At 62.0% G+C, this 257,633-nt stretch overlaps 35 protein-coding genes across 63 annotated transcripts in view; 16 read left to right on the top strand and 19 right to left on the bottom strand.

The window, feature by feature from the left end:
- The window catches only part of LOC127466384 (glycine N-acyltransferase-like protein 3), a 6,997-nt gene extending 5,881 nt beyond the window's left edge, over positions 1-1,116 (bottom strand). Inside the window, exon 1 of the transcript XR_007902690.1 lies at positions 1,005-1,116. The gene's annotated coding sequence lies outside the window, so the exon portion shown is untranslated. The remainder of the gene's footprint in view (positions 1-1,004) is intronic.
- POLD4 (DNA polymerase delta 4, accessory subunit) overlaps positions 1-5,988 on the top strand; it is a 6,249-nt gene extending 261 nt beyond the window's left edge. Inside the window, exons 1-4 of one of the 3 annotated variants that reach the window (XM_051777184.1) lie at positions 1-23; positions 4,761-4,984; positions 5,056-5,167; positions 5,262-5,988. The exon at positions 1-23 is cut by the window's left edge and continues 261 nt beyond it. In XM_051777184.1, the coding sequence (XP_051633144.1) occupies positions 4,765-4,984; positions 5,056-5,167; positions 5,262-5,286 (357 nt within the window). In that variant the 5' untranslated portion in view covers positions 1-23; positions 4,761-4,764 and the 3' untranslated portion in view covers positions 5,287-5,988. Of the gene's footprint in view, positions 24-3,813; positions 4,042-4,615; positions 4,985-5,055; positions 5,168-5,261 lie in introns of those variants that run through there. The other 2 variants (XM_051777183.1, XM_051777182.1) reach the window with 2 other exon arrangements.
- On the top strand, positions 1,088-3,721 carry LOC127466382 (glycine N-acyltransferase-like protein 3). 2 transcript variants are annotated; one of them, XM_051777126.1, is made up of 6 exons: positions 1,088-1,351; positions 1,452-1,533; positions 2,081-2,188; positions 2,277-2,397; positions 3,017-3,137; positions 3,209-3,721. In XM_051777126.1, the coding sequence occupies exons 1-6, from the start codon at positions 1,230-1,232 to the stop codon at positions 3,627-3,629; spliced, it is 975 nt and encodes a 324-aa protein (XP_051633086.1). In that variant the 5' UTR covers positions 1,088-1,229; the 3' UTR covers positions 3,630-3,721. The 2 variants fall into 2 exon arrangements, with proteins under 2 accessions (XP_051633086.1, XP_051633085.1); XM_051777125.1 differs by having other exon boundaries at positions 1,302-1,351; positions 1,439-1,533.
- A 31,990-nt stretch (positions 5,989-37,978) lies between the features above and the next one.
- MPEG1 (macrophage expressed 1) lies at positions 37,979-40,378 on the top strand. The gene has a single exon (XM_051776980.1). It carries the CDS (start codon positions 38,010-38,012, stop codon positions 40,164-40,166), a length of 2,157 nt encoding a protein of 718 aa, XP_051632940.1. The 5' UTR covers positions 37,979-38,009; the 3' UTR covers positions 40,167-40,378.
- DTX4 (deltex E3 ubiquitin ligase 4) lies at positions 40,295-50,524 on the bottom strand. Its single transcript, XM_051776959.1, has 9 exons — positions 49,148-50,524; positions 46,025-46,748; positions 45,131-45,192; positions 44,822-44,983; positions 44,638-44,699; positions 44,204-44,356; positions 43,380-43,541; positions 42,989-43,078; positions 40,295-42,674 (listed from the first exon to the last, which is right to left on the bottom strand). Exons 1-9 carry the CDS (start codon positions 50,040-50,042, stop codon positions 42,441-42,443), a joined length of 2,544 nt encoding a protein of 847 aa, XP_051632919.1. The 5' UTR covers positions 50,043-50,524; the 3' UTR covers positions 40,295-42,440.
- Positions 50,525-51,395: 871 nt separating this feature from the next.
- On the bottom strand, positions 51,396-56,481 carry CNTF (ciliary neurotrophic factor). Of its 3 annotated transcripts, none has more exons than XR_007902693.1 (3): positions 54,852-56,481; positions 52,597-54,555; positions 51,396-51,934 (listed from the first exon to the last, which is right to left on the bottom strand). XR_007902693.1 is itself a non-coding variant. In XM_051777162.1 (2 exons), the coding sequence occupies exons 1-2, from the start codon at positions 54,963-54,965 to the stop codon at positions 54,085-54,087; spliced, it is 585 nt and encodes a 194-aa protein (XP_051633122.1). In that variant the 5' UTR covers positions 54,966-56,481; the 3' UTR covers positions 51,396-54,084. The 3 variants fall into 3 exon arrangements, 1 of the variants encoding a protein (XP_051633122.1); XR_007902694.1 differs by having other exon boundaries at positions 51,396-51,767; positions 53,257-54,555; XM_051777162.1 differs by having other exon boundaries at positions 51,396-54,555.
- A 2,715-nt stretch (positions 56,482-59,196) lies between these two features.
- On the bottom strand, positions 59,197-69,846 carry ZFP91 (ZFP91 zinc finger protein, atypical E3 ubiquitin ligase). 2 transcript variants are annotated; one of them, XM_051777011.1, is made up of 11 exons: positions 69,482-69,846; positions 68,810-68,835; positions 64,587-64,802; positions 64,341-64,377; positions 63,795-63,887; positions 63,337-63,459; positions 61,782-61,832; positions 61,111-61,189; positions 60,802-60,916; positions 60,167-60,266; positions 59,197-59,823 (listed from the first exon to the last, which is right to left on the bottom strand). In XM_051777011.1, the coding sequence occupies exons 1-11, from the start codon at positions 69,829-69,831 to the stop codon at positions 59,310-59,312; spliced, it is 1,704 nt and encodes a 567-aa protein (XP_051632971.1). In that variant the 5' UTR covers positions 69,832-69,846; the 3' UTR covers positions 59,197-59,309. The 2 variants fall into 2 exon arrangements, with proteins under 2 accessions (XP_051632971.1, XP_051632972.1); XM_051777012.1 differs by having other exon boundaries at positions 63,795-63,884.
- Positions 69,847-73,399: 3,553 nt separating this feature from the next.
- Positions 73,400-76,930, top strand: LPXN (leupaxin). The gene is made up of 9 exons (XM_051777054.1): positions 73,400-73,437; positions 74,224-74,354; positions 74,436-74,491; positions 74,756-74,846; positions 74,920-75,063; positions 75,146-75,319; positions 75,391-75,472; positions 75,676-75,824; positions 75,907-76,930. Exons 1-9 carry the CDS (start codon positions 73,425-73,427, stop codon positions 76,171-76,173), a joined length of 1,107 nt encoding a protein of 368 aa, XP_051633014.1. The 5' UTR covers positions 73,400-73,424; the 3' UTR covers positions 76,174-76,930.
- A 141-nt stretch (positions 76,931-77,071) lies between these two features.
- CTNND1 (catenin delta 1) lies at positions 77,072-106,109 on the bottom strand. Of its 11 annotated transcripts, none has more exons than XM_051776942.1 (20): positions 91,953-92,526; positions 90,825-91,139; positions 89,681-89,752; positions 89,247-89,405; positions 88,498-89,030; positions 84,771-85,234; positions 84,491-84,674; positions 84,131-84,248; positions 83,565-83,718; positions 83,160-83,177; positions 82,855-82,923; positions 81,595-81,722; positions 81,032-81,182; positions 80,638-80,830; positions 80,417-80,531; positions 79,767-79,854; positions 79,367-79,414; positions 79,134-79,231; positions 78,918-78,992; positions 77,072-78,739 (listed from the first exon to the last, which is right to left on the bottom strand). In XM_051776942.1, exons 2-20 carry the CDS (start codon positions 91,017-91,019, stop codon positions 78,731-78,733), a joined length of 2,871 nt encoding a protein of 956 aa, XP_051632902.1. In that variant the 5' UTR covers positions 91,020-91,139; positions 91,953-92,526; the 3' UTR covers positions 77,072-78,730. The 11 variants fall into 11 exon arrangements, with proteins under 11 accessions (XP_051632902.1, XP_051632900.1, XP_051632906.1 ...); XM_051776940.1 differs by having other exon boundaries at positions 77,072-78,742; positions 91,953-92,525; XM_051776936.1 differs by lacking the exon at positions 77,072-78,739 and adding an exon at positions 105,876-105,960 and having other exon boundaries at positions 78,767-78,992; positions 91,953-92,074.
- A 3,852-nt stretch (positions 106,110-109,961) lies between these two features.
- BTBD18 (BTB domain containing 18) lies at positions 109,962-111,690 on the top strand. Its single transcript, XM_051777104.1, has 2 exons — positions 109,962-110,676; positions 110,794-111,690. Exons 1-2 carry the CDS (start codon positions 110,547-110,549, stop codon positions 111,612-111,614), a joined length of 951 nt encoding a protein of 316 aa, XP_051633064.1. The 5' UTR covers positions 109,962-110,546; the 3' UTR covers positions 111,615-111,690.
- A 6-nt stretch (positions 111,691-111,696) lies between these two features.
- Positions 111,697-112,888, bottom strand: SELENOH (selenoprotein H). Its single transcript, XM_051777187.1, has 5 exons — positions 112,806-112,888; positions 112,354-112,506; positions 112,125-112,270; positions 111,938-112,051; positions 111,697-111,870 (listed from the first exon to the last, which is right to left on the bottom strand). The coding sequence occupies exons 2-4, from the start codon at positions 112,503-112,505 to the stop codon at positions 111,951-111,953; spliced, it is 399 nt and encodes a 132-aa protein (XP_051633147.1). The 5' UTR covers position 112,506; positions 112,806-112,888; the 3' UTR covers positions 111,697-111,870; positions 111,938-111,950.
- A 119-nt stretch (positions 112,889-113,007) lies between these two features.
- On the bottom strand, positions 113,008-115,227 carry TMX2 (thioredoxin related transmembrane protein 2). Its single transcript, XM_051777113.1, has 8 exons — positions 115,000-115,227; positions 114,647-114,707; positions 114,371-114,484; positions 114,048-114,124; positions 113,861-113,967; positions 113,709-113,774; positions 113,472-113,601; positions 113,008-113,384 (listed from the first exon to the last, which is right to left on the bottom strand). Exons 1-8 carry the CDS (start codon positions 115,186-115,188, stop codon positions 113,238-113,240), a joined length of 891 nt encoding a protein of 296 aa, XP_051633073.1. The 5' UTR covers positions 115,189-115,227; the 3' UTR covers positions 113,008-113,237.
- A 75-nt stretch (positions 115,228-115,302) lies between these two features.
- MED19 (mediator complex subunit 19) lies at positions 115,303-117,428 on the top strand. Its single transcript, XM_051777141.1, has 5 exons — positions 115,303-115,618; positions 115,955-116,211; positions 116,298-116,394; positions 116,475-116,569; positions 116,668-117,428. The coding sequence occupies exons 1-5, from the start codon at positions 115,423-115,425 to the stop codon at positions 116,728-116,730; spliced, it is 708 nt and encodes a 235-aa protein (XP_051633101.1). The 5' UTR covers positions 115,303-115,422; the 3' UTR covers positions 116,731-117,428.
- A 69-nt stretch (positions 117,429-117,497) lies between these two features.
- ZDHHC5 (zinc finger DHHC-type palmitoyltransferase 5) lies at positions 117,498-133,550 on the bottom strand. The gene is made up of 12 exons (XM_051776978.1): positions 133,328-133,550; positions 128,815-130,113; positions 123,359-123,480; positions 122,850-123,007; positions 122,582-122,754; positions 122,382-122,484; positions 121,888-121,979; positions 121,653-121,785; positions 121,138-121,261; positions 120,274-120,386; positions 119,254-120,134; positions 117,498-118,833 (listed from the first exon to the last, which is right to left on the bottom strand). The coding sequence occupies exons 2-12, from the start codon at positions 128,916-128,918 to the stop codon at positions 118,674-118,676; spliced, it is 2,163 nt and encodes a 720-aa protein (XP_051632938.1). The 5' UTR covers positions 128,919-130,113; positions 133,328-133,550; the 3' UTR covers positions 117,498-118,673.
- A 1,799-nt stretch (positions 133,551-135,349) lies between these two features.
- CLP1 (cleavage factor polyribonucleotide kinase subunit 1) lies at positions 135,350-138,185 on the bottom strand. The gene is made up of 2 exons (XM_051777064.1): positions 136,963-138,185; positions 135,350-136,151 (listed from the first exon to the last, which is right to left on the bottom strand). Exons 1-2 carry the CDS (start codon positions 137,566-137,568, stop codon positions 135,480-135,482), a joined length of 1,278 nt encoding a protein of 425 aa, XP_051633024.1. The 5' UTR covers positions 137,569-138,185; the 3' UTR covers positions 135,350-135,479.
- On the top strand, positions 138,176-141,077 carry YPEL4 (yippee like 4). 4 transcript variants are annotated; one of them, XM_051777095.1, is made up of 5 exons: positions 138,176-138,801; positions 139,511-139,819; positions 140,296-140,339; positions 140,522-140,551; positions 140,821-141,077. In XM_051777095.1, the coding sequence occupies exons 1-5, from the start codon at positions 138,399-138,401 to the stop codon at positions 140,908-140,910; spliced, it is 876 nt and encodes a 291-aa protein (XP_051633055.1). In that variant the 5' UTR covers positions 138,176-138,398; the 3' UTR covers positions 140,911-141,077. The 4 variants fall into 4 exon arrangements, with proteins under 4 accessions (XP_051633055.1, XP_051633053.1, XP_051633051.1 ...); XM_051777093.1 differs by having other exon boundaries at positions 138,199-138,764; positions 140,443-140,551; XM_051777091.1 differs by lacking the exon at positions 138,176-138,801 and having other exon boundaries at positions 138,838-139,819.
- A 158-nt stretch (positions 141,078-141,235) lies between these two features.
- Positions 141,236-145,721, bottom strand: SERPING1 (serpin family G member 1). 2 transcript variants are annotated; one of them, XM_051777037.1, is made up of 9 exons: positions 145,486-145,721; positions 144,641-144,710; positions 144,399-144,468; positions 143,789-144,284; positions 143,547-143,684; positions 143,264-143,467; positions 142,991-143,133; positions 142,388-142,607; positions 141,236-141,934 (listed from the first exon to the last, which is right to left on the bottom strand). In XM_051777037.1, the coding sequence occupies exons 3-9, from the start codon at positions 144,465-144,467 to the stop codon at positions 141,687-141,689; spliced, it is 1,518 nt and encodes a 505-aa protein (XP_051632997.1). In that variant the 5' UTR covers position 144,468; positions 144,641-144,710; positions 145,486-145,721; the 3' UTR covers positions 141,236-141,686. The 2 variants fall into 2 exon arrangements, with proteins under 2 accessions (XP_051632997.1, XP_051632998.1); XM_051777038.1 differs by having other exon boundaries at positions 145,527-145,721.
- UBE2L6 (ubiquitin conjugating enzyme E2 L6) lies at positions 144,904-146,974 on the top strand. 2 transcript variants are annotated; one of them, XM_051777168.1, is made up of 4 exons: positions 144,904-145,052; positions 145,819-145,908; positions 146,353-146,539; positions 146,611-146,974. In XM_051777168.1, the coding sequence occupies exons 1-4, from the start codon at positions 145,032-145,034 to the stop codon at positions 146,772-146,774; spliced, it is 462 nt and encodes a 153-aa protein (XP_051633128.1). In that variant the 5' UTR covers positions 144,904-145,031; the 3' UTR covers positions 146,775-146,974. The 2 variants fall into 2 exon arrangements, with proteins under 2 accessions (XP_051633128.1, XP_051633127.1); XM_051777167.1 differs by having other exon boundaries at positions 145,729-145,908.
- A 169-nt stretch (positions 146,975-147,143) lies between these two features.
- SMTNL1 (smoothelin like 1) lies at positions 147,144-150,642 on the bottom strand. Its single transcript, XM_051777058.1, has 8 exons — positions 150,586-150,642; positions 149,218-149,890; positions 148,845-148,995; positions 148,618-148,651; positions 148,336-148,476; positions 147,708-147,810; positions 147,477-147,628; positions 147,144-147,383 (listed from the first exon to the last, which is right to left on the bottom strand). Exons 2-8 carry the CDS (start codon positions 149,872-149,874, stop codon positions 147,239-147,241), a joined length of 1,383 nt encoding a protein of 460 aa, XP_051633018.1. The 5' UTR covers positions 149,875-149,890; positions 150,586-150,642; the 3' UTR covers positions 147,144-147,238.
- Positions 150,643-151,389: 747 nt separating this feature from the next.
- TIMM10 (translocase of inner mitochondrial membrane 10) lies at positions 151,390-152,380 on the top strand. The gene is made up of 2 exons (XM_051777199.1): positions 151,390-151,603; positions 152,119-152,380. Exons 1-2 carry the CDS (start codon positions 151,533-151,535, stop codon positions 152,318-152,320), a joined length of 273 nt encoding a protein of 90 aa, XP_051633159.1. The 5' UTR covers positions 151,390-151,532; the 3' UTR covers positions 152,321-152,380.
- A 1,047-nt stretch (positions 152,381-153,427) lies between these two features.
- RTN4RL2 (reticulon 4 receptor like 2) lies at positions 153,428-157,543 on the bottom strand. The gene is made up of 4 exons (XM_051776313.1): positions 157,510-157,543; positions 156,783-157,021; positions 154,864-155,364; positions 153,428-154,389 (listed from the first exon to the last, which is right to left on the bottom strand). The coding sequence occupies exons 1-4, from the start codon at positions 157,541-157,543 to the stop codon at positions 153,640-153,642; spliced, it is 1,524 nt and encodes a 507-aa protein (XP_051632273.1). The 3' UTR covers positions 153,428-153,639.
- Positions 157,544-159,352: 1,809 nt separating this feature from the next.
- Positions 159,353-160,003, bottom strand: LOC127465776 (basic proline-rich protein-like). The gene has a single exon (XM_051776304.1). The coding sequence runs from the start codon at positions 160,001-160,003 to the stop codon at positions 159,353-159,355; it is 651 nt and encodes a 216-aa protein (XP_051632264.1).
- Positions 160,004-161,610: 1,607 nt separating this feature from the next.
- On the top strand, positions 161,611-166,901 carry SLC43A3 (solute carrier family 43 member 3). 2 transcript variants are annotated; one of them, XM_051777040.1, is made up of 13 exons: positions 161,612-161,798; positions 162,415-162,653; positions 163,031-163,160; positions 163,327-163,373; positions 163,460-163,536; positions 163,636-163,728; positions 164,025-164,164; positions 164,249-164,355; positions 164,732-164,890; positions 164,970-165,083; positions 165,337-165,523; positions 166,140-166,263; positions 166,642-166,901. In XM_051777040.1, the coding sequence occupies exons 2-13, from the start codon at positions 162,476-162,478 to the stop codon at positions 166,795-166,797; spliced, it is 1,512 nt and encodes a 503-aa protein (XP_051633000.1). In that variant the 5' UTR covers positions 161,612-161,798; positions 162,415-162,475; the 3' UTR covers positions 166,798-166,901. The 2 variants fall into 2 exon arrangements, with proteins under 2 accessions (XP_051633001.1, XP_051633000.1); XM_051777041.1 differs by lacking the exon at positions 166,140-166,263 and having other exon boundaries at positions 161,611-161,798; positions 166,642-166,780.
- A 126-nt stretch (positions 166,902-167,027) lies between these two features.
- On the bottom strand, positions 167,028-168,717 carry LOC127465764 (bone marrow proteoglycan-like). Its single transcript, XM_051776293.1, has 4 exons — positions 168,657-168,717; positions 168,059-168,426; positions 167,577-167,688; positions 167,028-167,086 (listed from the first exon to the last, which is right to left on the bottom strand). The coding sequence occupies exons 1-4, from the start codon at positions 168,715-168,717 to the stop codon at positions 167,028-167,030; spliced, it is 600 nt and encodes a 199-aa protein (XP_051632253.1).
- Positions 168,718-170,605: 1,888 nt separating this feature from the next.
- PRG2 (proteoglycan 2, pro eosinophil major basic protein) lies at positions 170,606-172,042 on the top strand. Its single transcript, XM_051777169.1, has 5 exons — positions 170,606-170,701; positions 170,787-170,956; positions 171,031-171,165; positions 171,538-171,649; positions 171,895-172,042. Exons 1-5 carry the CDS (start codon positions 170,641-170,643, stop codon positions 171,951-171,953), a joined length of 537 nt encoding a protein of 178 aa, XP_051633129.1. The 5' UTR covers positions 170,606-170,640; the 3' UTR covers positions 171,954-172,042.
- Positions 172,043-172,380: 338 nt separating this feature from the next.
- On the bottom strand, positions 172,381-176,571 carry P2RX3 (purinergic receptor P2X 3). The gene is made up of 12 exons (XM_051777208.1): positions 176,432-176,571; positions 175,590-175,725; positions 175,446-175,517; positions 175,306-175,372; positions 174,534-174,627; positions 174,364-174,441; positions 174,113-174,254; positions 173,425-173,555; positions 173,225-173,318; positions 173,082-173,147; positions 172,854-172,931; positions 172,381-172,690 (listed from the first exon to the last, which is right to left on the bottom strand). The coding sequence occupies exons 1-12, from the start codon at positions 176,569-176,571 to the stop codon at positions 172,568-172,570; spliced, it is 1,221 nt and encodes a 406-aa protein (XP_051633168.1). The 3' UTR covers positions 172,381-172,567.
- An 873-nt stretch (positions 176,572-177,444) lies between these two features.
- Positions 177,445-183,510, top strand: SSRP1 (structure specific recognition protein 1). 2 transcript variants are annotated; one of them, XM_051776982.1, is made up of 17 exons: positions 177,445-177,521; positions 178,000-178,169; positions 178,298-178,483; positions 178,668-178,773; positions 179,258-179,448; positions 179,517-179,747; positions 179,838-179,941; positions 180,051-180,179; positions 180,354-180,575; positions 180,673-180,745; positions 181,138-181,276; positions 181,379-181,424; positions 181,913-182,036; positions 182,140-182,310; positions 182,556-182,647; positions 182,772-182,952; positions 183,196-183,510. In XM_051776982.1, exons 2-17 carry the CDS (start codon positions 178,116-178,118, stop codon positions 183,262-183,264), a joined length of 2,118 nt encoding a protein of 705 aa, XP_051632942.1. In that variant the 5' UTR covers positions 177,445-177,521; positions 178,000-178,115; the 3' UTR covers positions 183,265-183,510. The 2 variants fall into 2 exon arrangements, with proteins under 2 accessions (XP_051632942.1, XP_051632941.1); XM_051776981.1 differs by having other exon boundaries at positions 180,673-180,754.
- An 807-nt stretch (positions 183,511-184,317) lies between these two features.
- On the top strand, positions 184,318-193,380 carry TNKS1BP1 (tankyrase 1 binding protein 1). Of its 3 annotated transcripts, none has more exons than XM_051776899.1 (13): positions 184,318-184,423; positions 184,907-185,037; positions 185,565-185,690; positions 185,796-186,420; positions 187,107-187,179; positions 187,940-189,190; positions 189,486-191,389; positions 191,516-191,846; positions 191,933-192,062; positions 192,144-192,280; positions 192,411-192,577; positions 192,691-192,755; positions 193,065-193,380. In XM_051776899.1, exons 3-12 carry the CDS (start codon positions 185,597-185,599, stop codon positions 192,749-192,751), a joined length of 4,773 nt encoding a protein of 1,590 aa, XP_051632859.1. In that variant the 5' UTR covers positions 184,318-184,423; positions 184,907-185,037; positions 185,565-185,596; the 3' UTR covers positions 192,752-192,755; positions 193,065-193,380. The 3 variants fall into 3 exon arrangements, with proteins under 3 accessions (XP_051632859.1, XP_051632862.1, XP_051632861.1); XM_051776902.1 differs by having other exon boundaries at positions 184,319-184,423; positions 191,519-191,846; XM_051776901.1 differs by lacking the exon at positions 184,318-184,423 and adding an exon at positions 184,609-184,743.
- A 2,432-nt stretch (positions 193,381-195,812) lies between these two features.
- APLNR (apelin receptor) lies at positions 195,813-197,209 on the top strand. Its single transcript, XM_051777087.1, has one exon. The coding sequence runs from the start codon at positions 195,900-195,902 to the stop codon at positions 197,010-197,012; it is 1,113 nt and encodes a 370-aa protein (XP_051633047.1). The 5' UTR covers positions 195,813-195,899; the 3' UTR covers positions 197,013-197,209.
- Positions 197,210-202,312: 5,103 nt separating this feature from the next.
- Positions 202,313-203,336, bottom strand: LRRC55 (leucine rich repeat containing 55). Its single transcript, XM_051777128.1, has 2 exons — positions 202,727-203,336; positions 202,313-202,638 (listed from the first exon to the last, which is right to left on the bottom strand). The coding sequence occupies exons 1-2, from the start codon at positions 203,334-203,336 to the stop codon at positions 202,403-202,405; spliced, it is 846 nt and encodes a 281-aa protein (XP_051633088.1). The 3' UTR covers positions 202,313-202,402.
- Positions 203,337-206,585: 3,249 nt separating this feature from the next.
- Positions 206,586-218,403, bottom strand: LOC127466435 (inner centromere protein-like). Its single transcript, XM_051777203.1, has 19 exons — positions 217,764-218,403; positions 217,459-217,572; positions 215,376-216,046; positions 214,422-214,473; positions 213,847-213,880; positions 213,504-213,603; positions 212,807-212,894; positions 212,156-212,291; positions 211,942-212,076; positions 211,462-211,473; positions 210,928-211,037; positions 210,576-210,687; positions 209,759-209,854; positions 209,317-209,441; positions 209,072-209,150; positions 208,178-208,282; positions 207,872-207,979; positions 207,089-207,242; positions 206,586-206,898 (listed from the first exon to the last, which is right to left on the bottom strand). Exons 1-19 carry the CDS (start codon positions 217,892-217,894, stop codon positions 206,705-206,707), a joined length of 2,556 nt encoding a protein of 851 aa, XP_051633163.1. The 5' UTR covers positions 217,895-218,403; the 3' UTR covers positions 206,586-206,704.
- On the top strand, positions 218,404-233,793 carry INCENP (inner centromere protein). Of its 2 annotated transcripts, none has more exons than XM_051776957.1 (17): positions 218,404-218,597; positions 218,705-218,818; positions 219,401-220,140; positions 221,588-221,639; positions 221,786-221,816; positions 222,853-222,928; positions 223,411-223,462; positions 223,928-224,045; positions 224,128-224,262; positions 227,878-227,987; positions 228,313-228,433; positions 229,138-229,260; positions 229,467-229,642; positions 229,933-230,023; positions 230,504-230,617; positions 231,580-231,739; positions 232,202-233,793. In XM_051776957.1, exons 1-17 carry the CDS (start codon positions 218,449-218,451, stop codon positions 232,414-232,416), a joined length of 2,577 nt encoding a protein of 858 aa, XP_051632917.1. In that variant the 5' UTR covers positions 218,404-218,448; the 3' UTR covers positions 232,417-233,793. The 2 variants fall into 2 exon arrangements, with proteins under 2 accessions (XP_051632917.1, XP_051632916.1); XM_051776956.1 differs by having other exon boundaries at positions 218,405-218,597; positions 222,853-222,931.
- A 129-nt stretch (positions 233,794-233,922) lies between these two features.
- VPS51 (VPS51 subunit of GARP complex) lies at positions 233,923-239,654 on the bottom strand. The gene is made up of 10 exons (XM_051776968.1): positions 239,399-239,654; positions 238,882-239,011; positions 238,457-238,603; positions 238,158-238,374; positions 236,986-237,712; positions 236,539-236,757; positions 235,718-235,939; positions 235,311-235,432; positions 234,832-234,919; positions 233,923-234,564 (listed from the first exon to the last, which is right to left on the bottom strand). Exons 1-10 carry the CDS (start codon positions 239,609-239,611, stop codon positions 234,304-234,306), a joined length of 2,346 nt encoding a protein of 781 aa, XP_051632928.1. The 5' UTR covers positions 239,612-239,654; the 3' UTR covers positions 233,923-234,303.
- A 1,541-nt stretch (positions 239,655-241,195) lies between these two features.
- Positions 241,196-244,690, bottom strand: BET1L (Bet1 golgi vesicular membrane trafficking protein like). The gene is made up of 4 exons (XM_051777197.1): positions 244,544-244,690; positions 243,626-243,717; positions 242,534-242,590; positions 241,196-241,500 (listed from the first exon to the last, which is right to left on the bottom strand). Exons 1-4 carry the CDS (start codon positions 244,560-244,562, stop codon positions 241,333-241,335), a joined length of 336 nt encoding a protein of 111 aa, XP_051633157.1. The 5' UTR covers positions 244,563-244,690; the 3' UTR covers positions 241,196-241,332.
- RIC8A (RIC8 guanine nucleotide exchange factor A) lies at positions 244,597-256,888 on the top strand. 3 transcript variants are annotated; one of them, XM_051777032.1, is made up of 12 exons: positions 244,665-244,739; positions 245,230-245,549; positions 246,005-246,169; positions 248,445-248,492; positions 250,663-251,277; positions 251,872-251,966; positions 252,617-252,767; positions 253,367-253,462; positions 253,616-253,760; positions 254,114-254,258; positions 254,925-255,044; positions 255,782-256,888. In XM_051777032.1, the coding sequence occupies exons 3-12, from the start codon at positions 246,086-246,088 to the stop codon at positions 255,900-255,902; spliced, it is 1,620 nt and encodes a 539-aa protein (XP_051632992.1). In that variant the 5' UTR covers positions 244,665-244,739; positions 245,230-245,549; positions 246,005-246,085; the 3' UTR covers positions 255,903-256,888. The 3 variants fall into 3 exon arrangements, with proteins under 3 accessions (XP_051632990.1, XP_051632992.1, XP_051632989.1); XM_051777030.1 differs by lacking the exon at positions 245,230-245,549 and having other exon boundaries at positions 244,597-244,739; XM_051777029.1 differs by lacking the exons at positions 244,665-244,739; positions 245,230-245,549 and adding an exon at positions 245,565-245,915.
- The last annotated feature ends 745 nt before the right edge of the window (positions 256,889-257,633 follow it).

The raw sequence follows: 257,633 nt of genomic DNA, 5'->3' as shown, positions 1-257,633 counted from the left end.
ACGGTGTCACGGAGTGAGTCAAGGCATGGGGGGGTGACGGGGACTGACAAGGAGTGACAGTGCCTGCGGTGATGGGGAGTGCTGGGATCTGGGTGACAATGTCCAGAGGCACAGCCGGGGCCATGGGGGTGACAGTGCCTGGGGGTGGTAGGGACAGATGGGGAGGTGACAGTGTCCAGAGTGATGGGGAATGCAGGGGTGGGGTGACTGTGCCTGGAGTGACAGGGACAACCAGGATAGAGGTGCCAGTGCCTGTGGGTGACAGGGAGAGCCACAGGGGTGACAGTGCCTGGGGGCGATAGGGACATCTGGGGGAGTGACACTGTACAGGGTGTCGGGGACTGCCATGGGGTGACAGTACCCAGGGTGACAGTGTCTGGGGTGATGGGGACCACCAGGATAGAGGGGTGACAGTGCCTGGGGTGAAAAGGACTGTAACGGGACAGTGTGTGGGGGTGGTGGGGACAACTGGGGGTGACAGTGCCGGGGACAGTCCCTGTCACCAGCAGGGAAGGGGAGAGGGGACAATGGGGTTCCCAGAGTCCTCGACGTCTTGGTCACCAGCAGGGCAGAGGGAGCTGTGATATCCCCTGGGGTCTCCGTCAGTGGCAGGGCAGGGGAGAGGGGGCAGAGAGGACACGAGGTTCTTGTCACCAGCAGGGCAGGCAGAGGGGTTCCTGGGGGCCCCATCATTGGCAGGAGAGGTGACAGAGGGGTCCCCAGGGTCCCTGTGACCAGAAAGGTGGAGGGGGAGGCAGAGGGGCTCCTGGCAAGGAGGGGAGGGGACAGAGGAGTCCTTGGGAACTCTGTTACCTACAGGACGGGGCAGAGGGGACAGAGAGGTCCCTGGAGTCCTTGTCACTGGCAGAACAGGGCAGAGGGGATAGAGGGGTTCCCAGGGTCCCCATCACTGGCAGAACAGGGGGAAGGGGACAGAGGGGTCCCTGCGATCCCTGTCACTGGCAAGGCAGAGGGGACAGGGGGGTCCCTGGGGTCCCTGTCACCGGCAGGGTGGTGGGCAGGCTCTTCCGCAGGGTCTCCTCCAGAAGCCGCAGCTGGGCTGGGCACCTCAGGATCTGCATGGCACCGAGACCGTGGGGCAGGTGGTGGCACCGAGGATCCCTGGGGCTCTGGTGGCACGGGGGCAGAATGTCCTGGATGAGCACCCGTCCCCAGGCGGTCCCAGGGCTGGCCCCGTGCCCAGTGCCCAGCAGGATGGACCCTGCCCGATGCCTCCCAAGGCAGGGGGCACTCACTGGCCCGTGACGGCTCGTGGTGGCCCTGTCACTATTGTCACCACCCGCCACACGGTCTCCAGGCTCCCACTCCACAGCTCCAGGACTGTTGCAGGGTGAGTGCTGGAGGGGCTGGGGACCACGCGGGGCTGGGGAAGGGGACAGGGCTTGGGGCCACACCCGGGGGTCCCTCTGTTATCAAGGGTCTCTTGGCAGGACCATGCAGATCCTGACGAGCCCAGCCCAGCTGCAGCGCCTGGAGGGCATCCTGAAGAAGAGCCTGCCCCTCGCCCTGCCGGTGACCAGGACCCCGCTGTCACCCCTGCCCTGTGCCATCCCTGCCCTGTGCCACGATGAGGACCCCAATGCCACGCTGCCCTGCCAGTGATGGCACCCCACTATTCACCCCTGCACCAGGGATCCTGGTGTCACCCCTGTGCCCTGCTGTGACTGGGACTCCAGTGTCACTCATCTCTCGCCATGATGGGGACCCCAGTGTCACTCCTGTCCCTTGCCCTGCTGGTGACAGGGACTCCCTGTCTCTTGCCTGAGTGGGACCCCCGTGGCACCTCCCCACTCTCACCCCCCAGGCCCAGGGACCCCCATGTCACACACCAGTGACGGGGAGCCCCATGTCACCAGGAGTCCTTGTGTCACCCTGCCTCCTCACACCTGCCCCCCTTCCCCTCAGCTCTGACTCCCCCCACATCTGCCCCCATAACCCCACAGTTCCAACCCCACATCTGCCCCATAACCCCCCCAGCTCTGACCCCCCCATCTGCCCCTGTGCCGCCCAGCTTTGACCACACATGTGCCCCCCACCCCTGACCCCCGCTGTCCCCCAGGTGTACGGGGCAGTGCTGAACATAACCCGGGGGAACCCGGGCGACTTCGAGGTGCTGGTGGACAAGTGGCCCAATTTCGGCGCCGTGCTGGCCCGTCCCAGAGGAGAGGTGGCCCGTGGGGACATGGGGCACTGCAGGGAAAGGGGGAGATGGCACGGTGCCCTGGTGTGCTCAGGGCACCTCTGGGTGCCCTCAGGTGCCAGTGAACGACAGCTACTGGAACACGCAGACAGCGTTCTACCGGGATTTGGGGGCGTACCGGGCGCTGCTGGAGACCCCCGGGTGCCAGCGCTGGGACGCCGCCTTCATCATCATTGGTGGCCTGGGGGCAGGGGGGTGCTGGGGGGCACTGGGGGGCACTGGGGGGCACTGGGGGGCACGGCTCGGTGTGCCGGGGTGGGGGTTGATGGGTGCTATCAATGGGAAGCATTGGGGCTGAATTTAGGGGCGCTGGAGGCTACTGGGGCTGGGATTGGGGTGCTAGGCACATGGGGAGCAGGGTACTGGGGAGCTCTGGGGAGTACTGGGGTTGAACTTGGGGGTGTTGGGGGCAGAGGAGCATCGTGATTGGATTGGGGAGCGCCGGGGGGCACTGAGGGCAGCAATTGGGGTGCTGGGCACACTGGGGATGCAGTCCTGGGGGATATGGGGAGTATTGTGGTTGGATGTGAGGGTCTGAGGAGCACTGTGGTTGGACTTAGGGGTGCTGGGCAGCACTGGGGAGCATGGTGGTTGGATTTGAGGGGGTACTGGGGGGCCGTGGTTGGACTTGGGGGTGCTAGGCACACTGGGGACAGGGATTGGGGTGCTGGGGATAGAGACCGGGATTGCCGGTATCCCCGGGGGACACTGAGGACACTGGGCTCACACAGAGGGGGCTGGAGGCAGAAATGGGGGTGCCGGGGGAGCGGGACCTCCTGACATCACCATCCCCAGGGCTACAGGATGGGGTGACCACGGTGTCGCAGGACCTGGCGAGGGCCAAAGGCGTGGAGCTGGACATCACCGAGTACTACACCTACATGCACCCTGACCCCAGCACCATGCCCGAGCCCCGGTGAGACCCCCCGCATCCCCTCCCCACAGAGGCACCCCCCAGCCCCCCCCACTAACCCCCAGGTCCCCCAGGCTGGACCCCGGCGTGCGGCTGGGCTCCCTGCTCCCCTCGCACGTGGACCTGCTGAACGAGACGTGGCCCTACGGGGGCAACGCGCGCAGCCGGCGCTACCTGGCCGAGCTTTTGGGGCGCTTCCCCCACGTGTGCGTGCAGGACGGCGCCGGGGAGCCCCTCAGCTGGGTGCTGACCGACCATTTTGGGACAGGCGCCCACGGCTTCACGCTGCCCGCACACCGCCGGCGCGGCCACATGCAGGTGGCACTGACAGTGGCGGCGCGGCGGGCGCAGGCCCGGGGGTTCCCCACTTACGGGCACACGGCGCTGCAGAACGGGCCCATGCAGCAGCTGCAGGAGCTACTGGGCCACCAGCGCCTGCCCGGCATCTGCCGCTACATCCTGCACAACCCCGGCATGGACAAGGACGGGCCCTGAAGCCCCGTCGGCCCCTGCCCGTGGTGAGGGTGTCACCGCGCCGCGGGACAAGGGAGAAAAGCCAACCCCAAATTAAAGAGTGTTGTGGGGTCTCTGATGGCTGCTGTGGGGTTGTGTCTCCCTCCGGCACTGCCCGTTGCAGTGGTGACATGGCTTGGTGGCTCTCGTGTCACCTCCCCTGGGAGACACCCCGTTACTGGACACGGATCTCAGCTATTCTCGGCCCCCCCAGGGAGGGCCTCAGGCAAATGGTGGCACCTGCAGTGTCACATCCCTCCCATGGGATGGTGTCACCAACAGCTGGGGGTGCGATGGGCAGGCACAGAGGCTGTGGGTCACCGCCTGGGCTTCCTGGTGGGGACAGACAGTGACACACAGGACACAAGGTGACGGTGTCACGGAGTGAGTCAAGGCATGGGGGGGTGACGGGGACTGACAAGGGGTGACAGTGCCTGCGGTCATGGGGAGTGCTGGGATCTGGGTGACAATGTCCAGAGGCACAGCCGGGGCCGTGGGGGTGACAGTGCCTGGGGGTGGTAGGGACAGATGGGGAGGTGACAGTGTCCAGAGTGATGGGGAATGCAGGGGTGGGGTGACTGTGCCTGGGGTGATGGGGACCACCGGGATAGAGGTGCCAGTGCCTGTGGGTGACAGGGAGAGCCACAGGGGTGACAGTGCCCGGGGGCGATAGGGACATCTGGGGGAGTGACACTGTACAGGGTGTCGGGGACTGCCATGGGGTGACAGTACCCAGGGTGACAGTGTCTGGGGTGATGGGGACCACCAGGATAGAGGGGTGACAGTGCCTGGGGTGAAAAGGACTGTAACGGGACAGTGTGTGGGGGTGGTGGGGCCAACTGGGGGTGACAACAGTGCCCGGGGACAGCCGGGCAGTGCCGGGGAACAGCCGTGGCGGGGTGTCAGCGCCCAAGCGGGCGGGGGACCGGGACCTCGCGGGGGTGGCAGTGCCCGGGGGTTCCAGGGGCGGCCCTGGTCGGTCCCCCAGCGCGGCCCCGCCGCTTCCGTCCGGGCCCGGCCGGTCAGGGGCGGGTCCCTGCGGGTTCCCGGTATGGGCGGGTCCCGCCCCGTTCCCGGTATCGCCGGGGCCGCCGCCAGCTCCATGTCGCGCAGGGCCATGGGGCAGCCCCGGCGCATCACCGACTCCTTCCCGCGACGGCGGCGGCGGGGCCCGGGGCGACCCCCGGGCAGGCTCAAGGACAAGGACAAGGAGAAGGCGCAAGGGAAGGCGAAGGTGCGGGACCGCCCCCGCGCCGCCTCGCAGCCCCCGCCGGACCCGGCGCTCCTGGAGATGCTGCGGCGCTTCGACCTCTGCTGGGAGTACGGACCCTGCACCGGTGAGCACCCCCGGTGTCCCCCCCGGTGTCCCCCGGGCCGCCCCGGCCCCGCTGACCGCGCTGTCCCGCAGGGATCACCCGCCTGCAGCGCTGGGAGCGGGCGGAGGCGCTGGGGCTGAGCCCCCCCGGCCCCATCCGGGACGCGCTCCTGGAGCACCGCGACAACCCCGATGTCACCTACAGGTGGGTGCGGGACGGGCAGGGGGCGCGGGGCACCCCCTCCGCCGGTGCCCCCCGCCCCGCCCGGCGGCCGCTGACCCCCGTTTTGCCCCCACAGCCTCTGGCACGAGTACGAGCTCTGAGTCGCTGCGCCGAGGGAGGAGAGAGGGGGGGCCGTGCCCCCCGGCCCCCATCGCGGGGGTGCTGTGTGCTGTCGGGCTGGGGTGAAGCCCCTTGGGGCGCTGGGGGAGGGCGGGGGGTTGTACCCCTTCCAAAATAGCCAGACAGGGTGTCCAGTTGCCGGGACCCCCTTCCGTTTCCATCCTCATTTCGGGGGTGCCCCGGCCCCCCAGGAGGGGCTCAGCTGTCCCCCATCCTAGGTAACCACATCAGGAATCCCACAGGAAGTTGACGTTGCCTAGGTAGCCAGAGCAAAAACATGGAATTTGGCGGTGGGTGGGACCAGACTGGGACCCCGGGGAAAAAAAAATAAAATCAGCTATCAGGTTGGAGAAAGGGAGGTGGAAGCGTAGCGAAAAAAGTCCGAAAATGGGGAAAAAAAATTAAAAATTAACTAAGAATGAACTCAGGGAGGGTATTATGAAACTAGGGATGCAGGTGACTATGGATTGTGCTGCTGTTGTCACACTGTCTGGCAGTAGGGAGGGAAGAGTGGACAATATCCCGCAAGATTCATACAATTAAGAGCCTTAAATAGCAGCTTTGATGTGTGCAGTCATAAAGTAATAACGGGGATGTGTTTGTTAATTATTTAGCTTATTGGTGACTTTATTCATCATCTCTTTCTGTTGCTTAACCAATAAAATTGTTTGTTTGTATACCAAGCCTGCAATGGAGTGTCGGAGTCAGGAGTAACCCGGGATAGGGTGGAATGGGGTGGGATGGGTGGGGAGCCATGGGGGGAGGACGAGACGCCACGATGGGGGGTGCGCCTGGTCTGGGGAGCTGCGGCCTCCCTGCCTCGCTTCACTGTCCCGCTGCCGGGCCCCGGGACTGCCCTGATCCCGTTTCCGGCCTCAATTCCAGCCCTAATTCCATCCCCGATTCCAGTCCGAACTCCAGCCCCGGGCCTAGGCCGCAGCGGTTGCCATGGCAACCCGGAAGTGGAGACCCCGCGCGCGGCGATCCGCGGCACAACCCGGCACAGCTGAGCCCGCCCCCCGCACCGGCCTTGTCCAATCAGGCGCCACGGCGCCTCCGCCAATGGCGAGCCGGGCGGGCGTACATAAACGCCGGGCCTGAGGCGGCAGCTGTGGCTGGCTGGGAGGACTGAGGGTACGGTCCCGCTGGTGCCCGGACCGCGGAGGTGAGAGTGTGTTGTCCTCTGGGTTTATGGACTAGGGCAGCTGGGGGGCGTTTAGGTGCGCGTTGTGCTGGGCGGCGAGGGCTGAGTAAGCCCGTTACCTGCCGGGAGACCCCGGGGGAAGCTGTGCCGGGGCTGCGGGGCTGGTGCTCTCTGGGTGTATCGGGTTTTGCTTTGGAACCCCAAAACCTCTCCCTGTGCAGGGTTTTGAGGCAAAGACTGCTTTAACTTGGTTTTTTTTGTGCTGCGTTAATGCTTTTTTCTCGTTCTGTGTCCGTTTGCAGCCTCGCTCGTGGTTTCCCCGGTGCGGAGGCGAGTTGTGCTTCCTGCTGGGAGAGAGAACGGCCTTGGGAAGCTGCTCCATGAGCCACAGCTGTGCCGAGCCGGGAGTCTGTCCAGGTAAGAGCAGGGCTTATACTGCCTGTGAGGAGCTGGGTTTGCTGTTGGAAGGTAGATTATGCCCGTGCCTTTAAATGCAAGGACAGGCAGAAGCTGGGAGGGACCCTGAGCAGGTTTGGTGGCACGACAGCAGTTTGAAAAGACCTTGACTGTGGGAGAAGTGTCCAGGAAAAATGATTCCTGTTTTGCAGGGAGGCGGTTTGCAAGGACAGGGGGATTGCTGTGCTCTCTAGCAAAAATACTGCCCTTGGGATGTCCAGGGTGAGGAAATGTTGGCCACGTGTGGGCTGGAGAAAAGGTGTGTGGGTGCCTGTGTGTGACAGCCGTGGGTGTGCAGGAAGGGGGTTCTGGTGCCATTGGAGCTGCCAGGGAACCAAAAGGGGCACAGTTGTCTGAAAAAGGCAACAGCTCTGTTAGCCTCTGTTGACACCTGCACCGAAGGAGATGCAGATTTTCCCCTTCTTCGTTGCACAAAGCTCCCATGAAAGGAAGCTTTAGATTCCTCCCAAACTTTATGCTAAAGGTTTCCTTGCTCTCTCAGTAGGATGTCGAGTGCCACCGTGTCCCTGAGGTCACCCTTTCTCCTGCTGGGAGAGCACAAGGCAGATGGAGAGGATCCCCAGGCATCTGCAGGCACAAGGGACTCATACAGCTGTGATTTCCCTACAGCCCTCATTGACTTTCAAGGTACCATGGGTAATGTGCCAGCTCTCCTGCTGGAGCTTTTGTCTGCTGTATTTGAACACAAAGAGTAGAACTAAAGTCAGGTCTGTATTGGAGTGTGTTACACTTGTGCAAAGCTCTTTCCCTCTGTTTATTTTCTGTTCTGGAAAGCACAGTCTGGGGTTCCTGAGCAGTTCCTGTTAAATGATTCCACGGAAGTAATTTTGTAGTGAAAGGGGATAGGAGCTGTCTGCTGGAGGTCAGATGTCCATGATAAAACCTTTATGCTTTTTCACTCAGTAAGCTCTTAAAATATCTTACAGTGTACAGGAACGCCTGTCTTCTAAAAGTCACCAGCTGAGTCTTAGAGGCTTCTTTGAAGAGCTGATTTCAGGCAGCCAAATTGCCCCCCAGGAGGGACTCTGTACCTACTCTCCCGTGGCTCCAAGGGATCTCTGGCCCTTCACGCCGGCACCGAGATTTTCTTGGGAAGGACCTCAGATCCCCGGACCAGTCTGGGACACAGGCAAGATCCCCCTGCATTTTGGGACCAAATTGGCTCCCTGGAGGGACAGTGCTGTTGGTGCCCCCCGGGTTGGGGCACCCCGAGGACTCCAGCGCGCACCGAAAGGATTATTCGGGGAGATCCTCGGGGTGCCCGGCCCTGGGGAGCTCAAAGCAAGGTCCCTGCCATGGATTCAGGCATTGCTGAGAGTATCCCAGGGGTCCCTGTCCCTGCTAGACAGGGAGCTCTCTGATGGGCTGTAACTGGGTGATAAAAGTGGTGCTCCAAGTGCCAAAGAAGTGTGGGATTGGGATTAAGAAATGAGCAGTGAGGGTCCAATTGGCTGTTTTCTCTGGAATGTGACTGTAAGAGCTGCAGGAGTGCCAGGTGTGTGTTCCAGTCCCCAGCATTTGGTTTGCACATGTCCTGGTCAGACACAGGTCCAACTTCCTCAGTCCTTAACACAACAGAAGGAGTGTGGCTCCTTGTTTTCCTGTGTCTTTGGTGAGGTGTTGACTCAGTACCTTTCTTGGAGCTGCTGTTGGATGAAGAGGTGCCCCCAATTCACCTGTAAGGGCCTGGTTTTCTTCCCTGCCTTCCCAGCTTGTCCAGGAGATGGAATTCCAGTGCTACAGAAGAGATGGCTCGTGGTGCTCCCAAAAGGAGCCTTTGTGCCTTCAGGGTAAGTTGTGTTGGCACTGGAGCTGTTGGGAGAAGCAGAGTTTTGTCAGGGGGAGACCTGGAATGATGTTGCTGTGGCACAGATGTTGGTCCCTGGCAGGTTCCTGGGTTGGATTCCTTGGCTGGCCCTTGGCAAGGCCTGGAAGGGCCTCAGTTGTGTAGGGAACCAAACCTGGAATGGGAAAGCAAAGGGGGGGAGATTCTGGTTTCAGAAAGGATCATTGCCTTCTCTTTCTGCAGGGACACTGAGCTGGTCCAGCTGTGGCAAGAAGAGCAACTGTCCTGTGAAGGTTTGGAGCAGTCTGGAAGGTTCCTCGTGCCCAAAGGATCCTGTAAGTGCAGCCCTGGAGGCATCAGGAATAATGACAAGTGCCCCAGTTCTTGTGAAGCTCAACTTTGTAAAACATTTATGGAGCTTAAATTCCACAGCCTTGAGCTGTTGGCTCCCAAAGAATAGTGGAGGGAGAGGCAGAGAATCCCCCTGCTGCTGGGGCTGAACTGTCTGCAGTGAGGGGGCAGGACTTGGCCCTGATGCCTGAGTGCTCTCCAGCCCCCCAGGCTGGATCCCCACTGTCAGCCCCTGGCTCCATCCCTTGAGAAGATGGTGTTCCTGCAAGCCCAGCTGCTGTGCTGGTGGTCCTGGGGGCACCTCCTGCCCTGGCCTGCTGTGAAGGTGTTTGTGCTGCAGCTCAATAAAGTCCCTTTCAGTGGTGATTGTGTCACTTTGGTGTCAGTTCCTCTCCCCTCTTCCCCTGCCCCTGTGGCTGCATCACTGGCTTGTGCCTAACTGAACTCTTCCCCTGCAGCAGTTCCCTGCTGCTCTCAGAGAGGTGGAGCTGAGGCCCCTGAGCCAAGGGAAAAAGGATCCATCCAAGGCAGGCCAATGCTCCCCCCCTGCCTTCCTCCAGCCTCCCGTGTTTCCAGTTCCCAGCCCTGCTGGACACACAGCCTGTTCCCAAACAACCCCCGTTCCTGTTCTCTCTCCGTGTCTCCCCTCACAACTCCCCTCCTCTAATCTCCAGCTGCCCAGGCCCCTGGTTTTGAGGGGCATTCCTGGGCTGCTGCCCCCCATTCCTTAGAACTGAAGTGCCAAGAGCCCCAAGTGCAGAGAAGTCTGCAGGGAATCAGTGCCAAGAGCTGCCCGTGCCTGCCTGTGTTCCTGCAGTTCTCCTTCCTGCTCTCCCTGGGCTGGAGAGACCTGCCTGCCCTGGGTTTATTGGAGCAGAGGGATGGGATTACATTGGTGCAGAAGGGATGTTCACAGACATGTTTTCTGACAGGCAGTGCCATTTCCCTTTGGCCTTTCCCAAGTTTTCCCAAGTGCTGCCCAGCACGGGGATCCGTGTGCTGGGACAGTGATTGGCAGGAGGAAGGGGAGCCTTGGCCTCACCTGCCCAGCTCAGGTGGGTGGCACAGAATTGGGGTGGGTGGGCAAGGCATGAACATATTTCTGAGTTCTGGAGTGCCTTGAAACCTTTCCCTGTCAGGTCTCTCTCCCTCATTTCCTGGGCTCCAGCATCCCAGGTGTCTCTTCCTTTGTCCAAAGTCCAGTGGCAGAGGATGGACTGACTCACAAGGGGGGTTTGGAATGAAAAGGGTTCTGTTCCAATGGGGCAAGGAATGCAGTAAGAAAGATGAGCCTCCTTTTAGTGCCTGAAATAGATAGGAATGAAAATGCTGGAAAAGGTCTCATTTTATTTGGTGTCCGTCCTGGATTTTTCATGGCTAAAACTCTCTAGTGAGCAATCAGGAGAGAAGGGTGAAGGGCAGGAGCCTTTGACTTGCCCAGTGCCCTTAATTGCCTTGTTCTCCTCTCTTCCAGGCCAGGCCAAAGCCCTGATCCAGCCCAGCTCTGCCAAGTGCCCTGGGCTGGGAGCAGCCAAAGGCAAGAGGCTGCAGCCCCGCCGGCCGGGCTGGGGGCTCCTGGTGCTGCCCTGGGGTGAGGTAAGTCAGAGGGACACGTTTCTCTCCTCCTTGTGTTGGCATTTGTTCCCTGGGCACTGGATGTGTAAGGAAGGAGGGAATAGCAGGGAAGGGGAGTGTTTCCAAACTGTCTGAATGTTGCCCCCAGGTCTGGGATGGAGCAGCCATGGGGGTGGTTGGGTTTGGCCTGGGCGGGTTGGGATCAGCCATAAAGGACCCACCAGACCCTGAACCCTCACTGGACATGTCCAGCCCCTCAAGTTGTTAATTTTCAACAGAGGACAAGTTATTGGTACTTGCTTCTGATCTGTGGAGAATTTCCTTTGGAATGATCAACCAGGGAATGTATCAGTGCAAAGCATCCTTTTAGGTCTTTGTTTATTTGTTTGTAATTTCCTCTCTGGCTTCAATGAGTTTGGTGTGCTCCTGTTAAGGAAGCAGTGTGTTTTTATCTGGAAATTTGGGGTGGTTTAGCTTTGTTTAGGGTGTTTTTTCCCCCACTGACTCGGGCCTTCCGTGCATAGTCCGTGTTGTCCTACAGGACTGTTTTGGTTCTGGGTCAGAGAGAGAGAAGGGAAGTGGCTTTTCCTCATCTTGGATGTTTCCAAGCAGAAGTGGGGCATCGTCCTGCCCCTCCCCAAAGCACTGCAGGCACCTGGGAGTAGCTCAGGGCTGGCCCAGTTCTCTGAGACAGAACCATGGGGGAGAGGTTTAAGTGTTAATAACATCTCTGGTGTCCCTTGGTTGCAAAGATTGGGTCCTACAGTCCCAGGGTGTTAAGGAAAACAAGAAACTCCTGTTCTTCCTGGCAAACCTTCTGTTATTGCCTGTGCAGTCTTTGGGTTCTGTTGTCTGAGTTCCTGTCCAGGATCTTTTGAAGAGAACCTGTTAGAAATGTAGAGGTGGGGTTAGAATGTGGGTGTGTTCCCTACCAAACTGATGGACTGGAGTGATGAGTGCTCTCAGTCCAGGGTATTTCTTAGTATTGTGTGGCTTTCCCTCAGCTGTGGGTGAGGAATTGTGCAAGCAAGGCCTGTGTGCCCGTGGGTGTCTCCCGTGGGTGTCCGTGTGGCAGGGCTGGGACAAGGACTCGTGCAGGGACCCAGCTGGCACTGGAGCTGCTGCCATTCTGAGCCACTGCCAAGGGCTGGGGAGAGACCATCTGGGAGGCTGGTGCCAGCATTCCATTGGGAGCTGGATCTCCCTCCAGCTGCAGCAGCCAGGGGAGGGTTCTTCCTTGGGCAGCCCAGTGGCTTCTGCTCAGGCTGGCCCAGAGTGGGGCTGGGGCAGGTTCTCCAGGGAACTGGAGCCAGCCCTGAACGGGGCTCTGGAGAGCAGGAGCTGCAGGGACTGAGGTTTGCAAAGCTGGGCTGAAGTTTGTCAAAGCAGCAGAACATTCTCATTCTGGTGGGTTTGTGGAGTCCCTGTTGGTGCCCAGGAGAACTGGGTCAGACTGGGCTTTGTGGTCCGAGAGCTGCCCCCCTAAATGTGGCAGGCTGTGTGTGCTGGCAATGAAGTGCTATCCCAGAGGCTGATGGTTTCTGTCTCCAGGGATGCCCAGGACGCTGCTAATCCCCAGGGATCTGCTCTGGGTCCAGGCTGTCCGTGCTGGAGGGCCCTGGTGGCTGCAGTCCCTGAGCCCGCAGAGACAGAGAGAGCCCCGGCCCGAGTGGCCTTTGGCCCCTTGTCCTGAATTTGGGGTGAGCCTGGGAGTGTGTGGAGGGTGAGAATGAGGGCTGTGCTTCCAATGCATCATCCCTGGGAAGATCCTGTTGTTCCAGAGCGCTGGGGACAGTTTGGGCTTGGCAGCTTCAGAGCTGGGTTGGAGCAGCCCCTGAAAAGAATCAGGAGAGTGGAGGTTTGTCCCAGTGGTGCTTTCACGCCCCACTTGACAGTCTGGGCTTTGTGTTTGAGGTTGTCCTGTATTTGCTCTGCAGATAAGGGGCCCTTCCCAATTCAGCCCAGCAGATCCCAAGGGCTCTGACAGGACTGTTTGTTCTTTCCTTCCCTTTGGGATACCTTCATCTCCAAACTGCCATGAGCAATTCCTTAATTTCTCCTGGAGAAAACCATGTGTCAGAGGCAGTTTCCAAGGAGGCCAGAAGTGTCTTTGGAGCAGAGAGTGCTGCCAGCTCCGTGTGCCTGTCCCCAGCCTGGCACTGCCCACAGGGACACACGGGGCACTGACCATGAGAGGGAACAAACCCACTGCCTGCCAGGGGGTTTGTCCTGGGCCATCAGGCCTTGGGCAGGAATTGGACTGGGCAACTCCAGCAGCTGCTCTTCCCCCACAAAGCCCCATCCCCTGGGCATTAATGACGTGCCCTGTGCCCAGCGCTCACTGTTCACCCAACTGAAACCAAAGCAGGTCTTGCTTTGCTTTGAACGACTTAAAGGAACTTTAAAACAAAATAAATCACTTTGATCTTCTTTTTTTTTTTTTCCTTTTAGATGCTGGAATTGGCTCTGTGGGTGTGTGCTGAGCTCTGGCTTCAGGGGACTGTCAGGCCTTGGTGGCTGTGAGTTCCTGTTCCTCTCCCTGGGAAACTGGAAGAAGGTATTCCTTGGATTGCAGAAATGTTTTCTGAAACCTGTCCCCGTCTTTCTACCTTTTGCTTACAGATGTTCTCGTTCTGCCTTTGAATTTACAACCTCCTTGCAGCTCCCAGCTGGGGAAACCTGGGATAACATGGCAGGGACAGAGGTGACATTTTTATCTGCAACCTTGGGGTAATTTCTAGGAGATACAGCAACTGTTTGTGTAGCAAAGTGTGTTTAACCACATTGGCCCAAGTTGTGTTTGCACCAGCTGGGGCCAGAGGTGCAAAGCAAACCCTGCTCAGCCTCTAAATCCCAGGGGAAGTTCTCCAAGCTGCTCAGTGAGGGACTAAAGATACATCGAAACGGAACCAAGAGCACTGATAAGGATCCTGGGAATCCCAGTATTGCTGTCCTAGAATTTTTAACAGGTTTTTAAGGTTTCTATGACAAGAATGACTTTCTTCCTTTGATTGAATTCTGCAGTAGGATTTGGGATTTCTTGGGATTCCAAATCCCTCCCAGTGGCCCTGACACTGGTCAGGAACTTGCAGGACAAACAGAGTCAGAGCTCCTGGCAGGCACAGGGGGTTTCCCCCAGAGTGGATCCAACTGCTGCCCACCAGCCTGGCCAGGAGGGATCTGTTTTGGCTCCCAGCTTCTGCCAGAGACAGGATGTGTTCCCTTGATTGGAATGAGGATCCAGTAGCTTCATCTCCTGGAGGTTCCCTGGGCAGCTGATCCACTCTGCCCCGTGTCCTGCTCTCAGTTCCTGCCCAGCCAGAGCCAACTGTGCCAAGGGCACGAGCACTCCCAGCCTGGATAGGGAATGGGGGACTGGCTTGTGTGGAATTCACCTAGAAAGTCAAACGAGGGGATTGTTGGAGTATCTGGCTCCTTAGGGAACCTGCTGGGAGTAGAGAAGCACAGCCCCAAATCTCCAGCTGTGGGTGGAGTCGTGGAAGATAAACCAGCACAAATGGATCCCCCAAAATGAACCGTGGGAGAGCAGGACCAAATAAGGGTCACTGTCCCTGTGGAAAGGCCAAAGGAATTGGTTGGGACTTGGATTGTCCCCTGGGGAGATGGAGGTTGCTGGGATGGAGAGAATGCCCTCCCTCAGGCTGCCAAGATCTCTCAGTGCAGCGGCTTTGGCCGACAGGGCAGCACAAAGATTGTTCTCTGCGGGGGGCCAGGTTTGGGTTCCGGTCTCAGCTTTGCAGGTTTAGAGGAATTCTACCCACAGCCTGCAATTCCATGGGGAATTCCTACTGGAACAGCCTCCCCTCGGCTCTGCCCCACCTGTTCCAGCTGTCCACGGGTTCTGCGGTTGCGGTTGGGTCCCCGAAAAACTGCCAATTGCCTCCAAGCCCAACTTTCTCCAAGCATCCCCTTTTCTTTTCAGGCATCTCCGAGGGCTCTGGCTCGGGATTTAGTGCCGCTGAGGGCACATGGCCCTGGCTTTAAGGCTGCTGCCCTGGGAACCAGGGCTGTGTGTGTGTGTACATTTTCTATGTTTACGGTTCAGAGTGACATGACCCGGGAGGCTTACACCTCATCCCTCCCACCCCCCTCCCGCCTTTATTAAAACCGGCGCCCCCAAGCCCGCGGCTGCGGGGACACGGCCCGGGGGACAGGGGGACGGACGGCACGGGCGGGGGGCAAGGACGGAGCGGGGGACAGGGGGGGTCGGGCTGTGCAGCGTAGGGGTGGGGGGAACAGGGGCAGGCAGGGGGGCCGGGCTGTGCAGGAGGGCAGCGACAGGGGCCGGGGGCAGGCGGCGTGCGGGGACGGGCAGGGCGGAGGGGCGGGAAGGAGGGCAGGGAGGGTCGGGCTGTGCAGCAGGAGCCGGAGAGGGAGCGGGGCCCGCCCGGCTGGGGGGCCAGGGAGGGCGGAGGAGCAGGAAGGAGGGCTGGGCAGGAAGGAGGGCTGGGGGTGTCGGGCTGCCCCTGCGGGGCAGGGAGGGGGCGCAGGGGACGAGCGGGTTGGGGAGGGAAGGAGGGGGGGGCTAGGGGGGAGGAGGGGGCGGTTGGGGGGGGAAGGGTGTGGGGGGTAGGGGGGGGAAGAAGGAAGGGGATGAAGGAACGGGGACAAAGGAAAGGAAAAGAGAAAAGGAAAAGAAAAGGGAAAAAGAAAAGCAAAGAAAAAGAGCCGCGGCAGAGCGAGGCCCCCGCAGCGCTGCTGCCCCTCCGCGCACTGCCCGAGCAAATGGGAGCGGGGCCGAGTTCCGGCGCTTAAATACCCCCGCCCCGACCCGCCCCCGCCCGTGCCCGCCCCGCGTACCTGGACGGGCCCCTCCCCTCGCACCTGTGCGGACCCCGCCCCGCCCCGGCCCCACCCCGGCCCCGCCCCGCCCGCGCCCCTCAAAAGCGGCAGAGCCGCACCTGCCCCGCCGCTGTGGAGGAAACTCGTCCCGGGATGCGGCGGGAGCGATCGGCGCTCGGGGCCGGAGCCCCGGCCCGGGGGCTGCTCCCGGCGCTGCGCCGAGCCCGGGCCGCTGAGCGGGGACGGCCCCGGAGAGCGAGGCTGGCGATGGAGCTCGGCATCAGGACCGGCAGCGGAGGATCGAGGTTGGCTTGGGGCTGGAAGGGGGCTCGGCATCAGGACGGGCACCGGGATCGCCGCCCGTGCCCCGGCGCCGCGGGTGGGAGGAGCCGCTCCGGGCCGGGCGCTGGGGCCGAGCCCGGCGGGGCCGCTCGGGCCGGGGCTCTGCGGGGCCCGGCCAGGGCAGAACGGCGGCGCTTTCCTCGGGCAGACGCGGAGCCGGGGCTGGGACCGGCCGGGGCGCGGGGACACGCCGGGCCGGCCCCGGGACCCCCCGATCCCGCCGGGCCCGCAGCGCTGCCCGCGCCCCCGCGGGGTCGGAACCCCCGCGCTCGGGCACCCCGAGGCCACCGCACCCCTCCCGGGGAGAACATCGCCCGCCTGCCCTTCCCCGCGGCCCCGGCGGGTTCCCGCCCTCAGTGTCCCCCGGGAACGAGGGCTCTGGGGCCCGCCGGGGCTCCGGCCACGGGATCGCTCCAGCCGCGGGGAGCTGGGGTCGTGCCGGGGCAGGGAAGAATGAGGGCAACCCTTTCCTCGTTCCTCCCGTGCTCGGGGACCCCGAACAGAGCTGCCTGTCTGTCCCCGTGTCCCTGTGTCTGTCCTCAGGCGGCCCCAGGAGCTGGCGCTGACCGTGCCGCGGGTCGGGCACAGGCTGCTCTGCCTGCGGAACTTCGGCAATTGCCGACAACAGTTCTTTGCCCTGCCATCCAGAAGGGGCAGCTCATCTGACACCTGCCAGGTGACACCTGAGGCTCTCCTTCCTCTCCCCCGCTTTCTCGGCAACTCGCACCCTCCCGGGGCAAACCCTCCGGTTTTTAAAAATCCCATTCAAACGTTTCATCTTTAATTGCAGACGGGGAAGGTCCTGCCTGGGAGGGAAATGGCTACAGGAGAGGAAACCAAGAAATGCTCCAACCGGACGCTGCCGCGCGAGTCAAAGGAGGGAAGGACCGCAGGGAAATAGTCAGGAAATGCGCTTTTATTCAATCTCTACAGCTCTCCCTCCTCTGCACGAGCCCTTCGCAGCCACGGGTCGGGGAGCGCGGCCGGCTGGGCTGTGCCCGGCTGGGGACGGGCACCAATTCATCACTGCCCTGCTCAGGGAGGTTTTCCGGCCCTGCCCGGGATTCACTCAGCGGCTGCAAAGGTGCTCGTGCGACGTCCGAGCTCGTTTCCAGGGATAAAGGAGCCAACCCAGTCCGGAGGGATCCCTCGCTCCGAGTCAAAGGCGTTGCTCGAGTGTCGCTGCCTGGTCCCGCCTGCGGGGGGGCGTCTCCTCCAGGTGAGCCTTCGGAACCCAAAATGTCGGGGCCGCTTTTCGGGCCCGGAGCTGGACGGAGCCCTCGGCGGCTCCTGCTTCCCACCAGGAACGTTCTCGGGGCTCCCTGGGCAGAACCAGCTGGGCAGGGAACGCGGGCCGGGAGGAGGCCGGAGCGACAGACAGACAGAGAGAGAGCGAGCCAGCCCTGCTTGGGCTTCCTATTGCCATGGGATGGAGGAGCTGTGCCCTGCCCTGCCCTTCCTATTGCCAGGGGATGGAGGAGCTGTGCCCTGGAGCTGTGCCCTGCACTGCCCTTCCTATTGCCAGGGGATGGAGGAGATGTGCCCTGGAGCTGTGCCCTGCACTGCCCTGCCGGCGCTCCCGGCACTCCGGAGCTCAGGCAATCCCGCCCGCAGCCGCAGGACTCCCAGCACAGCCCGTGGCAGCCGGGATGGAGCAGCTCCGGGCCAGAGCTTCCATCGGCAACAAGATGGATTTGTCTGGCGAGCAGGGCTCGTCTGCCAAACGCACATCCCAGGGGTGGGAACCGGCCGCGGGCACTGCGGTGGGCACGGACAAAGGGCAGCCCGCGGCTCCTCAGCAGCCGGGGCTGCTCTGGACGGGCCCCCTGAGATGCCTCACCCTGGACACGCCCCAGCGCCAGCCCAGAAGGACCCAAAGAATCCAGCCGGCCCTCGGCAGTGTCGGCACGGCGGGGCTGCAGAGCAGCGCGGGCAGCCATTCCCAGGGCCCACCTCCCAGAGCTCCCCCGCGCCCCCCGCGTGTGTCCCGCCCGCCCCAAATCCCTGCCCTTCCAGCCGGAGCCCAGCAGCCAGCAGCAGCCTTAAAGCCAGGGCCATGTGCCCTCAGCGGCACTAAATCCCGAGCCAGAGCCCTCGGAGATGCCTGAAAAGAAAAGGGGATGCTTGGAGAAAGTTGGGCTTGGAGGTAATTCACAGTTTTTCGGGGACCCAACCGCAACTGCAGAACCCGTGGACAGCTGTAACAGGTGGGGCAGAGCCGAGGTGCCCTGAAGGCAGGGATGTGCATCCCTTTCCTCGGGGAAAAGAACTCGCCGGGGCCGCTCCCGAGGCTCCGAAGGGACAGCGGCTTCCCAGCCGGAGAGACGTCCTCGCCCGTGCTCAGGGGCTGCCTCGCCCCGGGCCGGGAGCGCGTCCGGCTCCCGCCTTCTCCTGGGCCAACACATCCCCTGGAGCCCGCCCGGGGCGGAGAATCGGCCCAATTCCAGCGAACTCGCTCAAATCCCCCCAGGGACACCAGCGGGGCCGGGGCAGGAGGGTTAAAAACAGCAAAGTCTGTGGAATATCAACCTGTCCTTGTCCCGATCCCGCTCAGCAAACCTGGAACCGCGGCTGCTTCCTGGCAAACCTGGCCTTAAAGCAGCAGCTCTGCAGGGGAATATCCGGGCTCCAGGAGGCACTGGGAGGCTGTTCCAGCAGGAATTCCCCATGGAATTGCAGGCTGTATGTAAACCTGAGACCGGAACCCAAACCTGGCCCCCCGCAGAGAACAATCTTTGTGCTGCCCTGTCGGCCAAAGCTGCTGCACTGAGAGATCTTGGCAGCCTGAGGGAGGGCATTCTCTCCATCCCAGCAACCTCCATCTCCCCAGGGGACAATCCAAGTCCCAACCAATTCCTTTGGCCTTTCCCCAGGGACAGTGACCCTTATTTGGTCCTGCTCTCCCACGGTTCATTTTGGGGGATCCATTTGTGCTGGTTTATCTTCCACGACTCCACCCACAGCTGGAGGAGCTGTGCTTCTCTACTCCCAGCAGGTTCCCTAAGGAGCCAGATACTCCAACAATCCCCTCGTTTGACTTTCTAGGTGAATTCCACACAAGCCCGTCCCCCATTCCCTATCCAGGCTGGGAGTGCTCGTGCCCTTGGCACAGTTGGCTCTGGCTGGGCAGGAACTGAGAGCAGGACATGGGGCAGAGTGGATCAGCTGCCCAGGGAACCTCCAGGAGATGAAGCTTCTGGATCCTCATTCCAATCAGGGGAACACATTCTGTCTCTGGCAGAAGCTGGGAGCCAAAGCAGATCCCTCCTGGCCAGGCTGGTGGGCAGCAGTTGGATCCACTCTGGGGGAAACCCCCTGTGCCTGCCAGGAGCTCTGACTCTGTTTGTCCTGCCAGCTCTGACCAGTGTCAGGGCCACTGGGAGGGATTTGGAATCCCAAGAAATCCCATATCCTACTGCAGGATTCAAAGGAAGAAAGTCATTCTTGTCATAGAAACCTTAAAAACCTGTTAAAAATTCTAGGACAGCAATACTGAGATTCCCAGGATCCTTATTAGTGCTCTTGGTTCCATTTCAATGTATCTTTAGTCCCTCACTGAGCAGCTTGGAGAACTTCCCCTGGGATTTAGAGGCTGAGCAGGGTTTGCTTTGCACCTCTGGCCCCAGTTGGTGCAAACACAACTTGGGCCAATGTGGTTAAACACACTTTGCTACACAAACAGTTGCTGTATCTCCTAGAAATTACCCCAAGGTTGCAGATAAAAATGTCACCTCTGTCCCTGCCATGTTATCCCAGGTTTCCCCAGCTGGGAGTTACAAGGATGCTGTAAATTCAAAGGCAGAAAGAGAACATCTGTAAGCAAAAGGCAGAAAGACGGGGACAGGTTTCAGAAAACATTTCTGCAATCCAAGGAATACCTTCTTCCAGTTTCCCAGGGAGAGGAACAGGAACTCACAGCCACCAAGGCCTGACAGTCCCAGGCAGCCAGAGCTCAGCACACACCCAGAGAGCCAATTCCAGCATCTAAAAGGAAAAAAAAAAAAAGAAGAACAAAGTGATTTATTTTGTTTTAAAGTCATTTTAAGTCGTTCAAAGCAAAGCAAGACCTGCTTTGGTTTCAGTTGGGTGAACAGTGAGCGCTGGGCACAGGGCACGTCATTAATGCCCAGGGGATGGGGCTTTGTGGGTTTGTTCCCTCTCATGGTCTGTGCCCAGTGTGTCCCTGTGGGCAGTGCCAGGCTGGGGACAGGCACACGGAGCTGGCAGCACTCTCTGCTCCAAAGACACTTCTGGCCTCCTTGGAAACTGCCTCTGACACATGGTTTTCTCCAGGAGAAATTAAGGAATTGCTCATGGCAGTTTGGAGATGAAGGTATCCCAAAGGGAAGGAAAGAACAAACAGTCCTGTCAGAGCCCTTGGGATCTGCTGGGCTGAATTGGGAAGGGCCCCTTATCTGCAGAGCAAATACAGGACAACCTCAAACACAAAGCCCAGACTGTCAAGTGGGGCGTGAAAGCACCACTGGGACAAACCTCCACTCTCCTGATTCTTTTCAGGGGCTGCTCCAACCCAGCTCTGAAGCTGCCAAGCCCAAACTGTCCCCAGCGCTCTGGAACAACAGGATCTTCCCAGGGATGATGCATTGGAAGCACAGCCCTCATTCTCACCCTCCACACACTCCCAGGCTCACCCCAAATTCAGGACAAGGGGCCAAAGGCCACTCGGGCCGGGGCTCTCTCTGTCTCTGCGGGCTCAGGGACTGCAGCCACCAGGGCCCTCCAGCACGGACAGCCTGGACCCAGAGCAGATCCCTGGGGATTAGCAGCGTCCTGGGCATCCCTGGAGACAGAAACCATCAGCCTCTGGGATAGCACTTCATTGCCAGCACACACAGCCTGCCACATTTAGGGGGGCAGCTCTCGGACCACAAAGCCCAGTCTGACCCAGTTCTCCTGGGCACCAACAGGGACTCCACAAACCCACCAGAATGAGAATGTTCTGCTGCTTTGACAAACTTCAGCCCAGCTTTGCAAACCTCAGTCCCTGCAGCTCCTGCTCTCCAGAGCCCCGTTCAGGGCTGGCTCCAGTTCCCTGGAGAACCTGCCCCAGCCCCACTCTGGGCCAGCCTGAGCAGAAGCCACTGGGCTGCCCAAGGAAGAACCCTCCCCTGGCTGCTGCAGCTGGAGGGAGATCCAGCTCCCAATGGAATGCTGGCACCAGCCTCCCAGATGGTCTCTCCCCAGCCCTTGGCAGTGGCTCAGAATGGCAGCAGCTCCAGTGCCAGCTGGGTCCCTGCACGAGTCCTTGTCCCAGCCCTGCCACACGGACACCCACGGGAGACACCCACGGGCACACAGGCCTTGCTTGCACAATTCCTCACCCACAGCTGAGGGAAAGCCACACAATACTAAGAAATACCCTGGACTGAGAGCACTCATCACTCCAGTCCATCAGTTTGGTAGGGAACACACCCACATTCTAACCCCACCTCTACATTTCTAACAGGTTCTCTTCAAAAGATCCTGGACAGGAACTCAGACAACAGAACCCAAAGACTGCACAGGCAATAACAGAAGGTTTGCCAGGAAGAACAGGAGTTTCTTGTTTTCCTTAACACCCTGGGACTGTAGGACCCAATCTTTGCAACCAAGGGACACCAGAGATGTTATTAACACTTAAACCTCTCCCCCATGGTTCTGTCTCAGAGAACTGGGCCAGCCCTGAGCTACTCCCAGGTGCCTGCAGTGCTTTGGGGAGGGGCAGGACGATGCCCCACTTCTGCTTGGAAACATCCAAGATGAGGAAAAGCCACTTCCCTTCTCTCTCTCTGACCCAGAACCAAAACAGTCCTGTAGGACAACACGGACTATGCACGGAAGGCCCGAGTCAGTGGGGGAAAAAACACCCTAAACAAAGCTAAACCACCCCAAATTTCCAGATAAAAACACACTGCTTCCTTAACAGGAGCACACCAAACTCATTGAAGCCAGAGAGGAAATTACAAACAAATAAACAAAGACCTAAAAGGATGCTTTGCACTGATACATTCCCTGGTTGATCATTCCAAAGGAAATTCTCCACAGATCAGAAGCAAGTACCAATAACTTGTCCTCTGTTGAAAATTAACAACTTGAGGGGCTGGACATGTCCAGTGAGGGTTCAGGGTCTGGTGGGTCGTTTATGGCTGATCCCAACCCGCCCAGGCCAAACCCAACCACCCCCATGGCTGCTCCATCCCAGACCTGGGGGCAACATTCAGACAGTTTGGAAACACTCCCCTTCCCTGCTATTCCCTCCTTCCTTACACATCCAGTGCCCAGGGAACAAATGCCAACACAAGGAGGAGAGAAACGTGTCCCTCTGACTTACCTCACCCCAGGGCAGCACCAGGAGCCCCCAGCCCGGCCGGCGGGGCTGCAGCCTCTTGCCTTTGGCTGCTCCCAGCCCAGGGCACTTGGCAGAGCTGGGCTGGATCAGGGCTTTGGCCTGGCCTGGAAGAGAGGAGAACAAGGCAATTAAGGGCACTGGGCAAGTCAAAGGCTCCTGCCCTTCACCCTTCTCTCCTGATTGCTCACTAGAGAGTTTTAGCCATGAAAAATCCAGGACGGACACCAAATAAAATGAGACCTTTTCCAGCATTTTCATTCCTATCTATTTCAGGCACTAAAAGGAGGCTCATCTTTCTTACTGCATTCCTTGCCCCATTGGAACAGAACCCTTTTCATTCCAAACCCCCCTTGTGAGTCAGTCCATCCTCTGCCACTGGACTTTGGACAAAGGAAGAGACACCTGGGATGCTGGAGCCCAGGAAATGAGGGAGAGAGACCTGACAGGGAAAGGTTTCAAGGCACTCCAGAACTCAGAAATATGTTCATGCCTTGCCCACCCACCCCAATTCTGTGCCACCCACCTGAGCTGGGCAGGTGAGGCCAAGGCTCCCCTTCCTCCTGCCAATCACTGTCCCAGCACACGGATCCCCGTGCTGGGCAGCACTTGGGAAAACTTGGGAAAGGCCAAAGGGAAATGGCACTGCCTGTCAGAAAACATGTCTGTGAACATCCCTTCTGCACCAATGTAATCCCATCCCTCTGCTCCAATAAACCCAGGGCAGGCAGGTCTCTCCAGCCCAGGGAGAGCAGGAAGGAGAACTGCAGGAACACAGGCAGGCACGGGCAGCTCTTGGCACTGATTCCCTGCAGCCCTCTCTGCACTTGGGGCTCTTGGCACTTCAGTTCTAAGGAATGGGGGGCAGCAGCCCAGGAATGCCCCTCAAAACCAGGGGCCTGGGCAGCTGGAGATTAGAGGAGGGGAGTTGTGAGGGGAGACACGGAGAGAGAACAGGAACGGGGGTTGTTTGGGAACAGGCTGTGTGTCCAGCAGGGCTGGGAACTGGAAACACGGGAGGCTGGAGGAAGGCAGGGGGGGAGCATTGGCCTGCCTTGGATGGATCCTTTTTCCCTTGGCTCAGGGGCCTCAGCTCCACCCTCTCTGAGAGCAGCAGGGAACTGCTGCAGGGGAAGAGTTCAGTTAGGCACAAGCCAGTGATGCAGCCACAGGGGCAGGGGAAGAGGGGAGAGGAACTGACACCAAAGTGACACAATCACCACTGAAAGGGACTTTATTGAGCTGCAGCACAAACACCTTCACAGCAGGCCAGGGCAGGAGGTGCCCCCAGGACCACCAGCACAGCAGCTGGGCTTGCAGGAACACCATCTTCTCAGGGGATGGAGCCAGGGGCTGACAGTGGGGATCCAGCCTGGGGGGCTGGAGAGCACTCAGGCATCAGGGCCAAGTCCTGCCCCCTCACTGCAGACAGTTCAGCCCCAGCAGCAGGGGGATTCTCTGCCTCTCCCTCCACTATTCTTTGGGAGCCAACAGCTCAAGGCTGTGGAATTTAAGCTCCATAAATGTTTTACAAAGTTGAGCTTCACAAGAACTGGGGCACTTGTCATTATTCCTGATGCCTCCAGGGCTGCACTTACAGGATCCTTTGGGCACGAGGAACCTTCCAGACTGCTCCAAACCTTCACAGGACAGTTGCTCTTCTTGCCACAGCTGGACCAGCTCAGTGTCCCTGCAGAAAGAGAAGGCAATGATCCTTTCTGAAACCAGAATCTCCCCCCCTTTGCTTTCCCATTCCAGGTTTGGTTCCCTACACAACTGAGGCCCTTCCAGGCCTTGCCAAGGGCCAGCCAAGGAATCCAACCCAGGAACCTGCCAGGGACCAACATCTGTGCCACAGCAACATCATTCCAGGTCTCCCCCTGACAAAACTCTGCTTCTCCCAACAGCTCCAGTGCCAACACAACTTACCCTGAAGGCACAAAGGCTCCTTTTGGGAGCACCACGAGCCATCTCTTCTGTAGCACTGGAATTCCATCTCCTGGACAAGCTGGGAAGGCAGGGAAGAAAACCAGGCCCTTACAGGTGAATTGGGGGCACCTCTTCATCCAACAGCAGCTCCAAGAAAGGTACTGAGTCAACACCTCACCAAAGACACAGGAAAACAAGGAGCCACACTCCTTCTGTTGTGTTAAGGACTGAGGAAGTTGGACCTGTGTCTGACCAGGACATGTGCAAACCAAATGCTGGGGACTGGAACACACACCTGGCACTCCTGCAGCTCTTACAGTCACATTCCAGAGAAAACAGCCAATTGGACCCTCACTGCTCATTTCTTAATCCCAATCCCACACTTCTTTGGCACTTGGAGCACCACTTTTATCACCCAATTACAGCCCATTAGAGAGCTCCATGTCTAGCAGGGACAGGGACCCCTGGGATACTCTCAGCAATGCCTGAATCCATGGCAGGGACCTTGCTGTGAGCTCCCCAGGGCCGGGCACCCCGAGGATCTCCCCGAATAATCCTTTCGGTGCGCGCTGGAGTCCTCGGGGTGCCCCAACCCGGGGGGCACCAACAGCACTGTCCCTCCAGGGGGCCAATTTGGTCCCAAAATGCAGGGGGATCTTGCCTGTGTCCCAGACTGGTCCGGGGATCTGAGGCCCTTCCCGAGAAAATCTCGGTGCCGGCGTGAAGGGCCAGAGATCCCTTGGAGCCACGGGAGAGCAGGCACAGAGTCCCTCCTGGGGGCTAATTCTGCTGCCTGAAATCAGCTCCTCAAAGAAGCCTCTAAGACTCACGTGATGAAATTTAGAAGCCAGGCATTCCTACACACTAAGGTATTTTAAGAGCTTACTGACTGAAAACACATAAGGCTTGTATCATGGTGTAGCAGTACGTTCGGATACATGTCCGGAACAAAGACAAGTGCCAAAAAATACTCAAACACAGAAAATATCTTTTATTACAATGAAAATAATAATAGTAGTAATAAACTTAGCAAGAGGAATCAAAAACTAAAAAAGGATACAAAATAACTACCTTATCGGGTGGCATTAAAACAAATACTACAAACAGCATTTAATACAGTATTAACTAGTGAAAAAGGGGAAAACAAAATAAGGATCTTAACGCAGTATTATAGATAACATGATATTGGTTAGTAAAAAGGGAAACTAAAGGAAAAATACTATAAACATAAAAGGGGAATTAAAGGAACACTAAATGGATATTAAAAAATTTGTTCTCTCAGTTGCTTCCTATCAAAAACCTGTGCTTACCCACACAGACAGGCCAGGGCTGTCAGGATCTGCAGCAGCTGGTCGATACCCATGCTTAGCGGGCGTCCCCGCAGAGCAACACAGTCTCGGTGGTAGGATGAGTATCGCTCAACTCAGCAGCTCTGACACCCCATTTTATCAGTTCCACATTACACTACGTAGGGCCAGTACGCAGTATAAGGTGATGCCTGAATGGCAGCCAAACACCGCCTGATCATTACCTCATGGCAGCAGTCTGCACATGCCCTACTTGTGGGGCAAGGGGCGAGCAACCCCTGCCCACATAATCTTCCTCCCATCATCATCTTTCTCACCCCTATGGATGACCTCTACCATTGTGTTTCAAGGGTAGATGTATCTACCTTGCAATATGTAGCAAAACCAAGGAAGAACTCAGCTCTGATAATAGGGGATATCAGGCTGACTTGCTAAAAGCACAATGGACCTTACAATTAGCTTGTGCCATGAAGTTACATTGTACCATACTCTAGCTGGTTTCACATCCTAATATGATTCCGTTCTCACGCCTCTATGCTCCATTGATCATCTAATTCAAAAGTACCCCCCTTACATACCACCACGTGATCAATGGTAGCAAGAGGGTGATAACGAACTACTCAAAATTGCAAAGCATTTAGCCTGGTGTTTATCATTTGACGTATGCATGTTAGTATACAGGGAATCATACTCAATATGCATGTTATTATACATCCAACTATTGACAAACCTATTAACGCTTTTCGTAACCAGGGCCATCCCCATTTCCAATCACCAAAGAGGTTCCTTTCATCATGAACATGTAATTGTTGAGTAAGGGCTTTTAATTTCTGGATGCTAGCATGAACAGATTCAGAAGGATCACTTAAATTCATGCAGCACATGCCCTCAAAATCTTGACAGCCATGTCCCTGGGCTGACAACAAAAAAATCAATAGCAGCTCTATTTTGTAAACTTGCATGTTAACAGAGTCTACATCTGTGAGCAATGCACTCAAAGCAGCAGAAGTAGCATTAGCTTCTTTAGCCAACTAGCATCTTAGTTTATTTAAAGAAGCCAAAGCATGAGCAGTCCCTATCTGAGATATTATACTAGCAGTTATTCTTTCAGCCTTATTCCAAAACTCTACATCAGAGTTACAGTCTGGAGTAAATCACCGTGTGCTGCGTCTGCGTCTTCTTAGTTTAGGCAAGGTTACGCTGCGAGGATGAAAAAAGGTTAATTGTCCAAAGGTACAAGGGCCTCCTACAGCCTTTCCCCGAATACCTTTCCATACTCTGTCTACAAATGAGAAACAGATCGTTTGGGAGACCTATCACATCGGATCCAGGAATAAATCGTTTTTGCAGAGTCTCATTGCACCAAGCTGATGCGTTCTGGTAAATATCTCTAGGAAAAATGTCAACTCCTCCTTCATTAACCTTGGTACCTGACGTATAGTTTAGGTAAAAGCATCAAGTTGCAGTTAATGTCCCTAAAATGTCCAGCTCTTGTGGTTGAATGGGTAAAGCAGGAAAATTATGCATGTATGCTAAAGACTTAGTATACCAAGTAGCGTCTTTTCTGCTTTTAACTTGCCACGATGCCTGGCACCACCAAAGAGGTTGTTGAGTTCCTCGATGTCTGCAGTTTGCTAACACGGTCTCATTATATAGAGTTCCCCACCAGTAGTTATCAATGGGTACTCCAACCAGACAGGTGCGAAAAGGACTCGTGGGAGTTACCATGGACACACATATCACGTCCATCTTCGTCACGTTGGCCAGGGTGGTCCACACATTGACATCTAAAACAGAAGTCAGCAAAGAAGTAAAGTATGGTTGATATCTTTCTGGAAGGTACAGTTGGGTCTGGAAAAAGCCCTGCTGCTCTGCACCCTCAGGGGAGAAACCAGCTCCTGGGGGCTGTTGGATTCCATCCCACCGCGTGGTCCATGGTTGGACCATGACACTGGTGAATGACTCGGACAGTGTATTGATGAAGTGTCATTTCTAAAAATGTAAACAACATGACAACTGAGTAACAGTGAAAATACAGACAATAATATAATCATGTCCATCCCCAGTGAGGAGATCTAAGTGGATTACAGTGGTCATTTACTTGGAGTCAACAGTACTTGAGATAATCTTTTCCCGGTTGGCAGACCTAGTTCCCAAGGTTTGACAGGTGAACAGGTGTGTCCAATCGTATGGGCTCAGACAACGCAATGAATCTCAAGAATTTCTGCAAAATATAAAGTCTAGTACAACAGAACTTCTCATTTCAGCATAAGAAAATTGTAAACATGATGCGAGCCAGAGCCCATAGGGAGGTCCACAAACATCAGTCCTTCATTTGCAGTCTTGCCAACAAGCTTTTCAACATAAGCTTTTCTTCTGCGAGGCCCAGCACCTCACACATGGTTATTTCACAATCACATATATTCTTGTATAGACTCGTAAGCCAAAAGGTTTCTGTCATTTGTTGATTCCAAATAATTCTTGCCACCTGCTGTAACACTACCGGGATGAAACATATACAAATATGAGCACTGCAAAACAATCAGTGTCTGATTTAGAATTCCCAAACCACACCGTTCTGCCTGATCTTCACAAACATCACTGGTGTGACATGAATAGCACAGAAATGGATCATTCTATACAGTGATGACCATTAGGCTTCAGGATGTTACAAGTTTTCTTTCCCCCCTTAGTGGCATGTCTGCCCCATCCCAGGAGACAAAACCAAGTACAATTGCAGTCCCTCTGCACACGGCATCACATATGGCCTTCACTTCTTGAAGCCAGGGCTTAGCTTTAGCCTTTACCTTTAACACTGCTGCCAGAACAACTTGGCAGCACACTGTTCAGGAATAATATTCCAATTCTGATTGTTGCTTACCAGTAATACAAAACAAAGCATACAGATTGTTGGTGCAACTCATCTAAGAAATATAAACCTTCTTATCTCTGGAGCAGTAGATCCAGGGATCTATTGGGACACGAGACTTGCTATGCAGGAAAGAATAACCAATCCATCTTGTTATTCAAGATACATGACCTGCACTGAATAGGCTAATGCAGGAGTAATCATGGCTTTGGTAGCTATAGCCTCCCAGCCTCTGGCCAGGACATTGTTCATTACATAAATCACAACATCAGGTGTGGACAAGACACACGAGAGACAGGTACACGATAACTGAGTCATTACACCAGTTAGCAAAAGTTAGTAGACACAATTAATTATATTTAGGATATGTTTTTCTTCCATGTGATATTCGGGCTGGTCTTGTGCTGCTCAGCATTCACTGATCTCTGTCCAGAATTCTTGCCGCTCATGATAAGGTTTCATCAAACATGCTGGAAGCCAGCAGGGTCCTGTGGGAGACAAAACACAAACAACTCCCCCCTTCCAAATACTAACAACTTAATAGCTACTTGAGGTGTCAGATTACCTCTCCTCATTACAACAGTATCAAGTTAAGGTTTTGTTCTGTGGGTGGAAGGCCTGGAAGGTCACCAAGTTGCTGCAACCTCTCTATGATCTCTTCTATGGGTGCCCCCGAGTTAGACACTAACAGTGGAATAATGTATGGTTTCCAGGGTACAGGACAGCCTTCTAACAATTTGTTTCGCATTACTGGAATTAAAGGCTGTTGCATGTAAAGTTCAGGGCTTTGCAGCTCAATAGCTACTTTCATCCCTTCCCCCTTTAATATTTTGATTGCTTGATGCAGAGTTACCCAGGATGAACTTCCATCCTGCCATGATCCATCATTAGTAAAACGGTCACTGAGACCTTCAGCAATAACTGAAACCAAAGTTCTATCAACTCCTGGTGTTCGTCTTAAACGCCGAAGGGCATTTTGTACATATACATCATTAGTTAACCCTAAAAACTTCGTGGCATCAATATCGTCTATTATCACAGAGTCAGCCCCTTGCTCTGTGTGCCAACTCATCTGATGTTGATAACTTCTCTGAATTTTCTATAAAATCGTCCTCATCAGAATCATCACTACTACTCTATATGTTACTATCCCACTTCTCTGGATCTCAATCAGGGGAAGTGATTATAGCTCGCACCCCTGGTCCCCGATCACTTGGGTCTATTTTCCTTTGTCTGCGCCGAACAGTTCTCACAGCATATTTCTCAGCTAAAGTAACGCATTTATCTTCTACCCTGTTCTTTTCGACCTGAAGGTCAAGTAAAGTCTGGCATTGTACCAACTGAGTGGCTCTTACAGCATTCAGCTGCTCCTGCAGTTTTTTGCATTTTTCCACAGTTAACTTGTATGCAGTAAGCAGTGCACCCCCCATTCGTCCAGCCTGTTCCAGATGACTGCTTGATTTAGTAGTAGGGGTAAACTGCTCCCAGTATTGCAATACCTCCATTGGGGTCTGCTGCCCCCAATACTCAAGAGGAATCTTTGTACATGCTTCCCACTTATTCTACAAAGTAATCCGTGGCTCCTGCCCCAGTTCTGTTAATTCACGGGGAGGAGCTTTCTTAGGTTCATTGCCGCCTGCGGCTGACCCTCCTAACCACTTTTTCATCTTAATCTACTAATGTTCTTGCTAACAAAACAATGACAAAAGATTCTCAATTTTTAAGCTAAACACAATGAGACACACCAATCCACAAACTATGGCTCTTACATCACAAACAAGCCAAACTACACATACACATCAAATCTAAAATCTCTGTATACCAACCACAAAATACACACTCTACAATAACTCTGAATAAATCCTCAGAAAGACATATCTATGAGTGAAACAACAATAAAACCTAATCCACTGGGTATCTTCTAGGCTTTCATTCACTCCACACCGAATACAATAAAAAATTTAAAGTCCAATCTAGCCTTATCTCCCGGCTGCCTCTAGGTCCCAGGATATATTTATTACAATTAATACAACAAAGTTGTACATATAAACAACAGTTGCAAAAAGGACAAATCTTAATTCTAGGTCTCAAGAAGTGTGGTATACTCACAACTAATTGCTCAGAACTACCTCCCATATGCAAAAAAACAAAACAAAACATATAAAACACAAGCACTGCCAGCCATATAGTAACTTAATCAACAAGAACAATAAAAACCAGTTTAAAACAAAGTACAACTAGCAGAAGATATGAACCCAGACACCGGCACTCACGGCACCCACACAGAGTTCACCACACACACAGGGACGCGGCTTCCCAGGCTATGCTCTCCACCTGAGAATCTCCCTTTTACACAACACACACGGGGACGCGGCTCTCCAGGCTGTGCACTCCACCTGAAGATCTCCCACCAATACACAGGGACACGTCAGCTGAGCACTCCACCAACGAATTCCCTGGGGCACTGCTTATTCCTCCATGTATCCTGCCGACTACGCCAATTTATGTAGCAGTACGTTCGGATACGTGTCCGGAATAAAGACAAGTGCCAAAAATACTCAAGCACACAAAATATCTTTTATTACAGTGAGAATAATAATAATAGTAATAAACTTAGCAAGAGGAATCAAAAACTAAAAAAGGCATTTAATACAGTATTAACTAGTGAAAAAGGGGAAAACAAAATAAGGATCTTAACACAGTATTATAGATAACACAATATTGGTTAGTAAAAAGGGAAACTAAAGGAAAAATACTATAAACATAAAAGGGGAATTAAAGGAACACTAAAAGGATATTAAAAAGTTTGTTCTCTCAGTTGCTTCCTATCAAAAACTGTGCTTACCCACACAGACAGGCCAGGGCTGTCATGATCTGCAGCAGCTGGTCGGTACCCATGCTTAGCGGGCGTCCCCGCGGAGCAACACAGTCTCGGTGGTAGGATGAGTATCGCTCAACTCAGCAGCTCTGACACCCCATTTTTATCAGTTCCACATTACACTACGTGGGGCCAGTACGCAGTATAAGGTGATGCCTGAATGGCAGCCAAACACCGCCTGATCATTACCTCATGGTAGCAGTCTGCACATGCCCTACTTGTACATCTGAACTTTCACAGAAAACTCCTGTCCCCTTTCAGTACAAAATTATTTTCATAGTATCATTCAAGAAGAAGTGCCCAGGAACCTCAGACTGTGCTTTCCAGAACAGAAAATAAACAGAGGGAATGACAAGTGTAACACACTCCAGAACAGACCTGACTTTAGTTTTACTCATTGTGTTCAAATACAGCATAAAAAAACTCCAGCAGGAGAGCTGGCACATTCCCAATGGTATCTTGAAAGTCCATCCTACAGCTGCAGTAGGCAAGTTGGAGTCATCGAAGTCCCTTGTTCCTGCAGATGCCTGGGGATCCTCTCCATCCGCCTCGTGCTCTCCCAACAGGAGAAAGGGTGACTGCAGGGACACGGTGGCACTCGACATCCTGCTGAGAGAGCAAGGAAACCTTTTTTTGCTAGAGAGCACAGCAACCCCCCTGTCCTTGCAAACTGCCTCCTTGCAAAAAAGGAACCCGTTCTCCTGGACATTTCTCCAACACTCGAGGTCTTTTGAAGCTGCTCTCATGGCACCAAACCTGCTTGGGGTCTCTCCCAGCTGTTGGCTCTCCTTGGAGTTAACAGGCACACACTCCATTCCATCCTCCCCCAGCCAAACCCAATTCTCACCGGCAGGACGGGCCCTGCCCTTCCCTGTCCAAGCTCCCGGGCTCGGCCCAGCCGTGGGGACAGAGCAGCTTCCCAAGGCAGCTCCCGCCCGGCAGGAAGCACAACTCGCCACACTCCACCAGCCGCTGGGCACGGACCTGAGCTGAGCCCCAGGGAGGGCACGACTGGACAGAGAAGGAGCAAAAAGCATTAATGCAGCACCAAGAAACTGAGACCAGTCTTTGCCTCATAACCCTGCACGGGGAAAGGCTTTGGGATTCTGAGGCAAACCCTGAGACACCCAGAGAGCAACAGCCCCGCAGCCCTGCCACGGCTCCCCCCGGGGGCACCCGGCAGGTAACGGGCTCACCCGGCCCCCGCTGCCCAGCACAACGCGCCCCTAAACGCCCCCGGCTGCCCCGGTGCACAAACCCTTTATACCGCGGGCCGGCAGCGCTGCCCAATCAGCACTCGAGCGCCTCCGCCCAATCCCAGCCAGCCTGGCCCTGCGGCCCCGCCCCGCCCGCTCAGCCCGGCCCCGCCCCTCGGCGCGGCCCCGCCCCCCGTTCCCTCAGCCCGGCCCCGCCCCCGTTCCCTCAGCGCGGCCCCGCCCCCGTTCCCTCAGCCCGGCCCCGCCCCCGTTCCCTCAGCGCGGCTCCCGCCGCCGCCGCAGCCCCGGCGGGCGCTGCTGGGGCCGGGGAAGGGCGGGTGGGAGCTCCGCGGACACGGCCCGGCCGGGAGCTCTCCCGGGACAAGGGGAGCGGGGCCTGCGGGGACAGCGGCCTTCTTGGGGGCGGGCAGGGCGGGGTTGGGCGGGCCGGGGGGCGGGGCCGGCGCGAGCCGGGGGGCGGCCCTGGGCGGGTCGAGGGGCGGGGCCGGTGCGATGCCGCGGGGGCGGGTCCGCGGCTGCGACCCCGCGGGGAAGGGACCCCCGGGCCGGCCCCGTCCGGCCCCGCCGCTGGCCCTGCTCGGGCACCGCCCCTCGCCCACAGTTTTAACGTTAGAGAGCCAAGATTTAACCCAGAGCGCCGCAAGCTCCCAAGTGCGGGGCATTTCCATAGACTTGTTATTTTCTCTTTTTAATGACCGCGTTGCCAAAGTTTGGGAAATACAATCAGCATTCCCTAAACACCATCACTTCCATAGCCACCTGCTGATGGGCAGCAGCCTGCCCTGGACGGGCTGCGGGGATGGTGTGAAGGCCACTGTTGCCCAGGTTTGAAGGACTCTGACCATGATCCCCGGCCCGTGGGCAGAAAGCCCAGAGCCAACGGGAACTCCAGCCAGCTGCAGGCAGATGTTACTCCGTCCCCATGCCGGGGGTGGGGACGAAGGTGCCCTTCCCCGTCCGGCAGCAGAAATCATCCCCTGTGCAGAGTCCGCCCTGATCCTCGGCCTCGCTGGAGCCAATTCCCCTGTCCCCTGAGGCACAGGATGATCATACGTTGGTCTCTCCGTTATTTCTCAGGCACTCACACACCCAGGTCCTACCTCTTCTTGACACCCCCCAGGGGGCTGCATTTTACCAATGGGATTTTCCCACTTTTCAGCAGACCAGGGATCATTTTCCAAGGTCCCCAGGACATTTCTGGAGCTGACCTGTTACCGAGCACAGAGCACAGGACAAGGGAAGAACAAAGTTTTTAGCCCCTACCACACAACATTTTCTTTTCCCGTAGCAACTCGCTCCAACTCTTCCCATCTCGGAAGGTTCCTTGACTTTGGACAGCCTCCAAGGGTTCTGGGAGGAGATTTCACACCCACAAATCAAGATCCCAGACCCAGAGGGCTGTCCATGGAGGTGGAGGAGTGTTGGCTGCTCCAGTGAATTTCCTCCATGTGCCAACATAAAAATAATGGCATCGCTTTCCAATCCTCTTGGGCTGGTACTGTCTCAATGGAAAACTCCTTTTCCGTGTCCAGATGCAGGAGATTGTCCTGGTCAGGCTGTGGGACCTTAAACTGCACGTTTGTCTGGGGGCTATGACTGGGATTCCAGCAGGGAATGAGCCTCCTGTGTGTGGGACTGGGCAGGTTTTCCCTCAGGGAGGCTCCCACTTTACTCCTTGGCACATTTTCTCTGGAATATGAAATGAAGATAATTATCAAATACCCACGGGGAAGCAAATTACTGTTTCTTGTTCACCAGCTACGAACAAAACTCTTCCAGAAACCAGCACTGGAAAGGCTGGAAATTGCTGCTTCACCCTACGGTGTCAGAAAAAGAGAGAAAACACAAAATGTGCATCCCAAAATAACGATAAAATGATTCCTCCTGCTTTTAGTGTGACCAGGGATAACTCCAACATTCCAGTGACACTGAGGAATTGGAAGTGTCCTAAAGGCACCTCCACTCAGACCTCCATTTTAAGCCTTCTGCCACCCGTGAATTTTGCTGTTCTTTTGCCAGGAACACTCCACCCCTGCTTCTTTAGGCATCTCCACCTGGGAGATAAAACAGACTTGGAAAAAGTTTGGAATGCTGCTTCCAAGTCAGGTTCCCTTCTAGGAAATTACTCCAGCTGGGAGGTAAATGGATTTCTCAGGAGTTCTCTCATTATCTTCCATTTGTTGCGACATAAGAGGAAAAACCCCCTGGGATCTGACTCGGATACAACCACTCCAGATATTCCACGAGGAGAACACTCCTTCGCTTTCTCTGTGAATCACTCAGAGCAGCTGAAACAGGGTGGCTTGAACAATATTTATGGGAATGTTCCAGCCTGTGAGTGAGTAATCCCTTATCCTGTAACTCCCATGGACTGAAATACCGGAGATCCAAGCTCAGTATTGGAGCTGAACTCACCAGTCCCTGGGTCTCCCTGTGGCTGTGCTCAGATTGCTCCTGCCTGGACATTTTGAACACTGACCAGTTCCTGCCCAAATGACAAAAATCAGCATTTGCAGTCACATCCCATTTGTTGCCCCCTCCCGTTGTTATTTCTGTGATATTCATTATTGTTGCAGTGAGAGAAATAAACTGGAGGGGAAACTTGAGAGATAAAGGATAAAAAAATGGATTTTGTGGTGCATTTTTGGGGGGAACTCAATTTGATTTTGGGGGGATGTAAGTCACCTAAAAAGGCTGAAATTTCAATGGGAGCAGGAGAGAAAACACCCGGAGAGCCCATTGGATCTGACAGAGCTGGGCAGGTACAGAGAGTGGCTTTGGGAGCTCCTGGAGTCAGTGAGGAGGGTGCAAGGACCAGCTCAGGATCAGAGCCCACCAAGGCTCATCCGGGGAGGGTCTGCAGGAGCCAGATCCCAGCTAAGGGCATTCCCCAGGGAATCCTCCTCCAGGGAAACGGGGGTGCCTTCCAGACCCTGACATCTCTGCACAGTTAAGGAAAACTGACAGCTTTGCACAGCCGTGCCATCCCAAACCACGCTCCTTTCTGAAAACCAGAAAATAAGGAAAGCACCTGGGGAGCAACGGGAAGGAAAGCTGCTGGAACAGCTCTGATTTCACAGGTGGGTTTTATAATCCATTTTATCCAGGCTGGGATTTTCCCTACCTGTCCACCGCCGATTCCCTCATTCTTACCCCAAAATGTCCGCTCTCTCCCCAACATGTCCCCTTTGTCCCCTACAGAATCCCCCCGACAGTGACGCCCCGGGACCTGCGTGGGCGAGCGGAGCCTCCGGTGCCCCGAGCCCTCAGCTCCCGGTGCCGCCACCTTCCCGGGAATCCCTCCGGGACACTGATCCCTGCACCGGGACACCGAGACCCATCAGGGACACCGAGACTCAGCCGAGACACCGAGCCCCCCGTACTCCCCGCTCCGTGCCCGGGCAGCCCCGCTCGGTTCATCCCCGGGCAGTGCCGCTCCCCGTCCCATTCCCGCTCCCATTCCCGGTCCTGTTCCCATTCCCGCTCCCGTTCCCATTCCCGGTGCCGCTCCCATTCCCAGTCCCACTCCCATTCCCGGTGCCGCTCCCATTCCCAGTCCCGCTCCCACTCCCATTCCCAGTCCTGTTCCCATTCCCATTCCCATTCCCGGTCCCACTCCCATTCTCGGTGCTGCTCCCATTCCCATTCCCGCTCCCATTCCCATTCCCGGTGCCGCTCCCATTCCCAGTCCCGCTCCCGCTCCCAATTCCCGGTGCTGTTCCCGTTCCCGGTGCCGCTCCCATTCCCGCTCCCATTCCCGGTCCCGTTCCCGCTCCCGCTCCCATTCCCGCTCCCGCTCCCAGGGCCGTTCCCGTTCCCAGTGCCGCTCCCATTCCCAGTCCCGCTCCCATTCCCGGTGCTGCTCCCATTCCCGGTGCCATTCCCACTCCCATTCCCGCTCCCATTCCCGATGCCGCTCCCGCTCCCGTTCCCGAGCTGCAGTGCCGGGGGTTCCCAGCAGACGGCAGCCCTGAGCGCAAAGAGCCGCCGCGGGTTAATTAAAGAGCCCCCCCTGAAATCCCGGCCCAGATCCCGGATTTGGGGAGTCACAGCGAGGGGAGAGAGAACAAACATCTGAACACGCAGAGCTGTTCCCAGTTCCTTCCTACAGGTCACCTTCCCCTACATTTCCGAGCCCTTTATTGTTTTATTTACGTACACAAACCCTTTTATTTGTGTTTTCAATCCCTACAGATCCATAATCAGAGTTCCTCTCATAGTCCAAAATCCTGTCTATAATACAGCAGATATGTGGGTTTATTTTGAAATCAATTTATATATACATTAATATTATTTCCCAGTATATATAAAAATGAGGGACTTTACAGTTTGCAGTGTTTTACACACACACACACCACGTGAATTTTCAGGCGTTTTGGGCCTGTCACCTCCCTTTTTGGGGGGGGAACCCACATGACCACCCTCATCCTCCACTCACCTGCTCTGTGACACCGTCAGCCCCCAGACTCCCCCACCCCCAGAGAAGGCACAAAACGAGTCCAGCTGCTCTGACCAGCAACTCAGTGCTTCAAGAAAGCCCCTGATACATGGACATCCCCCCAGAAAAAGCAGGAAAAATCAAGGGAGGGCAGGGCAGCCCCCCAAGGAGTTGGAGTCCCACCCCAGCTCCCATCCAGCTGCCCCACAGCCCAGGGAATGTCCCTGGGGATGGGGGGCTTTTGCCCGTCACACAGTTCAGAGGGACCTCTGGCAGCAGCACTGCCCAAGAGAGATGCATCTATGGTCTCCCCACCTCCATCACAGCTCTGACTTCAACCTCCTCCTTGCCAGAACTGTCCTGGAAAGAGGAACCAACCAGCAAAACCAGGGGAAGTGAGCCCGTCCACGTGGAAGGAGTCACGGCTTTCACATCACGAACTGCTTCAACTGTTTCTTCCCCAAAACGTGCAGCAGGTACCCCGTGCCGCTGAAACCAGAGCCCAGCCACTCACCAGCATCCCCAGGCAGAGCTGGGGCAGTGCCCCTGGCACCAGGTTCCTGTGGTTCAGCATTCCCGAGCAGGAGGTGGTTTCCCCAGCACTGCAGACCCTGGGGGAAGGACAGGAATGGGATAGAGGAGGCTGCAGAGGGCCCAGACACCTGTGCCATGGGCTGAGACCTCCAGAACCACTGGTGCCTGCCCCAGGGTCTTGTGCAGCCTCTTCCCCAAGAGAGAAGGGAGACAAGCATTGCACTGTCCCCCATACTGCACCACCTCTCCACTTCCTCTCCTTGCCTTTGCTGCCAAGGAAAGCCTTGGAGTCGGCAGCAAAGCCTGTGTGACCAGGGCCAGATCCCATGAGGGTGGGACCCCAAGGCTGTGGGGCTGGGGACAGGTCCCTTGCATTGGCACCAAGAAACCAGGGGCCACCCAGGGGCAGGGGGAGTCACCCAAGCACTGGATGAGGGAGCTTTACACAGTGAAATTCCCTGGGCGCAGTGACAGATTTCTCCCTGTCCCACCCATGGCAGAGCAGCTTTCATGGGAAGGGAGCTTTTGCAACGAGCTCCGTGCACCTCAACCTCCGGCTCCCCACACCCTTGTCTCGGTTCCACTGTCATTTCTCACATGCCTCAGCTCTCACTTCTCCTTTCCCTTTCGTTTATCCCCCAGCCAGCCCCTTTCCCCAGCTCCCGCCTCCCCGCTCAGACTGGTGGAGGGTTCTGCCCCAGTTCAGCCATGGGCTGGGTGCTCTGGGGGGTCTTGCTCGCCTGGGTGCCCACAGCTTGGGTGAGAGGCGTTGAGCAGCCCCAGGAGCTCTCCCCCTCTTCGGGGTTTCTGGAGTGCAGGAAGGCCCTGAATCTCTCACGTCTGGAGGTGCTGCCAGGGGGGGGCTGGGATAACCTCAGAAATTTGGATATGGGCAGAGTCATCAACCTGGGCTACTCGCTGTGTAAGACCACAGAAGACGGATCTTATATCATCCCGGATGAGATCTTCACTATCCCTGTCAAGCAGAGCAACCTGGACATCCACTCTGAGATCATCGAGTCCTGGAAAGATTATCGGAGCCTCACCTCTGCCTCCATCAACCTGGAACTGTCCCTCTTCTCCTCCATCAACGGTAAGTTCTCCTACGACTTCTGCCGGACCAAGACCCACCACGTGAAGGACCGCGCCGTGACCACCCGGGTGCAGGTCAGGAACCTGGTTTACACTGCCAAGGTCGACCCGGGGGCAGCCCTGGACCCGAGCTTCAAGAAGCAGCTGCTGACCATCGCCAGCCACCTGGAGAACAACCAGACACGCATGGCCGATTTCCTGGCCGAGGTGCTGGTGCTCGACTACGGCACCCATGCCGTCACCTCCGTGGACGCCGGAGCCAGCCTGGTGCAGGAGGATCAGGTCAAGGTGACCTTCCTGCAGGACAGCTGGGGCTCACGGAGCGCGGTCACTGCCTCGGCCGGCGCGGCCTTCCACAGCATCGTCAGCGCGGAAACCCAGGAGACCCTGGACGTCAGCTCTGGCTTCACCAAGCAGTACCTGCAGAACCGCACCCACTCCAGGGTGGAGAGCGTCGGCGGGACCCCCTTTTACCCGGGCATCACCCTCAAGACCTGGCAGGAGAGGATTCAAAACCAGCTGGTGGCTCTCGACCGCTCAGGGCTGCCCCTGTACTACTTCATCAAGCCCAGCGTGCTGCCAGAGCTGCCCACCCCGACAGTGAGGAGGCTGGCCCGGCGGGTGGAGATGGCCATCCGCCGCTACTACACCTTCAACACCTACCCGGGCTGCACCGACGCCTCCTCGCCCAACTTCAACTTCCACGCCAACACTGACGACGGCTCCTGCAAGGGCGCCGTGGTCAACTTCACCTTCGGAGGAGTCTTCCAGGAGTGCGTGGGGCTGGCCGGGCCCGACACCAGTGCCCTGTGCCAGGGGCTGGAGCAGAGGAACCCACTCACCGGGGCGTTCTCCTGCCCCGCCCCCTACACCCCGGTGCTGCTGGGCGTGCAGGAGCGGGAGGAGGGCCACAGCCACCTGGAGTGCCACAACAAGTGCGTCCTGGGCATCTTCTGCCACCGTAAGTGCCAGGACGTCTTCTGGCTCTCCCGGGTGCAGTTCAGCGCCTACTGGTGCGCCACCAATGGGACGGTGGCCCCGAGCTCGGGATACCTCTTTGGGGGGCTGTTCAGCACCCATGGCGCCAACCCCGTCACCGGTGCCCAGTCCTGTCCCTCGGGGTACTTCCCCCTGAAGCTCTTTGGTGAGCTCAGAGTGTGTGTGAGCCGGGATTACGAGGCGGGGGCCCAGCACGCTGTGCCCTTCGGGGGCTTCTTCAGCTGCCAGGCGGGGAACCCCTTGGCCGGGCAGCACCAGGGCACCGCCGAGGACCCCCACGCCAAGGTCTGTCCCCCAGGCTTCAGCCAGCACTTGGCGCTCATCAGCGACAGCTGCCAGGTGGAATTCTGCGTCCGGGCCGGGCTCTTCACGGGGGGCTCGCTGCCGCCGGCCCGCCTGCCCCCCTTCACCCGGCCCCCCGCCAACCTGCCAGCCGTGGACACCGTGTTGGTGCGGGACGGGGACAGCAGCTGGGTGAGGGACGGGCAGAGCCACGTGTGGCGGCTGGCGCGGCCCGAGGAGATCCGGCACACGGCGCAGATGGTGGGGGAGCAGGGGCTGACGGGGGGCGAGGTGGCCGGCGTCACCGTGGCGGTCCTGGCCGGCTCGGCCACCCTCCTGGTCACGGCCTGGTACGGCCACCGCAGGTACAGGGCACGGGGGTACCGCGCCCTGGGCACGGGGGACGGCGTGGCCCCCGCCGGGCCCCCCGACAGCACCGTGCTGACTGTGGGCGAGGGGTACCAGCAAGAGCCCCAGGGGCTGGCGACCTGAGTGCCCCCTGCCCGGATTGCGCGCCCCAAACGTGGGCAAAGCCCCCCCAGCTCCACCCCGCGGGGAAGGAGAGAGAGGAGGGGCCGCCCAGCTTTGTATATCTATCGGGATAGATATACACACGCATGCACGGAGCCACGGAGCAGTTTTATTTCAGCCAGTAACCGACTGTGTAGTCAACAGAGCATTAAAAAAGGAAAAAAAAAAAAAAAGTCACGTCGTGGAAAGACTTAGTCACAATAAAAGCCACCGGGCTGGAACCGCGGAGTAGGTGGGGGGGAGGACCCTCCCCTTCCTTGCCCGGATCACGGCAGGGTTTTGCATAGCTCCAGAAGGGGTTTGTGTGCACCGGGGAAAACCCAGGGCTGGCGTGGGGGAGGAATCACACACTGCTGTGCAGCTCCCTGGGCGGCCGAGCCGCCCAAAAAGGGGGGTGATGTTCCCGGGGAAAGAGGTTTTCTCCCTTGAGGTAGAAAATAACAACCCAGGCTAAGGATGGCCGGGGACGGATGGGTGCAAAGGGGCTTCAGGGGGACGAGGGTGCCTGGCCCTGCCCACAGTGCCCCTCGCTCACCTGGCCACACAGACGACTGACAGAAGACAACAGAGAGGCCAGGCCGTGCAGGGACCACGAGGGTCCCCTGCCATTCGCTTTATTGACCCCCCACCCCCCTCCACGGGGTGGCCAGCGGGGGTGACAGACCCCCCCGGACCACGGAGGGGGAAAACAGCAACGACAACAGAACGATGCACAGAAGGATGGGCCCCCTTCCCGCACCACCGTCCCCAGCACAGAGGGCGAGGTGACCCTCCCCGGGCAAACCAGGAGGGGAATGCAACAAAACCGGCTGGGAGGCCCCACCTTCCCCCAGGGGGCAACAGCACAGGGCTGGGGGTAGCCTGGGCAGTGGTAGGTGCTGCCCCCCACTCTTGCTCTCCAAGCCCAGGGGCCTTGTGGGCAGCCAGACCCCAGCAGTGGGGACAGTGCCCCCGGGGCAGCCCTCAAAACTGTGGGGACCTCTCCAGCACCCTGGCACAGGCAGCTCTGAGAGGCCCTATGAATCCCACACTGGTTTGGGCTGGAAGGGACCTCACAGACCATCTCATCCTAACCCCCCTGGGCAGGGACACATTCGGCCAGCCCGGGTCACCCAAAGGCCCAGGGAGCCCAAGATGACACAGAACACACTTCCCCCACCCCCCCCATCACACACACTCTCCTACCCACGCCCCAGCCCATGCCAGTCCCTCACCAGCCCCTCCAAGGCCTCTCTGGGGGCAGCAAGGGGAACAGTTCTCAGCCCTGCCTGCACCTTGGCCCTATGGGGACCCACAGGTAACAGCCCTCCTGTGGGGCAGAGCCCTGTTGGGGTGGGGGGTCTCCACAGCCCCTGTCCCATCCCCAAGCACCACCGTGCCCAGTCCCAGTCTGGCTGCAGCACCACGTTCTCCCAGGCCTCAGGCTGCCTCCCAAAACGCCCCCCTATATGTACATATATATGACAAAACCCCAAAATTCGAGGTATTATAGAAATTCAACACGGGGACACCCCCATACGAACAGTTCAAGGAACCCACTGTGGTGGGGGTGGGACACGGGCCAGAAAATGTCCATCACTGTCCCCCCCTCTCCACTTCCTAGTACCCACCAGCCCCTCCCTGGCATGCAGAGGCGGGGGCAGCCCAGACAAGGGGACCCTGCAGGGCACAGCTCAGACACAGCCAAGAGGAGCAGAGGGCACAGGGCTGGGGGGCAGCCCAGGGCCCCCCCAACCTCCACGGACACAGAAGACCAGAGGGAAGGTACCGGACAGAACGAACAAACAAACAAACGTCAGAGGGACGAGGCAGAGCAAGGGGGACTCCCACGGCTCCAGCTCCCGCCCCAGGCCAGGTCCCAGCCCCAGGAGGGTGTCAGGGGAGTTGGGTCAGGCTGGCACCGGTGTGGATGAGGAGGGAGGGGAGCCTGGCACCCCCCAAGCCCTCAGCACAGTGGCAGCAAGGATAGCACACCATCCAGAGGGGTGGTCACGCCAGCCTGAAGCCCCACAGCTGCGTGTGGGGAGGTTCCCACCCCGCAGGAGTGAAGGGGACGGCCAAAAGGACCTTCTCCCACATTCCCGGCCAGCCTGGGGATGCTCCCACCGCGCGGGCACCACTGGGAGCGGGGGGCTCCGGGTGCACCCCAAAAAGCCCCCAGGCGGGTTTCTCCAGCAGCTTTATCCTGGTGGGTGCCAGCACAGGCAACCCTTTCCTTGCCTCCTCGCCACGGTGTCAGTCCTTCTCCTGTGCCAGGCTCTCCTCCGTGATGCCCTGGGCCGCCAGCTCGGCCAGGACATTGTCCAGGTAGTTGATGTCAGGGTAGCCGTGGCCAGTGAGGTTGGAGCCGAACTCTGTCTTGTGGTGGATCTCGTTCCAGATCACCGTGTCTGACTCTCCCGTGGTGCTGGAGGTCCCAATGGCGAAGATCAGGCGCCGGTCCCAGGCTACCAGCAGCAGCCTCAGCACCTGTGGGGGCGGGAGAGGGGTCAGGCAGCAAAGCAAACACCGGGTGGGGAAGCACCCCCTCCTGTTCAAGGCACGCCCGATCATCCTGGTGTGCCCTGGCAACGTGGGCAACTCACAGCCAAGCCCTGCAGGGAGCTCAGGATCCCAGCACAGGGTCCTGCCCCAGCCAAAACAGAGGGACCAGCCTGCTGAGCTCCCCCTGGTGCACGGGAAGGTTCTCCATGGGAAAACCTCCCCCTGAGCAAGTCCATTTTTCCCCACACTCCCCCTCAACACGCCTTGGCCAGCTGGAGCTGCCCAGGTGAGCCCCTCACCTTCCTGCCCTTCTCGCTGTCTGGCAGGTAGCAGTGCCGGGGGAAGCCACGGGCCGTGAAGCTCTTCCCAGGGTTTGGATGCTCCGGTCCCTGCAATGTGGCAAGTGGGAGAAGAAAACCCTTTTGGAGCTCAAAAGGATGCTCTGGGCACAAGGTAACCCCCCCCCCCAGCCTCAGTGGACACTGATTGCCGCCATCCCCCTGCCACCAGGCAGACAGGGACACACAGACACAACCCAGACTTCCCACAACATCCTTACGGACAAGCAGCCTCCTGGGCTAAGGCACGAGGTGCAGCACGACCTGGGGGGGTAACACAGCAGCAACGAGGGCCGCCAGCCCCACGGGGGATCTCCCACACACCCACCCCAGCCATGGGGCCAGGCCTCACCTGCACCCCTGGGGGGATGTTGTAGATGATGCGGATGGTTTTGCAGTCGGCGTGGCCGGGCAGGGCATGAGGGATGATGTGATACTCCATCTTCCCCGGGGGCTGCGTCCCCGTCTTCACCCCGTAGATGGTTTTGCAGGTGGGACACTGCAGGCTCCCATCCTGAGAGCAGGAAGAGGGGAACACACTGAAACCCGTGTCTGCAAGCCACACCCAGAGCCTGGGCAGCATTGAACGCTGCTTTAACCATAAAAGCCACCAAAAAAACACCCAGGAAGCACGGGATAGGGCTGGGGGAATTCACTATGGCTACCCAGCTTCACCCAAAAACCTGAGGTCTGTGTTTCTCTTCCCCATCAGTTTTTCATTGCTTTCCCTACCTCTGATTTCATGGGGGTTTTTTGGTTTGTTTGTTTGTTTGTTTTTAAGGGAGAAATACAATAAATATTAAAAATCTCCAAGCGATGTGGAACACATTTTCTAGGGAATGTCAGGGAATTTACAGCGGGCTCAGGAAAGCCCTCCTGTGGCTGGAAAAGCGCTGCCTGGCACCGGATTCCAGGTAGCTCTGCTCAAACATTCAGGGGATGAAAGTTCACCCTGGGAAGGAAAGCAAGCACATAAAACTGGGCATAGTGGGGGTGAAAACACACCCGGGCAACCCCCAGGTTCTGACTCAGCAGTCCCAAAGCGCTTGCTTGCTGCTGATAAAAATTAAACTGTCCAGGGTGGGAGGTCAGAGTCCTCCGGGGCAGCAGGACTCGAGTGCTGCTCCCCAGGAGCAGGGGGAGCTCAGCACAGGCCGCCGAGCCGAGGCCTCTCACCTTGTTGCCGTTGTTGTACATGGCCACCAGGCAGTGGAGGTGGAAGACGTGGCTACACTTGACCAGCTTCCCCACGAGGTCAGGCTTGACGGCTGGCTGGGGCCCCTTGTAGCCAGAGGGGGCAGAGAGACGCTCCATGCAGATGGTGCAGTCCTGCACGGAAGGGGAGGAGAGGGATCACACGGATGGATGCAGCCAGAGCCGAGGACACGGGGCTGATGAGCTGCCCTGGGACCAGCACCCACCCCTGGGGCTGGGCTGCCACCCCTCTTTGGGGGGGACAGGGACAGGGAAGAGCCATGAGGGGTGGTGGGACACCCCTGCACGGGAAGGGAGGAGATCCCCACGTGGCCCAGGGCATCGTGAATGTCCCGTTGCCCATCCCAGAGCAAAGCACCCTGGGGACATCCCAGCACAAGCCCCGGCGCTCGCACCTCGTCCGGCGGATGCCGCACCTTCTGCAGGTACTTTTTCAGTACCTCCTCTGGGGTTTTACCTGCGGGAGAGCAAGAATCAGAGGGAGAAACCCACTGCCAGGGGCAGCAGAGGGGATGGGGGGCACAGGGGAACCAGGCAGGGAAGGGGGGACAGGGGCCAAGCAGCAAAAGTGCCTCTCACCCTTCTTGGCCTGTTTCTTGGTGGTCTTGCGGCAGGTGTGGGAGATGCCGGGGATGGACTGGATCTCGCTCTTGCTGACAGGTGGGGGGTGCAGCACCAGCTTGGGGGGCCGTGTCAGGCACACGGGCAGCCCGGCCGCGCTCATCAGGATCCCCGTGATCCCTGGGAGAAACGGGGCTTTGAAACGGCGTCGAGGAACCAGCCACGCCTCAAACCCCACGTGATCCCCAAAAACTGCCCCCTACCCCGGGGCTGTTTATCCTTCCACCCCAGGGAACCCACAGGCACCCGCTGTGGCCCCATCCTCACCTGCCAGTGCTGGGTTGACGGGGCTGGAGCCAGTGAGGTTCTTCACAGGGACAGTGGGGACCCTGAGGGGAGCCAGCAGAGACCACGTCAGGAGCGGTGGCAGCACCCACGTCCCCATGGGGCCCAGGGGCCAGACAACAGTTGCCTGAGCAACTGCACGGGCCCTGGCTGGAAACAGAGAATCCCCCGATGGGGCAACGTGCCCCCCCTGCCCCACCACCGCCTTTTCTCTGGCGCTTTAGAAACCCTGCCTGCATCTCCATTCATGGCCCCTTTTTGTCACTGCTCCCTGGGCCAGTCTGTTGTTTCTTTTCCTCTTTTCTCCTATGGCCACGTCACTGCCACAGCTCTTTCCCCCCCCCTCCCCTTGGGGCTCTCTTCCATGGGAAAGTTTCCCGGCAGGTCAGGAGCAGAGGGAAGGGGGAGGATGGAGAGGGAGAGGAAAGGGGCCAGGCTGTGACAGAAGGCTGACGGCAGAGCCAGACAAAGGGGAGAAACAGGCTCATTAAATGTCCACCCCCTCACAAAAATGTGTCTTTGGTGGGTGGGGGTCTGGAGGGACCCCTTCTCATGGGGCATGAATGGCTTTTCTTCGGGCCTTTCGCAGTCCCTCACCCAACCCCTGCCTCCAAGAGAAAGAGCAGCCTCAGCCTCTCCATTGAGATGCAGGAGCCACCCCGTCCCCGCTCCAGTCCCCAGACACCTGCAGGGAAGGCGAGGGGCCCAGCAGAGCCCCCTGGCCCCGGGAGCTTGGGGAGCGCCGAGGTCTGTCTCCCACCAGGCTCAGGGCTGGCAGGGCCCCTCTGTGCCCCGGGGAGGGGGAAAAGCTTGCACTGCCCCTCCCTCCCCCCAGGCACCCCCTCACTGGCACTGCTGGCACACGGCGGGACTCACCCCGAGGCGATGAGCACGCGGGACTGGGCGATGGCCAGGCGCTGGAGGTGGCTGCGGTTCAGGGTGCCCAGGCCAGGACGGGCTGCTTTGCCACTGCCGGCACCGGGGGGGCTGCCGGTGGAGCCGGCCGAGCTGAGGGCGGGCGTGCTGGCCGCCTGACGCCGGCCCCCCTGGGCCGCCAGCGGCTTCAGCGAGCCGCGCACCACGGCCACGCCATCGGGTGCCTTGGCCACCAGGGCGGGTGCCGGGGCTTTGGGGGCGGCCAGCGGCGGGGCGGGGGCTTTGCGGGGCTGCAGGGTGGCGGTGCCGGGGCCGGCGGCTGACACGGTGGCTTTGACGCTCATGACCAGGAGGCACTGGGGGCAGGTGCAGGCGGGGACCGGCGGGGCTGCCGCCGCCCCGGGGCTGGCCGGCCACGACTGGGACTTGGGCAGGGTGCCCGAGACCAGCGGGTAGACCATGTCGAGCCTGCGGCGGACGCGGCGCTTGCGCTGGGTCTGCCGGTTGATCTGGCCCATGGTGGCGAAGTCGATGACGTAGCAGAAGCCGATGGCGCTCAGGTCCACCCAGGGGTGCTGCTTCTCGTAGGCACGCTGGATGGTGATGCCCACGTCCATGTCGTAGGGCGTCCACGTCCCGCTGTCATTCTCCCACTCCCAGACGACTCCCTTGCCGGGCGCCGACGATGGGTCGTAGTAGCTGCGCCGGACGGGGCGGATCGTGCCTGAGGGAGGGCGACACAACAGACGCCGTCAGACCCTGGCGCCAGCACCCACCCGTGGGCAGGGAGCAAAACCACCCCGACCTGCCCCGCCGGCACCATCCGCAAGGGGACAGGACGGCTTTCCGGCTCAGCTGCTGTCCCCGCCCTGCCAGGGGACTGGCGTGCCTTGGGCTCCCCCGGCTGCTGCCTGCGAGCCGCCCTGCCACAAAGCACCCCGAGGTCCGTGCACGGCCCGGGGGTGCTCCCCCAGAGCGACTGGGCTGAAGGGAAGGGCGGATCTCCCGCCCAGCCCTCTCAGCCCCGGCTCGCAGCCACTCAGCCCCGCTGGGGAAACACGGCAACACAAGTTTGGCTGTTCCATCCTGCTCCCGGGGACCTCCCGCGGGAGCCTGAGGAAACCAGGCATTAGGGCACGGGAGTCCTGCAGTGCCTGGCACTGTCTCCCTCTCAGCTCCAGACTGGAAGAGGTTTCAATAAAAGATTTCAGGGTCATCTCCGAGCCCCCCAGCCGTGGCACACACGGGCACTCATGCACCCAGGGGAGCGGGGCTCGTGCCAGCCCCACCATCTGCAGCTCCCGAACCGGTCCACGATGAAAACCCAAACTGTGGCAGAGGGAAAAATCCCCGTGAGATCAAGCAAAGGAGTTTGAGCAGGGCCCTGTGCCTGGCTCCTGCTCCTCCATCAGCAAACATCAGGAGTGGGATGAGAGCACACAAAGCACAAAGGTTCTGTGCCCTGCATCCATATTTTTGCTAGGTGTTTCCTTTCCCAGCACTCCTAGTCAACTAGGACACATTCAAAGCATGGACAGAGATTTTGGAAACTCCTACAATGAGGAGAAAACCTTCTTCTTTGGGATGTCTAAAGGAATGGCAAGGCAGGCTGAACATGGCCAGGCTCAGCCCTGGAGTCCCATCCTGAGCGTGTCATTCTAGAGGTGTTTGTGTAACAGGTGGGATGAGCTCCCGAGCAGCGCTGCCTCCACATCCCCGTGCAGAACCCCATGGCTCAGCCCTGCTGCCAGCACTGGGAACAAGAAAGCTCAAAGAGAAGAAATAACAAGCCTGCTGCTTCGGCTTTTCACCACGTGTCCTGCAAAGCCTGCAAGAATTTCAGTGCCTTTTCACCCCCACCACTCCGCAGGGAGCAGCCACCACCGCCGGTCCCGCAGGGCCACGCCTCGCACACTAGCGGGCTAAAAACGAGAAGGTGTTTGTCAGCACCCTGCTGTGGTGCGTGGGGTACAGCTACACCCCAGGCGAGCCGAGCCACCGGCCCTGTCCTGCGAAGGAGCACCCAGGTCAGAAAAGCCGCCGGCGCTGGGCGCACAAAGCGGCCGGAGGGTGATTTATCCTAATCCGGCGGTGGCATGCGGCATCTGGCGGTCCCCAGGCAGCAGTGTGGGAATGCTGTGTGTTCCCCCAGCCCCGCGCCGCCAGCCGGCCTCCCATTCAACAGGGGAAGAAAGGGAACAATAGCTATTCAGGGCCTGCCAGGGTCGCGACCCCCCCAAATCAGAGCTGTTTAATGACCCAAAATACCAACATCCCCAGCAACCCAGGGAGAGACAGAACAATCTCCCTTTCAGTCCTCCACCCTGGGCAACAATAGCCCTCAGAAGCTGGCCCCCAGCCCCCTCTCCGCAGAGGTCCCTTGTCCCCACATCCCCGGGCAGGGGAGGGTCGCCGCCAGCCCCCAAGGCTGCTGGGGGAAGAAGGACAAAGGAGGGTGTCTGGCACTCTGCTGCACCCAGCACCCCCTGCCCCAGGGACAAAGCACACTGGCCAACACAGGGCTGCTGGGGGGTCACAAACCCCGCTGTGCCAACCCCCCTGCCACGGGTGCTCGTGGTCCCGCATCCCAGACAACCCCAGGGCCCCCCACCTGGGGGGACAGACAACCCCCATCACCCACCTGTGCCCTCCTTGAGCATTCCCCCACCTGCTTGTGCCCCCTCCCTGGGCACCCCAGGGGCTGCCATCCCCCGGGGCAGGATTTGGCACCCAAGCACCGCTCAGCTCTCTAGGCCTTCGTGCCTGATGGCGGCTCGGTGGCAGCACAGAGGGAACGGGGAAAGGTCTGCTGGGGACGGGCTTCCCCCGCACGCAGGGATAAGAAAAGCCCGCGGGGCGGGTGCGAGGCGGGGGCGCCGCAGCGGGGAGGGGGCCGGGCAGCACGACCCCCCAGGGCACGGGGGGCACGGGGAACGGCGGGGGGCATCGCCGGCAGGGCCGGGCGGTGTGCGGGGCATCGCGGGGCATCGCGGGCACGGCAAGGGCCGGCAGAGCCCCGCCAGAGCCCGGGGAGCCCCGGGAGCATCCCGGCGGGGCGGGGCGGGCGGGGAGCGGCGCGGAGGCCACGGCGGCCGCTCGGGGCCCGGCGCGGGGCTGACTCACCGGTGTCCTGGCGGAACTGGTGCATGGACTGCAGGTCGATGATGTAGGGCGCCAGGCGGCTGTCGGCCTGGCCCAGCACCACGCTGCCGCCCGCCCGCGGCCCGGCGCGGGCCACCGCCTCGATGTGGTGGCTGACGGCCGGGCTGTAGGGTCGCCAGCGCCCGTGCTCGTTCAGCCATTCCCACACCACCACGGCCGAGGCCAGCAGCATGGCTCCGCCGCCGCGGGCCCGGCTCGCCGCCCCGCCGCAGCCCGCCCCGCCGGCTCTCGCATGCTCGGCGCGGCGCACGGATCCTCCGCCCGCCCCCGCCCGCGGCCGGGGCCGGAGCCGCGCACGGCCGGGCCGCCCCTGCGCGCACCCGCGGCGCGCTCCCGCTGCCGCCGCCGGACCGCCCCGCCCGCACCGGAGCACCGGCGGCGGCAGGGCAGGGCAGGGCACGGGGACCGCCCCGCCCCGGCGGCACCGGGCACCGCGGGGGGAGGCGAGAAACACGTCCCGTGCCTGTCCCTGGACACCCGCCCTGCACCCCTGCGACACCCCGCTGTCCCTGGACCCCCTGGGTCGCTGCTCCTGCATCCTGCACCTCTGCGACACCCCACTGTCGCTGTACCCCCTGGGTCCCTGGTGTCCCCACCCTGGACCTCTATGACCTCCTGAGTCCCTGGACCCACACCCCGCACCCCTGGGACTTCTCCCAGTGTCCCTGAACCCCCTGTACCTCCACCCTACACACCTGGGACCTCTCCCAGTGGCCCCTGTATCCCCACTGTGCACTCCTGAGTCCCTGTACCCCCACCCTGCACCCCCAGGATACCCCATTGTACCCCCTTTACCCCCACCCTGCGTCCCTGGCATCCCTCCCAGTATCCCCCACACCTTTAACCAGGACTGCATCCCAGGGAGCCCCTGGTGTGCTCCCACCTTTGGGGTCCCCCATGGCCCCCACCTGCCAGTGATGGGACTTGGGGTGCTGATGGGTTACATGGACCCCACTTCATGTGCTGTGACAGAGAAACGTGGTCCAAGAGCTTCTCCCATTTCCCTGTCTAGGCCACAGTGCTCGCAGGGAGCAGCCCCCTGAGCTCCCCTTCCCTGTGGCCCACGACGCACAAAAATGGCTTCGAAGCCCAAAATTGCCTCATGTCTCAAGGGGCACCTGGGCTGTGACCCCAGGTCCTGCACCCCAGCTCTCCCAGCTGCCTGCCACAGCTCAGTTTCCCTGAGAAGTACTTTTCCTGGAGACTTCACGCAGCTTCAGCCCAGGGTGAGGCTGCAAATCCTTCAGGATTCTGCTGCTCCAACTGAGGCAAGCAATGAAGGCCAAATTAAAACCTGTGCTGCTCCCACTGTGACAGAGGTACCCCTGTGCTGTGGCAACTCTGGGACTGGAGCAGCCAAAAAAACGTTCCTGAGCTTGTTCTTCCGCTGAGCTCCACGAGCATCTTCCCAGGGCAGCCCTGAATGCCAGGATGTTGGTGACAGGCACGTGCCGGTCTCACCTCCTTTTGTGCTCCTGCGCTCAGAGTCACGAAATTTCCTTGGATATTAAACACCCATCATTTCCTGGTTCGGGAGAACTGTACAAACCGCATCTGTGTGTTCCACGTGCACAGGTTGCACAGCAAATCCCCCAGTCCTCGGTCCCCCTCGGCTTGGAGGGCAGCTCATCCCCAGGCCACGGGACACTGCCGAGCTCTCGGGGCTGGTGCGGCTCCTCTCCTGGCAAACCTGTTTCCCAGGCACTGCCCGTCCCGCTGAGCGTCCGCCAGCGGCGCTTGTGGTGAGAAACCATTAGACAAGATCCAAACAGAGGGAAAAAAATGAAGGAAGAAGTGGGGAAGAAACAGGTGGGGACCAACTGCGGCGGTGCCAGCTGGCGAGCGCTGCGCTGGGGCAGGATGAGGTGAACCACACGGGTTCTCCTTCTCCCAGCTCATGCAGGGCTATGCTTGGGGCACCTTCTGCAAGAAGGGAGGGCTCCCGGCCCTTCCTGGGAAGGGGAGCCCCTCCTCTGTGTTTTCACCTGCTCCTTCGGGCGAGACAAGCGCAGCCAAAGCCGCGGCGGGGAAACCCGGGGAAATCCTTTCCGCTGACTCAGGCGGGAGGAAAAGGTTTTCCTGCTATTAAAAAGGAAAGTGTTGGTGAACATCCACCCCCCCTGGCTGCGGCTCAGGATCAGGGAGCCAGGAGCCAGAGCTGCACAACTGAACCCCACCAGCCTCCAGGGCCTGGTGGGCAAGGGGCAAATCCATTCTCGCCCAGCACCGATGCCAGCACCCAAGTGGGTATGCCTGAGGTCAGGGAGCAGCCTCGGTCGGCTTGAAACCTTTCCAACCCCACAAAGTGTGCCCAACTACACGTTAAGCCCAAATATTTATTGTTTTGAAATTAAACACATCCACGGGTTGCTTGTGGTGGCTCCTTCCCTGCTGCAATTTGGGAGCACAGCCCTCTGCCCCCCTTCCCCGTTCCCACCAGCACTGCAGAACCTTTCTCTCTTCCCAAAGCACAATCTTGGATAGTTTTGGTGGGTCCTCAGTTTGCAGGAGGCCATTGCATGGGGTCCTCAGCAGCATTAGCCACACGGGTACGATTATCTTCCTCTCAAACTCTTCATTTCTGTTTCCAAAATAAACAGCTTCAGTCACCTCCAACCACCCAGATCAACTTCTTTTCAGCCTGTGGCAAAGCAAGTCCAAAGGGCCTCCTGGCACCAAGGGAGCTCAGCTGTCGGGTGCCCCTGTTCTCGCCAAATCACTTCACTGGTGATTCCCTCGGGGCTGCAGCTGAAAAACAGCATTAAATCCCATCCAGCTCAGACTCTCTATGGCACGTTGGGGGCTGGCTGGCAGGGAAAGGCTGAGAGCTGGAGCCTCTTGCTCAGCCAGAGCATGGAGGTTTGGATTATGGATTGCTTTTTCCCATTGTTTCTGGTGGCCATTCTCGAGCACTGCGGCTGCTCCACAAACACAGACACACCCAGCACCGCAGGCCAGGTAACAGGGTAGGAGCAAGGAAGGTTGTAAAAGCGGTGTTTCCCAGGACGGGGAAGTCCCTGGAGCAACATCATCGTCCCTGTTGCTGCTTCCACCCCCAGAGAGCGACTGCAGCGCCGAGCTCAGCTCAGTGCCAGCAGCTGAGGGGGAAGGATCGAGTTGCAAGCCAGGGCTGGGTGATCCCAGCTCTCCCGGTATCTGAAGGTCACCTCGGACCCAGCCATTGCTGCTGAGGGAAAAAAGGGGTCTGTTCCCACCTGCTCGTGTCACAAGGTTCACTCGAGATGCCTCTGCCCACCTCTGGGAAGGTGAGGGGCAGTGGGTGGGGAAGGTGTGAGCACTGCTGAGCAGGAGGGTGCAAGGGGGCAAAAGCAAGATGGCTTCAAGTGTACAAAGCAGAGGACACTGGGCGAGAAAAATACTTGTTGGAAAAGGGACTCGCTTTCACTAACCCTGAAAAAAATAGCGGCCAGAAATTGTTATTCCTGAGTGCAGGGAAGCAGAAACATCCCAATAATCCAGTCTGAGCCGCAAAGCTGAGGGCAGGCAGGCAGTCAGTGGCAGTGAAGAAGGGGCACATTCTTCCTCGTGGGCACCACCCATAAGCAAAGAGGCAGCACCAAACCGCCCTCGGACCTGACCCCGTGGCGCCGGGTGCCCTGATGTTGCCAGAGGGGTGGGCAGGATGGGCTCTGGGGGCTCTGCCTTGGTGCTGTACCAGGGCCCCGGTGCCAGCGCTGTGCCCGGTGCCGTCCCCCCCTGCCCTGACAAAGCCGCTTTGTGCGGGGCCAGCCGGGCAGGTCCCCAGCCTCCTCCCCACGCTGTGGCCCTGCTCTCCCTCCATGTTGCCTTTCCTCTCACAGGCCAGGGTAGAAGGCAGGGCCACACCAGGACAAGGCACAACCCCAGCAATCCCCCCACCTCCTCCTCATCCTCCCACCACCACGTCCTTCATCCCCAGCTCCTTCATCTTCCCCACGGCCTCCCAGTGGGTCCCGTCCCTCCCAGACCTCTCACCCCACCAGGACTGACCCTTCCCTGGTGTGTGCACAGGGCAGCCCAGGCTCTCCGGTGAGGTTGAGCCCCACTGTCCCACCTCCCCCAAGAAGTACCTCACCCCGGTAGATCTCCCAGCCCTTTTATTCACTCAGCAGCCAGCAGCCCTCATATCCAGTCGGCACGAGAACCACGGCTCAGGCAGCTTTGAAACTGCAGCACTCCACAGGGTGAGCGATGTGGTTGGGGCTGTTTGATTCTCCGTGCCATTTCCAGTCCTAAAATAACCCCTGGAGGCACTAACCTCCTTGCAGAGGGGCTTCTGAATCGCAGCCTTCGGTGAAAAGATCCTCTCCGTTACCATGTCCAAGAGGTTAAGAAATCCCCTCCTGATCATACCCCGACTTCCCCCCCTCCCCAAAAAGCCCCCAAGCAGTTAGAGCAGAAATCCAATGAGCAGCCAACACAAGCTAGGCAGAAGAGTTCACGTGCAGGAGGTAAAGCCTTGCTCCTTGCAGCTGCGGGGCAGGTCCCGAGACTCCTTTGGTCAGGTGACACTTTGCTGTCCCTTGGCTCCTGCCTCGCATCTGCAAGAGCCCCCAGGGTGGCCACAGCGAACCAGGCAGCAATCAAATTCCAAAGAAAAGGACCCCAGCTGAGGGTCACGGCCTCCAGGCCCTGGGGTGAGCAGCAAAGCCGCTTCCCAGGGGATAGTTCCAACTGCCAGCCCCAGGACCACTGAGAATTGTCCTGCCTGGGGACCCCGCTCCCTCCGGGGTACACTGCAGCCCGTGCCTCAGCTTCCCCACAGGGAGTGGCACCAAAAGCACGGGGGGCCCAGGGGTTAATGACCCGGTCCGTCCCATCCACCTGCCCTTCTTTGCTGTCAGTTGCCCCCCACTGTGTCCCAGTGGCACCCCAGACCCCCCACCCCACGCTCGCCTTCACGGGCTCTCGGTCGGGCTGGGGGCCGAGCCGGCGCCCGGGCCGGGCTTGGCGAGTTGCCGCAGGTCCCGCGCAGACCTCACGGCCCACTGGGCCAGCTCCCGCAGCACCCCCAGGCCCCGCAGCTTCTGCTCGAAGACGCTTTGGGGCTGGGGGGGCGGCCCGTCCCCCTCGTCGCTCGGGGGCCCGCGGCTCTCCAGCCGCAGCAGCTCCTCGAGGTGGTAGGCGAAGGCCGAGACCTGGAGCAGCACGGCCGCCAGCGCCCGGCCCAGGGCGGCGTCGGCCTCACCCAGCTGCTCCCGCTGCTCCTCCAGCATCTGCGCCAGCAGCCCGCGGAAGGCCCTGTACGCCGCCAGGTTCTCCAGCAGCCGCTGGGTCCCCGTCTGCTCGTCCCAGCGCTCCACCGCCGCCGGCGGCACCCCCTCCACCGCCGCCACGCTGGCCGAGGCGTCCAGGCCCTGCTGTTCCACCTGCGGGGCGAGACCCACTGGGGATCAGCGGTGGCAGGAGCAATTTCGGGGGTGCCCCCCGCCCCGAGCCACGCAGGCGCTGCTCCAGAGGGCCCAGTCCAGGAGGGGTTTGTGGCAGTGCGAGGCCGGGTGCCCGAGGTCCGCCCAGGCATCGGCAGGCACAGAAACCGGCAGCGCTTCATCCCCCATCCCTGCCACGGGACAGGTTCCTCGTGCCCCACAGCTGCCAGGAGCCCCCCCAGACCCTGCCAGCGCTCCCAGCCCCGCAGCAGCCAGAAGGAGCAGGGCAGACTCACGTAGGCATCCAGAAGGTCGACGACATCCGAGCGCATCTTCCCGGCCAGGCGGATGCCGCGGGCGCACAGGTCGCGGCGCCGGAGGGCGGCCGAGGGACTGTCTGCTCCCGCCATGGTCCGGGCAGCTGTTGCGGCCACCAGGCTCAGGGCGCAGCGCCCGCCCGGCCCGGGCAGGACAATCCCTTGCTGAGCTGGTGCATTCCAGCCCGGAGCTCCGCTCACACGTCCGCTGGCCCGGCTCTCCCCCTCTTCCGTGCCTGGGGCCTGGCACCACGCTGCAAATTCCCGCCTCTGGGATCAACAGCGACAGATTATTCCCCCGATTCCCCCACGCATCGCCACTCCAAGTGCTTTGCCCAGAACCGTCTCGCCCGGTAGCAACAGGCTCCCAGCCCCGGCTGACCCACTCCTCCCTCCCGGCCACACAGTGGGATTAGCGGCACGTTAATCCCTCTGGCTCATGCCAGAGAGCGGGAAACCACTGCCGGGAAGAGGCGAGCAAAGCCCGGACGTTGCTCAACACCTCAGCCCAGGCAGGCAGTGGGGGCTGAGCAGGGCCAGGAGTGGAGGCTCAAGGGGACCCCCCCCAAGGCTGGAGATCCAGCACCAGCCAAAAGCTGAGCTGCAACCCAAACCCTGGCAGAAGGGTCTGTCCCAGCCACCTCCAGCCCTCTTACTGCCCCACAGCCATGGGACTGGTCCCCCAGGCTTAACCCCTCTTTCCCAGAGACACCTTCCCCAAAGAGGGGCTGCGGGACAGGACGTGGTCTCTCCTCAAGCCTCCAAAATGCAGGACTCAGTCACTGCTTCTCAGCCCTAAATGTGGCCACATAAGGCCAGCAGGACTCAGTCTCCATTTCTCACCTTCAGTACTGGTCACTCCACAGGACTCGGTCTCTGCCTTAAAGCCCCCAAAGTGCAGGACTTGGTCTCTCTCTGTGAGCCCAAGCACTGGCTGAGTGACCCTGGTTTCAGGGCCCCAAAACACAGGACTTAGTCACTGGTTTTTGAGGCCTTAAAATGCGTCACTTGGTCTCTCTTTGTGAGCCCAAAGACACGGGACACGCTCTCTGTCTCAAGCCCTGAAAGCAGGATTTAACGGCTGTTTCTAAGCAGGACTGCAAAATGAAGCATTTAGTCTCCATTTTTAAGCTCTGAGCCCCATTTTGAGCCCCCCAAACATGGTTCTGAGTCTCTCTTTGGGAGCCCAAAAAATAAGTCTGGTTCGGAGCCCCTAAAACTGGCCCAGGGTCACGATTCAAACCCACTTGGCAGCTAGCCACCAGCAGCCACTCACTCACCCCCCCAAGTTGGATGGGGTAGAGCCGCCCCAGGACAACACCAGCCAGCCCACAGATGAGCTGCATGCACCAAGACAAAAACAGCCCACTGGGTTGGGTTGGTTTTTCCTCAGTATGTTTATTTTGGTTACGTATTACCCAGATTAAGAGGGGAAAAAAACCCCAGGAGTTGAAAAGCAGCTTCCCACAAGTACCACAGTGTGCCTGGTCGGGGGCCCCCATACCCCCAGCAGCCTCTTTGTCACCCCTTGGCTACTGCAGAAAGTGCTGCTGAGCTTTGGGAGCCCCTGGCCCCGGCAGCCCTTGACCCCCAAAGTGCTGCCCATGTTGGGCACAGCCTCAAGAGTGGTCGAAGGGCCCTGTGTCCCCTCCAACCCCTCCCCCGGGAGGAGAAAAAAAAATAAATACAGGGGAAAAAAAAAATACAAAAAAGTTTATTGCAAACTACTACAATAATTTATTGAAGCAAACTGCATGCGAGTGAAGGAGAGACATCGAGGGGAGGAGGAGCTGCAGGAGGGCTGTGTCAGTTTTAGGGCTTCAAAGGGGCGTGGGAAGGGAGCTACACATCTCTCCTGCGTCAGGGGCGAGCAGGCTGTGGTTAGAGGACAGACAGACACCTGGCCAGGGCCAGAAAAAGAAAAGGGAGAGCTACGAGAGGTGTCATGGAAGGACGAGGCGGGGAGCAGCAGGATCAGGTGTCCCGGCCGGGAAGCAAAGGAGATGTTTGATTTTGCATCCCAGAAACGTGTCCGGTGGCAAAGTCTGCTCCGCTCAGGGCGGCTGCAGGACCAGGCCACCTCCCTCAGCTCCCAGCCAGGTGCCAAGCACTGAGTCAGAGGCAAGCAAGCCTTTGACCCAAAGGCATTTTAGTGCCATCCCTTGACCAGTAATCCCCGGGCTCTCCAACTTAGTGTTCTGTGCAAGGCTCTGCCTGCCCCGCACCTCCCACGGGCACAGGGGCTGGCAGAGAAGCAGCTCCAGCTGGAAATCACAGTAATGTGATCCAAGTGAGAAACTGGATCATCCCAGCTGAAGGAACTGGTTTAGTTTAAACACCACTGCACCGCCGACCTGCCTGCACTGTCCCAGAGGACCCACCAGGTGTGCTGGGCCCTCACCCCGTGGCAGGCCTGGGAGCCAGGCTGCTGCCAGGGTGAGCACGTGGGATGCCCACGCCCAGGGCACAGGACACCCAGCTGCTCCGCCACGATCCGCCCCAACGCCAGAAGTGTTTCAACTTGCTCTGACAAAGGTATCCGTGTAAGGAGGGAAGGGAGAGGGCAAACCGGGACAAACGGCCCAACAAAAGCCACCGTGTTTGGGCCACAGCTGGATTTCCAGGTAGCACAGGGGACAGAGTGGGTGTTCAGAGTCAGTTTCCTGTTAAGTTTCCGATTAAATTCCATGTTTTATTGCGGTTTCCTAGACCCCAGGTACCCGGTTTTGCCAAGCTGCTGTGTGCTACAGACTAACTCAGCTGATCTTGTGCTCGGACGAGACACTTCAGCTCTGCTCCCAATCACAGAAACCCAACCAAAAAAAAAAACAACAAGCAAACAAACAAAAAGTCAGGTTATTCTTCACCTCTTCCAAAACCACTACGAATTCAAGGCCACTGAATCTCCACACAAAGTCTCAGAGAAGAGCAAAAAAAAAAAATCCAAGTCTCCATAGCAGACACCTCTTATCCTATGTAAACTTTTCCAAGGGCTCAGAGCTGCCCTAACTACACCGGCAGGCAACACCTGGCCTGCCACATTTCAGGGACAGCAGGGGTGTCTGTGCAGAAGAGAGAACCTTTGAGAACACGGCTACACAACACCCTCCCCCACAATGGGGGCAGGGAGAGAAGCTGACAGCCCCTTAGTCCCACGTCAATCTATTGCCTTGGATAAACAAGCCTGAGAAAACCATATCCAGTCCCTGCTCCTGTGCCTTTGTCTAGACCTGGAAAGGAGAGGCAGAGTCGGATGAGGAGCACCACATCCCCCCAGCAGCAAGCAGCTCACGACTGTCCCAGGCCACGAGAACAAGTTCCTGGCCAACAACATCCTTCCCCGAAAGGCTGCAAAGCATTTAATGCAAGGAGCTCACCCGGAGCCGGGAGGGAGGGAGACGACAGCCAGCTGTTCCATCACTCACCTCATCCTCCTGCTAACACGCTGCTGCAGAGACTCCCACTGCATACAGGGCTCTTCTCCAGGGGCTCTCCCTCCTCTACTCTGGAAAAGCTGCGAGACACATCTGACTCCAGAGCGCTGCCCAGTCGCTCTCCCAGCTGCTGTTACAATGGCACACCGTGCTCCCTGCACCGGAGCCTACTGGGAAACAGCCTGAACCCCTTCCACGCCCACCCCCTAAGAACAGAACTAAAAAATACCGACCCTTTTTTAATCAATAAATAAGGAATCTTGTTACCACAACACAAAAACGAAGCATGTTCAAAGTGCAAATTACTGTCGTCAAACTGGGATGCTCCTCCTTGCCTCTCCCACGCAGGGCTCCTGTAGCCCCCGGGCCTCTCCGAGCAAACATGATCTACGAGCCAGGGCGTTCCCTCCACTTCCTGCCAGGGTTGGAGCAGGGGAGCGCGGTGGGTGGGAGCGGGACGTGCTCTGCTTCACAGCTCACCCTGCCGAGGGGCTAAAGTGCCAAACTCCCAGCCCCGGGAGGAAGGAGGACACTGCAAGGACCAGAGTGCAGCGGTGCATAGAAGTCGGGACCAGGGGCAGAGGGAGTCCTAAGAAACTTCTCCAGAGCACGTCCAATGCTTTTTTTTTTTTTTTTTTAAGTTTGCCAGTGGGGCCACGTCAAGGAGCCAGAAAGGCATCTATCTGCTTTGGGGTAGAGCGAAGGGTTTCGGCAGTGCCCCCTCCCTTGGAGAAATCCGTCGCTCAGTCCAACTTGCTCTGGTAATGGCAGCACGTGCCCCTTTCCACAAAGGGGCCGTGGGAGAGAGAGAAGTGGTTGGGAGAAAGAGGACGTTCTGTGATCCACGCTGGAGGGGAGCAGACCCTTCAGTTATTTACTAGTATTGTAAGTTTTGTTTAACTTTCCTCTCTTTCAGTAAGTGCCTCCTCTTTTTTTTTTTTTTTTTTTTTCCTTTTAAATACAGAGTCCCAACTGTCCCAGCACCCAGGTGCTCCCCCTGCCACTAGGGTCCACCAGTGGAGTCTGAATCTTCGATGAGCACCTCCGTGCTGGCTCCCAGGATCTCCGTGTTCATGACCAGCCCCTCCGGGTTCGCGCTGCTGCCGCTGCCCACGAAGAGTTTGCCGTCGGCCACCAGGCTCACGCGCTCTGCCCCGCCACAGTAGGGCTTTGGCATCCCCTCGGGGCTCAGCAGCAGGCAATCTGCTGGGGGGGCACTGCCCAGGGGGTCCGGGAGCAGCGGGAGGCCCTGGCCGTCGGTGGGCGGCGCGATGGCCTCGGGATTGGTGCCCAGGATGTCGGTGCTGGTGATCAGGGCACCCGCGTTGGCAGCCAGCGCTTCGGCTATGAGCACTTCGGGGTGGCTCTTGGCTTTGTGGGCCACGACGCTGTCCTTCTTCTCAAACTTCTTGCCGCAAATGTTGCAGGAGAACTGGTAGAAGGAGTCCGCGTCGTGCTTCTTCATGTGCCAGTTGAGGGACGCCTTCTGCCGGCAGGTGAACCCACAGATCTCACACCTGGGAGCAGAGAAGGGGGAGGTCACAACAAAGGGACGTCCCCACACACTCGTGGGGACAGCAGCAGCAAGGAGGCAGCCCAGGGAAACAAGCAGGGGCTCACTAATGTCACTGCAGCTCCGGTTAGGGCTTTATTTGCTGAGGGCTTACAATCCCAGCTCTGCCCCGAGGAGCAGGTGAGACAAGGGGCAGCTCAACACCGTGTGTGTTTAGAGAGCTGGGACACCAGCAACAGGCTCCAGCCCTGACTTTAGAGCTGCCCCTGCTCTGGGTGCAGCCCCAGAACGGGTGTGTCAGGGGTCCCTCGGGGCAGGAGGGCAAGGCACAGGCAGAGGGTACTCACTGCAAGGGCTTCTCTCCCGTGTGGATCATCCTGTGCACCGCCAGGTTGTGGGAGCTCTTGAACGCCCGGGCGCAGTACTCACAGATGTAATCCCTTTGATCTGAAAGGCAACAGCAGTTGCAGCACTGCTCTCCCACAGACCTGCTCCCTTTCCCAGCTCCCACGTGGTGCAGGTAAAGCTGCCTGAGAAGGAGCAGAACTAGGAGTTCTGGGAGGCCAGCAGGCACAGCCAAGGAGAAGCCCCACAAGGCAGCGCAGCAGCTGATCTGGAGAGGCCAGCCATGATTAAGACTCTTCTGAGAGCTACTTATCCACTCTGACCAACACTGAAGGACTGGCAAATTAGGATAAAGCAGACTTTATCTGTAGAGTCTTTATATGCAGATGTTTATTCCTCTACAGAACCCCTGAGTGATACTTGCCAGGAGGAGAATTAAAAGCCTCTATAGTCTTACTTCTTTCACTTCCTCAAAAGATGATAATCCAGAAGACAGTAATACCCTGCTGCTCCTGCAAATCTATGCCACCTGACTTGGCTTCACTCTCCCCAGAAATCCTAGAGGCTTTTCCTTTTCCCCCCTCTCTGTTCACTGACCTGAGGAGGTGTTTTGTACCCATCTCCCACCGCCCTGTACCTGTGTGATGTTTGGCATGTCGCAGGAGCTGCTTCTGGAGTCGGAAGAGCCGACCACAGGAGGGGTGAGGACACACATATTTCTTCTTCAGCAAGTGCTGGTACTTTATGTGATGCTGAAAAGGAAGAGTGAAAGTTTGCAGAGTCTCTGAGAGAAGAGCTGAGACACAGCCATCCCAGACGGCCCCTCAGCAAAAGCAGACACAGCGCCAAGGAGGAGTGTCAGTGCAGTGGAGGCTTCACTGCCTGTTCCCAACAGCCCTTCCCTGCCCTCACATGTGCCATACAGGACGGGAAAAGCTCCACCAACCTGCAGGTACCGGGGGTGAGCCAGGACCGTGCCACATCCTTCCATCTCACAGCGCACGTACTGGATCGGGGGCTTCTTCCTGGGAAGTCGGCAAGGAAAGGGGCAGAGTGGTTGGCTGCTTCTGTGATTGAGTGATTCTACAGATAAAGACTCTCTACAGATTCGATACAGAATCATATGAACTCCAGAATTCTGTTTCTGTGAGGGGTAGAGATTGGCTGATGCCCCTGATGCCACGGCAGCAGCACAACAAAGCACAGCTCAGTGAAATGAGAGCCAAGAATTACTGCTCCAATACTGTCAGGGCTGGGACAGAGCCTCTGCCCAAGTGCCACCTCCACTCCTGCCACTTACTTGAGGGCTCTCCCTAGAGCTGGGAAAACCCCAGGAGACCCAGATTTCCCAGAACTTTACTGCTGGGCAATGCCAGGGTAGGGATCAACTGAGAAGTGGGGAGGGGGTTGGTTCAGCTGGAAGAAATCAAACCCACACCTACAGGGGGAAGGAAAAGAGGGGAGGGAAGACAAGGCACGCTATTTTTGGGGTTTACTCTCTTCAAGGCAGATTTCTGGACTGTGCAAGAGAGATGGCTTTGGGACAATCCCCATCTGTGTGCAGGACACAAGGGAAGCAAGTCTGTAGAACAGAACTGGGCGGAGGGGATCACTTACCTTCTCTTGGGCAGTCTTGGGCTCTTGTCATCTTTTCTCCTCCTTCCCCTCCTGTAACAGGGATACAGAAACAGAACTGAGAGAAGGTTCCTTACATTAGCAGTGGGCAGAGACTTCGAAGTTTACGCTGTATTGCCTCACTAACTGTAAGATCTAGAAAAAAAAACTGAGTGCAAGTTGGAAACAGATTCAGAGGAAGGAGAATTCTAGAGAAATAAATGCTTCATGTGGTTTGCTCTCTCAACCCTTCCCGTTTCCTAACGTATTTCTTATAAACATGTAATGGTGCCAACATAGTCCAGAACCTGCAGTGCATCCTATTCCCTCTGCTCTGCTGGAGAACATTCCATACCATGGGAAAACACCAACCTGCATGATCAGGAAGAACGGGATTAATGATCCAGCAGCTATTTTACAGGTCTCTGACAGCAGCTTATACACCTGTCAAGGTAAAAATCTAGACTCTGTCTGAGCAGACCTGTGCTTACATGCAAACTGCAGCCTCCTAAGCCACAGCTTGATCCCACTGCTGCAGAGGTACTTGGAGCAGATTGATGGAAGTATTTTCTAGACTCTACTGAGACATCTTTATTGATGGCAAGCCCATGCCAGGAACCTGCTGAACAGGCACTCAGCATTCAAGCCAAGCCCTCAGAAGAGGCACAGGTTTTATTACACACAAAAGCGGTGTCTGATCCAAACAACAAAACCTCAAGGCACAAAAAGCGATCTCCAACAGACAGAAATGTTCTCAAAATACCAGCCTGCTCACTCCTCTCTGCTGTGAAGCAGCAGCAGCTTAGGAACAACAAGAGAAGCAGCACCAGCAGCATGTGGCCCCACGAGGCAGGTCAGCAGAGGGAGCCCCAGCTGCTCCAACCTCTCAGAGAGGTACAAAAGCAGCGCCTTTTTCTTTCTTTTTCTCCCTCACACCATCCCAAAGAATGGTTTGGACAGACACATAAAGCAATCTCCCTCCTCTGACAGGAGGAAAGCTGCAACGCTGAGTCCCGGCGACAGCACACCCAAAGGTGTCGAGACTCTGGGGAGCAAAACACAGTAAACTTCTTGGTTTACTCCTCCAAAGAGAGGGGGAACCTAAGTGGGTTTCCTGAGCTCTGGGATAGTCCCACATGTACAAAGAGGACGCTTACCACACAGGTACATCCAAGGTATTCCTGTGTCTGCCCCACAACACACGGCAGGAACGCTGCCCTCTCACACTGGATTTCTAACACTGATCCACTTCAGGCATCACAACAAAACCCGTTGTAAGGGTGCCCTGAAGAGTTTCCCGCTGTGTGGTCACACCCACGGAGGCTGATTAACCACAGGATGAAGAAAAACCCCTCAACTTAAACTAAACCTAAGTCCCAACTCTGATTTTTCTAACACAGGCGAGATGTGAGGAAGCAGAACAAACAGTGCTGCCCCATCAGCTCTCAGGCCCAGAGGAGGAGGAGTGGGGGAACCAGCAACAAAACACTGCTGTACACTAGCAAGAATGCAAAATAAACAACACACACTGTCAGGTGTAACTGCACAGTTTACTCACTTCCTTGGCGGTTCTTCATCTTCCTGAAACTCATTCTCTTCTTTCACTTCCACTTTAATCTCTTTCTGCCTTTCTTTTTCCTCCTTCCCCTTGTTAGTTTTTCTCCTTTGCTTTGGTGCTTCCCTACAAAGACACAAACACAACATATTACTCCAATGCTCTTCCCGCTGCCTGCTTTCCACAAAGACTTGAGCAAAAACTGGATGGAAGCTCAGGCCTATTTCTCAAGTCTCACTTCTAAGCGGAAGCATGAACAAGGATTAAGGAAAAACCTGGCAGACAGCAAGGCTCTAAAGGCTTTAGTCCCTGAGAGAAGAACAGTCCTGGTTATTCTACTATTTAGAACCATTCCCCCTGAGCAACCTGCTCAGGTGCTTTGGGGCATAGTAAGTTCATCCAGCTAAGATGTCCATTTTTTTTTTGGTCTAAACCCCCAGTAAGTACAAAATCCAATATACTTCTCTAGGTGGGGCTTGTAGGTTTCATCTCTGGGATCATCTTTGAAGGGAACTTCTTCCTCACTGATGAGCATCTCCTCATCATCATCACTGCTGGGAGAAAAGGAGAAGAGAGGACTTTGGCAGCACCGGCTTAACCACTACTGCAGAGTACCCGTGCACCAGCCCCCAGGATGGGAAAGACACTACTCCACAGCACTTCCTCATCCAGCATGACTGGGGAAAGCCTGCACCGACCAAGGAGCATGATGGCAACCAAAACAGGCCAGGCAGAGCAGCGTCCTCTTCTGAACCCACCCACCTACGGCATCTGCTCCTACGGGAATAAAAGTGGAATGCCCACATCCAATCTCACTGTCCATTCCTCCACAGTATCTCCTGAGCCCTGCAGCCCACACTGCAAATGCAAAGGCCCAGGGTGGAACGAGACAGAGCTGCTGCCTGTCCCACAGAACATTTCACACAGGCATTTGTTTTCAAACAACTCAGCCCCCTGTTGCGAGACACCGAATCGGAAGAAACACCGCAGAGTCAAGAGCGTCCTACCTGACTCCAGCTGGAGACTGATGCTCTTCTGTGACCTCTGAAAGGAAAAGTCACCATTAGGTTTCAGCGTGTGCTCGCTGCAGTGAGCTCATCTGTCTCACGACACCGCCGTCGCCATTCAGAGCCAGGAGTGCTGCTGGCAGAAGGCACCCGTGACCAAGCAGCACTGCACCTGCACCAGCCACAGCCAGCTCCCTCCAGAGGCTCCCCGCGCCTGCCTGGCCCCCAGCACTCGGTGCCACGTACCGTACTCCAGCTGGTCCGTGTTCGGCTCGGACTTGCAGACGAGCTGCAGGGAGCCAGTCTTGGATCTGGAGGCGCGGGAGTTCTCCGTGTCCCGCTGCCGGGCCACCGTGGCCGACCTGCTGCTGCGCCAGCTCCGGCTGGGCCGGGCCGTGCCCACGGGAGAGCCATGGCTGAGGGCGCTGGAAACCTCCTCCTCTTCCTTCTCTTCTTTGGGATCTGAAACAGCCGTTGCAACCTCTTTCATAATAATAAAAGAAGCCTAAACCCCACCATTAAATCACACTCCTCGCTTCCGCGCAAACCCGCTCGCGCCTCTCGCAGACATGGAGGGCAGGTCCTCCAGGCCCCCACTTCAAACTGTCCCAAGTATAACCAACTAAAACTCTCTATGTAAAGGCAGCAGGAGTGTTTAAAACTGTCTACTAATATTTGAAAGCAGCTTGTATTGCCCTCGGATAAAGGCCTGCAAGACGATGATTTGCTGGCTCTGAGCTCTACAAAAGAGATGCTCGCAAACCTCAGCGAGTGCTTTGTGAAAGGCCAGCTTCGTGTGAAAGGTCATGCTTGGAGAATCCCCCAAACACGGAATTGTACACCTGGTAATGACCCTGAGGAATCTGAGCTGGATGTTTCTGGTCCTGTGCAGAGCAAAAAGCATCACAGACGCTGCTACCCTGAGGCCTTTGCACTCCTTTTTAGCTTGTACAGGTGGTTTCCTTTTTAGCTGATGGCTGGTCTCCAAATATGTTTTGGCAAGATAACAGAACTGCCTGAAATGTCTATGTGAACAAGTTAATCCCTTAAAAAGTAAAATTCCCAAGTACAGTTCACTCGATCTCAGTTTTTGGTGCTTGCTGTGACATTGGGCCCTTACAAATTCAAATGCCTTTAGAAACGTCACAAATCGTCACAGACTGGTTTGGGTTAGAAGGGACCTTAAAGCTCATCTCATTCCATCCCCTGCCACGGGCAGGGACACCTCCCACCATCCCAGGTTGCTCCAAGCCCTGTCCAACGTGGCCTTGAACACTCCCAGGGATGGGGCAGCCACGGCTTCTCTGGGCAACCTGTGCCAGGGCCTCCCCAGTAAAAACTGCTCTCCATCCCCGTTCTCAGCCCTAATGGTGAACATCTCAGGTTTTACCCAAAGGCACTTGAAACCAGTTTTTCCTTCCTACTTCTGCTTCACCACCTCTGTCTAACAGATCCAGGGCATTTTTACATGCTGAGAACACCCAAGTGCCTCCAAACCCCCATCGTTAGGAGATACAGCAAACATTTTCTCTGCAGCAGAACTCAGGAGAGCGATACAGAGCTAATAGTTAAAAACCCTTTTAATTCTAGACTCTCCCAACATGGTCACTGGTCCCCATCCAAGGGTCAGAGCTGCACCAGGAAACTTGTGTCTGTCAAGGGTTCAGCTGCAGGAGCAGCTGCCATCAGCACTCACCAAGGTTTTGCCCAAAATCTGAGATTGCAAAAGGGAAGTCCCACATTTGTAATGATTTTTTTTCTCTTTCCCACACCTAAACTTCCTTTTCTCCTTCACAAAAGCAGATTTCTGATGAATCCAGCCTGCCCCTCAAAAAACGACGATGACGACGACAACAAAATAATCCAACAACCAAACCAAACTAAAGGGGGAAAAAACAACCCCTTGCCCAACACAAGTGCTCTACACACAACCCTGTCTGTACCATGTCATGGAGAAGGATGTGAGCTCTGCTGGAATCAGCCCCCAGCCCACGCTGTGCAAAACCTTTGGATTTGAGAAGGGACTTCCAAGGAGGTGACACTCGGTGCACATGGCACTGATCTCTTCTGTAAATAAAAGCTTCATGTGGCCCTTTCCACTCAACACTCCCTCTGGAACAGCAACACAGCCCGTTGCCCCAGCTGCTTGGAAGATTTCCTTCCAGCTCCTAAAGGTGGTTATGGAACAGTAGAGGGAAAATCTCAGAAAAACATGGATGGAGTCAGAAGCTGGTTTGGGTGTAAGATCGGATTGGAGAAGCAGGTTCTGTTCAACTGCCAACAAAGAGTCACAGAGAATTTTCAGTCCAGTGATGGAAGGACATTAAGTATATCCATCAACTCCGTATTCCAGTAATTACAACCATTCAGGCCTAACTAAAATCAAAATTTATTTCCACAAGAATACAGAGCGCTGTGGGAAGTCGAATGTGAACTGTACTACACAGTGAATCTGCCTGTAAGCTGAGATTAAATGTTCTACTTATGCAACCAATATTTCTACAGACACATGTTGGGAAATCCTGTCACTCCATGACTAAGCAGATGACAGGGAATACTGTCAAGGTCCAAGAAGCCTGGCTCTGCACAGAGGGAAAACTCTGGAACACAGTTCCACTGTCACAGCATCCCGGACACCATCAACAGCACCCATCACCCCGAGCTTTCCTCACCAATATCAGCTGGGGATTTTCCTTCAAAACGTTATCCCAAACACCAGGCAACAACATCTGCTGAACAAACCCTGGCACAGCCTGTTTTCCATTCTTCCCATGGCTATGCAGGACCTGTCACCAGGTGCACCCCCTTTGTCCTCCCTGCCAAGGCTCAGTTCTGGCTGAGCTCAGGCCAACCAAATATTTCAAACTGGAGTTAGTATTTGGTAGTAAAGGTTAACAGTGTAACACAAATAGTCACCATGAGAAATCAATTCCATGTCAGAACTCATGCCAGGGAACACCAGCACGAAATTCCAAGCCTTCACCAGAACCACTCAGCTCCCAAACCCAACTCCATCCAGGGTGAAAGGACAGATGGGATTTTGCCTTCCAGATTTACAGGGCACTACTGGCTGCTAAAAATCCCTGTTGTGCAAGGAAAGCTGCTGTTTGCTCACACCTAGTCAGGCTCCTGCTAAAGGCTAAGGGGGGGAGCAGGGGGGAGTCTCCTCTCCTGCTCCTGCACCATCTGCCCAAATTTTTTGTACATCTTCCCCGCACAAGGCACTCCAAGGGCTCCATCCAGTGAGCAGCCAGGGCACAGAAGTGCAGCTTCCTCACTTCTAAAGACTTAAAAAAAAACCCAAAACAAACAAGCAACAACCCAAGCCCCACCAAGGCAGATTTCCTCTGGCCCAGAAGCTGTCAGCACTTCTCGGCGCCAATTTCCACGCAAACGTTCCATCCTTTTGGCTGCAAAATCTAACTGAGGGGGGAAAAAAGAGCCCCAGAAATTTAACAAACTCCTTTTCCACTCTCACGTTCAAGCACGGCTGAAAAATCTCCGAGCCCAAGTTAAAGGCTAGTAGGTCCTGAGTACAGAGAGCCCACAAACTCTGGAATTTCACACCGACAACTGCCATTTCCTAACACGTCCTAGGAAACGGGGCAAAACCGGAGTGTTGTGCCTGTTTTCTACCACTACCACGCAAATATTTCTGCTTAAAGGTACCCAAAACACCGAGCTTCACCATTATAACATCAACACTCCACACATATTAAGCTTTCCTACACGTTTCAGCAACTTTGCTTTGAGGGCAGCCTCTGAGACACAGCTGCCTGCAAACCAACCCGGGCGGCTCCAGCAGGAAGGGGAATTCATTTGCACAGGTGTGTGACCTCCTTTCCTCACAGTTCCCATCACAATCCTCTGGTGCCAGATCAAAACCAACACCACACAAAGCCCTGTACTTGGAGCTGTTTCAGGAGCTATCAGCAAAGCCCACAAACTTTTTTTTTTGGTTTTGTTTTTCCAACAAGAAGCTGTTAAAGAGATGCGACAAAGTTCACAGTTTGCACCAGAAAACAAAAATTCTGTTCCAGGTCTCAGCTCCCCATAGTTGAGGCTTTTGTGTTCAGACCCCTTAAGCCACTGTCTCCCCAAATTCTGAAGAATTTTCTCCTTCACCCCTGAAGAAACGAGCGTAAAAAAATCCACGATCCACTGAGAGTTAGAAAAGAACAAGTATAAATAGCTGAATACTGTCATTTCCACACGGCTCTGGAGGACCTACACCTGTACTCCATGAGCTCAGAACAGAAGAGAGCCTAGGATTTGCCTGCTTCTTGGGACTGCTGTGCAACAAGAGCTGTCAAACCACCGGGCACATCATCTGGCACCAAAACATTCTTTAAAAGGAAGACCTAAGACATATCTGGTTAACTCAGGGGGACAAGACAGACATCTGGCTCCGGGAGAGCCCAGACTTCCTGGATGGAAGAGACAGCAGGAGTGAGTAATTCAGCTCTTACCTTTACCAGCTGCTTTATCTGCACACCTGAAAAAAAACACAAAACCAAGTATAAGAGACAGATTCTGCGGCACAGGGGCAGAAACAAGGAACTACACGACACGCCGATGAGCTCCCCAGATTCCCAGTGCCTCGCCCTGGGATCGCTGCTTTCACTCCCTCGTGCCAAGGTGGATTATTCCAGCGGCAGGGAGCTGAGGGGAACTCCAGGAACATGCAGCAGCAAAGGGCCAGCCCTGCCCACCGTAGTTACGCCCGAGCCAGAGGGATTTTGTGCTTGGGACAGGGCAGAGCAGCTGCACTCCCAAAGGCTCCACGCGTGCACGTGGCCGGGGTCCCGCTCCGCGCCGAAGCTGCAGGGGGAGTAACATCCTCCCCCGGGAATCTGGATCCCGCCGCCCCCCTCCCCGAGAAGGACGGGGCCAAACCGCGCTGGCTCCGCGGGGCCCCGGGACAGCGGCCGCGGCGCAGCCGGCGGCTCCCGGGACGCGGCGCTTCCTGGGAAGGGACCGGCGGCGCCGGAACAAAGGGGCGGCGGCGCGGGGCGTCCCGCGCCCGGAGGCGGCCCCGGGGCCCGGGTGCGATGCCGCCGGATCGCCCGCAGAGCCCCCCACGCCCGGCCCCGGCCGCGACCCCGAAGAGGTACGGGCCCAGCGGCGCCGCAGGGACTCACCCGGCCCGAGGGCCCTTCCTGGCCGCGGGCGGCGTCTCGGTGGCGGGCTGCTCGGCGGCGGGCCGCGCCCCGGGGCTGCTCCGCCGGCGCCGGGGGTACTCGGCCTTACGGCGGCGGGACGCGGCGGCAGCGGCGGCGGCTCCCCCCGCGGCCGAGGTGGCGGCGGCGGCGCGTCCGCGCTCCCGGCCGCCTCTCAGCACCCGACTGCCGCCGGACTCCTCCCCCTGCTCGGCGGGCGGCGGTCGGCGGCGGCCCGAGGCGGGCGGCCTGTCAGCGGCGGGCGGTGGCGCCGGGGCGGGCGGCGGCGGCTCGGCGGCGGCGCCCCCCGGCTGCTCGGTGCCCGCCGGCATCGGGGCGGCGGCGGCGGGGCCGGGACGGCCGCGCTCCTCCCTCGGCGGGACGGGCCCGCCCCCGCCGCCCGCGCCCAATCAGCACCCGCCGCCCGCCTTCACGCGCTGCCCCGGCGCGCCGCCGGCGCCCGCACCCGCCAATCGGCGGGCGGGACGCGAGGGACGGCCCCGCCCCTAACCCCGCGAGACCCGCCTCCCCCCCGCGCCCGCCGCGCTCCCGCCTTCCCCCGCCACTCGCGCGCCGCCCCGGCCAATGGGCGGCCCGGCAGGGGCGGGGCCCCGCCCCCTACGGAGCGGCCGCGCGGCCAACCAGCGCGCGGCTTCCGCGCGCGCGCCCCGGCCGTCCCCCGCCCCCCGCGCAGGCGCCGCCGCGGCCGCCGCGCTCGCGCTCCCGCTCCCCCCCCGGGCCGGCCCCGCTCGGCGCCCACTCGAGCGCGGCCCCCGCCGCCCGCCGCCCCGGCTCGGCCCCCGGCCGACGCCCGGCCCCCGGCACCGCCGGGCTCCCTACCGCCGCCGCTGTGTGCGCCCCTCCGCCTGCCCCCGGGGGGCCCCCTTCGCCCCGCGGGCGAGGCCCGGCAGGGGGAAAGCCGTTCGCCGCCCCGGCCCCGCGCGGCCGCTCCGTGCGGCGGGGCTGCGGCGCCGCCCGCGGTGCCGGCGGGGCCTGGCGGCGGGGCCGCTTTTTGGCTGCCGCTTCTCCTTTAAGAAAAAAAAAAAACGCCCCGTCGGGCGGCGGGTGAAAGTCGGTGACAAAATGGCGGCCGGCGCAGGGGGGCGGGGCCCGGGCCGCGCGGCCCGCCCACTTCCGTCCCGGCGCGGCGCACGCGCGGGGCCTGCCGGGAGCTGTAGTTCCGCCTGGGGCGGGGGAGGCACCGCCTCCCGGTGGCGCTGCACCTTCCCGGTTCGCATTCCCGGTTCCCGTCACCTGCCCCGAACGGCCCCTGGGCAGCACCCCCGGGATCGGCTCCGCGGCAGGACCCGGCCCTGCGTTCTGCAAAGCCTGTGTTCCTCCCCAAAGGAACCCCGTGATGCGGTTCCGCGTCCCGGTCCCCGCTCTGTGCCCGGTGCCGGGAGCGGGGTCCCGGTCCAAGCAGCCTCAGTGTCCAGGTGTGCCCTGGGACCTGGAGCGATCCCTCGTGTGCGCCCTTGATCCCCCGGGCCGGGAGCCGCGCGTGGGGTTGGGCAGGGGTTTGTGCCGCGGTTCCTCGGGAATGGGTGGCTTGGCCGACCTTACCCACATTTTACACATCTGACTCACATTCTAGGACAGGAGAACAAAGGGTGACATTCCCAGGCCAGGAAATACAGCTTTCCCCCCAGTCCTTGAAAATACTGGCTAAACTGGCTGGATTTCTCTTCATTCCTCTACACGGGTCGCCAGGGATCCCTGATATAAATCCCTGCTGCCACAGCGCTGCCGTGACCCCCGCACGCTGTCCTGGACGGGAGCGTGGCCGGTATCCCAGCCCGTTCCTGCTGTGCCAGAGCGAATGGAGAGGGAGCGACACCCCCTCGGGCTGCGGCTGGAAAAGCCGAGCAGGGGGAGCTGCCCTGGCTGGGCATGGGAAGCTCCTCTGCTTCCACGTCCACTGTTCATCCCAGGGAAAGGAAACTGGGAAGGAAACAGCGCCCCTCTGGAAAAGGCGCCCCATCGCGGCAGCAGAGCGAGGTGCTCCTCATCCTCTCTCCAGAGGCGGCAAAAATCACCAGGGTTCAAAGAGCCCGAAGTGTTTAGCTGGTAAATCCTGTTTGCCGAAGTGGTTCCCACCAGCGAAGAGGGCTCCGGCCGCCCCGCGCTTCCTTCTGCTCCCGGGTTTCGAGTCCTGAGCTCTGTTTCGTGTTCCTAGAAGACAAAGGTGTGTCCAGGTCTCCCTTCCTCCGTTCCTCTAATAAACCACCTCACCGTGAAGTGCCTGTTTCTCTGAGCAAGACACCGAGCCCAGGGAAGGGGGGGGGAACCTGTGAAAATTAAAGCAAAGCTCGGGGTACTTGCACGGGGATTCCTCCTGTCCCTGCCAGACCCAGGCAAGAGGCTCAGCACAAACCTTCCCCACAGCTGCCGACCTAGGCCGGGTCTTGCTTTCTGTCAGCCCCATACCAACCTGTTCTTGTCACTGTCACGACTGATTTCCCCTCTGCAGGCAAGGCTGGGGTTGCTTAATTCTGGTTGAGCCACTGCAGGGGGGTAGAGCTCTGGTCAGGGAGCAGCTCAGCCTTTTGCCTCCGAGGGGCTTGTAAGGGGCAGTTTTATAAAGAGGAGTTCCAGCGCCGGCTCCTCGTGTGCCCTCGGGCTCACAAGTCCCCAGCGGGGAGAGTAAATCACTGAGAAGGCTAAAAATAGCCCCAAACGTTCCGCAGGTAGGAAGGTTCTGGTGCGTGCGGGGAGGGAAGCGCCTGACGCAAGGCTGAGCGATACCAGCAGTGCCCCGGCTTGTCTCTGGGTGGCTCTCAGGATTCCTGCCCTGAAACACGTCCCGGTGAATGTCCCGCGGGGCTTTCCCCGAGGTGCTGCCGGGCTGGATGGCGCTGCTGCGAGCAGGGAACAAAAGCGCCGTCACCGACGTGGTAATTAACGCGTCAGTAATTCAGTGAACCCCGCCGAGGCAGCTCGAGGGGCTCGAGCCCGGCCCAGCTGAGGGTGCAGGCGGGCTCAGCAGAGCCTGGGAGCGGGGCCGTGGTGGTGTCAGCCCGGCCCGTGGGAGCGGTCGTGCCTCGGCGGCCCTGGATGCTGCGGTTCCCCGCTCACACGGGGGTCGTGGCCCCGCCGAGAGGACGCGTTTGGCCACACAGCCTTTGCTCCCGAGGTTTTTCTGGCACCCTTGAACACCCGGGGAGCCGGACTAAGGAGGAGCCAGGCCAGGGCACGGTGAAGCTTAGCTGGTAGCCAAGGGGCTGCAGGTGTTATCCATCCCCTACAGGGCGGTGCCTCCTCCAAACACCCAAACAAGAGCCCAAAGGACACACCAAGCCACGTGCACATCCCCTGCACCCACCTCTGGCATTAACCCCCCCAGCCATGCTGGGGGGGCAGGAGCACTGAGAGGGGATGACAGACCAGCCCCCCAGGTTATGAACCAGTCCCTCAGAGCTGTTCCCACATCCACTGGCCACTCCCAGGAGATTTCTCTGCCCAAAGGGCATTTGCTCTTACCTGGAAATCCAAGATGAGGCTCCAGAAGCGTTCCCCAAAAGGCACTGCTCTGTCACACCGTCACGAATCCATTCCCACCCAGCACAGGGATGCCATCCCTCGGCACACGTGGCCAGTGGCTTCTGGAAAAGGCCTGGCTCTGCAGGACACCCACGCTCCAGCTCCCAGAGCATCCCAGTTTATACCCAGAGCTCCTCGGACAACTCGCTGGCCAGTTTCTTCCCTCTGCAGCCCCAGCCCGGGGCTGTTTGTGGCTCCCCGTGCCCCAGCTCTGCCCCGTCACACGTGGTGTGAGGCGCAGAGCCCACAAAGGGAAACCCTGAGCGACACAACCCGGCGCGGGGGGCGGAGGCGGCACCGGAACCGAGCGCCTGCACGGCCCCGAGCGCCAGCTCACCTCCCTGCGGGTGCTGCCCCGGCCCCTGGGCCCCTGTGCCAGGGCAGGATGGAGGATTTGGGTAAGCTGGGCCGCTCCAGAGGCGGTCCTGCAGCCAGGCTTGGCGTGGGGCCGTGCCTGCAGCGCCTGGGGGGAGCCTTGTCCTTCCTCTCCCCCAGGGCCAGGTGGGGATGCTCTAAGGGGGCAGCAACGGGGGCAGCAATGGGGCCACGCTCCCTGCAGTGCCTCCCCCATCCCAGGGGGCTGATGGGGTGGTCGAGCAAGAGCTTGGCCAAAAACGGAGCGAGCTTGAGAGCAGGAAATGGGCCGTGGCAGCGCTGCAATCCCGGGACTGCAGCACAACTTCTGGGGGTGCTGGGAGCCGGCCCTGGCCTGGGGCAGGGAAGCAGCTGTGCCATGGTGGGGAGGAAGGGGCATTCCCCATTTCCTGCTGTGAGGGATGGCCAAGGTGGTGAGACAGAATTGGGAAGAACAAGCTCTCGGCTCTTCCTGGGGGAAGCAGCGCTCTGGAACCCACCAAGGCTGAGCCCTCCCCTTCCAGGGCTCGTGCTGGATGAAATGAAGGGCTGGCAGATGTTCCTTAGCAGGCCAGGGGTGGTGTGCAGGGGCAGGACCCTTTGCCAGCGGTGCCCACACTCCAGGAAGGCTGCAGGAAGTGGCGGGCACATCCTGCACTGGGGATGGGGATCTGAGTGCCCTCAGGGCACTGGCACCTGCCCGGCAGAGCCTGCTGGGATGCTCCTTTTGCTCCTGGGATTTTGGAAGTCATACAAGACCTCCCAAGGGGGTGGCAGCAGGGTGGGCAGCCAGTGGCTGTGGTGCCTGAGGGGGGGGTCTCTCTGTGCAGATGCTTTGCTGGCAGAACTGGAGCAGAGCTCCCTCCAGGCCTCCAAGGACCCTGTGTGGCAGGGACCGAGCTCCTGCCAGGATCCACCTGCCCCCCATGGCTCTGAGCCTCCTGCCTCGGCAGCCCCAAAGGTACAGAGGCCTCAGCACAGATCCCCTCAGCTCATGATGGAGCTGCCAGGGGAGCTTGGCTGCAAGGGTTTGTCCTCCCAGGTGCAGCTGCTGCCTCAGGCTCAGTCTCTGGGAAAGGATTTGGAGACAGTGTACAGGTAAAAATGGCCATGGGAGGGCAAAGCCATCTGGGGGTGCCCACTCATTGCTGGGATGTGCCACCTGGGGTCACGTCAACGCCTGAAAAATAGGTCTTTCTGCAAGCTGGGGCAGGTTGTACCCTGCATCCCTGCTGGGGTGAGGGCTGGGCTACGTGTTCCCTGCAGTGGTCTCTGGGAAAGGGCTGTGTTGGTGGGGCTGGAGGGGTCTCAGTCCTGGAAGAAGCGAAAACCTCATCACCACCCCCCCTGTGCCGTGTCCAGCAGCCCCACCCCGGTCCCACAGCCCCCACCCACGGCGGCTGCCCAGCAGCTGGATGAGCTCCTGGCCGACCTGGGCCACATGCAGAGCAAGGTGAGCTTGGCCCTGGGGAAAGGGGGTTGGGGCCTGACCTTCCCCCAGCCCTCACCATCCTGCTCCCCGGCAGCTGTCCGGGCAGGGAGCTGGAGTGCCCGCAGAGCCCTCCCTGGACAACATGCTGGGCAGCCTGACCCGGGACCTGCAGGAGCTGGGCATCACGGCCGCCCCCGCGGGGGTCTGCGCCGGCTGCCGCAAGCCCATCGCCGGCAAGGTGAGTCCCCGCCGCCGCCCTGGCATCCCCTCCCCTCAGCATCCCCCCGGAGCCACCCTCAGCCTCCCCCCCCTCCTCACAGGTGCTCACAGCCCTGGGCAAAACCTGGCACCCCGAGCACTTCACCTGTGCCTGCTGCGGGCAGGGGCTGGACAGCCAGCCCTTCTTCGAGCAGGGCGGGCGGGCGTTCTGCGAGGAGGACTATCACCAGGCCTTCTCCCCCCGCTGCGCCTACTGTGCCGGCACCATCCGCGAGGTAAATCCCCCCCTGTGCTCCCACACCACCCCCCGTCACCGCCGGCCGCCTCACCTCACCTGTTCCTGCAGAAAGTCCTCACGGCCTTGGACCAGACCTGGCACCCCGAGCATTTCTTCTGCGCCCACTGCGGGAAGGTCTTCGGGGACGAGGGTATGTCCCAGGGGACGAGGGTATGTCCCAGGGGAGGGGTGTGGCAAGCCTGCCCCCACCCCAGGTAGCCCCTGCCCTCACACCTACCGTCCCATCTGACATCCCTCCACGGTCTTTCCCTTGCCTCCTACCCCGGGCAAGCCCACATCCATGCCCTCTGCCCACCCCCCCGGTGGGTGCCCATCCCGCTCCCCTCTCCACAGGGTTCCTGGAGCGGAACGGGAAGCCCTACTGCCGCCAGGACTTCCTGGCCATGTTTGCCCCCAAATGCCAGGGCTGCGAGCGCCCAGTCACGGACAATTACCTGTCGGCCCTGCAGGGCGTGTGGCACCCCGAGTGCTTCGTGTGCACGGTGAGTGTGGGCGGTGGGGCGGCAGGGCCCTGCCCGGCGTTCCTGAGGCCATGCCAGCCTTTCCCGGTCTCCTTCCCCCCAGGAATGCCTGAGTGGTTTCTCCGGTGGGTCCTTCTTCGAGCTGGAGGGTCGGCCCTACTGCGAGCTGCACTTCCACAGGCGGCAGGGCACCATCTGCCACGGCTGCGGCCGCCCCGTCACCGGGCGCTGCATCACGGCCGCGGGGCGCAAGTACCACCCCGAGCACTTCGTCTGCACCTACTGCCTGGGCCGGCTGCAGAAAGGCACCTTCCGCGAGTGGGGAGACAAGATGTACTGCCAGGCCTGCCACGACAAGCTCTTCCTCTGACCCCCCCAGCCTGGGTGCCCCCAAACTCCTCCTCTGACCCCCAGCCTGGTGTTCCCAAACTCCTCCTCTGACTCCCAGCTTGGATGTCCCCAAACAAACTCCTCCTCTGACCCCCAGTCTGGGTGCCCCCAAACAAATTCCTCCTCTGATCCCCAGCCTGCATGTCCCCAAATAAGCTCTTCCTCTGACTCCCAGCCTGGGTGCCCCCAAACAAAATCCTCTTCTGACCCCCAGCCTGCGTGTCCCCAAACTCCTCCTCTGACTCCCAGCCTGGACGTCCCCAGAAAAACTCCTCCTCTGACCCCCAACCTGCACGTCCTCAAACAAGCTCTTCCTCTGACCCCCAGCCTGGGTGCCTCCAAACTCCTCCTCTGATCCTCAGCTTGGATGTCCCCAAACTCCTCCTCTGACCCCCAGCCTGCATGTCCCCAAAGTCCTCCTCTGATCCCCAGCCTGGGTGCCCCCAAACTCCTCCTCTGATCCCCAGCCTGCATGTCCCCCCAGCACGGTCTCCAACTTACCCCTGCTGAGCCCAACATGCCTCCTATTGTCCCACCCAGCCAACTGTCCCCAGCCTTGCTGGTGCCAAGCATCCCAGGCACCATTCCTAGCCCGCATTCCTGCAAGACATTCCTGGCATTGTCCCTGCCAAGCCACACATCCTGGGCATTGCCCCCTGGACCTGAAGCAATAAAACACCGTCCTGCCTTTGCTCTGCTCATTGGTGGCTTTGGGGACAAAGGTGCAAGGCAGGGTGGGAGGGCTGGGAATTGTCACCCTCAGACAAGAAAGGGTTTGTCATACAACGACACCTTTGGGAGTCCTGGAAAAGGCCCTTGTTCCCAACAGCAAAGCCAGAAACACCCGAGAGTGCAGCCAGGGGGGGCAGGCACACCGACACACTTTAAAAACTTTATTTATATAAAAAAATCATTTTGTTTTCAAAGCGTTACAAGAGTGTGCACAGGAATCAGACAAGGAACGGCTTGGTGCTTCCCCCTCCTCCCCTCCTTAGCCCCCCTCCCCAGCAGGGCCGAGGAGGAGAGGAGGGGGACGCTGTCTTTTTGGTTCATTTAGAATTAAAAATTAAAAAAGGAATTAGTGTTTTACATATTAAAGGAAAAGAGAAGAGTTAGACCCCAGAACAAAACCCAACCGAGCTGAGGTGGGGCTAGAAGCAGGGAGGGCCCAGCTGGTGCTGGGGGGGGATTTGGGGCAGGAGCAAGGCACCAGCTCTGCCCCTGCCACCTCCCCACACCCCTCCTGGGGGGAGCCCCGGGCTGGGAGGGCTCCTGCTCCAGTTTGCAGCCTCCTACAGAGACTTCCAGTTGCACAGGGAGCAGCAGGGCCCCCCAGAAGATCACAGCACGTCAATGTGCCCCAGCACCACAGCCAAGAGGAGGAGGAGGAGCACATCCCAGCTCCCGTGGCAGCCCAGGCTCCCCAGGCCCGGATGGCAATGCCCTGAACCCTCTCAGCGAGGGCAGAGGGGGCTGAGTTCCCCCCAGAAACAGGCTCCCAGCCCCACTGCAGACAGGGAAGGCTCCCGGTGGGGAAGGGAGGAGTTCAGCCCTGCTGGAAGCCCAGGGAACTCCCCTTCCCCAGGGAAGCAGCCGGACAGTACGATTCAAACAGCTATTTCACAGTGGCAAAAGAAAGGCACGTGTCAAGAGAAAGTCAGGGGGGGCAGCGCCGTGGGGGTCCCGGCTCCAGCCGCCCGGCACGGCGCACCCCAAGCCCTCTCCCCAAAATCCTACCGCGTCTCCTCCCTCCGCAGGGACCCCTCGCGTCCCTCGCCCCAGCACTGACCCTCTTCCCCACATAAGGATCCTCCTCACACAGGCACCAGGTGGGAGCCGGGGCTCCCTCACCCAGACCCCTCCGCAGGATCCAGAGCCACATCCCCCTTCCCACACCCCCCGAAGCCTCGTCTAGAGCAAAGCAAGAGAAGTTATTGCTGGCTGCTGGCTGTCCTTCCTCTCACCCTCCCCACCACGGCTCCAGCCCCTGGACCCCGGTCCTGCAGCCCCCAGGGAGGAGGGATGTCTATGCTGTCCCTGGCTGAAGAGTGATCCCGCACGAAAAAAAATACATCCTATAGGCAACGAAACCAAACCAAAAACAAGGCGGCGGCGAGTGAGGTCCCAGTCCCTGTCCCTGCGGATGCCTTGCAGCAGGGGGAAGGCGTGGGAGAGAAGGCAGCTCCTGGTCAAGGCAGAGATCCGGGTCCTTGTGCAGCATCCACGCCGGCTGATCCGGCAGAGTCAGGCAGGAAGAGGTTTTACCCCTCGGGAGGAAGGAGGTGGTGGTGGAGGACGGGAGGAGGAGCTCTCAGTCGTGGTGTCCCGGGACGGGGAGGTGCAGAGGCCCAGAGGAGGCCGAGTGGCCCCCGGGGAGCCGGCCCAGGCATGGTTTGGCTGGATGGTTGGCACAAGGAGTCCAGCAAAAATTCCAACAGTAAGACAAGGTAAAAGTCGGTCCATTCCACCATGAAGAGTTATATATTTATATATATAATATATTATCAACCCAAACGGAGCGGAGGTGGGCAGGCCAGCTAGATCTTCTGCTGTGGAGAGAGAGGGAGAGGCGTTAGCAGGGCTGGGGCGGGAGCGAGCGGCGGAGGCGGCACCACGGCAGCAGAGATCGATCAATGGGAGCAGGATTTGGCTGGCCAAGCACCCCTAACAGCACAGCAGGATCTGTCACCACTGTCAGATTGGGCAGGACACCGCGGGACATACCGACACGGGGGAAAGCACAGCAGCTTCTTCCTCCGCCTCCTCTACCTCAGGCTGCGGCTCCTGCCCCTCCTCCTGCTGCAGACACACGGGGGTTAGTAGGGGCGAGGTGGGGGGGTGTGTGTTAGTTGTGGGAGCCCAGCTCTCCCCTCCTCCTGCCAGCCAGGACAGTGATATGGCATCTCCTGCGCCCCTCCCTCGTCAGGGACAGCTGCTCACCATCAGCGGTGCTGCCTTCACCGGCTCCATCTCTCCCAGGTCACCGGATCGCTCCAGCGTCCTGCTGTGGTCCCTCTCGTTGAGTGTGGAATAGTTGTCTGGAGCAGGAGAAGGGACAGTCAGCTGTGTCACCTCCAGGGAGGGCTGCCCCATCCCCACAGGAGATGTGAGCTCTGCCCCCCTCCCTGCACACTGAGGGGGCGAGAGGCCCCCCATTCCAGTCCCTCTCCTACCTGGTCCCATGTTGCTCATCTGGATCTCCTCCCGGGAGGATTTCTTATCTACAAGCACAGGAGAGCAGGTCAGGGACAGTTCCTGAGCCGGGGAGGAAATGCCACCTGCCCCAGCTGGGGGAGCCCAGGCCCAGCTGCAGCCACAGCTCTGTGACCCAAGGACGCTACAGGCCCTACCAGTGACAACCCCAAGAAGCCACCTAAAGCCCAAACTGAGGGCCTCGATGGCCAGGAAAGCCAGCTATGGCCCAAACTGATGGTGACGGCCCTGTGTGAGCAGCTGTGGCTGCCAGGGAAGCCCAGGCTGAAGAGCAGGGAGGGGACAAAGGCCAGCTGCCCTGGGTACCCACACAATGTGGGGGGACGACAGTGGGCACAGGTGCTGAAGGCAGGCACGTACCTGTTTTTTGGTTCCTGTCGATGAGAGGCAAGGTGCTGTCATCAAATGAGTTGCCTCCCTGGGTCCGAGAGGCATTGCTTAGGTTCACCTATAGCAACAGACAGTGACCAGTCACACCCTGGGTCCAGATGTTCCTTCCCCATTGGCACATCCCACCCCTCCAGCGCCAGGATGGACCCAGGAGCTCTCCCACAACCCTTGAGCAAGGGGCTCAAAGTAACCAAAGGGTGCTCGAGCCCCCACCACATCCCCATTAGAGCAAGGGGGTCCTGCCTGGACTGGGGCAGTGCCCAACGCTCCAGGAAAATGGGTAGTCCCTGCTTTTGGGAAAGAAACTGAGCCCAGGAGAACCTTGTTCTTCAGCACTGCCATGGCAGAGTTTAGGGTGACAAAATTCCTGCCTGTGGAGCCACACGCTGGTGTGGGACACAGGGTGTGACACTTCAGAGTGTCCTTAGCAGAGCCTCCCTGCTGGCCATCAGCTGAGGAGCAGGGACATTCCCCTGAGGCACAGGGGACACCTCTGCGGGTGCCCAGTCCCACCAGCAAGGCCAAGGGCTGCAAACCGGTCCTGCTGAGCTCCAGGAACACCCTTCTCCCTGCTGCAGGACCCCACCGACTACCCCAGCCACCACAGGGCATCCCCACACCTGGAAATCTGATTTCTTCCAGCCTTCCTTCTCGAGGGGCTTCCGCAGCTCCTTGTAGCCCCAGACTGTCTGCAAGACGAGGGCGGCTGCTCGGACTTCTCTCTCTGAGCGGTTCCTAGGAGAGGGGAAGGAAGAGACGTTTGGAAATGGTCACAGCCTGGGGGAGGCTGCTGGAGAAGGCCCTCTCCACCCCTTGGCATCACCCTTTGAGCAGCGCCTACCCAGATTTGTTGATCAGCACCAGCTTCTCAATCCCCTGCGTTTCCCGCAGCTTCTTGGCGGCCTCGAGGTTGTCCACGATCACTTCGTTGATGGTGTTGAGGATGGACACCACCGTGTCCTCTGAGAGGTTTTTGGCAGGGGTCTGCTGGCCTCCAGGCAGGTTCTTCACCAGGTTGGGGATGGCGTGCTTGCCTGGGAAGGGGAAAGAGTTGGGCATGAGCAAGAAAGAACAGGACTGCTGGGAAAACCAGCGCGGAAGGTGACAGGCGGCCCATTTGCTTTCAAGAGGAGCAGCGGGCAGAGGTTGGGTTGATCTGTGCCCACACACTCCCTCAGCAGGGCAGGACGCTCCTGCCCGGCCCGGGGTGGGTGTGCAGAGCGCGCTGTGCTCACCGATCAGCTCCTTGTTCCGCAGGTCCACGGCCAGGTTGCGCAGGGCGCCGGACGCCGCCTTCACCACGCGCTCGCTGTCGTGGCTCAGCAGGTCGGCGATGGCAGAGAGCCCCTTCTCCTGGCGCAGCGCCGAGCGGATGTACCGGCCGTACTGCGGGGCAGGGACAGCACCCCCGTGTCACCCAGGGCTGGGGACACCGCTGCCAGCCCTGCCACCCCCCCTCGCCGCGCTGCACCACAGAGCCCACTCCCACCCCAGGGCCCCTCCATGGGCCAGGCCAGGCTTCCCAGAGGGTCTCTGCCCACACACCGAGGTAGTGCAGGTTATTATCTTCATTCCCTGCCCCCAGGAGGGCACAGGCAGCTGGCAGTGAGCACAGAGCCCTTCGCAGCATGGGGACCCCGTGCACACCTGGGCTGTGCCGTGGGATGGTGGCTCCTGGGGCCACGCAGGAAGGGAACAGCCCGGAATGGCATCCATGGTCCCACTGCCCCCACCACGGGCGGTATTCCCGGCTCCCCGGGCCCCTTCCCCGGACACAGCCAGCTCCAGGGGCACTCACCGTCCAGCTGCCAGCACACAGGTTCTGGATGGCTCCCGCCGAAGCCTCCAGGATGGCCGGAGTCTTGCTCTCCTTCAGGAGGGAGATGTATATCCTCACCACTTCTGGCTGGAAGAGGAGCTCGTAGCCTGCCAGGAGAACAGGGGTGGGAAGCGCTTACCCCAGGGATCTACCAGCACCTGACTCATCCAAGGGAGCACTGCTGGCCAGACGAGGCTGGAAGCTTCTACCCAGGCTCCCTGGAGGTAGGATACCTGGCACAGAGGGGCTGCCCCAGGGTACCAGATCTGGGATCAGGGACGCCACAGTTGCCACCCACGGCACCCAACACACCACTGCAGCTCCAGAGGGAGAAACTTGGGAAACACCCCAAGCTGTGCCCACCAGCACCCCTCACCCTCAGGGAGCGAGGGCCCAGGCCCCCAGCACGCAGGCAAGGGTCAGGCCTTCAAGCATCAACTCTTTTCCATGGCAACATGCCCAGAAGTGACTTGTAAAGCAGCACTAAGGCTGCAGCTCGTAGGTGCAAGGCCGGGTTTTCCATCTTGTCCTCCCCTGCCTTGAGGGATGGCCCCAAAGTCAGAGCAGGTGCTTCCTCAGGCTTCCACCAGAGATGGGAGCTGACTCTTCCCACAGCTCAGGTCAGCCTAAGGAGCCACCACCACCATGTATTTGAGCTGCTCACAAGCTCAGGCCTGCCCTAAGCTTCCTTTGGTTCCTCTGGCTCAAATCTTTGTAGCCCCAGGAGCACTGGGGTCCTCCTGGGAACCACAGGGTGCTTTGGGGCAGGAGGAGCTGAACTCAAGCCCTGGGCTAGTGCTCACTGCTTGGCCTATGATTCACTGGCAGCAGGATGCTTGTCTCCAGAGGTTTTTTGTGGAATGACCCTTCCTCACGCTCATGCTGGAGAACACTAAAGGCAGAGATTTTGGCTTTAAATCCTGCCTGCTCTTCATGCCCAGGAGAGAAGAGTGGGCAAGAGGGCCATTGTGCTGGAAGTCTGAGACCATCACAGAGGGCTGTGTCACTCTGCTGTCCCTCAGCCCCTGGGGCAATAGTTCCCTCTGAAGCCTGTCCTGAGCCAGCACTGACCTCCTCTATGCACGAGCATCCTCACAACTGCTGGCAGAGCTCGTAGTTTTAACAAGCCTTTGGGCAGCCAGGAACATTCCTGCTCCAAGACCAACCTCTGCCCGTTGGAGAGGCTCGCTGGGGGAAAAGCTGCCCTAACACCCAAGGCAAATCATCCAAGGAACACACCTTTGGCTGGAGTTGTTCTTTTCGGAAAATCCACTGTGTCAGCACCAGGGTCTTCTGGGAGCTTTTTACCTTCAAAAAGGGCAAGTGGAGAGGCGTGAGATTCCTCCTCTCCCCACCCACCTCAGCCCACCAGCTCTTTGCCACTTGCAGGAAAAAGCCCAGAGGCTGAAGCCAAGCGACCAGCACGTCCCAGGAGGGGGCACTGGGGGCATTAGCCCAGCAGGGGATGGGGGGGGACACAAAGAGAGCTGGAGAAAGCACCCGATCGAACCATGGAAAAAAAGTAAAACCAAGAGCGCACTCACCTCTGGAGAACCACTCGTCTATTGGTGAGGCGGAGAGAAGGACAGGAGAGAGGGGAGGCAGGAGGAGAGAGGTGCCGACAGCGTCATGGGGCAGATCATTTGGCAAGAAAGCGAAGGGAAGGGGAAGGGGCAACACAGGAGAAAAGGGAAGGCGTGGAGTTAGTGGACACGTAGCCATCACCATCCCACCACCAGAGACACCCAGCACAGCCTGTGCCAAACGCTTCGGGCGAGCCAAGCAGCAGCTCCCAGAGCCAGGGACCACTGCGCCCCCGGAGAAAGCTGCAGTTCAGGCTCCATGTGAGATGCCCAAGTAGGAGCACAGAGACCCCAGGCCACCCTCCAGACGTGCTGCAGCAGGGCTGTCCCTATCCCTTCCCTCCCTGCCGCTGCTGGCCCACAAACCTTTGCCCTTCTTGGCACCGAAGCAGCTGGCGGCGTGGGGCCCGGCGTTGTTGGCAGGGACCAGGGGAGTCTCCTGGTAGCGCTCGGCGTGGGGGATCTCCCGGTGCACTTGGTAGGACAAGTTTCTCAGCAGGCACACACAGTTCTCCACCAGCTGGGGAGAGAACCAGAGTGTCTGACTGGGAGCAGCACCCCAAGTCTCCGAGTGAGGGCTCAGCACCCGGCACCCGGGAGGATGTGCAGCTTCATCCCAGAGGGATGAAGCACACCCCACCCCAAAGCTGGCATGACCAGTGCTGCAGGCATGAGCTTGTACCCTGTGGGCCAAAAACCTCTCTGCCATAAGCACGAAAGGGCCAAGGAAAATTCAAGTCAGCACCTCATCCAGGTAGATCAAAGAGCCCTGAGCCAGGGGACAGCGGTTTGGGGGTGAGGGACAAGCAGACCCCTGCTGGGGGGCCAACATTCCTATCCCAAACTGCAGGGTGAGTGCCAGACTGGTCCAACAGTGCCAGGTACACCCCACACAGGCTCTCCCTTCCCCAACACCAGCCCCACCATGGTACCTTGCTGTCCGAGTCCTTCTGGCCGATCTCGGACTGCACGATGTAGATCAGGGCGTCCACCAGCCCGTCACATTCCCGCAGCTTCCGACGGGCCTCGCTCCGCTCCGAGCTCACGTTCCTGGTAGGCAGGAGAGAAACGTCATGGCAGGGGCAGCTGAGGGCAGGCGAGGGCAGCCCGCACCCCACAGAGCTCAAGAGAGAAAAAGGCTCTTGTAGCTCCCCTCAGTGACGGAAACTGCTCCGAAATCAAGGTCTGCATCACCAGCAGCTGTCTCCACAGAGCTCCAAGAGCTCTGGCAGTCCCAGGAACAGCCAGGAAGGAGTGTTGCAGCCCAGACCCAGGCCAGGGCTCTCCCATACCTGAGGCAGCCAGCAGTGTTGGTGAGCACCGACTCCCACTCAATGTGGCGGGGTTTGGAGTCCTCGTTGGGCTCCCGCTCCCAGCCGGAGCGGGGAATGACCACCTCGTCGGTCAGAGCGTGTAGCGCGTGATCCACGATGGCCATCTTGATGGAGTCGTGCGAGGACAGGTTCCACAGCGTCCCTGCAACGCCGCAGGCGCAAGGTGAGCGCTCGGACCCCGACCGCAGACCCCGCCCGCGGCACCACCAGCCCGTCCTGCCCCGCCCGGAGCCGTCACCTGTGATGACCTCCGTGAGGTCCATGTCGTGGGCCTTCCGCAGCAGGCGCACCAGCGCGGGCACGCCGTCGCAGTTCTTGATGGCGATCTTGTTGTCCTGGTCCTTGCCGAAGGAGATGTTCTTGAGGGCCCCGCAGGCACCGTAGTGCACCTCCTTCTTGGGGTGGTCCAGCAGCCCCACCAGCACGGGGATGCCCTTGAGCCGGCGCACCTCCGTCTTCACCTTGTCGTTGCGGTAGCACAGGTGCTGCAGGTAGGCGGCCGCGTTGGACTTGACGGCGTCCAGCCGGAAGCTCAGCATGGCGATCACCTCCGGCAGCTCCGGCTGGCGCCAGTTCCCCGGCGCCGGAGCTCCCTTCCGCAGGCTGTCCAGGCTGGCCAGGCTGCCCCGCTCGTGCTGGGCCAGCGGGGCCCAGTAGTACCGGTCCGGGGCCACGTCGTCCACCAGCATGTCTTCGTAGCTCCTAGGAGAGAGGGCGGCGGGCGTCAGCACACGCCCAGGCCTTGCTGGAGCTCCTCGTAAGCTCCTTGCTTATCCCCCTGTGACAGCCTTGAAGGATTTGTTCCTACATCTATTCACGCCAATCCTCCAGAATTACATCTGTTCCTCAAAATAAGTTCTGCCCCTTCGGACCATAATTCCTTCTCGTTTCGTCAACTAAGCTGTCCAGTTCTCACATTTTCCCAGCTTTTCGACCTACTTTGCAGATTCCATTTTTACACATAGGTCCTAAATCAATCATTTTTACATCAGCTGGTTAGCGGTGGATTTACTTCTCTTTCCCACCAAGTTTTCCATTTTATCTTCTACAGTCAGGGGCAGAAGGAATTGTTCACAGCCAGACCTTCAGGTCCGATGCAGGACCGAAAGAGAAGGAAGAAATTTCCAGCCCTTTTCATCACCTTTTCCTCCAACCCACTAGAAGGGATGAAGCTGGATCCTGGTCTGATGCCTGTGGAGGCAGGAGCCAGCCCCAGGGCACAGGCAGGAGCCAGCCCTGGAGGCAAAGTGTGCTACTGTGTGAGGGACAGGCACCAAGAGACACCTGGGCTCCAGGGATCAACCTCGTGGCTCCTGGCTCGGGCCCAGGGAAGAGCCCTGGTCCCACACCCTCACCCTGGCCAGGAGCAGCTCACCCTCAGGCTGGCAGCGCCGGGAATGAGCCCCAACAAGCACATGGAAGCTCAAAGTGCAACTACTGCCCCCCATGCTCAAGTGACACTGAATAGCCCATGACACACACCTCACAAAATCCCTGATTCTCCCCTATTTCTGCAGTCACTGCCAATATAATCCTTCTCCCACTCGGGCAGAGGAATCCAGTGACTTCCAACAGAAGGAGATGGGAGGGGACGACTCTTGCCCCTGCTGTGCCAAGGCACTGAGGACACTCAGATAAGACCCAAGGAGAGGTTTCCACCCTCCACCTCACACCTGCCCCAGGGGCTGCTCAGCAACCTCTGAGCTCCCAGACCAGGCACAGGCAGGGAAAGGTCGATATGTGGCAGGTCCTGCTCCTGCCACCACTGCCTACCTACAGCCTGTGGTACAGAACTTGCCAAAGCCACCAGACACAGCCACGTGCCAATGCTGCCAGCAAGCCACTGACACTTGCCAGCATGGCTGGCAGCCGATCCCGCTCCCTTTCCAAACTAACTCCCTGAATGGAAGCCCCTGTCCCACCGTGAGTGTCTCAGTGCCCCTCCAGGCAAGATGGGGCTGTCAGGGAGGGGAAGCACCCCCCTTCCCTCCTCCCTTGCAGAGAGGGAGCTCTGGGAAGAGCCCCAGGGCAGGGACCGGGCGCTCTCTGTGGCTGATGGCAGCCAGCATGAGCTGCATCCCTGGGCTCAGGGCACTCCTTCTGCTCCAGAGTTCCTGGCCAGCTGCCTCCCCTAAGGAAGTCATTAACAGCCAGGCCCCTGCTCAAGACAAACATCTCTGAGGCAGGGGGGATGCTGCTCTCCCTGCTCCCATTCCAGCGAGCTGGGCAGAGAGTGCGGATGGTAACTGAGAAGGTGGGGGACAAGCCAAGCTCAACAGTGCCTGGATTCCACAGATTGCTGTGATCTTTATCTGCCTGCCCGGGGAGGGAGAGCCGGCCCAGGGGCCCACCAACCCATCCTTCATACCCTGCACTGCCCCCGCAGGACAAGCTGACATCCCCAACAGGGTTGTCCTTGGAAGCGGAACCTCCTTGCTCTGTTGGACCCAGGTCCCCAAGTCTCCCACCTGGCTGCAGCTCCTGCACTTGGCTCCTGTAACTCCCCTCCTCCAGGAGCTGGAGGGGCAGGAGCACAGACACCTTCCAGCCCAGCAAAGAGGGCTAGTGGTCTCAAAGGCCACACAGGGAGGGCTGGGTGCTGGGCAGGGCACAGCCCAGGGAAGGTTGGCAGGCCAGAGCCTCTGTGGAACACACCTGTGTAACCCCTCCTGCCCAAGGTGCTCACTGAGGGGCGAGACGTGATGGCCATGTGCCCAAAACTGCCAGAGCTGGCCTCTCCCAGGCTGCCCGAGAAGGCAGAAGCCTGGAGCAGCCCTGCCTGCCCTCCTCCAGCCAGCACAAGCTGCACAAAGTGAGGCAGCCGGGGAAATCCATCTGGGTGAGCAACCGCCCAGACTGGTTCGGCACAGCCCCACAGCACTTGTGCTGGCACCAGCCACAAGGACAGACAAAGCTGCTCCTTCAGCAGCCAGGAGCCAGTGTGGATTCACAGTGCCTAGATTGGGCAGATCTCCACAGGGGATGGCCAGAGCCTCCTCTGCCCCAGGTTGCCTCTGGTTTATGTCCCGGGAGCTCAGGCAGCCTGCGCTGAGCCTTACTTGCCTGGCTGGGCCCACCCTGGGGCACTCAGGAGGTGCACATCCATCCCAGCTTGCCGAGATCGTCCCCTCCCCATCTCCAGGAGCCTGGCTCAGCCCCTTGCTCCATTCCTAGCTCCCCACCGCTGGAGCCACCCCTCAGCACCTGCCCAAATCCTGCCTGACAGCCCAGCCGGGAGCAGAGCAGTGCTTGTGTAGGAGACAGCTGGTACAGGAGACCAGCGGACAGGAGTCATGGCCTCAGGCAGGGGACATTCCCGGGTGCCTGGCAGGGCAGGAAGGACCACCAGGACCCTCCTCCAGCCCCCAAGGGCAGCACAGCATGGCAGGGCAGGTGCTCTTCAACCAGGCTGGGGGAGCCGCCATCGCCACAGACACACACGAGGGGAGAAACTGCTACTGCTGCCAAACAGGTTGAGCAGCTTCTCCCGCCCTGCCCTGCAGCAGGGTCGGGCTGTGCAGGAACCAGGAACGCTCCTGGGGCACCGTGGGGCTGAGCCCTGCTCACCCCAGCCTGGGCTCAGCTCCCCTCCCTGAGGCTGCCCTTGTCTCGGGGAGAGCATGATCACGGGGCTGCTGCAAACCTGCACAGCAGGCTGATGATACAGTGGGATACTCCGGGCTGGAGCACAGACAGACCAGCCAGGTGGCACAGAGGGAAGGGCCCGGAGCTACATCCAGCTGCCCAGTGGAACTCCTCGCTGCAGGAGGACCGGCTCAATTAGCACCCGGGTTTAACCACCAATTAAGTAGACAATTAGAAGCGGATGCAAGTTCTCTCCTGAGTGAGCTGCCTGTGACTCAGCTCACAGTGTTGTGTCCACCATCCTCCCTCCTCCAAGGAGCATGAGGTTCAATGGACCCCACAGCACCCCCCAGCAGCCCAGAGCCTCCTGCTCCACGTACCTGAGCCGCCGCCGGGCATCCGAGGGGGTGCCCGCCCTCCTGGCCGTGCCGTAGTCGGACATGAGCCCGTAGTCCACATCCTCGAAGCCCACGCTGCGCTGGTCGTCCTCCAGGCCGTACGGCTCGGGGTGGAAGTGGTTGAGGTCCATGTTGCTGCCCCCGACGCGCACCTGGGGCTGGGGGCCGTAGATGTCCTGGCGGCTGGGGGCGCGGTAGGTGTCCATGGAGGGACGGTAGCGCTCGTCGATGCGGGTGACGCGGGACAGGCTGCCGTAGCTGTGGTCGCTGCCCGGGTAGCCGTCCTCGTAGGGGCGGCCGTAGCCGTCGGGGTAGTGGTAGTTGCGAGGGAGGGTGGCCGTGCCCGCCTGGCTCAGGTAGCTGCCGGGGCCCCCGTTGCCGTTCTTGCGGAAGTTCCTGTCCATAGTCTGGACGTAGTTGCTGGTGACGGGGGAGGTTTCCAAAGGGAGCCCGTCAGGCCCCACCGGCACCTGCTGCACTGTCCGGGTGGTCACGGTCTTCACCACTTTCTTCACCTGGAGGGGGTGACACGCGTGCAGGACACGCTCCCATAAGGAAACTCACCACAGCCCTACATCCCCGGATTCCCCTGCCAGCCCAGCACTTTACTTCAGGCACATTTCTCCCCCTGTTTCAGCTCGTGGCACAGCAGGCTGGCAGACACCACTGGCAGACAGCCATCATGGTCCCCAGCCATGCCCTGTCCCGCCACACTCTCCCCAGGCCTGTACCGTGGTCTCCGTACGCCGGGTTGTCCCATCATCTGACGTCTCCACAGACACGACTGACATGGCCCCTTCCGGGTCTTCCTCCATGGTGTACGTCTCCTCCACGATCTGGCCCGGGTCCTGCATCCTGGGGATTGTGCTGTACAAGAGGTGGCTGTGGTCCTGAGGGGAGAAAGCGACAGGCAGGGAGGCCCCATCACCAATCTGGACCTCCCTGGAGTCTGCTGGATGAGAGATCTCCCTCCTCACAGGGAGCTCCGATATCCTCTTGGAAGGAGGTACCAGCAACCCCACGCCCGAAGCCTCTTCAAGCCAGGGTGGCCACATTGGAAGCACAAACCGCCCTCTTCCAGTTGGAACAGTGACACTGGAGCACTGTCCTGCACCCTCCCCCAGCAAGCAGGCTGCCCACAGCCAGAAGGCCGAGCTCCTCTTACCTGTGGCCCGTTCAGCTTCAGATCTGAATACTTCTGCCTTTCCAGGTCAGCATCGCCCAAGAAACGTCCGTTCTGAAACACAGCAGGCCTGTTACCAGACTGACCTCCCACATGTCCATCCCTGCTTCCCTTCTGGGCTCCAAGCAGCCCATCTCCTGCACCTCACAGACCCATGTGAGCTCCCAGGGGGGGAACACGCTCCTCGGGGGTCTGTGCCACGTGCAGCAAACCACCCCCATGCCAGCCCGGGGAAGAGTGGGAGGACACGCCACTCAGCCCCCTCCAGACTCCCAGCTCTCCCACGATGCCCACGCGCTCCCGACGGAATGGCCACGACACTTCCCTGCTCCCCAGCAGGGCCCTGGACACCTTCCACGTGTTCTGATGCAGGAGCCACCAGTGACACTCCAGAGACCCCCCCGGGGCCAGAGGGAACCACGCGGGCGCTCGGCGGCCGATCACAGGGTGCTGCTGTTTGACACTCACACTCCTCCTTCCTCTGCCCACCCTGCCCTGCCCCGCACGGCTCTCCTGGTACCACAGCCAGAAAGACACCTGCCTCCTGCACAACACCACACACCAGCCCTCTGAGCACCCCTCTCCAAGACTGAGCCTGAGAAAGTCAGAACAGGAGACACCTCAAGCCAAGGCAGATGAAACCACGTTTCCAGCCCTGTAGGGATGATTTCTCCCAGCCCCAGTCTGGCTGTGTGGGGACAGATCGAGACTCCAGGGCCTTGCCCATCATCACACAGAGGGAGACACACACATTCCCCCACAGCAAACCCCAGCCTCTGCATTTCGGCCGCCCTCCAAGCAGCCGAGCGGGATGGGGAGCAGAGATGCCCAGGAACTGAGCACAGCACACCTCTGACCTTCACAAAACCAGACCAGAGCCCGCATGGCATCAAAACCCTCCAGGCTGACTGGCACCTCCTCCCCCGAAGGCTCTGGCTGCCGAGGGAGGTCGGCACACCCCCAGAACGACTCCGGTACACCAGTGTCACAGGACCAGCCGAGCCTTCCTCCACCTCCCGTATCCAGGGAGGGCCAAAGGCGGGAAGCTGCCCCCTCCGAGGCAGGACTGACGCGGCCGGGGGCTCCGGGAGCCTCTGCACCCCGCTCTGGTGAGGGGGTGTTTTACCTGGTGCCGCCGGGTGAGCGTGCCGTTGGCCAAGCCCGGGCTGGCGTCCTGTGGGGAGACCCGGACTCGCTCCAGCTGGGCTGAGACATGGCGCCGTTCCTCCTCCAGGGCCCGGGTCAGCTTCTCGAACTGTGCCTCCTGCTCCTTGACAGAGGCAAGGATGCTGGCGGTCGACTCCACTTCCGAGTCGTCCATGGGTGATGGGTGCCCGGGGCAGGCAGGGCGGGGGGCGCGGGGACGCACGAGCGGAGGTGGCTTGGAGTCAAGGTGAGGGGAGGAAAAGTGACCCAGAAGGGGCAGGAGCCCCTCTCTTCACTGCACGTGATTTGGGGGAGGAAAAGGAGGAGAGAGAAGAGCGGTCAGAAGAGACTGATTTCGTTAAGACAGATTCTCAGAACAAGGGAAAAGTAAAAAAAAAAAAAAAAAAAATCTTATGGCATTAACACCCACTCCCACCCATCACCAGAGAGCTGGCAAGAGGGTCCTGGAGCAGCACAGCCCCGGGCAGGACTCAGATGCAAACTGCCCCAGCATTTAAGCTTGGAAAAGTGGCACTGTGGGGACAGAAGGTACCCCCAGCACACCCAACAGCTGGGGCTGAGCTGGGTTTGGAAGAGCTGCTGTGGGCTGACAGGTTCTCTCTTCCCACAAGGGTCCTCCTCAGGCCGCATGAAAAGCTCAGGGGCAAGAAAAAGCTGCAAGTGCAGCGCAAGAGGGGAGGGCATATCCCTGGGGCAGGGCAGGGGACACTCCCGGAGAATGAGAAGTGACCCACATCCCACTGCTTCCTTCAGGGAAGGGTGGAGGGAGAGGGCTGTGTCACTTATCTGTTCCCTCCTCCCTGGTGTGATAAATGGTGGGGAGACAGCCCTGGCTCCACAGCTCCTTCCTTACGCAGGAAAGGGGATGAAATGGGACAGGATCCCCCTAAAGGGGACCCCATGAGCCCCCGTGACTGCTGCCAAAACTCACCACCCTCCAGGCTGCAGCCCCCCAGGGGGTCCTGAGCCCGCAGACCTAGGGATGGGCATTGGCCTGGACCCCTCCAACACCCCCTCCCAAAGGAGAACAGCAAGTGAGCCACAATCAACATTTCGGTAGAGAAAGGCAATATTCTTCCATACAGACCTGTCAGAGGAGGAAGTTCAGGTTTGATTGGCAAAGGCACGGGGACAGCCAGATCTAGACGCAGAGAGTCATGGGAGAAACAGCCCAGCCACCACAGTGAGGAAGCAGGAGGGAAGAGAGCTCTGCAGGGACAGCGGGAGCAGGTCAAAAATCACACGTGGGAACCCCAAACAGGAGGCAGGGCGGGCACAGAACCGGGAAAGGGGCGCCTCTGTCCCACCCCCTCCCCTCGGAGGGATGGAGCAGTGTCTGGGACGGCCGGCAGGGTGGCAAAGGCTGCACTGCTCCCACAGCTCCATCGAGACCCCGGCACCCCCGGCTGTTGCCGGCGGCGGGAGGGAGGGCAGAGGCGGAGAGGAGCGGCCGGGGCTCGGCCCTCCGCCCCCCCGCGCAGCCCGGCCGAGTCCCTGCAAGCCCGAGAGGTTTTCCCAAACCCGCTGCAGTCATGGCAGGCGTGTGGGGACTCGCTCCAGCCAGGCAGCCAGCACTGAGCCTGCTTTCCCACGGTCTCCAGCATCGGCTCTGCCCACTCCCCGGTGCCACCCTGCTGAGATCTCCCGCCGGCAGCATCCCCCTCTCCTGCCTGCATCCCCCTCTCCCACCCGCCCCTCGCCCCTCCAGAGCCTGCCCGCAGCACATGCTGGTGCACAGCAGCTCAGAACAGGCCTCTTTTTGGTCTTTTGAACCATTTGCCACCCTATCTCAAAGTGCATCCAGATCAAACCCTTCCTAAAATGCCTTCCCCACTCCTCCTGTGGCTCTGCCTCCCAAAGCCTCCCTTGGACACCAGCAGCCCTGGTGGCACCATCACCACCACCACAGAGCCCAACAACACAGAGCAGATGTTTTCCAAGCGCTTTGGAAGGCACATGCAGCACGTTCCACCATCTGGTAGCCACCACCCTCTCATCTGCCTTCATCAGTAACAAATCTCTCGATAAAAAACACCAGCCCCCTGTGGGCTGGGATGCTCTCTGGCCTGTCCACATCCTGGGAAGGACACAGCCCACTGCCTCGGCAAGCTTTCGGAGGCTCCCAGACATGACTCCTGGCTCATGCATGCAGCTTTCCACCCCTCCCACCTTGCAACAGGTACACCCCGAGGCTTTCTCAACAGATCGGCTCCCGAGCCTTGTATGGAAATGCAGGGATGGCTCTGACCCTTCAGCTCACCTGCCCCACGGATTTGCGGGATTCTCCAAAGGAGAGGCTTGGTGTCTCCCAAAATAGCGCTGACACATCCCAGCTCTCACACCCCCGAGTCAAACACTCCTCATCTCTGGTGGGCTCCCCCCCACTTCCAGCAGGGACACAGATCCTCTGTATTCCGGGGCTCCCGGATGTCCCTGCCACAGAGACCGACTGCTGGGAGGCTGCTGCAGCTCCCCAGCCCTCTCCCCAAGGAAGGGGAGCAGCTCCTTGCCACATCCCAGTCTTGTCCAGCAGGACAAGGGATGGTCCTACCACCCAGACACCCTACACAACTGCAGCATCCAAAACCACAGTCAGAATCCCCGCCGGCTTGCTGGGATTCATTTCAGAGTGGTATTTCAGCAAGTCCTTCATAAGAGAGGAACAACCCCCTATGAAGGAGGGATTCTCCACAGTGTAGCCTTGCCCAGGCCGCTGTGCTTCCCAGCCTGCCCTCAACTGTCCCAATAGAAAAGAGGCAGATTTTTGGAGTGCAGGAGGACAGAGGCAGCACCCTGACTTCCAGGAGAGAATTTGCTGAGCCCCTGCTCTCGTGAACAGGCTCACACTTGTTTGTGAGTGGCCTCAGTACCGAGCAGCAAGCGTGGACCAGCGGGGTCTGGCTCTGTGGGGGAGCACAGAGAGGAGAGACGGGATCCCCAGCAGAGCCCTGTGGCTGCCAGGCAGGGCCCTCACAGCCAGCAGGGCCTCCCCAGCCCCGGGTCCCCACCTCTGCACGTTCCCTGGGAACAGGGCTGGGAAACGTGGACACTAACAATGAAACTTGCAGGGCTGTTCGGGCCCCAGATAAGGGGCCGGAGCAGGCGCGAGGCTGTTTCCTTCCCGTCCCTTCCACAGGGAGTAAACACTCCAGCAGCGGAAGGAACGGGACAGGTCCCGCACCCTCCACCTCTCCTGTCCCCCTGTACAAACACCCCTCCAGCCCTGGCAGGAGGAGGTGTGGGGACACACACTGGCCCTCCCCTCCCCTTCGGGCCACCAGGTCCCAGCAGAAGGGTTTAGGGAGAGCAGACTCACGAGGGGCTTTTGGGGGCAGGTCTCTGTCCCATCGGGGCTGGCTGTGCTCCCAGGCCAGGTGAGCCCACGGCTGACATGGACCAGCAGATGCTCAGCGGGGGCCACCTGAGGGTCTCCCAGCAGGATCAGGTCGTGTTAAGCAGAGGGGCAACAACTCTTGAGTGTCTGGGGCTGCCCCGCCTACACAGTTGTCACTCCTGCCCTGAGCACTGGGCACAGCTCCACGATGGGCAAGAGGTGCCAGTGGAACAGGGTCTCTCCCAGCTTTCCTCTGCCACCACAGCATGCCACCTCCCTCATTCCAGCCACTGTCTTCATCGATCTGGGATTAAAGACATAATTACAGAGAGGCAGTGCCAGGCCCGGAGAGGTCAGCGAGCGCCATCCCGGCTGGCACACAAACCCCAAACTCAGCCCTGCACCGTCCTGGCTGGCACACAAACCCCAAACTCAGCCCTGCACCGTCCTGGCTGGGACACAAACCCCAAACTCAGCCCTACACCCGCCCAGCTGGGAGCGACCTGCCCCACGTCCCTCCCGGTGGCTCACAGGCCAGCATCCAGGGGCAGGGGCTCCCTGGGCACAGCACAGCCCCTCGCCACGTCCCCATGCCAGTCGGGGCACTCGCTGGCCACCTCTGCAGCAGGACAGGGAGGGCAGGAAGAGGAGAGCCTCAGCCAGGCAGCCAGTGAGCTGCTTGTGTGACAGAGCAAAGCCAAGGACGCCGGAACCCGCAAGGGTGAAATTCCAGGGATCGCTTTGCGCCCGTTCCCCCCTCCTCCCCCCCCAGCCTCTGAAGATCCAACTACAGAGCATTCTTCCAGAGCCAGACCCTGACCAGCTCTGAGGACGGCTCATGAAAGCCTTTTCATCATGAGAGAGGCACTTGCTGACACACCCGTTACTTAAAAACCCCAGCAAGCCAAAAATATTTCGGCTGGCTCAGTTCAGGGCAAACCAAAAAGCCTAAAGACAAAGCACACCCTGAGCAGCTCCTGCCCCAGGGGCAGAACTCCCCTCTGTCCTCCCCCCTGCCACAAGGGGACCCCAGGGACCAATGCAGCGACCCAGAAAGCTTCACATCCAACCCCCCCTGGCCTTATCTCCCAACTTCCTGGCATCAACCCCACACTGTGCTGTGCCCAGAGGTCCCAAAGCCAGAGTGGGTCTACTGTGGAGCCTTGGAAGCAGAGCCTGCTTGTTGGCCAGGAGACAGCTGCCAACCCACCTGTGTGCACGGAGCTTCCCTCCTCAGAGGGACCCACCCTGATCTTCCTGGCTGGATTAAAAGCTTGATAATAAGGAGACAGGCACCCTAAACCCTGAGCCCTCCAGAGCTCTTTCACTAGGGGCAGCTTTGGCATGGGATATTCTTCTAAAACTCCTTGCCCTGGTTTCTCCAGGGAAACTGCCTCCCCACAGAATAAATGTTTTGCCTGGAAAAATAAAAAGTTTCCAGGGCCAAACCACAGACATACCCACCTAGAGTTCACCTGCACCCTCCTCTGCCAGAGGATGGAGTCCAGGCCTTGCAGGCTCCCCACCAGGAGTGTTTCCCTGGAGTCAGCCACAGAAAGATTAACCCCAGGGCCCAGACTGAGCCAGTAGATGGGGAACTGCACTCCACAAGCCAGGGAAAATGGACAAGATCCGACAGATAGGACTCGGGCAGGAGGCTTGACAGGCAGCACCGCTGCAGCGTGTGGGTGATGGATCTCCAGCACACAGCCCTCTGCTTGGGTCCTTCCAATGACCTGCTCCAGCCCTGCTCCATGCCCCAAGTCCCCAGAGAGCTGTCACCCAATGCTCCTGGGATCCCTGGGGCTAAGGCCACGGCCTCAGCACAGAATACTCTGGGCAAAGTTCAACCCAAGCACCTACAAAGCCAGAATCGCCTCTGCCACATCAGCCCTGCCCTGGCTCCCTGCTAAGGGACACACCAGGCGCTCACCCCCATCGTCCCACCGCCACCAGGGAGGGGGGACAGAGCTGCATCAGCCCTCCCCTCTGCTTTACTGCTTGTTTGTGTCCCCCCAGGCGCCTGTTTGGCACGTGGCAAGGTTTGTCACCGTGGCTGGACACCCCTGGCAGCCCCCCATGCTGTGAAGTACAAGCTCCATCAGAGCCAGGATGGACCCAGCCCCTCGCCCAGGCTGGCTGAGCCCCCGTGGGGGCTGCCAGGCTGACAAGGAGGGAGGCACTGCCCAAGGAACTTGCTCCTGCTCCAACACAGTCCCCAATACCAACACGAAAAATGGTAACACCGCTCCTGTAACTGGCCTTTCCCTCTCAGTCTGAGAGCCTGAGAAGAGCCAGCTGGCTGCCCGCCCTCCAAAAGCTCTCAACACTAGACCCCGGTCCTCAAGAGAGAGAGGAAGCAACAAATTCTCCTGGTTCCAGCTGCCAATCACGATGCACTCAGGAAACACAGAGACTCCATCAATAATTCAAGCCTGCAATTGTCCGAGCGCTTGCAGTGCACTTGCCCTGCACAGGCTCACAGCCCTGCTAATTCACCACAGGCTCCTGGTCAGTCTCAATTACCTAAAAAATAAATGAACCGGCAGCGTTGGCATCTTTCCCCGCCCCGAGTGCAGGGTCCAGGCTCAAACATCAGCCCTTGGACCTCAGCCTGCCTGAGGCAGCAGGCCCAGGCTCACCCCATCTCACCCACTTCTGTGTCCAGCCCAGAGCACCCACGGTCCCCAGGGCATGGGGGAACCAGGGCAGCTGATGGCGGGTAGTAGATCCCACATTCCTGCGTGGGTGATGAAGAGTTTTGGCTGTTTCTCTCCCACCCAGAGAGGCAACAAGGTGCCCACAGCCCCCTCTGCGGAGCAGCCCACCCACGAGGGACCCCTACCCGGGCTGATGTGCCCTCACTGCCAGGCTGTGCGAGGCACCATATTCCCACTGCCCAGCCTGCCCTGGCCCTGCCAGACCCCACTCCAGGGGAGAGGTTCCCCCACCTCCTGCCCCGGGCTCCAGCTGCCTCCCTGGCCCCTAGGAGGGCTCTTCCTGCTGGCAGGTCACAGAACACAGGCAGTGGACTTTGGGCAGGCTGGCAGGTGGCCAGTGGCCCTCCCTGGGCAGGAGAGAGCTGCTCCGGCAGCGGGTCCGACACCATCTTGGGCACCTGCCTGCCCTGGAGCAGCCCCACCTTCCTCGGGAGGAGCTGTGCCCCCGGTGCCCGGCCCAGCGGGGGAATACCCAGGAGCAGTCACCGTAGGCAGGGAACGGGCAGGGAGCCGTTCTCCTCCACCCATCACACCCAACTGGTTGGACGGGCAGCGGGATCGCCACCCGGTCTACCTACCTCACCTGGCACCCCCAGCGCCAGGGACGGAGGCCACGTAGCCGGGATGGGTTGGGAAAGCCTCCCTCTGGAGAGGGGAGTCACCTGGAGATGCAAGCCAGGACGCAGATCGCACCTTATAAGGGAGCAGGCCGGGAGCCAGGGAGCAGGATGAGGAGGGAGCGATAAGGGCAGGGTGGGGCTGGAGGGAGGAAGCAGGAGCGCGGGTCGTTCCCCTGGCAGGGCAGGGGGCCGGGATCACAGATACCGATCAGGGCCACAGCACAGGCCTGGACAGGCGGTTGTGAAACACGGTGGGCAATCCCCCGGGGAAGGGATCCGTCCCTGGCTGGGCTGAGGTCACCAGGCCTGTGCTGTTGGCCATCCCAGCACAAGGAAGAGCGGAGCGGCGCAGGGTGAGCCACGGAAAGCTGTGATTGTTCTGCTGGTATTCCAGCAATCCTGTGGCGGGGCAGCTGTCCTCCCAGGCACGCCAGGGGCCACTCGCCCCTCTCCAAGGAGCTCTTTCCCTCCTTGTGGGCCTGGGGCAAGACCTCCAGGGAAGCCGGGAAGCTGCTGACTCTCTGCACCGGCTGGACAGAGGAGCCTGGGCCCCAGCAAGGGGAAGGGAGATGAGCTTCCCTCGGCACTTTTGGGGAGGAGAGGACTGCAGGAGGGCAGCCAAACCGCCGGGCTCCGGGCAGAGACTCTGCCCACCCGCAGCCACGAGGCTGGAGCCTTCCTGCCAGCAACATCCCGCTGCATCCCACTGCCCACGGACGCCCCAGCAGCCCCACTCCCCTGGGTCCCCCACCCTGGGGACGGCAGCAGGCAGGGTCCCCGCCACCCCTGTGCACCAGCCCCACAGCTCACACCCCGGGGCCCAGGAGATTCACATGTCGGGAGCCCTGCAGCAGCACAAAGGCGGCTCTCTCCTCGCTGTGGGAATTCGCAGCTGAGCGCTCGGCAGGGACAAAGGGATTTCACAGGCACATCCCCAGCCGGCGGCCGGCCTCCCTCCCCCGGCGTCCTCGCTTCCTGTCACAGTAGCACCAGACCTCGGGGGCGCAGCAGCAAACAAACACCCAGCGCCGGATTCTGGGAATGGGGCCAGAGCATTCCCGGGGCAGGCCACGCTCCGGCAGCCAGCGGGCTCCTGCTTCACCCCAGCGGCTCCCGGGCCACGGCAGGGGGAGGCAGCAGCCCCCCGGCTCTGCTGTCCCAGCCCAAGGGGCAGCAGGTGAACCAGAGGGATCACAGGGCAGCCCCTGGCTCCTTGCTGCACCCAAGGAACAGCAGCCACCTCGATGGGGGACATGAGCTGTGCCCACAGCCAGGACCCCGGCGTTGGGATGAAGGTCAACGTGTCCCCCCCCCGGCTCCAGCCACACCAATGTCCCTGCCCTTCACCCATTCCCCCACCCTCTGCCAGGCTCAGCTTTCCCATTCAGCTGCCTCTCTCCCGAAGGGAAAACAAACACAGCCCAGTGCTACAGAGATAAGGGCTGTGCTGGCAGAGTCCAGGGAGCAAAGTCCCTCTCAGTGAGACCTGAGGCTGCAGCGCTGCTGCAGGAGCTGCCTCCCCAAGCCAAGGGCATGGCAGACGAGAGAAACTACATCCCAGGAGCACACGAGCTCCTCCAGGGCTCACACGTGCCTCTGGTTGTCCCCAAGCAGAGAGGCCGCAGCCCGGTGGCCAGCATTCCCAGCAGGATTAGGGGAAGCCTCCCTCCACCAGGCCATGGGCACAAGCACCCACCGCCAGCTGTGCCAGCCCAGCACCCGAACACAGGGATTTGGGCCCCCTTCCATGGCAGAGCCCTCTTCCCAAGGAAGCCACTTGAGATCATTTCCTGTGCCGACACCTGCAGCCCCAGCTCTGGTTACCCTGCTCCAACCCGTGGACAAAGGAGCAGGGCCTGAAGGCACAGGGGGAATCTCAACCTGCATCACTGGGCTTGGCACTGCCCGCCCTCCCTGCAGGAGCAAGTCACCAAGGACCCATGACCAGGAATGGGGAGAAGGGCTGGAGCACAGGGCCCCCCACCCATCCCGGGAACCCCATGCAGGGTCTCCCCGCCCAAGAGGGACCCTGAGGCAGACAGGGTGCCCTTCCCTCTGCCACACCAGACACACTGCTCTCCCCTCCCCACGCTGAGCAAACAGGGGAAGGAGCATTTGGGGAGGGAGTGGCCAGGAGGGAATTGCCGAGATTAAGCCAAGCCGGCCAAAGGGAGCGGCCCAGGAGGAGTGGGACCCCCTGGCCCCACCTCGGCCCAGCCAGCCCAGACTCCCTGAGCAGGTAGGGTGGCCACGGGCTGAGTCACAGCACAAACCAAGCAGGGCTGGGCTGAACGGCTGGGCCCTGGCTCTGCTCAGCATGACCTCATCAGGTGCCCAGCGCTCTTAATTGCAAGCCTGGAGATGGCTCTGAGGGCCCTGCCAAGAGCAGTAATGAATGGGTGAAGGAAAGCCACTGGAGAATCATCAGACAAGAGCCAGGGACTGAATCAGGGCTGGAGGTGGGGAAGGGGGCTGAGGCAGGATGACACCAGAGCTCCCCCAGAGCTCTCCAAGGCCCTTTAGTGCCCACGGCCATGCAGGAGCCAGTGCCCACACGACACTGGCCAAGCGACGCTCAGAGGGACAGCAGGACTCCATCCCACCCCAGCCCCTTTCCCAATTGTTTGCTCCTCCAACCCTCTCCCTGAGAAGCAGCTTCCCAGACTCCTGTGCGAGCCGAAGGGAAGGAAACCTGCGCTTCCTGGTCAGACGGAAGATGACATCGTGGCTTCCCTTTCCTGTAAGCTTCTAAACACGACGTCCTGCCAAGAGGAGCCACTCCCCACCGTCCCTGGACCGCGAGCTGGAACCAGGCTGGGAATGCTGGGCACGGGCACCAACACCAGCCTCAGCTGTCAGCTGTGCCAGCCAGGAGGTCAGCACGGCCCACCAGGAGACCAGATGCCTGGGCAGCTTGCTGCAAGTGTCCTGCCTCTGGGGAACACATCCGAGGGTTCCTCGTCCACAGTGGTATCACATTCCTGGCCAGGGCTGGGAGCATCCTACTAGCAGAGGGCGGAAGGTGCTGTTTTCCAACCCCCTGAGGATCTGGTTGTGCCCCAGAGATGGGCTGGTTGCCTGCAAAGCTGTGGCAGCACCAACACCACAACCCCAGCACAACATCTGCCCCCTCAGACAGCCCTCCAGCCCCCCTCACACACCTCACCTTGTCCACACAACTCCACCACACCCCCTGACACTCTGGGGGGTTGCCAGGGCTCCCAGAGGCAGGACAGGGCATCCCTGGGATGCCACAAGCCCCCTCACAGCTCTTGCTGATGCCAGAGCTTGGATGCCCAGGCCCATCCACCTGCCCTGCTCAGGGCAGCTCCTCTTGTTGCTGAGGGAAGGAGAAGGGAGAAGGGAAGTGAGCGGTTTTCCACCCAAGCCAGTTGCTGGAGACAGACCCTGGGCAGAGATCAGGGGAGAACAGGTGTCTCCCTTTGCCACACCAGTGTGCTCTGGAGGGAAGCTCCCTCCTGCAGGTAAAAGCAGAGTGAAAAAGAGAAAAGAGAGAGGAAGGAGGGTACAAAGCCAGCCTGGAGCAGGCGGGCACCCCACATCAGAGAGGATTTCTCCCAGAAACACCCCTGGGCTCTCCACCTCCTCCTGCTCAGACCCCAGTCAGCAGGAGGGGGACATCCCTCCCCCGGGAGCAAGCCGGCCCGCCTGCAGCCGAGCCAAGCATGGCAAGCAGCAGCCCTGCGTGCAGCAACACGCTCGCAGGAATGCGTTACCCCACTGGGCAAGGGGCCTGCCAGCAGCATGCAAACACCCCTGGTGACCCACCCTTCCAGGTCGGAAAAACTCGTCTTTGCAGTTCCACGCACTCCCTCCCACCCACGGCAGCTACCCACCCACACGGGGCTCTAGCAGCACCACCTCCCCTTTCTGACCCGGCCAGGACCAGAGCTGGGAACACCGGGAAGCAGCTGAGAGAGCTGGGGGCTCTTCTCGGAAAAGACCCACCCCAGCGCCACGTGAGACGGGGGCGAGAGGAAAACACACGGGCTGGGGACAGCGAGACGCCTTCCTCCTCCTGGACAGGGTGGGAACCAGCTCCCCACAGCCATCCATGCTGAGGCCATCCAACTTGCCTCAGGTAACCGTTCTCCTGCCCAGGAGGTGCTTCTGAAATGGCAAAAGCCGTGTGGGACTAAGGGAGAAGGGAGAGCTGCCCTCCTGCTGCCCGCTCCCCCATGCTCCAGCGGCTTCTCCCCCCTGCCCGGTGCCCACAGCCCAGCCCTCGGGGACACAGCAGAGGCAGGTACAGCTCAGGTGTGACCAGGAGGGCCAGTGAACTTTGAGCAACGTTCGCTGTGACCGGGGCCAACGCCCAGAGGAGCGGGAGCAGCCGGGGCCGAGATGGCGGCACACAAACAGCTCCTGCCCTCACACAAACGAGCCCAGCACGGAGCTGCCACCAACACCAGCACACCCAGGCCCACTTCACACCAACCCTGGAGCTGTGGATGTTTCCAGAGCAACACCACCCTGGCCAGGCTACAGGAGAGCTGTTTCCAGGGCTTGGCATCTACTCCAACTTGTCCAGACCCTTCCCTGGCCGTGCTGGAAAGACAGTCACATCTGGCCTGGACAAGCATCCCACCAAGACTGCTCCTCTCCCAGGATACCTGCACACCCACGGACTGCCCACCTCAGAGCCACCTCTCCAAAGGCCAGGCCACAGTGCCACAGCAGAAACACCCCCTGGGCCATCAGCACGAACATCTGGGTGCAGAAACACTCAAACCAAATATGGGGTGAAGGGCTCAGCCTGGCTCGTGTCCCAGGCCCACACTGGCACGGGCATTTTTGCAGTGGGTCAGAGCTCTGCAGTGCAAAGTCACCGTGGACCTGCAGCACAAGGTTAGGGACAGGGGGACGAGCTCCTGGGTACCCTCCACTCCGCAGGAGCCAGCGTGGAGGCTTCCTGCAGGGCAGCACAGACCAGTCCTCCCCACCTCAGTCCAAGGTCCGTACGCGCCAGGCGTCCCTCTGCCAACCTCCGAGCAGCAGCTGCTCTGGGCCGGGAAAAGAAGATGAAAGCAGAGGTGCCAGGCACCCCGGTTAAGGGTTGGCCCATCCTGGCACCACGCCTGGCAGCTTGTGTTCCTTAGTCACTGGTTTGCCCCCACACCCAGCAGCCACCTCATCTCGCCCCTCCTCGTACGGGCCACCACGAGGAAGGAATATTCCTCACGGGGAAAAGTTGCTTCCTCCCCAGGGAAAGGGGGACAGGAGGATCACATGGCACCCGCTGCCACCCCAAAGCCCCCCCAAGGGCTGGGAACACAACAGAGCACACTAATGCACAGGTTACCCCCCACACACAGCAGTCACTGGACAGGGCAGAGAGACAGGCCTGTGCCAAACCAGCAGCCTTCCTGGTGGGAAGGAAGGCGGATTAGCAACAAGCACAAGACAGGCAGGAGCCAACGGACTCATCAGCCTGCTGCTGGGGGTTTCCAGCACCAGAACTGGCTCTAAGAAACCATTTCCTCCCCCAGACAGCCTCCTCAGATGATAAAAAGCAAAAGAGAAGATTGTGGCCACCTCGGAGAACTTGAAGACTTTGGTCGAGAGCCCGTAAATCCAACCCCTTTCCGACAGCCTCACGCTGAGGCACATTCCTGCACTCCGTGCCAGAGGACAACCTCCTCCGCCGGCCAAACCCTGTCACACACGGAGGAGTGCCTGAATCACCCAGGTTTGGGTTTTGTCATCACATCCAGGCAACACCTGTTGTCTTTTGTTGACCCAAACCAGCTCCAGGTTCCACTTCCCCGCTGTCAGTGAGGCGGGGATGGTGGGACAGCCACCACGCTGCAGAGACACAGGATTTCAGAGCCAGGAGGGCTCTGCACTTCCCTGGAGACGGCATCACCACAATCTTGGGAAAGGGCTCTGTCCTTGCCAGCAGTAAATGAGAGACAGTTATGAGGGGCTGTTGGGAAGAGAAACCAAGAGCTTTACCCAGCACTCTCCCCTAAGGCCACAGACACTGGTGAGCTATTTCGAGAAGCCAACAGCCCTCCAGGCACGATCCAAGCCACGCTATTATTTTCTGGGTGTCCTAAAGCCACCTCCAGTGCAGATACAATGGGCCAAGGCCTTATCTCCATGCCAGAGGCTGGAAGAGGGAAGAGATGAGAGGCAATCCAGGGACAGACGCCGGGCTCCGTGGTCTGGGCTGGACCATTCATCTGACTCCCAGCCCATCTTTAGGGAAGGGATGGCCTCAAGGGCTCCTCAACCACAAAGATCAGGCCCTGACCTCCACATCGGAAGGGAGGAGGCTCACCCCTCTGCGGTAGCCCAGGCAAGCCCAGCACGCTCCACCAAGTGAGCACTTTCATCCTCCCACCCCTTCCAGGAAGGCTCCGTGCAGGATTCCAGCGCTGCTGCACACGGCAAAGGACGCTCAGAGTTTGCACACACAGAGCCTGGTCAAGCTCGGCCAAGGGACAGGGAGCAGCTTCTTAAGAACTGCCTTTCTGCTGTTCACAGAGTGTGGGCAAACGCCCCACAGGTAAGGAACCTGCCTCAAGAAAGCCCTGGGAGCAGGATGGAGCAGCAAGGTAACGCTGGGGAAGGAAGACTAACAATTGCCCTGCCCGGGCTCTTCCCGTCACATGGCTTCCCACAGACCTGGCGGACACTGCCCCACACACCTGGTACAGGAGCCCCAGCTCTGCAGACCTGCCAGCACGGGAGCTGAGGGAATCAGAGGCAGGAGCCTGGGAGTCTCCAGCCAGCCACTGACCCCACCTCGCCACATCCCGGAGGGAAGGTGCGGACAAGGAAGCTCCAAATGCACTCTGTGAGCACGGCCTGGAGGTGCTGAGCTTTCCATGCCTCCTGCAAGGCCGAGGACAAGCCTGTTCTCAACTCCACGCCGAGACCTGGGCAGCCAAGGCCGAAAGCATCGGCGCAGCACAGGGGGTGCATCGGTGAAACCACGGGCAGCTGTAGTTCCATGACACCACAAGACTCCGTGCACCCAGACGCTCCCCTCTGGCTCACCGGGACCGGGGCAAGGCTGGGTGCCACAGCCCTGGGACAGGAGCCTCCAGCCCTAACACGGGCTCCCCACTGGGGACAGGACAGCCCCGGCCTCCCAGATAAACCCCCGCAAGCTCCAACGTCACCGGCTCCCTGGAAAGGCATGGGCACTGAGCCCTTGGCGAGGCAGGCTCTCCAGGAGGTCCACCCCTCTCTCCAACAATCAGAGGAAGCTTTGTTGTCCAGGCTCCCTCACCCAGAGCCCAGGGGCATAACGGAGGTGCCCCACTTCCCTTCTGCCAGCCCGCGGGTGCCTCGCAGATGCCAGAGGTCCTCATGACTGAGAGCCACCCAAACTTTCTCACCCCGAGCTAAGTCTCCTCTCTGCAACGCTCCGAGGAGGCTCAGGAGTGCCCACGGCGCGGGGCGAAGTAACGCTGGAGAAGGTCACCGACTCCTGGCACGACGACGGGCGCTGGGCAGGGGGGGAGGCAGTCGGGCTGTCCCTAAATGACAGCGTGGCCAAGGAGGGGGACTCAGAACGAGCCGGCGGCTGAGCAGACCCCCGGGGCCGGCCAAGGCACCGTCCCGCCTCCCCTGGAAGCGTTTCGGTGTCGCTTGCGAGCCGCGGCGGACGGGTCTGCCGGGCTGTTTTTGAGCTCAGAGCGATTCCACGAGGAGGAGCCGCAGCCCCACCCGCACACACTTGACCCCCCCCGGGCACACCGGCCCCTTCCCCGCCAGAACAAAGGCGCGGCGAGCGACACACCGGGCGATCGGCCGGCGCTCCGGCGGGCAGGGGCCAACCGGGCGGCGGGCACGGGGCTGCCCCGGAGAGCCGGGCGAGTCCCCGCGGAGGGGCCGGGCCGCGGCCGCCGCCCGAAGGGAGGGGGGCCCGGCGGTGCCGGCCGCGGGAAGCTGGCACACGGGCCGCCTTTGTTCCGGGCAGGGCGAGCGGCGGCGGCCCCGGGCGGGGAGCGGGGCGGCCGCCCGGCCCAGCCGCCTTTGTGTCGCTCCCCGCGGGCTCCGGGCGCCGCCAGCGCCCCCGCCAGGGCCCGGCCCCGCCGCCACGCCGGTCCCGCGGGGCGCGGCCGCGCCTGGCACCGGCTCCCAGCCGGCACGGGGCTGCCGGGACCCGGCACCGACCGCACCGCGCGGCCGAGCCCCGGTTCCGTCCCCGCCGGGCGAGGACCGGCTCATCCCCCCCCCGCCCCGCCGCGGGGGCGTGTGGCGCCCGGCAGGCGCCGGCCCGCCCCGGTCCCGCTCCCGCTCCCGCTCCCTCCCGCCCTCCCCGGTCCGGCGGCGGCGGGGACGCCGCGAGCGGGACTCACCGTGACCGGGCTCCTCAGCGGCCGGGCGGGCGAGGGGGGGGCGGTGCCGCCCCGCGGCGGCGGCGGCGCGGCCGCCCGGCCCGGCCCGCTCCGCTCCGCGGGTCCCGCCGCGGCGGCGAGGCGAGAGGCGAGCGGGGGCCGCCCCGGTGCGGCGGCGGCGGCGCGGGTCGGGAGCCGCCGGGCGATCGGTGTAAGCGGAACGCGGCGTCGGTCGGGTCCCACCGTGCGCCCGCGCCTCTCCCGTACCTAAAATGGAAGTTGGTCCGGCGGGCGGGGCGGGGCGGGCGCGGGGCCGCCCCCGGCGTCAGCGCCCCGCGACACGGGCGGGCGGGGACGGGGCGAGTCCGTCCCGGCGGGGTCTGTCCCGGCCGTGCGTGCCCCGCAAACCACGGTCCGCCCACAGGTGGGCTCCGCTCGGGGGGATCCCGCCCCAGGAGCGGAGCAGCTGCTCCCCGGGGTGCGGGTCTGCCCCGGGAGTGGTGGGACGAGGGGCTTTCTGCGAGCAGCCCGGCAGACCCCCGGAGCAGAGCCTCCTCTGGCCCGTCCCGCGGCGGGAGACGTGTGACCCCGTCTAGGGTGGAACTTTTTTCCATAAGCAAGATTTCATGGGCATTTGGGCTGCAGAACCTCCCTGGGGGTGATCCTGGCCCCTCTGGCTCCGGGGAGCGGGTGCTGGCAGGACCCCTGCCACAGCTCACCCTTGGGAGCACCACGAGGCCAGGAGCTCATCCCGGGTGGATTCTGTCCCCGTACCCCCCCCCAGCGTGTCCCGTGGACTGACACGAGCTCTGTGGAAGCACAGATTAACCCAGCCAGGGGCTCCATGCAGTGGGTGAAGCCCAGGGGCCCTTGGTACACGGGGACAGAAAGGCAGCCCAGCCCAGCCGAGGCAATCCTGCTCTGCCCAGCTCCCGTGGCTCCAAACCAGTACTGCCAACCCTGAGAAAGAGCAGGAGGGGACCTGGAGGTACAGAGACCCGGGGTGGGAGATTTAAACACGAGGTTTAATGATTGCAAGTAATCTGGCTGGAGAAATGTAACTCTGGAACAATCAAGAAAAGCCATCCTGCCTGGCCTGCCACTGCCATTCCATGGATAGGGGATGGAGGCTGAGCAGGAGGCTGCTGCAAGCAGGGAGGGTTTCCCCTTGGCTGGAGGGCAAGGAAGTGACACCAGAGTAGCCCCATCCCAATTTCCAAGCTGCTCACTTGGGAGAAATCCAGGTTCCCCAAAGCTGACAGTTTTCTGCCTCAACCCTGGCCAGGCACTTGGGGACATGAGAAACCTGCCTGCTTCTGATTGCCAAAGTGAGATAATGACAGAGGAAAAGAGCTGAGGAAGGTTTTGGGTGGGACAGGTGATCCTTGGGGTAAATATGCACAGGAAGGTGGGGTGGATGTGATAACAGCCTGTGGATGGACGTGACAGGGAGGTGATCCCCAGCTGGGTGGAGGTTGCTAAAGACAGCACAGAAAGGTGTAAGGAGGAGAAATGGGGATTCAGTGCATGCTAATCTCTAGGGAGATTATCAGGGGGTGGGACAACCCTCCTTGGTGTTTGATTTGTAAAATAAACCATCCAACCTGCCAGCTGCAGAGGGCAGGGAGAGCTGGCATCCACCCCTCCTAGGGAGAAGAGGGTCTCTCCATCCCACAGCAGGGGACTGAGACTTTCCTGTGCCCCTTCATCCTCGTTGTCACCCAAAATGAGCAAGTTGGGTTCCTTCTCGGCCCTGTGCCTCGAGTGAGAACTGCTCCCAGATCACAAGTAACCCTCTACGGCCCTCCCCTCCTCTTGGCCTGCATAAGGGGGAAGGCAGGTTCATCCCCTGAGTCTCGGAGACAAAGAGGGAAAAGAGGTGCTCTCACAATTCCTTCTGGGAAGGAGAGTCCTTGCCCACCTGACACATCCCAAGGAAGGTGGGTGGCCCAGAGCAGGGCCCCAGTGTAAGAGCATGGGGGAGGCAGGCAGGGTGCAGGGCTCCAGCTGCTCCAGGCAAAGACAGTTGCTGTTTTGATCAGCCCTGAAATTTAACAGCCTTTAAAGTCTTCAGTTTCTTCAAAGACTAAACGTGCTCTTGCAAACATGCCTCTGACGCTGGGCCGCTGCCTCCCGTCCCCAGGGCTGCGGGATGGAGCTGGACAGGGTCTATCCATGCACCGTCAGCCCCAGCCCTGCCCCAGCAGCTGGAACACCCATCAGCGTGTGCTTATTTTGGAAGGCAGGCTGGACCCTGATCCTCCAGCTCCAGCTCACCCTGCAGCAGATCACACTCTTGTTTGAACACAACTCCGGCGGCAGAGGAGTCTGTCCCTCCGCGTCCTGGGAAGAGGAGAGGAGATGTGTTACCAGCATGGGAAAATCTGCCCTCTTTTCCAGTAATTGCATGTAATAACATCTTGCACACCCCCTTTCATCCTCCAGCTGATGCCTTTCCCAGATGAGACGCCCAGAAGTGCAGCTGCCACCGGAACAGAGCAAGACAACTTGTTTACAAGGCAGCCCTGCGCTCCTCGGCGGCCGGGGGCAGGAGGAAGGGGACGCCGCCGTCTCCGGGTCCGAGGGATGGCCTGCATTGTTCCAGGTCAGGATAACAAGGCCCTTCCGCAGCCCCTTTCCTATGGGAATCCCCACAGGTTGCTGTCCCTCCCCATAGGAGGGGAAGTGCGGCACCAGGGGGGGTGGAACGACTCATCCGTCAGACAGATGAGGGGAGGAGGAAAGCAGGGCCTGAGGGAGCTTTCCAGCCCTAACTGGAGGACGTCAGAGAATAAAGCAAGCCCAGAGCCCACCCTGACACCTTCCCAGTGCAGTGTCCCCAGCTCCATGTGCTTGGTGTGGTCCCTCCACCAGCCTCCGGCTGTGCCTGGGCCCTCCCATGCCCACGGATCATCCCACTGTCAGCCTCTGGCAGCATCCCATCGTGCTCTCGGGCTGTCCAAATTCCTGTTGCACCTTTTGCTCAACGAAGAGTGCACAGAAACCTCCTTCCCTCCCAGCCCCACAAGGGTCCATCGCCACTTACAGTCTCTCCTTCCTTTCCCCACCTCCAGCTCCTTTCCCAGGCTCAGACCCTGCCACCATCCTTCCCTTCTGCGAGGTCCCTCCGGGGAGCAGGGACTCGGAGGCAGCTCCTGACCTGCGGAGTAGTGACACAGGCAGAGGGGACATTGCTGAACATGATCCCTGCTGTGAGACCTGAGACAAGAACTTCCTTTCTCTTACAGAAACTGGCTCAGAATCTGCTGATTTGAGGGCTTGGGAGACACCGGGAAGAGGGGACTTGTCCTTTCCTACCAACCAGAGGGAGCCTGGATAGCCAGTGTAGTCTTAGGCCTTGCCTTCCCTTCTGCAGTGAATCCCACCAGGAGATAAACCCTGCTGGAGATTCCCGACCCTCAAGGGGCTCAAGCCTGCAGGCAGGGCCCTCCATGGCATCTGGATCCAAGAGCTCCCAAGTGCCTGGTGAAGTCAGGCTTTCCAAGCGACAGCTCCGATCACTGTAATTCCAAAGGATTGCAAGGGGTGGGGGAGGAAACGTCTCTATTTTCCTTCTATTTCTGTGAGCACATGATAGCACTTTGATACGAAATTACTTGTTTTGCTGCATCCCTCGGTATTTTTAGGCCGGGCTCCAAGCCACCCGGGGACAGGGACAGAGACTGCCACTGACCTCAGCAGCCACTGGCCCGGGCCTGGCACCAGCCACGTTCTTCCTCGGTTTGTGCCCATTTTGCAAAAAACGGGGGAGGAAAACACACGTGCAACCAGACGAAAACCCCCCCTCTGCAAGACCACGTCGGAGAGCTTTGCACGGATATAAAATCCACGGCAACCCTTGGGCTCCCATCCTTCTGGAACTTCCACCCACTCCGAGCGTTCCGCAGGAACAGCGGCTGTCTCCCGGCGATGGGGCCGGGGTTGGTACCGCCGCTGTCCGGGCGCGGCCACACTGACGCAGGGCAGCACAATGGGCGCTTTATGAGGCGGCGGAACGCTCCTGGGGCAGCGCCGTTCTCTCGACGGGCGGCTCCCAGCACATGCTCGCCGTGGGCCGCGTGCCCCGCTCGTCGCTCCTGGTGCCCCCAGGGCCGCTCCCGCCGCGCCGAGGACCCGGCCCGGTGCCCGCGGGGCTGCTCCCGGAGCCGCTCCCTCCGCCTCTCCCTCAGAGCCGCCATGGCCACGCCCCCCCCGCCGCCCCGCCATTGGCCGGGTGGCGCGCTCGGCCGGCGCCGATTGGCTGTCGGGTGCGACGGGGCGGGGCGAGGCGGTGGCGCCACGCGAGGCGGAGGGCGCGAGGGCGGCATCGGGCCACTTCCCCGGCCACTGCCGGGCTCGGGATCGCCCCCACGCACACGCCCCGGGGCCTCCGGAGCTGTCCCGCGCCCGCCCACCCTCCCTCCTTCGGCAGGTACGCGGCGGGCTCGGGGCGGGGGTGGGGGGTTCTGGGGCCGTGGAGGCTCCAAAGCGGCCGCAGTGTCGCCGCCCTGGTAGCAGCGCCGGCCCGGTGCTGCGGGGACCCGGTTAGGTCCGGGGAAGGGTCACGGGGACACGGAGCTTTGCTGCAGCCGCAATTCCAGCCCCGGACCGTCCGGGACGGCCCGCAGAGCACAGCAGGTGCCCGAGCGCCCGAGTTGCCGGTGCCGCACTGTGTGTCCCCGCAGGCCAGCCATGGGCTCTGTGCCAGCGCCCCCGCCGCTGCGGTACCGCAGCACCCGCCTGCTGCGAGCGGCTTTCCAGCTCCTCCACCAGCAGCAGCAGCGGGCGGACGTGTTCTGCGACGTGGTGCTGCAGGCTGAAGGTGAGCGGCGAGTGGGCGACACCGCCCGTGGGGGTCCCTGCGACCCCTATCCCCCCCGGAGGGATCGGGGCGAGGAGGAGGGGCTGCAGGGCAGTAACAGCCGCCGTTGCTTTGCAGGCGAGGCGGTGGTGGCCCACTGCAGCGTCCTCTCCGTCTGTAGCCCTTTCTTCATGGAGCAGCTGGGCCCGGAGCTGCCCCCTCGGGGCTGCAGGGTGGTGCTGGAGCTGGCGGGGCTGAAGATCGGGGTGCTGCGCAAGCTCGTGCGCTTCTTCTACACGGCCGAGCTGGAGGTGGCGCAGGAGGAGGTGCAGGAGGTGCTGGCGGCCGCCCGGCGCCTCCGCATCACCGAGCTGGAGGCGCTGCAGCTCCAGGGGGGACGCCTGGTGAGGCTGGGACCCCAGCGGCAGCTCAACCGCTCCTGCCTGTGCTCCCCACAGCAGGGCTCCCCCACCACGCTGCTCCACAGGGCTGCGCCCAGCGGTGCCAGCATTCCCCCTGGGAGCGCTGGGGTGTCCCCCCAGGGGCAGCCATGCTCTCTGGGGCCCACACACCTCAGCCCCATCAGGCGGGTGAGGCTGCGGAAGGTGGAGAGCAGGGGGTGCTGGGAGGTGGTGCAGGACACGCAGCCCCCGCCCGCCTCTCCCACGGTGCCAGTGGGCCATGTGGGGGTGATGGAAGCACAGCCCCCCCTGGATGTAGGTGAACTGGGAAGCGGGCAGTCCCCACCCCGGCAGAGCTCCTGTGCAGCCTGGAGGCAGCAGGGTGGGGAGCTCCCTGCACCCCAGCAGGGCTGTGGGCAGGCGTTCCCTGGAGGCGACCCTGAGAAGGAGGAGGAGGTGGATGTGGGCACAGTGGAGCCGTTCCTGCCCGCAGGCACAGTCTGCCTCTGGCCCTGCCCCTCCTCTGAGTCAGATGAGGAGGTGGATGTCCTCACCTAGGGCTGGCTCTGCCCCCCGCCGCTGCCTGCTGCTCAGGGCTGCACCCCCTGGCCTCTGCATCGTTGGAATAAAAGGCTGGAGCTGTGCTCTGGGGAGCTTTATTGGAGGTTGGAGGGAACAAGGGGGCATGGGGGAAGCCAGGGGTCCGGCCGTGGCAGAGCTGCAGCATCGGGGACGGGACTGGGGCTGGCAGTGCCCCCCAGTTGGTCTCGCCTCTTCATGGATGCTCGTGCCGCAGGTGCCGGTCCTGGCTGGGCTGTGGGGAGAGGGGGGTTGGTCCCCATCCCATCCCGTCCCATCCCATCCCCGCTCTCCCCACTCACCTGGACAACGCCCCTATGCCAAGCTGCTCTTCAGGGCTTCCACCACAGTCTCCGGCTGGGGGAACTTCAGTTTGCGGGGGGGCCCCTTGGCGATGCCGCTCCACAGCTCCACGGCTGGGGAGGGAAGGGGGGCCGGGTCAGGGGGGCTGGGGAGCCCCCGCCGTCCCCGCCCCGGGCCAGCACTTACTGCTGCCGTCCTCCTTCACCAGGGACACCTCGAAGCTGTTCCTGCGCGGCGGCCGGGGGTTGATGTCCACGGCGAGGTGGGCGATGGCCCCGCGCAGGGCCTCGCTCACCGCCGCCGCGTTGCGGCCGTACACCCGTCAGCTCTTGCTGTGGGGACAACGGGGGTCAGCGCCCCGGGGGGCACCCCGAGGGCCTCCCCCCACCCCCCGCCCGGCACTGGGGCCGCTCACCAGTGCTCGATGACGACGCGGGGGCCGGTGCCCCGCGGGCTGCCCTCGTCCTGGACCTCGGCCCGCGCCCGCTTCTGCGGGGCTTCCGCCGGTTCCGGTGCCTCGGACGCCGCGGGCTGCCGGGCCCCGCGCTTCCTGCCGCGGGGAGCCATCCTGCGAGAGCCGGAGTGGCGGGGGCTACGCCGAGGTCCCACCGCGGGGAGCGGGGTCCCGGGGATCCCGCTGGGGGGGAAAGGGACTCTAGGGACGCCGGTGTCCCTCGCCCACGCGGACCCTGCTTCGGGATGGGGTCAGGAAGGGTCGGTTCCCGGCGATGCGCCATAGGGGGAAAAAGGGGTGTTCCTGCTGGGATGCTGCTGAGGGGGGCGGGAAGGGGGTCCCCAGGGATGCCACCACGGCGTGTGGGTGGGAAGGGAAGGGAGAAGGGAAAGGGGGGGGGGAACAGGCCCTACCTGCCGCTGCCCACGTGCCGGGAGCGCGCGTCGCCGGGAGGGGGCGTGACCGGAAGAGCCTCTGCCTCCGCCCGCGCCCGCACCAGCCAATCAGAGCGCGAAGCGTCCGCATCGGCCCCGCCTTCGTCGGCAAGCCCCACCCCCTGCACGGACCGGGACACGGGACACCGGGACGAGGGATACTGGGATACGAGACACCGGACACGGGCACCGCATGGACCGTTTATTGTCAGCGATGAGAGAGAGCGAGCGTTACAACCGAGGCGGGGCCCCTCCTACCGCCCTGCCTGCACCGGGCCGGGGGGCCCTGCCACTCTCCCGGGGCTCGGCCGGGACCGGCCCCCACAGAGAGCGGCGCCGGGCAGGGCCGGGCGAGGCCGGTGCCACCAGGGTGATGGCGGCGTGGTGATGGGCGACAGCGCAGGGCAGTTTCTACTTGTCCTTCTTGGTCTCCCCCTCGGGGTGCCCGGCGGCTGCGGGCGCGGGCGGGGCCTCCTCGGGCCCCTCCTCCCGCGGCTTCGACTGCTTCTTGGCCTTCTGGTAGAGCTCGTTGAGGTTGAACTCCCGGATCACGTTCTCCTGTGGCCCAGAGGCAGCATCAGCACCCTCAGGGACCCCCACAGCCCCCTTCCCTTCCCAGGCACAGGCCAGGAAGGTCCCACCCACCTCAGAGAAGGTCCAGGACACGGCCCGGCCCTTCTTGTCGATCTGCGGCCGCCGCATGATCTCCGTGCCCCCCTGGAACAGGATGAGGGTGGGCAGCTGCTTGGTGAGGGGCGAGGTGCTGACCTTGTACCTGCAGTAGGACAGGCCCACAGTGAGCCACGGGTGGCCCAAGGGGGCCAGGGGGTCACAGGGTCCGTCCTGGGGTGGGCCCTGCCACCCAGGCCGTGTCCTCCACACCTGGTGCTGACGTCCGTGTACCGGCCCACGTCCACCTTCCCAAACTGCAGCCCCTGGCAATTGTACCTGGGCAGGAAGGGACACAGAGCTGGGAGGGACACGGGGGACCACAGCCCCCGTGACCCCCCGAGATCCCGGCGGGCACCACTCACTTGAGAGAGAGGTCGGCGAAGATGGGGGCGAAGGACTGGCACTCACTGGACCAGTTGGCGAAGAACTCCACGATCCACGTCACCCGCTTGTCCCTCTCCAGCTCCTCCTGCCACAGGGGCAGGGGCTCAGGGTGGGGGGGAGGAGGGCAGAGCCCCCTGAGACCCCCAGGGATGGGGCGATACTCACATCGATGGTCTTGTCGCTGAAGTACTTGATGTATTCGGGGCCCATGTACAGAGGGGGCTTGCAAGTCATCAGAAACACTGCAGGGACAGCACCCTGAGCCCACAGAGCCAGGCTGAGGCTGGGCCAGGGCTCCTCTGCCCCAGAGGCAGGACGCAGCGAGCCTGGGGCAGGGAGATGTCCCCCCAAGGATACTCTGCACACCCACAGCCCCATCCAGCCGTGAGGGTCACCCGGGGGCAGAAGGGGGCTCTCCCAGGGGCACAGATAGGGCACAGGCTGGGCTGGTGGCTCCAGGGCTGCCCCAGGGCCCCAGCAGGGCTCACCTATGCAGAGCGTGAGGTAGAGCAGCCCCATGCGGATGTCGAGGCGGAAGAACAGGATGGCGTTGGCCACTTTGCTGAACATGAAGATGTTCCCGATGTGCTGCTCCACGGTGACTGCAAACGGCATGGAGGGATGAAGGGACGGGGCCCAGATCCCGCCCCAAGAAGGCTGGGGGGGATCCTGAGGGAGGGCTGGATCTGGTCCTCCAGATTCCATCCCACTCTGCTCCTTAGAGGAAGCCCCGTAAGCAGCCCCCTGTGCCCCCCCCGACTCACTGGAGCGCCGGTTCTTCATCATGACGATGGCGCTGAGGAACATGAGGATCTCCACCTCCCGCTAGCACAGAGAGGGGACAGCGTGAGCCTGCGCCCGTGCCAGGCCCTGCTAGAGCCCGCGTCTCGGGGAGGAAGCAGCGAGAAGGGGCTGCCCCGCGGCGACGGGCTCGGCCAATGCCCGGCGGCCCCCTGGGTCATGGGAGGGCACCGGCAGAGCAACAACAGGGGCTACGGGGCACCCCCTCCCTCAGTCGGGCCGAGGGGCTGCGCAGGCAGGAGGGGAGCCAAGGGGTGCGGGACAGGTGGGGAGTGCGGGACAGGCCGGGGGTGCGGGACAGGCCGCGCCGCCTCACCCAGTCAAAGTCGCAGGGGTTGCCATCCTCCCGCTGCGAGGGCAGCCCGCGGCAGAGCGGCGGGACCTTGCGCACGATGAGGAAGGCGGCGGCGAGCAGCGCGGATAGCGGGTAGTAGGGCCGTGCGAGCCAGCGGCACAGCCCCGGCAGCGCCCACAGCAGCGCCAGCAACGGTGCCACCACCGCCATCTTCCCTGCGCCCCGCCCACTGCCCCGCGGGGGGCGGGGCCTCGCAGAGTCAGCCAATGGTGAGCGGCAAGCCGGGCGCTCCCCTGCGCCGCGGGCCAATGAGGGAGGACACAGAGAGACAGAGGCCGCCAATCAGAAGGCCGGAATGAGTCTCCCTTAGCAACGGCCGCAGGGGCGGGGCCGGCGCTCGGCCAATGGCGGGCGGGGCGGCCCCGCGCGAGGCACGCCGGGAACATGGAGAACTTCTCGGCGCTGTTCGGCGCGGCCGAGCCGCCGCCCGCCGCCGCCGCCGCGCTCGGCTTCGGGCCTGCCAAGCCGCCGGGCGCCGGGGCCGCGCCGCCGCCCGCCGCCGCCGCCGCGCCGCCGCCGGGCGAGGACGCGGCCCGCAAGGCCGCCGCTGGCCCCTTCTACCTGCTGCGGGAGCTGCCAGGTGCGGGCGGGCCGCAGGGGCGGGGCGAGCGCCGCGCTCGACCAATCAGCGCGGCCGTGGGGTGAACTGACGGCTCGACCGGTCAATGAGCGCGCGGGGGGCGGGGCCAAGCGGCGCGCGGCCCCGGGGGAAGTGGCCGGCGGGGGGTCCCCGGGGCTGGGCCGGAGCAGGACACGGGGATCCTGGGCACGGGTGGGCGAAGGGGCTGAAGGTCCCGGGGCAGGGCAGGGCAGGGGGACCCCAGGGCTTTGGTAGGGGTGGGGATCAAGGCCGAGGGGTCCCGATGCCCCGGCAGGGCGATTCCCCCCCTCGCCATCCCCTCCCGCGGCCGCACAGGCACCACGGAGCTGACGGGCAGCACCAACCTCATCACGCACTACAACCTGGAGCACGCCTACAACAAGTTCTGTGGGAAGAAGGTGAAGGAGAAGCTCAGCAACTTCCTCCCCGACCTGCCCGGCATGATCGACCTGCCCGGCTCCCACGACAGCAGCAGCCTGCGCTCGCTCATCGAGAAGCCGCCTATCTGCGGCAGCTCCTTCACGCCCCTCACGGGGGCCATGCTGACCGGGTTCCGCCTGCACGCCGGCCCGGTGAGCCCGGGGCCGGCAGGTGGGAGGGGGGTGGGAGGGGGGTGGGAGGGGCCCAGCCCGGCCTGACCGGCCCCCTCTGTCTGCAGCTGCCCGAGCAGTGCCGGCTGATGCACATCCAGCCCCCTAAGAAGAAGAACAAGCACAAGCACAAGCAGAGCCGCACGCAGGACCCCGTCCCCCCAGGTAAGGGGCTGTCACAGCCACCCCCACTCCCCTCCAGTGCTACTGGAGCCTCGGCTCATCCGGCACTTCTGCTTCCCCAGAAACCCCCTCAGACTCCGACCACAAGAAGAAAAAGAAGAAAAAAGAGGAGGATCCGGAGCGGAAGAGGAAGAAGAAAGAGAAGAAGAAAAAGAAGGTGGGTAGGGAGAGCCAGGGTCCAGTTCCCAGCCCATGTGTCCCCGGGAGGCTACTGCCCAGCAGCTCTCAGGGGCTCTGTCTGTCCTTCCTCCACAGAACCGGCACAGCCCGGAGCACCCAGGCATGGGCAGCTCCCAGGCCAGCAGCAGCTTACGGTGAGACCACCCCAGCACCGCCTCAGGGACCCCCTGGCCGATGGCCCTGGCTAACCCTGGGCAGGGGCACTGGGCTGGCCTGTCCACCCCCCCCCCCCAGCAGAGAGGACACCCCCACAGCCCCCTGGGAGCAGAGGCACAGACTCTGCGGGTGCTGACCTCGGGCTTTTGTACCAGAAGACCCTGGAGCGTCGGGGCCTGTTTTTTAGTTACCTCTGAACTAAAGTCTCTGCTCTGGGGAGGGGCTGGGGGCCACAGCTGCTGCGACCCTTGGCCGTCACGGCGTGGGGAGCAGCCCTGAGTGAGGGCTCCCTGGAGTGTGCGCCATCAGCACCATCCTGAGCTCCTGCCCCGGCTCTCAGCCTGGCTCCTACCTTGGCTTTGGCCCTGTCCTGCTCTGGCCCTCACCTCCCAGGCCTGCTGAGGACAGGGGGGACCCCTGGAGAGGCACCGTGTCCCTGCGCAGAGGTGGCAGCTGCCGCGGGCACCGGGATCTCCAGCAGCAGTCACAGAGACACCACAGCCCTCCTCCGGATCTCGAGCCTCACCAGCACCTGCCACACCTTCCCTGAAGCAGCTTTCCCCATGCCTGGAAAATCCTTACCTTCTGTGGGAGCAGTTTGCCCAAAAGCAGTCCGAGGAGCAGCTGGGCTTGGCTATCCCCAGGCCTCCTTCCCTCTCCCCCCCTCAGGATGGGGAAGGCTGAGACCCCAAGGAACAGGAGCTCCTCCATCCCTGGACGCCAAACAAAGCACACGCACGGCCCCGGGGTGGCTCATTAAATATCCTTTTATTCCTCGTTTTTAAAATGGCTGATAATAATAAAAAACCCTGGCATGGCTCTGCGGGGCCACGGGAGCTGTTGCCGTAGAGAAAAGAGTCCGGTAGTGCCTGCGGGGCCACGGCTTTGCCCAGGTAGGGCAGGGGATGGGGAGCACGGGGCTCCTTGGCTGCGGTGGTTTTTTTTTTGGCATGTGATGAGAAAAATATTGCTTTCCGGGGATGTGCCCCACGGACCTGCCTCTTCCCCGAGCAAACGGAAATAAAAACACCCCTGTGACAGCGAGAAACCCCATCGGAATCATTAACAAAAAAAGGCAACAAAACCAACACCCGCACACCGCCCCCCCCGCCCTGACCACAGCCCTCAGGGAAAGGGAGAAAGAGCAAAAACCGTGGGTGGGGGAGGCTGGAGTCCATGAGGGGCTGGGGGTGTGGGGAGGGGGCTGCCCCCATCCTACCTTGTCTGTGGGCCCCCAGGGGGCTGGAGGCTGCACACACGACGGACCAAGGGGAGAGAGCATCTGAGGCCTTGGGATAGGGCACCCAGAGGGGCACCTGGCACCCCAGAGCCCTGTGGCCCTGCTGCGGGTGGGACAGCGACGCCTAGGACCTGCACTGGAGGGCCCACATCCCTCCTTTGGGGACAGGGACAAGGTGGGGGGGCGCAGACCCCCGGGCAGGGAACGGGGTAGTTTCTTTCTCTCTCTCTGGGTAAGATATATAATTTCTTCTTCTTCTTCTTTTTTTTTTTTTTTTTTAATATTTATATTTATATATATAGATATTTATATATACACACACCTGGTAACTCGGAAAGAGAAAAAAAATAGAATCCGTAACAATAATAATAAAAAAAAGTATTCTGGTTTAAAAACAATCCGTTCCTACCACGCCAGGCGAGCGGGTGATTGCACAAGGCCCACAAGTGGCTGGCGCAGCCGAGGCGGTGCCGGGGCTGCAGCCCCCCCTCCCCTTTCCCCCACAGCCCCCCCCCCCGAGGGTGTGTGCCAGCCCCTGCGGCCCAGGGGGTGGAGAAGGGAAGGGCAGGGGGGGCCGCTGGGCCGTGCCCCTGCCCGGCTCCCCCGGGAGTCCACAAGCGTCCGGCAGCGCGTCCCTGGGGGCCGCCGGGGAGGGAGGAGGGGAGGGGGCGAGCGGCTCTGCCCCTCATACCGAGATCTCGTAGGTGGTGCCCCCCACGCCCGACACCTTCTTGACGCCGCCGCGGGTGGGGCTGCTGAGGGGCACCGGGCCCGGCGGGGCCGAGCCCAGGCTCTTGGGCTGCCCGTTGGACTTGCTGTAGGCTGTTCTCATCTGCACCTCGTCCCTGCGGGGAAGGAAGGACGGACACGGGGTCAGGAGTGGGGACGGCTCACCTCAGCCACAGCCCTGCCCTCCCCAGGGACCCCCAGCACACTCCAGCTCCCGAGGGGCCTGTGGAGGTGTGGGGGGCACCAACTCCGTTCCAGGAGGAGGAGAAGGACTTCTCTTGCCCTCCTCAGGGACCCCCAGCACTCATAGCCCACTTCAGCTCCCGGGGGGGTGACCAAGGAGCTGTGGGGGGCACCAGCTCTAGTTCTGGGAGGAGGATTTCCTTTGCCTTTCCTCAGGCAACCTGCAGCATCTCTCTGCATTTTGCTGCCCCAGGGGGTTGGAGGGGCACTGGGCGAGGGGGCACTGAGCAGCCACCTCCCTGCAGGGTGAGGGTCCCACCCCATAGGCCCCACTGTGCCTGTGCCATACTCACTTTGGTGCCAGTAAGGGCTGCAAGGCCACCTCCTCTGTCTCGGGGCCGCCAGCCTGCGAGGCTGTTTTTTGGCTGCTGTAAGACACGGATTTGCCCAGGTGGGGGGCAGCGGGCTGGTCGGGGGAGCCCAGTGAGCGCACCCGCAGCGCCGGGGGGGGCTCGGGCTTCCCAAAGCGGGGCAGGGCCGGGCGGGTGAGCGGGTTCTTGCCCAGCGGTGAGCGCTTCGAATCGTCCGAGGAGGAGCTGGTGCGGGGGGCGTTGCTGGAGGCCGGCGTCGACTGGATGCCCGAGTCCGCCAGCCCCGCGTCCTCCTCCCGGCCCGGGGCCGGCGGCTGCTGCAGCAGCTTCTCCCGCTCCTGGATGGAGGCCACGATGTGGCGGGAGAGATTGTCATAGCGCACAGGCGAGGGCTCGCGGGGCGCCGCGTGCTTGGGGGAGGCGGCGCCGGCGAAGCGGCCGTGCAGGTCGGTCTCTCGCTGCTGGGCGATGCGGGCCGACAGGAAGGGCGAGGTGTAGCCCACGGGCGGGTCGGGCTCCGGGCCCGCCTGCACCGACTCGAAGTCAGGGCTGTCGGAGGGCGTGAGCAGGCTGTCGTACGAGAGGCTGCCGTTGCGCGTCTGGTTCACCAGGCTCTTGTAGGAGGTGGAGGTGGTGCCCTCGGAGCGGATGGACTGGAGGTGGCCCGTCTCAAAGCCCGTGCCCTGCGCTGACTTGAGGCTGGAGGAGCGGGAGCCACTGGACAGGGGGTCGAAGTGGAAGCTCTTGCCGAAGGTGGGCGAGCGGAAGCTCTCGGGCTCCAGGCTCGGCTCCGAGCGGTAGCTGGGCTTGTGGCCGCTCTCGCAGATGGAGTTGGGCTCCTTCAGGCTGTTCACTCGGCTCAGCTGAGGGGCAGAGGGACAGCAGTCACCCACAGAATGATAAGAGGGTCCTTGCAGAGCTCTGGACACCCATCGCACACCCTCCCCACACCAGGAACACCATCCCCTCGGGGCTGGTCCTCCACACTGGGCCCAGCCTTACCTTGGCGCTGGTGGAGTGGGGCAGGGCCGCTGAGCTGCTGCTGCTGCTGTAGCCAGGCCGGTACTTGTACATGGTGGGAGTCGGGGGGCTGTCCTTGCCTAGCAGGCTGCTGTCTGCACCGGGAGAGAGGGGCACACTCAGGGGGGCAGCGGCTCCCCGGGGCTGTGAGGAAGGAACACGCCCAGCCCTGCCCTCCCTGCCCAAGAACCGGCTCCGAGCCTGGGGTGGACAGACTGGGGAGGGAGGGACAGGCTGGAAGGGAGGCGCAGCGGGGCAGGAGAGACGGAGCGGGATGAAGGGGTGTCCCCACAGCCATGTGTGTGGGGCTGGCACTTCCGCGCCCCTGCAGCAGCCCCGGCTGGGTGACACCCGGGAGGGTGCACTGCACGGGGGTGCCAGGGTGCTCCCCCCAGGGACACACACACTGCAGCCCTCGGTGGGCAGTGGGGCTGGGAGAGCTGTGGGGTCTCCAGCCGCTGTGGGAAGCAGCTGCCACAGGCTCTGCCCGTCACATCCCACCTCTGGCCGAGCCCACGCAGGAGCCAGCCGAGACGTGCTGTGCTGCCAAGCCGGGCCCGCCACCGCTTCGCCTCCTCTGTCCTGGCAGCGCCGTGGCTGCAAGGCACAGCTCCCTGCGGCTCCGGGCAGCGCCACGCCGGCTCGGCCTTCCGGCTGTGAGCGTCCCGCAGGCTTCTCCAAGCACGAGGGGCCGCACACAGCAGCCCGGGAAGTGCGGCGGTGCCGATGTGCTCCGGGTCTGCCCTGCAGCCTGTTAAAGCCGCCTACGACCCTGGCTCCTGGCCTGCCTGGCACAGCCCTGGGCTCCCTTCCCAGCGGCTGCCGGGGCCCTGGTGCCCTCCTTACCCTCGGTGGTGGCCAGGGTTAAGTGTGTCCTCAGGCCCGTGTAGCGGCTGAGGTCGGGCTTAGGTGGGGGTGGCGGCTCGGCGTCAGCAGACTGGCTCTCCGTCACTTCCAGGCTCCCCTTGGACTGCAGAGACAAAGCGCAGGGGGGGTCAGGGGGGGCCGAGGGCTCAGGCCCCCCGGGCGGGCAGGCAGTGGGCAGTGGTGCTGGGGGCTCTCGCTGCCCTCCGGGCCATCCGACAGACCGCGCGCTCGGGGCTGGAAGTGCCAAGGAGGGGGGACCTCCAAAGGGTGCTGTGTGGGGAAGGACGGGACCGGGAAGGGCAAAGCCTCATGTGGCCGCTGCCACATGGGAGGGACACGGTTTCCGTCTCGTGGGGACATGGAACAAGACGACACGGAGGGGTACAAGGGACGTGACCAGGCTCACTCGGTTCTCTACTCACGGATGCAGGCTCGCACCCCTGGGCTCTGTGGAGGGCCCCAGCGCGGGCAGCGCTGGTCCCCACCTTCCTCACCTTCGTCCTCTTCAGCTCTGTCTGGATACCGTTGTCCATGATCTTGACAGTGATCTGACCATCCGACACCTCGGGCCGCAGGAAGGGGGGTCTCACCAGCACCGTCTGCTCGGCCTTCGGGCGCCCAAGGTACCTGGGGACGGGGTGGGAGGAAGGTCACGGCCTGGTGGTTTCCCTGTGGGTGCCAGGGCTGGGTGTGATGGGGGTCAGGGGTACCTGCACTGCCTGGGCTCACCTGGGGGCCGGGGAGCTGCAGAGGACCCGGCTGACGTTCTTACAACAACCGTTGGTGAAGGGGTTGACACCCCCACGGAACTTGCCTGTTACCTGCGGGGTAAAGGAGTGTCACAGCCTCAGGGCAGGCAGGGACCGTGGGGGGCTCAGCCCAGCCAGCCACGCCAGGGTTTGTCCAGCAGCCTCAGGACAATCTCCAAGGACAGAGATACTCAGAGATCCTCTCCCTTATCCTGGTCCCTGTTTAAGTGTTCAACTATACCCTGGAGGGGGAAAGGTCTCCCCGATTTTGCCTCCCGCCCCCCAGAAGTGCCCACCTGGCTCCATCCTCTGGCAGCACCCGCAACCCCAGGCTGCCCCTCAGGCAACCTGTGCTCTGCCCCTCCAGCTCAAGGGCCTCCCCCTGCCTCAATCCAGCCCATCCACATCCACCCTGCTCCGGGGAGCCCCAAAATGTGTTCGTAAGTGGCCTCACCGTAGCCCCACGGGCCCTACCTGTTCGTTGGTAGTGCGGCCCCTGGCCACGAGCACCACGTGGAACCCCGTCAGGCCAGCGACGGGAATGAAGAACAGCCCGGCCACACACATCACCACCATCCTGCCACAGCCAGCTAAGGAGGAGCCGCAGCCCCACTCGGCACCACACCAACCCACCAACCCCCACCCCCCCTGCCCCCCACCCGCGGGGAGGATACGTGACGGCCATGCGGACGCCAGAGAGCTCCTCCACCTGGTACAGCACGTAGAGCAGCCCGAAGCCAAAGACCCCCATGATGTGCGTGGTGAGCGACAGCAGGAAGAGGAAGAAGTAGCGGTAGTTGCGCCGCCCGATGCAGTTGTTGACCCAGGGGCAGTGGTGGTCAAACTCCTGCCGGGGGGTGGGGGAGCTCGGTGAGGGGGTGCTGCCGGGGCTCCCTTCCCTGCCCTGCCCCGGGCACGGCGGAGGCCCCGGGAGCTCCTCACCTCCACGCAGTTGTCGCAGACGCTGCAGTGGGAGCAGCGCGGCGGGCGGTAGAAGCGGCAGGTCGCGCACCACTTCATGCGCACCTGGATGCCCTTGATCTCCACCGTCTTGTAGAGCGGGGCCCGGAAATCGTCCTCCTTGTCCTCGTCCTCCTCAGCTGGTGGGGACACCCCGTCACGGCCACGCGTCAGGGCACGGCCAGCCCCTGCCTGCCCGAGCCGGAGGCACCCGGCATTGCCCTGCTGGCACCCGGCACAGGGACCCCCAAACACAGCCTGGGGGGCTCTCCCCAGCCTTGCCCTACAACCTCGACACCACCCAAGCCCCAGGGACCCGACACAGGGTGCTGAACCCAGAGCTGGCATCCATGTCACTGCCCGATCCCACCGGGCAGGGCGAGGAGAGCTCTCCACCATCCTTTTGGGACCCAGAAATGCCCTTTATCTCAGAGTAAGGGTGCAAGGAGGCAGCTCTACCCGAGACCCTGGCTGGTCAGAGCCAGACTCACCTCGTGGGAATATGCCCGGGTCCATGAAGGTGGCCATGCTGAAGTTGGCGAGCACGAAGAGGAAGACGACGGCATTGTAGGCGGGGATGATGGGGGAGACATAGAGACTGAGCCCTGGGCACCTGCGGGCACAGCAGCAGTGAGACCCCCTGGACCCCCCCAATGTCGCTACAGCTCCACCCAGTGCCCCCCACACTCAAACCAGAGCTGTGCCTGGGCCACCTCTGCAGCCCAGGAAGCACCCTGAGGGCACGGTGGAATGACTCCAGGCATCATCCATCAGGGAGCAAAACCCCCACTTGCCCCTTGTGCCCACAGCCCCTTGGGATCCCACTGACACACGGAGCAGCTGTGGTGGGAACAGGGAGAGCCAGGCTGTTGGCACGGGGGGGATCCACCAGAAAATGCCTGCACTTCGCCCTCCCTGTGCCCCACCAGCTGCACGGGGCACAGAGGGGACCTGTGAGAGGACACGAAACCAGCACCAGGTCCGGTGCCTCCAGAGCTGCTCCTGCTCCTCACATCCCAGAGACAGCTCTGGTGGGACACTGGGACCCCAACCAGCGCCCAGCTCCTCCAGGAGGGAATCACCCTGCTCCCTCCTGCCCCAGCAGGCAGCACGCTCAGGACAGCGGGCTTCCCCCTCGGAGGCGCCAGCGTAATTCCCTAATCTGCTTTGCTGCTGGGATTTAATCCCGCAGATCTAGGGCAGCATCTGTCCCTCTCTTCCCCCTGCCGTGCTGAGTGCCGATGGATTTGGGTGGCCGGAGCAGCGCGGGGCTGGGCGGGCAGGGTGACATATGGTGCCAGCGCCGTAATCCCCTGCAGGTTGGGGTCAAGGGGCAGGCACTGGGCCCGTCCCCTCCTCCACCACCACCCGTGGGGACGGGTCCCACTGCTGGCCAGGCAGCCCCTGTCCTTGTCACTGCAGCCCTGGGAGCGCCGGCAAGGCTCTAGCTGGGAACAAACCCTTGGCACGGGGCTCTGCCCCAGTGCAGGGCTGCCAGGGCCCTGGGGAGGGCAGGGGGGTAGCCCCAGGTGAGGGGCAGGGGCTGCCCCGGGCAGGGCAGATGTGGCAGGGGGTGGAGGATTGGGCATACCTGCCTGGCACACACCTGCCTGGCACACACCTGCCTGGCACACACCTGCCTGGCACACACCTGGCAGCGCAGAGGGCGAGGTGGGCAGGGCACTCCCAGCACCAGGCACGGCTCTGTGCCCCGGGGAGGGTGGGAACCATCAGTGGGACCTGCTCTCACAAGCCAAGGCCAAGGCTGTCCCCATCCAGGTGCAGCAATGAGGGCAGCAGGAGAGTGGGAAGGCAGACCCTCGGCTTTGGGAGAGCGCTGAGAGCAGCGCAGCGGGGCCAAGCCCTGCTCTGACACCCACACATTCCTCCTCCTCCTCATCTTCCTCTGGGACACCTCCAGGCCCCACACACAGGACCAGGCTGCTCCTGCAAACCATCTTCCCACCAGAGCCCCTTCCTCAGGAGCCGCCCTCCCGGGCACGCTGGGCGCTGCCTTCCCGCTCTGTATCGGGACAGCATCTCCCAGTGTGTCACCCCAAGCTCTGCTCCGGGCTGGGGAGCGGCTCCAAGCCTGGCACTGGCCCTGCCAGCCCTGCTGCCTCCTCTGGAAGCCAGCCAGGAGGATTCTCCACAGCTGGGACAGGCTGGAGAGGAGGAGCCCTCTCCGATCCGTGCTCCAAAACCCTGGGAGAGCAGTGCTGGAGGCACAGGACCTACGTGACAGCAACAGGCCACAACCTGAGCGAGGGAAGAACCACACAATCACGGAACCACTGAAATGCTCAGGTTGGAAAAGCCCTCCAAGATTACAGAGTCCAACTGTTCCCCCAGCACTGTCAAGGCCACCACTGAACCATGTCCCCGAGTGCCACATCCACACTGGTGTTTTTTGAACACCACCAGTGGGCTGGTGACTCCACTGCTGCCCTGGACAGCCTGTTCCAGGACTGGACAACCCTTTCCATGAGGAATTTTTCCCTAATATCCAACCTCAATTGCAATCTGAAGCAATCTTGTCCCATCGCTTCTTCCCTGAGAGAAGAGACCGACCCCCACCTGGCTCCAACCTCCTGTCAAGGAGTTGTGGAGAGTGAGAAGAACACACCAGAGCCAAGGACCCCACATCCCTGAGCTGAGCTCCCCAGCTCTGCTCTCTGCCAGAGGGAGAGGGGCAGGAGGCTCAGAGGAGCCCTAAAAGTAGCAAATGCCCTTCCAGGAACCCTGTGGAAGGAGCTCCTCTCTCCAGGAAGGGAAATCCCAGCCCAAACCTTTGCTGGAAAGAGATGGAGGGGAGCCAGGAAGGCCCGTGGCTGGGCAACCATCCTGCACAGGGAACAGCCAACAGCCAGGCTAAGCCAAGCACATGGCCTGGATCCTCGAGAGACAGGGAGAGATCCAGCTGCCTTGGAAAGCTCTGGGGCAGGCAGAGAGGGAAGAACTGGGGTGCAGCATTCCTAGTCATGAGCACAACACCGAGGTCTCCTCCCCAGCAGCCCGCTGCCCTCCCGGCTCTCCCACACCCAGGCACCCCCGTGCTGTGGGAGACAGGAATCCCCACGGAGCCAGTGGCCACAAAGCCACCTCCCAGGACCAACCCCACCCACAGGAGGGAGCAGGGTCCTCCACAGGGAGCAAAGGTGCTGCCCATCCCTGAGGGAACCTCCTTATTGGGAGCACGAGGTGCTCCTGGCCTTTTGCTCTCCCGGACAGAGAGCGTGGGGCTGCAGGCCCTGCCTCGACCCCAGGGACAGCCCCGGGGAGAGCGGGCGCCAGCTCCTCAGGAGCAGGAGGAGGAAAAGGAAGATGAGGAGGAGGAGGAGGGAGGCTCCTCCCCATCACAGCCACACAGGTCCCGCAGCACCCATCGGGTTCCCCCTCAGGATTGGACCAGGATGCAACACGCCCATCGCCAGAGGAGCTGTCGGGACTTGTCCCTGGCAGCACATGAGAGAACTCTGGGAACCTCGGGCACCCTGAGTCACACCTGGATGCAAGACAGGCTTTTTGCCACCAGTCATGCCCAGAGAAGCCCGTCCCTCCCTGCTGGTTCCCCGTCCCCTCCACAGCCCCTCATCCCCTGCCCTCTCCTGGAGCACAGCCATTCCCAGGATGCCTCTCCTCCCTCTGGCTCTCCAAGGCCCTGGCACCAACACGATCAATCCCTGCACGCCCTGACCCTCCTACAAGTTTGGGTCCCACTGGGAGTGCACACAGCACCATTTCCCAATGGCACCAGTCCGTGTCCTGGCTCCAGAAGGGACAGGGAGCCTGATAACCAACCACACCAGGAGCTGGGACTGGCCAGCAGGGAGATGAAGGAATGGACAAATGGACCCCACGAGGGAGTTTCCATCCTAAATCAGCACCTCTCTGAGAGCCCAGCAAGCCTGGGACCCTCGCTCCTCCCAGAGAAAGGCAGGAACGTCCCCTCTCCCATGGCCCCCCCTCCAGCCCAGCCGGCCTCGGCTCATTTCCACAGCCATGTGCTCGGCACCAGCTCCTCATTAAATTAATCAATTAAAGAGAGTTCTTGGCCCAGAGATACAAATCCTGGACGGACCAAAAGGCGTCCAGTGGATATGCTGGAAGTAACCCAGCCGGAGCCTGGAGAGCCGTGCCGAGCCCTGGCTGCTCCCTGCCTGGGGGAGGCCTCCCAGAACACCCCTCCCCAGCTTCCACCGCGCTTCCCAAAGGATGAGCCTGAGGTGGGATGCCAACAGCGAGCAGGGCAGCTGGCAGCTGCTCCAGCTGTCCTGGTCCAGGCGGGCAAGGCTCACCCTGGCCCTGGGAACCGTGCAGGAGGCAAACCCCGGGCCCCGTGTCCCTGCCATCCCGCTCCAGCGCCAGGCTGTTCCCAGGGAACAGCAGCGCAGCTGCCCCCCGGCTGAGCCCCGTGTGAGCGCCGTGCCCGGGCTTTCACGGGCTGTTCTCAAGTAGGTTAAACAACACCGCTGACCTGTAATTACAGCGACCTGCCCAGCTGTTGCTGCCCTGGCCAAACCTGCTCCGCGGCGCCGGCTCTGGCGCTGCCTCTCACCCCGTGCTGATAAGCGGCTGCTCCCGGCGCTGCCACAGCCCGGGGCCGGGATGGGCTTGGGGGTCCAGCTGCCTGGAGGGCCCCCCAAAGCACGGCTGCAGAGGCAGCCTGTCCCTCCCAGGTCACACACGGGGTGTCACGCACAGTGCAGAGGGCATCGCCCGCTCCCCCCGCTCCCCCTTCATCCCTCTGGAGCGGGAGCACAGTCAGCGACTTCCGCAGGCGTCTGGCAGCCTGGAGTGGCCAAACCTGGAGCCTGGGAGCTGGGTGACCGCTTGGTGTCCCAGCAGGGGACGGCCACACGTGCTGAGTGACACCACCAGCTGCACCCGAGCCGGACAGGGCGAACCAAACCCACTCTCCCCTTCAGCTGTCAAGTTTCCCTGTCACTGCCCGGTGGCTCCCAGGTGCCAAAGCCACAGTGACCTTCCCACCACCATCACAGGGAGTGGCAGGAGCCACCATACCCAGCCCTTCAGCCTCCTGCAGCTCCAGCTGACCCCCAGCAGGAAAACCCCAGCGAGCAGGAGAGGCTTCCCGGAGCAGATGGTGCACCCCCTTCCCACCAGCCAGGACCCCAAACACATCACCACTCAGATCCCACCCCAGGGACGGGATTTGGTAGCTGGTGCGGCTGCCACGCTCCAGCTTTCCTGCCCAGCACACCATTCCTGCCTGGCACACCCTGCCTTGGCTGCCGCTGCTCTCTCCCGGGCTCAGAGCTGGCACAGCAGCCTGGCCCCCTCCTCAACACCCCCAGGTCCTGCCCCCCCGCCTGCCACCCCCAGGGCACGTCGCTAAGGCACGGGGCAGGGAGGCCCTGCAGGAGAGAGCAGCCCAGGGACATCCCCACACCTCCCCAGCAGCCAGTACCATCTCCCACCCTGGCGGACCCCCACGGCCCTGGTGACCCACTGGCCACCCCCTCGGGCCCTCTCCAGGGACACTGAACCCTTGTTTGCCCAGGGCAGGGCTGACACCGACAGCCAGTGATCCGTGCAGGGGGCAGAGTTCTCCTCCCTGAACTCTCCTTTGTGGTTCACAAATCGATTACAAAGCTCCAAAAATAACACGGATCCTGCCCCGGCCCAACCAATCCACCCTGCCTGGCCACAAAAGGGAAAGTGATCCGGGTGTTTTCCACCCACAGGTCACAAACCAGCGTCCAGCCCCCGCTGATCTGGAGCTGAGTGGTGACACGGTGCCTCACCAGGACCCCCAGCTGGGGAAAACTGACTGACACGGGTCCTGCTGCTCCAAGGGCCACCAGGCCACTCCACGACATCCTCCTTCCCTCTGGGAGGAAGTCCAGACCCCTCTCCCTATTTCCCCACGTCCCCTGTCGCCCCCTCCAGCCCTCCCCGCTCTGGCCGAGCCGCCGGGACTCACGTGAAGGCGAAGAAGAGGGTGGTGGCTCCCACTAGGAAGATGGCAGCAGCGGAGACCGGGACGTACTTGCTGGGTTTGAATCTCTTTCCAGAGGCTGCTGGCATGTTGGAGCTGTGGTGGGGGATCCGCCCCGCAGCATAGCCCAGGCCCCGCGGGAGTCAGAGCAGGACGAGAAGGGGAGGGGGACAAGGGCCGACCCCTTCCCGGCCTCCGCGCCCGCTCCCAGGCCAAGCTCCGACCTGGACGGATAATCCGGACAAGTCTCTGGAGCTGGTGGCCCAGGAGAGGAGCCCACCCTACGCCCTGCCCTGCAAGAGCTCGCGGGCGCAGGGGAGGAGGTTTAAAACCATCAAAAATTCAGAGCAGAGCAGAGGGATTTGAGTTTAAAACAGCCGTCGGAGCGGGAACGCCGGGAGCCCTCGTGAGCCTCGCTCTCCGTCAGGAAACAGGCAGCCAAGGTTCCCAGGGGAGGGAATTCCCCGGGCTCGCCCGGCGCTTCCCACCCGGCCAGCACCCCGGGAAGAGCACGGGATCAGCAAACTCCTTGTGAAAAAGCCACTCCGGGAGCCTCAGGGAAGCCACTTCTCCTTTTTAATCTGCCTCCTCTGCGGTGCCGCAGCCCCCGGTGCTGCACGGGAGGAGGGGGTGGTCTCCAAGCAATCTGCCCGGCTTCCTCTCGGCTGCCGTGGCTGCCGTGCCTCCTCCTCCTCCTCCCCTCGCTGGAGGGGTCACGGAAACACTCTCCCTGATTTCACCGGGATCCGGGGCTGGCTGGCGGTGGCCGTTTAATTTTATTTATTTCTCTCTTGTCTGTTAAAGCCGAGGAACAGCTGGTGCAAGGTTGAGCTGTAAATCCTTTCTTTTGAGGGGGGCGGAGGGGAAGGTCTGGCAGACTGTGGGTTTTCCTACTTGCTCCTTTCTCCTGAAGCCCCAGGTCCTTCCACGGGCTCGGTATCCACTCGGTGGTTGGGAACGAACAGGAATGGCATTAAATCCTCTGGGCAGCGACCATTTCCCAGCAGGTGAACTGGGGGGACCTGGAAGGGGGCGTTCAGGGAGCGCCTTTACAACCCCAGCAGACACCCAAGGGTGGCAGTGGTGCTGAGCAGGTCTGTCTCACCCATGGCCCGGGCGGTGCGGGGGAAGATCTCAGTTTGTTCCGAACCGCTTCATTTTTTCCTCCCCTTCCTTCAATAAAATCCTTCTTCATTCATCCATTTGTGGTTTTTTTTTTTAAAAAAAAAAAAAAAAGCTACATAAAAACCATTAAAACTTGAGGTCTGGCACGCCACAGCTCACCTGGAAAAAAAAATAACAGCAGGAATTACTATGGCAAGAGAAGGGACAGAGCCATGTGTGAACACCCAGGGAGAGGCCAGCGAGCTCCCCAGTCCCTACCCCTTCTGTGACCCCCCAAGAAACCACCCTGAGCCCCGAAGGAGTGGAGGGACCCCACAAATTCCCTCCTGCAGCTTCCCCTCAAATCCCAGCACCAGCAAGCGCCGGCTCCCTGAGGTGCAGAGGCTGAGCGGAAGCTCCAGGACTTAACACAGGGGTGGAGATCACAAGAGGAAAAGACATCCAGGAGTCTCATTCCCTTCCCTAGAGGGTAGGAGACAGGAGAGGCCCATGGAAAACACCATTCCCCCAACCGGACATGGCTTTTGCAGCTCTGGATTCATCAAGAACTGTAGTGCCAGGACAGGGGGGAACGGATTTGAACTGCCAGAGGGCAGGGTTAGGTGGGATATTGGGAGGAAATTCTTCCCTGTGAGGGTGCTGAGGCCCTGGCACAGGTTGCCCAGAGAAGCTGTGGCTGCCCCATCCCTGCAAGTGTCTAAGGCCAGGCTGGACGGGGCTTGGAGCAACCTGGGATAGTGGAAGGTGTCCACTAGGAAGTAAGGGGGTGAAACTGGACACCCTTCCAACCCAAACCATCCTGGGATGCCATGGTTCTGTGAAGGACAGCTGGCTTTTCACTGGGCAGCCCCAAGTGCCTGAGGGTGCCCTTGGGAACTTGCCACCCTTGGCTGATGACAGGGACGCAGGAGGGAGTGCCACAGACAACAGGAAAACCAAACTGTTCTGGAAAGGGGAGCAGGAGGCCCCTACCTGCCCCAAACCCCCAAACAGCCATGAGCCCATCCCACATCAATCACATCCCACCAGTTCCTGCTTGTCACCCACCCTCCCCTGGCTGCCTCTGCCCAGGTCTGAACAGAGCCCAGTGTCTCCCTGCCTTCCTCCTTCCACCTTTCTCTGCCTCCCCAAGCTTTTCCTTCGGGGTGGACACAGGGAACACTCTGGTTCTGACCAAATGTGGCTGAAGGCCGGGAAAGCTGCGGCCCAACATCAAAAAGGCACATTTAATGACAAGGATGTGTTACAGTGAGCTGGGTCCAGTCCCAGCCACCCCGGCTGACTCACGGTCCGTCCTCCGCAGGACCCGAGCTCAACTTCCCACCCCAAGGTTTCACTGCCCTTGGGATGGGGAGGAAATGCAGGGATGATGCTCTGACCAGCCGGGAATGTGCTGGTTTCACCTGGCAGCAACTCCAGTAACACCAGGGAAAGCTGTTTCCCGTGGCAGGGACAGAGCTCCCTGGAGAGCTGCAGCTTTCCAGCCCTGCTCTGCACCCACTGGGCTTTGGGGAAAGCACCCACCAGCCCCTACACAGGGTTTGGGGAACAGCCCAGCACCCCACAGAGCCCAGCCCTGCGACAGGGGCCGACAGCAATTCCAGGATGGGCTATCAGCAATTCCAGGGATGGGCTGTCGCAAGTTCAGGGCCGACAGCACGGCCGATTGCTTTAGCAGGAGCAATCTGCTCCCAGCCCTTTGAACGCTCCGCCATGGAGGCACAGCCACACCTCGGGCTCAAACAGAGCCTGCCAAGCAGAAGGGGGTGTTCCCTGATATTCCTCCCTCCGGAGATCTCCACCCTCCCCTGGCGGCCCTGCTCTGCCTCAGCCCTTCCACCCCAAGATCCAGGTGCTCCAGTGCTTCCCATGGGGGTGATCCCTGCAGAGGTGCCAGAGCCAGCTCCTCGTGGGACAGGCCACCTGAGCTGGGGGAAAGTCCCAAGTGCTGTCATTAGTGACACCCAAGCGAGATCCAATGCAAATGCATCCCTGTTTTGTGCCTGGAATAACTCCACAACTCACCAGGAGGCTGCCGAGCCCACCCCGACTCCCAGAGCCACGACACAGCTCTGGGAATGTCTCCCTGATCCCCACGGTATGGCAAGACCCCCTCAGAGCCCCCCAGCCCTGCCACAGAGGCCAGGGCAGAAGCCCAGCCCAGCATGCCAGAATCTCTGCTCTGCAGTCCCCAGGGTGCCCAGGAGAAACTCAAGGAAAATCCACCCCGAATTCCCACAGATGACACCAATTCAGGCCATGTTCCCACTGATTCTCTCCCAAACACACATGTTCCTCCCCAGCCACCCCCCTTCCCAGCCCTGCAAGCTGCCCACCTCTGGTCTACCAACCCCTCCTTTCTCTGCACCTTCTCCCCAAGCCCTTTGTCTCTCTGGCCACATTGTCCCCATCCACAAAGGGCACTCACAAAATTCCCTGCTCCAAGGAGTCCCCAGCTCATCTCACTTCCACGTGACATATATGGGCTCCCATTCCTTTCCCTCTGCCACTTCCAGCCCAGCAACTCCTCCTCTCCCGCTCCTCTGGACCTGCCCTGCTCCTTCCTCCCCCAGTGCCTCTGTCACTGCACACTCCCCCTTCCCTCTCCCACAGAAATTCCACCTATTTTTCCCATCCTAGCATTCCCCTTTCAGAGCATTTTCCCAGTCCTGCTCTGCTCAGCCACCTCTGGAGTGCTCATCTCCAGGCTTTCCCTGCACTCATACAGGGGAGCTGCTCCTGTTTCCCTCATCTCCCTTTCTGGGGATTTCCTTTAATTCCCAGTTCCCTCCCTTGGGACGCGTGCAACTGCGACTGCTGCCACCTTCCACTTCTCCGAGCCTGCATCTCCTTTTCTTGGGTCAAGGCCCTGCAAAGTCTCCCTGATTTCCTCCTCTTCCTCCAGCCCCTTGTTCCTCGCTCCTCCTTCCATGCTTCCCACCCTGCTCTGCTCATCTGCTACAGCCCCTCTCCAGCCCTTCCCGACGCAGCCGTGGTGCTCCGTGGCTCGGCCCTTCTGAGGCCTGAGACAGGACACAAGGGGTGAGGGAATCCGTGTGCCCAGCTCCCAACCTTCCCTCCCTCGTGTCCCTGCGGCTCCTCGCTCTGCTCCTGCCTGGGAAGGAGGAAATACACCCGGGAATTAACCACACCACTGCCCGGGATGGGAGCCCACGGCACGGGGAGGGGAGAGTTCCCTCTCTGTTCCCGGCTCCCAAACCTGCGTCACCCGCTGGGATCCGCAGCTCCCGACCTGCCCCGATCCAGCCGAGTTCCCATGGCGCAGGGCAAACACACAAACAATTCCTTCCACGTGAGGCAACTCCCAGACAGGGCAGATCCAGGGCTGCGCCGGAGACGGGATGTGCTTTACCTGTTCCCACTTTTGTTTTGATCGGCTGCGCCCGGGAGTTCCACGGAGCCATTCCAGAGATCGCCGTGTGCTCAGCCCTGGCACCAGGAGATTCCCTCCTCCCTCTGCAGCTCCTTCTGCTCCCCCCGTCCTTGCACGACCAGCTCTCACCTACCGCTTGACGTTTAAGACTCCAAAATCCATCAGAGAGAGTGGAAACGTTCCCAAACCTGCCCCACCACAGCCCCCCAGCATGAGACTCCCCTGTGGTCCTCGCCCTGTGTGCAAACGGGAGCCCCTGCCCCGTTTTGGGGACACTTTCCTGCTTTCAATTCCAAAGGAGGACGCACAGCAACGTGCATTTGGACACCAGGGCTTCTGGTGGAACTGCTGTATCCTGCACACCCGCCTCTCTCCCACCCAGGTAGATGTACAGGGGTGTTAAGGAGGACAAACACAGAAAATGGACCAATATTCCACTGCAGACAGCCAGAAGGCTGGAATTACTCTGTGCTTATCTCCTGCCCGGGGCTTACACCGCTCCCATCCTCCTTCCCTGGCCCATCCCGCTGCTTTACGTGGGATTAGCCCCATTTGATGGGCAAGGCAGGAGGAAATAGGTCTCGTCCATCGGGGCCGTGTCCCACCGGGCCCCACAGTGAGCAAACACCCAGGCTCCTGTCACTGTGTCAGGACACACTGGACACAGCCGCAGGTGGGAGTGTCCCCAAACAGGCCCCTCACAGGGGAGTTCAGGGTCCCCCCTCAGACCTCCCTTAATCACCCCCCTCTCCATCTCCAGCCGGGGCTCATGGCCTCGGGAACCAACGGGAATAAACGTCTGCTAGAGCAGCGCCTGGGCCCGAGGGAAGGAAGGTGATAACTGGATTAAGCCCAGGAAGAGGCTCCAAGATCAACTCTCCTTGCTCCGATCGAGACAAGGCCCTGGTGGCACTTCACGCCGCCCAAACCCACCCTGGTACAGAGAATCCTGCCTGCCGAGCGCCCAGACCCAGCTCTGTGCCGGGGCGGGAGCCGGCAGGGCCGGGGGAACCACTTCCCGGAGCCGCGGGGGACGCGGGGGCAGCCCATCCCCTCCCGAACCGGCGGCACGCCGCGGCCGGGAATCCGCGGGGCGAGGGATCTGGGGAACCGCGAGGAGAGGCCGGGCTGGAGCCGCGCCGGCTCACCCCAAAAACCCGCGGAGACGCGACCGCGCCGCCGGTGCGCGGAACGCGGCGGGGAAGGTGCTCCCGGGGGCACCGGGGACGGGCCCGGTGCGGGGCAGCGAGCGCGTCCCCCGGCGGGTTCCCGGCCCCAGCCCCCGGGTCACGGCGGAGCACGGCCCGCTGCCGGCGGGGCAGGACGAGGACGAGGAGGAGGAGGAGGAGGAAGCGGCGCTCCCGTGCAGAGGCACCGGCGGCCATCGGGGCAGGGTCGGCCGTGCGGAACGCGGAGGGGATTTAAGCCGCGGACGGGGACACCCGCGGACGGACGGAGTGAAGGGCCGGTACCCGCCCGGGAGGTGGGGGGGGTGTCGCCGGGACACACCGGAGGCACGGCCCGAGCGGCGCGCGGGGGCGGCCGCCGCGGGAGGAGCGGCGGCGGGGCCAGGGAGGAGAGAGCGCGGCGGTGGCGGGGGCGGTGCGGGGGGTGCTCGCGGCCCACGTGACTCACCAGCGGGAGGCCGCGCGCGGCAGCTCCGGACACGGTCGGCGGCGGCGGCGGCGGCTCCGGGCGGGCGGGGCGGGGCCGACCCGAGCGCGCGTGCGCGCCGAGCGCACCCGCCATTGGCCACCGCCCCGCCGCGCCCCGCCCCGGGAACGGAGACGCGCATGCGCGCGCGGGGAGGGCCGGAGCAGCGGGACATGGGCATGGCGGGCTTGGGGCCGCGGCGCATGCGCGGGACATACCACCGCGGGGAGGCGTGGGGGGACACGGACACGCGCACGGACCGGCGCACTGCGGGCGCGGGGAGCGCGGGGACCGTACCGCACGACCCCTGGGAACTCCCCCTGCCCTCCCGCTCCACCGACACTGACCGACAGCAAAGGGCTTCCAGATTTAATATCAAACCGTACAAAACAGTATAAAAGCAGAGGGTGGGTGCACTGCCGGGAGGAATTAGGGGGGCACGCGCCCAGGAGAGGGGGCTCACACCCGGCTGCCCCCCCTACTTGAGGTCCATGAAGCGGATGTCCATGATGAGCAGGAAGTTCTTGGGCAGGGGCCGCGGTGCCGGGGACAGCACGGTGAAGACCTGGCGCTCCAGGTCGACACCGGTGACCACGATGAAGCCGGCCACGCTGGTCTCCGAGATGTTGTCATCAGGGCCGTCGGCCGTGCTGACGCTCAGTAGGTGGTGCACCATGTCCCGCCCCGGTGTCACTGGCACCAGCTTCAGCTGGTTGTCCTCCTGCGACATGCCCAGTGGCAGGCACGAGTCCGGGATGGTGGGCGCGCCCACCTTGTAGATCTTGACGTCGGAGAACTTGACGTCGAAGGCGTGCGGGTAGAAGCAGCCCCGGAAGCCGTAGAAGTACTCGCGGATCCGCTCGTCCCGGCACTCCCGGCGGAAGTCCTTGGAGCGCTCCACCACGCCGCCGGACTTGGGCAGCAGCACGGTGCGCACGAAGTGCGGCAGGTCACGCTTCAGCTCGTTGTACAGGCGCTCCTGGTCCAGCACCACCACCACGTCCACCTCGAAGGCGGAGGCGGCGTGGACCAGGGCCTGGTAGCCCGAGCTCTTGACCCAGCCGCAGGTGTTGATGACGCAGCCGCTGACGGAGGCGCGCCGGTTCACCTCACACCGCTGGTTGAACACGTCGGCCAGGCGGGACGTGATCTGCAGGCACAGCGGTCACGGGTGGGGGGGGGGTCACCCCCCTATCCCACCCCAGGTCCTTCGGTACCCACTCAATGCCTTGATTCTGGGCAGTCACCCCAGGGAAAAATCATGGAGTGTTAAGGGTTGGAAGGGACTTTAAGGATCATCCCATCCTGACCCCAACAGCTTCCACTAGCCCAGGTTGCTCCAAGCCCTGTCCAGCCTGGCCTCGGACACTTCCAGGGATGGGGCACAGCCTCACCCTCCCCTGGGCAACTTCCAGTGTCTCACCATTCTCACAGGGAAGCATTTCTTCCCAATATCCAGCCCAAATTTCCCCTCTGTCAGTGTGAACCTGCTTCCCTTTCTCCTGTGACTCCAGTTCCTGGGGAAGAGTCCCTTCGGATACTGGGAGGTTGCTCTGGGGTCCCCACACAACCTCCTCCTCCCCAGCCTGAACAGCCGCCCCTCTCCCAGCCTGTCTGCACAGGGGAGGTCCTCCCGTTCCCTCATCAGCTTCACATCCTCCTCTGCACTTCCCTCCCCCCAGCTGGGGAGGAGTGACTGCACCAGGGCGGCAGAGCCAGGCCTTGTCCCCAGGGCTGCAGCCAGGTCAGGGTTCTGTCCCCAGACAGCCCCCCTGGGCGCTCAGATCCCCCCAGCCTGGGGGCTTGGGGCAGGGAACAGCCCAGCCGTGGCCCCTCAGCCCCTCTCCCCTCCCCGGAGGGGCTCCTCCACGCCCGTCCCCCCGCCGCCCTCCCCGCATCCCGGGGCACAGGGATCGCTCCCACAGCCCCCGGCGGGGGGGAGGATCTCCTCCGGCGCTCACCTTGTTGTAGAGTTTGATGTTGGTGCCGGGCGTGGTGGAGCCGAAGTGGTAGACGAGGGGGGCCTGGAGGGAGAAGCCCTCCTCCACGTCGGCGGGGCGCTCGATGTACAGCGCGCCCATGGTGCCGGGGATGGACACCGAGCCCTGCCCCACGTCCAGCTCCACGAACGTGGGCCGCCGGCCCAGGCGCACGGCGTAGTTGAGCAGCAGGCGGCACACGGTGGTCTTGCCCACGTCGGTGGGTCCCACCACCATCACGCGGGGGCCGCGCTCGTCGTCGCGCTCGGCCTGGCGCCGCATCTGCTCCAGCGCCGTGTGCGTGTTCAGGTACAGCAGCATCGGCGTGTCCCGCGACACGTAGGCCACCTCGGTGCGGCCGCTGAGCTGCACGGTGCAGCCGTGCCACGTGAACACGGCCACCTTGGCGCCCGCGTCGAACGTGAATTTCTTGTTGCGGGTGAGCTCGGTGCCGAACACCTCGGCCATTCCGGTCAGCAGCTCCAGCTGCACCGTCTGCGCCGCCTCCACCTCGAAGCGCAGCTCCGTCTCCCGCTCCAGCTCGAACTTGGCCACCTGCTTCTTCTCCTCGCCGCCGTCGTCCGCCATGACACCGCCCCGGGGCTCCCGGTACCGGCGCCCGCCGCCGTCGCGCCGGAAGTGGCGTCAGAGCGACGCGACAGCGGGAGCGCGGGGCGCCCGCGTCACGTGGCGCTCCCTAATCACGTGAGGCGCTCGGGTCACGTGGGCGGGGGAGCCGTGGTTCGTTTGCATCTCATCTGCATATCGTTTGCGTTTTGTACGCGTATACGTGTGCCTGTCTGCATTCCGCCCTCTCATTTGCATCTCATTGCAGTCCCTGTGTCCCCCCACCTCCCCCGATCCCTCGGGTTGGCTCCCGGGATCGTTCGCATGTCGTTTGCATGGGATTTACTCGCAGTCCCGCCCCCCCCTTCATCTCGCCTGATTTACATCTCATTTTCGTGCCCCCAGGGGGCGACCGAGCGGGGGGGGGAGTCGCGGGGGACATGAGGGGACAGAGGGGACACGAGGGACACGGGGGGACATGGAGGACACAGGAGGACCGGGAGACAGGGGGGGACATGGGGGACACGGGGGACACAGGGGGCCACAGAGGACACGCAGGGACACAGGGGGACAAGGCAGAACACGGGGACACGGCGGGTCACGGGGACCGGGGGGAACAGTGGGACATGGAGGACAGGATGGACATGGGGGACATAGGGATGGGGGGGACTGGGAGGACAAGGCAGAACATAGGGACACAAGGACATAGGGACAGGGGAGACATAGGGCGACACGGGGACGTGGTGGGACATGGAGGACATGATGGACACGGGGTACACGAGAAAATGAGGGAAACGGGGGACATAGAGACACGAGGGGACTGGGAGATGTAGGGGGACACGAGGGGGGACATGGAGGACACTATGGACACGGGAGACATGGGGAAATGGGGGCCATGGGGGGACCGGGAGATGCCGAGGTACGCGGGGTCCGCAGGGACATGGGGAACACGGAGGACAAGGCAGAACACGGGGACAGACGGTGGGACCGGGGGACAGACGGTGGGACCGGGGGGTGCCGGCGGCCGCAGCGCATCCTCGGCGGCCGCGCTGACGTCGGAGGGGCGGGCGGTGACGTCACGGCCGCGGTGGCGGGCGGTGACGTCACGGCCGCGGGATGAGTCACGGTGCCGCGATGCGGCCCCCGGGCACGCAGGGCCCCCCCCGCGCCCGCCCCGGGGACAGCGGCGACAGCGGCAGCGGGGACAGCGGCGGGCGGTGAGCGGCCCCGGCCCCCGGGAACGCACGGAAGCCGGTACCCCCCTCGGGGCCCCCATCGTGCCCTCCCCCGAGACCCCCAAAGCCCCACCGAGCCCCCCGTCGTGCACCCCAGCGTTCCTGAGATTGCCCCCCCCTGGCGGTATCCCCGTCCTGCTGCCCCGCTCCCCCAAATATGCCCCTACCCGGCACCCTGTCTCCTCCCGGAGACCGCCGTCATACCCCCCCGGGACCCACAATCTACCCGCTAGGACCCCCATTATCATCCCTCGGGACCCCCATCATCGCTCCTCGGGATCTCCAATTCCCCTCCTCGGGACCCCCATCATTCCTCATCAGGAATTCTCCCCCTGCCGGTATCCTCAATTCTCCCCCTCATGTCCCCCCATCATCCCCCCTGGGGACCCCCAATCTCTCCTCCTCGGGACCCCCAGTCTCCCCCCCCGGGACCCCTAATCTTTTCCCCCCAGAATCCCCAATCTCCCCCCCCTCGGGACTCCCACTCCCCAGGGACTCCCAGGCGTTTCGAGAAGGGACCCCAAACCCCGCTTGGGACCCCCCCCCGCCATCCTTCCCCTGTCCCTCGGGCCTCCCTCTCCCCCCCCTTTCCCGCTGCCCCCCGGGGTACTGCCCCTCACTCCTACCGCGAGCCGCCCGGTCTCAGCCTGGGCGATCGGGGATCTGGATCCAGCAGTCCCGTCGTCTCCCCCCGCTCCGCCTCACCGCCCCCTTTTCCCCCTCCGCAGGCCGCCCCCCACCTTTCCCGCCTCCTTCTGCCGGGGGGGCCCGGCGGAGGCCCCCGAGCGCGGCCGGGCGGGACGGCGGCTCTGGGCGCGCTGCTGCGCTGCTTCCCCTGCGAGCGGCTGTGCGGGGGCTGCGCGGTGCCCCCCGGGGCGCTGCCCCCGGCCATGCCGCCCCCGCCCCGCCGCCGCCTGCCCCCCGCCGCCCGCCTGCCCCCCCGCACCTTCCGCAGTTACCTGCCGCGCTCCCACCGCACCTACAGCTGCGTGCACTGCCGGGCGCACCTGGCCCGCCACGAGGAGCTCATCTCCAAGGTGCCACTGCCGGGATGGGGACTGTCCCCCCGCGGGACATCCTGCAGTGTCCCCCGGGGGGGAGGGGGGCAGGACAGCGGGTGTCACCCTCACCGTGTCCCCGGGGTGTTGAGCCTCTCCCCAAGGTGGCACTGGGACAGCCAGCGCCCCCCCCCCCCATGGTGCCCCTGGCGTGGCAGGTATCCCCGTCTGGTGTCCCCAGGACATTCCCACGGTGGCCACTGTTGCCCCAGGGCAGGAAGCCTCACCTCACACGGTGCCCTGGGGGTGGCAGGTGTCCCCCGTGGCGCTCCCGTGGAGGTGACCGTCTCCCCCTCAGTGTCCCCAGGGGGACAGGTGTCCCCCCGCTGCGTCCCCGGGGCTGGCAGGGTGGCAATGCAGCAGGGTGGGGGCACGCGGGGGGCACAGGGGACGTGGAGGGAGGGGGACCGAGGGAGGTGAGAGGCTGACCAGTGACTCTGGCCGTGTCCCCCCAGTCCTTCCAGGGCAGCCATGGCCGTGCCTACCTGTTCAACTCCGTGTGAGTACTGGTGGACCCCGGGGACGGTGGCGGGGTGGGGGGGGGTCCCCGGGGGACCCTGGGCTGGCTGCCGTGCCCGTGGAACACCCTGCTCTCGGCGCAGGGTGAACGTGGGCTGTGGCCCGGCTGAGCAGCGCCTGCTGCTGACGGGGCTGCACTCGGTGGCCGACATCTTCTGCCAGAGCTGCAAGACCACGCTGGGCTGGAAATACGTGAGTGCCCCTGCGCTGGCACCGCCATCCCCTGCGGGCACCGCCCGGGATCCCCAACCCCTGCCCCGGACACCCCTGGGCACTCCAAACACACCCTGTGGGTGCTGCCCCAGACACCCCGAACCCCTTTTCTGGGTGGCCCAAATGGGCCCCCCCTGGCCACCCCAAACCTTCGCTGAGGACACCCCCAAGCCCTGGGGGAAGGCAGCACCCCGAGTGCCCCCGTTGGGGTGCGGGGGGCTGACACCGCCCCCCCCCCCCTCCCCCAGGAACAGGCTTTCGAAAGCAGCCAGAAGTACAAGGAGGGGAAGTTCATCATCGAGATGTCACACATGGTGAAGGAGAACGGCTGGGACTGACGCGGGGACACGGCTGGGACTGGGGGGCACGTGGGGGCACGTTGTGGGGCTGGCACTGGGTGAACCCGTCCTTTGCACCTTCCCCGTGCCCCACCCGGTCGCAGTGCCCGTCCCCAGCAGCGGGGGCTGCGGGGCTTTTCTAGGGCAATAAAGGCTTTTTTTTTTTAGGAAGGCGCTGGGTGTCACCTGCCCCCGGTGCCGCCACCACCCCTGGCTCACCCTGGGGTGACACCGAGCACACAACCGGGGACCCGCGGGCACACTGGCACAGAGTGGGGGTCCCTGAGAGCCCCGGTGTGCCCTCCCCCCTCCCCCGCGCCCCCTCCCCATGCACAGGAGCAGTGAGGGGCTCGGAATCTTTATTGGGACCCCCAGCTGGTGGGGAAACTGAGGCGCGGGAGGAGCAGGGACCCTCTGGTACCCTGGGGAACTGGGGCGGGGGAAGGGTGGGGAGATGGACGGGGAAAGCGGGGAGATGGGGGGGGAGGGGGGAAAGAGGGAGGGAGAACTGGAGGGAGAGAGGGAGGAAGCAGGGAGGGAGGGAAAGGAGAGGGAAGGATGGAGCTGGACGGTGGTTGGACGGGCGGAGGGAGGAAGGGAGGAGTGGAAGGAGGGACAAGGGATGGAGAGAGGGAGAGAGGAAAGGGGTAAGGGAGAGAGAGAGGGAGGGACGGAGGGAGAGGAGAAGGCAGGGATGGAGGGAGGAGGGCGAGGAGGAGGCAGGAGGGAAGGACGGAGGGATGAGAGGAGGGAGGGGAGGGACGGGAGGGGGAGGGTCAGGGCCGGGGGTCTCTGAGGCGGCCCATGAAGACGGGCACCTCGCTGGCGTCGTGCCAGAGGACGAAGAGGAAGGGGCGCAGCGCCTCCAGCACCAGCGCCGAGCGCGCCACCGAGGTGGCCATGGCAGCCGCCGCCTCCACGCCCGCCTCGTCCAGCGCCAGCACCGCCCGGTGCCGCGCCTCGTCCACCGCGGCCGGGCCCTCCGCCAGCCCGCACAGCTCCGCGTCCAGGAACAGCCCGAAGTCTGCGGCACACGGGCTCACGGTCACCCCCGCGGGACACGGCGGCGAGGGGACACCGAAGGCAGGCACCCGGGGGCACAAGGGACCCGGAGAAACCCGGGGGTCAGGGACACAGGGGTGCGGGGACATCGGGACGATGAGGATGGAGGAGACCCCAGAGGCACACCGGGGACGCCAGGGAGAACGGGGATATTTGGGGCACTGGGGACCCGAGATAATATGGGGGATAATATAGGGGTGCTGGGGGCATCAGGGCACAGCAGGGCACTGGGGACATGGGGGACACCAGGGGCACGGGGACACGGGGGGACCCAGGGGAAACCAAAGGTACCTTGGGGACACCGGGGACATTGGGGACAGTGGGGAAAGGGACCTGCAGGGGAGGAGCCCGTGACATCCTGCAGGGAGCAATGTCACCCTCAGCCCACCCAGCCCTCGTGGTGAGGTGTCCTTACCCATGTCGTGGACCAGGGGCACCACGTCCAGGGTGAGGTCGAGGTGCATCCGGGGCAGGGCCAACGCGGTGGCCCGGGGGGGCGTCTGGGCCGCCCGCCGCAGCAGGGCCAGGAAGGTGGGGGGGTCCAGTGACCGCTCCAGGGTCTCCAGCGCCCCCAGGGGCCCCCGCGGCAGCAGCACCACCAGGCTCAGCCCATCGCTCAGCTCCAGCCTCCCCACCTGCGGGACGGACCCCTGACTCAGGGCCACCACCGGGGACCCCACAGACCGGCACCCCCCAGTGCCACCAGTGAGGTCCCAGCCTGGCATTCCCCCAGCCCCGGGGGAGTGAGGTCACGGCTGGTGCCCCTTTCAGTGCCAGGGCACTGCCATCAGCCTGGCATCCTCCCTGAGTGCCACAGGAATGATGTCACAGCCTGGCATCCCTCCCTAGAGCCGCTGGAGTGACATCATGCCTTTACCCACCCCTAGCAGTGACCCATTAGGCCGCCCGGGCCGGGCAGTGACCCTACAGTCCTCCCAGTGCCCAGCAGTGACCCCACAGCCCTCACAGTGCCCGGCAGTGACCCCCTAGACCCCCATCCCTGTCCCAGCAGGGGTACCTGGACCTGCAGGCGGGAGTTGGTGAACGAGGCCACTGGGTACTTGGTGCTGGTCATGGTGGGCACCTCAACTGGGGGGCGCCCGGGGCGCAGGAAGGGCAGCGGCACCGTCTGCTCGGGATCCAGGGGCGTGCGCCAGGCGGCTGCGGGGACACGGCACCGGGGCTGAGGGGCGGGGGACACCGGGGGGACTGCGCGGGGCAGCCTCGGCCGCACGCCCCATCCCCGGTGCGTCCCGGGTGGGCACGGACGGGCGCGGCGGTGGGGCCGTACCGCGAAGGTGGACGGCGCCGAGCAGCAGCAGGCGGGGCTGCGGGGGCAGCGCGGGCAGCAGGGCGGGCAGCAGCCCCTCGCTGGCCTCCCGCACCCAGGCGTTGATGCTCTGCAGGTCCAGGCTCTCGTTGCCGCTCAGGGCGCGCGGGCGGGCGCCGTAGAAGCGCAGGGAGTCGTTGAGGAAGCGGGGCCGGAGGCGCAGCTCTGCGTGGCAGGCACGGTCGGCGTCGACCCTGCACCCACCCGGCGGCAGCGCCCCGCCGGCACCCGGCGCCCAACTCACCTGGGTGGTGGAAGATCTGGGCGGCCGAGAAGAGGCCGGGCGAGCCAGCCAGCTGCTGCAGGGCGCCGTGCACGCAGCCCAGCCCCGGCGGGTACGCCAGGAGGGCGCCCAGCCGCTCGCGGGTCTCGCCACGGGCACCTGCGGGCACAGGGGAAGCTGGGTGAGGTGCCCCGCGTGGGACAGCCCCGGGGGGACACAGGCGGTGCCCACAGCAGTGCCGGTGCTTGCGGGCAGCCCCTCACCCAGCAGCAGGTGCGAGAGCCCCGTGGCAACGTTGATGGGGGAGAAGAGGAGGTTGGCGTCGGGCCGGGCGGCCTCGGCCATGTGCTGGTAGAAGCGGAGGGCGAAGGTGCCCAGCGCCTCGGCCACGGCCGCTCGCTGCTCCCCCGTGGGCTCCCCGCAGGCCTCGGCCGGCTCCTCGTCCCCGGGGCACGGCGGGGCGGTGGTGCCTGGGGGTCCCTGAGTGGTGCCAGGCGTGGGCACAGCCGTGGTCCCGTAGGCTGTGGTTCCCGGCTCCTCAGGGGCTCTCTTGGGTTCTGTGGGGCTGGGGGCATCCGTGGCCCCTTGAGGGGCATCCCAGCCAGGCAGCCTCTCGGGGTGGGCATGGGGGGTGGGCATAGGCAGGACAGGTGCCCCCACATCCTGCGGGGGGGCCGTGGCAGGATGGGGGGGCACTGGTGGTGTCGGGGGCTGTGTGAGCAGCTTCGCTCCGCTGGGAGAGGCCTCCAGAGTGGGCACCTGGGTACAGGGACCTGGGTGAGGGGGGCAGGGTGCACCTGGGTGGGCAGCTTAGATGAGGGGAGACAGAGGGGCACTGGGCACAGGGAGCCTGTGTTCCTGGGGCACACTTACCGGGCTGACAGTGGCCGTGGCTGTGGCCACCAGCCATGCCAGGGGCAGCCAGAGTGTCATGGTGGGCATCCTGGTGGGAGGGCACAGGTCAAGGGCAGGACAGACACCCTGCACCCCCACCCCGGCACCTGCATCCTCACTCCCTGTACGCCTGTATCCCCACCCCGTGCGCCCCCATCCACCCCGGGCTGCCCCCATTCTGCCCCCCCGGGGGTCGGGAGGAGGCAGCGCCCCGGGCCCACCTGGGTGCCCGGCAGGTCGGTCCCTGCGTGTCCAGCGGGCGCCGGGGGATCTGGCCGGCTCCGGCCCTGCCTGGTTAAAGATTAAGGAGGTTCCCGTAAATCAGCCGGGAGTGCGGGGGCAGCCGGGGTGGGACGGGCGGGGCGGTTCTGGGGGCAGCCGAGGAGGCGGGATGCGGCCCCGCGTCCCGCTCTGCCCCCGTCAGGCACCCGCTGGACGGGGCGGGGCGGCGCTCCTGTCACCCACGGCCACCGGGAGCCCCGGGTGGCGGATGTCCCCGGCCGTCACAGACCCGTCTGCTCGTCCCGGGTGTGCGGCCGGAGAATCTCGTCCCGCCCGCCGCGGGGCGTGATCCCGCGGAGCCCGTCCCCGTGGCACCGGGCACCGATCACCATGGCCGTGAGGATCACCAAGGTGGGGTCCGGGGGAACTAGGACCAGGGGGGGTCCTTGTGTCCGCACCGGAGCGGGCGGTGTGGGGGTCCCGGTCCCGGGATGCGGGAGAAGCGGTGCTGGAGTGTCAGTGCCGGTGCGGGAGAAGCGGTGCTGGGGGTGTCAGTGCCGGTGCGGGAGAAGCGGTGCTGGGGGTGTCAGTGCCGGTGCGGGGGTCCCGGTGCCGGGGTGCGGGAGAAGCAGTGCTGGGGGTGTCAGTGCCAGTGCGGGAGAAGAGGTGCTAGGGGGTGTCAGTGCTGGTGCGGGGGTCCCGGTACCGGGGTGCGGGAGAGGCGGTGCTGGGGGTCCCGGTGCCGGTGCGGGGGTCCCGGTGCCGGGGTGCAGGAGAGGCGGTGCTGGGGGGGTGTCAGTGCCGGTGAGGGGGTCCCGGTGCCAGGGTGCGGGGGAGGCAGTACCGGCGTGGAGGGTTTTCGGTGCCGGGGGTGCCAAACCCTCCTTGCGCACTCCTGTTTCGTTTCCCCGGCGGGGACCGTTCCGCGTCAGGGCGTGGTCTGTAGTGGCCGCACCCAAGAGGCGCGTCCATGAAGGAGACCCCCCCGCCCATAAGGGCGTATTCTATGGAAACCACCGCCCACAAAGGCGTGGTCCATGGGGAATCCCCGCCCATCGAGCTGTGTTCCACGTGCTGCCCCGCCCAGGACGAGCCTGCGGAGGGGTGTTTTGGGGTGCAGCCCTGTCCCTGGAGGCGTGTCCCGGACGGCCCCAGCCACCCCTCTCCCGTCCCGCAGGAGCTGGAGGAGGTGCGGGGCTGGGAGGGGGCCCGAGACGTGCGGCCGATGGACCGGAACGTGCGGCGCTGGGAAGGGCTCCTGCTGCCCGTGCGTGACGAGGGGCACGGGGGGCTGTGGGGGAGTCCTGGGCAGCGAGAGGCTGGGGGGGTGTGTGGGGTCCCCTGGGCGTGGGGGGCATGGGGGAACTACGGGGACACAGGGGCCCTGGAGGGGAGATGGGCCCATGAGGGCATGGGGGGTGTTGGGGGTAACCCTTGGGACCCGGGGGCGTGGGGTGTCTCCTGGGGACACTGAGTGAGGGTCCCTATTAGGGCAGAATTGGGGAGGGTCCCTCTGGGGGCACTACTGGGGGACAGCCTGGGGCCCTGGGCTGGGGACACTGGGAGGAGGTTCCCCTCCTGAGGGGCTGCCGGGGGGTGGGTGGTGGTGTTTCTCCACGGGAGGCACTGGGTATATCAGGGTTGGACAGGGATCCCCCCGACAGATAATGCTGTGACTTGAGGGGCTGAGGTGTCCCCCCTACCCCAGCAGAACACCCCCCCGTACAACGTGGGTGCCTTCCGCTTCGAGCTGACCTTCTCCCCGCGGCACCCGCTGGAGCCACCCCGTGCCACCCTCCGCACCCCCATCTACCATCCCGGCGTGGACCCTGAGGGTCGCGTCTGCCAGCTCCTCACCACCCACGAGCACTGGGCACCCACCACCCGCGCCATCCAAGGTGGGCACCGAGGGGCCGGGGGGCGCAGCACTGGGGGTGCCCCCCTGACTTCCCCCCCCCCGTTCCCGCAGTGCTGCAGGACCTGCTGCTGCTGCTGGACAGCCCCGACTCCCAGCGGGTGCTGCGGCCAGACCTGGCCCGGGAGCTGCAGGAGCACCCCGAGGAGTTCCGGCGCCGGGCACAGGAACACACCCGGCTCCACGCCGAGCCGCGCCCCGACCCCCCCGGCCCCTGACCCCCCCACCCGGGGGCACCTCGGCTTCCCCTCTCCTTCCCTATGCCAGCCAGGGCTGGCCCTGGCATCACCCCTGCCTCGGCGCTGGACCTTGGGCATCGGGGTCCCCCCTGGCACCGTGAAGGGGGTCCTGGCCCCCCCACAACAGCTGGCCCCCCACAAGAGCTGCCCCCCTGTACATAAGGCAATAAATTTGCTCCAACACCCGCTCTGGCTCCGTGATACCTCACGGGGAGGGTGGGAGCCTCCGGGAGGTGCTGCCCCCCGTGTGCCAGCCCTGGGGGGAATGTCACCCTGCCGGTGGCAGAGCCAGGGCTGTGCCCCCACAGACACTCAGTGCCAGCGCCCCTGTGCCCACATCCCCCCTTCCAGATATGAGGCCACCACTGCCTGGCACCATGACCTTTAGTGCTGGGGGACAAGGCAGAGGACAAGGTTGGGGGTGGCACTGGTGGGGGACCCCCTCAGCGCTTCTTGGTCTTCACGAGCCCCTTGGCCACCAGGCAGCGGTACAGCTCCTGCACGTACGTGTACACACACTTGGCGTCGGGCACCGGCAGCCGCACCATGTCCTCCACCTCCAGCAGCGGAGCACAGCCCGCCCGCTCCCTGCAGGGAGGGACACGCCCGTCACCGGGGCCGGGGGGGGGTCCGGGAAGGGCCGGAGGGGACCCGGGGAGGGCCGGGGCTGCGCTCACGCACTCGGCGGTGGCGAAGGCCAGGGCGAAGTTGTGCCGGCGGTCGTCGGGCTCGAGGGCACCGAAGTCGAAGGCGTCGGGGAAGAAGCTGTGCAGGAGCGCGCAGAAGGCCAGGCCGCTGCCCCAGCTCCCGGAGAAGTTCTGCACGTCCACGTTCTGCGCGGGCGGGGGGGTCAGGCCGCCCCCCCGGGTCCTCCCCAGCCACCCCCTCCGCCCCCCCCCTGCCCGCGCTCACCGGGTACCCGCGGGTGCGGGCGCGGCACCACTCCAGGAGCATCGTCTTGACCGTGGCGGCCCCACCCGACCGCCGCAGGTGTGGGGCCGGCCCCGTGGCGGCACTGGGGGGACCCGGGACGTGGGACCCTCATACCCCCCTGCCCCCCGTAGGAAGCCCCCAGACCTCATTGCCCCAGGACCCTGGGCCCCCAACACCCCACTGCCCCATGTACCCCCCATGGCCACATTGCCCCTCTGTCCCACATCCACCCTGCTCTATGCACCCCCCATTCCCTTCCTACCCTACATTTCCTCATACCCCCCCCCAATACCCACACTGTCCCACAGACCCCCACATCCCCCATGAACCCACTGTGCCATTGCCCTGAGCCCCCCAATACCGTCCCTCTCCCATGCCCCCCCCACTGTCCCCCAATACCCCCACTGTCCCATCCCCCCCTCCATTGTCCCCCAATTCCCCCCCACCTTCCATCGCCCTGTGGTCGGTCCCCAAACACCACCACTGCTCCATGCACCCACCCACCCCACTGTCCCATAGCCCCCGTCCCCCCCACCCTCCAGTCCCCCAATGCCCCCCCATTTTCCCATGTTCCCCCGTGCCCCCCGTGGGGCCAGGCCCTCCTCACCCTCCAAACTTTTCCAGGATGGCACTGCGTCCATACGCGCGGGACCCCACACGTGGCCTCCCCCCGGCCCCTTCCAGCCTCGGTCTCTGCCCCGCCGAACCAGGGGGTGCCCGGCCCCGCGGCCCCCCCGCTGGAGCACCCCTGTGGGCACACGGGGGACCCGCGGGTGGGCTGAGGCACCACGGCGGGTGCCACTCACGGGGGGGTACAGCCCTGAATGTGGGGCCGTGGGGTGCCACCCGTGGGGTGGGGTATTGGGGTGCCACCCGTGGGGACACTCACCTCTTACCACCCTCTGTGCCATCGGTGGTGCCAGCTGCAAGGAGAGAGGAGGGGTCAGAGGGGTGGGAGGGGGCACCTAAATGCTGGGGCACCCCTGGGGCTAAAGGTCCTTCCCCATGGGGAGGGGACATGGGGTTCCTGCAGAGGACCCCATGGGGGCGAAGGACACTGTGTGGGACAGAGGCGACCCCAGGGCACTCAGGTGCCATTGCCTGCACGGCTCTTACCTGTGGGGGACGTGGGGGATGCTGGGGACGTGGGGGATGTGGGGGACACAGGAGAGGTGGGGGATGTGGGGCTGGTGGCCCCCTCTGGGGACGAGCACGGGGGAAACTCAGGCCACAGCTCCTCGTCCTCGTCCTGATGCCAAGTGGGCTCCTGTGGGCACAGCAGGGGTGGCAGTGCCAGCGCGGGCACTGTCACTTACACAATGTCCCTGGCACTGTCACCCTGCTCCTGACACTGTCACCCCGCTCCTGGCACTGTCACCCCGCCCCGGTGAAGTCACCCCTGTCCCCATCCCTGGCTGTGTCCCCATCCCCACCGCACCTGCCCTCCCCTGGCTGTGTCCCTCCCCCTCATCGTGCCCCCCTGCCTCACCTGCCGGCCCCGGGTGCTGCCCGTTGCTGCCGGCACCGGTTCGCCCCCGGCACCCCCTTCGGTGCCCACCCCGGTGTCCCCGGCTGTCCCTGCCCCGGCATCGCCCTCGCCATCCCCGGTCTCCCCGGCATCGCCTCTGGCACCCCTGGGTGCTTCTGCCCCGCCATCCCCGGCAGCCTCTCCCCCCGCGCACCCCTCTGAGCCCCCCGTGTCCGTCCCGTCACCCTCCGTGTCTCGCCCCTCGCCCTCCGCTCCGCGGGGTTCCCCCGCACCCTGCGGGGCTGTCGCCTCCCCGCTGCCCGCTGCCGGCCCCGCGGGGGGGTCAGGAGGGGTGTCCGGGGTGGGACTACCGCGAGTGGGGGTGCCAGGGGTCGAGGTGTCCGGGGAGGGGGTGCCGGGGGTGGGGGTGCCCGAGGTGGAGGTTTTCGAAGTGGGGGTGTCCGAGGTGGGGGTGTCCAAGGCGGGGGTGTCCGAGGCGGGGGCGTCCGAGGCAGAGGTGTCGGGGGTGGGGGTGCCCGGGGTGGGGGTTTTCGAAGTGGGGGTGTCCGAGGCGGGGGTGCCCGGGGTGGGGGTGCCTGGAGGGGGTGTTTTCGAAGTGGGGGCGTCCGAGGTGGGGGGGTCCGATGTGGGAATGTCGGCGTCTCCCATGGCCTCCATGCTGCTGCGGTCACTGCTGCAGGGGGACAGGGCTGTCACTGGGGTGCCCCCCGACGACCCCCCCACTTGCCCGTGCCCCCCGGCCCTGTTAACCCCCACCCTACCCCTGTCCTCATACCCCCCTCCAGCCCCGGTACACCCATTCCCCCATCTTGGGCATCCCATTTGCCCCCATCTAGACTCCCCCATGACTCATCCTGACACCCCAGTACTGCAGCCCGGGCCCCCCACTCCTCCTCCAGCCCCCCATGCCCTAAACCAACCCTTCCACTCCCCTCCTGCCCCACTACCCATTCCCCCCATGCCCCATGTCAGCACCGCTGTACCCCTTCCTGCCCACTGTACCCCCATTACGTCTGGGGCCCCCATTCCCCCTCCCGACCCCCCCACGTCCCTCTCCCGACACCACGTGTCCCACTCTCGACGCTCCTATAACCTCCTCCCGACTCCTCCATGCCCCCTCCAGACACCCCCATACCCCCTACCGCCACCCCCCCAGCTTCTCCCGATCCCCAGTGTCTCCGTGACCACACGTGCCCCCTCCTGGCCCCCCAGTTCCCACCGCCGACCCCCCTATAAAACCCTTCCGATCTCCCTTGCCTCCCTCCGGGTGCCCCCCGGCCTGTACCCTCCCGGCCGCTCCCCGCTCCACTCCCCGCCCCGCGTACCCCCCGTTCCCCCCGGAGCGCCCCGGAGCCCCTCTCCCCGTACCCTCCGGGCCGTTCCCGCTCCGCCGCCCCCGCCGCGCCCCGACCCCCCCCGCCCGGGGCTATTTTTACCCGGCCGGGGGCAGGTGCCGCCTTCACTCACCGCCCACCCGCGGGGCACGCGTGGGGTCAGGCCGGACACAGGGGCGCGGCTGGGGAGGGGGGGGACGCGCCGACACGCCCACCCGGACAGCGGCGACGACCCCAAAGGAGCCCGCGGGGTGACACGTGGGGCCCGCGCCGTGGGGGCCCGGGGGGACGCAGGGGACACCTCGGGCAGGGACAGGGAGACCTGGGGGTCACAGACACACGGGGGAAGTGGGAGGACACACGGGGCACGCGGGGGAACACGGCGGGACGCGGGGCTCACGGGCGACACGGAGGGACATGGAGGGACACGGAGGGACGTGGAGGACACGGGGAACGCCGGGGGCAAAGGCTCCAGGGGGGACATGGGGCACACGGGGACAGCTCGGGCAGGGCGGTGGGACACGGTGGGGACCCAGAGCGGGGGACACGAGGCGGGGAACACGGAGGGTCGCAAAGCCCGCGGCGACCCCCGGACTGCCCCGGGGACGGTCCCGGCGCTGGCCACGCCCCCTCGGCTTGGCCACGCCCTCTCCGGCCTGGCCACGCCCCAGCGGGGCAAAGGCCGGGCAGAGCGCGCGCCTTTCCCTCCCGCCGCCCCGGCCGCCGGCGTGGCCGCGCCCTCCCCCCGCGATGCCCAATCAACGCTCGGGACGCACGGCCGGTCCCGCTTTCCCCGGTCTCGATTGGCCGGGACTGGCGGCGGGGCGGGGCCGCCGCGCGGGTGGGCGGAAGCGCGGCGCCCACGTGGTTCCTGCAGGGACCGGGCGGAACCGGGGGTTCGGACGGGACCGAACCGAGCGGGGCCGGGCCGAGCGACACCGGGATCGGGATCGGGGCCGATCCGAGCCGGTGCCGGCCGCCATGGACCCGCTGCGGGCACAGCAGCTGGCGGCCGAGCTGGAGGTTGAGATGATGGCCGACATGTACAACCGGTGCGGCCCGCCGCGGGGGGCGTTGGGGTGCTGCGGGTACCGGGGGGTACCCATGGCTGGAGGGACACTGGGGGGTGCCAGAGCCACTGGGAGACCCTGAGGTGCTGGGGATGGAGGGGAGTACGCGGGGTCCTAGAGGCCACCTGTGAAATGGAGGGGCATCGGAGGTACCCGAGGATGGGGCATATTGGGGGGTCTTAGGGGTGGCTGTGACGGGGAATGTTGTGGTGCGGGGGATCTTGGGGAGATGTGGACGCCGGTGTCCCGGGGCGGTAATTGCGGGGTGCAGGGTCTGGGGGTGCCGGGGATGGCGATCACAGGGGCTACAGGAGGTGTTGGGGTGCAGGACTGGGGTCCTGGGATGGTGCGGGGTGAGGCTGCTGGCGATGGCCGTGACGAGGGTACAGGGGGTGTTGGGGTGGGGGGGGTCCCGGGCGTGGCGATGGCGGGGCACAGGGGGCGCTGGGATGGGGGGCCGGGTCCCGCGGGGCTCAGACGCGGTGTGGTCCGTGCAGGATGACCCAGGCGTGCCACCGCAAGTGCGTCCCGCCTCTGTACAAGGAGTCGGAGCTGTCCAAGGGGGAGTGCGTGTGCCTGGACCGGTGCGTGGCCAAGTACCTGGAGGTGCACGAGCGGATGGGCAAGAAGCTGACGGAGCTGTCGCTGCAGGACGAGGAGCTGCTCAAGCGGATGCAGCAGGGCAGCGGCAGCGCCTGAGCCCCCCGACCTGCACCCCAATAAACTGGGGGTGCTGGGCCCCCTCGCCCCCCAAACCCACCCTGTGGCCGTGTGTTGGGGTATGCGGTGCCCGTGGCTGCTGCTGGGAGCCCCCCCTTGCTGTCCCCAGCTGCCACGTGCCGTGTCCTTGTGGGGGGCACCCCTGGGTGCCCCCCCTGCCGGGCCCAGCCCGTGTAATCCCCTGGATTAGGCAGAGCCGGGCTGAGCCCCTTGTAATCCCCAGTGGGGTGGGACAGGGCTCAGCCCCTCCCTGTCTGTGTGCACTGGGGGTCACCGGAGGGGACAGCCAAGGGTCCCTGCACAGGGACACAGCCCTGGAGGGACAGGGCACAGGGACACCCACACACGGATACCCCCAAGACACCCAGCCCTGGCTGGGGACACACAGATGGGACCATGTGGGGACAACCCAGGGACACCCACCCCTGGGCAGGGATGATGTGGGGATATCAGAGACCACAAAGGAGCAAGCACAGGGACACTCAAACAGGGACAGTCTGGACACGCACACCCACAGGGACAGTTGGAGGGGACAAGGGACCCCCCACACGGACACCCGGGGACCTACACCCACTGAGGGACACCCCACCCTGGGTGAGGGACACCTGCCCAGTGGCACCCTGGGGGTGACACGCGTGCAGAAGGCCCCACAACCGGGGTGGGCCGTGTCCTCGTGCCTGTGCCCCCGCAGCGTGTGCTCCATCTGTGTGCTGGCGCCTGCGGGAAGTGGGTCAGGCTGTGCAGGGTGCGGGGGTGGCTCCGCGCCCCGCGGCTCCCGTGACACCCGCTGGCGCCCTGCGAGGGGTGCGGGGTGTCGGCGTCATGGGTGCCTGCGTGTGGCCAGCCCCGCCGCGGCCATGGTTGTGTGGTGACGGGTGCGCAGTGCGTGTTGGAGGGTGCTTGTGGCCACACAACCCCCGGGAGGGGTGTCCGTCCGTCCGTCTGTCTGTCCCCCCCCGCGGCGCCCTGCACGCCTCGCTGCCCTGCCGGCCGCCGCTCCCATCAATATTTCAGGAGCAGCAGGCGGTGACCTGGAACAGCAGTGGCCCCCCTCCCCCCCCTCCCCACAGCAGCCAGGCCCCGCTCTCCCAAAATAAGACCATTTTTAATAAATAATTTCCCACCTTTTGGTTCCTGTTGGGGGTTTTTCCCACTCAGGATGGGGGGGGACCCCCTTCTGTATCCTGCAGCCCCCACCCACACCGGCTGCCCCCCGCAGTTCTCAAGGCCTCCCCTGGGGAGAAGGGAGGCACAGGCGCCCCGAGGAGCTGGGACCCCCCTGGGGCGCCAAGGGGGGCTCAGAGTTGGGGCAGGAGCAGAGCCAGGAGGGGCAGGAGGACGGGGGGCTGGTGGGAAGCGGCTGCGGCCATGGGGGCACAGGGGTCATGGGGGCAGCTGGCGTCCTCGGGGGGGCCGCGGGAGTCACGGGACGGGGGGGGCGGCCGGGGCTGGGGTCCCCGCAGGTCGTGGGGGGGCAGCCCATCACGGTAGAAGGCGGAGGGCGGCGCGGCCGGGAGGGTGCCGGGGCGGCCCAGCGCCCGCCCGGGGGTGCCCATCACCGCCACCCCATTGGCGCCACCGTTGCCACCTTCCTCCTCTTCCTCCTCCTCCTCGTCGTCGTCATCGTCGGGGCAGGCGTCGAAGTCGTGTGGGCGCAGGTGGCGCAGGTCGGTGCCGCGGCGCTGCGGGGGGCTGGCGCAGGGCACGGCGGAGCTGGAGACGCGCGTGCGGCGGAACCAGGCCCAGAGCGGGCGCGCGCGGCAGTCGCAGGCCCAGGGGTTGGCGTTGAGGCGCAGGAACTGGAGCGCGGGCAGGGCGGCCAGCGGGTCCCCCGGCAGGGCCACCAGGCTGTTGTTGAACAGGTAGAGGATGGTGAGGCGCGCCAGCCCGCCGAAGGCGCGGCGGTGGATGGCTGCCAGCCGGTTGGCGTGCAGCAGCAGGCGGTCCAGGCTCTGCAGCCCCCGGAAGACACCCTCTGACAGCGCCCGCAGCCGGTTCCCGTGCAGGAAGAGGTGGCTCAGGTTGGCCAGGTCAGCAAAGAGGTCGTCCTGCGGGGAGTGGGAGAGGGGTGGGTGTGGGGTGGGGGTTTACGGTGCTGCTCCCTGGCCTTGCCTGGCGGACATCACCTGGAGACCCACCCTGCCCTGTGTCCCTGCTCCACGGGCATCATTTAACACCTTGCTCCACATTCCTGCTCCGTGGGTGTTACCCATCACCCTGCCCCATGAACATCGCCTGTCACCCTGTCCTGTGTCCCTGCTCTGCGGGCACCATCCAAGACCTTGTCCCATGTCCCTGCCCTGCTGGTGTCACCCATGGTCCTGCCCCACAGTCATCACCCTGCTGCATGTCCCTGCTCCCTCAGCACCCCCTGTCACCGCCCCACGTTCTGGCTCCGTCAGCATCACCTAGTCCCACATCCTGGCTCTGTGGGCACCACCCACAGAGTGGGCGCCGGTCCCACCACCCAGCTTCACCCACCTCCCGTACCCCAGGCCCCCGTGCCCCCGGGCAGTGCGGACCTGGAGGTAGAGCAGCCCGTTCTCCTGCAGGTAGAGGTACTGGAGGCTGCGGAGGCCACGGAAGATGCCGCTGGGCAGGCTGGCCAGCCGGCACCGGTACAGGTGCAGGGCTTGGAGGTGGTGGAGGCCGTGGAAGGTGTCGGGGGCCAGGACGCGGAGGTGGGGGTTGTCACCCAGGTCGAGCTCCTCCAGGGCGGGCAGGTGGCGGAAGGTGCCCGGCTGGATGGAGGAGATGTTGTTGGAGTAGAGCCAGAGGGTGACGGTGCTGGGCCCGAAGGTGCCCGCCCGCAGCGCCCCGATGACGTTGTTCTGCAGGAAGAGGCGGCGGGCACCGGGTGGGAGCCCCGCGGGCACCGAGGAGAAGTTGTTGGCCTGGCAGCTGACGGTGGGCGGCGAGACGTAGCAGGTGCAGAGCGCGGGGCAGGCGGGAGCCCCACCGGGCACCCACACCAGCGCCGCCAGCAGCAGCAGGGCCGCCGGGCGCCCGCCTGAGGGCACAGCGGGGCGTCAGCGCGGGGCACCGCGCCACCCCGACCCCCACGCCGCCGCCCCCCGGCCGCCGCCGCCCGCAGAGCCCCCCAGGGCTGTGCCCACCTCGTCAGGCCGTGGTTCCCTGGGAGAGCCCCAAGGCCCTCACCGTTCCATAGGGTTGGACACCCCTAGGAATCCCCCAGGAATGGTGTACACCCCATAGGGCCATGGTTCCCTAGGGGAACCCCAAGGTCATGACCACCCCATAGGGCTGGGCACCCCTAGAGCCCCTCCCAAGGCCATGCTCACCCCATAGGGCCATGGTTCCCTAGGAGAACCCCAAGGTCATGACCACCCCAAAGGGTGGGACACCCCTAGGAGGCCCCAGGGCTGTGCCCACCCGTAGGGCTATGGCCCCCAGGAGACCTGCAGGGGTCATGCCTCTCCAAGAACTCCTCAATGGCCACGGTCCCCTGGGAGGCTCCTAGGATCGTGGTCCCCTGGGAGAACCCCAAGGTCATAACCACCCGCTAGGGCTGAGCACCTCTTGCAGCCCCCCAGACCCACCTCAGCCCCACAGGGGTGTGCTTCCCAAACACCCACCCGGGGCCAAGCCACCTTATAGCTCCAAGCCCACCCCTCAGGGCTGGGCACCCCAAAAAATGACTGTGTCCCCCTGGGACCCCCTGGGGCTGTGCCTGCCACTGGGGCCATGCTCCCCAGGGACCCCCAGAACTCGCTGACCCCCCTGCCCTGGCCACATTTCCATGGGACCATGCTCGCCCCAGGGTACGCCAGAACCCCCCACAGGGTCATGCACCCCTGGGACCCCCCCTCGCCCCAGTCTGGGGGGGGGCTGCGCCCCCTCCCCAAACGGGGCGGTGCCACGTGCGCGCGTGCCGCGGCCACGTGTGGGGCGGGGCACGCGTGGGCGCGGGCTGACGACACGCGCCGCCGCTCCGGGTGTTCAGCATCCCCCCTTCCCCCCCACCCGTGTCCATCCCCCCCCTTGGGCTGCAACCCGAGAGCTTCATCCATAATTCAGCCCGGCGGCCTGGATCCACGCCCGGGGATGCGTGGATGCGCCCAGTCGCCGCTACCGGGGGAGGGGAGGGGAAGGGAGGGGAGGGAGGGGGGCGGTGAGACCCGCCGATGCACCTCCGGTGTGACCTCCGGTGCACCGGGGGGGTCCCACCGCCCCCTCCCTCCCCTCTCCCGGTGCTCCAGGAGTTGGGAGGGGGTACCCACCCCCCCACCCACCCACGGAGGCGTCCGGCGCATCTGCTCAGCGCCGCCCCCCTCCCCCGGCGCCCCGTGCCGGCGTGCGCCCCCCCACCCGCGTCCCATCTGTCACTCCCCCACGCCGCGGGCTGACTCAGTTGGGAGCTGAAGTCACCGGTTCTCAGCGTTTCCCCCCACCCTCGGTGCCAACCCCCCCATCCCGGTACTCGAGGGTACCCCACGGACCCCGCGGTACCCACCCGCGGGGTGACCCGGCCACCCTCGGCATTACAGCGGTGCCCACATTGTGAACCGCGGAGCGTCCCTAAGCCGGGCTGGGGGTCCTGGGGTGGCGCCGGGTCTCCTGTGGGTCGTGGGGCACCCCCGTGCCGGGGTATGCGCTGGGGGTCGTGGGGTACCCACACTCCGGGCTGGGGGTCCAGGGGTGGCGCCGGGTACTCCGCGGCTAGTGGGGCACCCAGAAGCCGGGCTATGCATCCCGGTGTTGCACAGGGCGTGCCGGGGATTGTGGGGACCGCCGCGCTGGGCGGGGGTCCCGCGGTGGCACCGGGTACCTCATGTGTCATGGGGCACCCCCACGCCGGGCTGGGTGTCCCGGGGTGGCATCGAGTACCCAGTGGGTCATGAGACACCCGTACTTCGGGCCGGGCTGGCAGCTGGCACCTCGCGGGGCGTGCGGCACCCCCACTCCAGGCAGCCCGGGGGTCGCGGGGAGCGCACCCTGGGGTGCCCCGGGGCTGCGCTCCCACGCCGGGCTGTGCGTTCCGGGGCGGCCCCGGGCTCCCCGCGCATCCCGGGGCTCCCCACGCACCCCGGGGCACCCGCACCCCAAGCGCCCCCGGGTACCCCGAGCCGGGAGCGGGGTCTGCAGGGCGGCACCCCGGCTCGGGGTTCACCCCACACCCGTGGGACCCCGCCCGACCCCGCGCCTACCTGGGGGCAGGTCCCGAGCCGTGGGGGGCCGCATGGCGGGGCGGCCGCTCAGGCGCTGCCCACCCGCGGGGTCATGGCCGGTGCCGGGGGGGCTGCTCGCCCCCTTCGCCCCCGCCGCGCCGCCGGGAGCAGCAGCCGCCGCCGCCCCGGGGCATGGCACGGGTGGGCTCGGGCTCGGGCACGGGTGGGCTCGGCGCGGCGCTGCCCGCGGCTCCGTGGGGCTGAGCCCTCCCCGCGCCGCGCCTTATCCCGGGGCGGCCGCTCCGCCCCCCGCGCCGGCCCCTCCGCTTAACCCTTCCCGGGCCGACCCGCCCCACACGGGACGGGGTGGGCGTGGGGACCCCCCGCAGCTCGGCGGGGAGAGGGGGGGGCGCGGGTGCCAACGCGGGACACGCGCTGCGGGACCCACGCGGGGGACCCCCGTGGGGACGCGGGGGTCAGTGATGGCGCCCCCACGGGGGGACGCGGGGCTCTCGTGGGGAGCTGTGACCTCGGGACTCGGCGGGTGGTCTCCCACCGTCCCTCCCTCCTTCCCTCCCTCCCTCCCTCCCTCCCATGACCTCGGGACTCGCGCCGGGCTGCGGTGCCCCCAGTGGACCGCGGGACTCCGCGGGGGCTGCCCACGGGCGGGTGTCGCGGGGCCGGGAGCCCGGGGCCCAGCGGGCCGCCGGGAGGGCGCGGGGGGCGGCGGTCCCCACACCCACGCGGGACCGCGGCGCTGTCCGCGGTGCCGACCCGGCGCTGTCCGTGGTGCCGCCTCGGCGCTCCCGCACCGGCCCCGGGGCAGAGCGGGCGCCCCCCGCGCGGGGCCGCGGTGCGGGATGCACCGGCCCCGTGTACCGGCCCCGTGTACCGGCCCCGCGCCGGTGCCGCGCGGGGGGCGGGGGGGACGCGTGGCCGCGCGGGCTGCGGCGGCACCGGCACCGGCTGGCACCGGCGCGTGTTTGCGGCGCCGTCTCCGGCGAGCGAAATGCCACAAGCTGGTGCGGCGGCACCAGTGGGAGGGGGCGTGGGCGGCGCGGGACTGACTCAGGGGCCGCCATCCGCTCCCCCCGCCCATGCCCCCCGCCCGTGCCTCGCCCGGGCCCGCGGCACCCCGGCCGGGCACCCCCGGGCTGGCCAAGGGGGAGGTTGCCCACCCTGCGGGGGCTGCGGGTGCTGGTGCCCAACTGCCTGGGGGAGCTGGGGACGGGGTGCGTGGGGGTCCAGGAAGGGATGGGTGGTGGAGGATGGAAGGAGGGACAGACGGATGGACGGACAGGTGTAGGGAAGGAAAGGACAGAGGGACCGACACATGTGCGGAGAACATCTGTAGACAGACGGACGGATGGATGGGTGGGGGATGGATGGAGAGGACAGGCAGACAGACGGACAGATGGAGGCAACGGCAGGTGATGGACAGCTGGATGGAGGTGGGACGGAATGGACAGAGTTGTGGTTGGAGGGGGACAGATGGACAGGTGACAGACAGACAGGCAGATGATGGACAGATGGACGGGTGATGGACAGATGGACGGGTGATGGACAGATGGACGGGTTATGAACTGACAGAAGGGCAGCTGGAGGAGCAGATGAACGAATGGAGGGGTGGGGACGGGCCAGGTGGCTGCGAGCACCGATGGAGGGACAGAGGGAGGGAGGAAAGGAGTAGCCAGGGGGAGGGTGACAGGAGGGACAGGGCTGTCCTGGGTGGGGTGAAGGCCGGGGAGGGGCAGGGACAGGCAGGGGATACAGCAAAGCGCGGTGGGGTGGCACAGAGATGGCTCTGGTATGGCACAGCTGGAGTGGCCCAGGGGTAGCCCAATGGTGATCCAAGGGTGGTCTTGGCGTGTCCAGGCGTGGCCTAGGGGTGGCCCAAGCATGACCCAAGGGTGACCAAAACGTTGCCCCAGCGGGAGCACACCTTGGGGACACCAGGTGAGGAGGTGTCACACCTGGAGATGGCGGGGGGGGCACCCGCGGGGGGCGTGGGGGCGGCACCGGGGGAGGGCTCCGTGCCGGGACAGCCCCTCCGGGGCGGACCCGCGGATGACCGGGGCCCGCGGATGACCGCCTCCCGCGCCCCCCCCAACGCCGCGCCAGGGGCGGGGCCGGGCCGGGCCGCTCCGCCCGCCGGGGGTGGCCGCGGCATCGGGGGGCCCGTGTTCCCGGGGAGCACCGGCGGCACCGGGGCGGGGAGAGCCCGGTCCCTCCCCGCCGGGCCGAGCGGGAGGCGGGTGAGCGGCGCGGGGATGCGGCGGGAGGAGCCCAGGGGGGGTGCGGAGGGGCCCGGATGGACCCGGATCGGCGGCGGGGATGGCGGGATGCGGAAGACAGGGGACGGAGGATCGGGGTGGCCATGGGGCTGTAGGGCCTCCGGGGGCTGTGGGGCCCTGGGCTGGGGTCGGCACGGAGGCGGTGCGGGTGTCCCGGGCGGCGCGGGGAGGCCGTGTCGGCCCCGGGGCCGTGGGGCAGGCTCGGGGCGTGGGCGCGGCCGTGCCCCGCGGCTGCTCATCCCCGGGACCACGTGCGTGTTCCCCCGAACACGTGCGCGGGCAAAATTCCCGCGGCCGGGGCTACCCCTACTCCGTGGGGCGTGGGCACTGCCCACCCTGCGGCACCCACCCCCCCGGAGGGCAGCGGGGTGGGGAGGGGGAGCCCAGACCCATGGCAGCCCTGAGACCCCCCCGCCTGCCCCCTGTCACGGCTCGGGGTGAGCTGGGGGGACACAGCAGAGACGGAGAGGAAAAAGGGACAGAGTCACCAGAGCCAGGCACCCTCGCCCCGCCCTGGACCCTCCTGCTGCCCCCGCGGGGGGGTCACCGCTGCGGGGACCTTGCCAGTATGGGGGGTCACTGGTGTGAGGGGATCACCAGCCTGGCTGGGCTAGACCAGTGTGGCCAGAACACACCAGTCTTGGCTTGGTGGCAGACGACACCCAAATGCCTCGGGGTGTCCCAGGCAGAGACATTCATATCTTGGGGTGCCCCGATGCCCCCCGAGTGGGCGCCGCGGCCGCAGCTCCCAGTCTAGGTGGCTAAAAATAACGCGGTCCCCCCGGGCCGGCCCCCCCGATCTCTGCCAGGTTAATCTTTAGCCGCTGGACGCCGGTAATGAGGGCTCATTATCCGACATTACCGCCGGCAGGGGACCGGGGCAGGGACAGGGACAAACCCCGGACGCTGACACGGTGACACGGTGACGGGGGCCCGCCCCGGTGTGGTGGAGCCAGGCTGCGTGCGGGTGAGCAGGGCGGGGGGACACGAAGGACAGCGGCGGGCCGGGGGTGACGTGGCCTTGGTGCCCATGGCACCTGGCCGTGGGTCACACTGGTGACGCAGGGAGTCCCAGCTGCCTGTGTGGGGTGACTCGGTGTCACCCCCGGCAGGGTGACAATCCCCAGTGCAGCGCAGTGGTTGGGGTGGCAGCGTCCCCAGGAGACACGTCATGGCCCCCAGCAGTGTGAGGGGATCCCAGGAGGCACGACAGGGTCCCCAGGGGGTGGCAGGGCCCCAGAGGTGTGACAGTGTCCCTGAGAGCCATGACAGGGTCTCCAAGGGAGGATCCCAGGGGCTGTGCTGGGGCACCAGAGGGTGTGTCACCATCAAGGGGGGTGTGCCACCATCCCCGTCAGCGTGCCTGCCTCCCCAGGGGCTGTGCCAGCGTCCCCAGTAGCTGTGCCAGGTTCCCAAGGGCTGTGCCAGGTCCCCGGGGGGGTGTGTTGGTGTCCCCGGGGGGTGCCAGTATTCCCCGGGGACTGTGCCAGTGTCGCCAGGGAGTGTGCCAGGTTCCCAAGGGCTGTGCCAGGTTCCCAGCAGGGTGGCAGTGTCCCCGGGGGGATGTGTGTTGTTGTGTTGTCCCCAGTGCACACACCAGGGTGCTCGGCAGCGTGCCAGTGTCCCCGCAGCTGTGCCAGGTCCCCGTGGGGTGCTGGTGTCCTCGGGGGGGGAGGGTGTTGGCATTCCCAGGGGTGTGTTATTGTCCCCACAGCATGTACCAGGGTGCCCGGCAATGTGCCAGTGTCCCCAGGGCCGTGCCAGGTCCTGGGACGGGCCAGCCCAGGGTGATAGGGACAGCACGGGGGGGTCCCGGTGCGGCGGGGGGACCGAGCCACTATCGGGGGGACCGAGGAGCTGTCAGGGGGACTGAGGTGCTATCGGGTGCTGGCAGCCCCAGGCATCCACGGGTGCTCCCGGGAGATTAGCAGGGGGGGTGTGTGGGGCTGTGGGGGTGCACCCAGGCCACCCTGCCGGGGTTCAAACGCTGTGGCGGTGGTGACAGTGACAACGGGGGGTCCTGGCCTCGTGCAGGTGAGGGGTGCAGAAGGGGGGCCAGCGGGCACGGTTGTGTGTGTGTGCTTGTGAACATGTGTGTGTGCACGTGAACATGTGCGTGAGCATGTGAACATGTGTGTGTGCATGTGAACATGTGTGTGAGCCTGTGAACGTGTGTGTCATGTGAACATGTGTGTGTGCACATGTAAACGTGTGCGTGCATGTAAACGCATGTGTGCTGGTGAACACGCGTGCATGCCTGTGAACATGTGTGTGTGCACGTGAACGTGTGTGTGAGCATGTGAACACGTGTGTCATGTGAACATGTGTGTCATGTGAACATGTGTGTGCACATGTAAACGCATGTGTGCCTGTGAACACGTGTGTCATGCGAACATGTGTGTGCCTGTAAACACGTGTGTGCCTGTGAACACGTACATGTCTATAAACAGGTGCGTGCATGCAAACACGTGTGTGCGCCTGTGAGCAGGTGTATGTAAATGTGAACATATGTGCATGCATGCAAACATGTTTGTGCATATGAACAGGCATCCACACATGTGAACATGAGTGTGCCACACATGTGCCTGTACATGAGTGTGCACACATGTAAACATGTGTGTGTGTGCCTGTACACGGGTGTCACCCGCAGGCTCGGCGGAGACGCCCCAGGCCGGTGACAGCCCGTGCCGGTGGCTGCCCGGGCGGGTGCCATGGCGGGGGGCGCGGGGCTGGCCAAGCGCCTGGGCACCTTTGTGTCGGGGCTACTGGAGTGCGGCGCCTTCTGCGGCATCATCTTCGGCTGGGCCTCCCTCGTCTTCGTCCTGAAGGAACGGGGCTACTTCCGGTGGCTGTGCCAGCCCTCCCCCACCAACCACACCGAGGGGCTCGGTACGGAACCCTGCCTGTCCCTGTCCTCGTGTCCCCACTGTCCCCATACCCTTATGTGCCCTGTGTGCCCGCTGTCCCTTTGCCTAAGTCTCTGCTGTCCCCATGCTCACGTCTTTGCTGTCCCTAATGTCCTGATGCCCTGCAGCATCCTGTGTCCCCACTGTCTCCATGCCCATGTCCCTGCTAGACCCCGGCCATGTCTCCAGTATCCTCATGTCCCCAGTGTCCCCACATCCCCAGTGTTTCCCTGGGTTCCTGCTGTCTGCTGTTCCTGTGCCCGCGGGTCCCTGCATCCCCTCATCCCTGGTGCCCCGGTGTCCCCACACCCATGTCCCTGTGTCCCCATGTCCCCACGCCCCACTGACCGTCATCCCCAGACTGCAGTGCGCAGGATGAGCAGTTCTCCCTGGTCTTCACCATCGGCTCCTTCATGAACAACTTCATGACCTTCCCCATGGGCGTCGTCTTCGACCGCTTCGGCACCCTGGCCGCTCGCCTCATCGCCATGTGAGCCCTGCGCCGGGGGTAACGGGGGGCTGGTGAGATGGGGGGTACCCGGGTATCCAGGTAGGATGGGGCAGGAAGGTCCTGATGGCACGAGGAGCACCCATGGGGCTGTGGTCACCTGTGTTCCCCAGGACCCCATCCCCATGTGTCACTGCTGTCCCCTCAGCTCCCTCTATGCCGGCGGGACCCTGCTCGTCGCCTTCTCCACTCCAGGTGAGACCCTGTGGGCAGGGGGACCCCAGCCCTGCGGGGGACCTGTTGGGGACCTCCACTGTCCCTGCTGACCCCTGTGTCCCCAGAGCTGGCAGTGCTGCTCTTCCCGGCCATGTCCATGCTGTCGGTGGGTGGCATCCTCCTCATCCTCACCAACATGCAGGTGGGTTCCCCCAGCACCCCGACTCCCACCCAGCGGCACGGGCAACCTGCCTGGCACAGGGGGACCCTGATGGCATGGGGGGCTGTATCTCGGTGCCAGGTGGGCAACCTGTTTGGGAAGTACCGCTCCATCATCATCACCCTCTACAACGGGGCCTTCGACTCCTCCTCCGCCATCTTCCTCATTGTCAAGGTGGGCACAGGGTGGGGGGATGTGGTGGTGGTGGGTGAGGGTGCAGGGTGCTCCCAGGGGAGGACAGAGCTGGGGACGATTGGGTGACATCTGGGGACACACTGGGGACACAGCCAGGGACGTACAGGGGACAGAGTTGGGTCACAGTTGTGGAAATACTGGGCACACAGTCTGGGACACAGCTGATCCACTGCTGGGCCCACATGTGGGGACAGACCCAGGGCCTGAGCAGGTGGCCACGGTGGCCAGTGGCAGCCTGTCCCTGTCCCTGACTCCATCTCTGTCCCTGTCCCCAGCTGCTGTACGCACAGGGGCTGTCCCTGCAAGCCATGTTCCTCTTCCTGGCAGCCTGCAGCGCCTGGCACCTGCTGCGCACCCTCTTCCTGATGCCACGCACCCGCGTCCCCTACCCGCTGCCCCCCGGCTACGACTACGGGTACGGGGGGGGGGGTTCTGAGTGTGCCCTGCAGGGGGGTGGGTCCCACCCCGCGGGCAGCAGGTGACACAGGCACTGCCACAGGCTGCAATGCCCAGGGCGCTCCCGCTCCTACCGCACCTACGAGGAGAAGAGGCCCCCAGGGGAGGACGGCCCCGAGGAGACCCCCCTGGAGCCCCGCGTTCCTCGAGGTGCCGGCAGTGGGGATCTGGGCTTGAGGGGGCGGGGCTTGTCTTGAGAAGGCGGGGCTTATAGTGGGGAGGGGTGTTGCCCAGTGGGCGTGGCCCGGGGTGGGTGGGATCTGTTACACAGATGAAGGGGGTGTGGCCTGTGGTGGGCGTGGTTGGAGGATATATTGATAAGCAGGTGAAGGGGTGGAGCCTGGGAGTGGGTGTGGTGGCTGAGGTGTGGTGGTCAGAGGGTGGGCGTGGCACTACAGGTGAAGGGGTGTGGTCATACAGGTGGATTGGGGGAGGTCCCAGCGGGTTGGAGGGACAAGGTGCACCAGCAGGTGGGTGGGGCCGGGAGGGGCGTGTTCCTGTGTGCCCTGCCCTGATACCTGTGCAGGTGAAGCCCCCCCCGGGACGACGTTCCGGGCCTGCGCGTGCTCGTGGCTCTTCGCCTGGCACGTGGCCTGGCTCTCCGTCATGCAGCTGCGCCACTACCTGTTCATCGGCACCCTCAACCCGCTGCTCGAGCGCCTGTCGCACGGGGACTCCGATGCAGGTACAGCACCGCGGGGTGTGGGGGGCATGGCGGGCACCCCCGGGGTTGGCCCCCGCTTGACGCTGTTCTCCCCCCTCAGTGAGCACCTACACCAACGCCTTCGCCTTCACCCAGCTCTGCGGGGTGCTCTGTGCCCCCTGGAACGGCCTCATCCTCGACTGGCACAAGCGGGGCAAGCGCCACCGCCCCGAGGGTAACTGTCCTCGCTGCCCTGCTCCGAGGGGAACCGAGCCCCCAGACCCCCCACCCCCAGTGTAACCACCCTTTCTGGCCCCCCACCCTGGGGGTAATCACCCCTCCAGCCCTGGGGGTTGTCTCTGTCCTCCCATGCCCTCATCTGGGTGGGTGACCATGTGCCCCACCGCCGTGCCTGAGCCCCGCAGCACTCGGGGAGGGGGCTGTGTCCCCGTGGCCTGACCCCCGCGGCCTGACCCCCGTGCCCGCAGGTACCCGGGCCGCGCTGGCAGACCTGCGGGCCGCGGTGGTGTCCCTGGTGGTGACGGTGGTGCAGTGCCTGCTGTTCTCCGTGTGCGCCGCCGTGCCCGTCCTGCAGGTGCAGTTCGCCACCTTCGTGCTGCAGGTGATCAGCCGCTCCTTCCTGTACGGCGGCAACGCCGCCTTCCTGGCCATCGCGTGAGTGCCAGGGCGTGGCCACGGGGACGGGCTGGGGGTGGCAGGGGATGGTGGCAGGGTCATCGCGAGGGAGGCAGGGGACGGCGCGGTGGGGTTGGTGCAGGGGTGGCACGGGATGGTGATGGGGCTTGGAGTGCCAGGGGACAGGACGGTGGTGGCAGGGGAGGGGGTGGCGGTGTCAGGGCGGGGATGGCAGGGGAGGGTGTTGGGGCCGGAGGGTGGGGGGGGACGTGGTGGTGGTGACAAAGGATGCTGGTGGTGTCTGGGAGTGGCAGGGGACGTGGTGGTGGTGGCAGAGGGTGTGGGCAGTGTCAGGGAGTGGCAAGGGACATGGTGGTGGTGGCAGAGGGTGTGGGCAGTGTCGGGGAGTGGCAAGGGACGTGGTGGTGGTGGCAGAGGGTGTGGGCAGTGTCGGGGAGTGGCAGGGGACGTGGTGGTGGTGGCAGGGGTGGTGGCACGGTTGGGGGTGTCAGAGGACAGGGTATGGTGGTGGCAGCGCCAAAGAACAGTGTGTCAGAGTGGGGCTGTCAGGGGTCAGGGTGTCAGGAGGGTACTGGGAGGGGTGCCAAGAGCAGGGTGTTGGGGGGTGCCCTGCAGTGACGGGGGTGCCCGGCAGGTTCCCCCCGCAGCACTTTGGGAAGCTGTACGGGCTGGCCATGGCACTGTCGGCACTGGTGGCCCTCCTGCAGTACCCCTGTGTCGCCCTGGTGCAGGGGCCGCTCCAAGGGGACCCCTTCTATGTGAGTGCACCCTGAGGCCCCTCCCTGATGGGTGGGGGGGCTGCTCCATCGGGAATGGGGTGGGTGCTCCACGGGGGAATGGGGGTCCTGCTCTGGGGAGGGATGGGAGTCCTGATCCTGAGGGAATGGGGGTCCTGCCCAGAGAGGGTTTGGGGTGCTGTCCCACAGTAAGGTGGGACTCCTGCCCCATGGGGAAATGGAGGTCCAGCCCCGGGAGGGATGGGGGTCCTGCCCCACTCTAGGGTGGGGGTCATGCCCTGGGAAATGGGGATCCTGACCTAGCACAGGGGACTGGGGTGGCCATGGGGCTGGCCCAGGGGCTCCCCCTGGGTGGGATCAGCCCCTCAGCCCCCTTCCCGGACACTCCCTCCTCCCCAGGTGAACGTGGGGCTCATCGCTGTGGTGCTGTTGGCCTTCGTCAGCCCCGTGGTGGTGGCCCGCGAGTGCCGTCGGCGAGCCAAGGAGCTGGAGGCAGCTGGCACGCCCCTGACAGCCCCCCCTGCCACCGAGACCCCCGCCGAGATGCCTCACTGAGCCCCGCACCCGCCAGGAACCCGGCACCCAGCACCCCGTTTTTGTACTGGCCTGGGGGTGCTGTGCCGGTGGGATGGGGGGGTTTGGGGGGTAATAAACGTCGCTGCCCCCTCCACGCGCTGTGCTGCTCCCCCAGCCCCCTCCCCAGGCCCCCTGTGCGTACAGACACGGCTCAGTGCACCTCTGCTTTACTGGGAAGGGAACTGGGGGGCCGTGGCAGCACTGGGAGATCAGTACTGGCAGATGAAGGGGCGCAGCTGGAAGCAGGGGCGGCTGCGCCAGAGCCCGTCTGGGGACAGGGACAGTGGTCAGGGCCATGGGGTGGACCCCAGAGCCCCTCTATAACCCTCCCAGTGGCCCCAGTGCCCTGTAACCCCTCCCAATGCCCCCTATGCCCCTCCAGGTGCCCTAGTACCCTGCAGCTCATTCCTAGTGCCCCCCCCAGTGCCCCAAGTAACCCCGAACCCCCTCCCATTGCTCCCAGAAGCCCTGTGCCCCCTCCCAGTGCTCCCCCCAGTGACCCAAGTAACTTCCAACCCCCTCCCATTGCTCCCAGTAGCCCTGTGCCCCCTCCCAGTGCCCCCCCAGTGCCCCAAGTAGCCCTGAACCCCCTCCCATTGCTCCCAGTAGCCCTGTGTCCCCTCCCAGTGCCCTCCCCATTGCCTCCAGTGGCCCTGTGCCCCTTCCCAGTGGCTCCCCCGCTGTGGGCCCCCAGTAGCCCTGTGCCCCCCGAGCCCGGGTGCCCGGCGTGGTGGGTGGGGGGGTGTGGATGGCCTCACCTCGGGTGCTGAGGGTGGTGCAGGTGGTGACAATGTGGTGGGGATAGGTGGGTCCCCAGTTGGCGTAGTTCCAGGGGCTGGAGTCCTCCCAGTATGACGCCCACTTCCCTCCCTGCCGCGGCGACGTCTCAGCCCCCATGACAGCCCCCAGCATCCCACACCCAGCCCCTCGCCCCCCAAAACCAGCCCCAGCACCCCTACCCAGCTCCTCACTCCTCCAGACCCAGTCCCCATCCTGAGCATCCCATACCCCGGTTCATCTCCCAAAAACCAAGCCCAGCACCCGGCGCCTGGTACCTAGCACCCCCCAGCCGTACCCAGCACCCCCACCTAGCCCCTCACCTCCAAAAAGAAGCCCCAGCACCCCCACCTAGCCCCTCACCTCCAAAAAGCAGCCCCAGCACTCCACACCCAGCCCCTTGTCCCCCCAGACCGGTGCCAGCCCCCCCGGCCAGCCCAGGCGCCCCCCGGTGCCCCCTCGCCTTGCAGCTGGTGACGGCCCCGATCCAGACGGAGATGCGGGTGTAGGTGCGGGCCAGTTTCTGCAGCTCCTGGTTGCGGGAGGCGCTGTGCACGGAGGCCAGCTGGCCCCGGTACACATCCCGGCAGTACCTCTGCGGGACGGGCACAGCCTGGCACCGGGCACCCGCCGGTACCCACCCGCACCTCAGCACCCCCGCACACACCTCCCACTGGCACCTCCCGGCAGTGCCGCTGTGGGATGGCCATGGCCTGGCACCCCGGGACCCCCCGAGACCCCCCGGGACCCCCTGGCACCCAACCGTGCCCCACGTCCCCTCACCTGGGCATGCGAGTAGGTTCGCAGCCGCTTCACCACCGCGTAGCGGGGCTGCGGGATGGCCTCGGCCGCGGGCACCCCCTGGGGCTGGCAGGGGGCTGGAGGACAGGGCTGTGAGGGCTGGCACCGGGGTCCCTCTACCACCTGCTGCCAGCCCTGGGAACGCAGCACTGGCGAGGTGGGCATGGCAGTGAGGTGGCAGGGACTGAGGGTGTCCCCAGGATGTCCCCGTGGGCAGGCGGGGGCGTGGGGGGCAGTCACAGGGGCAGGGGGACACTCACTGGAGTGGCTGGTGGGCACAGTGCCCAGCAGGGCCAGGGTGAGCAGCAGGCAGGGCCACATGGTGGGGAGACACGCAGGGACACTGGGGACACCACCAGCACCCTCGGGAGATACCACAGCCCTGTCATCCTCCACCACCCTGGGGACACTCCCATGGTCCAGAGCCCTTCTGCCCCCCTTGGTGCCCCTCTTTGTGCCCGTCTTGGTGACAACCCATCCTCCACACGTCTGCTCTGACACCGCCCATGTCCCCACCGAGCCTCTGCCACACCCGGTGCCAACCCGTGACCCTCACCCCATTCTGCCTCTCTGTGTCCCATGGCCCTCCGCCATCCCCTGTGCCACCCCCACCTCCCCCTGGCACCCCAGAGCCCCCCGTGCCAGCCTCAGGGATGTCCACCCCTACCCCCAGCCCCAGCAGCCGTGGGCTGAGCCCTCCCCGTGCCCCTGTCCCCGCTCCTCACCTGGGGGCTGGGGGGACCTGCCCCCTGTCCCCTTTATAAGGGTGACAGGGCCATATGTTCCCACCACAGCCTTGCGCCACCCCAGCCTGGACTTGGGGGCACCAGGGGGACACGGGGGGCACTGGAGGGACACCAGGGGTGGGGGGAAAGCGGGGTCTGGGACCGCAGGGGTGGGGGCTGCTCGAGCCTGAGGGATATGTGGGTATGTGGGGCACAGCATGTCCCAGGGGTGGGGTGCTGGGGGTGCAAAGGAGTGCTGAGGGGATGTTGGGGTGCTGATACCATCTCCCGCCAGCCGGGCTTGCCCAAGGGCCATTTCCTCCCCAACGGCCGTGGCCCCCCAAGTCTGGCCCGGCCGTTTGCCCACGGCCCCTCCTGACTCCCTCAGGCCCCCCCTTCCCCCAACTCGACCCCCTGACCGGCAGCTCAGCACCCACAGCTCCCCTGGGGCTCTGCACCCTCTCCTCTGCACCCTAAATCCCCATCCTCACCCCCACGCTCTGTGCACCCCCTTCCCCAGCAGCCCCCTGTGCCCCTGCACCCCAAACTCCCTGAGATCTCATACTGAGACCATGCACCCCAAACTCCCAGCACCCCCTCTCCAAGCCCCCTGCATCCCAAACCCCCACAGCCCCCATCCCTGTGCCCTGCACCCCAAACTCTCAGAACTCCCTCCCCATGCCCCTACACCCCAAACCCTAAAAGCCTCCTGTGCCCCTGCACCCCAAACCCCCACAGCCCCCTCCCTGTGGCCCTGCACCCCAAATTCCCAGAGTCTCTGTGCTGAGCCCCTGTGCTCCAAACTCCTTCAGCGCCCTCCCTGAGCCCCCTGCACACCCCTTCCCTGGACCAAGCACACCCTGAGCACTGGCCAGGTGGGGTGTGGGCAGAACCCCCCCCGGGTGTCACCCCCATGTCCCCCCCAGCATGTCCCCAGCAGTTGGTGGTCAGGAGTGTCACAAGGCTGCGGTTGGGGACACGTGTCCCTGTCACCATTATAAGGGTGGCAGTGGGCAGAGCCCCCCAGGACTCAGGTGAGGGGATACTGGGTTGCACTCAGTCCCTGGCTGCCAGGGTTGGGGGTCCTGGAGGCTGGCACGGGGGTCTCTGGGGTGCCAGGGGACATGATGGGGGACTGAGTGGCACAGGGTGCCCAGAGGATGGGGCAATCATGGGGTTGGAAGTGAGGAACTGGTGACATGGTGGGCATGGGAGGGCTGGGATCGGTGGGGGTGACACTGGGGGTGACAGAGGGGATGAGGCATGGGGTGGCACTGGGGATGGTGGAGGGACATGGGGATCTGGGAGGGTTTTAGAGGGGATATGGGGAAGACTGAGTGATGCTGTGGGTGGCAAAGGAATGCTGGGGATGGCACAGGAGACGTGGGGAGGATGGGATGACCGATGAGGGTGGCAGAAGGGCCATGGGGCTGTCCCTAGGGTGGCCGAGGGTGACAGGGCTGTGATATCTCCCGAGGGTGCTGGTGGTGTCCCCTGTGTCCCTGCGTGCCCCTTCACCATGTGGCCCTGCCTGCTGCTCGTCCTGGCCCTGCTGGGTACTGTCCCCCCCAGCTGCTCCGGTAAGTGGCCCCCACCCCCCCACCTGCCCGTGGAGACATCCTGGGGACAAATCGGACCCCGGGATGACACTGCTGATGCCCCTAGGCCCTGTCAGACCCATGGCAGAGGAGACAGAGCAAGCGATGGGGCTGGAGGTGCCTGAGGAGGCTGTTGGGGCCAGTGACACACAGACACTCAGTGTCCCCAGTGCGCCGGGCGCCAGCACCCGCACCTACGTCGTGGTGCCCAGGTGCCGGACCTTTCGGCAAGCACAGGTGGGATGGGTGGGTTGGGTGGGGGGTCAGGGTGGGGGGCTCTGGTCCCCTGTGTGACAGCCACGTCTCTGCAGAGTTTCTGTGCCAGGAGATACCATGGGAAATTGGCCTCGATCCACAGTGCCAGCATCAACACCTTCCTGCTGCGCCTGGTGCACCGTCTCAGCAACGCAGGCCTGGTCTGGATCGGTGCCGTCAGCGACCCCGCCGTAAGGACCCCCACCCACCACCCCAGCCTTGGGGCACCCTGCCCCATCCCAGTGTCCCCACTGCCCACCCTGGGTGTCCCAGCCCCATTCCCAGTGTCCTCCTCAGTGCCCACTATGAAAGCCCCAACCCCACCCCGGTGTCCCTGGTACCCACTCTGGATGCTCCAGCCCTCTCCCAGTATCCCTAGTGCTCACCCTGGATGTCCCATTCCATTATCCCCGGTGCCTATCTCGGGTATCCCACTGCCAACCCTGAGAGTCCCATTCCCATCCTATTGTCCCCAGTACCCACCCCGGGTGCCCAGCCTGCCCTCCACTCCCCGGGCACCCCGTGCCCAGTGCCGGGGGTCCACATGCCCTTCTACCTGGCAGATCCCGAGACCCTACTGCCGCTGGACCGACGGGAGCCCCTGGGACTTCAGCTGGTGGCTGCCCGGGCACCCCCTGCTCGGCCACCACTATTGCACCAGCCTCTGCACCAACAGTCAGTGGGGGCTCCGGGGGGCCGCAGGGGACCCCTTGCCCATGGTGGGGTTGGAGGGGAGGGTGCTGGGGCACCTCAGGCTGGGGAGTGACACCGGGGCGTTGGGGTCTAGTGTGGGGTGGCTGGAGGGTCTGTCACTGGGGGTGGCTGGCATTGAGAGGTCAGTGGGTGATCCCTGGGGCTGAGGGGGTCCCTGGGGGTGGGGATGCTGGTGGGTGCCAGGCTGACCCCCCCTCTCTCCCTAGATGCACGCTGGAGGAGCGTGAAATGCAAGAGGCGGCTGCCCTTCATCTGTGAGATATGAGGGTCTCAGCCCCCTGGGCCCTCCCCAGCACGCCCTGGCGCCGACCCCCACGTGGGGAGCTGCACCCCCCCCTCTCGGAGCTCAATAAAGCCTTGGTGTCAGCACTCACCTGGTGTTTGGGGAGGGGTTTGGGGGGCTGGGGGCCTGGATGGGTGCTGGGAGCAGCCGGGGGGGCAAGAGGGGGTTTGGGGGTGTCCCTTGTTTCCTGGGTGGGCAATGGGGGGGACAGGGTCCCCTGCCCAGGGGCAGCACTCTGACCTCCCCTCCCTCTGCTCCCACACCCCAACCCTGCCTGCCAGAGCGCCCCCATAACCAAGGCTGGACATGGGTGGGTGCTGCGAGCCACGGGTTTATTGTAGGGGGCTGCAGCCCCCCGGCATGGGGCCGGCAGGGAGCAGGGAGGTGCCGGAGGAAGGCGCACGGGGGCACCATGGGGGCAAGGGACAGGGCACTGGGGGCACTGGGATTGGGACTGGGCATGCGGGGTGGGCACTGGGGACAGTGGGATGGGGCTCAGTGTGGAGACTGGGTGGGCAGTAGGAGCCCGACGGGGGTCCCGGCAAGCCCCTCACCCAGCCGTGGGCTTCCCCTCAGTGGGGTAGGTGGCACCAGGGCTAGAGGCCGAGGGAGAAGGTGCCTGAGTCAGTGGACTGCTTGTCCCGAGTGCAGCCCCCCAGTGCCCCTGGGGGACACGTCGTGGGGGTGGCGGGGGTCGCGGGCACACCGGCCTCTGGCACCTGTGGGGCCGGGCACTGGGTTAGTCACTGCCCACAGCCAGGGCACCCGGGGGGCTCAGGGGAACTGCCCCCACTAGCCAGCCCTACACAGCCCCAGGCACAGGGCCGATCGAGCCCCCCGGAGGTGACCCCATCCCCACGGCACCCCGGCCCCACGTCTGACCTCCTCGAACTTGCGGGCCTTGTAGTGCTCGGCGCCCTTCAGGAAGTTGAGCAGGATGATGTCGCACAGCACTGTGCCCTGGGGGCAGCGTCGTTGGGGTGGGGGGCCCTGCGCTATGGGGCACCCCCTGACCCTCCTCCAGTCCCCCACTGTCGCCCCGGGGCTGTGCTGTGTTCCCATGGCTACGGGAGGTGCACCACGCCAGGGCTGAGAACGGCCACAACTCACCACACCGATGGAGGTGAAAGCTGCCACTGTGTTGATGAGGGTGGGGACGATGCCGAACTTCCCGGCCTGGGGGGTGCAGAGCCCCTGTCGGCGGAAGCCCCCACCCCTGCCACAGACCCGCGAGCCCCCGGCCCCACACGTACGCTGCCGTACACCAGGACATCGAAGCGGATGCCGAAGGCCTTGGTGAGGGTGCGGCGCTCGGAGCCGTCGGGCCAGCGGTAGTACCTGGCGTGCCTGCGGGGGCATGGGGACACGGGGACACAGGGACAGGGGCACACGGGCCGTGCCAGGCAGCGCACACCCCTGTGCCGGGTGTGTGGCGGTGGCGGCACGGCCGTACCTGAAGTTGTAGCCGGGGGCAGGAGTCCGGGCCAGGCTGTCCAGGCGGGTGAAGGAGTAGTGGGGCAGGCAGCGCTCCCAGGCCCGGTCCAGGTCACACACCCACCCGATCTTGATCCCCAGCACTCCCCCCTGCCCCGGCCCCACATCAGCCACATGGCACCACAGACCTCTGTTCCCACAGTGTCTTGTTTCAACAGCCTCACAGCCCCACATTCCCATAGCCTCATGCTCCGTGTCCCACGTACCCACATCCCACATCCCCAAGTCCCCAAGTCTCACATTCCCATGTCTATAGACACATCCCACATCCCAAACCCCATGCGCCCACGTCCATGTGCCTGAGTCCCCATGTCCCTCTGACCCTCCATCACCACACCACCAAGTCCCACATCACTACGTGTCTTGTGCTCCTGTATCCCCATGTCCTGTTCTCAACACCCCACATCCCTGCATCCTGTGCCCCCAAATCATGCTTCCCCATGTCCACAGGTCCCCCCATTCCATAATCCCCTCGTCCCGTGTCTCACACCCCCATGTCCCACATCCCTGCATCCCCACGTCCCGAGTCTTTGTGTCACCAAGTCCCACATCCTCATGCCCTCACATCCCACCTACCTGTGCCCCCATGTCCCCACACTCTCCCTTTTCCCCCCTGTGCCCCCTGTGCCCCCCGTGCCCCTGCTCACGGTGGCGGCCAGCGCAGGGAAGTCCTGCCCGGCCAGGCGTGCCACGTCCCCCAGGCGCAGGATGGGGCACAGGGGCTGCAGCTGCGGGTGGAAGCGGCACCGGCCCAGCTCCACCCCACTGCCAGGGGGCGGCAGGTTGGTCCTGGGGACACGAGGGGACACGGGGGGGACATGGAGGGATGTGCCTGTCCCTGTGTCAACATGTCCTGTGTCCCCCTGTTGCCATGTGTCCCCCCTCCCATGCCACTCACTTCTCAAAGCCGAAGAGCGGGAAGCGAATGCTGTTCTTGATGAGGAGGGTGAAGTTCTCGGCCTCCAGCATGATGGGGCTGGGGGAAAAGGGGTGACCCTGGGGACATGGTGGCAGGGCACGGCCCCCTCTCCTCCCTGTGTCTCCTCGTGTGCCCCCGGCCCCACTCACACATCAACGGTGTCCACCTCGGGCGGGCACCAGCCCTGGATCTCGCAGGTGCTCAGGGTCGCGTTGTAGGAGACACAGCGCCCCGTCAGCATCCCTGGGACCCCAGACCCACATCAGCACCCCTGGGACCCCCCGACCCCTGCCAGCAACCCTTGGACCCCTGGACCCTTGTCAGCGCCCCTGAGACACCAGATCCGTGTCAGTACTCTCAGGAGCACCTCTGGGAACCCAGATCCCTGTCAGCACTCCTGGGACCCTGAACCATTTGTTCCTCCAGACTCCCAGGTCCCTCATCAGCACCCTGGCATCCACAGCCCCCATGAGGGCCCCTCAGCACTGCCTGTGGTGGGGCTCAGCCTCTGGCCTCCCCCTGGCCCCCTCAGCCCCCTGTTCCCACCTTGGCCCTCATGGGGGTCCCTCACTTGCCCTCACGGGGGTCCCTCACCATTGCTCATACTTGGACTCAGCCCCTGCCCCCCCCCTCGTTCTCCTGGCCCCCTCAGCCCACCCGTTGCCCCCTCAGCACCCCCGAGGGTCCCTCACCACTGCCCACGGCAGGGCTCAGTCTTCGGCCCCACCCCGGACCCCTCAGCCCCCCATTCCCACCCTCACCGTTGCTCGTACCCACACTCAGCCCCCCGTTCCCCCCTCAGCCCTCACGGGGGTCCCTCACCATTGCTCGTACCCGAACTCAGTCCCCGGCTCCCCCTGGACCCCTCAGCACCCCCAGCCGTGCCCGTTCCCCTCCCCAGCCCCCCCGGGGGTCCCTCACCGTTGCTCGTGGTTGGGCTCAGCCCGCGGCAGTCCCGGTCGGCCGAGCAGCGGAACGCGGCTTCGCTCTGCGGGGCGGGGGTCAGCAGGCGGGGGGCTCGCAGAGGGGGTCCCCCCGAGCTCCCCCTGCCCGCCCCGCACCTCCGGGCACACGCCCTGCGCCTGGTCCTCGGTCCGGATCTGCTTGGTGACCACCACGAACACCGAGGTGCCCTGGGGGACGCCGCCGTCACCCGACCCGCGCCAGGGTGTGGCCCGCGCCCCTCGGCGGCCCCTCGCCCTCACCTGCGGGGGGGTGACGTAGTCGGCCGTGTCCAGCACCTGCCCCGCGTAGCGCCCCACGCCCTTCACCTTGGTGACCACGGAGGACTCGATGGCGGTGTCCCGCACCTGGTACGCTTTCTCGTGGAGGAACACCCAGCTGCGACGGCACGGCGGGCGACGCTGGGGACAGCCACCCCCGGACACCCCCCGGCACCCGCCTGCGACGCCCAGGACCTCCCGGAGCTGCCAGCACCGGCGGTGACTGCCGCTTGTCACCCCCCGCCGGTGGCCGCCGTCACCCCCCAGGAGCACCCGGGGACAGGGACCCCCCCCTCTGTCAACCCCCGCTGCTGCTCTGCCCCTCGGTGTCATCCGCACTGTCCCCTTCCCCGTCGCCCGCCCGAGGTGTTGTCCTGGCTGCCCTCCTTGTGTCACCCGCGCCGACACCCTCTCTGCTCGCTGTCCCCATCATGTCACCCGCGCTGCCACCCTCCTGTCACCCGCACCGGCACGCTGTCCCGGCTGTCACCACGGTGTCACCCCAGCGGCACACTCTCCCGGCTGTCCCCCTTGTGTCACCCCAGCGGCACACCTGAATTCCCAGCACTGACATACTTGTCACCCTCTCTCCCGTCCCTCCTCCGCCCCCTCACCCGCCGCTCCCGGCCTGGCCACCTCCTCACCCCGCACCCCTCGCTGTCAACCCCCCATCGCCCTCGTCACCCCCGGGCGTCACCTGCAGCAGCAAGTGGCTGTCACACCCCGCGGAGCCGGGAAGGGGGTCCTGGGGGGGGAAATCTCGGGAAAAGGGGTCCCGGGGGATGTTCCGGGGGGATGTCCCGGAAGTGCCGGGGGGGGCTCACCCGACGAAGTAGGCGAGGATGAGGAGCTGGACGCCGCGGTTGACGGCGCCCACCACCCAGCTCTTCACCACCACCGACTTGGTGGTCTCGTACGAGAAGAAGTCGCTCACCCAGCGGGTGCGGGGGCCCAGGGGGGACATGGGCGGCGCGGGGTGGGAGGGGGGCGGCCGGCGGCGGGGATGCGGGCAGGGCAGGGCAAGGCAGGAGCGGAGGGTGATACGGGAAGGGCAGGGCAGGGCAGGGCAGCGGTGCGGGCAGTGAGGAGGGATGCGGGCAGGGCAGGGTGTGGGTGCGGGTGCGGGTGCAGGCAGGCGTGCAGGCAGGCGTACAGGCAGGGGTGCGGGCAGGGGTACCAGCAGGACGCGGGGACCGGCAGGGTGTGGGCAGCAGCCCGCAGGGGTGCGGGCAGCCGGGGCGGTGCGGGCGGGCGGGCGGAGGCGGGGGCAGGGCGGGGGCCGGGGGCGGGGGCACAGCCCGGGGGGGCGGGAGGGGTCGCCCCCCCTTCGTGGGGAGATGGAGAAGGGGGGCAGGCGGGGTCCTGCCCGGGGGTCCCTGCGGTGGGATCCCCCTTTTGGGGTTCCCCCTCCGGACACCCGGGACCCCAACCCGCGTTGGGGTGCACGGAGGGCGCGGAGGGCGCCCCACTCTGGGGGTGCCCGGTTTGGGGGGGGGAAACGACACCCCCTCGCGGGAGGGGCGCGCAGGAGAGATGCCCCGTGTGTGCGGCCCGCGGGTTTCGGGGGTGCCCCGCTCTGGGGGTCCGGTCCCCCCACTTTGGGGCGCCCCGGGTTTGGGAGTGGGTGGGTGGGTCCCCCCGCGGTGACGTCACGAGGCTCGCCCGCCGCTGTCCGGCATCGCCGGCCCACCATCTCTGTGGTGCTGGGCGGGGCAGAGCGGCGGGAGGGGGAGCGGCCGCTCTGGCCCCGCCCCCGCCGCCTCTGTGGGCGGGGTCCTCCGCCTGCGCCTGTCCTCCCCGCCGCCAGGGGGCGCCGACGCGGCGTGGTGCGGCGCCATTGCGGAAGTGCCCCTCGACTTCCGGCGGCTGCGGTTCCGCGCGATTCGCGCTGCGCAGGCGGGAAAGGCGGCGGCGGTGCGGGGGGGCCGGGGGGGCACCGGGACCGGGGGGGGGGGCACCGGCGGGGTGGGACAGGCCTGGGGTCGGGTGTGGGCCCCGGGAGGAGGGCGGGGGACAGGCCTGGGGTCGGGGGGAGGCCCGAGGGGCGCGTGTGAGCTTAGGCCCCGGAGGGATTTGGGGTGCGGGGAGGCCGTTCCGGTGAAGAGAAGGGCGGGCGGGGGGAGGGACCCATGAGGTGTGAGGGCACACGGAAGGTGTCGGGGCGATACAGAGGTGGCCGAGGGGCGCAGAGGGTGGAACATATGGGGAAGGAGTGAGAGGGGCCGGAGGTTGTCCAGGTCGCCCCCCGTGAGTGAATCGTGTGCCACCCCGAGAGGCAGCGTCGGGGCGGGCGTGGGGGAAGTTTGAGGGGGCACAGGGTTGGTTTTGGGGGCGCTGCGGAGGGCAAGGGGGCCCCTCGGCGGCCCAGCTCACCTGCTGTCCCTCCCCGCAGCTGCTCTGACTGACCCCCGTGCCGCTGCCCTGGGCATGCCGGGCTGGGGGGGCCGCTGAACCCCTCTGTGCGCTCGTCCCCGTCCCCTCCCGTGCCCCAGCAGCCTCGCAGCCGCCATGGCCGACACGCTGGAGTTCAATGAGATCTACCAGGAGGTGAAGGGTTCCATGGTGAGCCGGGGGGAGTAACAAGGGGATGAGCCTGAGGAGTGGGAGGGGGGAGCGAACACTGCATGGTGAGGAGCTGTGGGGGGGTTGGGGTCCCTCCCGTGCCCCCCTCAGGCCCGGCTGTCCTGCAGAACGACGGGCGGCTGCGGCTCAGCCGGCAGGGCGTCATCTTCAAGAACAGCAAGACGGGGAAGGTGGACAACATCCAGGCCTCGGAGCTGGCCGAGGGCGTGTGGCGGCGCGTGGCTCTGGGGCACGGCCTCAAGCTGCTCACCAAGAATGGCCACGTCTACAAGTACGACGGGTTCCGGGAGTCGGTGAGTCCTTGTTCCCATTGCCTTGGCCCTGTCCTGGATCCAGCCGTGCTCCCTGTGAGCCCCGGAGCAGCTCTGCTCCCCTGTGTCTCCGTGCTGGGGGGTTGTGTCTCTGTGGGGGCTCTGGGCAGCGCCCGCCAGCATGTGATGGTTCCTGATGGATTTCTCTCCCTCTTGCCTTGCCCAGGAGTTTGACAAGCTCTCAGATTTCTTCAAGGCCCACTATTGCCTGGAGCTGGCAGAGAAGGATTTGTGTGTGAAGGGCTGGAACTGGGGCACAGTGAGGTTTGGAGGTGAGTCCTGGCACCACTGTATCAGGGGCAGCCCTGAGACCTTGGGGTGGGTTGTTTCCACCAGTGTGGCTGTTCCTGCCACCCCTGCCATACTCTTGGGAGCAGCTGCCTTGGGGACTGCGGGGACATTTGCCATCCCAGGAGAGCGTAAGGTACCTGTGGATCACAAATCCCGGGGGAACATTGTGCAGACAGTGCTCAGCATGGAAGCTGTGAGCACCTGGCAGAGCTGCCGGTTCCCAAAGGAGCCAGGGGAGCTGGTGGATGTCCCCCCTACTCTGAGACCAGAGGACATGGGCACAGACCTCTTTCTAATCAGTGCCCATTTCCAGGGTTGCAGCCAGAAGGGAGAAAGCCTGGAGATTTGGGAGGGTGGGAACGCAGGGAGGAGAGCAGAGGCATTGGGGTTTTGGGAGAGGGGGTGATGTGTGTAGAACCTGCCTTGTGGGGCACAGCAGTGACCCGGCCACGACGGCCCCCACAGGGCAGCTGCTGTCCTTCGACATCGGGGAGCAGCCCGTGTTCGAGATCCCCCTCAGCAACGTGTCCCAGTGCACCACGGGCAAGAACGAGGTGACGCTGGAGTTCCACCAGAACGATGACGCCGAGGTCTCGCTCATGGAGGTCCGGTTCTACGTGCCGCCCACCCAGGAGGACGGCGTGGACCCCGTGGAGGTGCGCAGGGCTGCCGGGGAGGGGTCAGGGTGGTGGCAAGGGCCCCTTTGTGATCCCGTCCCTCGCAGGCCTTCGCCCAGAACGTGCTGTCCAAGGCGGATGTGATCCAGGCCACCGGTGATGCCATCTGCATCTTCCGGGAGCTGCAGTGTTTGACGCCGCGCGGGCGCTACGACATCCGCATCTACCCCACCTTCCTGCACCTGCACGGCAAGACCTTCGACTACAAGATCCCCTACACCACCGTGCTGCGCCTCTTCCTGCTCCCGCACAAGGACCAGCGCCAGATGTTCTTTGTGGTGAGCAGGAAGGGGTCAGCCTTCCCTCGGGAAGAGGGGTGAGGGGTGGGTCAGGGGGATTCACATCCTCGCCTCCCCCTCTCTTTCCAGATCAGCCTGGACCCCCCGATAAAGCAAGGCCAGACCCGATACCACTTCCTGATCCTGCTGTTCTCCAAGGATGAGGACATCTCCCTGACCCTCAACATGAACGAGTGAGCTGCCTTGCTGCCAGGCTGCTTCCCAGGCCCCCCAGCCCAGATCCCGAGGGAAGTACCAAGCCCCTGGCATCCCGTTCTCACCTCTGCCCTCCTGGCTGTGCAGGGAGGAGGTGGAGAAGCGCTTCGAGGGGCGGCTCACCAAGAACATGTCGGGGTCCCTCTACGAGATGGTCAGCCGGGTGATGAAGGCACTGGTGAACCGCAAGATCACCGTGCCCGGAAACTTCCAGGGGTGAGTGGCTGCAGGGCCGGTCCCTCTCTTTCCCTGTCATTCCCATGGCTGTGGGGAAGGCGCTCTGTGTGATTTGTGCCCGGAAGCAGGGCTGCTGGTTCCTTTGGCTGCGAGGGCAGGCACAGGGAGAGCGTTTGTCCCTGCGGGTGCTGGACAGCCACGTTTGCCCCACAGACACTCTGGAGCCCAGTGCATCACCTGCTCCTACAAGGCCAGCTCGGGGCTGCTGTACCCGCTGGAGAGGGGCTTCATCTATGTGCATAAGCCACCCGTGCACATCCGCTTCGACGAGATCTCCTTCGTCAACTTCGCCCGCGGCACCACCACCACCCGCTCCTTCGACTTCGAGATCGAGACCAAGCAGGGCACGCAGTACACCTTCAGCAGCATCGAGAGGTGGCTCTGGGCTCTGGGCTCTGGGCTGTGGGGCCGGTCTGGCCATGCTCACTGGGGCTCCCTGGCAGCCCAGGCCTGACCATCGGCTCTCCCGCAGGGAGGAGTACGGGAAGCTCTTCGACTTTGTCAATGCCAAGAAGCTGAACATCAAGAACCGGGGGCTGAAGGAGGTACCTGCCGTGCGGGGCCTGCCTTCTCCCGAAATCTGGCTGCTTTTCCCTCCTTTTTTCACCTCTCTTTTCTCTCCTTGCCCTTGTAGAGGAAAAAGGTCCGTGCGATATCCCTTCCTCTTTCTTCTCCTCCTCCTGGTGCAGGTTTCCTGTGCATGGCTGTGGTGGTCCTTGACTAACCCAGTTAACCCCAGCGTGGTGTGCGAGGGCCCCCTTAACCCACATAACTGCTCTGCCCCTCTCTCCAGGGCCCTGATGGTGGGGAAGGAGGGGACGTGTCTGTGTCCATCCTCCACCCTGTGCGTGCCCAGGGCCATACCAGGGGCTGTGTTCCAGAGTGGAGGGTGTGCAGGGGGTGCTCAGGGAGCAGCTCTCATCCCGCCTCTCCACAGGGAATGAAGCAGAGCTACGATGAATACGCCGACTCTGATGAGGACCAGCACGACGCCTACTTGGAGAGGATGAAGGAGGAGGGCAAGATCCGGGAGGAGAACGCCAACGACAGCAGCGATGGATCCGGGGAGGAGACAGGTGAGGGCTGGGGCTGCAGGAGACTGTGGGGGGCTGGTGTTGTGCTCTGGCTCCTTTCCCTCTTGATTATCTGATGTGCTGATCCCTTGCTCTCTCCTCCAGACGAGTCCTTCAACCCTGGAGAAGAGGACGATGATGTGGCTGAAGAGTGAGTAGAGGCTGGGCAGGGCTCTGTCCAGAAGGGCCTTAGGAAGGTGCTGTTGGGGGATGCTCCCAGCATGACTGGGATCGCCTTGTATAGCCCTGGATTTGGGAATACTGGGCAGCAGGGACAGTTCTGGACTCACTCTGTTGTAACACCATTAGGCAGTGTGAGAGAGTTCCAGAAGGAATCAGGGGTTCCTGGGGAGGCCTTGGCTGCTCTGGCCAGGAAAGAGAACGGTGGGAGGAGGGCTAAAGCACTGGGCTGGGGCAAGGGTGGGTGGGGGCCATGGTCCCTGCAGCAGTGTGGTGGGAGCTGGGGGGGCTGGGAGCTGAGCCCTGGATGTCCAGGAAGCAGAACACGGTGAGCCACATTCGTGGAAGGCGATTCCCCCCAGGGCCGTTAACAGGAGCACACGGCAGCTCCGGCCCGGGAAGCCTCTGGGGGCAGGTCTGGCTGCCGGCCGGGCGCTGAGGCCGCTGCCCCCCGCGCAGGTTCGACAGCAACGCCTCGGCCAGTTCCTCCAGCGGCGACGGCGACAGCGACCGCGACGACAAGAAACCCGCCAAGAAGGCCAAGATCGTCAAGGACCGCAAGCCCCGCAAGAAGCAGCAGGAGGTGAGGGGCTGCTGCACTGCTGGGGGGGTGCAGAGGTGAGCGGGGTGCCAGGGTGCTGGGCGAGGGGTGCCCTGGGGCTCCATGAGTGTTCTCGATCTCCCAGAGCAAGAAGGGGAAGGACCCCAACGCTCCCAAGCGCCCGATGTCGGCGTACATGCTCTGGCTGAACGCCAACCGGGAGAAGATCAAGTCGGACCACCCTGGCATCAGCATCACCGACCTGTTCAAGAAGGCCGGGGAGCTCTGGAAGGCCATGTCCAAGGAGAAGAAGGAGGTGAGGGATGCGAGGACTGGGCTGCTCCCCTGGGGCAGCAGAGCTGGGCCTGGTCTGGGGAGGAGAGGCTGAATGTGGGGGACCCTTCCTTGCTCCTGGGAGGAATTGGGAAGGGGAAGGGACATCCTCAGACTGGGTGAACAGAGGTGGAGAGAGATGAGGTGGGAGCAGGGTGGGGTGTGGGTGGGTGCTGGAGATGGTGGAGGAGGAGGGAAGGCCCTGCTGCCCCTGCTCTCTGGTCACAGGAGTGGGATCGGAAGGCAGAAGATGCCAGGCGGGACTATGAGAAGGCCATGAAGGAGTACAGTGTGGGCAGCAAGGCCGACAGCCACAGGGGGTGAGTGTGCTGGGCAAGGGGCTGGCAGGGCTTAGCCCCCCAAAATCGGTCTATTCACCAGTGCCTTGCCAGAGCTGGGGGGCTGCCAGCCAGGTGACACTGCTCCTCTCCCCACACGGCACAGGGAGAGGTCAAAGAAGAAGAAGAAGAAGCAGGAGAAGCAGATGAAGGGGAAAGGGGACAAGAAAGGTGCCACCTCCAAGTCCTCGTCCTCCAAGTCCCCGGCCAAGAGCATGAGTGACAGCTTCAAGAGCAAGGAGTTTGTGTCCAGTGACGAGAGCTCCTCTGCAGAGAGCAAGAAGGAGGTAGAGGGTCCTGGCTGCGGGGTCCCAGCCCTTCTTTTCGGGGGAACAACCTTGTGGTCTCCGCAGGGGCTGGGCCCCTCTCCTACCTTGTGTCTGTAGTACACAGTCACATCCCTTGAGGGGTGTCCTCGAGTCACCACCATCACCCTGTCCCCAGTGTGGGGGCACAGGAGAGATGGAAGAGTGGGGACTGCTGCCCTTCCTTCACTGTCCCCCACTGATCTCCTTGTGCCCTGCCTGCAGGACTCGGAGGAGGAGGGGGCTGCCAGCCCACCCCCCAGCTCGGAGGACTCGGCATCCGGCTCGGATTAGCCCCATCCCGGCTGGCTCCAGGCTGGTTCCCAGGTCGGCGAGAGGACTGGGCGGGCCGGCCCCGCAGCAGAGACCAGGCTCCTGGGCTCAGGATGGCTCCCACCTGGAGCAGGGCTGGGGGGCCCTCCTTCCCCCCAGCCCCCTGTGCCTGGCTGGGGGTGCGAGACCTCGTGGTGGCAGGAGGTGCTGGAGGCTCCTCAGTGCCCCTTCACCCCTGTTCCCCATCAATTTATTTTTTTTTAAACACTTGGGTTTCTTTCCTTTTCTTTCCTTCACTTGTTAATTTTTTTGGTGGTGTTTTTTTTTTTTTGTATTTTGGGTCTGTTCACATGGCAACTTGGATTGAATAAAAAAACCCCGCCGAGGGCGTCTGTGTGGGTGCGGGGCCGGCTCCCCCCATCCCTCCTTCCTTCCTGCAGCCATCCGGGAGCTTGTTCCCCTCCTTGAACCGCTTCCAGGGCTGACCTCACTCTCTCCACCCTCCATTAGCGGCCCCCAGCCCCTGCTCAGCCATCAGGGCTCCTAATTACAGCCCCTCGCTCGATCCTGATGCCATTTGGGGGTTTTTCCATCTCCCTCATGAGTGGGTTGATCTGATTAAGTCCCTTTTCCCCTCCGGTGTTTGATTGCGGGCAGTTCCCGGTCTGGAACCAGCCCCGGGGGGATCCCATGCCTGCCTGTTCCCCCTCTTTCCACTGCCTTTACTGGCACCACTGGGATGGTGCTGCGGGGAAGCAGGAGCCCCCCGGGTCCCTTGTGCTCCCCGGGGCCGAAGGCGCGGGTTCGCGGTGGGCACAACGGACCCCCAAGTGGAGTTGTGGGGCGCTGTTGGCATGGCAACCCACCTCAATGGTGATTGCTGCCACTCTGGCGGCAGGCCCCACTGTTGGGAGGACCCCCGGAATGGGATAATTTACAGCGGGGGGGGTCCAGGGGGTGTCCAGGGGGTCCTGGCCGGCTGTCCCTGCGCCCTGAGGGTCATTTGAGGGTTCCTGGAGGTCTCTAGGGTGTCCCCCCGGCCCCATTTTGGAGGACTCTCTGGCCGCCCCTCTCTATGGTCCGCCCGCCACGCGGCGCCGCTGTGCCCCGCCCCTCCCTGTCGTTGGGGGCGTGGCCAGTGGAGGCGCTCATGAATATGCATTAGCAGCGGCGGCGGAGGGTGAGAGGGGGTCGCTCCGCCGGGATGGGGCTGCGGGGAACCGGGATCCCCGCGGGCCCGCGGTGCCCGCGGGGCACCCCGCATCTTCGGACCGGGCGGCGCGCCACGGGCGCGGGACCCCCGAATTGGGTGGGGGGCTCCGTTGTCATGGGGACGGCGGTAGGCCGCGGTCGTGGCCTACTCGGCGACTCGAGCGGAGGCTTCGTTGCCGTGGCAACGGGGATAGGCCGCGCTGGCGGAGGACCTCGGGGGGGCCGGACCCGCATCCCGGGGCCCCGCCGCCATCCCGTGCTGGGAAACGGGCCCGATCGTTTCCAGATGTGCGTTGTGGCGGCCGTTCCCCCGTGGAAGGCGAAGGGAGGGGGATCTGGGGGTGGGGGTTGGACCCCGGCGGGGGCAGGAGGGAGCGAAGCAGGGAGGGGAGGGAGGGAAGGAGGGCAGGGCCGGGAGGAGGCACCGAGCGGGTTTTTCCTGTCCCCGCAGCCCCGGTGAGTCACGGGAGAGGCGGTGGCGGCAGCGTGAGACCCGTGGGGACGGTAACCCCCCTCCCCGCCCGCCCTGCGCCCCCCACGTGTGTCCTGGCCCGCCCCGGACATGAGGCTGATGTGGGGAAGGTGAGTGGGGCACCCGCGGCCCCGCCGATGGGGCTGGGGGGACAATTCTCGGGGGTTCGGGCGGTGCCTCCGGGGCTGCCGGGGGCCCGGGGTGGGGGGCGGCGGGTGACCAGGGCAGGGGGCCGAAGTGGGGACCGGGGCAAACGGGGGGCCAGACCAGCCATCGGGGGTTGGCAGAGGTCGGTGGTGGTGACACGTGTGCGTTGGGACAGGTTAGCGCAGGGTCAGGCAGGTAAGGGAGCGGCCACACGGCGCCGAGAGTGTCGCAAGGGGTCCATGTGGTTACGGTGGTGGGGGGTCGGGATGATATCTGGGGCCGCTGTCCGTGCCAGGCTGGCTCAGGTGAGCCAAGGCCGGTGTACCAGGGGTGTTACCATGGCATGACCGTGGTTTGGCACAGCTGGACGGGCCTTGGCACAGGGCCGGGAGGCGATCGGGCACCCCCCGCCTGCCGCTGGGTCTCTCTGGGCACGGGGTGACGCCCAAAACGCTCCTCCCTCCCTCCCTCCCTCTCTCTCTCTCCCCAGGGGCTGACCCCTCGCCGTGCCCCCGTGTCGCCATGGCCTCCCAGCCGCAGCCCCTGCGCCCCGCCGTGCCCTGCGCCGCCCCCGCCAGCACTGGGGGGGCCGGTCTGGCTGGCAGCCCCGACAAAGGTCAGTGCCACAGACGGGGGGGTTGCTGGGGCAGCCCCCCGAGGGCTGTTCTCAGCCTGGTGGGGCCGCGCTGCACCCCCTGACCCCGTCCCCGGCTCTCCGCAGGCACCGCGCGCCCCAAGCCGCCGGTGCGGCCCAAGCCCCGCGTGCTGCCCAAGCCGGCCGTGCCCTCCAAGCCCCCGGTGCCGCCCCCTGTGCCGGGCCCACGGCACCCCCGGCCCGAGCTGCCCTCGGCCGAGAAGATGAACCGCCTGGCTGGGCCGCAGCCCTACAGCGGGGGTGGCACGGGGGGGCCCCTCCGCCGCCCCTCCTTCACTGTCAGGTCACCCGAGACCCCCAACGGGAAGGGGCTCCCGTCCCCCCCTGTGGCAGCCGCCGAGGAGGAGGTACCCCCCGCCCCGCCGACCCCCTCGCGCAAGGGCCCCGCGCCCTTCAAGGTGACGCCGGTGCCGGTGGCTGCCAGGCCGGAGCGCTTCCCAGGCACCACTGTGGAGGAGATCCTGGCCAAGATGGACAGCAGGGAGGGTCCGGGCAGCCCAGACAGGGCCTGGCTCTCGCCCTTCTGTCCCGACCCCTCCTCCCGCTTTGGCTCCAAGACCTTCGCCGCCTTCCGGAGGCGTCCCAGCGGGGAGGCGGATGGAGACCCCCCTGGTGAAGCCCCACACACACCCCGACCTGCGGCGGGCGAGCTGGGAATGGGGGATGATGGACACTCCATGGCTGAGACGAGGTGAGGGGCCAGAGACCCGCCCCAGGGGGAGAGTGGCAGTGGGAACACGGGACATTGCTCCGAGCCGTCCTGGGGCGGGAATGTAACGGAGCTGAGGTCTGGTCGCCGGCACAAGGCCTGGGTTCCTCCCGAGCCACAGCGCCTCGAGCTGCCTCCGTGGGAAGGCCAGTGTCAGCCGCAGGACAGGCTGTCCTGGACCAGGAGCTGCCTGCAGCCCTGTGGGTGGGCTCCGAGCCAGCCGTTGGGCAGGGGGTCGCTCCCCGGGGAAACACTCCTGTTTTCCCAGCCTCACTATTTTTTCCCTGCTGGGCCGTGCCAAGGCACAGGGAGCGGGCAGATCAGCGGGACTCCCAGCTCCGGGATGTTCTGGGCCGGAGCCAGGGCTTGGCCATGCTCCCGAGAACTTGGGCACCTCAGGGAGAGCTGGGCGGGGGCTGCTCTGAACCAGAGTGTGAGAAACTCGCTCCCAAAGGACCAAAAACTTTCCGGAAAAGGGGCTGGGAGCGCTTCGCCTCCCTCCCCTGGCAGCCCAAGCCAGGGCCCGGCGTGCAGCCATGGCAGGGCCCGACCCTGGCCCCCTGTGGCCATGGAGGCTGGTTTGGAGCAGGGGTACCTCAGTGGGTGTGAGGAGAGGGGCCCTGAGGCACCCAGTGGGATTTATCCTCTTTCCCCGTTTCTCTCTGCAGCGGCTCCCCCCCAGCTGGGCCATGCTGTGCTGGGGACCCCCGTGGACACCGGAGGCCACCGTCCCCTCCTGATGTGAGTGCTGGCCTCGCCCTCCGGCGTCGCGGCGGCTCCGCTCCTGGGCTCTCTCCTTCGGGGCTCTCCTGTCTCCTCCGGGGCTCCCTCTCTGCGGGGTGCGTGTCTCTCCTTTCTCCTCGGGGTGCTGGCTGCCCCTTCTGGGGGGTCCAGTGCCCCCTGCGCTGGGCCCCCAGCACGGGGCCCAGGGGTGTGGGGGTGGCGTGTGCCAGCACCGGTGCCAGCCGTGGGCAGGGAGCAGCTGTGAGTCACCAGCCGGGGTTTGGTGACCCGGCAGGTATGTGGCAGGGCAGGCCCCTTGGGCTCCCCGCCAGTCCCTCTCCCCACACTGCACTCGCCTGGGGCGGTGACCGGGACACCGGGCCTCGGTGACACCACGGGTGACAGCCCGGGCAGTGGCCCCAGGTCACCCCGGCAAGAGGGCAAACCCCGACGGTGCTGGACAAAGGTGATGCCAGTCCCAGGCAAGGCAGGCGGCTGGGCTGGGGGGTCCTGACTTCCTTCTGCTTCATTTCTTCCTCTCCATCTGGGTGCTCTGGGGGCAGCGGAGGGCTGAGCTGGGAGTGGGGCTGGGGCACCAGGAGCCGCCCGGGCTGAGTCATGCAGGAGCAGCCTGGTGCTGGCACACAGTGTGGGCACCTCCTGCCCCAGGTACAGGGAGGGGAGCGGGGCTGGAGGGAGAGACTCTCCGGAGGTTTGGGGTGGATGATGCTTGGGGGTGTCTCTCAAGTGACAAGACCCCCACTGGCTCTTTCCACAGCTCTCCTCTCTCCAACTGGGGGCCCTCGGACCCCCGGGCTCCCCACGGCCCCCCACTTCCCCGACCTCAGCCCCAGGAGCTCCCTTCCAGCCTCCCGAGCCCTCTGCCCCGGCCCCCGGCTCTCCCGATGCCCCCGCTGAGCTCCTGGCCCCCGACTCCCCCACACTGCCCCCTGGCTCCCCCGAATCCCCCACTCAGCCTCCAGCCGAGGGCCCTGCCCCCTCCATCCAGGCCCCAGGTGCTCCCTCGGCCACCAAACCCCATCTCGGCACCTCCCGCTCCCCTGGCTCCCCCCACACTCCCGGGGAGGGTTCCCCTGACACTGCCAGCCCCCCTGGCACTCCTGAACTGCCCCCCCGAGTCACCTGCCCCCCTGGCTCTCCTGAGGCTGCTGCCGAGTACCTGGGCTGCCCCAGCCCACCCCTTGCCAAAGCCTCTCGTCCCCCAGGCTCACCAGAGGGACCCGATGACTCCACAGTGTCCCCACAGTCCTGTGAGGGTCCCGATTTCAGCTCCCGTCCCCAGGACGTGGGACTGCGGCGCTCCTCAGAGGGAGTGCTGCAGTCCCCGCCCACGGGGCAGGGCCTGGGGGAGCTGGGGGGTTCACTGAGTGCCCTGCCCCGGCCCGGAGACCCCCTGTCTGAGCCCTCCCTGGGCAGTGAGTCCGGCTGGAGCCTTTCCCAGTCCTTCGAGTGGACGTTCCCGTCGCGGGGGACACGCTTGTCGGCCTTCCCCCCCCGCTCCCCCATCCGGGAGACGCCTGACTCGGGGCTCTCTGAGGAGGGAGATTCGGATGGGGAGGCTGCAGCCCGCAGCCCCCCGGAGGACAGCGGTTCTGAAGGGCCTGACAGCTGCAGGGCAGAGGGGGCTCCATGCCCAGGGGGTCCCATAGCCCAGCGAGAGGCTGAGGGCTTGACGGAGGAGGAGGAGGAAGGGGAGGTAGAGCGAGGCACCCCTGGGTCCCAGTCCCCACTTCGTGTGACAGAGCCTGGCTGGCACCCAGCTGAACCTGAGCCCCCCACCCAGCCCAGCATCACCACAGCTGCACCCCTGGATCCAGCCCCCCCAGATCCAGCCCCTCTGGCTGACTTGGCCTGGGCAGGTGACAGCCCCAAAGACCTGCAGGGCCCTGGGGGGCCAGGCCAGGCCGAAGGACCCCCACAGGGCCCCGACCCCCACGCCGACCCGGGCTGGCTGACGGAGCTGCTGGCGTCACCTGGGGCCCACACCACAGGGCACGGCTCGCCAGAGGTGAGGGGGTGCGGGGGGGCTCTGTGGGGTTAATGTGGGGTGGGCTCTTCCATCACTGGGTGACGGGATGGGAGGGGACAGCACAGGATGGGATGAGTGTGTGTATGGAGGCCAAGCGGGAGCGTGTGGTGAGGGGCAGGTGGCAGGGTATGGCCTCCCTTTGGGGTGGGCCCTGCTGTGCCGTGTACCCTGGGCACCCCAGGGCATTTCTCCCTTTCTCCCTAACTCTGCTGCTGCAGGAGCCAGGGCTATGCCCCCCTCTAACTCTTCTCACTCCTTTCCCCCTTCCCCCCAGGGCCTGTTGGGCTGGTCGCGGAAGGACCTGTGCAGTGAGTTTGGCATTGGCCGCCCTCGCCGGGCCGGCACCTTTGACTGGAGCTGCCCAGCTGTGTCCAGGGAGAGAGACTGGCCTGCTGAGACCAAGCAGGACCAGGAATTCAGGGCCAAATCCGGCTGGGACAGCAGCCACAGTGACAGTGCTGGGGCCAGGCCGGATGGGCACTTCAGCACTGCCCGGGAGGGCTGGAGCAGTGACTACAGAGGGACGGAGCTGATGGCAGACACCAAACTGGGCGGCAGTGACTGGTCCCAGTCCCTTGGTGCTGGGGAGAGCTGCCTGCGGGATCCAGACTTTGGCAGCAGCACAGCCAAGTGGGGCCCGGGCTATGGCCTGGGCCATGCCAGCAGCACAGAGGAGCTTGACTCCGAGCAGCCCACCTGGGCGGGCAGGTATGGCACCGGTGACATGGAGATGAAGGACAGGGAGCTCACCCCGGACTGGGCCAGTAAATACAGCAGCCGGGATGCCAGGAGCAAGGATGAGGATTTTACGCTGGGCTGGGCTGGCCGATCCAGCACTGGGGACACTGGGAGCCCAGACAAGGAACTCAGCCCCAGCCGACCATCCTGGAACAGCAGGTACAGCACCCGGGACATGGAGAGCCAGGACCGGGAGTTCAGTCCCAGCCGGCCAGCCCGGACTGAGGAATACAAGGACACACAAAACCAGGACAGGGAGTTCAGCCCCAGCCGGCTGGCTGAAGGCAGCGAGTGCAGCACTGGCAGTGTGGAGACCCAGGACCGGGAATTCAGCCCCAGCGGAGCGGCCTGGGATAACAGGTACAGCACTCAGGACATGGAGAGCCAGGACCGTGAGTTCAGCCCCAGCCGGCCAGCCTGGACTGGTGAAATCAGGGACATGGAAAGCCAGGACAGGGAGTTCAGCCCCAGGAGGCCGGCCTGGGCTGGTGAATACAGGGAGATGGAAAGCCAGGATCAGGAGTTCAACCCCAGCAGGCTGACCTGGGATAACAGATCCAGCAGCAGGGACACGGAGAGCCAAGACCGGGAGTTCAGCCCCAGCCGGCTGGCTGAAGCCAGCGAGTGCACCACCGGGGACCTGGAGACCCAGGATGGGGAATTCAGCCCCAGGGGAGCAGCCTGGAGTGACAGATCCAGCACCAGCAACATGGAGACCCAGGACAGTGGATTCACTCCCAGCAGAGCAACCTGGGATGATGGGCACAGCGCTGGGGACATGGAGACCCGGCACGGGGAGTTGTTCAGCCCCAGCAGAGTGGCCTGGGGCGACAGGTCCAGCACCAGGGATGTGGAGGCCCAGGACAGGGAGTTCAGCCCCAGTGGAGCAGCCCGGGATAGGGAGCACGGTTCTGTGTTCCCCATGGAGGAAGGGCAGGAGCTGATCCCAGGCCGGCTGAGCTGGTCCGGTGAGGGCAGCGTCGGCCAGGCCAGGCATGTTGGGATCAATGAGGAAGATGTGCCTGGCTCCCTCTGCTCTGATCTCCTGGCCCAGGAGTCCACCTGGGGCAGTGCCCACCAGCAGGAGCGTGGCAGCTCCAGCAGCGGGGACTGGGCTGAGGAGCTTGGAGGAGGCGACTGCCACAGCCAGTTTGGTGCCATTGGGACAGAGCGGGTGCCAGACCCCTGCAGCAGCGGAGCCTCAGATGGCACCATGTCCAGGGGCCTGCAGTCCCTGGCAGGCTGGCACAGGGATATCTCTCTGGACACGGACGATGCCCGCTGGAGCCAGGACCTGGAGCACTGGAGCATGGATCTGCAGGACACCGAGGCCAAGCGCCAGGAGTGGGCGAGTGCCTTTGGTGCCCGCTGTGCCGCCCGCAGCCGGGACCTCGGCACTGGGGAACGAAGCCTGGGAGGGGACACGGGCACAGAGGACAGGTAAGGAGGGCACTGGTGGTGGCAGGGAGGGAGCAGCTTCCCCTGAGGTGGACAGAAGGGTTTTGGGACATGAGCAGGCCTTGTGTTATCTGGGGCTGGAGCAACTCTGTGGTCTTGTCTCCCAAGCAGGAGCCTCCATCTTTCAGCCCCCAGCCCACCGATGGGTAATGCCCCAGCCGACCCCCCAGCTCTGGAGACCCCCCGGGGTGAGCTGCTCAGCCCCACTGAGGAGGAGAGGGACCTCCCCGAGCACGCCGCTGCCCTGCAGAGCCCCAGGGCCTCCTCTCTGCTGCTGGAGGCTGCCAGCGGGATCCCAGTGGACCCAGGGATTGAGGAACCCACATCGGACCACCCAGATGGGGAGAGCCCCCCGGGCTGGGGGGAGCAGCGGCTCTCCCTGGGTGCCCCTCAGCCTGAGGGGCCCATGGAGCAGGGGCAGGAGTTCCCCTTCCTGGAGGTGAGTGGGGAGGGGGCAGCTCCCAGTCTGGCGGAGGGTTCCGTGGCTGCCCCTGCCGTCTCTGACGTGTCCCATGGGCTCGGCAGGACACGGAGCTCCTGGACAGCAGCGTGTTCCGCAGCAAGGCCAGCCTGGGCCGCAAGCGCCGGCACCGGGCACCGGCCCTGCGTCCCACCGCCCCCGAGGGGGACAGCTGGATCTTCCGCGACTCCACCGGTGAGCCCAGGGATGGGGAGGGGAGCGGGGCATCTGTCCTGGCACAGGTGTCACTCTGACGCTGTCCCTGTGTCCCTGCAGAGCCCCGACCAGCCCCAGCAGCGTCCTCTGACGAGGAGGCAGCGGAGGAGCCCCGGAGCCGGCGGGTGCGCGGCTCCCCCTCGGGCAGGGGGGTCAAGGTGCCCCTCTTCCCCGGCCTCAGCGCCTCCGCCATCAAGGTGGGATTCCCAGACCCCTGGAGGGGGGGTAAACCAGGGGTGGGGGCTGCCTGAAGGCAGGGAGGAGGCAGTGGGGGGATTTATGGGGCAGAGCACTGTGTGCCCCGCTGACCTCACTGTCTGCTCCCAGGCCAAGCTGAGGGGCCGCAACCGCTCGGCCGAGGAGGGGACATCATCAGGGGACAGCAAGGGGACCTCCTCCAAGGACCCCCACGTGCAGCGCTCCAAGTCCTGCAAGATCCCTGGTGTGAGTGGGAAACCCCCGGCGCTGCCCCCCAAGCCGGAGAAATCGTCAGGGTGAGTGTGGGGCCAGGACCCTCGTGGGGGCGAAAGGGGTGCTGGGGGGGGTTCAGTCTGGGTGCCCAGGCTGCTCTTGGGGGTCTCATGCTGATGCTGTGCAAACACCCCAGATCCGAGGCCTCCCCCCCACACTGGCTGCAGGCGCTGAAGCTGAAGAGGAAGAAGCCTTGAGTGGGTGAGTGTGGGAGTTGGGGGGATGCTGGGCACAGATCCCCCTGGCTGGGGGCTCCCCATGTCCCCTGTGTGCAGGGCTGTGGGTCCTGCGTGGCTGGAGGGGGATGTGAAGGCAGGGCTGGCTGTGGCACTGTGGATGGGGTGGCTCAGTGGGAGATGTCCCTGTGTCTCTGGAGTCTGCATTGCTGGGGTCAGGTCCCTTCTGCCTGCTCCAGCCAGGACCCCTGGCCTGGGTCATCACTGGGGGGTGTGCTGTCACCCCTGGGGGTCCCTGCAGACCCTCAGCCCCTCCCCGCTGTGTCTCTTCCAGGCTCTCTCCCCGATGCCGATGGCCGCTGTCCCGGGACCAGGGCTGTCCCCTCCCATGGGGACACACACACACACACACCTATGCACTTTGTACGAGCTCGCAGGGTCCCCATCTCCCCCCAGCACCTCCTCCCCATCCCCATCCTCACATTGTACCCCATCTCCTCTGTCCCCTGGGGGCTGGGGGTGGGCACGACCCCCCCCTTCCCTCACCCCTGCTCGTGTATCGCCCCGGACACAGGGCGGCGGGTCCGGCTCGTGGTGCTGCTGCCACAGACAATAAAACCTCGCTGGTCAGTCTGGGGGGCCTGGCTCTTCTCTGGGGGTCACAGGGGGCCCTGTGGGATGGGGGTCACCGTGCAGGGGCTGCCAGCAGGAGGAGCTCTGTGCCCACAGTGCACCCTGGGGCTGGCTGTTCCCGGCACACCTCATGGAAGGGGGAACAGAGGCACAGGAGCCGTGCCCGAGGGGTGTTGCTTCCCCGGTCGGATGTAACTCCTGCGGCTTTGGAGGAAGCTGCCGGAGCCCTCCTTGTGCAGGGTCGAGCGCTGCCCTTCCTGCCTGTGGGGGCCTTGCTTCACATCCCACTCCGTGGGGGCTCCCAACCCAGTCCCCCTCAGAGCCAGAGGGGGTGCCGTGACCCTGGCTCGTTCCCAATGGAGCCGCTGGTGCCAGAGCCTGGGGAATGAGGGTCCCAGAGCCCCTCAGTGGTGCCCAGGGCAGAGGGAGAGCAGCTCCTTGCAGCGTCCCCCTGCAGCCCCCTCCCCTCCCCCTGCTGCAGATAACGGGGTTTGTTATCAGCACCACGGGCTCGTTATCAGCCCAGCTCTGGCCACTGATCCACTGCCATTGGCCACCACAAACTGGGACCAGCACTGGGACCACTGGGATGGCACTGAGGGCAATCAGGTCAGTGAGGGAGTGACTTGGACCCTCAGTCCTCCAGCTTTTGAGAAGGGATACCTGAGTGGGGGCTGGAAATGGAGGCGTGTTCCAATGGGACAGAGATAGCTAGGATTGTTATTAATAGCCATTAATAACACGGCTCAGTAACGGTGCTGCTCATTAATGGGGTTCTGGCCACAGCAGGAGCAGCCTGGGCAGCCTCTCTGTGATCCCAGGGGCGGCTCCTCTGCGGCGCTGGGGTTTCCCCGTTAATGCCGCTAATTAGCATTAATTAGCCTACACTGGGGAGAGGGGGGGTTCTGCCCCTTCTTTAATCGAAGTTGGCATTTTAACCAGAACCGGGACACCCTCAGGGTTCTGCTGCCAGTTGTAGAAGCTTTTGGGTTTAATTCCTCCCTGCCTCCAATCTGGCTGTCCCAGCACTGGATATGGGATCGTTCCTTATCTCCAGCCTGATTAAGCCCTGTCTTGTTCTCCCTGCTGACGCTGCGGGCCCTCTCAGTGTCTGGTTCAGTGCCTGCCATGTCCCTACCTCTGGGGCCCCCCAACCCACATCCCTGTTTAGCAGCCCCTTTACCCCCTGAGACCACTCTGTCTCGGTTTGGAGACTCCTGTGAGCTCCCCCCTCTTTCAGCCACTGAATTCCCCCCCAAACCCCTCCTTTACACCCCTTTGCTGGGAGAAGGGCTCCACTGTGCCTGCAAGGGGTTGGGGGTCTCTGTGTCCCCCCCAGCCTCCATCCCTGCACTCGGGTGTTAAACCTGCCCCTTCCACAGCCTGTCCCGTGTTCAATCTGCCCTCAGCCCAGCTCAGACCCCCCTCAGCCCAGGCTCCAGCCCAGACCCCACAGCGTGTCCCCAGGACACTCAGGGCTCTTCAGACTTCATTCACTCTGCAAAGTCCTGCTTGGCTTCTCCGGTGCTTTTCCCCAAAGCTGGAATTGTGTTCAGTCTCAGTGGGACATCCACAGCGCACAGCCCCGCCACCAGAGGGCCCCCCCTCCTGACCCTGTCCCCCCAGTATTTATTTGTGGGTCGGGGGGATGTCTGTTCTCTCTTGGCTAAGCTGAAGGCGCTGCTGCATCCGGCTCCGTGACTGACCTGCGGAGCTGGGATGCACTGGGAGCTCCACTGGCAGCTGGTCCTGTGGCAGCCATTGCCCTAAAATGGGCTTTTTGCAGTATGGGTGGTCCCAGAGCCTTCCCCACCCCACCCCAGATTTTTGATAAATGCCTAAAAAAGTCTCCCTGGCATGTTTTGCTCAAAATGGGGCCCCAGCACTGGGGGACCCCCCGGAGCCACCACTGTGTGCACAGTGCAGCAAACCTGGGAGCAAAACGGGGAATCCTGAGTGCCAAATGCAAAATGCCAAATGCATCTCCCCTCCTCCAGTGCGACTCCACCCAGTGTGAACCCCCCCCAGTGTGACCCCCTGCCACCAAGTGCCCGATGTGACACCGCCTGTGCGAAATGCAACCCCAGCGTGTGACACCCCAGCGCCGAATGCGGCGCCCTGAGCTGAAACCCCAAATGCTGGCAGAACCCTGAGGCCCCCCCCGGCCCTGAGCCCCCCCAGCGCTGCTGCCCTGATCCCAGCACCAAAGCCCATCTTGGTGGGCGGCCAGACCCCCCGGGTGTGGCAGGGGACGGGGTTATCTCGGGGGTCGGCGCATTGACACGCTGGTGAGAGCTCGGTAAAACCCCCCGGGAAGGAGCCAGATGGAGGTGGGGGGAGCTGTGAAGTTTCCCACGGGGGCTCCCCCCCAGCCATCCGTCGCTCCTGCCCTGTCCTGTCCGTCCCATCCAGGAGGAGGGCGGGGAGGAGGAGGAAGGGGAGGTAACTCGGTGGGATTTGCAGGGTGGCTCAGGGGCTGGAGGAGCGGGTGAGCCCGGGATGAGCTGAGCTGAGCCCAGCCCAGCCCAGCGCCGGGATGGAGGAGGCAGCGGACGCCTACGCCTACAGTGACAATGAGACATACTGCGAGTACACGGAGTGGGGCCCCTCGCTGGCCCTGCTGCCCACCATCTACCTGCTGGTCTTCCTGCTGGGCACCGCTGGCAACGGGCTGGTCCTCTGGACCATCTTCAAGGGTGGCCGCGACCGCCGGCGCTCCGCCGACACCTTCATCGCCAACCTGGCGGCCGCTGACCTCACCTTCGTGGTCACCCTGCCCCTCTGGGCCGCCTACACCTGGCTGGGCTACCACTGGCCCTTCGGCACGGCCGCCTGCAAGGTCAGCAGTTACCTGGTCTTTGTCAACATGTACGCCAGCGTCTTCTGCCTGACGGGGCTGAGCTTCGACCGCTACCTGGCCATCGTCCGGCCCCTGGCCACCGCCAAGCTGCGCTTGCGGGTCAGCGGGCTGGTGGCCACCGTGGCCCTGTGGTCTCTGGCGGCCCTGCTGGCCCTGCCGGCCCTGGTGCTGCGGCGGGCGGCCGCCCTCGGCGAGGATCCCAGGATCACCTGCTACATGGACTACACGGACCTGGAGGCCCTGGGGTCGGAGGGCGCCTGGGAGGTGGGGCTGGGGCTCTCCTCCACCGCCGTGGGGTTCGTGGCCCCCTTCGCCGTCATGCTCACCTGCTACTTCTTCATCGCCCGCACTGTGGCCACTCACTTTCGCCGGGAGCGGGCCGAGGGGCTCCGCAAGCGCAAGCGCCTCCTCACCATCATCACGGTGCTGGTGGCCACCTTCGGGGGCTGCTGGCTGCCCTTCCACCTGGTCAAGACCCTCTACGTGCTGATGGACCTGCAGGTGCTGCCCTGGTCCTGCGCCCTCCACACCTTCCTCAACAACCTCCATCCCTACTGCACCGGCGTCGCCTACATCAACAGCTGCCTCAACCCTTTCCTCTACGCCTTCTTCGACCCCCGTTTTCGCCACGCCTGCGCCGCCCTCCTGTGCTGCCGACCCCCCGGCCCCGGCCCCGAGCGCTCTGCCAGCTACTCCTCCGGGCACAGCCATCCCCCCGGGGGCAAGGGGGGCCCCGGCCCAGGGGGCAAGCTGGACCCTGCCACCCAGGAGACGCTCTTCCGCGCCTGAGCCCCCCCCCGGCCACCCCCGGCGCCCCCCGAGCTGGTCTCCTCGGGGGGGACCCCCCCACCTCCGCCTTGCCCCAGAGCCTGGCTTGCTTTGGGGACCCCCCCGCTGGAAAGCCCTGCTCACGGGAAGGGGAAACTGGGGCAGGGGCTGGGCAGAGCCGGGGAGGAGCCCCCGGGGGGCTCTGGCGGGGGCGGCTCCCCAAGCACCCTTTTGTGTTTTGTGTCAAATAAATGAGTTTTTGGTTAAAAAAGGAGCAGCGTGCGTGCAGTTCCCTCGGGGGGGCTGGGGGGGACATGGTGGGGGGCGTCGTGGAGAGGTGGGGGGTGCAGCTGGGCTTCAGCGTGTCCGTGAGTGAGGGGGGGTGGTGGGGGGTGCACTATGGGGGGTCCCTGCACCTTGTGGCTGCCCGTGGCCCCTGCTGGGTACCCCCGGACGCTGGTGGGGATTCCAGCCTGGGACAGACTCTCCCTGGTCTCTTCCCCAGCAACGCTTTGGGAAACGATAGGAAAAACCCCAAACCTTTGGAGCATCACAGCACTGGGATAGGGGTGTTTGGCTCTGTGGGGTGGGTGCCTGCCTGCCCCAGCCCCCCAGCTCTGATTGCATCAGGCGGCTGCTCTGTCCCACCAAATCCCATTTTTGGGCTTTTATCCTTATCTGAGGCCAGGACAAGCCCTGGGTGACTCACCCGGGAGTGGAAAAGGGACCTGGTGCTGTGAAACACCCAAACCTGAGGGATGGGGGCATGGGACCCCCTGGGTGTGGACAGGGACACGGGACCCCTGGGTGTGTGTGGGGGACATTGGACCCCCTGGGTGCTGGTGGGGGATTTGGGCGCTGGGCAGGACCCCGGCTCACCCCAACCAGGATTTTGATGAGCCACCAAATGGCTCCTGTCCCACTTCCCCCCACAGGCCCTGTCGCTTCCTGAGGCTCTGCTCGAAATAAATCTTCCCCCTATTTGCTATTTACATCCTTCATTTATTGGTGATGAACTATCCTGTCTCCTCAGCCTTTGTTCTCCCTTGGCAAGGATGCAGGATCATTACTGGGTTCCTTGGGAGGCTTCCCGTCGGGGAGGGGCTGCCTCTGCCTTCCTGCCAGCACGCTCCGTGTTTGGGGGACATCAGCTGGAGTCCCCCCATGCAGGGATGGTCCTTTGTCCAAAGAGAGGGAATGGGGAGGGACAGGCTGAGGGGCTGAGGGCTGCACAAACCCCACACCTGGAGGGGTGGGAGCCTACTTGGGGGTTTTGGGAGACTTTCCAGTGGATCTAATTTGGTCTAAGGGCCAGGGGGGCTTGAGGGGTGGGAATGCTGCATCCAGGACCATGTCCCAAAGTGTGTTTACATTCCAGATGCTGCCCAGCCTGCCTCACCCTGGAGAGACCCCTGGATAACAGTGATCTGTCAATCCAGATGTCCATCCATCAATCCAACAGCCCCCTCCTTCCCCCGTCCATCCATCCATGGTTTAGTGGTTTAGGGCTTGCAGTGGCAGTGCTGGCTTGACGGCTGGACTTGATGATCTTAAAGGTCTCTTCCAACCTTGATGATTCCACCATTCTGCCCCTCCCTCCCTCCGTAATTCCCTCCATCCTGCTCTCCCTCTCTTTCTCCGCCCTCCCCCCCCACCGTCCTCCTTTCCCTCCCTTTATCCCTCTCCCCATCTCTCCCTCCAGCCCCCCACTGCCCCCAAATATCCCAGCACTGTGGGGGTGTCGGGGTTGCTGTTTCCCCCCCTCTGGCGCAGCCGCCGGGCACGGAAACGGCCGCAGGCGCCTGGCCAGCGGAGACGGAGCTGCTGACTTTCTATCCGCCTCTTGGAGATTTCCCTTTCCCTTCCAGGAAGGAAGTGTTTGGCTGAGGAATCCCTGGGGACAAATGCAGGGACACTCCAGAAAAATAACAAGGCCGGAGCCGGGGGTGAGGGACAGTGGGGCCGGACCACCCGTCGGAAGGAGATAAGGAAGGTGTTGCCTTCCTGCCAGTTCCTAGGGAAGATGAGGAGGGAAGATAGAGGGGAGACAGCAGGGACAGGGGGGATGGGGAGCATCCTTGGAAAGGCTAGGGAGCAGGGGAGGTGCTCCTGGCCGAGTCTGGGGACCCTCTGTCCCTAAATCACAATGCTCTGGGAACCCTGGGGTGGATAGGGAGTGTGGGGTGTGCTCCCAGGACCCTCAAACCCCAAAACACAATGCTCTGGGAAGCCTGGGATGGTTAGGGAGTGTGGGGTGTGCTCCCAGGAGTGTCTGGGGACCCTCGAACTCCCAAAAATGATGCTTTGGGAATGTCTGGAAAGGCTGGAGGGAGGGGGTGATCCCCAAGGGAACATGGGGACCCTCAAACCCCAAAACATGATGCTTTGAGAATGCTGCAGGTCCCAACTAAGCCAAGGGGCACAGCAGGGGTTCCCAGGCATGGGGTTGGGAAAAAGGAGGTTGTTCCACACAGACCCCCTTGGCTGGAGCTAAAAATGGGCTCCACCAGGGGAACAGGGGGAGATGGGGATCGGGACAGGGACGGCGATGGGGACAGGGGCGGGGACGGGATGAGGGGCAGCTCCCCCTGCCCCAGGGAGCCCCCTCGGCCCCCCCTTCCCCGCTTTTCTAAGCTGCCAAACGGGATGTTCACCACCCCCCCCCTCCCCACCCCGCCCGGGGGTGCCGAAATAATCTGGTGGTGCTAAGGATGTCCCCGGGCGTCCTCTTTGAAGTGACCTCCGTGTTTACAGCCCGGCTCGGGCTCCTTCACACCTTCCGCCCCAAAGCAAACGGAGCGGGGGGAGGTGGTGGTGGGAGGGGGGACGCGTGTGTGTGGGGGGGCCCTCCAGCTCCCGTTTGTGCCGGGAAAACAGGGATTTGCCTGAGCCGCGGTGGAGCTTCGGCACACTCGGGGCTCAGAGGCTTTGGTCACTGTGGGGTGGGAGCGGTGGCTGCCGGGGGTGGTATTTTGGGGGGGGGGGGGGGCGAGCCCTGGGTGGCCCCCCCGTGAGTGGCCGGTTCCACCCGTGTGAGGGGACCCCCGAAAGTCCGGGGGGTCCCTGTGTGACACTGCGGGGCTTGGGGACGGAGGGGGAGGATGCAGAGAGGAAAAGTGTGCGGGGAGGTGAATTTGGATGCGTGTGGGAGGTTTGGGAAGGGAGGTGGGGATGGAGTGGATGGATGGATGGATGGATGGATGGATGGATGGATGGATGGATGTGTTGGGAGGGAAGGAGGGAAAGACGGGTGCATGGGTAGAGGGATGGATGGAGGGATGGACGTATGCAAGGACATGTAGGGAAGTGCCAGGGTTCGGGGGTGCCCCGGACCCCCCCAGCCGTCACCGCGAGGGCTCCAGCGCCCGGCACAGCCCGGGGGTGGGCACCGGGGGCCACCGTCCGGCCGCTGCCCCCACCCCTGCCCTCCCCCGGGGCCGGCGGCGCGGCCGGACAAGGCACAGCTGCTGCCCGACCTCCGGGCTCCGGCCAGGCGGGACCGGCCCCGCAACCCCCCGCCCGCGGGGAGGGGGTCCCGGGCAAGGGGGGCACAGGGAGGTGACCCGGCGGCCACAGCTGGGCCCCGCCGGGGCCGGGAGATGCTGCCGGAGGAATAACAGGAAGCGCCGGAGGGAAAAGCAGGGCTGATGCTTTCTGCAGGTTGGGGGCCGTCGCCTGCGCCCTGCACGCACACGGGTGGCTCCGTGCACACGTGTGTCTGTCACACACACGCGTGTCCCTGTCACACACCCGCGTGTCCCGGCCCCGGCTGCGCTGATGCTCTTTATTGTCGAGGTTCGGCGCTCAAAAAGTGCCCCGTGGTACAAAACCCGCGGTTACAAAACGTACAAAGAGCAGGAGGGGGGAGAAGAGAGAAAAAAAAAAAAAAAGAAAGGAAAGGAAAGAAAAAGAAAGAAAAGGAAAAGGAAAAGGGAAAGGGAAAGGAAAAGAAAAAAGAAAAGAAAAGCAAAGAAAAGAAAAGCAAAGAAAAGAAAAGAAAAGAAAAGAAAAGAAAAGAAAAGAAAAGAAAAGAAAAGAAAAGAAAAGAAAAGAAAAGAAAAGAAAAGAAAAGAAAAGAAAAGAAAAGAAAAGAAAAGAAAAGAAAAGAAAAGAAAAGAAAAGAAAAGAAAAGAAAAGAAAAGAAAAGAAAAGAAAAGAAAAGAAAAGAAAAGAAAAGAAAAGAAAAAGAAGAGGAGAGTCAGTGAGATGGAAAGAAGGGAAAGGATAGAAGGGAAAGGAACGGAAAGTAACGGAAAGTGACAGAAACAAAATAAAGTAAAAAGGCAAAGAGAAACAAAAGAGAAACACAATAAAAATAAACTAAAAAAAAAAAAAAAAAAGAAAAAAAGAAAAAAGCTGAGGGTGAGGCAGAGGAAGGAGCATGTGGGATGCAGGGGGATGCCCCATGCTCTGGGTGCCCCCAGGTGGCTGCGGGAGGAGGTGCCCGTGCAGGGGGTGCAGAACGGGGCGGGGAGGACTCACCAAGAGGAAAATAAAAAAAAACAGAGAAAATGTGGAAGGCAGAGGCCAAGTGCCCCTTCCCGGGAACAGCGCTGGGGTTGGGGTGCAGCCGCAGCCCTTTGGGGGTGGGTTGGGGTTAAATCGACCCCCTCCAGCGTGCTCAACATACACAGGGAACAGGGGACACAGGCACTGGGGACTGGGGACGTGGCTGCCCCAGCCGGACAGAGGGTCGTTGGCTTTCTGCTTTTTTCTTTTTTTTTCTTTTTTTTTTTTTTTTTTCCCTTTTTTGACGCTCCTTTCGCCTCCCGACCCTCCCCCCGGGGCGGGCAGTGGGTGCCCGGTTTGGCCCTGAAGAGGAGAGAGAGGCCATCCCCGGGAGATCCCGGACCTGGGAGATGTCCCAGCCCATCCCACTGCCAGGCTTGGTGGTCCCGGTGCTGCCCCGGCACCTCCTGGTGTCACCGGCAAGGCGCAGGTGTTCCCTGGGTGCCAGCACCACCTCCTACCCCCCATGATTTCTGGGGAGGCTGGAGAGCGTGGGCAGGATTTGGGGGGGCCTCCAGCAGTGCTGCTGTGGGGCTGCAAGCAGGGACTTCCTCAGTCTCCCCAGGTACACACAGCTTTTGGGGTCTCTGTCTCTCCCAGGCAGAGGTGGGGGGTCGCTTCCTCGGGACCCCCAAGCCGCTGCCTCCATCAGTCCTGGGCAGTGGGAACGGGAGGGGGTCCAAGCTCACGGTGATGAGGGGGGCAGGGGCAAAAACTCCCCATTTTGGGGCAAAAGGAAGCGGGTCTGTCCCCTGGTGTCCCCGGCGTCTCGAGGGCCACCCTGGTGCAGGGGGCGGCGGGAGGGGACGAGGACAAGGCACAGTCCGGTGTCCCCGCGGGGGCGGCCGGGCCGGGGGGTGGCCGGGGCGGGGGTCCATCTGCGGCGGTGGCGGCAGCGGCACCTAGACATCCTCGTCCTCGCTGGCCTTGCTCCAGCGGTGGCAGCAGTTGGCCGTGATGCCCAGCAGGAAGTTGGTGGCCACCGAGGCGATGGAGACGACGAAGCCGACGAAGGCGATGAAGAGATAGTCGTCCAGCGTCAGCGTGAGGTGGCAGGCCTGGAAACTCTCCTCCGTCAGCGAGAGCAGGGGGGCCCCCGCCACCTCAGGGGGGGCCCAGCACTCGGCCTGCTGCGAATCTGTGGGATGGTGGGGGGGAGCATGGCTTTAGACCGGCCGCCAGCCCCTGGGACGGGGGTGGGGGTCGGAGGGTCCGGCAGCACCTACCTGAGGCGCAGCGCTGGATGCGGCCCCGCAGCCACTTGAGGAGGGGCTCCATGGCGCAGCCGCAGAGCCAGGGGTTGCCCCCGAGGCGCAGCCCCACCAGCCCGGGCAGCCCCTCGAGGGCGTCGAGGCTGATGGCCGCCAGCCCGCCGTAGCTCAGGTCCAGCTCGCGCAGCTGGGCCAGCCCGCGGAAGGCCTGGGGGTGGACGCGGCGCAGCCCCGGGTTGTGGCTGAGGTCGAGGCGCAGGAGCCCGCTGGCCTCGCGGAACATGTCTGCGGGCACCAGGCTGAAGTTGTTGTAGCTGAGGTCCAGGTGTGCCAGGCGCCGGGCGCCGCGGAACAGCCCCGCCGGCAGCGCCGCCAGCGAGTTGTTGCGCAGGTCGAGGGCGCGCAGCTGCCCGTAGCAGCCCAGGTAGCCCGGCGGGATGCTGGAGATGCGGTTGTGTGCCAGGCTCAGGTTCCCGGTGTCCAGTGGCAGCTCGGGGGGCACGGAGAAGAGCCGCTGCCCGCTGCAGTCCACCGCCTGCCCGCGGCAGCTGCACAGCACCGGGCAGCCCGCGCCGGCTGCCGCCACCACCGCCGCCACCGCCACCAGCCAGGGGCCCAGCAGCATGGCCTCGCGGGCCTGACCCTCACGGGGCGCCGGGGGCCATCCCGCCCACCCGCTCAACGCCTGGGGCTCAGCCGGCGGCCGGTCGCGGGGCCCGGCTCGCAGCGGTCACGGCGATGCTCCCGCCGTCCCGGCGGCATCCGGCAGGCACGCGAACCCCGCCGGGGGCACCGGCGCGGCCGTCACCGGCTGCCTGCGAGGAAGAGGAGCGGGGGGAAGCCGTGCCGGCCACACGCCCCTGCCGAGGAGGCCGCAGCTGGTGTGGCTGGAGTGGCCTGTGGGGCACCCACGCCCTCCCCATGCCCCTCGTGCCACGGTCACCTCGCTCTTGGGGATTTCAACCAGAACAGAGCCCTCCAGCCCCTCTGACCTTGGCCAGCCCATCCTGGCTGGTGGTGGGCAGAGTGGAGGTGCTGCTCCACAGCCTCCTGCCAACCCCCTGTCAACCCCACGCCGACGCCAGCTCAGCCTAGTGCAGCGGACACCCTCCCTTCCTTCTGGTGGGAGACCTCCATGCCCAGCTCCTACCCAGGGTCCCCCCAGGCCTGATCTCAGCCCCCTGCCACCTGACCATGTCTGCTCCATCCTCCCTCACCCACACCCTCCCAGCTCCATCCTCTCCCACCACCCCGCCTTACCCCAGCCATCCCCATCCCGACAGCCTCCCAACCCCTCCGGCAGGGCTGGGGTCCCCCGGGGTACTCACTGGCCAGGGGGGAGCAGGGCCTGGCTCCCTGCGATGATGTGAGGGTCCTGGACGGTGATGTGGGGGGCTCCAGGGAGTGATGTGGGGGTCCCCAGTGGTCACCCACACCTCAGAGGCCGCAAAGTCGTGAGCAGGGCTCCGGCAGCGGCGGCCAAGGCTGCTGCGAGCCTGACGATGGGAGCAGGTCTTTCCCCACCTCCTTCCTCCCCTCCTCCTCCTCGTCCTCCCTTGTCTCTCTCTTTCTCTGTCTCTTTTTTTTTTTTTTCCTCTTTTTTTCCTTAGGGCCAGATACTGACGTGTTGGTGTCTCTTAGCAACTGCCTCCACATCTCTGAGCAACAGGAGAGCGGGATGCGGAGCCGCCGAGCCAGGGAGACGGCGGCAGGCGGAGATGGCCCCACCCCAGGGAGCCCCTGCCCAGGCTGGGGCACCCACACCTGCACGGCCCAGGCACCCGGCAGGGGAGGAGTGGGAAAAAGGGTGGCATCCTGCCCCCCCCCCGACCCCGTCCCCAGCCCTCCCGCACTCTCCTGGCCCTGGGAAGCATCCCCGTGGGATGGGGTGAATCAGGGGTTCCCGGGTGCTGAAAACAGAAACAGATGACGTGTCGGCAGAGGGGAGAAACGAGGCAGCTGGGATCCAAAGGGAGCTCTGGGATCCAAAGGGAGCACCAGGATGCAAGGAGAGGGCTGTGATCCAAGGGAAGCACCAGCACCCTCGTGTCTCCCTGCTGTGCTCACAGCCCTGGAAAATGCCTCAGATTGACATGGATTGTTTTGCTCCATGCGAGCTGAAACATTCCCTTTCCCTTCTCTGTTCAGGGGGGTGCAGCGGGTTCAGCCACCTGCCCCCTCCCACTGGAGAACGGCCCTGTGGGATCGCAGGGGTGCCCATGGTTTGCTCTGGGAACGCTGCAACACCGTGGCTCTGGCGTTTCTGGGAAGGAGGCACTTCCACACCCAGCCTGCCCAAGCCTGGGGGATCCCTGCTTAATTATCTCCTGCTGATTTCATGGAGCTGCTCCTTTTCCCAGCTGGCACCAGCAGCCCCGATCCCGGCGCTTGGGGGCCTTTTGCTCCCTGCATCCCACGGGATGGATCCTCCCCGGCGCGGTGTTGGCAGACAGACGGCACAGCCGCCTTCCCCGGGGTGGCATTAACGGGCACCGCTCCAGGCTCGGGCTCCTGGTGAGCTCCTGGGAGCTGCAGGAGCTCGAGGCTCGGGTTCTCAGCGGGCTCCAGAAGCCGCGGGAGCTGTGCACGGTGCCCGGAACCAGCTGCAGCACAGACACCTCATTAGCGCTCGGGCCGGAGCTGGCAGCAGCTCCCTCCCAGCAGCTGTTGGCACCGAGGTTTTTTCCACTCCCCTGGTGTTCCAGGCTCTGTTGGCAACAAATTAACCGGGAAATTGTCCCGGCCGGGGCTCAGTTGCAGCAGGGCTCGCGTCCCCCCTCGCCAAACCCCCTGTGGATGCGGCCACGTGGGCACCGCAGCATCCCTGAGGGAGCCAGGGATGTTCACCTCTGGGGTGGGAAGGACCTTGGCTGCCCTACCCACCTCATCCACAGAGCCCCTGCGGTATCCCAGCCCCAGCCAAACAGCATTCCTGGGACAAAATCCCCCTTGGGTGCGCACTGGCTCTTGGGGTGAGCGCTCCAAGTGCTTCCAGCCCTTTTTTGCAGAGGCCCCAGGAGTCGGGATGGCTCCAAGGATCCTGGCTCCGTAATTCTGCCTTACAGCCAGGGCCTTATCTCTTGCAGTCCATCACCGCTCCAGTCAATCCCTGTGCATTCAGGCTTGGGAGAGGAGGAGGGAAGGAGAGGGATGGTTGTAGATCTGCTGCTGAGGAGAGGTCAAAGCTGTTGGTCCCAGGCAGGAGCCCCCTGGGAACCATCACACCCTCTTACCCTTCCCAAGCCCCCATTCCCAAATAAACCCACCTCCTGCCCAAACCTGGCCATACACTGAAGTCTCCTGGGAAAAAAGGACACAGAAAAAAGGAAGCCTAGGTTTCCTTTTTCTGGTAGAAGAGAAGGGTGAAGAGGCTGCTTAAACTGTCCAGGGAGAGTTTTTCTAACAGCAGGAAAAGGATTCTGGCTCCAAGTAATAAGGAGGCACAGGAATTCATGAAGGAAGAGGACTTGCACATAATAAATAGAGATAGTAAATATATATGCCTCTATATATATGTATATGTCTATACATATTTATGTCTATAAGAGCTATTTATCTATATACATACATAGAAATATACATAAATACAGTAAACATGCAGAAATAGGGTTGTGAAAACACTGTCCCCTCGGGGTGATTGAAATAATCTAGTCTTCCCTACAATTTCCAAGCTTTCTTGTGTGAGGGAAGATCCTGAGGGAATAGGAAATGGGGCATAACATATCTCTGCATCTTGCCTTGCAGAAACCACAGTTAAGTCAGGATCACAGAAGATTCCGAGTTGGAAGGGACCCCCAGGGATTGGGAGTCCATACGGTTATTGGTCTGGAATCAGCCACCCAGGCAGGAGAAAGGAGACACAGAGAGAGCTGCATTTCATTAAACACTTTTATTCTTGCAACAACAACAAAAAAATAAAAGTAAGTTAAAACTGTAAATACGGGATAAGTAAAACACACGTGGATGCCCTAAAACCCCCTCTCCTGTCTTGGCTCAGCTCTGCAAGGTGCAGGAGGGGCTGGGGCCGGGCGGCGAGTGCCACACGGCCGAGCTGGTGCGCTTGAAGTAGCGGGGCTTGCTCTTGTAGAAGATGTGCTCCAGCTGGGGGCTGGGGATGGCCCCAAACAGTGCATCCACGTCCACAGGGTGGTAGTACTGGTGCAGGACGGCCTGGTGCAGCTGTGTCCCTGGGGGGAAATACATATCAGACACGTGGATGTGCCCTGCTTAACCCCACGGGCCGGGCATTGCTCTTTCCCTCGGGCACTGGGGCTGTCCCCTCTCCACTGGAGCCACACACACTCCTGGACTGCGCTTTGGTATGGCTCCAGGTGAGGCCGAGAAAGGAAAAAAACCCACCCCAGAGCCAGCACCTACCTTCAGCCCAGGCAGGGACGGGCTTCCGAGGGTCGTTCTCGTCGTCTGTGGAGTCGTCACTGTTCAGGTCCAGCCCGTAGTCGTTCTCAGCTGTGGGGGATCCGGGTCCCTGCATGCCCTTGGGGGGCCCGAGGCAGGATGTGGAGAGGGATTTCTGGAACTGTGGAGAGAGCAGTGATGAGCAAAGGAAGCGGCACTTCCCTGGGGCAGGACAGCCAGCCTGGCTGGGTAGGATGGACGCCAGAGCCCCGTGGGATGGCCCCCGGAGCCCCAAAGTGCTCAAATCCTGTACCAACACAAAACTCAGTGGGCTCCCTGCTCTCAACCCCTCCTCCCCTTCTGATTTCTGTGGAAAAACCTCGGAAGAGCACCCTGTGTGTGTCTCAGCACTCAGTATGTCTCCACACCCAAACCTCTCCCGCGTTCCGTGGCTGTTCGCCTTTCCCTCCCTGGAGCTCTGACACGAGCCAGGATGGAGCCCGCAGCTCCAAGGCGAGATTCCCGGCCGAGGCAGCGCTCGAGCCCAGCTCCGAGCAGCCTTTTCCTCTCCCGACGGAAGGCTCCGCGGCTCCAGCTGGCACAGCCGCGCTGCCCGGGGCCGCTCCCGGCGGGATGTCGCCTCAGGACCTGCTGCCATCCTGTGGTCGCTTCCAGCATCTTTCCGCCGCATCTTTTTTTTTTTTCTCCCCCTCCCCACAAACCACTTTTTTTTTTCCTTCGGGTTCCCCGTGCCGAGCTCCGGGCGGTGGGGGCTAATGAGCCACGGCGGGGGCCAGGGCTCACCTTCACGGCTTTGCTCAGCCACGTGCCAGGGGCAGCACTCGCAGCTGCTGCTGCTGGTGGTGGTTTGGGCTTTTTCTCTTCTCCCAGCTGCTGCTGACCATCTGCTTCCTGTAAGACACAGGAATTAAGTAGTTCTTCACCCGGGCAGAGCAGCCAGGCTGCCTCTGGAACAGAGCCATGCTCTCAGCAGCTCTGGCAAGACCCAACCCTCAGTCCCCTCTGCATCTTTTCCTGCAGAAATAACCCCAAAGCCAAGACTCCTGTCCTTGCTCAGGTCCAGCCCAGCTCCCTGGAGCTCACACTCACTTTCATCACTTGGAGCCAGGTGTTAAGAGCTGGGAAAATGGATCCTGGTTGCTCATCTCTCTTCTGCCCAGGCCCCAGGGGTAACTCTTTGGGGTTCTCTTTCCCCTAATAAAGAGGGGAAAAAAAAAATCACTGCTCAAGTTCCTTTTCAACCCAAACCCCCTTTCCCAGGGTTTCCCCTCCCATACTGTTCAGTACATGGAGTTTGATCCACTTTCTCCTGCCTGGAGGAGCTTGGCCAGGGTCACACTCTGGCCCTGCTGCTGGCAGCACAGGGAGGATTCAGACCTTATATTAAATTTGTACAGCACAGGGGAGTCCAAATGCCAGGGACCAAGTGAGAGCAGCAGGAGCAGACACAGGAGGGAGAATTTATCCTGCAGAGGAGGGACCACTTGGGGCACTTAGTTTCCACTAGTGAAGGAGTTACTTTAAGAGCAGAGAGCAGAATAAAAATGTTACTGTGATATTTTGAGACAAACGGCCATAACTTTTTAGCCCCAGCATTCTTTGTGTGGGTGCAAATGAGGTGACACAGAGCTGTGTGGCACCTGAGGTTTGCTTTGGGGGGGGTGAGGGAATGTGGCAGGGAAACAGAAACAAATATCCAATTTCCATATTCATTTCAGGATCAGTGATTGCCCTTTGAGGTGTTCATCCAGGTGCCATTTCACGGCTGTCACCATCTCGTGACACAGCTGAGGGCTCACCTGCCAGCCAGGGAACCCCCAACAACTTAGCAGCAATTAAGACTCTGTGCAAGAGCAGTCATTATTTTGATTGTTATTTGATCCTCTAAATAACATCCCAGCAACACAGCACTTGGAAAACATCTGATCCCAAACCCAGCCTGTGCGCTGCAGAGAGGCTGTTCCCAGAGCACTCTAACCCCACCTTGGTGGTCTTGTCAGCCAACACTGCTGGCTCCAGCTGTGCCTGGGGGGGCTTCTCCTTCCCTTGCTGCTTGGGATCCCTGGGGAAAAAGGGAATTTAGAGAAGGAAGCATGCCCATCTGCCCCCCACATTCTTACAGCCTCCTGCCCCAGCACCCCAATCTCCAGGCAGCCCCACAGCCCGGTTCCAACACCACATTTACATTCACTGCTTCCCTGTGCCCGTGGCCAATGCCCTGCTCGCACCTCTCCTTTGCTTTTTCCACCTGCTGCTGCTCTAGGAGATTCTTCAGTTCCAAGACTTTCTTCCCTTTTTCCTTCACTTCGTCCTCTCTCCTTTTCTGCGGTGGTTCTTGCTGCTCGTTTTCTTCCTGAAGAAGAAAGAAGAAAAGCCCTGTAAGCACCTCCAGCTCAGGTGGGAAGAAGCAAATGCTCTGAGACAACCTGTGCAGGTCAGAGCTCACCTTTGCTCCCGTGCCTGTCCACCAGCTGGGACGTCTCTCCCTTGTGTCCCAACCCAACCTCAGCTGCCTGGGCAGAGATCTGGCAGCCCCGACCCCAAAATCCCTGCAGCAAGAGGGCAGTGACCTGTGCCTGTCCCACCAGCCACAACAGCACAGTGGGTTTCTGCCATCCCTGTCCTTTTCCACGTGTAGGAGGAAAAGGTAAAGAGCTGAGCTGCTCTTACCCCCCTCAGAGCTTTCTGCTTCCGTGCATCCGCCTCCCCGGGTTTCTTCAGCATTTTCCTCTTGCTTCGCTCCTCTGCCACCTTCTCTTCTCGCACCTGTGAGGTGAACACCTGGGAAAGCGTCCACCACCCCCTGGACTCCCCTCACAGCCTTGGAGGGAGGTCTGGAGCCTGGGATATTCCAGGTCCTGTAAGGAGTCCAAGGACCCAGCGCCCAGCAGCGGGACCAGCGAGGGCTGGGTGTGCTTTTGGGAAAGGCTGAAAGGAGCATGATCCCTTGTTTTCCAAGGCTGGCCCTTTCCAAAGGTCAATTCAGTCCACCTCAAAATGAGCAGTCAGGACCCTCCCAGAGGCTGCTCAGGCTGTGGGCCATCAGGCACAGCTCCCTCAGCCCTGCCCACCAGCTGAACCAGCTCCTCACCTGCCTGCCCCCCAAAAAAGGGCCAGGCCAGGCTCTGAATCCCAAACCTGACCCAACTGCACCCCCCAGCTGAGTCACAGACACCTCCTGCACACCCTGTGGCCTCACCATCCCTCACACTCTATGTGTGGGGACCAGGTGAGGCTGTCACCTGCAGGGCTGTGCCCAGGGCAAGCAGGTGCTGCCACATTCCCTAAATCCAGAGAACCGTGAACGCAGCCTGTCACAACAGGAATCTGCAGAGGGCTGGAGAACAAAAGCCCTCCCCTGTCAGACAGAATTCTGGCAGCTCTGATGCACTTTACCCATCACTGATCTGTCACCCCCAGTAGCTGCCCTGATCCCACCAGTGCCCTGCTCACACCAGGAGGCCCAGACCCTGCTCAGCCTCCCCACCTTCTCGTCGCTCTGCAGGAGCTTCTGCTCCATCCGCTTTTTCTTCTCTTCCTCCATCTGTTCCACCCTCTCCCGAGCCTGCAGGGCCTTCCTCAGGCGCTCTTCCCGCTTCCTGGGCAGCAAAAGGGCAAGAGGGGGGCTGTCAGCTCTGTCTGCTCCATCACAGGGTGAGGATAACTGGGGGAAGAGCTGCCCCACTGAACCTGCTCTGGCAAAGCTTGGCCCCAGCTCCACTCCGTGGGAAGGTGGGACACCAGGAGGTGCCCAGGCAGCACAGCTCCCAAAATGCTCATTCCAAGGGGGAGGCACGAGGCAGGTCTGTGCCGACCAGGGAGAAAGGCACCCAACTCACTGCTTCATTTCTGCCTGCCGCCGTCTCTTCTCCTCCTCCACCTTCTTCTTCCTCTGTTCCTCAGCCTCCTGTTTCTTCCGGAGGTTCTCCAGTCTCTGCCGCTCCTTCTCCTGGAGGGAGAAGGGTCTGCACTGTACCAGGTGCTGGGGGCTGTTTCTCCCTGGTACACACAGTCACTGTCAGAGCCATTCACCTGCATGCCGGGGCATGGAGCAGGGAAGACAACACAGGTTTGGCAACAGGGATTATCCAGTGAGAGCAGAGGGGTCACAGGCACAGGAGGGAAAAACCTCAGTCCTTTGGCTGCAGAGAATTCCCTGACCCAGGAGGGTGGTGGAGAGGGAACACAGTGCATCCTTGCTCAGAGGTCAGAGGCTCCCAGCAGTGCCCAGCCCCAAGAGATCCTGCCACCTCACCACAGGTGTGGCCAATTCCCGGCGTGGCCAGAGGGCTGATGGACACCAGGTGAGAGGGGAGGGCGTGGTCAGTGCCCGGGGCCGGCAGGCTCATCCAGCCCCAGGTGTCATCACTTACAACGAAGTCGCCCTGTGGAGAAGGCACATAAACACGATTAAAGGTTTGGAAGTAACGCCCAAACCCCCTCACACGGCACGTGCACCCCCGTTCTCAGCTGCAGCTCACACCAGGTACGTGGCAGAGCCTGACCCCACACTGCCTGTCAGCCCTGCAGTGGCCAAAAACACCGGACAATTCCCACTGCAAAGAACAGCTTTGCACTTTCCTACGGATCAGCAGTCCCAGAATAGCATGTGATGTTTCTGCTGACCACAGACAGAGCAGCTGGGGTTCCTCTGCATGTGAGGAAGGTTTGGCAGCTGGGGCTAAAAACCCCCTCCCTTCCTCATGGAGTCTGATGAAGAATCCCAAGGAGGCCACGTTTCTCCCAGAATCTGCACTTTTCCTGAGCCAGGAGCAGGCTTATGCTTTTCTAAGCAGGCAGTCCCTCCTGCCACTGCCCCACACCTGTCCCCCAGAGGGTGAGAGAGGACTCACCTTCAGGTTGGGCCGGGTGGGAGTGTTACGCTTGATGAAGTCCTTGATGCCACCCCCTCGCCCCGTGGGCCCCGAGCTTGGCAGCAGCTGGTTCCGCTGCACGGCCTGAAGGAAGTTCTTCAGAGGCTTCACAACCTGCAGGGAGAGAGGGAGAGAGCTCAGAGCCTGCCTGGGACAGAGGGCACAGGGCTGTGGCACCACTCACCTTCCTCACCTTGCTGGCCGGAGAGGGTGACGACGGAGCCTGGCTGGCTGAGGTCTTGTGCTTGTCATCCAAAGGGGAAAGGGCCTGGCCCCCCGGCTGCTGCCTGTGCCACAGGACACCCAGGGCTTGCTTGTAGCCTCTAGTCCTGGTGGCATCAGCAAGAGGGACATTAGGTGACTGTCACACTCCCTGGAAGCATTCCTTGGCTGTTACACGCTTCCCCCTAAAGCCTCACATGAAACCCCAGCAATATGCAGTGAAGAGATAGGTCACATATTCCAGGAGACAGGTCACATATTCCAGACCCTAACGCAGTCCTAAATAACCAAGTCAGTCACCTGCTCTGGGACCACTCCCTCAGGAACCCTCAGAGCCACCTCCCAGCTCACTGTGCTATGTGGGTCACCTCTGCTTGTCCGTGCAGGACCTCAGGTGCTGCTCCCCATGCCAGACCTGGTCACAGAGCCAAACGAGGCTCCAAAAGTCACAAGGAACTTCCAGGACATGGGATCTGGCCAAAGGGGATTTCAGAGCCACGCTGGAAGTGTGGGAGAGAAAACAGGGAAACCCCTAAAGCTGTTTAACACAAATGACTTCAGAGGCCAGGTCTGAGTTCTTTCCAACCCCTGGCTCATCCCTGCTGCTTGCAGTGTCCCCTACCAGATATGGGAGGGACTCTCCTGGGACTTGGCACAGTGGGGTGGCTCCTGGTTCGTCTGGGGTTCACTGCTGGGATTTACATGGCTTCCTGTGGAAAAAAACTGGATTCGGTGCCATGTGCGAGGCATTCCGCTCTCATCTCCAGCTCTCTGTGCCCAGATCCCTGTGGCACATAACTGAATGGAGAAACTGGAGCCTGGATGGCCACCTGGAACATCATGTTGTGCAGGTACCCTATGGGACACACCTGCACAACCCCTTCTGCCCAGGCACCACCCCACCCAAAGGCATCCAGGGACTCTTGTTAGATCCTGCAGCTCCTACAGGGAACAAAAAAAAAAACCACCCAGATATCCCCTCCCCTTGCTCAGAGGCACAGAAAACAAATGGGACCTGTAAATCCTCACATAATAACACAAACCCAGGGGGAAGGGCCATGACGCTCTGCAGAAGATTCCAGCTCTGGGAGCTCCTTCACAAGTGTCTTTGATCACTTATCAGAGGCTGAAGCTGGACAGGACAGAGTTTGTCTCAAGGCCTAGGCACATTTAGACGTCCTTGCCCCCCTAACTAATGTCTCGTCTCTTTAGGAGATCAAAAGTTTCTTGGAAAGCTTCCCTGACTGATCAGAGGTTTCAGCACAACCCCCAGATCTCCCAGGAGCCTGCTGACCCCGGTCAGAGCAGCTCAGAGTTACCTGCAGCATTCCCTGCCTGCTGCTCGGGGTGGGACGGGGGCTGTGCCGGAGGGCTGGAGGCTTGGGGACTTTTGCTTGGAATGAGGACGTCCTTGGGAGCCTGCAGGGAAAGGAGAAAAACATTCCCCTTAGCACAGCTGCTCCAAGGAACAAGGCTACTGTGGACCTCCTGCCCTGGAAAAGCCAACTGCTCGAATAGGATCTGCTTCCCTCCCAGCAAGGGCTGTGCTGGCTCATTTCAGGGACACCAGCCACACCCCTGCCTCCAGTGACAACCTCGGGAAAGGTGCTGACTCAGCAAGAAGGTATCCAGACAGTCTGTAGGTTGTTCCTTCCAACTCACCTTTTCCCTTGGGGGGTTCAGCTCCAGCTCGGGCCTGCAAAGGAAAAGCTATTTTCATTATTTCAGCTCCCTGAAGGTGAGTTACAGGTGCGTGTGGGACCCCAAGGGAAGTTGCAGGTAAACCTAAGCACATCCTGAGGCTATCCCAGCCCAGACACACGGAGGCTGGGCTGTAAATTCCTCTGAGGGACCATCCCACTGGGCTAGCGAGCATAACTAGCTTCAGCCTTAGGTAGCAGGTAAAGAGGGAGCTCTGTCAGCCTTGGGATGAGCCTTACCTGCCCTCTCTCCAGCTAGAGCAGAGCTGATTGACTGCCAGCATCCCAGCATTCAGGGGCTGGTGGCAGCCAGGAATTCCAGGAATCCCTGGACACACAGTGCCAGCAAACTGCCCACCCCAGTGTAGGGTTTAACCTCACTGTGCCTGAACAGCACAACCTAAAATATCAGCCAGCACTAGACAACAGCAGCACCTGAGCAGTCCCTCACAAAAACCTGTGACAAAAGCCACCCAAAGAGTGTCCTTGCAGGGAATTCTGGGATCCCTTCCCACCTGCTTTACGTGGCAGCCTCACCTCGTGCCGCTGGTCACGTCTTCTTCCATGAAAACCTCTAAGGAGCTCTGACCTGCAGAGAAAAGCATAAGTGGGGTTGGGGATTTCATTCCCAGGCTCCCAATGGCCTCTGGGGTGTGCTTGGAGGAGTGCAGGCTTCCTCCCAGGAACACGGATTGCTCAGCTTTCCACACCAGCACCGCACCTCCCTCGAGTGCCACTGACAAACTGGAGTGGGCTGGGAAGGCACAGCACTGAGGCAGCAGCTTCAGTGCCTGCAGCCTGCTCGGGCTGCCTGTGTCACAGCCAGCATTCCCAGGCCATTGGCTGCAGCTCCTGCCTCCCCACACGCTCCAGTGCAGGGATCTGGGGGGGTTTGGGCTGATTTCAGGCTGATTCCACCCCCAAATCACACCCCTTTGCTCCAAGTGTTGTAACAAATGCCTGGATACAGTGTGACTCAAGGCTGACAAAGCTGAATTCCAGAGGCCTCCGTGCTCTATCACGGCTCATCTGCCTGCAGCAGCAACGCTTTTGGAAAGTCCAAACTGCCAAACCCTGCCAGGAGCAGTGGGAACAGAGGATACAAAGAGTTCAGTGCTTCCAGGAACAGCCTGGGTTCCTGAGCCCTGTTCCTCTGGGGATGCTGCTAATTTGGGTCTCTATCCTCTCCCAAAAAGCATTTCAGTTCCTCTGCTCATTTAAGGGCTGCAGACTTTCAGCCCTATTGATTTTTCGGAGAGCTGGCAGAAGCCATAAATTAAAGCCCCTCCCCAGGGAATGCAGCAGTCTCTCCTGATCTGAAGGCACACGTGGCTCGAACCACATTCTCCCTTCCATGATTGTGGGTTTTTTGCCCATTCCCAACCTGTGCACCCCAACTCCAGCCCCGGTACCTGCACCCCAGGAACCCACAAGGGCCGGGACAAGGAGAGTCCAGGGAGCCAGATCCACCAGGGGTGAGCAGGGACTCACAGCTCACTCTGCTGGAGGCCGAGGAGGACTCTCGCGCCGCCGCCTTCCTGGCCTTGGCCCTGCTGACGGATCTCCGGATCATGTTCTCCCTCCGGCTGGACAAGGAGTATTTTTCCGCCAAGGAAGCCCTGCGGCTCCTGCTCCGGCGGCGCAGCCTGGGTTTCTCTGTTGTTCTTTTGCTGTCAGAGTCCTGGAAGAGCAGTTTGTCGAGGCCTTGGGGGGATCCATCTCCTTGGAGCGCAGCAGGGTCTCCGTTCCAAGCAGCCTTGGGAGTGGAGGTGCTTGCTGTCCTGGGCCCCCGCTCCCCATCCCTTCCTGGCTGTTCGGCTGCTATCCCAGCGACTCCAGAGACCTCCTGCAGCTCGGCTGCTGCTTCCCCCTCTGGCAGGTGCTCCCCCGAAACAGCCAGAGTGGCTGCATCACCTCCAGCAGCACCCTGAACACAGTCCTGGCCATCCTGCTTTCCCAAGGGAACAAAGGCTTCAACCAGCTGCTTCCCAGGCAGTTCCAGGAGCTGGGGCGTGACACCAGCCTGAGATCCTGGAGCACATCTGGGCACAAACACCTCCTCTCCCCCACAGCCAGGGCTCTGGGGCTGCTCTTGGTTCGGGTGCCATTGGGAACTCAGCCTGGAAGACACCGGCTTGACACCGCTTTTCCTTCGGGACAACCTTAAAGGAAAACCATTTTAAAGGAAGCGATGAAGGAATCTCCCCCACACCCAACTAAGTTTTAGGGGAAAAAGCAGATGTTAAGTTTTGAAGTGAAGCTGCTGCTGGCTTCTCCCCTCTACCATTCCCCCTCAGAGCCCATCCTATCCTTGAGGAGAGGCACATGGATACACAGCCTGAGCTGGCTCACGTGGACACAGGGGCCCAGGCAGGAGCTCACACACAGGGGCTGTGTCACACAGACACAGCCCAGGCTGGGTATCCAGGGCAAAGGCTGGAGAAATGGAAGTGGGAAAGCCGTATTTAAACCCAGCTCTTGGTTTAGGGGTAAAGTGCCTCCAGGAGCAGCACAGGGCAGAAGACAGTGCCCGCAAAGGGACACACTGCACCTCACCCCCCTGCTAGCAGCCACCCACCTGCCCTGCCACATCAGCAGATCTTCTCAAACTAAGTTTAAACGAGGGGAAGCACAAACAGGACCTGCCTTCTCTGGGGGAAGCACCCGTTACAGCCTGAGCACTCCCCGCAGGGCTGAGAGCTCTCCCCACCCCGATCCGCAGCGCTGCTTCTCCTGCCCTCCCTCACACACGCCAGCTTCCCACGCTCCCCTGCTATTCCTGCTGCTCTCCCCACCCTCTGTGTCTGCTTTCTGACAGTCTCTGAGCTCCAGCTCTTCCTCCTGTGGGCTTTTCAGCACCGTTAGCACGATTTTAGTGTCACGGCACACCAACAGGTCAGGTTTGGCCCACCCCACCGTGGCTGCAGGGCCTGTCCCGCTGGCAGTGGGTGTTCCCACAGAGGGAAGGCCACCTTGGCCACCCAGCTGCTGGCCCTGGGATGGGAGCAGAGGCACAGTGGGCTGCCCGGGAGCAGCAGCACCAAGGAAGTTAATTAATGCCACAGCCACCTTGCCTTCCCACGCAATTAATTACAGCCTGCCCTGCACCCTCCTGTTCATAGGCAGCCTCTGTCCCCTTCAGAGCAGCTTTAGAAGCCTTAGGTGTGGTGGGTTCTAAGCAAACCACTCAGAATTTCCACTTCAGCTCCTCACTAAACCCTTGGAGCCCCCCTGACTGCCAACTTGGACACAGTGCTGGGAGTACATCCCATTTCCAGGTTCTCCAGGCACCAACACAGAGGTTTAGGGGGTGAACACCAGTAGCAACCTCAAGCCAAAAGACAAACCCGATGAGACAAACCCCAAACCAAACAGACAAGATAGTAGAGTGTTTATTAGTCTTTAATTATAACCAGTGAAGGAAAGTAGGCAACTTTATCCCAGACTCTCACCAGGATACAAACAGTGATAGATCTCAGCGTGCTCCTTTTGTTTGCTAACTCCAGCAATGCAGGTGCTGTTCTGTTTCACTCAAGCACCGTGGGGCAGAGCCAGGAGAAGCTGACCCACCTACCTCCTCCTGTTTGGCTCCTTGTTTTCCTCCTTGAGGCAGGAGGACTGCTTTTTCCTGGGACGCCTCCTCTGCGATGGCGTTTTGGGCATGAGCGCAGGCTCTGCCCTGAAGCTGCTGTGGAGCAGAAGAGGCAGAGCACAGGTTGCTTCCAACACCACTTCCCGGAACAAGGGTCGCTCACCAGGAGGGATGAGGCCCAAACCCACACCTGTGTCCAGCCACACCCAGGCAGGAGCTCACTCCCCAGGGCTGGGAGTGCCCCGAGGGCCGGTGCTCCCTGGGGTCACCTCGAGGGCAGCCCCTACCTCTCCAGCATCCTCACGCCCTGCTCCTCCACCTCCCGCAGCCAGGCCAGGCGCTTGTGCTGGGCATCGTGAAGGAAACGGGACAGCCTCTGCCCGCACACCTCCAGCAGCTGCCGCGGCCCCTCCGCCATGGTCCTGCCTGCAACACAGAGAGAGAACAACGCGGGGGAACAGCTGGGACACCCCCCTGAGGGAAGGGGGAAGACACTGGGCTTCGAGCAGGTGTGAGGACAGGCCAGGGCACACTGTTAAGTGCCGAGCACAGACAAAACTTAACTCCCGAGAGACCCCTCTCACCCCCAGCCCAGTAGCAGCGGCCTGATCCCCGCCACCCCCTTACCGAACCCTCGAACTGCGGCCTCCCGCTCCCGCCGCCTATTTATCCCCCCACGGCCAGACCAATCACAGCGCGCTCCTCCGAACGCCCCTGCTCTTATTGGTAGCTGCGCCTGTCCGTCACTCCCCAAGCCGTTAAATCCCCGCCCTTCAAGGCCCGCCTTCTAAGGCGAGTCCTCCACGGACATAGAGACGGGCGAGCAGAGCGGTGCTGCGGCGTTCCCGGAGTAGCCCGGCAGCCAATGGGGAGGGCGGTCCCGGCGGTCGGCGGGCGGTGATTGGCAGGGACGGCGGGGCGCGCGCCGGGTTTAAACAGTGGGGCTCGCGCGCGGCCGTTGGCTCTGAGGCGATGGCGGCCATGGCGATGGCGGCGCGCTCTGTGCAGCAGCTGCCCGCCGAGTGCGGGCGGCGCCTGGCCGGGTTCCTGCGGCAGGTGGACAGCACCGACCTGGTGTGGCTGGAGGAAATCTGCGAGGAGGCGTTCAGGATGTTTGTGAGGTAATGGCAAACGCCCCCCCCCTCAACACACATACACACATCCCGGTTCCCTGCTAGGCCTCGACGGGTACCAGCTGACCCCACGTCGCTCTCCTCTTCCCTTCCAGCGATTACAGAGAGGAGCTTGAGCTGATGCCCAAGACGCCGTCGCAGAAGAACCGGCAGCGGAGGAGGCGGCGGTCGACGCTGCATGAGGAGGGACAGGAGACGGCCAGGAAGCGGTGAGGGGACGGTGGGAGTGGGGAGCCCGGCACCCCCTTTGGGGGTAGGCCGCGGGGAGGGGGAGCGCAGAGGCAGCCAGAGGGGTCTGGAAAGAGGGGGAACGCGTGGGAGGTTGAACAGACCCCCTGCCGAGGGCTTATGGAGACAATCCCCTACCCGAAGCGTGTTCCGCGGGCCCCCCTACCTTCTTCGCCCCGGGGGGGTTCCCCTTCTTTGTCCTAAGAGGGTCCCCCCTTATTCGGCCCGCGAGTCCCCCCAGTGTTAAAGGTCCGGTCAGACCCTGTATCCGGGGTGCTGGTAGCCTTAAGGTCCAAAAGCACTGGAAAACGTTAATTCTCATGGAAAGTGCTGTTCTTTGTCACCTAGTTCTGTTTTATGTTCCCAGGTCTCTGTCTCCTATTATTTTTTTCACTTTGAAGTAATTACATCCCTTAATTACTGCCTGCTTTAGCTGCTTTGTGCAGCTCTGTGTATCCTGGGCCCATCCCAGGTGTTTTGGCTCTAATCCCATGCATGCATGGTAAGGGCTTCGGACTGTTCCTGGCTCCCATTCCCATCTAATGCACTGTTCCCGTGGCCAGGTTGTCGAGGAGGAGGAAGAGCAGCCTCAAGCCATTGCCTTCTGTGCGATGTTCTCAGCGACTCCAGGACAAACAAAACCTGGAGCTCAGCAGAGCCGAGGCCAAAGGAAACTCTCCCCCTCAGCGTGTGACACGATCCCAGGCCGCAGCCTCTGTCAGGAGCTCCAAGGTGGTCTCTGAGACACCGCCTGCCCTGCAGGCAGTGGGGAAGGACCCCTGGGTGGCAGCTGATCAGACTGGCACTGTGGTGCCCCTCCAGAGGAGCACAGCCAAGCCGGCAGAGCTGCTCCCCACGAGCTCAGGGGATGGCTCTCCCGAGGAACGTGGCATTCCTGAATCCCTGCCGGTGCCCACAGCCCCGGAGCTGGTGGTTCCCTCTACTCCCGAGGCCAGTGAGGCTGTGTCTGAGCTGCAGGTAAAGGCAGCCAATGTCACCATCAACCTGAGCCCAAGGGTTGGGCTGGAAGAGGGGAATGGCCCCACTTGGGAACACGACCGGGCTGAGGAGCCCTCCCATCCCCTGAGGGACAACCCAGGGACTCCAACGGGCTCCCGGAGGAGCCGCCGCTCCGTGCGCCGGAGCCTGATGGGTAAAACCTCCCTGAGCCGCAGAACCTCCCTGGCAGAGAAGTATTCCCTGGCCAGCAAGAGGGAGAGCATGGTCCGGAAATCCATCACCAGGGCAGCAAGCAAGAGGAAGATGGCTCTGCAGGGATCCATGTCCTCCAGCTCTGTAGAGGGTGAGTTTGGGTGCTACCAGGGGGTTTGCATCTCTCCTGCTCTTTGCCTTTACTGCTGAGGAAACCAATGTGCCGGGGCTAGTTATTCCATGTGAGGGTAGCAGCTGAGCTCCCTGGGCTAGATAAGCTGCAATCCCTCGTGGAAGTTCTCCCTGGCTTTCTGGAGCCTCCAGTGAGCACCTGAACTCAGGTAACTGTGAATTCAGCCTTGTAAATCACCTGGGAGAACAACCTCAATGTCTCTCTTTCAATTTAACTTTAACCATTACTTATTTGCTGGGAGAAGCTGTTAACCCTGGAATCCCAGGGTGGTTTGGGTTGGAAGAGACCTTAAAGCCCATCTAGTTCCAACTCCTGCCATGGGCAGGGTTGCTCCAAGCCCTGTCCAGCCTTGCCTTGGACACTTCCAGTGATGGGGCAGCCATGGCTTCTCTGGGCAGAGGGAACGATGGGCTCTCCCAAAGCCCTGTCTATTTCCTGGAAAGTGAAATTCTCACAAATTCCCTGGTCCTTCACCTCTTCCCAGGATCTGGCTGCTGGTTCTAGAGCTTCTTTGAGAAGAGGAATTTGAGGCTGAACTGTATAGATTAAAAGTCTCCCACGTTTCTACAGTTGTTGATAGATGCAGGTTTGGGGAAGGACTGGCTGATTTAAATGTTCTTCCATGCCATGGGATGGAAGCGTTGGAGTTAGTGCAGGAGGGTAAATGGATGGATGTCATCTCTCCTTTGTATTAAACAAGCTGGAGAGGGGCTCTTCATCAAGAATTGGAGTGACAGGACAAGGGGAAATGGGTTCAAGCTGAAAGAGGGGAAATCAAGATGGGATATATGGAGGAAATTCTTCCCTGGCACAGGTTGCCCAGAGAAGCTGTGGCTGCCCCATCCCTGGGAGTGTCTAAGGCCAGGTTGGACTGGGCTTGGAGCAACCTGGGCTAGTGGAAGGTGCCCACCACTCCTTGCCCATGGCTGAGTGGTGGGACTGGATGATCCTTAAGGTCCCTTCCCACCCAAACCACACTAGGGTTGTGTGATTCTGTGATTATTCGTGGCAGGTTCTGGCTGTGCCAGAACTTCCGAGCTCGCTGTGGCAGAGCCAGCTGGAACGCTGGCTTGGGAAGCAGCACTCCTCCTGTAAATAACTCTGGCTCTAACTGCTGTTAATGTCCAGGCATGGCCCTGCAGATGAGCCCGAGGCCAAACCCAACCCCCTTAATTCCAGCTCATGGAATATTTCTCTGAACTCATCTATAATTGAAAATGCTGCTTTCCTGCACTGGAATTGCCAACAGCGTTCCTGCAGTGCCACCTGGGTGTGCTCCGGTGCCCTCCCCTGCCCCAGGGCAGGTCAAACCCCTCTGTAGTGCCTGGAGCAGCCCTCATCCCACCAGGTCCTTGGCCTGCACCCAAAACTCACAGCTCAGGTGTACTTTTTTCCTTTCCCACAGCCTCCAGCTCTACAGACATTCCAGAGGAGGAAGAAACTGTTGTCAAAGCTGGGTGAGAATGCTTTTGGTTACTTGTTTATCCTTACTATCCTGCTTGCAGGACTTTTCCCCTGCCACTCCTGGTGTAAAATCCAAGTGGCTTTCCAGTTTCCTTAGTGTTACTAAACACAGTGTCTTTGGTCCTTCCTTTTCATCTAGGCCTCCTCCTGGACCCTGCACCCCCTCCAAGGTAAGATCTGAGCAGGGATTAAAAGCATTTGTGTCTGTGTGGATTTGGGAGGAAAATGTGGCTTTTCCTTCTTAACCTCTTGCTAGAGATCATTGTGTGAAAATTCAGTCCCAAATCTCTTGAGATAAAAAAAACCTTCTTATAGTTCAGGGAAGTTCAGCTCAGCTGGTGTCATGTTTTGCACACTGCTGTTATTTTCTGTATTTTTAAAGCTCCTTTTGACCTTTTGGTCAGTCCTGCAGGTAATTCATCACTTCTTTGTTCAGACAGCCACAGAAATCTGTGAATATTATTCAGGTCAAAACCTTTCCCTCCACAGTCCTCACTGATGAGGATGATGGTGTTGTCTTGTCCAGAGTAAATGTCAATGCATGCCTTGACTCTGTCAGGTCCTTCTCAGCCCAGGTTCATCAGATCTGTGTCCTCTCTTGGGCTACAGGGTGTAGCCTGGGCCTGCCCTTGGAAGGAAGCCCCACAGAAGCAATTGGGGAGGATAAAATCTCCATAAATCTTTTTTTCTTCTCTTCCCAACCTGCTGCTGGCTGGCCAGCATGGGCTGGGGGAGGTAATGCTCGTACTGCTGGCAGAGAGCAATTCTAGAAGCCACAGCCCATTATCCCAGCAGAGCCTGCTCTGGTGTAAGTGCAGAGACGGAGACCAGCGATGGGTATCCCACAGCAAACAGATAAATCATGGAAATGAGCCATTTGCCTGCTGTCTCTGGGCTCCACATTCATCACTGCTCAGGGAAATGGGCATGCTGGCTCTGGCCAGAGTTCCAGTAGCACAGATTTACAGCTTGGAAGGCTTTTGTCCTTAATAGTTGATGGGTTTGTTGAGTTTAAGCAGCAGAGATGCTCTGTTAATGTCCGTACTTCTCCTGCTGATGCAGCATCCAGGACTTTGCCAAGAGGTGGTTTGGTGTTCCCTGGTAATGCTGCTGAGCATGCCCTTGTCAGAATCACCCCACAGTCTGAACCAGGAATGGGCCATCTCCATGTGGAATTGTCCTGAAACCCCTTTGCTTTTCCCACAGGATTCCCAAAGCCCACAGATGTCCCTTTCCTCCCACACCATCAGCAAACATGGGCAGCCACAGGAGCCAAGCAACGGTGGTAATTCCAGAGGGGTTTGGGGCAGGACTTGGGGGAAGTTACTGCTTTGGGAAGCTGGAAATCTTGCTGGTTAATTTGAGAGCTCAGTTTGAAAGACTAATTAATGTTTGATGAGGGAGGATTTGCTTCAGACAATTAGCAGCGAGGAAACTCTTTGCTGGCCTTATTTCCACCGTGGAAAGCACATGGAGATGGGCGTAATGAGGGTTGTGGGAGGCCCAGTTGAACCCCATTGCTGAAGCTGTGCAGAACACAGCAGTGCTGGTGTGAGCTGCAGGGCAGGGACAGCTTTGGGCAGCTCTGCTTTCTCTGGATTTTCCAGGTGGGAATGGTGCTGTATGAGCCAGGTCCTGCTGTGCCCAGCTCGTGGCAGGTGGTTGTGCTGTTCAGTGAGCTGCTACATCCATTCCCTGCCGTCAGACCTGGGCTGGAGGGGAATTTTGCCTGTCAGAACTCACTGTGTAACTGTTCTCTTTCAGAAAACAAGTTGAACAAGAGTGGGGAGACCCTGGACCCACCTCAGAGTGCAAGGTATGTCCATAGGAGCACTGGTTGGAAGTGCCTCAGGGGACTGTGGACCAGTTCAGAGCCGGTTAAATGCTGGAATGTTGTTCACTGACCTCAGTGTTTGTGACAATGAAACTTCGACAAATAAGTTCTTCCTGCCTCTGTGATTCTGTGATTTAATTTCTCTCTTCTATTGCATTAGGAATTTTTTATTGGCTAACTGCCTGTGCATGCACAGTCTTAGAAGGGACCTTAAAGCCCATCCAGTCCCACCCCCTGCCATGGGGCAACCAGTAGACCAGGTTGCTCCAAGCCCTGGCCTTGGACACTTCCAGGGATGGAGCAGCCACAGCTTCTCTGGGCAACCTATGCCAGGGCCTCACCACAATGGAATCTCTTTTAAGCTGGGATAGTTTATGGCTCTTTCCACCCCTGACTTTGAGACATCAGAAGGACTTTCCAGGTGTGATGGACTGTGCTGTCTCACAGGAGGAAGCCGAGCTACAAGAGAGCCGTGGACGAGCGCTACGACCAGCAGCAGGCAGAGGAGGGAGGGCTGTCTCCTCCCAGGAAGAAGACCCCATCCCCAGTCTTCCCAGCCAGCAAGGTAAGACCCTTGTTACCCCAGAGTACCTCCCCAAGACCCTTAGTTACTGGCTCCTGCTCACGCTTTGGTGTTCCTCCCGCAGGTCGTGCGCCCGTTCAAGACGTTCCTTCACACTGTACAGAAGAACCAGCTCCTGATGACACCGAGCTCCGTGGGGAGGAATGGAGTCATAAAATCCTTCATCAGATACAACACCCCTCTCCAGGCTGACCCTAAGGTAAGAGGAAACCCTGCTCTAAGCCAGTACACGATGGTTTGATTAATGCCTAACCTAAAGCACAGACACAAAGGAAACTTTGCAACCCGTTTGGAACTAAGAAGTAACCTGAAGCTGTCTGTTTTCACTTAAATAAGATCTGGGCTAGTCAGCTTCCTAAAGAATTCCAATTTGGACTATAAGCTTTATTCCTGCAGCATTCCCTTGTGGTAATGCCAAGTGACAGTCAGGGATGAAAACTGGGAACCAAAACTCAAGGGGATTGTGAATGCTGAGGTGTGAAACCTGCACATCCCAGGTCTCCTCGCTAGGACTTGTCTCACGAGAGAGACTGAGCAAATGCCTCTTAACCCCAAACTTCTGAGATCCTCCCAACCTTTGAAGCAGGAGGAAACACAAGGCTGTCCTGGATGTGGGAGCAGTCAGACAATGTGGCTTATTAATATAATACTTAAATGAATGACACGGACCCGGCTAGCTTCTTGGGGGTTCACAGCCAAATCCGTTTATTCAAATCAAACAACACTTTATATACCTGAGTTCAAAGTGACACATGACTGCATTGACCAATCACCATGGGGTATCCCACTGCCCATGCGTGTGGGAGTACTTGGGAACTGCATCTCCCAGGCTCCTGTCCTGAAACCCGACTCCTACATCTCCCCTCTTCTTTATTATTGTGAGGAAATACAGAATATTGTATATAACAGTACGTTTTAAGCTTTGTAAACTCACTACTGTGTCACTTTGGTCTCTCAACAAACTTACTTATTTGAACCTTTACCTGTAATCTTTGAGACTTGCTTGACAGAAATTTGTACTTTCATTTCTTAAGGGTTTGTGTGTACTTGGGATAAACAACAACTTTATTAACCTGAGGGTTTTTGCATAACCGGGTAAAACATCAACTCTCACTTCTCCAAGGGCCTGCATGTAATTGGTAAGCAGGAGAAATTCAACTCCATTTCTAGAAAAGGGCCCTTAGAGAACAAGTGTTATGATGCAAGTGTAATTTGTTCAAGGCACGTGAAGCACCTCCGTTGACACACATACATGTTCACACAGCTTCTCTCATTCACACAGAAGTGGCCACTTCATTCATACTCAGCCATTCACACTTAGAATTATTTTTATTATGCCTCTATTTTTTAACTACCCATTTTAGATTTATAAGTGGTTGCATGTTTTTCAATCTGTCGCTCCTGGTAGTCATATCTGGCAACCGTACTTGTTTTGGAAATTTGAAAATGAATTAATATGAAGAATATAAGGCCTAACAAACCTATGTCATGTCTTACCTGATGTCTTCCCCCCTCTGTTTTTTTTTTTTTTGTTATAGAAAACCAAAAGTCAATACATTCAAAGATACATACATAAGTTACTATCACAATATGTTAACACAACTTAAAATTCAGCATCTCCTGTAAACGATTAGACTAAGTTATCACCATAATAACACAGTATTTAAAACAAATTATCATTATAATATGTTAACACAGCTTGGAACTTAGCATCCTTTATACCTCAAGGTTGAAGGCTGTGTGTAACTCCATGTGTTGCATGTTTTAATGCTGTAAGGGCAGAAGGAATCAAACATTTATCATTCTCAATCTTCACATGAAATCCTACATAAGTCTTTGTATAAATTATCACGGAATCTTTTTACTTGCTCAAACAATCAGAAAACAGAGTATAAACATTTTGAACATTATCCTAATAACAAAATCGAACTCTTTATCACGTTTTCACTTGCAAACACAAAGGCAAGCATTCAGTGGTTCCCATCATTTGTGGATATCACAGGAATCAGAAAAGTGTTCTTCGTTCTCACTGAAAGCAGTTTGTCTTGTTTGCTCTGGCGGTTGTCTAGTGTTCTACTTTTGCAGAGACAAACTCAAAAGGCAATTTTAAAGGTTTTAGACAGCAAAGAAAATCTTCCTTCCCCCTCTCCTCAGACAGAGGCAAAACACCAAGAAAATTCACCTTCTGTGGCAATAATGTAAATACATTTATTAACAAGACAGGGAGATGCTTAAGAACCTTTTAAATACCTTATTTTAACTAAATTGTCACAACAACTGCTTCTATTTAGGTGCACTTTAGAGCTTAACAACTTTAAGTACCTTAACAAGCTTAACAATTTCAGCAGAGTCACTGGAGAACTAATGAAACTTAGAAACAAAACCTTGACGTTTTCAGTGTTCTTACCAAAGGTTTCAAGATAACAAAATACATGTTAACTTCGCCTGTGTATATCTCAGGGGAGCTCACAGCATGATGCAGCCTGGCTCCCCGTGGGCTGCGGCACCGCCACTTCCCTGGCTGCCCAGGCAGGAGCAGTCTGGGAGGGTGGGGTTTGAGAGCTGATTCTAGACAAGGGTGTAGCTTCCTGGATGCACCCAGAGCCGTGGTGGAAGCAGAGGGTGCTCTACTGGTACCCAATAACTCACTGGGGCTGGTTTCTCCTTGCAGGAGAGCTGGGAGGAAGGGAGAAGAGGGCAGGATGCAGGAATTGCTGTTCCTGCATTGAGCAGCCTGATAGCAGAGCTTCCTAGAGCGTTCAGGCTGTGCTGCTCAGAGCCTGGCTGTGCTCCAGGGGATCAGGGAAGGCTGTTGGGAAGCGGTGCAGGGTTCCAGCCTCAGTCTCACTGGGCTCCTGCTGATGTTGGTGTCAGTACTACAAAGGACTTAATACGATGAGAAAAGAGTCTTGTGGCTGGGGAGTGCTTCCTCTGCTGCTGTCAGTTTGTGGAATGTTATGTTTTAGCTTTCATTCCAGCACAGGCAGCTTCCCCTCGGGACTTTTTCCGTGTGGGAGCTAAACATAACTAAATAGCAGCAGAGCAATAAGACATGATTGTTAGTTTTATATTAACCAGTTTGGCTGCTGATAGCACCAAGCTTTTACAACACAGTGCCCAGCATAAGGGAATCCCTTGGATATTCTCACATGGGTTGGTGCTGAGACCAGGCCTGCTTTGGCATGGAGTGAGCTGATGTTAGTCCATTTGCTGGGGCTGTAGTGGTGGCTGGATCCCACTGCCCTGGCTGACAGTGTGTCTAGGCTGGGTCAGGAAAACGAGGAGAAAAGCTCCCATTTCTGGTTGGCTCCCATTTCTGGCTGGCTGTGTGCTGGAGCAGGCTGGGAGCTCTCAGAGTGGTGGTGGTTCACCACCAGATAGAGCTTTGTGGGAGGCAAAGGCGCCAGCAGGAGCCTGAGGTGTTTCCTGGAGCACCATCTGTCCCTGCGCTCGCCGCAGGAAGCGGGACCAGTGCCAGGCATTGGCGCTGCTTTGTGGGTCCTTTGCACCAAGAGAAAGCACGGGGCTGGCTGCCTGCAATCCCTGGAGATGCTGCCTGGGCTTCCAGGGATGATGCTTCTGTTTCAGTGTCCCAGCTTCTGCCCTTGCTCCCCAACATTCTCACCGCTGCCTTGTTTTCCTTGCATATATCCATTCGTGACCGGATCACTGCCTGAGCTCTGCTCCAGGGCTGTCACCACCCCGTGTTCCTGTCTGCAGCTCCTTGCTGTCACCTCTGTGCCCTACCCCTGAGCGAGTGAAGTGGGAAGGAGCTCCTTGGCAGGTAGGTACAATCACATTTCAATCCCCTCAGGAAAAAGAGAGGCAGAAGCTGGAGGCTCTGCAGAAGAAGCAAGAAGCCGAGCAGCTGAGGAGGCAAAGACTGGAGGAAGAGAAGAAACGGCGACTAGAGGAAGCAAAGCTGTGAGTAGACGTGGTCATGCTGCTGTAGGTACCTGTGCCCAGGTGTTTTACCTTACAGAGCCCATGTAAACAGCAGAAATTCCTGTGGGCACGGGCAGTGTGTTCTCAGAGTTCTCTAGAATGCTGATGCAAAACATGAATTGTCCTTGCCAGCTGCTGCTGCTGCGGCTTCTTTTCTGGAGTCCTCCCTCTCTGACAGAGCTTAAACATGGCTGGTGCTCAAATTGCTGTGGAGTTTGGGCCGCTGAGTTTCCTGCTGTGTGCTTTGGCCTTGTGCTGAGCTGTGAGGAGCTCAGCAGCACGGTGAGCTGGGCTGTGTCCTTAGGAAGCGGGAGGAGCGCCTGCGCAAGGTGCTGCAGGCCCGGGAGCGGGCGGAGGAGATGGAGAAGGCAAGGAAGAGGAAGATCGAGCAGAAGATAGCACTGTTTGACGAGAAGACCGAGAAGGTACGGCCCACACAGAGCTCCTTGAGGTAGCTGGTACCACACAGTGTGCCTCTTTCAAAAAGGGCGGCGGAGGCTGCTTGGATTCTAGAGGTTGAATGAGAGAACAGTTGGATAAAGAACTTTCCAGAGCCTTGGTGATCCTGAGGGACTGCCTTTCTCTGGCTACAGCAAATGGCAGCTGAACCCCTGTTTTTCCAGAATGATGAATCTAAATGGGCTTTATTAGTGCTCTGGTAGATGGGAGAAGGAAGGATGTGCAGTGGATAAAGGCAGCCTAATGGCCCCGAGGCTTTGTCTGCTGCTTCTCCCAGCTGAGTAATAACTGGAGGGGGGAAAGCAAACATCCTTCCTCCGGAGCCTTCCTCGGATCCCAGACTTCCAGGCAATTTGTGCACTGGCCATAGTGGTCATTTGTCTGCTTTAATTATCCCCAGCTGCCTCTCTGATTGCATGGCTCTGAGGATACATTCCAATGGCTTTGTGGGACTGGATGTGTAAATACCAGGGTGGGATCAGCTCTTCCCCGGGGGATGTAAAACAAGGTTGTTGCCCTAAATGTGACCTTTTAAAAACAGAGCACAGGCCCCTTTGGCTCCTGGGTGCAAAAGGGGGGAGGGTTTGCTGGTGAGAGGGTGGGAGCTCTGAGTCTGTGAGATGTCCTGCAGTGCTGTCCCACCTGAGATCCGGGTCTGTGTGTGCTCCAGGTGAGGGAAGAAAGGCTGGCAGAGGAGAAGATCAAGAAGAGAGTGGCTGCCAGGAAGATGGAGGAAGCGGAGGCCCGGCGCAGACAAGAGGAGGAGGCCAGGAGACAAAAAGCTCTGCAGCAGGTGTGTGGGGCCTGTCCTGTCCCACAGGCAGAACTGGAGAGGGGGATCCACCTGCCTTGGATCCACCTGCCTTGGGCACTGGGAATTCACCCCTGAGATGTTTCCCTGCTGTATAATGATGGGGATTTGGGCCAAATGAGGGGTTCCTGGTGCTGTCTCCTGGAGCCTGCTCCTGTCAGGTGAGTAATGCCTGCCTGGGCTTACAGGAGGAGGAGGAGGAGCGGCGGCACAGGGAGCTGCTGCAGAAGAGGAGGGAAGAGGAGCAGGAGCGTGCCCGGAAGATCGCTGAGCAGAGGCAGGCCGAGCAGGAGCGGGAGAGACAGCTGGCTGCAGAGAGAGAACTGGAGAGGAAGAGGGAGCAGGAGCGGATCCAGGCAGAAAAGTAAGGCAAAATCCCCTTTTATATATCAAATTCTGTGCTGGGATTGAAACACAGCTGGAACAGGGGGCAGGAGTGGAAGGCTGAAGGAGCGAAGAGCCACTCTGAGGTGACAGCACAACTCCGAACTGTCATCAGTGCTGAGCTGCCAAGGAGGAATTCTGGGCTCAGGGATATGGGGACTGTGGTGGGGGGTGTCTGAAAAGCTGTGAGGGCGGGGGGTTTGCTTCAGGCAGCCAGAGGGGGACCCTGGTGTTGTTCTGGGAGTTGAGGGCCTGTGCTGTGGTTCTCAGGCTCCGGGAGCAGCAGGAGAGGGCTGCCCGACTGCAGAAGGAAGTGCAGGCTGCTAAGGAGCGGCTCCGCAAGGAGATGGAGAAGAAAGAGGTAAGTGCTTGGTTTTGGGGAGGGGGAGAGCCACATGACTGACCTCAGAAGACCCGCTCAGCTGGGATGCTGAGGAGCCACTTGTGGCACTTCTGAGCTGGAAGTTTGACCTCTTTGGGATGGTTACGGTGCAGTGGGGGGACTTAGCCTCTAAAAATATTGTGTACTAGCCTAGAAAGAGACCAAGATCAGTAGCACAGACTTCTGCGGATGGTCAGCTGGTTTCTGGCTTTTATAGCCTGAAGTCAGCAGCAAGCTTTTCAAGGTGGGGGGCCCTGGCTTTATCAGGGAAAGGAAGCTGATGCTCTGACACGGGTGTCCGTGGGTTTGTACCCCTCTGAGGGAAGTGCACCTTGTCCCAAGTGCTCCTCAGCTGCATGAGCTGCAGTTGGGTGCTTAGTTATTTTGCCTGTCACAAAGATGGATGGCTGGGTTGGCAGTGTAATCCCTAAGGGTAATTCCATGGGTGTCACTTGGCAGCGGGAGCAGCAGATGCTGGCGGAGAGGAAGAGGCAGGAGGAAGAGCAGAAGAAATTGTCAGAGGAACAAAAGGCCAAAGACAGTGCCCAGGCACCACTCCTGGAGAATAAGGAGGTAACTTGGGGGTGTGTCCTTAGAGGTGACAGCAGAGAACTTCAGTCCCAGCACTGACCTGCTCCTGCCTTGGGCAGTTCCACCCTCTGCTTTTATCTGCCTTTCCAATAACCCAGGAATTCTGTAAATCCTGGTTATCTGGGTTTGACTCTGTGAATATTTCAATGACAGAGAGAAGAGAAGCAGGAGGGATTGGCCAGGGTTTCTGGCTCTGGGATAAAGCAAGCAGCTATTGGAGCCGTCTGGACTCCTCTTAAATACAGGAAGGACCTCAGGAGCAGAAAAGATGCTGACAGTGTTTTATTTAGGGTCAATTTTGGGAACCGCCACAAGGTGGCAGCAGAGCCTGTGGAACGGTGTTGGTTTGGCAGGGGAGAAACCTGGGGGTGTACCTCCGTGCCCTCAACACTGACAACAAACACGTGGCTCTCCGACTGCTTGCAAAACTGAAAATGTCCAGTTGAAAAAAACTGAAATCAGCAGCTGTAGGTTTTCTCCCCCCCTTGCACTTCCTGGCACTGCTGCTCCCATCAGCACGAACTCGGTTTGGCTGACCTGGTGGTCAGGTTCTCTGCACATCATTTGTCAGTTTTATATCATTAATCAAGCCCAGAAGACAGGTTGCAGAGTGTTTAGTGCACATGACTGCTCCAGTGACATAAAACTTCCATTTAACCTTTGCTTGACCCGAGTGGAGCTGCTGCTCTATTAGGTCTGTTAGATCCATCTCTTGCTGCATGCTCTTGCCAATAATCAGCCTAATTAAACAGGAGAAGGCCATGCACAGCCGTAATTGGGTCATAACTTGGGTCAAGCTCTTAGGTGCAAACTGAAGAGCTGCCAGACTCAGGGTTTGCCATGAGGTGACAGAGCAGGAGGCTGGGGACAAGCCAGTCCCAACGTATCTCAGAGCGGGGCAGTGCTGCTGCATCCAACACCTGTGGAATGTGTTTGCCTTCTAGAATTCCCCCGCCTGCACTTCATACCAGATGACTCCACAGAGCAGGAAAGAACCCAAGCCCGCCATCACAAGCTCAAACGATTACGGGATGGACCTGAACAGCGACGACTCGACGGACGATGAGAGCGAGCCCCGCAAGCCCGTCCCTGCCTGGGCCACAGGTACATGTGGGGGGATGTCTGTCTGGAAGCCCCAACACTCTCGTGGCAGGTCTGCCTCAGCAGGCTGTGGAACCTGGTGTTGGGTTTTGCTCAGCTCCTGCTACCTGGGTTAGTTACAACTACCCCAGCATGAAGCGAGTACTTCCATGTCCAAGGCCACGTTGGGTGGGGCTCAGAGCAACCTGGTTTAGTGGAAGGTGTCCCTGCCCATGGCAAGGGATTGGAACTGGATGAGTTTTAAAGTCTGTTCCAACCCCAACCATTCCACGATTCTATGTGGAATGCAGAGTCAGGGGCTCCTCCAGCTCTTCGGGATCTTGTCACAACTTGTCAGGTGACAAATACTCTGATAAGATACCTTGGAGCAGTGAGAGACAAGCTAAGAGGGGACACACTGTGGGCAGCAGCCCACACGGCCATCCCAATTAACAACATTAACGCAAACCTCACCCGTTCCTGCAGGGAATCAGCTCAGCCAGGCTGTGATCCGGCAGTACTACAACCCCCCTGACGTGGATGCGCTGTTCGGGGCCATCCCCAGCCCCAAGCTGGAGGACATCTTCTACAAGAGCAAGCCCCGCTACTTCAAGCGCACCAGCTCGGCCGTGTGGCACTCGCCGCCCACCGTGGGGGCCAAGCCGGGCCTGGGGCTGCCCTGCGGCCTCAAGAAGCCCTGAGGTGAGCTCAGGTGTGCAACAGGTAGGATTTCCTGTCTCCAGGTGAGGAAGGAGTCACTGTTCACTTGAAATATTTAGGTTTTAGTGTGTAATAAATGGCAGCTCTTCCCGGGTTCCTGCGCCTTGGTTGGCGTGGTTGGTTTCTGTCAGGCCAAGCTACAAAGTGCTGCCTAGGGAATTGCCTCTCTCTTACTCTCAGCTTGGAGCTGGCACGGACTTGGACCTTTAGTGGGTGACGGACATCACCTGAAGCTGTGGGATCCCCCCCTCTCAGCGGAGCAGGCCTGGCAGTACCTGCCAGCAGTTGTACTTCCGTGCTGGCCTCGAGGCCAGTGACAATCAGGGACCATTGCACACACCTGGGCACATCTGACCTGCTCCACTGCTCTTCTCAGGAAGGTGTTCCCAGGTGTTGCTCTTCATCTCCTGCAATCCCAAAAGGATTTGTTACTCCCTTTCCCACCTGTGTGGTCATGTCCATCAGCCAGGCTGAGGCTGACATTGGTACAGCTCAAGCTGGAACACACTGAGGGTCTCACCTTCCTTCAGCTGCAGAGAGACATGACTCCAGATGTGACTGTGTCCCCAAGGACCCCCAAGTGCTCTGGGCCTTGTTAGGAGAAACTGTGCAAAGGTTCTGGCAGTTTTGTTTCTCATTGTAATTCCACCTCTGTGGCCAGATGGGATTGAGAGGATGTTTAACCCTAATCCCTTGGCTGTGGTTCAGTATCAGCTGGTTGTGTCTCTTGGCCTGTTTAGCACTTCCTGTTCAGTCAGTCACTGTCAAATGGACTCTGGCCAACCCAAACCAAAATTCCAGCTCAGCATTCCCATTCCCTGTAAAACCCACGTAAGGACTGTGCCCTGTGTGAGGGGCCCTCAGCCTGTCCACGTGCCCATCTGTGTGTCTGTATCCAATGCTCTGTTCGCCAGCAAATGTGCTCAAAACTATGGGGAGTTTTATATGTAAATATGTTGGTGTCTGTGCTTCTGGGGCTGCCTTGTAAATCCAGGTCTGGCTATCGGTGTCTGTATCCATGAGGTGCTTTTGTGCTTCCATGGCTGCTCTGTGGATCCAGGTCTGTATCTACGTGACCACAATTTCTTGTCCAAAAGCTGCTGACCTGGCCAAATGCTGTTGGATAAAGTGACTTCAGTCTCCAGCTCTAGGCTCCTTGCAGCTTTTTGTGAGAAATGGAGGGTTTGAGGGTTGTCTCTTTGAGTTGCTTTGTGCTGGTTCCTTGAGGCAGGAAATGTCCTGTTAGGGAAGAACTTTCCAACTCTGGTGGAAAATCTGTGTCCCTGGGTGTTCCCCAGCACTTTGTAGCAACCACAGAGGGTTTTGGTCCCTGAGTTTTAAGGTTTGGGGCCTTCATGGCTGTGGGTCCCTTGGGGACATCACTGAGTGCCCAGCCCCTGTCCCTGAGCTGTCACCCTGGCTGGAGGTGGGACCCCCTGTGTGCGTGGTCAGATCCTGCCCCCCAGGCACAGACAGGGACACAACACTCAGCTCACACATCATTTATTTAGTGACAAAGGGCACAAGGGGATGTCACCAAGGTGAGGGGATGACACTGTGTCACAGGGGCTGTGGGTGTCAGCACACACTGAGGGTGTCACTGGGGTGGGGAGGCAATAGGGGTGTGGTTTGATGACACGGGGTGACCTGGCGTGGGGATAGGGGGTATCCCTTCACGTTGCCATGTGCGGGGACATGGGATGTCCTTGTGTGCTGCCACGTTGGGAAGGAGACAGCACAGCACGTGTGGGGACTCGCAGGGTACAGGTGTGTCCCCAGAGATGTAGCAGGACGCAGGACATGTCCCTGCCGGGCTCTGCCGCACGGTGACACAGGTAGGGCGGGTCCCTGTCCCTCCTCCCCGCGCACTACCCGCGCTCGCAGATGAGCTCCACGACGCTGTGCTCCATGGGCACGGGGTCCAGGCAGCGGTGGGCAGCGCTGGCAGCCACCTCGTCCAGCAGCCCCTGCACCACGCGCTCGTCGGAGGCGAAGCGCCACAGGTAGAGCTGCAGGTAGTGCCCGTCCACCTGCACCTGCTGCAGCCCGAAGCGCCCCAGCGTGCGCAGCCGCACGCACTCCAGCAGCGTCTTCAGGCTGATCTTGATGATCCCCGTCAGCACCGACACCTGTGCGGGCACAGCGGGCAATGGGGTGGCATCCTCAGGGGCATGGGGAGACCCCTGGCCTGGCTGACACTCCCCAGGCACCCTGGGCCTGGTCACCCCTGAGCAGTGACACCTAGAACAGGGGATAGTGGGCACACCCTTGTCCTGGTTGTCAGCTCCTGAGCACCCCCCAGGCCCCAACACCTGTGTCATGGGGACACCAGGGACATGTGACAGTGGGAAGGTGGGCAGTTTAGGGCCCCTGTTTAGGGATGTGGATGGCCTCACCTTGTTGAACTCGACAGGGCTGAAGATGTCAATGCGCTCTGAGAAAAGCTTCTGGATGTTGCTGAGCAGGTGGGTGTCCATGGGGGCACTGGGGACAGGGAGTCAGGGACAGTCAGGCACTTGAGAGAGCCAAGGATGTGGGGACAGGGACACAGGGACCATCAGGGGCCATGAAGATGGTGAGAGAATGTAGGGGTGGTTTGGGGACAGAAAGGGAAATGTGGGGATGGTCACAGGACATGGAGGGACAAGACAACTATGAGACACAAGGGATACAGGGATCACCAGGGGATACTGGGACAGCTGGGGGGAACATGGGGATTGTTGGGATAAACAGGGATCATCGTTAGGACAGTTTGGGGACATGGGGACAGCCAAGGGCTGTCAGGTGGATATTAGGACAGTCTAGGGGTGTGAAGAGAGTGCCAGGGAAGATGCGATGGGTACTGCAGGAGCGGCACAGGGGTGCCATGGCTGACCTGGGGGTGTAGCTCGGGGCATAGCGGCCGGGTGCCCGCGAGCTGCTGTAGACAGAGAAGGCACGTCGGCTGGAATCGCTGCTCTGCGCCCGCCGCACTCCCTCCTCGAAGAGCTGCCCCACCTGTGTGTGGCACCACACCCTCAGCACTCAAAACCCCCTGCTGGGAACCCCCCCAAAACACCCAGCATCCCTCCCAAAACCTTCTGGGATCCCCAAAGATCCTCAAGGACCAGACTGAGACCTCGGGCAAACCCTCTGGATGCTTCAGGGACTTCAGCTCCTCCCTACCCAGACCCACTGGAACCTCTGGAAGCTGCTGGCAACTTCCCACCAAAGGGATCTTCCCAAAGCCCTCAAGGACCTTACGGGGACCGCGGGGACCCCTCCAGGGGCCGCCAGCCCGACCTGGACGTCGATGGCAGTGATGTCCTCCACCACGCGCTTCATGACGGCGCGGACGTTGCGGGGCTCGACGGTGCCCAGCCAGTCGCGCGTCTCGACGCTCTTGCGCAGCATCTGCGCCACGGCCGCGCCCTGCACCTGCACGTAGTGGTCCAGCAGCCGCTGCGCCGCCGCCCGCGCCTCCGCACACAGCGCCGGCCCCGGGGTCACCGCCGGGCCCGAGTCCTGGGGGCATAGCAACAGGTAGGAATGGCCCCCACACCTCCCCTGCCAGCACCAGGTATGGGGTCACTGCCAGCCCTGTGTGCTGCTGCAGCAGCATCACTGCCCCTGTTGTGTTCGTGGGGCATCGGGGGCACGCTGGGACATGCAGAACCCCCCTGGGGACTTCCCGAGGTGCTCTTTTAGGGATGTTTGGGAGACACCACACAGGTCAGGACCCTCCTGTCTCCACAGGCAGTGCCATCTCTGGGGTCACCTCCTGGATGGACATGGGTGACGGCAGGGCACAGGGAGGGTCTTGGGGGTATTTGGAGGTACATAAAGACAAAAGGGAAGATCCCAAAACCCCCACACAGGGCACTGTCCCCACCACCATCCCCTGGGTGGGCACAGGGCCACAGAGGGGTCATCTGAGGTCACATAGAGGCTATTTTGGGGCTAATCAGAGCATTTTGGGTCTACTCAGGGCTGTTTTTGGGGACAGAGACAGAAGGAAGGTGCCCATGCTGTGGTGCCTGGGGCTGGGACACAGAGGGGTGTGGAGCCAATCTGTGACATCTTGGGGACATTCAGAGTCTCCTTAAGGACATTCTGGGGCTCACCTGGGGTGGGAACTGCTCGTCGGTGAGGGTGAGGATGTAGCTGATGGTGGAGTTCTCGTAGTCCAGGCAGAGGCGGGCGAGGAGCAGCAGCAGGCCCGGGGGGGCAGCAGGGGCCCCCCGCTCGGCCGGGCCATCAGCAAAGCCACGGGCCGTGTGGCACAGCCAGCGCACAAAGGCCACCACCAGCCCCTCGCGCACCGCTGCCACGCAGAACTCCCCCTGTGCCACAAATGGGGGGGTCACACTCCAACAAAGCCCCCCAAACTGCCTCATGCAGGCTCCAAACCGGTCACTGAGTGACCCCCAGCCTGCCCTGTTCCACCCCCAAAATGCCCCATGCCAGCCCCAGATTGTTCCAGAGACCCCCTGACTACCTTTGGCTCCCCCGCCCTGCACCACGGCAGCCCCAAATCACCCCCCAAAGCGCCCTGTCCCGCGGTGCCCCACCTTGAAGTAGGGCAGGCTGGCGAAGGCAACGTCCCTGGCGGTGAAGAGCTGCACGTAGGCCAGCACGGCCTTGAGCTGGCCCAGCACGGAGGCAGCCAGTGTGGCCAGCAGGTCGGGCAGGCCGGGCCCCTCCTTGCCGGGGGGCCGCGGCGCTGCCAGCGCCTGGCGCACGTCGCCCAGGCAGCCCAGGAAGAAGGTCTGCAGGGCACGCAGGTAGCGGTCGACGCGCTCGCGGGCGGCCCGGGCCACCAGCGCGGCGGCAGCGGCGGCGCCCTCGGGCAGCAGCTCCAGCAGCGCCCGCAGCCGGCGGTGGAACCGGTCCAGCGCCCGCACCAGCAGCGAGGTGTCGCCCAGGCCGCGCTCCAGCGCCAGCCGCCGCTCCAGCAGCTCGAAGTAGCGCGTGGCCAGCGCAGCAGCAAAGGGCTCCAGGCGCCCCGCGTCCCCCCCGAAGAGCGCGCGGTATGAGCCGGCCAGCTGGCACAGCGTGCCCACGAAGGCCGAGCTGCCACGGTCCACGAAGTCCAGGATGTCGGAGGCGGGTGGCGGCGTGGTGGCCGCGCCGGAGGGGTCGGAGGCGGGCAGCTCGGCCTCCAGCGCGGCCAGCTCGGCCTCCAGGCGCGCGCCCGCCTGGCTCAGGAACTCCTCGCTCAGCTCCTCGGGAGGCTCCTCCAGCTGCAGTAGCATCTCCACGCACTCGGTGAGTTCCTTGGGGTCCAGTGTCTCCTCCCTGGGGCGGGCGGGTGGGTGTGGGAGGTTCCGGGGTTAAGGGCAGGCACAGCGGGAAATGGGGAATAAGTGATAAAAGTCATCGGTAGGCCCCAGAGTGAACAGTAGTTGGTCAAAAAATAAAGGGGGAAAACCACTTAACAGCACCAGGAAGTTCCAACAGTAACAGAGGTTAATGAGGGACTCCCTGAAGTTCATCAGTAGGCTCCATTTCCCAGGGCTGCCATCAGTAGGCTCAGAGTGAACACCCCCAGACCCCCATTTCCTGAGGCTGCCATCAGTAGGCTCCAGAGTAAGCATCCCCAAATCCCCATTTCCCAGCAGTGCCATCAGTAGGCTCCACAGTGAATACCCCCAGACCCCCATTCCCAGCCCTCAGCAGGCTCCAGAGTGAACACCTCCAGACCCCCATTCCCAGCCCTCAGCAGGCTCCCGAACAGACGTACCGGAGGCGTGCGCGGAGGCGCTGGGCCAGCTCTGCCATGATGGCGTGGCTCTCGTCCTCGATGGCACGGAAGGAGGGCAGGTGTCGGTAGTGCCGGAGCACGGCGCGAGCGCGGCCGTAGCAGCGCAGAGCCCGCGCTGGCTCCGTGCCCGCCCAGCGCCGCAGCCGCCCCGGCACCTCCACCAGCGCCTGCAGCTTCCGCAGCAGTGCCTGCACCCCTGGGGAGACATGGGGCTCAGGGAGACAGGGTCAGGAGGGCCAGGTCTGCCCCCCAGGGCCACCCGTCCCCCCGCCCCGTACCGGCCAGCTGGGCGCCGCGGCGGTGCCGGTCCTGCAGCGCGGCGCTGACGCGGGCGCTCGAGGCGCTGATGGCTGCCATGTTGGCCGCCAGGTCGTCCATCTCTGCTTCCATGTGCCGGAAATCCACCTTCATCTTCCGGATGGTGTCTGGGGGGGGCAGGAGGCAAGTGCTGGGTCCTTCAGCTGCCTGCCACCCCCCAGACCCTCCGGGATGAACGTACCCCAAACGCCACCCCCCAGAGTAGGCTGGGTACCGGGCTGGCTGCCTGCAGAGCGCACGCCCCCAAATCCTTGTTTCCCAGCGCTGCCCTCAGCAGGCTCCAGAGTGAACATCCCAATATCCCAACGCTGCCCTCAGCAGGCTCCAGAGTGAACATCCCAATACTCCAGTGCTGCCCTTAGCAGGCTCCAGTGGAGCCTCTCACCGGTGGCAGAGATGAACTTGTTGTAGTTCTCGTAGAGCAGGGTCTGCATGTCGCTGTCCAGGGCGCGGATCTCCCGCCCTAGCGCGGCCTCCCGGGCCAGGAGCTGCCCCAGGGGACACTCACTACGCACCTGGGGGGGGGAAAAGAGCTGCTCAACTGCCCCACACCCGGCTGTCCCCTCTGCAATCCCCCTATTTACCCCCGGGAGCCCCCAAATTGCCCCCCCGAGGTCCTCAACTTCCCTGCAGGGCCTCCCTGGATCCCCAGCTGCCCCCCAGGAGCCCCCCCCGTAGTTCTGATTGCCCCCAGACCCCCTCCCCTTGCTGCTCCAGAGCACCCCAGTCCCATTTGTATAGGGAGTCATACAGTGTCCTACAGGCTCCCTATAGAAGCAGATCCATAGGGTCCCCATAGAGGATCTTTTTGGGGTCTCCTCGGGGCGCTGGGGGAGTCCAGCGGGGGGGTCCCCGGGTCCAGGAGGGTGTAGGGGGTTAAAGGTCACGGGGTCAAAGGTCACCTTGTTCATGAACACCTCCGGGTCGAAGTGGGGCCCGTTGATGTCCGTGGGGTCCGGGGCCGCCTCGGCTGCCTCGGCCGCGGACGGGCCGTAGTAGCGCTGGAGCGGCCCGTGGGGACGCCGCCACCCGCCGCCCCCGGTGCCTCCGGCGGCGGCCTCGGGGCTGCCCCCGGCGCCACTCCCGGCCCCGTCACCTGCAGCCACCGCCGCCATCGCTTCCGCCCCGGCCGCCGCTTCCTGCCTCGCGTCACTTCCGGCGCGGCGGGCGGTTACCGTGGCGACGGGGACGCGGCCCGGACATGGCGGAACATCCGGCAAAGGGTCCGTTACCGGGACCTGGGGCGGCCCGGGGACAAGGACCGCCCCGGGGACGGAGACATGGATGGAGACACCAGCCCCCAGAGGGTGAGCAGCCAGTGGCACCCCCACCCCTGGCCCGTGTCCCCCGCGGGCAGGTCTGGGGACACCGGAGGCAGACGCAGTCTGTCCCCAGACCTGCCCCGGTGTCCCTGTGCACCCTCATCCTCGTTTCCCCGTGACACCGGGCGCGTCACAGGGCTGCGGGACCCCCCACCTCCCCGGAGGGTCCCTCTCCAGCCCCAGGGTGGCTCAGGTACAGCCAGGGCAATCAACCTTGTATGAGGAACAAACAGTAGGACTAGAAGGTCTAAAATCAGCTTTATTTACAGCAGGAACCCCCCCCGGCTGCTCCAGCAGCCTTTTGTCAGGAGTTACCTGCTCCAGGAATTAGAGGCCATCGATTCTTCCCAAAGGGAAGGAGCCTGGAGCTGCCACACACCAGGGAAGCAGGAAGAACCAGAGGAAGTCTCTGCCGCCTCCTTTCTCCTTGCTTTCCCTGCAGGATTTTTGCCAAATGTGGAAAAGAACACACCTAATCCAGCCAAGGTATGTTTGGTACAAGGGACAGCATTCCTTTTGCAGGCACCTTAGCTCCAGGACAAAGGAGTTCCCGATGGGAAGAGAGAGAAGGCAAAGGGAACACCCAGCCACCCATGATGAGGCAAAAGAGAGACTAAATCAGAGGAAGAGGAATGGCTGGGCCCTGGTTGTTATAGGGAGAGAGAGGCAAATAAGCAGAGACACAACCTAAGGCAAGGCAGGGTTCCTCTGGTACCTTCTAAATTCATAAAACAAATCAGCAAATCCATCCTGGACTCCCACTGTGGGGGAATTCCACCTCACCTCAACCTCTGCTTCATTGGCACAGCATCTCCCCAGAGTGCTCCAAAACCAGGGTGCCACAACAACCAAAATTAACTGGACTGAGGAAGATAAAGAGGGCCAAACCAGGATTTAATCCAAGTTCTGCTCCTCTGCAGCTCTTCCCTGCAGCGACCTGAGAGTACCCAGGCCCAGATCCATCACTAATTCCATCCCAAAGCAGCACAGGTTTCCTTTCAGCCCAGGGACACCAAGGATAAGTTCTGCAAGTCCCAGGAAAACTGAGAGCGGCCACGCGGAATGTTAAGTCACACACTGGCACTCCCAAACCCCGTAAATCAGCATCCTAAACCCTACAGCTCCCGAAGTTCAGCTGGCTGACAAAACCTCAGAGTATGAACAAGTCCCTGGATTTGTGAGCCCCACCTCAGCAGTTCCCAGGCTCTGTGAGGGAGGTGACGGGGAAGTGGCCCTTGAGAACAGCCCGCGGCACACGAACGAGGCAGGAGGTCACAGCCCCAAATCCCTGTTAGACACGGGGATCCCTTTGGAGACAAATGTTCTTGCTTTGGAAGAGCCGTCTGGGCCCAGCCGGAGCGACACGAGGAGCTGGTGGGAGGAAGAGTCACTTGGAAGGAGGAGGTCTGGCCGGAGGCTCCTCCCGGGAAGGTGTGGACAGGCCTGTGGGTGCCGCGGGTCCGGCCTGTGGCGCCTGCCCGGCTCGGGGCCCTGTGACACCTGCCCAGCCCGGCTCAGGTGCCCGCCCTGGACACCAGGTAGTAGAGGATGAAGAAGATGAGGATGAGGGCCACGGACACGGCGCAGAGCAGCCGGCGGTTGTCCCGCCCGGAGCGCGCCATGGTGGAGAAGCGCTTCACGCTGCCCGTCAGCAGCCCCGTCACACTGAGGAAATCTGAGTCCTGTGGAGGGCAGAGACAGCCAAGGTGGAGGCATCGTAGAGTCGTGGAATATCCCGAGTGGGAGGGATTCCACAAGGGTCATCCAGTCTGACTCCTGGCCCTGCACAGGACACCTCAACAACCCGACCGTGTCCCTGAGCTCTGGCAGGTTTGTGGCTACAACCACTGCCCTGGGGAGCCTGTTCCAGTGCCCAGCCACCCTCTGGGGGAAGAAGTTTACCCTAATACCCAACCTAATACAACTCCAGCCATTCCCTCGGGTCCTAGGATAAGCCCATCCTACTGTGCCACAGATGAAGGAATCCTTGAGGAATCTCCCACGTCCTGGCTAAAAACATTTGCACAGAAGCTGCACAGCAGCCACCTGTTTCCCTCAAGGTCCTTCCCTTCCAGTGCTCCGGGATCAGCACCGTTCCCACCTTTCTGGAGCTTCTGCTCACGTTGCTCCTGAAATGCCTCAAAACCTCTTGTGTAAGAGCAGCGCAGTTTGGTGCCCATTTAGGGCTTCTCCCTTAAGGGCTCTTGCCATCTCACCTTTCATCCCAATTCCCTGATTTGTTGGGAGTTGTGTGGCAGACCAGGACACTCAACAGCCTGTGAGACCCAGAGCATCACCTGTACTCCCTCTGAAGACACCAGTGTCCCACAAGGCCCACAGGGAGCCTGCTGGAGGTGCTGGAGTTCAGGAATTGGTTCATACAGCAGCACCGAACACCAAGGGAGAGCTGAGGAACAGCCCGGAGGCAGCTTTAATCCCAGCAAGGAGGGACCTCCACTGGCATTTCCCAGGTGTGCTGTCCCACATCAGCCCTTCAGGTGCCAGATACCAACCCCGGACAAGGTGATGCTGCACCTGCCAGCTATCCAACATTTACAGAGCAGTAAATCCGCTGGGAACGGGTTTAGTTACAATTTAGTTACAACTGCCTGGCATCCAGGACCGCAGGGATCTACCATAGTGTGCCAGCCTGAGCTGCCATCCCGGTTTCCCAGCAGCACAGAAAGCCCTGTGCCCCATTCCCCAGGTCCTTACCATGCCATCCAGGTAGCGGTTCTGTTCCTCAGCATCCTTATCAATATCCAGAGCCAGCTGCAGAACAAGGGAGGGAACGGGCATTCAGGAGCTTGTCACGTACGGAGAACCTCTAAAATGAAAGTTATCAAAGCAACCTGCTGCTTTCCTGGCTCCCGCAGACACACAGGGGCTTGTCTGGGACAGGAACAAGGAAAATGATTCTCATTTCCCTGTAGGGTTGTTGAACTTTTCCACCTCTGCAGCACTGAAAGTAAAGCCTGACTGTCTAAATCTGTCAGGGTGTTTAATCCCTGGGACACAAGGGTAGGAATTCAGTCTGCCCTTCTACACTGTGAGTCACTGACTTCTTTCGTGGTTTCTACTATTTTTTAAATAATAATTTATAATAATGTTATAATTGTCACAACAATTTTATAATATAACAATAATTGTTAGAATAATTATAATGCTATAACAATTTTTATAACAATAAAAAACAGAGCTTAAATCTCTAAATCAAAGTACTTGATATTAAGAGCAAACCAGTTTTAAGATCATTTGCACAGAGACACAGGTATTTTCCAAAATTAATCTCCTTGCCTTTTTATTGTGAATTTTTTCCCAAGCAGGTGAGCTTGGCAACACCCCTCTGTGCAGGGGTGTTTATGTTTTATATATGTTTTATGTTTCTTTTTTGATGTTTCTTTCTGAGCCTAAAACTCCTTTTCCTGAGTGTCAGATGATGTCGTAAACCCCAAAGGGAAAGCGGGAATTTGTAAAGGTGTCCTTGGCACTACACAAGTGAAAATTAAACCACTGTATCACCAACTAAGGTGATGCACAGGAAGCCTCTGCAGAGCACAGGTGAGGGTGCTGGGGCGCACTGGCACAGGTTGCCCAGAGAAGCTGCGGCTGCCCCATCCCTGGAAGTGTTCAAATCCAAGCTGGAGCAACCTGGGCTAGTGGAAGGTGTTCCTGCCCACCCAAGGGGCGGGACTGGATGCGCTTTAAGGCCCCTTCCCACCCAAACCATCCCGTGGTTCTGTGATCCTCTGCAGCACCCCCAGGTAAGCAGAGCCCCTCCTTCCCCACGTCCCCCTCGGCACTCACGGATTTCAGCCTGGTGACCTTGCTGGCCAGGCTGTCGGCCATCCGCTTGTTCTCCACATCCAGCAGGTCCTCCATGGCGCTTGGACTCTGTCCTGGGGTTAAGAGGGAGGAGCACACGTTGTACCTGCCCCGGCATGGCACACGTGTGCAGCTGCCCGAGGGATCTCCGGCTGTCACAGCCCCGCCTCGCACCTCTGGAACCCTCCTAGATTGGTTTGGACAAAACCACCCCAAACTTTCCCCAAACTGACTGGGACAGATCCCTGACTTGCCCCCTGAATTGCCACCATGGCCCAGCAGCAGCAGCAGCTTGGGGGCTTCGTGCCCAGCGACATCCAGGGATGAGATATGGGTGAAGCCGGGCAAATCCAGGGCTCTTAACCCCTCATCCGTGTTGGGGTCTCCTGGCATTATGACCTGTTGTGGGGCAGTTGGGGGGGTCAAGAGGGGAACTAGGGGTTCAAGGGGGCAGTTAAGGATCCCAGAAGGGCCCAGGAGGAGCAGTCAGGGATGCGGGGGGGGAGGGGGCAATTAGGGGTTCAATGGGGAGCGTAGTTAGGGATTCAAGGGGGGAAATTAGGGGTTCGAGGGGCAGTTAGGGGTTCAAAGTGTCAATTAGGGGCTCAAGGGGGCAGTTAGGGGGCTGGGGGCAATTAGATGTTGAGAGGTGTATTTAAGAGTTCAAGGGACGGCATTTAGGGACTCAAGGGGGGCATTTAGGGGTTCAAGGGGGGGCCATGTAGGTGATCGGGGGGGCAATTAGGCGTTCGAGGGGGGCAACTCGGGGGCTCTAGGGGGTAAATCGGGGGACTGCGGGAGGTCCCGTGGGGTGCAGCGGGGTCGGGGGGCAGTTGTGCAGCCGGGCGCTCCCCTTCCCCCGGCCCCCTCCAGCCCCCAAACCTGTCCCCGTCCCCTCACCTCGGCCCCGCTCCGCCATGGCCGCCCCGGTCCGTCCCGCCCCGCCGGGCGGAGCCGCCACGAAATGTCCGCCGCTCCTTCCTCCTCCTCCTCCTCCTCCTTCCCCCCGGCACCGGGACCCTCGGGCCGCTCCCCCGGGCCGGGGCGGAAGGGGAGGAAGGGTCGGCGCTGCCCCCCGAGGGATCCCGGGCCGCAGGTACGGCCAGAGCCCTGCCCGGGCACGGGGGAGAAACGGGGGCGTGGCGGAGAGAGTAAGGGTTTGGGGGCAGAGGTAGGGGCTTGGGACAAAAACAGGGGTTTGTGGACATAAAAAAAAGGGGTTTGGAATGTGCCCAGATGTCGGGGGAAGGAGGTGGCTGGGGGAGGAGCCAGCCAGGAGGTATGGAAAAGGGGGATATGCGCAGTGGTCCACTGGCTCATGCCATCGCCCCAAAAGCAGAGCGGGTCCCCTCCATCCCAGCCCCTTGGCATGGGGATGCTGTGTCCCTGCCCCGGGCCAGCCCAGCCACCTGTCCCCCCGCGGCTTTCCGCCCTCCACAATGCGGGATTTGCCCTTGGTCCCCCCAAAACGCCCCTCTTTGGGTGCGCGGGCAGGCGGGGATACCCCGCCTGATCCCCAAAGCCCGGGGGCTCCCGGTGCGGGGTCCCGCTCGGTTGAGTTCGGTGTGACCTGCGCGGCCAGGCAGAACACGGCCCATGGCAACACGAAGGCTGAACGTGTATCCAAGTCCACCTGTGCACCCAAATCTGCCGGATTTCCCCCCATCGGGAGTCACGTCCCAGCACCGCGGGCTCGCGTGGCTCCCTGAGCCCTTAAACCGGGGCCGTGACTGAAATAATCCCATCTCCCGTGTCCCTGCGCATCTGCTCCCTGGCACTGGCGGCAGGGACATCATCTCCCGGGGGACGGCGGCTCCGGACGCGCGTTTGGGCTGTGCGTGCGGGGATCGGCCATAATCCGACCCTCCGCGGAACCCTCCTCATCTGCTTCCCACCTCCTGGAAAGGTACCTCCGCCTGGAGCCGGAGGATGCTCTCCCGCCCGGCTGCCTCGCCGCTCCATCCCTTGTCACTCCGCGGGAATGTTGCTGGGTTTATTTGTTATTTTCCCCCCTGTGCGGCAGCAGGAATCAGGGCAACCGGGGAGGAGGAGGAGGAGGCGGCAGGGAGCTATTTCAGGGAGCTGCTGTTATCTGCTCCGCGTTAATCCCCGGCTGGTGGGGGGAAGGCTTTCCCTGAGCGCTTTCCTGGGAGGGCACGTATTAAACATTGAAAAGCAAAGCGAGGAAGAAGAGGATTAGCGGGAGAGAGAGGAAGCTGGTGCTGGCTTTGCTCGGGTTATCCATCTGCTCCGCTTTTATGGATGCAGCAGCGTGAGCAATATCACTTGTGGTTTTTTGTGTGTGTGTGTTGTGTTTTTTCCCTCCTTCCTCTCCCCACCCCTTTCTCTCTTCCCTCTCAGATATTTGTCTGCCGAGGTGCTTTTGCATCACCCTGGAAGTCCCCTCGCTCCCAGTTCTGCTGTAGCTGAGCTGTTGGGATAATGGAGCTCAGGGCTGTGGTCACCACGCTGGAAAGCGGGGAGCAGGACACGGTTCTCAAGGTGCTCCAGGTCTACAACCAGGAGGTGAGTGAGCATCAACCCCTCCCTGGTGTCAGGGGCTCTTAAAAACATTATTATCGACATGCCAAGTAAAACCTGGCAGGGAAATAAGAGTCAGTGTAAGGACCCAGTAGGAGGAGCCTTTATGTTGAGGCAGGTTTGGGGGTGATAAAACAGGCCGGGGAGGAGCTGCAGGTGAAACAATGTCAGGATTTGCAAGTCAAAGGTGATTAGAGGTGACTGCACAGCTCTGAATATCAAAACCCGACGATTTAGAAGCAGAGTTGGGAGTGTTTTTAGCCATAAAGTGGGAAAAGATTATCTCTGGGGGTAAATTTCTGCCCGGAAAAGAGGAGACTGAGGATAGACCTCAGCTGTTTACAGCTTCCTTCCAAGGGGCACCACTGATCTCTGCTGTGACCAGTGACAGGACCCAAGGGAACAGCTGGAGCTGTGTCAGGGGAGGTTTAGGACAGATATTAGGAAAAAGATTCTTCCCCCAGAGGGTGGTTGGGCACTGAACAGGCTCCCCAGGGCAGTGGTCACGACCCCAAGGCTGCTGGAGCTCAAGGAGCATTTGGACAACGCTCTCAGGCACAGGGTGGGATTGTTGGGGCTGAGCAGGGCCAGGAGTGGGACTGAGTGATCCTTGTGTGTCCCTTCCAACTGAGGAGACTCTGTGATTCCGTGAAATCCCGCTTGAAACAGACTCTGGTTGTCAGGGAAATTTCCTTCGGAGGGTTCCCCCGGGAGGGGCTGGCCCTGCAGATCGCTGTGACTCACTCTGCACCAGGCTGGAGTAGGTGGGAAGCCAGCAGGGAAAACCTGAGGAATATCTTGCAGAAGCGTGTGTGAGAGAGGGAGTGTGGAACTGTTCGTAGCAGTCGGATTTGGAATGGGGAGATCTTGGATGAGGAGGAGCAGACAGACCCCTGTTGAGGACAGCACTGAGGATTAGCAGCACCCACAAGCGGGTGCCACACCAGAGTCATCGAGGTGCAAACAGCGTCTGTGTGACCAGCTCAAGGCCCCCAGACCACAGCATTTCCCATGGATCCCCCCCAGCTGGGTCCTTCCCGGTGTATCAGGCATATGGAACTCGAGCCAGAGGGTTTGCTGGCCCGTCTGAAGGAAATGGAGCAGTCAAAGAGGATTATGAAACTGCACATAAAGCCGGCATGGCCTGGCATCGCTTTTGCTGCAAGACTGATGGTTCTGCAACCTTTCCTGGGGATTTATTTTAATTCACTGTTGCACACACAAAGGTTTTTTGGTTGCTGGGAATAAACTGCAGCTAAAGCAAAACCCCCAGGTATGGCCAAATTACCCCCAAATGGGATTGGGGCCTGCAGAGAGGACGTGCTGGGGGAAGAACAAGCCTGGCTGCCTGCGGAACAAAGCAGTGCTGGGACCGGTAACGTGATCCAACAGCCTGTGGATGGATCAGCTCACACAGCCTGATGGGAATACACCTGTCCTGCCCCCACCCCCTGGGGCTGCTGTTGCTCCTGGGGCATCGCTGTGTCCATCGCTGCTTCCAGGCTGGACAGACCAAAGCCATCCCTGGGCTCTTGGTGGCTGCACACACGTCATCGGTGTTTTATGGATTTTAAACGGTTTTGTTCTCCGTGCTCGGACCAGAGGTTTTCTTGGTGTAGACAAGGATAGCCTCATTCACTGGGGAGTGCTGCTTCTCCCCAGGAGCCTGTGGTCTCCTGTGCTCTCCTGTGCTCTCAGGTTCCATGGGAGCAGGTGAGACTTCCAGGTGAGCCAGGAAGGAGACTGTCAGTGAAGAACAACCAAAAGGCAGAAACAGAAATGTTTCCCGTGAATGGAGAGCAGGAGTGTTTGTTAGGAAGGGGACCTGTGGAGATCAGGCCCCTTGTGTTTAAAGAACTTGACCTGGGTAACCACGAAGATCTATTGCCATGTACCAAGGAGACAGCACTTTTTTTAGGCCGGGAAAAGGAACAAATAAATGTCAAGGGGAGATGTGTGCAGCATCAGCTTGGTGGTGTCACTGAGCTGAGGAATTACCGGCTCATAGGGGATATTGGGATTGGGATGGGTACCCACTGTGCTGCTGAAGGATTTAATCTAAATCTATCCATCGGTTGACCCGTGGCATTCTGCCAGCACCATGGATCCAGGGGTGATGCCTGTCATGGCAGGGACTGTCGGGAGAAGGTGTGTTTGCTGTTGCAGCGTGTTTTGGGACCTGCTGCTTTCCAGCGGAATGCCCTCGTTCCGTGGAGTTTTAACCTGTTCCTTACTCTGATTTGTTTTGCTTTTTCCACAGAAGTCTCAGTGCTTCACCTTCGAGGATGAGGAGCGGGAGGAGAGGAAGGTAGGCACATGCTCCTTGTTTTTCCTCTTTGGTCGGTGTGTAAATCTGCTGCTCCATACTTATGTCCAGCTGGGCTTGGCAGGCAGCTCCCACAGGGAAAGAAATGAGAGTTTGCCATTAACTTGGGCAGGGAATGGTGCGCTTGGAGCACCTGGCTCCGATTTTTCCAGCAGGAGTTGGTGTTTTGGGTAAAAGTCAGCATCCATCTGGCCTTAGCAGTGGTCCTGTGATCCATACAGTCCCAACCATGGGTGTAATGGGTGTGATCCCCAGGCTCCCAGGAAGGGTGAGGGGTTCCACTGGGAGCCAGCAGTGGGATTTACCTGGAACTGTGTATTAGCAGATCCTTTAAGCTGGTGTGATCTGGCACTCAGAGGGAAGGAACTGCTTGTTCCTGCTCCTGCAGCTCTTCCTGCCGGACCAGCCTCGTCCTGGCTGCTCTGCTGCAAGAACAACTCTGGGTTCCCAGGATTATTTTCCAGCTGGCTCAGTTTTGCGGTCAGTTCACTGGTGGATGGTGCCAGTGCCCATGTTAGCACAGCAAGTGCAGACCAGGTGACCTGGGTGGAGAACAGGACCTCCTTTGGCTGAGCCAGTGCCAGCTGCTGCCACGCGGAGCGTGCCCAGGCACAGCCCGAAGTGTGGGATTGGATCTGACGAGATCCGAGCTCTTTGCTGCCGGACATGGATCCAGGCACAGTGTCCCGCTTTTGGGGTGCCTGCCGTGAAATATGAGTCGAGCATCACCACCAGTTCCTGGCGCTTGGGTGTCCCGGTGGTTCAACCCTGGGGTCTCTTTCCCCTGAGCCAGCCCAAGGCTTTGCTTGCTGTGTCTGGATCTGAAACTGTCTCTGCCTTCTGCGTGGAAGGAGCAGAGGAACAGCTGTATTTCCTCACTTCCCCAGGGTGTGACCATGGGGCACTCCAGGAGCCTCACATTAAGGACTGAAGTTCCTTTTTTCTTCCTTCCTTCCTTCAGTAGTTTCGTTTCACCAGGGGAGGTTCAGGTTGGGCATCAGGAGGAATTTCCTCACGGAAAGGGTTGTCAGGCACTGGAAGGGGCTGCCCAAGGAGGTGGTGGAGTCCCCATCCCTGGAGGAACAACTAGATGTGGCACTCAGTGCTCTGGGCCGGGTGACAAGGTGGGGATGGGTCACAGATTGGACTCGGTGGCCTTGGAGATCTTTTCCAACCTAAATGATTACAATTAATGGCTGCAACCTTAACAATTCTCTGATTATTCTGAAGTGTAACTGATGGGGCTGCGTTTAGCCAGTTGCAAACCTCATTTTCGGGTTCCTTTGCTCTTTTAACATCACGGAGAGATCGGTGGTTTCAGACGTGTTGTGTTAGAGGTCTGGTGAGCTCTCACCTCACCCAGCTGTGTGTGTGGGCATTACTGGTGTGATGTGAAGTGTTGCCACACGTGGTTGAGCCCGAGCTGCCCGTGGCTGTGAGGCCTTTCCTGTGCTCCTCCATGACTCACCGTTCCCCACAGGGAGGAGCTTTGCAGCTCCCGTGAATTGTGTTAGTGGGGCTCTGCCAGTCTGTACCCAAGGAGGATCTGGGCCAGTAGGTCTCCAGGCAGCACTGGGGTTAAGGAGATGCTGCTTTATTTGAATCTCCTGAGGTCTCTTCACCTCCGTTTCCCAGGGCATCACGTGCTCTACTCACCTCCCTTGGGTCCTGTGGCCCTCCCTTGGTGGTTCTCTGATGCCTCTCTCCACCTCTCCATCTGTTTGTGGATGCTCTGGAGCAGGTGCCTCCCTGATCTCACACAGGAGCAGAGAGCTGCTGTCAAATGCATGGTGACTCCTGAGGGAAGCCCTGAGGTGAAGGGCTGAGGGAGGTTTTTGCCCTTAATCCAGTGGTCAGGCAAACCCTCTCAGCCTGAACCATCCTCACCAGGGCAAAGCTACAACAGTGACCTGTTTGTGCCCTCCCTTTACACCCAGTACCCTCTCCCAGCCATGTGTTGCTGGTTGTTCTTGCCCAAACTGGTGCAGGACCCAATGCCAGAGCCAGGCACTTCCTGAGTGCTGCTGAGTGCACACCTGAGCAGACCCACCTCCAGGTGATGCTCCCGTTGTCCAGGGCAGAGCGTGACAGGGTTGGAAAGAGCACTGGGAATTGTTGGTATCCCAGGCATTGCTTGTTTCCAACTGCACAGAAAATGGCCCAGCTGCTGATCAAGTTCCTGGAGAGGGAGCTGCAGCCGTCCTGCCAGGTCACCTGCCTGGAGAGCATCCGCATCCTGTCCCGGGACAAGCACTGCCTCGGCCCTTTCGCCACCGAGGAAGGCCTGAAGACCCTCTCCAGGCACGCCGGCATCGACTACTCGGAGGAGCTCATCCGGGAGGTCCCGGACTTGGACGTGATCCTGGAATCCCTCAAATGCCTGTGCAACATCGTGTTCAGCAGCCCGCGGGCGCAGGAGCTGACGGCCGAGGCCCGGCTGGTGGTGGGGCTGGCGCGGCGCATCAAGCTCTACAACGAGCGGAGCCTCCCTCACGACGTCAAGTTCTTCGACCTGCGCCTGCTGTTCCTGCTGACGGCCCTGAGGGTGGACATCCGGCAGCAGCTCGCCCAGGAGCTGCGGGGGGTCAGCCTGATGGCAGACACCCTGGAGCTGACGCTCGGCGTGAAGTGGTTGGACCCCTACGAAGTCGCCGGCGAGGAGGGGCTTCTCCCGCCTTTGCCTCGGCAGGAGACGGAGCGAGCCATGGAGATCCTCAAAGTGCTCTTCAACATCACCTTTGATTCCAGCAAGAGGGAAGTGGACGAGGTAAGCTCCTTGGGTCTGTGGTGCTCACCCGTCCCCGGGATCTGGCTTTGCTGCTTTTCTCCTCCCTTGCATTTCCTCCTGTCCCCGACTGGTCCTCGTGCAGCCCCAGGTACATGTCAGAGTGGTGAGGGACTCAGGTGTGCCCCAGGCACTGCCTCTGTCCAGTGCAGTATTAACCCTTACAGCATTTAGAGCATTCCCATTTAAAAGTTGGGGATTTTCCCTTAATGATGTGATTTGCTGAGAGAGAGGGAGAGCAGAGCCCCCAGATAATTCATGTCTGAGTGTGGCCAGGTACCTCTTCACCTTCAGGCCAAGGTCAGAAGGAGGTGTGATGGAGAACACCATCCCTCTGGCTAATCCATGGAGCATTTTGGAGCCTAGTCCAGCCCTTAACTCAGTGTCACAGAGTGAGTGGAAGTGTGTCGGGCAGCTGGAAGACCACGTGTTGGCCCCAAAAGGAGAACTGGGAGGCTGCTTCCCCTGGAAAACTCCGCTGTGCATGATCAGGATGTGGCTGCAGGGGCAGCAGGCTCTGGGACGTGTGGGATCCCCTTTGCTGATCAAGGTTTCCATTTTCCATTTTGGGGCCAGGAAGATGCTGCTCTGTACCGGCACTTGGGTGCCCTCCTGCGCCACTGCCTCATGATCTCGGCCGACGGCGAGGACAGGACCGAGGAGTTCCACAGGTGAGTGCTGGGAACCACCTGGGCCTCGAGCTGCCCCTGGAGCAGGGCTCCCCCAGGCACATGATCCTCTTCCAGTGTCCTTTGTCAGGCTGTCCCTACAGCGACAACCATCTCAGTGGGCAACTGGCCAGAGCAGACTTGTGCTGCTTTTGGTGAAGAGTCCGTGAGGTGGCCTTAATTAGCCTTAAGCCATGCTGAGAAATTGGCTGTGTCATGTTGCCGGGCATTACTGGTGCAGGGGTGTCAGCTTGGAGCAAGGTGACACGGTTCTGTCCCCAAGAACACGCAGTCAGGGGAAAACCAAGCAGTGCTGATGTTGGATCATCATGGTGAGGAGGAGTGACACAGCAGGACAACACAGAGACGCACCTTTGATCACCCAGGCTGGCTCTGTCAAATCCCCTGGGTTCTCAGTTGTCACTGAAGTCTCTTTAGAGTCCCCAGCACACAGTTCAGCTGCCCAAAAAGCAGTTTCAGTTATTCCCTTTCGGTGGTGTGTGGAGCCTGGGGTGCTCCAAGACAACTTGGATCGCGGGGTCCTCGCACTCCTGGAAGTTAATGACAGACCTTCATTTCCACGGAGCTGAAGGACTCGTGTGAGCAAAGCTCCATCACTACGTGTTCTCTTCTCTTCCCTTTCACACATGTAGCCACACAGTCAACCTGCTGGGCAACCTGCCCCTCAAGTGTCTGGATGTGCTCCTGACCCCCAAAGTGCGGCCGGGCTCGCTGGAGTACATGGGTGTCAACATGGATGCAGTCAGCATCCTCCTGGATTTCCTGGAGCGCCGCCTGGACAGGGTGAGGGCTGGGGGGGGTCCTCACTGCTCTTTCCCACAGGTTCAGGGCACCTTTTCCTCAGCCTGGAAGAGCCCAGTGCCAGCATGCTTGGTTTGGGGTTGTAGAAAGGGCAGCTCTTGGCAGAGCTGTGGTCGATGGGACTAAACCAACATCCATGGACAGGAAGGTGACTGTCATTGCTTTGAGGGCTGCAGGCCCTCAAAGATCAGTGAGATCAGTGGAACAATGGATGATTAACTGGGTGATTGACATATTAGCCCTGTTTCACTCAGCAGTGAAAGCCTCTGGAGGCCTGAATTTGCATTATTTTCAAGCTGACCGTGGTTTTCAGCCTCAGGAGTTATCCCAAAGGGCCTCAGAATTTTACCACTGCACTTTTCTGCCCCAGATGCCCTGCCCAAGGATTTCTGGCACTGCCTGTGCCATGGCGAGCTGTGTGGTGTGGGGAGGGAGGAGGTACTGAATGCCTGTGGCAGGGACCGGGAAGCTTTGTGTCCATCCGTCTCCCCGACAGACCGTACTCGTGTTCTCCAGCGTCAGCCGGACAGGCTGAGCTCGGCATGACTGACGTGCTGCTCCTTTTGGGGATGTTTCTGCAGGGCCACAAGCTGAAGGAGAGCCTGACCCCTGTGCTGAACCTGCTGACGGAGAGTGCCCGTGTCCACCGCCAGACCAGGAAGTTCCTGAAGGCCAGGGTACGCTGTGCTCAGCCCCGAGGTCAGGGACGCTGCCCTGAGGGGAGAGGAGACGAGCAAACCCCTGGTTATGGCTGCCCTCCACACACCTCCGGGTTCTCGCGTGGGTGGTTGAGGCCTCTGGCACCCACAGTGTTTCTCCCACGTCCCCAGGTGCTGCCGCCGCTGCGGGACGTGCGGAACCGGCCGGAGGTGGGGAATTCCCTGCGGAACAAGCTGGTGAGGCTCATGACCCACATTGACACCGACGTCAAGCACTGCGCCGCCGAGTTCCTCTTCGTGCTCTGCAAGGAGAGCGGTGAGTCCCGGGGTCTGGGGGGGCTTTGACAGGGGGGCCCCTCAAGGTGGGCTCCGGGAGAGCCAGAGTGCGTTGGATGGGGTCCCTCCGTGAGGGACCTCCCCTGGGGACAGGGAAAAGGGGAGGGTTCCGGGAGCTCTGTGGGAAGGAGGTGCTGTCTCTCAGACCAGCAGTGAGGGACAAGCTGTGCTCAGGCCACCCCAGCACCCTGCAGACAGCCTGGCCCACGTTGAGCCCCCCCGCCCGTGGCTACTGTCCCCCTGTCAGTGTCCCTGGGTCTCCGTGGCCTGGTGTGACCGTGGGGCTGGAGGCAGGAGGGGAGCACAGCGTGGTCTCTGTCCTTCTCCCGGCAGTGTCCCGGTTTGTGAAGTACACGGGGTACGGGAACGCTGCGGGGCTGCTGGCGGCGCGGGGCCTCATGGCCGGCGGCCGGGAAGAGGGGGAGTACTCGGAGGATGAAGACACGGACACGGAGGAGTACAAAGAGGCAAAGCCCAAGTAAAGAAGTCTGCTCCCCCTCTAGAGCACCCTTCTTTCCACATCTTCCTCCCATTCCTGCTCTATCCCTCTCCATCTGCCTCCTGCCATCTCCCTGTCCTGCTCTTCCACGTGCCCATGGCTTCTCTCCCTCTCCAGAGCCCAGTGCTGTTGCACCCAGCTGGTTTTTGGCTTCTCTTTTTCCCTTCCCTCTCTTTTGCCCTTTCCCTCTCTTTTACTCTGCAGTGGGTGGTACCTGGAGGGTGGGAGGTGTGTGGGGACAGCCCCAGGTCTGTGCCCACCTATGTATCCCGCACTCACCAGCTTCCTTTTCGGTGTCCCTGCAGGTTGGGTTTCTTGGGATTTTCTCCATTAGCTTTTGCCTCCGACCTTGAGGAGAGGGAGGAAGTGTCACCTGGCCTTGTGCACCCAGTTTCCAGTGGCACTGTGGCATTTGCAGGAGGGGGTGTTGCTCCTGCTGGAGAAATGGGCAGGGTTTTTAAGGATGTAGGTTGGAAGCCCCCATAGAACTGTGATGGCACTTGGGCACTAAGGGCACGAGCAGAGGTGACAGCCAGCCCTGCCGTGCCATTCCTCTGCTCCACGAGGCACAGGAGGATCCCAGGCAGCCCTTTGTCCCCCTGCTGTCCCCTCTCCCGTGCCCTGACCTCACTGTCGTCCGCGCAGCATCAACCCCGTGACGGGCCGTGTGGAGGAGAAGCTTCCCAACCCCATGGAAGGGATGACAGAGGAGCAGAAGGAGCACGAAGCCATGAAGTTGGTCAATATGTTCGACAAGTTGTCCAGGTACCGGGGCGTGGGTGTGTGTCCGTGTCCACACCTGCGTGTCGGGGGTACATCTGTCACAGGCCTTCCTTTGGCTGCATTCCCAAGGCCTGAAGGGACTTAGGAGAGGGAGCGGTGGGGATACCTGGAGAAACTCTTCCCTCAGCTTTGGCACGATGGGACACTGCAAAATTCCTTGCTGTGCCTGCGCTGTTCCCAAACACCTGCTTGCCATGTTTGTCCAGGAACTCAGGAAGGACAGCGGTCTCAGTCCTGGCCAGGCTGCTCAGGAGGAAGCAGCATTTTGGGGACAGCCAGTGCCACCAGCCCCTTTCTCTGCTGGAAAGCTTTCTCCAGTCATCCCTCATTCATCTTTCACAGGTGCTCCAGAGGAGCCCAGTGAGTTCAGGAAGGGAGGGAAGTAACACGTGTACTCCCATCATGTGTTAGAGGGAGAGGAACACAGACACCAGTGCTAGTTTTCCTGTGGGAATCCTGAACCACACAGAACAGGACTCTAGAAATGAGCCTGTTCCAGGGAACCTGAGCATGGGAATGGTATTGTTTGTGGATTGTGCTTCCAGCCATTGCCTTGCCACGCTGGAGGTTTTAGGGCTGGGACTGTCCCCATTTCTCAGAAGGGATCCTTAGTGGTGCCTGGGGTATTCCGGGCCATTTCCACAAGCCCTGCATTCCTACTGTATTCCTGGTCTGTTCCTCTGCTCTCAGCAGCTCTGCCTTACCTTTCCCGGCTGCAGGGAGAAGGTGATCCAGCCCATGGGCATCACTCCGAGCGGAAACCTGGCGCCCATGGAAAACGCCATCCGCAGCATGGCCGACGAGCGCTCATCGTCCGACTCGGACCTGGGGCTGGACTGACCCGGCTCCTGCCCCAGCCACGGAGAGCTGGGCTCCAGCCACTCTCCCTCGGGAACTGGTGCTGCACCCAGAGGCTGGCACTGGGCCAGGACTCTCCCTGCAGGATCCGTATCCAGCCTGGATCCCTCACAGCCCACCACACGGAACACCTGCCTCCTTCCCAGCTCCATAGCCACCTCTCCTTCCAGAGGTCTCCGTGGCCTGGCTCCACCTTGATCTCTCCTGTCGGCAGCCTTCAGGATTTCACACTCCAAATCGCTTCCGGGACTTTCCAGTAGGATTTTTTCATTTAAATGCGTGCTGTTTGGGAAGAAGGGTCAGGGAGAGGCTCTTCCTGCTGCTCCATCAGGGTCCGTCGATCCACGGAGCCTCCTGCGTGTGCCCGGCCCCACAGTGGGGGGCTGCTCCCTGGGAATGCTGTGGGAAGGGGGGGTCTGCTGGAGAGGGGTGTGGGCCATGAATCACAGCAGCTCCTGGGGAGTGGGATCCGCAGGGTGTGGTGCAGGAGGCTGTGTCCGAGTGCACTGGTGTCCGTGTGCACCTGGAGCCCGTGGGCGGACAGAGGGAAACTGAGCGAGGCCTTTGAGGAAGCTTCCAGCATCCCACTGGCCACGGGAGAGAACGTGTGGGTGGCTGCTGGGAATGCTCTGATGGCCCTTCCCTGGCACTGGGCACTGTCCCTGTCACCAGCCAGCTGGGTTTGGGCATTCGCCTCTCCCCAAATCCCACTTTCCAAAGGAAAGGCCAACACCTGTGCTCCGTCCTTCGCTCCTCCTCGCTGTCCCCGGGTCTCTCTGTGCCCCAGGGGCCGCTCTCAGGCCTGGTGTAGATTTGTCTTTATTTTTACTTCTGTTTTCTTTTGAAAGAAAACCTTCCCGTTCGTCTCATGTACCCCAGTTCCCAAATGTCCTGTCACGAGTAGGAATGCACAAGTGACGCTTGAATAAAGCCAACCTGACACGTGGGCACGTGGCCGTGATTCCTCGACCGCGAGGAAATCCCTGGGAACCCACGGCAGAGGTGTTCCCAGGTGTTCCTGCCTGTGTGTCCTTAGGAGCTGGGGGTGTTTCTGAGCGTGGTCTTGGAGGGGAAGAGCTGGAGAGGTACTTTGCTCTGTTTTCCCTCTGTGCTGGGCACTCCTGAGATGCCTCCAGTGCTGTGTCCAGCTCTGTGACCACCCCTCATGGCGAGGAGGTGGTGCTGGAGAGTGTCCAGAGAAGGAAACAGAGATGGGGAAGGGGCTGGAGCAGCAGGAGCAGCTGAGGGAGCTGGGGGGGCTCAGCCTGGAGCAAAGGAGGCTCAGGGGGGACCTTCTCAACCTCTGCAACTCCCTGACAGGAGGGGGGAGCCGGGGGGGGGGTGTTGGGCTCTGCTCCCAGGGAAGAAGGGACAGGATAAGAGGAAACAGCCTCAAGTTGTGCCAGGGGAGGTTCAGGTTGGACATCAGGAAGAACTTCCTCATAGAAAGGGTGGTCAGGCATTGGCAGGGGCTGCCCAGGGAGGTGGTGGAGTCCCCACCCCTGCAGGTGTCCAAGGAATGACTGGACGTGGCACTGAGTGCTCTGGGCTGGGGGACAAGGTGGAGATCAGTCACAGGGCGGACTCGATGATCTTGGAGGTCTTTTCCAACGTGGATGATTCTGGGATTCTGTTTAGCTCCTCGGTGATAAAGAATTGTTTAGTAATGGTTGAAGTGCCAGTAACTGATGTAAAACTGACCCCCAAGGGTCA

This window comes from Manacus candei, unplaced genomic scaffold, assembly GCF_025592945.1.
Source record: "Manacus candei isolate 608988 ecotype Guabito, Panama unplaced genomic scaffold, ASM2559294v1 h1tg000009l, whole genome shotgun sequence".
Lineage (NCBI taxonomy): Eukaryota > Metazoa > Chordata > Aves > Passeriformes > Pipridae > Manacus > Manacus candei.
Note: the sequence above shows the minus strand (reverse complement) of the source record. Positions and strands in the feature narration are given on the sequence as shown.

What these genes read in the sequence shown, in the direction of transcription:
- LOC127466382 (XM_051777126.1), top strand. Translation starts at nt 1,230, where the DNA reads ATGCCTCCCAAGGCAGGGGGCACTCACTGGCCCGTGACGGCTCGTGGT. An exon ending in CGCCGCCTTCATCATCATTG is followed by an intron (nt 2,398 to 3,016) that starts GTGGCCTGGGGG and finishes CACCATCCCCAG; the next exon opens with GGCTACAGGATGGGGTGACC. An exon ending in AGCACCATGCCCGAGCCCCG is followed by an intron (nt 3,138 to 3,208) that starts GTGAGACCCCCC and finishes CAGGTCCCCCAG; the next exon opens with GCTGGACCCCGGCGTGCGGC.
- MPEG1 (XM_051776980.1), top strand. Translation starts at nt 38,010, where the DNA reads ATGGGCTGGGTGCTCTGGGGGGTCTTGCTCGCCTGGGTGCCCACAGCT.
- DTX4 (XM_051776959.1), bottom strand. Translation starts at nt 50,042, where the DNA reads ATGCAGTCCTGGTTAAAGGTGTGGGGGATACTGGGAGGGATGCCAGGG. An exon ending in CGTCAACCCAGCACTGGCAG is followed by an intron (nt 44,984 to 45,130) that starts GTGAGGATGGGG and finishes CGTTTCTCCCAG; the next exon opens with GGATCACGGGGATCCTGATG. An exon ending in ACAGCGAGAAGGGCAGGAAG is followed by an intron (nt 42,675 to 42,988) that starts GTGAGGGGCTCA and finishes CCGCCCCCACAG; the next exon opens with GTGCTGAGGCTGCTGCTGGT.
- CNTF (XM_051777162.1), bottom strand. Translation starts at nt 54,965, where the DNA reads ATGGCGGGAGCAGACAGTCCCTCGGCCGCCCTCCGGCGCCGCGACCTG. An exon ending in TCGACCTTCTGGATGCCTAC is followed by an intron (nt 54,556 to 54,851) that starts GTGAGTCTGCCC and finishes CTCGCCCCGCAG; the next exon opens with GTGGAACAGCAGGGCCTGGA.
- ZFP91 (XM_051777011.1), bottom strand. Translation starts at nt 69,831, where the DNA reads ATGCCGGCGGGCACCGAGCAGCCGGGGGGCGCCGCCGCCGAGCCGCCG. An exon ending in CAGTCTCCAGCTGGAGTCAG is followed by an intron (nt 63,888 to 64,340) that starts GTAGGACGCTCT and finishes CTTTTCTCCCAG; the next exon opens with CAGTGATGATGATGAGGAGA. An exon ending in GATGAAGAACCGCCAAGGAA is followed by an intron (nt 61,833 to 63,336) that starts GTGAGTAAACTG and finishes TCCCTGTTACAG; the next exon opens with GAGGGGAAGGAGGAGAAAAG.
- LPXN (XM_051777054.1), top strand. An exon ending in CTGCCTCGGCAGCCCCAAAG is followed by an intron (nt 74,355 to 74,435) that starts GTACAGAGGCCT and finishes TTGTCCTCCCAG; the next exon opens with GTGCAGCTGCTGCCTCAGGC. An exon ending in GCAAGCCCATCGCCGGCAAG is followed by an intron (nt 75,064 to 75,145) that starts GTGAGTCCCCGC and finishes CCCTCCTCACAG; the next exon opens with GTGCTCACAGCCCTGGGCAA.
- CTNND1 (XM_051776936.1), bottom strand. Translation starts at nt 91,019, where the DNA reads ATGGACGACTCGGAAGTGGAGTCGACCGCCAGCATCCTTGCCTCTGTC. An exon ending in GTGCTGATCAACAAATCTGG is followed by an intron (nt 80,532 to 80,637) that starts GTAGGCGCTGCT and finishes CCCCTCTCCTAG; the next exon opens with GAACCGCTCAGAGAGAGAAG. An exon ending in CGACAGGAACCAAAAAACAG is followed by an intron (nt 79,415 to 79,766) that starts GTACGTGCCTGC and finishes CTGTGCTTGTAG; the next exon opens with ATAAGAAATCCTCCCGGGAG.
- BTBD18 (XM_051777104.1), top strand. Translation starts at nt 110,547, where the DNA reads ATGGGCTCTGTGCCAGCGCCCCCGCCGCTGCGGTACCGCAGCACCCGC. An exon ending in CGTGGTGCTGCAGGCTGAAG is followed by an intron (nt 110,677 to 110,793) that starts GTGAGCGGCGAG and finishes GTTGCTTTGCAG; the next exon opens with GCGAGGCGGTGGTGGCCCAC.
- TMX2 (XM_051777113.1), bottom strand. Translation starts at nt 115,188, where the DNA reads ATGGCGGTGGTGGCACCGTTGCTGGCGCTGCTGTGGGCGCTGCCGGGG. An exon ending in TCAGCGACAAGACCATCGAT is followed by an intron (nt 113,968 to 114,047) that starts GTGAGTATCGCC and finishes CCCCTGTGGCAG; the next exon opens with GAGGAGCTGGAGAGGGACAA. An exon ending in TGTCCTGGACCTTCTCTGAG is followed by an intron (nt 113,385 to 113,471) that starts GTGGGTGGGACC and finishes TCTGGGCCACAG; the next exon opens with GAGAACGTGATCCGGGAGTT.
- MED19 (XM_051777141.1), top strand. Translation starts at nt 115,423, where the DNA reads ATGGAGAACTTCTCGGCGCTGTTCGGCGCGGCCGAGCCGCCGCCCGCC. An exon ending in TCCGCCTGCACGCCGGCCCG is followed by an intron (nt 116,212 to 116,297) that starts GTGAGCCCGGGG and finishes CTCTGTCTGCAG; the next exon opens with CTGCCCGAGCAGTGCCGGCT. An exon ending in GCAGGACCCCGTCCCCCCAG is followed by an intron (nt 116,395 to 116,474) that starts GTAAGGGGCTGT and finishes CTGCTTCCCCAG; the next exon opens with AAACCCCCTCAGACTCCGAC.
- ZDHHC5 (XM_051776978.1), bottom strand. Translation starts at nt 128,918, where the DNA reads ATGCCAGCAGCCTCTGGAAAGAGATTCAAACCCAGCAAGTACGTCCCG. An exon ending in GGCGTCCGCATGGCCGTCAC is followed by an intron (nt 122,485 to 122,581) that starts GTATCCTCCCCG and finishes TGGCTGTGGCAG; the next exon opens with GATGGTGGTGATGTGTGTGG. An exon ending in CAGAGCTGAAGAGGACGAAG is followed by an intron (nt 121,262 to 121,652) that starts GTGAGGAAGGTG and finishes TTGTCTCTGCAG; the next exon opens with TCCAAGGGGAGCCTGGAAGT.
- CLP1 (XM_051777064.1), bottom strand. Translation starts at nt 137,568, where the DNA reads ATGGCGGACGACGGCGGCGAGGAGAAGAAGCAGGTGGCCAAGTTCGAG. An exon ending in ACATCAAACTCTACAACAAG is followed by an intron (nt 136,152 to 136,962) that starts GTGAGCGCCGGA and finishes CTGTGCCTGCAG; the next exon opens with ATCACGTCCCGCCTGGCCGA.
- YPEL4 (XM_051777091.1), top strand. Translation starts at nt 138,940, where the DNA reads ATGCCCCTACCCGGCACCCTGTCTCCTCCCGGAGACCGCCGTCATACC. An exon ending in ACGAGGAGCTCATCTCCAAG is followed by an intron (nt 139,820 to 140,295) that starts GTGCCACTGCCG and finishes GTGTCCCCCCAG; the next exon opens with TCCTTCCAGGGCAGCCATGG. An exon ending in GCCTACCTGTTCAACTCCGT is followed by an intron (nt 140,340 to 140,521) that starts GTGAGTACTGGT and finishes ATCTTCTGCCAG; the next exon opens with AGCTGCAAGACCACGCTGGG.
- SERPING1 (XM_051777037.1), bottom strand. Translation starts at nt 144,467, where the DNA reads ATGCCCACCATGACACTCTGGCTGCCCCTGGCATGGCTGGTGGCCACA. An exon ending in CCACGGCCACTGTCAGCCCG is followed by an intron (nt 144,285 to 144,398) that starts GTAAGTGTGCCC and finishes CCCTGTACCCAG; the next exon opens with GTGCCCACTCTGGAGGCCTC. An exon ending in CCAGATCTTCCACCACCCAG is followed by an intron (nt 143,468 to 143,546) that starts GTGAGTTGGGCG and finishes CCTGCCACGCAG; the next exon opens with AGCTGCGCCTCCGGCCCCGC.
- UBE2L6 (XM_051777167.1), top strand. Translation starts at nt 145,032, where the DNA reads ATGGCCGTGAGGATCACCAAG. An exon ending in TGGCCGTGAGGATCACCAAG is followed by an intron (nt 145,053 to 145,728) that starts GTGGGGTCCGGG and finishes TGCCCCGCCCAG; the next exon opens with GACGAGCCTGCGGAGGGGTG. An exon ending in CACCACCCGCGCCATCCAAG is followed by an intron (nt 146,540 to 146,610) that starts GTGGGCACCGAG and finishes CCGTTCCCGCAG; the next exon opens with TGCTGCAGGACCTGCTGCTG.
- SMTNL1 (XM_051777058.1), bottom strand. Translation starts at nt 149,874, where the DNA reads ATGGAGGCCATGGGAGACGCCGACATTCCCACATCGGACCCCCCCACC. An exon ending in GCAGCACCCGGGGCCGGCAG is followed by an intron (nt 148,996 to 149,217) that starts GTGAGGCAGGGG and finishes CTGTGCCCACAG; the next exon opens with GAGCCCACTTGGCATCAGGA. An exon ending in CTGGCCTTCGCCACCGCCGA is followed by an intron (nt 147,384 to 147,476) that starts GTGCGTGAGCGC and finishes CCCTCCCTGCAG; the next exon opens with GGAGCGGGCGGGCTGTGCTC.
- TIMM10 (XM_051777199.1), top strand. Translation starts at nt 151,533, where the DNA reads ATGGACCCGCTGCGGGCACAGCAGCTGGCGGCCGAGCTGGAGGTTGAG. An exon ending in ATGGCCGACATGTACAACCG is followed by an intron (nt 151,604 to 152,118) that starts GTGCGGCCCGCC and finishes TGGTCCGTGCAG; the next exon opens with GATGACCCAGGCGTGCCACC.
- RTN4RL2 (XM_051776313.1), bottom strand. Translation starts at nt 157,543, where the DNA reads ATGCGGCCCCCCACGGCTCGGGACCTGCCCCCAG. An exon ending in GGCTCGGGACCTGCCCCCAG is followed by an intron (nt 157,022 to 157,509) that starts GTAGGCGCGGGG and finishes GTGCCCCACTAG; the next exon opens with CCGCGGAGTACCCGGCGCCA. An exon ending in ACGGGCTGCTCTACCTCCAG is followed by an intron (nt 154,390 to 154,863) that starts GTCCGCACTGCC and finishes CACTCCCCGCAG; the next exon opens with GACGACCTCTTTGCTGACCT.
- LOC127465776 (XM_051776304.1), bottom strand. Translation starts at nt 160,003, where the DNA reads ATGAGCAGCCGCGGGGCACGGCCGCGCCCACGCCCCGAGCCTGCCCCA.
- SLC43A3 (XM_051777040.1), top strand. Translation starts at nt 162,476, where the DNA reads ATGGCGGGGGGCGCGGGGCTGGCCAAGCGCCTGGGCACCTTTGTGTCG. An exon ending in CCCCCCGGCTACGACTACGG is followed by an intron (nt 164,165 to 164,248) that starts GTACGGGGGGGG and finishes GCACTGCCACAG; the next exon opens with GCTGCAATGCCCAGGGCGCT. An exon ending in CAAGCGCCACCGCCCCGAGG is followed by an intron (nt 165,084 to 165,336) that starts GTAACTGTCCTC and finishes CCGTGCCCGCAG; the next exon opens with GTACCCGGGCCGCGCTGGCA.
- LOC127465764 (XM_051776293.1), bottom strand. Translation starts at nt 168,717, where the DNA reads ATGTGGCCCTGCCTGCTGCTCACCCTGGCCCTGCTGGGCACTGTGCCC. An exon ending in GGGCCGTCACCAGCTGCAAG is followed by an intron (nt 167,689 to 168,058) that starts GCGAGGGGGCAC and finishes TCGCCGCGGCAG; the next exon opens with GGAGGGAAGTGGGCGTCATA. An exon ending in CACCACCCTCAGCACCCGAG is followed by an intron (nt 167,087 to 167,576) that starts GTGAGGCCATCC and finishes CCCTGTCCCCAG; the next exon opens with ACGGGCTCTGGCGCAGCCGC.
- PRG2 (XM_051777169.1), top strand. Translation starts at nt 170,641, where the DNA reads ATGTGGCCCTGCCTGCTGCTCGTCCTGGCCCTGCTGGGTACTGTCCCC. An exon ending in TGTCCCCCCCAGCTGCTCCG is followed by an intron (nt 170,702 to 170,786) that starts GTAAGTGGCCCC and finishes TGATGCCCCTAG; the next exon opens with GCCCTGTCAGACCCATGGCA. An exon ending in CACCAGCCTCTGCACCAACA is followed by an intron (nt 171,650 to 171,894) that starts GTCAGTGGGGGC and finishes CTCTCTCCCTAG; the next exon opens with ATGCACGCTGGAGGAGCGTG.
- P2RX3 (XM_051777208.1), bottom strand. Translation starts at nt 176,571, where the DNA reads ATGTCCCCCCTGGGCCCCCGCACCCGCTGGGTGAGCGACTTCTTCTCG. An exon ending in ACTACGTCACCCCCCCGCAG is followed by an intron (nt 175,518 to 175,589) that starts GTGAGGGCGAGG and finishes GGCGTCCCCCAG; the next exon opens with GGCACCTCGGTGTTCGTGGT. An exon ending in TCCCTGCGCTGGCCGCCACC is followed by an intron (nt 173,556 to 174,112) that starts GTGAGCAGGGGC and finishes GGGCCGGGGCAG; the next exon opens with GGGGGAGTGCTGGGGATCAA.
- SSRP1 (XM_051776981.1), top strand. Translation starts at nt 178,116, where the DNA reads ATGGCCGACACGCTGGAGTTCAATGAGATCTACCAGGAGGTGAAGGGT. An exon ending in AGGAGGTGAAGGGTTCCATG is followed by an intron (nt 178,170 to 178,297) that starts GTGAGCCGGGGG and finishes GCTGTCCTGCAG; the next exon opens with AACGACGGGCGGCTGCGGCT. An exon ending in GACGATGATGTGGCTGAAGA is followed by an intron (nt 181,425 to 181,912) that starts GTGAGTAGAGGC and finishes CCCCCCGCGCAG; the next exon opens with GTTCGACAGCAACGCCTCGG.
- TNKS1BP1 (XM_051776899.1), top strand. Translation starts at nt 185,597, where the DNA reads ATGGCCTCCCAGCCGCAGCCCCTGCGCCCCGCCGTGCCCTGCGCCGCC. An exon ending in CACTCCATGGCTGAGACGAG is followed by an intron (nt 186,421 to 187,106) that starts GTGAGGGGCCAG and finishes TTCTCTCTGCAG; the next exon opens with CGGCTCCCCCCCAGCTGGGC. An exon ending in GACACGGGCACAGAGGACAG is followed by an intron (nt 191,390 to 191,515) that starts GTAAGGAGGGCA and finishes TTGTCTCCCAAG; the next exon opens with CAGGAGCCTCCATCTTTCAG.
- APLNR (XM_051777087.1), top strand. Translation starts at nt 195,900, where the DNA reads ATGGAGGAGGCAGCGGACGCCTACGCCTACAGTGACAATGAGACATAC.
- LRRC55 (XM_051777128.1), bottom strand. Translation starts at nt 203,336, where the DNA reads ATGCTGCTGGGCCCCTGGCTGGTGGCGGTGGCGGCGGTGGTGGCGGCA. An exon ending in CATCCAGCGCTGCGCCTCAG is followed by an intron (nt 202,639 to 202,726) that starts GTAGGTGCTGCC and finishes ACCATCCCACAG; the next exon opens with ATTCGCAGCAGGCCGAGTGC.
- LOC127466435 (XM_051777203.1), bottom strand. Translation starts at nt 217,894, where the DNA reads ATGGCGGAGGGGCCGCGGCAGCTGCTGGAGGTGTGCGGGCAGAGGCTG. An exon ending in CCTGGCTCCAAGTGATGAAA is followed by an intron (nt 207,980 to 208,177) that starts GTGAGTGTGAGC and finishes TGTGTCTTACAG; the next exon opens with GAAGCAGATGGTCAGCAGCA. An exon ending in CGTCCCTGCCTGGGCTGAAG is followed by an intron (nt 206,899 to 207,088) that starts GTAGGTGCTGGC and finishes ATTTCCCCCCAG; the next exon opens with GGACACAGCTGCACCAGGCC.
- INCENP (XM_051776956.1), top strand. Translation starts at nt 218,449, where the DNA reads ATGGCGGCCATGGCGATGGCGGCGCGCTCTGTGCAGCAGCTGCCCGCC. An exon ending in AGGAGATGGAGAAGAAAGAG is followed by an intron (nt 230,024 to 230,503) that starts GTAAGTGCTTGG and finishes GTCACTTGGCAG; the next exon opens with CGGGAGCAGCAGATGCTGGC. An exon ending in CGTCCCTGCCTGGGCCACAG is followed by an intron (nt 231,740 to 232,201) that starts GTACATGTGGGG and finishes CCGTTCCTGCAG; the next exon opens with GGAATCAGCTCAGCCAGGCT.
- VPS51 (XM_051776968.1), bottom strand. Translation starts at nt 239,611, where the DNA reads ATGGCGGCGGTGGCTGCAGGTGACGGGGCCGGGAGTGGCGCCGGGGGC. An exon ending in CGCCTCCGCGCACGCCTCCG is followed by an intron (nt 237,713 to 238,157) that starts GTACGTCTGTTC and finishes CGCCCGCCCCAG; the next exon opens with GGAGGAGACACTGGACCCCA. An exon ending in CCAGCCTGCCCTACTTCAAG is followed by an intron (nt 236,758 to 236,985) that starts GTGGGGCACCGC and finishes TTTGTGGCACAG; the next exon opens with GGGGAGTTCTGCGTGGCAGC.
- BET1L (XM_051777197.1), bottom strand. An exon ending in AGGTCACCAGGCTGAAATCC is followed by an intron (nt 242,591 to 243,625) that starts GTGAGTGCCGAG and finishes CTTGTTCTGCAG; the next exon opens with CTGGCTCTGGATATTGATAA. An exon ending in ACCGCTACCTGGATGGCATG is followed by an intron (nt 241,501 to 242,533) that starts GTAAGGACCTGG and finishes TGCCCTCCACAG; the next exon opens with GACTCAGATTTCCTCAGTGT.
- RIC8A (XM_051777030.1), top strand. Translation starts at nt 246,086, where the DNA reads ATGGAGCTCAGGGCTGTGGTCACCACGCTGGAAAGCGGGGAGCAGGAC. An exon ending in CGTGCTCTGCAAGGAGAGCG is followed by an intron (nt 253,761 to 254,113) that starts GTGAGTCCCGGG and finishes TTCTCCCGGCAG; the next exon opens with TGTCCCGGTTTGTGAAGTAC. An exon ending in ATGTTCGACAAGTTGTCCAG is followed by an intron (nt 255,045 to 255,781) that starts GTACCGGGGCGT and finishes TCCCGGCTGCAG; the next exon opens with GGAGAAGGTGATCCAGCCCA.